Source organism: Zootoca vivipara, chromosome 11, assembly GCF_965207765.1.
Source record: "Zootoca vivipara chromosome 11, rZooViv2.hap1.1, whole genome shotgun sequence".
NCBI classification, from domain to species: domain Eukaryota; kingdom Metazoa; phylum Chordata; class Lepidosauria; order Squamata; family Lacertidae; genus Zootoca; species Zootoca vivipara.
Window position 1 is genome coordinate 1,289,266 of NC_142594.1, and position 220,011 is coordinate 1,509,276.

General features: G+C 44.8%; 2 protein-coding genes, 2 long non-coding RNA genes and 1 pseudogene across 16 annotated transcripts; 4 read left to right on the top strand and 1 right to left on the bottom strand.

Moving 5' to 3' along the window:
* Positions 1–27,037: 27,037 nt before the first annotated feature.
* Positions 27,038–29,475, top strand: LOC148684179 (uncharacterized). Its single transcript, XR_015946401.1, has 2 exons — positions 27,038–27,216; positions 28,803–29,475. It is a non-coding gene; the product is annotated as an uncharacterized LOC148684179 (long non-coding RNA).
* Positions 29,476–104,426: 74,951 nt separating this feature from the next.
* On the top strand, positions 104,427–109,396 carry LOC148684180 (uncharacterized; annotated as a pseudogene).
* Positions 109,397–119,222: 9,826 nt separating this feature from the next.
* On the top strand, positions 119,223–129,560 carry LOC118077679 (endosome-associated-trafficking regulator 1). Its single transcript, XM_035101382.3, has 8 exons — positions 119,223–119,377; positions 120,100–120,263; positions 120,856–121,227; positions 122,605–122,678; positions 123,167–123,278; positions 124,245–124,307; positions 125,597–125,736; positions 128,293–129,560. The coding sequence occupies exons 1-8, from the start codon at positions 119,302–119,304 to the stop codon at positions 128,384–128,386; spliced, it is 1,095 nt and encodes a 364-aa protein (XP_034957273.1). The 5' UTR covers positions 119,223–119,301; the 3' UTR covers positions 128,387–129,560.
* A 6,166-nt stretch (positions 129,561–135,726) lies between these two features.
* LOC148684181 (uncharacterized) lies at positions 135,727–157,539 on the bottom strand. The gene is made up of 2 exons (XR_015946390.1): positions 157,011–157,539; positions 135,727–136,694 (listed from the first exon to the last, which is right to left on the bottom strand). It is a non-coding gene; the product is annotated as an uncharacterized LOC148684181 (long non-coding RNA).
* A 182-nt stretch (positions 157,540–157,721) lies between these two features.
* On the top strand, positions 157,722–218,503 carry EZH2 (enhancer of zeste 2 polycomb repressive complex 2 subunit). 13 transcript variants are annotated; one of them, XM_088654123.1, is made up of 21 exons: positions 157,722–157,831; positions 171,563–171,717; positions 174,160–174,288; positions 174,555–174,671; positions 176,412–176,532; positions 180,342–180,506; positions 182,039–182,119; positions 190,779–190,881; positions 191,549–191,712; positions 196,562–196,653; positions 198,830–199,070; positions 200,188–200,357; positions 200,955–201,049; positions 208,074–208,114; positions 209,397–209,522; positions 210,108–210,286; positions 215,225–215,320; positions 216,420–216,501; positions 217,230–217,310; positions 217,435–217,519; positions 218,181–218,503. In XM_088654123.1, exons 2-21 carry the CDS (start codon positions 171,571–171,573, stop codon positions 218,239–218,241), a joined length of 2,376 nt encoding a protein of 791 aa, XP_088510249.1. In that variant the 5' UTR covers positions 157,722–157,831; positions 171,563–171,570; the 3' UTR covers positions 218,242–218,503. The 13 variants fall into 13 exon arrangements, with proteins under 13 accessions (XP_088510249.1, XP_088510251.1, XP_088510252.1 ...); XM_088654125.1 differs by having other exon boundaries at positions 174,160–174,261; XM_088654126.1 differs by having other exon boundaries at positions 171,563–171,687.
* Positions 218,504–220,011: the final 1,508 nt, after the last annotated feature.

A 220,011-nucleotide genomic window follows, 5' to 3' on the forward strand; every position in this document is an offset into this window, starting at 1 on the left:
TGCCTGCCCTGCACCTGCTCCTGCTTCTACACCACCATCTTGCCTCTGGTCCTGACGTCCTCAGCCAGGGCTTCAACCGCCCGCCGACCGGACCGTGACACTCTCTTGCAAGCCTGAGCTCATTCTGAGCTTTGGGCTGCCTGACATTCTCCCTGCAATTGTTGGCTACTCATATATACTCCTCCTCAGGGCCGGCTCGCCCATAGGCTCTAGTGGCGCGGGGCGCCGGGGCGCTCAGGGGCACTGAGTGGCGGAGCTGCGCGGTGGCCTCCCTTTTCCTTCCTCTGAGTCTTGCACGCCCAGCAGCCGCGCCGCTCAGGGGAGAGCAGGGAACAGGGGCACTAGGACCCTGTTCCGCTCTGCAGCGCCAGGGTCATCCCTCACCCCGGTGCTGCATTTCATTGGTAGAGGTGACACCACATGGCAGCAGCTCTACCAATGAAACACAGCGTCGTGTTGGCGGGAAGGAACGCAGTGCCCTGTTGGTGTAAGGAAACTGCCGGGAGGCCTCCTGGCACTGCCCGCGTGGACCCAGCAAGCGCCGGAGTCGCGGGAGATGGCCGGGAAGGCCCCGGTGCAGCCCGGGCCTGCCCAGGCACCCCAGGCCGTTGGGAGAAGGGAGGAAGGCCGCGTGGAGCAGCAGCGCCCCCTCCCCCACTCAATCTGGCATCTCCGGCCCCACGGGAGACAGACAGGGCAAGGAGAAGCCGCTGGGCAGCCTCCAGCACAGCGCGGCCCCGCTGTGAGGTGTGGAGGCTGCCGTGAGGCTCCCCCCGCCGCCCGGCACGCCAAGCCCAAACGCTGTGCCAGGGAGGCTCTCCCAGCTGGCTCCATGGCGTGCCCATCTGGCCTCCGCTGCCGGTGGGAGGGCTCCGAGAAGCCCCGAGGCCTTCTGGCGCGAGCGCCTCCAGGGAAGGCAAGAGCTTTCCTTTTTCCTTTTTTTAAAAAAGAGAGGTGGGTAGGGGGCGCCCGAGGGATCCCTGCACCAGGGCGCCCGATGAGCTTAAGACGGCCCTGCTCCTCCTTTGTGACTTCCCCTTTCTTCCATTTCTTACACATGCCCTTCTTACATCTCAGTTCATCTGTAAGCACAGCCACACCGGTTTCCTTAGATCCCCCCCCCCACTTTTCTTCATGTTGGAATTGTGTGCATTTGGGCCTTCAGTATTTCACCTTTAAGAAACTTCAATCCATCTTGGGTTCCATGAGAATGCAACCAGAATGCATGTCCTACTACAGTCAGCTTTCCCTTGGCTCTGTATCATGAAACAACAACAGCAACCCCCCCCCCACCGTTCCAAAGGTCATCAATATTATTTTTAAAGTGCACATTTTATATGCACAATATAGAATGGGATGGGTGGAGGATGGTGGCAGCACCAGATTTAGGGTGGTGCAGGCAGCTCCCTGCACAGGGCACTAACCTAAGTTTACCAGATGTCCCCATTTCCCAGGACATTTACAAATCAGTCCCCATACAAAATCCATTGAAGTTGAAAAGTGTCCATGGATTCATTGAAAAAAATCTGGTAACTTTACACTAACCCAAGGGGACACAAAATAATAATAATAAAATAATAAGGAATAAATAATGAATTATTGTAAAAATGAGAAATGGGGGGCGGGGCAAATTTTGTCCCCTCTGGGGGCTGCACATTGCCAAAATCCATCCCTGATAGTGGCAAGACTCCCAGGTCAAAGAGAATTTGTCACAGCAGCAACCTCACCCTACCTGGGGTCCTTTGCGCCCTGGGAAGGTGGTGTATCTGCCGCCACTCCAAATAACACTTGACCGCAATGGCTGCTTTAGAAATTGCTATGTTTTACATGTCCCAAGTACTCAGAACACTGTCGAGCTTCATAGACTGGAGCAGAGGCTGGACATATTTCTGACTCCATTAGAAGGGTTTTGAGTATTATATTTCATGCTATTACATGGCATTTCAACCATATGTTATCTTAGGTCTCTCTTATCAATAAAGAGACTTGACAAGGTTTCCAGGGTGTTTGTACATCCTTGCAAATTTGTCAGGATGTTACAGGGGGAAAACCACTTTAAAGCAAGATAATGCAATGACCTGTACTTACCTGGAGTGACCCTAATAGTGCCTGTCAAACAAGTTTTGGAGAGAATGGAAACCCTTTAAGCACACCATCTCTCTCTCATAAACAGCAAAACTATGCAATGATGAAATAAAACTGGGAGGAGGGACATGTCAGAGACACACTGGCAGGCTTCAGTGTGGAACAGAAAACCACCTCTGAGGGCTCACTGGTACTCTTGACCTATATTGTACTTGGGAAAACTAGAAGACTCTGAGAAAGGCAGTTTTGTCCCAAGGCGAAGAAAGAATTCCCAGAGAACAGAGGTTGTAAGAGGAATCACATTAAAACTGCAGCACAAAAGCCACAGCAAAAGTGCAATTTCCTTCAGTGGGACCAGGAACTCACTTTTCTGTCAATTGAATGAAGGCAAGTTGTGTATCCCACTGGGTCCAGAAACAAAAGTTGCAGTACAAAATTTAAGATGCAAACATGAGAGGGAGCAAATATGTTAATCTCCATTTGTTTACATGTAGATTTTTCATTTGGAAAGGCTCTAGTCATGTTCCATATGAACCTGAGTCAGCCCATTGGGTTCTTTAGCTCAGGGCTGACAGCAGCTCTAAGAAGGCAGCTAGAGAGATGGGCCTGCTTCTGAAAGCCATTGAATGGGATTTGCCAAAGCCTGGACTGCATATTGTTGTCTGGATCTGGAGGGTAGGATAGAATATTATTTATTATTTATCATTCCTTATATATTATTTATCAAACCTATCCATTCTTAAGGAAATCAGCCCTGAGTGCTCCCTGGAAGGACAGATCGTGAAGCTGAGGCTCCAATACTTTGGCCACCTCATGAGAAGAGAAGAATCCTTGGAAAAGACCCTGATGTTGGGAAAGATGGAGGACACAAGAGAAGGGGACGTCAGAGGACAAGATGGTTGGACAGTGTTCTTGAAGCTACGAACATGAGATTGACCAAACTGTGGGAGGCAGTGCAAGACAGGAGTGCCTGGCGTGCTATGGTCCATGGGGTCACGAAGAGTCGGACACGACTAAACGACTAAACAACAACAAATCATTCCTCTTACTTGTCTGAGTTTAACATTTAGTTAGCAGAATTTAAAATTACCATCCCTTTGCAGCATAAAGTGTGGAAACATCTGCAACAAGGTTTCTTAATCTGATTAATCCAGGATGCTTTAGTCAATTGGGTCTTCTTCATCCTTTTATCCTTCTAAACAAAGGAATCACACTGAAGTATGTAATGCAACAATAAAAATTGTAATATAACAAGACCAGATTCTACCAGAAAGCAGCAGTGAAAATAAGATGGCGAGAAACTACTTTTAGATTACAAAATCTTACATTTTTAGATTACAAAAGCCATCTGAAACAAAAGCCTAAACAATTACAAGATTACAGCAAAGAGAAAGAAAATACTTGACACCTCCAGAGGTGAGAAATTTCACTGGGATTCTGAAGAGAAGTCACCCTCATGAGTGTGGACATCTGCTTTTATACCATACTTTTCTAAACTGTCTTAGGCCAGCCCCCCATTCATGATGCCCATCTTTTAGGGGTCGTGACTGGGCAATTTGTATCTATAATCTCATTTTAGAAACTGCTCCATAAGATCATTTCAGATTACTTCCTCCTGATTCTGCAGAGGGGTACAAACCAGTCCACTTTCCAATATTAACAGCCTGGCTGTTAAACTTCCATCTAAAACAGCCACCCTATAGGCTGACTGAAAGTCACAACCCTCTGAGTAGACTCTACACATAAGCAAAGTTGTTACTGGCCTTGGCAAGTTTCCAGACTCAGCACTTCCTCATGTCTTATGAACATCTGCAATTACCTCATTCTGCTAAGAGTACTTCTGAAATGTTAGCTCATGATCGTCTCCATACTCTTCCACTGTTGAGGCTTATGCCCTGTCACCTAGTTATATCATCAAGCAACACCAAGATTGACTCATCCCAGTTTGTTGATCCTCAGGAAACATCTGGTTTCATTTCTGTTTCGTCTTCTTCGCCTTCTAGTTCAGCTAGATCAACTGGCAATTCAGCAAGTTTGCAAGTTCTAAGCAGCTTATTGGTAAAATTAATCTTTTCCTTTGCAAGAACTTAAAGCTGAAAGCATTTAAAGTAATCTTACAATCCTTAAATAGTCATTGGTCACATTTTCCCCTCTTTGTGACTCTCCCCAGGTATGTGGTATATAATGTATTCTAGCACCTCTGTAAGCCTAGGATGCTGCATGATCCTCCTACAAAATCCAGCAATACTCCTGGATTCCAAACTGTCCCGAAAGGCTGAGATGACCTCCAGGATGAGGAGTGCCTATTTCTAGCTGCAACTGGTATTGGGCAAATATATCGTAGCCGCAATTCTCCATGCCTGAGGGTCCAAACACAGCAGTGAGACTGATATACAGGTTTCTGAGACTGAATCATGGAATCATGCTTCTGCCTATAAGCTAACAGGGCCAAGTTAAAAATTATTATATCAAACCCTCAACAGCTCAGCCTCTCCCCAATATGCACCAGCCCATGCTATGAGGTCAGCAGAGGAGGTGAGGGAGCAACATTCCACAGCTGTGCAGGGAAAGGGCTGTGCTTTAGTGGTGCCCTGACGATGGAATGTCGTATTCTGACAGTTATTATTTCTAGTATATATTTATTTATACAGCACTCTCCCTTTTCCCCTGATGGCGACTCAAGACAGCTTACAGTCTGTACACACACACACACAATGACTTTTAAAATGACTTTTAACAAAGGCGGATTTAGGGGAACGCAGCCGGCTTGGTCACACTGGGTGAAGCACCATAGGGACACTGCGGGGGATGCCACAACTATTAAGTAGGATGGAGCGAGGGGGGCTGGGGAAGCCCCCAATTTTGGTGTTGCACAGGGTGCCACTGAAATTGGAGACCCCAAGGTCTGCTACTGCTTTTATCCACACAAGCTTTGGGGCAGAGCTGACAATGGGAGGTTTGCTTGATATTAGAATGTCCCTGAGGCCTTCTGCTGTGTATGTCGTTTTAATATTAAGGGCAGGATAGGAAAAATAATACCAAAAAATAGACTCTTTAAGAAATGCTGCACACCAAGATTCTGTTACCAGGCTTATTTCTATCCAAGCAGCCTTTGTTGTGTCAGAAGGCAGGATGCCTCCCTCCCTGCTCCAAAGAATACTACTTTGGGATGGGAAAGAGAAGCCAGTTGCCTCCTTCCAAAGAACAGGGAGGCTGGAAGGACATTGGCATTGTGGGGCCAGCTGGCTCAACCAGTTCCTGCTGTGGCAAAGCAGGATGTCCGATGTGGTGACATCAGGCTTGGAGGTTTGCCCAGGTTACATGTGTGGCTGTAAGCTACACAGATTCTGGGAAGCGGCAACACTTACTATGCTGAGAGAATGATGGAGAAGGATTGGGAGAGAAGGCGGTGCTCCTTTTTCCTTGTTCGCTTAAGTCGGGGCTTCCCAAAGGGTGCGGAGCGCCCACCCTGGTGGGGCAGGAGAGGGTGGCAAGTGTAGCTGGAAGATCCAAGAGCAAACATTTAAACATTTCAGTGCAGTATAGTATAGTATAGTATAGTATAGTATAGTATAGTATAGTATGGTATAGTATCAGGTTTTTTTGTAATTTGCAGATTATGGATAGATATGCTCTTTTCAGAATGAGAGCCAGAGCATCAAGTGATACTGAGGATAATCCTGGTTGTGATTCAGAATCACCATTCGAACAGAGCACTGGAGAAGAACGCTGACTTTTCTTCTATAGTTGCCCTTGACTTCTTGTTGTGAATGGGGATTGTTTACTCTGACAAATGTGAAAGATCATTAAAGAGAAAGGACTCAGCTATACAGCTGCAAATAAAACGTTCTAAGTGTGTTGTGAAGTGCAATATACAAATGTGACACTAGATGGTGATGTTGAGCTATGGCAAATTCAATATAGTTTTCAAAACTTTTTTAAAAAGCATTTTCACAGCTTTTTTTATACGTATGTAGATTCCACCAAAGTCTTATTTGTGTTCAAGAGGAAATGAGAGTTTGTTTCCCTCAGATTATAGAATGTATTTGAGATCTCAGCTGCTTTGAGATCTTGTATAGAATCTTGTATACAGCCACCCAATCTTAAACAACTCCTCACCCACAATAATACAACCACCAGACTTAACATGGACACTGGTACCAGAGCCTGCAATAAACCCAGATGCCAACTTTGCTGCCACATACCCTCGGACGACATCATTACTTGCCCCAACAACATCCAACATACCATCTCACGACTATTCAATTGCTCATCTTCTAACATTGTGTATGCCATCAAATGCCAGCAGCTCTCTATATTGGACAAACAGGACAAACAGGCCAAATGGACATAAATCTGACATCAGGAACCATAAGACAGAGAAACCAGTAGGAGAACACTTCAATCTCCCAGGACATTCTATACAAGATCTCAAAGCAGCTGTTTTATTACAGAGAAATTTCAGGAACAGACTGGAAAGAGAAGTTGCTGAATTGGAACTCATTACCAAGCTTAAAACCATGGGATGAATACAGTGGTACCTCGGTTTATGAACACAATTGGTTCCGGAAGTCTGTTCATAAACTGAAGCGTTCATAAACTGAAGCGAACTTTTCCATTGAAAGTAATGGAAAGTGGATTAATCCGTTCCAGACGGTCCGCAGAGTACTTAAACTGAAGCGTTCATAAACTGAAGCGAACTTTCCCATTGAAAGTAATGGAAAGTGGATTAATCCGTTCCAGACGGGTCCGCGGAGTACTTAAACTGAAGCGTTCATAAACTGAAGCATGGGTGTAATTGGTTCCGGAAGTCTGTTCATAAACTGAAGCGTTCATAAACTGAAGCGAACTTTCCCATTGAAAGTAATGGGAAATGAATTAATCCGTTCCAGATGGGTCCACGGTGTTCATAAACTGAAAATTCATAAACCGAGGTGTTCATAAACCGAGGTTCCACTGTAGAGACATCGGATTCTTATCTCATTATGCATGATCAAGCTTTCTTTAGCACCTCAGCCCTTGCTCCCCCCCCCAGGACTAATTGCAGTTAACAGCCATCCACAGGTTTACCACTCCCATCAGCCCATCACCCATTCCCACCCACCCCCACCCCCCTCTGTATATATATATAAGGGTCTGACACTTCTGTTTCCAGTGTATCTGAAGAAGTGTGCATGCACACGAAAGCTCATACCAAAATAAAAACTTAGTTGGTCTTTAAGGTGCTACTGAAGGAATTTTTTTATTTTGCTTTGACTCAGACCAACACGGCTACCTACCTGTAACTGTTGCTTTAACACCTAACCACAGTGATCAATGACCTTTCTGACCCTTTTTTTCAGTCAGATATTTGTACATTTGTACCTTGGAAGTCATACAGCTTAGTTTCTGAACATTTTGGCTCCCAAATGCTGCTTCCCAAATGCTTCCCCAAGGGGGGAAATGGAAATATGGGAGGAAATATGAAGAAATGAAAAAGAATTATTTAACAAACCAGATGATGAAAATATTAAAATATAAAAATCCTTCAAACACAATACTTGATGGTAATAAATGAAGAGCTGGAACTGAAGATCAAATGGCTAAAACATAAACATTTGGAATTTGGAATTAAGCTGGGCAAACGTTTGGCCTAGCAATTAAAGAAAAAACAAGATGAAAGAATTATTAATAAAATCAGAATGGATGATAAATGGTTTGATGATCCAAAGGAAATCAGCAGGTGTTTTGTCAACTACTACAGAGAGCTATACAAAGAAGACTCTGAAAAAAGTGGAAAAATTGTAGAATATTTGAAGAAGACTGGGCGGCCTAAGATCTCGAAAGAGAAATCTATGATATTAAATTATCCCATGACTCCTTTAGAGCAGAGGTCACTTCCCTAAGGTGGTTATATCAACAGCTGGAGCTTGTTAAAATTCTTTGTGGACTGTTTTAAGAAGATTTACGACTTGTGACACACTTTTAATTGAGCTCGCTAAAAATGGAGGCCGGGGAGTGGAAAGCAGTCAAAGGGCGGGGGGAGCCATGGGTTTGTCATAAGATATGTGTTAATATCTGGATTTGGCTGACCCTGCCTGGAAAGACTGAAAATCCACCACCGGAGGAATTAACGAGCAGTAGCCTGGACATGACTTATTGGATCTTTAAGATGGTGTCTGTCCATGATAAACGGTGGAGCTTGGAAAACATCCCAGTTTAGAAAAAGAATGCAAGGATTTATGGGGAAGCTGGACAGAAAAATCCTCACAGAAACACAGGCTTTGTGGTAAATCTCACCTGAAAACATTTCAAAGGCTGTTGGAAAAGATCTGTACTATGTTGGATTAAAAGGATTGGAAAGAACTTGGAACGTTGATTAGAATGGCAGCAATTATTGATATTCAGAACCCTCAGAATTTGAAGCACGGGGACGCAATTTTTTTTTAATTTGGCATAATATTTGGTTTAATAGATATATATTTGTATAATTTGGAATAATTGGTTTGATATGATTGATTTGTAAGTGGAAATCTAATAAAAATTGATTTTTTTAAAAAAGAGCAGAGGTCGGCAACCTAAGGCCCATGGGCTGGAAGCAGCCCATGAGGGTTGCTTAACCGGCCCATGAACCACCCCCTGTGAGTCCCCATGAACCCCCCCATGAGTCCCCACACGCTGCGCTAAAGTGGCACAGTGCGGCATGGGGACTCTCTTCCGCGGCTCCAGAAATCACTTCTGTGCATGCCCAGATGCCGGAAATTGCATCTGCACATGTCCGTGGTGCTGGAAATTGCTTCTGCGCGAAACGCACATACCTAGATGCCGAAAATCGCTTCTGCACAGGCATGATTTTCGGCGTCTGGGCATGCACAGAAGCAATTTCCGGCACCGCAGACATGCACAAATGTGATTTCCAGCATTGCACTGCACCGGTCCGGCCCATGGAGAATCTCCATGGGAGTGACCCGGCCCATGCCTGGTAAGCCTTGCTGACCCCTGTTTTAGAGGTACAACTAGCAATTCAGAGAGCAAAAATAGGAAAGACCCCTGGTCCGGATGGGCTCACTATAAGAAGATGGAAGAGACATTATCTTTACCTCTAAAAGACACTATGAATGAACATAGAATCATAGAGTTGGAAGAGACCACAAGTGCTAACCAATGGGATCTTACCAACTTCCTGGAAAGAAAGTTATATCACTCTCATTCCAAAACAAGGCTCAGACCATACAAATATCACTAATTATAGACCAATTGCCCTACTGAATAATGATTATAAAATCCTCTAGGCTTAAAACAATTATCCAAGAAACAATTCATAAAGACCAGACCAGATTTTTACCCGGTTGCCACGTGCAAGATAACCTCAGATGTGTTATTAACATCTTAGAATATTTAGATGATAAAATAGACAAAGCTGCTGTCATCATGTTGGTTGACACTGAGAAGCATTTGATAATATATTGTGGACTGTTTATGAAAGAATTGTTGAACCAAATGGAATTTGGAGAACCCTTCAGGAAGGGGATTAACACAATCTACATGGAGCAGCGAGCTAAAATAATAATAAATGGCAACGTTACAGAAGAATGTACGATAAATACAGGAACACGTCAAGGCTGCCCATTATCCCCCCTGATATTCATTTTAGTTTTGGAAGTTTAAATAAAAAAATAAGAGAAGACAGTGAAATTAAAGGAATAACCCTGGGAGACAGGGGATATAAGATTAAAGCTTTTGCGGATGACTTGCTAATAATGACTCAGAATCCAAGAGGGCCTGAGCAGAATACAGTAATTGAGTTAATAGAAAACTTCGGAAACGTGGCAGGCCTCGAACTTTGTTGTTGTTGTTGTTTAGTCGTTTAGTCGTGTCTGACTCTTCGTGTCTGACTCTTCGTGAGTTTTCTTGGCAGGGATACTGGAGTGTCTTGCCAGTTCCTGCTCCTGGTGGATCACGTTTAGTCAAAACTCTCCACTATGACCTGTCCGTCTTGGGTGGCCCTGCACGGCACAGCTCATAAGCTTCTCTGAGTTATTCAAGCCCCTTCACCACAACAAGGCAGTGATCCATGAGGTTTCAAACTAAATACATCAAAGACAAAATTACTGACCAGAAATGTACCAAATCAAGAAAGGGAAGACTTAGAGAAAACATTTGAGTTGAAAATCGGCAATAAAGCAAAGTATCTGGACATGTGGATTTCTCCAAATATTAACTTGTTTCAGGACAATTACCTGACTACCTGGAAAGAATCATAGAATCATACAGAACCCTCTGCCTGGTTCTTGGTTCCCTGGAACTTGGCTTCTCACAACGAGGGAACCGCCAGAAGGCCCTCGTTGTGAGAAGCCAAGTTGCAGGGAACCAGGCAGAGGGCCTTCTCAATGGTGGCACCCGCCCTGTGGAATGCCTTCCCATCAAATGTCAAAGAAAAAAACAGCTACCAGATTTTTAGAAGACATCTGAAGGCAGCCCTGTTTAGGGAGGCTTTTAATAGATTATTTTATTTCATTTTTCTGTTGTAAGCTGCCCAGAGTGGCTGGGGAAACCCAGCCAAATGGGCGGGGTATAAATATTTTATTGTTGTTGTTGTTGTTGTTGTTGTTGTTACTGGACTGCAGTGTCCGGGCAGAATGATGGGGGTGGAGATGCTACTTCAGGTATACTGGACCGAGGCCATTTAGGGCTTTAAAGGTCAGCACCAACACTTTGAATTGTGCTCGGAAACATACTGGGAGCCAATGTAGATTTTTCAAGGCCTCAAGGTAAAACGAGAGAAATGCCAAATCGCTGTACCTCAGGTCGAGTTCCTGGGGTACCTGGTTGACAGCTCCGGCATCCATCCAACAACAACGAAAGTCAAGGCCATCCAGCAGGCTCCCGTACCAAAGAACAAAAAGGACCTTCAGGCTTTCCTAGGCCTTTTGAACTTTTACAACATGTTCCTGCCACATAAGGCGACTGTCGCTGAGCCTCTCTATCGACTTCTGGACAAAAGAGAATCATGGAGGTGGGGCCGCCAGGAGGCTGCAGCATTTGCTGCTGTGAAGACCCTGTTAACATCGGACTCTGTCCTCGTGCAGTACAATGAGGAGCGTCCTCTTATCCTGGCATGTGACGCATCGCCTTTTGGTGTTGGGGCTGTTCTAAGCCATGGCTTCCCTGATGGCCGGGAGGCCCCTATCGCTTACTTCTCACGAACCTTGACATCTACAGAGAGGAACTATAGCCAGCTTGATAAGGAGGCGCTGGTGCTTGTGGCAGGTATCAAACGTTTCCACGAATACCTTTATGGCAGAGACTTTGACCTCATCACAGATCACAAGCCTCTTCTGGGTATCCTGGCTGGGGACCGCCCGACTCCACAGATATTGTCGCCACGAATGACGCGCTGGACAGTATTTCTCGCAGCTTATAAATACCGACTCCTGCACCGACCTGGTAAGGGGTTAGGGCATGCCGATGCCCTTAGTCGCTGCCCATTGCCAGCACTGGTTGAAGATCCAGCGCCCTGGTCGGAGGTACTTCTGATCGAGGAACTGCCTGAAACTCCACTGTCGGCATCTGACATCGCCTGCCATTCCTCCAAGGATCACACCATCGCCCGCGTGCTCAACTGGGTGTGGAGGAGATGGCCGAAGGGGCCAATTGACCCAGAGTTTCAACCTTTCGCACAACGGCAGCACGAACTATCGGCTCACTGCGGCTGTCTCCTGTGGGGAGACCGAGTCATCATTCCACTCAAGCTTCGTCAACGCATCCTTCAGGCGCTCCACATCGGCCACCCCGCATTGTGCGCATGAAGGTGTTGGCGCGCAGTTTTGTATGGTGGCCAAACATGGACAAAGCCATCAAATCCTGGGTCGAATCATGCCAGGCCTGTCAAGAATCAAGGCCGGATCCACCGGTGCACCGCGGAAACTCCTGGGAGACCCCCCAAGGCACCCTGGTCGAGGGTGCACGTTGACCTAGCAGAGCCATTCCACGGCCGAAATTTTATGGTGGTAGTGGACGCATACTCTAAATGGCTGGAAGTGGTTCTGATGTCCTCAACCACCTCAGAAGCCGTTATACGTGTGCTACAGAGGCTTTTCGCCACCCATGGGTTGTCTGATGTACTTGTATCGGACAACGGGGCACAGTTCACATCGAGCGCATTCGAACGCTACCTCCTGGGCAGGGGCATCCGCCATGCTCTGACGGCACCTTTCCATCCATCCAGCAATGGCCAGGCGGAAAGAATGGTTCGCTCGGCTAAGGAGGCACTGGCACGCATGGACCATGGGAACTGGCATGAACGGGTAGCCGAGTACTTGTTTGTCCAGCACATAACCCCATGTACAACGACAGGGCGGAGTCCGGCCGAACTTTTGATGGGCCGCCGCCTGCGTTCTTCTCTTGACCGGCTGCACCCAGATTTTGCTGTGGAAGATCCCCCAGGCTGTGGTAACTTGCCACGGTCTTTTGTGCCAGGGGACAAGGTGTTTGCAAGGAACTATGCCGGAGAGATTCCCTGGATGCCTGCTGTGGTGGTTGGGGTTACAGGTCCAAAATCATATCAGGTGGCTTTGGACTGCGGCCGGTTATGGTGCCGGAACATTGACCAGCTGCGCCGCCGGACAGGGAATTTGGACACTGGAACAGTGCCTCCGCCGGCCCCGGCAGAGGCTGGTCAGCCACCAAGCACCGCTGAGGAAGAATATCCAGCACATAGACAACCTTCACCAGCACCCCCGACGGAGCCTCCTGTACAACCACAACCTGAAGCTGCCACTGCAATAGCTGACGCGGAAGCCTCAGACTCGAATCATTCACCTGCGGCTCCTGGGGCAGGCAGTTTCCCAGGCTCAGGTAGCCCGGCTGCCTCTCCAATAATACCTCGTCGGTCTAATCGAGCTCGTAGTCATCCGGCCTATCTTAAGGATTATGTTGCCTAATGAATCAGTGTATGGAACTTGTAATTAGTTTAAACATATGTTGTTGTTAAGTGTCTTGGTGAAACAAATAAGATTGTACGTGAAATTAGCAACCATACGCTTACAGTGCCTAATGTAACCTTCACGAATTGGGGGAGGGGGGCCTAACACCTCATCCGGGTAGGAAGGGGTGTTATGTATTAAGTTAACTGCAGTACTCCTTCTGGCCAACGTGGCTGCAGTTCTTACCCTGCTCACTGTGGCTGCAGTTCTCACTCAGGCCCACAGCATGCAAATGAAGGATTGAGAGTGCTGTTCACGGATTGGGTAGCTAGGGGAAGTTTGTTACTGTTGCAAGTTACTGAGTACTATATAAGCCACTTGGCTAAGCTATTGTTCAGTCTGGATTCAGAGCTAGAATAAAGAGCTGGCTGTTTTGAGAGCTGTGTCTTCATCCTTCTTACCCACTATTTTACAGTTTCCTTGTTCTTCCTTTTGCTACGGATATACCCATAAAAGCCCTTTTTGTTGCTTTTAACCTCTCTAGCAAGCCTGAGTTCATTCTGTGCTTTAGCTTTTCTGACTTTGTCTCTACACTTGCTGGCTATTTGTTTGAATTCCTCTCTGGTGGTTTCCCCCTTTTTCCATTTCCCCCTTTCCCAGAGATCAAAAGAAATCTCAACATCTGGAGCAGACTAAATTTATCATTTTTGGGAAGGATCTCGATTATAGAAATGAATGTGCTCCCTAAACTACTATTTTTATTTCAATCAATTCCAATTCTGGGTGTGACAGACCGCCTCAAGGAATGGCAGCAATGTATATTGAAATTCCTCTGGCAGGGGAAAAGACCTCGAATTAAACACCAAATTTTAATTGATATCAAGGATAGAGGAGGCTTTTCCCTGCCAGATTTAAGACTGCATTATGAGGTGGCCTCTCTCACCTGGCTAAAGGAGTGGTGCACAGTCTAACCCAGAACTGTTAGACCTGGAAGGGTACAACAACAGGTATGGCTGGCATGCCTACCTGGGCTATGGGAAGGTCAGAGTTCATAGGAAATTTTTGAACCATATCATCAGACAATCCATCTACATGCTGGGGAAAATATAAAGACCTTCTTGAGTGAAAAGTGCCTTGGTGGATTTCTCCAATTGAAGCACTTGCAATTAAAAGAAAGAACACAAGTGGAAATTGGCCTGTTTATAAATCATTATTAAAAAAAGAAGAAAATCAGTTAAAAGTGAAGAACTCTGAAGAAATAAGAGATCGGGTGTCAGACTGGTTTCAGTACTACCAATTATTTGAAACTTTAAAAAATGATAAAAAGAAAGGATTTGCAACGGAGATTTCCACATTTGAATCCAAATTTTGTAAATTCTAAGACCCAAACCCTTTCCAAAACATACCGATTCCTCCTTGACTGGGAAATCAAGGAGGAGGAGGTTAAATCAGCAATGATAAAATGGGCCCAAGACCTCGGCCACAACATCTCTATGGGAACACCTTTGGAAAGTTAATTGGAAATTTACAGCATGTTCCACGTTAAGGGAGAACCTCCAAAATATGCTATATAGATGGTATTTAACCCCCTCTAAACTTTCCAAAATGTACAAAAGCATGCCAAATACATGCTGGAGATGTTGAGGGCCGGGTGGAACTCTATTTCACATGTGGTGGTTATGCAAAAAGATTAAAGCCTTTTGGAATGACATATACATAGAGCTCAAAATAATGTTAAATGCAACCTTTCTAAAAAAGAAAACCAAAGACACCAGAATCATTTCTATTGGGTATTACAGGTTCAGATATTGGTAGGAAGATAAGAAAAGTTTTTCTGTATGCCACCACTGCTGCAAGGGTACTTACAGAAAAACATTGGAAGAGTGATAAAATACCCACTAGATCAGAATGGTTATTAAAGCTGGTAGAATATGCGGAATTAGACAGTCTCATAAAAGATCAATGTCAAAACAGGAGTTCATTTCAAACTGGGAACCTCTAAGGAGGTATATAAAGAATAACAGTTGCAATCTGAATTCGGTTGCAGCCTTTGAATAATCTCTGTGAATAATCTAGGTTAAAGGGGATATATACATATAAATATTATTATTTTGTTTTTTCCTTATTAATATATTGATAAGTTGAGGCAATTTATTAGAGCGGAAAAAGTTAGAAAGTATGGGAAGTCCAATTTATCTACCAAATGTATTGTAGGAAGACTTGTATTCTTTTTTTGGATTTTTGTTTTGACAAAATTGAATTGTGTAAAATAAGGAAGATACGTCTTTGATGTACTGATGCAATTATTGATAATTAAGCATAATAAAAAATGAAAATAAATAGCTATGTTAAAACAAAATGGAAGACAGAAGGTTTTAACGTGATTTCATGGAAGATGAGCGTAGCATTAGTAGATAACGATGCAGCCTGCTTTCTCCTCCAAAGTGTGAGAATTGAACACTCTAAAGTAGAACGTTGTCACTGGCAGCACCCTCCTGGAAATTAGTAAATCCATAAAAAGGAAATGGAACAAAACACCAGATGTCTTTGTGTTACAGCCAAAAGGAAAAAAGTTTCAATGGCATGAACATTTAAACAGGAACAACTTGAGGGTGAGTTGACATGTAAACGCGAATGTGCATAAATAATGCTCAGTTTGTATGTCTGCACAATGTGCTATATAATAAAAGAAATCCTTAAAGGACCCCCTGCTGCCAATTGAAATAACAGCACAAGTCATAATGTGTGAAAACTGTGTCTGCTAGAGTCATTTGCCAGATGCACACATGTCTTAGGCAAGAAGTAGATAGACCTTTCAGTTGATTTGACCTCTGGTTGGAGCAGACAAAACATGACTTGATGTGCCAGTTGCATGACTAAATGGCAGCTTGGTGTTTTAAATCCAGGGTGCCTAATCTTTTACGACCCAAGGCTACACGGAGGTTTGGTCAGCCCTCCAAGGACCCTCCCCCAGCCATGGCCAAAATGGAATTGGCCAGCAATACTAGTCAATTTTGCTATATGACCCCGTTCACCTCTCACTGTCCAATGTAATATAGGAAAAGCCCCCCCCCCCCCGCCTACTCCTACCATACTGCTATATGACCAGATGTAAAAGGAGAAAGTAAATAAAATTATGAATAGGTCTAATGGTAAGTCATCCTGTTATATAGCTATAATTCTCCAAAAACATTATTTAATAACATGAGCAAATGGTGTGACGGGGATCGGCAGTCTGTGGCCCACTCTCTAGATGCCCATCTGACAATGGAGGTGTTAAGTACCAACAAAAAGGTTAGCTTACAGCAACATCATTTTAAATGGGAGCACGGTCTGTTGAGAGATATGTTGCCAGTTTAATTCCCATACTCGTTCCAGGATGTTTGTCTTAAGACTTTGTCCCAGTTATTTTGAGATGTATTTCTAGTTACTGGCTTCTCAAGGTTTTGGCTAAGTTCAAGTGAAATTATATTTTTATGTGCTGGTTTTCACATTTAGGGAGTCTGTAACATGGTCTTTGAGACAATCTGCAGACAATCTGTTTGGCATTAAAAATCAGGAATTATTGTGAATTGCTCCATGTTCCTTTCTATGGTAGACGGTGGGAAGTCAAATAAATTAATTGGATATATAGACATATAAATACATACACATTGTGGAATCAGACATCTAAAATCTGTTGGGGAAATCTATTTCTAATAACATCAGGATAATTGCTAATTTCCTCACATGATATTCCTATGTAGTAGCTGGTAAAATATGGGCTTGGTTGAAGTTAGGTGGATTTGTAGCTGGGGGGGGGGGCAGAACAAGTGGGGTTCTATCCTGGGCCTGTCAGAAAGTTATTCCTGGTGTTCAGTTAGAATCTCTTTTCTTGTAACTTGAATCCATTGGCTGGGGTATTAATAATAATAATAATAATAATAATAATAATAATAATAATAATAATTACCCTCCAGAACAGGAGAAAACAAGAGGGACTTCCATGTGACAGCCCTTGAGATATTTGAAGATGGCTCTCATATCTCCTTTCAGTCTCCTCTTTTCCAGGCTAAACATACCCAGCTCCTTCAACTGTTCCTCATAAGGCTTGGTTTAAGGACCCTTGATCATCACCCTCATCTGCACACCTTCCAGCTTGTCAATATCCTTAAATTATGGCACCCAGATCTTTACAGAGTATTCCAGGTGGGGTCTGACCAGTGGCGGAGCATCGGCATCGGGGGCAGGGTGTGCCTCCCAGAGGGGTGGGGCATGCATTCCGGGGGCAGGGCAGGCGTTTTGGGGGTGGGGCCGCCGCTGGGTCTGACTAAGGCCGAGTAATGTGATATTATTACTTCCCTTGATCTGGACATTAGACTTCTGTTGATCCAGCCTACAAGAGCAGTAGCTCTTTTTTCTTTTTCTTTTTGCTGCTGCTGCTGCTGCTGCATCATCACCTTGTGGACTCATGTTCAGCTTGTGGTCTACTGCCTCCCCCTCCCAGTTTGGTGTCATCTGCAAACTAGATGAGCGCCCCCTCAGTTCCTTCATCCAGGTCATTTATAATGACGATGAACAAACAGGTAACCACAAAATTTTATCCACACAACAACCCTTTAAAGGACAACCTACTGCGATTTTAGCCAAAGAACCAAGAGCACGAGCACCTTCATTACAGCACAAGCTGTTTCTTGGGCCAGAGTCTCCTTCATCAGATACACCACAGCTGGAGACAGCAATGCTTCTGCATACCAGTTGCTGGAATACACAGGAGGGGAGAGGGCTCTTGCACTCGGGTCCCACCCTCCTGCTCCCTCTCCCCAAAACCCGCCTCATCATGGTCTAGGCGTGTTGACACAGCAGAAGCTCCAGCTGGCCATCGCGGAAGAGGCAGTAGATCCAAGGAGCAGTTGCCGCTGCTCTGCCACCCCTGGGAATGCTGCCGCCTGAGGCAGCCACCTCACTTGCCCTTATGGCTAATCAGTAAAGGCAGACCAAGCCAGATGGACCAACAGATGGACAAATTACTAGCCTGGCAAGTCTTGGCGACTCAAGTGCACAAGGGCACTGCACACCCCAAAACATTTGTAAAAAAAACAAAACATAGACAACGGTTTGTTGTTGTTGTTGTTGTTTAGTCGTTTAGTCGTGTCCGACTCTTTTTGACCCCATGGACCAGAGCACACCAGGCACTCCTGTCTTCCACTGCCTCCCGCAGTTTGGTCAGACTCATGTTGGTAGCTTCGAGAACACTGTCCAACCATCTCATCCTCTGTTGTCCCCTTCTCCTTGTACCCTCCATCTTTCCCAACATCAAGGTCTTTTCCAGGGAGTCTTCACTTCTCATGAGGTGGCCAAGTATTGGAGCCTCAGCTTTAGGATATGTCCTTCCAGTGAGCACTCAGGGCTGATTTCCTTCAGAATAATAATAATAATAATAATAATAATAATAATAATAATAATAATAATAATATATTATTTATACCCGCCCATCTGGCTGGGTTTCCCCAGCCACTCTGGGCGGCTTCCAACAGAAAATAAAACACAGTAATCTATTAAACATTTAAAAGTCTGGTAGTTGTTTTCCTCTTTGACATCTGTTGGGAGGTCGTTCCAGAGAGCAGGCGCCACCACCGAGAAGGCCCTCTGCCTAGTACCCTACAACTTGGCTTCTCGCAACAAGGGAACCGCCAGAAGGCCCTCGGTGCTGGACCTCAGTGTCCGGGCAGAATGATGGAGGTGGAGACGCTCCTTCAGGTATACTGGACCAAGGCCATTTAGGGCTTTAAAGGTCAACACCAACACTTTGAATTGTGCTCGGAAACGTCTAGCTGCCGCATTCTGGATTAGTTGTAGTTTCTGAGTCATCTTCAAAGGTAGCCCCAGGTAGAGCGCATTGCAGTAGTCCAAGCGGGAGATAACTAGATCATGCACTACTCTGGCAGTCTGCGAGCAGGTAGGGTCTCAGACAGCGTACCAGATGGAGCTGATAGACAGCTGCCCTGGACACAGAATTGACCTGCGCCTCCATGGACAGCTGTGAGTCCAAAATGACCCCCAGGCTGCGCACCTGGTCCTTCAGGGGCACAGTTACCCCATTCAGAACCAGGGAATCCTCCACCCCTGCCTGCCTCCTGTCCCCCACGAACAGTACTTCTGTCTTGTCAGGATTCAACCTCAATCTGTTAGCTGCCATCCATCCTCCAACCGCCTCCAGACATTCACACAGGACCTTCACCGCCTTCACTGGTTCTCTCCCAGTGGCTGCATGTAGATGTTGAAAAGCATGGGGAGAGGACAGAACCCTGAGGCACCCCACAAGTGAGAGCCCAGGGGTCTGAACACTCATCCCCCACCACCACTTTCTGAACACGGCCCAGGAGGAAGGAGCGGAACCACTGTATAACAGTGCCCCCAGCTCCCAACCCCTCTAGAATTGATAGGTTTGATCTTCTTGCAGTCCATGGGACTCTCAAGAGTCTCCTCCAGCACCATAATTCAAAAGCATCAATTCTTCAGCAATCAGCCTTCTTAATGGTCCAGCTCACACTTCCATACAACACTACTGGGAAAACCATAGCTTTAACTACACAGACCTTGGTCGGCAAGGTGATGTCTCTGCTTTTTAAGATGCTGTCTAGGTTTGTCATTGCTTTTCTTCCAAGAAGCAGGCATCTTTTAATTTCATGGCTGCTGTCACCATCTGCAGTGATCAAGGAGCCCAAGAAAGTAAAATCTCTCACTGCCTCCATTTCTTCCCCTTCTCTTTGCCAGGAGGTGACACCGGACACCTAACCAATAATATATCTTTTTCTCTTGGAACAGTGAACTATCTGTCTCAAAAGACTCCTCAGAAATATTTCCAAATCATAGATATAATGGTTGTGCTGTTAGAAATCCAAATATTTCCTTATGACACATGTATTTGTGAAACATTATTTATCTCTTTCAGAAAGTCCCACTAGCATTATGCCAAGAATCCAGTTCAGGACTGAGTATCAGTTCTAGCTAACACACAATGAAATTCAGCATATAACCAAGGGGGTCATATTTCATGCTAAAATATTGTTTACCAAAAGGTCTCCAGTCTCCAGTGTCTAATCCATACGATGTCCTACACTGAACCCCTAGGTTAATCTGTTAATCCCTTCATTGCATATTTGTATACTGAAGGCTCCAATCAGTCTTGCCTCTGTTTGTTAAAATAATAACCTGCTGGCTGGCTAGCAAACTGGAGTTAGCTGTGTTTACATAACAATTTTACATAAGTAAGCAATTCCTCTCACCGCCGCCCCAGAATGCATTGAGTTCAGCAGGAGATCAGACTGCATGGCATGGCTCTAAAATGCAGCTCGCTGTTGCCATAGCCATGCATCTTCAAATATAGGCTACCCTAATTTTCAGAGAGGAAGACTGTGCAGGTGTGTGCTTTTGAAATAGCCACCCAACATTTATTTCCCGTTATTTAAACAGCTTCAAGGGCTTTGCAAACATCTTTTAAGAACTTTCCCTCGATGGATTAAACCAGTCACAGCCAGTCTGGTGCCTTGAGCCTCACTAGTTGGGTATGAAACTAACAGCTTTCTCCCATTGCACTTTGAATCCACTTGATGGGATGAGCTCCTGTTGCTCTGTCCCAGCTTCTGCCAACCTAGCAGTTCAAAAGCACAACAGTACAAGTAGATAAAAAGGTACGGCTGCAGCGGGAAGGTAAACGGCGTTTCCATGCGCTCTGGCACTCGTCATGGTGTGACATTGCGCCAGAAGCAGTTTAGTCATGACCTGGAAAGCTGCCTGCAGTCAAACACCGGCTTCCTCTGTCTGAAGCAAGATGAGTGCCGCACTTCCTAGTCACCTTTGACTGGTCTTAACTGCCCAGGGGTCCTTTACCTTTACCTTTTATTACTAAAAACTTGGGATAATGTCCCACCCTACATGAAGGCTGAATTTGGCAGTCATGGCCAACTGCTATTTGCAGACCAGATTCACATAATTTTACAATATAATGCCTGTTTAAATAAATTTAAATAGTAGTGGCTCTTACTACATTTAACAGATGTGCATTACAGTATATTAGTTTATGTGTTGTGTACTTTCATTTGTCCTGAACCTACTGCCAGTCCATTTCATGGGTTCAACTATTAGAGGAAAGATTCCCTGCTGCCCAGATCCCAACCCAGAGATGTATAGTTTCAGAATGATGAATTTGAGCACGGTGATGCAGCTTGATTTCTGCAAAATGTAGGATGCCTTCTCACAGTGAGGAAAGCTTGTAAAGATACTCTGGTGTTCTCATTTGATTCAGTGGGGTTTGTAAGCAACTTGACAAATAAAAATCACTTTGGGGGAATCTGAAAAATGTGCATTTAGAAGTCATGGAATCATAGAACTGACAGACAGCCATCCAACCTCTGCTTGAAGACTTCCAGTGAAGGAGAGACCACCATCTCCCAAGGGAGACCACTCCACTATCCAGCAGCTCGTACAGCCAGAAAGTTCTTCCTGGTTTTGAGTCACCACCTCCTTTCTTGGAACTGGTTCAGGCCCTGCTTCCTGTAATCTACTTACTACACCTTTGTGTCTCCTGCTGCAGAAGAAGGTGGCTGTTGCTGCTGCTGCTGTGTGGGCTCTATGGGGCTGCCAATGGGTCCTGAGGTCAGGGACCCTTGGCTAAAGGTTTGACTTGCTTTACCAACATGTCCCTTTCAGATTATTCCCTGCAATGCAATCAATAAGGACAGAGTATAGATTTATGGGATGGAGTATTTTCCCCACATACTTATCTGAGTGAGTGTCAGAGGAGGAAAGAAAGAGATAATCTATACAGTGACACCCACAAGGGCAGAATAAAGCAAACCTTTTATCCAAGGGTTTTCAATTTATTCTACGGCTGGTGAAACATCACAGTTTATGTGATCATTATCCAATCCCTACATGTGGTATAAATCACACACAAAAACAACTGTGGGGGATGGAATTTTAAATTCCAGGACTTACATGCCTTGCCACATAAGTTCTCACCAAGCTAAAGTTTGAGACAATTAAATAATAGCTTAAATATGGATGGATGAATATGAATAGGGATGATTCACGCAATATACTTTTCATTCCTGCAAGTAGGCCTGTCACTTCCTGCTGCTGGCAAGCAATGCAATGAGCAAACCAGCAGCTAGGAGCCAAACAGAACCTCGGGGTGACTCCTGGAGGCTGCCTGCCCTTGAAAGGTCTCCATGTTTCAAAAGGAAGCTCTTGTGGAGCTCTGGGTTCTTCTGTAAGGCTGAAGTCAAATGCTCTCTTCACAACCTTTTAGATTTCATTCATTTATATCTCTCTCTGTAGGCAAGGGAAGACCAGGGCTCTTTATGGCATTGGGGGTAGGGGGGTGTATAAAACTTAAGGTGCTCCTTTGCATTATAGGGGAAGAACAGTTGCTCAGGCAGAGAACACTTCTTATGCCCTCATTAAACATATGACTTGGTGAAAGAAAAAGATGCACAACGGTTGTAAGTCAATTTTCCAGAGTCACCATTCAAGGGCTACTGAACACCTTAGAACCCTCTAAAGCAGTCTTGGCTTACCTGGCATCCTCTGGTTTGGGAGCACGACTCCCCTCAGACCCAGCAGATGGGAGGGCAGTAGATTGGCAAAGGCTAAAGTGCTTTTAAAAAGAAGGAGCAGGATGTGGTCAATGCTACATGTCAACCCTTGTCTTGCTCCTGGGAACCACATACCTGCTTGCCGCTCTTGACTTCTGCTCCAGACTAGGCTGCTAGCTTTACCAACCTAGGCTAACGAGTCACTCCTGCCGGATTTGTGCATTCATATTTCTCATATGAAAAGAGTCACACAAGTGAGAGTGGGGTAACATACTTGCTCTTTTTTTTTCTTGCAGTGGCCTTGCATAAACTCAGTTTGTTTAGGTCCAGAGCTCTTAAAATGCATGTCAGCTTGGCGCATTTACACATTTTGCAAAAATGACCTAATAGACTTGGATTCTCCAAAATGTGTTGTGAGAACTCTTTGCACAATGGATGTTGCTGTTTGCAGTTCTGCTACTGATCATCGTTTCCCACCATCACCAATAATCCATTTGCACACCCCCAAGGGTGATGTAGTTAGTTTGCCTTTTGATGTCATTGTTCTCATCTTTATGCAATACCAATGGGGGGTGGACGGTCCTGTCCCTTTTAAATTACATCTGCAAATAGTTCTTTTTTCTTTTAAATTTGGTCTCCGGGCAAGCAATGCACAGAAAAATTCATTTGCTTTAGTAGTATAAAAGCACAACACAGTAAGGATGGACCATAACCTGATATACTTCGGAGTAAGGACTATTGATTTAAACAAGACTTACTGCAGAGTAGACATGGTTAGGAATGGATTTCTGGCTAACATAGTAATGTATATAAATTGTATTATTTTTCTATGGCATGGAAACTGTGTGTTCGCCTGAGTGTACAAGTCTTAAAAATAAGAATCAAGCTGCTCAGTTAGTGCAGACCACAACCTAGAGCCATTTTAGCAAAACAACAAAGCAAACAGCAACAGCATTGTCAGTAAATCTGTTACAGCAGAGGCTGCCTTACTTTCTTGGTAATCCATGAAAACCTTTGTAACATACATTTGCTAGCCTTTTCAGTGATAGTGACTCTTGATTCATTTCTGCTGAAAGCCATGGCTAGTTATCTATCCCTTTGACTGAAAGCACACTTTAGTAATGTGGTCAGTGGCAGAGAGGAGGATTTTCAAATTAGGCCTCTGGTGGTCTGTTTTGTACCTTGCAGACTTGCTACGGTAATGATCCAGGAGTGTACACAATAATTTAGGACATTCAGTTATTTCCAGATTGGTATGTAGATTTGAATATAGATTTTTATATATTCTCCCATGACTGCATACACATACATACACCAGGCATCAAAGCTGTGCTTGAAAAATGAGTGAGTAAAAATGTTAGTTTGATTATAACACACTTTGGCAGTCTTAACGCTACAGATGTCTGCTACACTGGGCATTTTCCAACACAAATTTGTAGCAATTGTTTTGATGGTATTTTACATGATGCAACTGCTCCAATGATAACCAGATGTTTTTCTGATAGGACGGGAAATTGCAAACAGGACATGTGCAGTACAAAGTTTGCTGATAAGGACAGAGATGCCATAGGAAGCTGTCACTGTGTGATCACCGGTTGTGTGGGATCCACTGAATACAGGAAGAGCTATCTGAGAAGCCATATCACTTCATTGGAGACTACAGTGCCCATTGCCAATTCTTATATAAATAAAGTATTTTATTAAGCAATTAAATCAGTGGAAAACATTCTGCATGATTACAGAACAATCTTTTAGGGCGGGGCCTGAGACGGAATGCTGTATGTGAGCCAGCTCCGCTAGTCTGTCCATGGCTTGATCATTGTTCTCAGCCTTTCCAGGCAAACTGAATGAGCAAAGAAGGGATCACTGGTGATCCCGACAGCATAATTTATAGTGATTTGTGCATCAAGTGGCAAACATCTATACGGAAGCTTTGGTAGCCACTGCTCAGGTCTTGGCACCAACCTGAGTCACTCACGTGTGGTCCTGTGTCTGCCTTTGGGATATTTTCACCTAATTTTACAATATGTTGTGCCTACACTGTTTCCAAGGAATAGCGCAGGAGTAATTTCCTTAAAATCTCCTTTGGGCTAGGGCATTCTAACATTCTGATTAATACCTCTGGTTGAGTTCTTGGGAGTCCATGTCATGCAGCAAAAGAAGCAAAGGGCCTGGGAATAAAACAACTGATATTCAAAATAGGACAGAGCTGTAAAGAAGAACATGAAATATTCCACACATGGACCCAAGAAGCAGAATAATTAACTGAAAAAGCATTAACATGTTTAAGGGGTGAGAATTACAAATGGTTAGAAAGGGGGGAGAATTATGAGTTGCATTATGACAAACGCCATATTGAGCTGCATTATAACAACTGCATCAATCAAAATAATGGCACCTCCTTCCAATCAGAAGTGATAAGATTTTAATACAGGCATGACTTTGCATGTGCAGACCTTTTAACCATCCCCCAAAATAAATTCAGACAAGACTCAAATTTTGGTTGGGTTTTTGGCAGAGTTTAGGCTACAACTTTATTGATTACAATCAAGTGAGTGGTTGCATAGGCTCTGGTTCGACTAGCTCCCTGTACCCTTGCAGGCAGCGCTGACCCAGGGCACCAACCATAGGTCAGCCTCGGGTGAACACCTGGGACAGTGGCAAGCAGGAGCCCTGCTAGGCCTCCACCCAAATGTCCCCTGGACTCAGGCCCTGGGCACAACCCCTCACAGGGAAGACCAACCATGAGTCTGTGGATTCCTTTAGCGGAATACACATCACATAGGGATTTAAAACTTCAAAGCCATATTGAGAGTATCTGGGTCAAAATTAAGGGAGAGAAAAATAAGAGTGATCTCATTGTGGGGATTTACTATAGATCCCCAAGCCAAACTGACGGCATAGATGATGCCTTCCTGGAACAGATGACCAAGCATTCAAAAGGAAGTGAGATAGTAGTAATGGGGGATTTCAACAATCCTGATATTTGTTGGATGTCAAACTCAGCCAAGAGCATAAGGTCGAACAGATTCCTCACTGGCCTTGCAGACAATTTCATTGTCCAGAAAGTGGGAGAAGCAACAAGAGGATCAGCCATTTTAGATCTGGTCCTAACCAATAGTGATGGCCTGGTTAGTGGGGTAGAAGAGGCAGGATCATTAGGTGGGAGTGATCCTGCTCTTCTGGAGTTTATTATACATCGGAAAGGAGCAACCAAGCATACTAAGACTCAAATCCTAGACTTTAAGAAAGCCGACTTCAGAAAACTTAGGGAAACGCTGGGTGGGATCCCATGGACAGAAATACTAAAAGGGAAGGGAGTTCATGATGGTTGGGAGTTTGTTAAAAGGGAGATATTAAAAGCACAACTTCAGGCAATACCAATGAGACGGAAACATGGAAGGTGCCTAAAGAAGCCAGGGTGGCTATCTAAAGAACTTTTAACCGAGTTATGATTTAAAAGGGATATGTACAAAAAATGGAAAAAGGGGGAAACCACCAGAGAGGAATTCAAACAAATAGCCAGCACGTGTAGAGACAAAGTCAGAAAAGCTAAAGCACAGAATGAACTCAGGCTTGCTAGAGAGGTTAAAAGCAACAAAAAGGGCTTTTATGGGTAAGTCCGTAGCAAAAGGAAGAACAAGGAATCAGTGGGGTCACTTAGAGGAGAAGATGGTGAAATGTGAACTCTCTCTTCTGGGTGGCAGCGGACACAGAGCTGGTGTTCTGATGCACAGAGCCCAAAAGAGGAAGCCCAGGGACACATGCATGGGCTTAAATAGAGGTCCCTTAATCAAATTAGCTGACATCCCATTGGTCAGATTGCACCCAAGATTGAGGGACCTCCAATAGGGTGTTGTGGCTATCCAAGTGGTCCCACCCACAACACAGGGTCTGGTTGCCAGGTCGCACCACAACACGTGCCCTCTTGTTAGGGAGGACCCAATATAGCAATTATGCAGTAGGGAGAAAGTGAAAGAACCCCAAGGACCTTCCTAATACATGAGCATCTGGGCCAAACAGGGCGAGCCTGTGGCAATTCTAGTCCTGTTGGACTACAATTCCCCTCATCCCTGGTCATGGTGACTATGCCTCCTCATCACAGATTTGGGCCATATCCTCACACAGAAAGAACTAGGAGAAAGGGCCAAATTCAGAAGAGAACCAAGCATCTGAACATACTGTTCTTTCTAATGGGTTTCAGTTTCAATAAACCAGATTTAAATTCAACATTTGGAAATATTTGAGTGATGAAACATAGTTCCAGGAAAGCTGTTATGTCATCTTTATTAGGAACGAATCATAATAAGCAAAGCTATATTGTGGTGGTGGGTTTCTTTTCATGCCCAGGATCTGACCACCACAGTTGGTGTTGGGAAGGAATGTTCCATCAGGTCAGGTTGGCCAATAGTCAGAGAGACATTTTCCTTCCCTTGTAGCTAAATGTAGCTGAGCCATCTGGATTGTTTTATTCAGCTGTTTGTTACCAGCAGGACACATTGTGTATATTTCTGAGCACCTCACCTCCAAAAGGACACTGCAGAGCTGGAAAAGCTTCAGAAAGGGGCAGACAAAATGCTCAAGGGGACAGAGCAATTCCCCAATGAGGAACAGTTGCAGCACTTGAGGCTAAATAGTTTGAATAAAAGGTAAGTATGAAGAGACATATTGATGTGTAGAAAATACTGATGTTGTGGAACAAGTGGATAGAAGAAATGTCCCCCTCCCCCTTGAAATATTAGAACTCATGGGCATCAAATGAAGCTGAATGTTGGAGGATGTGGGGCTAACAAAAAGCAGGCACTGCTTCACATAATGCATACCGTAGTTAAACTGGAATTCTCTTTCCCATGAAGTAGTGATGGGCCACCAACGTGGAACAGCTTTCAAAGAGGATCAGACATGATGGCTGTCCTCAGAGGCAGTATCCATCTGAATGCCGGTTGCTGGGAATCACCTGGGGCAAAAGAGCTGCTGTGCTCAGGTCCTGCTCTGGGGTTTCCCAGAGGCATCAAATGGACCACCACGAGAACAGGATGTGGACTAGATGGGCTGCTAGCTTGGTAATTAATCCTAGATCTCCACATGTGTGGGCAAACAGCAAAGGAATCAGCTTACTGCTTGTATTCAAAGCACAGAGTGGAGGAGAGGCCCTAGCAAAGTTACGCAGCTTAGGGAAAGATAGGAAGATAGACCATTAAACCTTCTTTATCCCATTTCAGCTGTGTTTAAAAATTATTTACTTACAGTTTCTAGATCTCAATAATGCATTGTCTTACACAGCAATCATAGATAATGCAGGCAAAATAGCAGAAATACAGAAAGGTAGCTTGTCTGGAACTGGAAGCTGGTATGAGGCACATTCTCTCCCTCCACGGCTTACATCATGAAGAAGAGAGTGAGGAAAGGAAGAGAAGAAACACACCACTTCCTCCCTTACCAGGGCAAGGGGCATGACTTCACTGAGCCTACACTAGCAATTTGAACCCGGGGTTGTTAGTTATGTTTGACTGCTAATGTCTCACTCTTTTCTCATGCACTTAATTGCTGTAGCTTCTACTGGAAGTCAGCTGATCCCATACATTTTCTATTGTGTCTTTCCTCTCTCTCTTTCTCTCTCACTCTCTCTCTCTCTCACACACACAGAAATAATGCTGAGACTCAACATTGAATCTGCTTTTATATAGTAGCTGTGTACAGTAAGTAGCCTTTCAAAATTCTCCACCCTATTTGCAGGGGGGGAAACTGGGGAGACAATTTAATGAAATTTCTCCAGGAAAAGATATTTAGTGGTAGAACTTGCCATTAGCAGCAGCCTAGCTCCTTTTTGACTGCAAGCAGCAACGGAGTTGGCACCCAGGCCATCATTTTGCATCCTCTAAAATGCTGTCTACATAACATCTTTCTGTATAACACTGTGGGAGAGAGTGGTGACTGCCCCCCCCCATTTTTTTTAATGCTGGAGAATATTTGGAGAAGATTATGCAAAGTGAACTTCTTTTTCAGCAGGAGGGTGGGGAGAAAAAGGAAGCTCTCTGACATCTGAGAATTTTATCTGAGAATTTTTGGCTGAGCCCTAGCTTAAATTCCCATGGGCCACGTTCATCCAGGGTTAACCTTTTGCTTTTTATTGTGCAGTAGGGCATAGACAGATAAAGGTAAGCCTAATTGATTCCAATTGAATAGATATTTGTTTATCTATTTTATAACAAGGTCACCCTCTAACTTGCTGCAGGTGACAGAGACAGAGATGGGAGCCACTGCTGACCACGCCTCCCTCCGGGTTCCTCTCATGTGATTCATCAACCTACCTGCACTTGGCTGCTGGGAAATGAATGTGGGCTTTGAAAAGAGATTTGGAGGAAGAAAGAGGGACGTGGAAGAAGAGAAGCCTCAAAAGCATTTCATAATATGAGATTTTTATTTTGAAGGTTTAGAAATTTCATTCATTTTTTGTAACATTGTATAGTTGCACCTGTACATAGGCAATACCTGCTTGTGCACAATTCAAAAATATTCAAGAACAGAATTTCTGCATATGTGAAGCACTTAAGGAAAGGAAACAGCTCTCATGCATTGACTTGTTGAACAGAGTCTGTTGGATGTTTCTATCATTTGAAAAAGCCCATGGTGTCCTCTTGGAGAGAATGGAAAAACTGCTTTCCATCCAAATGTCTGAGTCTTTTGGCTACTGCCATAATTCTAGAAACCCAAATACCACAGGGAAGAGCATTTTTGTGGAGTTTCAAATGGAAATGTTGCCAGAGAGCGCTTTGTTGTGGCTTTTTTTTCTTTTCACTGAAGAGAAGTTGGTAGTTAATGCAGTTTCCCTGAAGAGCATAATAAAGTTGTTCTGGTTTTGTTTTCAAGTTCTCTAAATAAATGATGGTGACAATCATGTCAAAAGCAATCAGAAATGACAGTCCAGATTCATGAGAGTTAAAATTTACCCTAACTGACAATTTCTTATTTTTATGGAGGGGAAATGTCTTCATTTTAAAAATCCAAATGGGGATTGATACACCGCACCAAAAAAACAACAACCCAAGTCTCAATTTTGCTTTTGCGGGGCCTGGCTGTAGTGGGGGAGCCAGGGACTTTCTTTCAGGCTCTGCCCCGCTATGTGGATGGCATAGGGTGCAATAGCAATGAATATCCCAGACTATAAAAGCTGTAGCATGTGGATGCCAGCCACCAATTGTACGAACTATATTGGGGAAAAAACAAATTCTAGCCTGAGAATAAAACCATAATTACTTTAAATTCTGTGCTAGGTGAATTTTTGGTGGCAGCTCTTGTCAGTGTCTGAAAGGGTTGAAGACAAGGATTAACCATGCCAAACTGCAAACAGGTATATTGGATGGGGAGGGGAATCCTCTTAAAGAAATATTCAAAAATGCCACAGCAACAAAACACTATATTGAAATTAATAACTGATGACTAAAAACAATAAGAAACTAATAAGAGACAGGGAAGAGACAGCACAAACATATATACACGTTAAAGAATGGACTGTGTTGGATTAGGAAGAATGGAAAATAACTGAGAGAAAGCAAACAAGTACAAAGGCTGGCTTAGAGACATAAAAGAGTAGATTAATCAAAATACTACCAACAAATTCCATGTAACATTCAGAAAACTAGCCAAAGAGAAAGGAAAAACACTGGGGGAAAGATTATATAGAATCAACTTCCATCCCCCCTTGGACCAGTTGGCGTGGGGGCTAGCCTCAGTCCAAATACACCCACATTGTTTGGTATTTTGGGTTCTAACAAAACAGTTCTATGTGCATCTATATCTTAGTATATAATAAAACTGAAAGGATGTTGTCACGCCATAGTTCATGGGGCTACGAGGCAGGCAAGCAGAGCAAGCAAGCAGAATGAGCGAGCGGCACAGATGCCTCGTGACCCCCAGTGGGCTACTGAGGCAGAAAGGGACAGCTTCCCAGCAACCCTCATCCCCTGCCCAGCGCTCCCCATCAGCATCATGGCTGGTGGTGGAGAGCAGAATGTGAGGGGAAGGGGGTTTGGTCTAGGTGCAAAGGAAGGCAGAGGTTTTTGTAAAGGGAGGGGAATTGGCAAAGGGTGGAATCAGCATGACATAAACACAGGGGTGCCCCTTACACACACACACACACACACACACACACACACACACACACACACACGTATGAACATGTGCCGCATCACACTTCTTCTTTTTTTAAGATCAACTTCCGCTTGGAACTTCACTGTGTTTTGCTGTTCCCTGTCCACTTTAAACAAAGCCATTTTGCATCCAGATTGCCTTTCAGATAACTAAGACATTTCCAGGCTGGAATGATTGGCGCCACATGGAAGAAGATGAAGGGCCAGCTACATGCTAACCAAGGAGGATTTCTTTGACAGGGAGTTCTGCACATTGTCCGCACATTGATGCTGATCAGTATCTACAGCCACATGAAGGGAGAGAACTGTAAAACCCTCAGATGTACATTGTTCATTGGACAACAGTGGAGGCCGTTTATTGACCATGTCAATGAAAACCCCTAAAACCTAGTTCTTTACCTACTCACACATCCCCTGTAAAAGCCTGTGTAGAAATTGTTGATCTGCTGTGGTTTCTAAGAAACCAGAAGACCAAAGAGAACAGGTTGATTCCTCACTAAAATGCACTTGTATCAGGAACCTGCAGATCAGGATCATTAGTTAATATACTGTCACTGACTGCTTTTTGAGAGAGAAATTGTAGGGGGGGATATCCTGTATTTTCAGGAGTGAATACTTTGGTCCAAAATACAGTCTTTTAGATATCCCCCCCAAATACCTTCTTGTTATTGTTCACTGCTCCTTCCAGATGTGATTTCAGTGCCATTAAGAAAAGAAAAGAAAATGGTGCTTACGCTCCACTTCGTGGGAATCGCAAACATTATTAGTTCTGTCATTTTACTTTTCTAACTACAACGAAACACAATATACTAATATCTAGCTATTTGAGGAAATATTCTGGTCTTGAGGCAATTCTTGCTACTTTTACAAATACCTTCTGTCATAGGACCCAAGTCCTAGGGGCTGAGGGGTTCCCCTCCATAAAATATTTAAGGGGGCTGCCCCCCCAATTGATGGGCATTGCCATTTTGAATGGTGGGGGTGCACCGCATCATGTGGTCAATTATGCCACGTGGGGCTCCCCCCCCCAATATTTTATTCAACTTTATTCAAACTCCTGTGCCCTCTGGCATAGGAGCTTCCTGAGTTTTTTTGGCCTTGAGGGCACTTTACACCTCCCAGTTCACAATTTATAGCTGTTTTAGCATCACCTTGAAGTTGTGGTCAGGCAGAGGTACTTGCAAGTCACTTTCCTTTGCCACCCCCCCCCTTGCGGGTCCAGTTTGATGGAAAGAAATGGCAACAGGCTTGCCACAAATGAGCTGCATTTATGTATGTGGTTTAGCTATCTGATGGTGTGTGGGCTTCTAGGTTTCCTTCCCCAGCATCCAGCCGCCAGGAAAATTGGCATGCACCTTTGCAATAATAAGTCTGCCAAAACAACAAGGCTGCTTCTGGGGCTGAAGAACATAATCAGTTAACGGGTGGGAGGTAAAATAACAAACAGGCAAAAGGTTCTTCCCAAACGGTGATTCAGAAAGGAATACTATTAAATTCCTTCTTGCTAAGCTGTAAACTATACATAGTCGTAAAGTTAGAATATTTATTCACTTTAGTTTACTTTACTGATATTATTTGCTCAGTCCACTTAATTTTCTAGGCTGCAACAAGAGAAATACAGTGTCCAGATCAATAGAGGTAATAGTACCACACTGTTCTGCCTTGGTCAGGCCCCACCAGTGCCCATGAAAACCTGGAGCTCTTCCCATGAAAACCACTTTTCAGCACCCAATCCGAGCAAACCTCAATCTGCTGAAAGCCTGAATTGGCATCTGTGCCAATCTAATGCCAAAGAGCAGGTCAGCACAGGGAAGGCTTAAGATTTGGTCCCTTAAATTGCCTAAACTTGAAATAAAGCACACTTTTTTCTGCATGTGCTGGCATAATTTTTTATCATGGGCATTTACACAAAGTAAAACAGGAGAGGACTTGGGACATCTTAGGACAGTATGATTATGCAATAAATTCAGAACATTATTTAAAAGTCCAATGGTTCCTTTCCAGTTATCTTGTTATTTACTTCTCTCTTTAAATGAATTCTCATCACATCAAATGTTTATTGCAATAGGGATAAAATTAACTTCCTGTAGGGGGTAAGAAATAACTTTCTCTCCATTGCATTGCACCTTCCACTCAGAAACATGTAGCCCCCCAATGTGGGAAATAATCTTGTAGCCAAAATAAGAATTTCAGGTTTTGCTAGATAAGTTAAGATACATGAAGTTCCCCTGTAAATTCCTGAAGAAGATGCTCTGTGAGATCAAATCCCCTGCTTGCTCTGGCGAGAAAAGTAACAAAGGAAAATAATCCTTACTACACCCTCCCTCGTCAGAGTTCAGCCTCGCCATGTAGCAGAAAAGAAAGGAGGCTTTTTCTGTGCTCTCCTGAGCACAGGCTCCATTGAAACATTCTAAACGTAGATTCTGCCCATCTTGTTTTAAGTGCTGCTTTCTGCTGGAATTCGGTTTGAAAGTTTATATAAGTAAACAAAAAATTTATTATTACATTGTTTGTGATCCTTTGTTTAGAGAGATAAAAAGGGAAGATCCATCCTGCTAAAGCTTCCTGGATTATTATTAATAAGGTTAAGCAGCCATGTCTGCTAACTAGATGTTAAACTCACACAAGTGAGTAAAAGGAAGGAAAAATAATATCCTTTCCTACCCTACAAACCCATCCAACACCCACAGCATACTCAATTTCATTCTCTCTCTTATTCTTCATATATCAATGCCTCTCCTTTTATTGCTCCCCTTTTATTCCACACTCACAATTCTTCCTGGTGCAACCACTCAACCACTCCTAATTTTCTGTGCCACTCAGAGCAATAATTTTATCATCAACCACTTCAGACAAGTAGCTAACAAATCATAATAGTCCTTTGCAGATGTTCCTGCTTCTGAAAAACGCATTTCTTTTTTTCTTAGCAGACATAGGAATGGTCCTGGGATAGCTCAGTTTCTAAACCAGGTCTGAACCCAAAGCAGAGTGGCTCTAGATAGAATCCTAGAATCATAGAGTTGGAAGAGACCACAAGGGCCATCCAGTCCAACCCCCTGCCAAGCAGGAAACACCATCAAAGCATTCTTGACATATGGCTATCCAGCCTCTGCTTAAAGACCTCCAAAGAAGGAGACTCCACCACACTCCTTGGCAGCAAATTCCACTGCCGAACAGCTCTTACTGTCAGGAAGTTCTTCCTAATGTTTAGGTGAAATCTTCTTTCTTGTAGCTTGAATCCATTGCTCCATGTCCACTTCTCTGGAGCAGCAGAAAACAACCTTTCTCCCTCCAGAGCCAGTTGAGTCATCTTTAGCTGTGATGGAGGCTGCTCAGGAGCATAGCTGTCAACCCTCCCTTTTTTGTAGGAAACTCCCTTATTCCAGCACCATTTCCTGCTGCTATCCTGGATTGTTAGATATACCGTAGACTGTCCCCGGGACAGGTGAGGCTGCTGATCCCTTATTTTCAAATCCGAAAGTTGACAGCTATGCTCAGGAGCGAGCTGCCAGACTTTCTGTTTGTTCTTTGCAATAAATCATCCTTTTTAATTAACTGGACTTCTGCATTTTAAGTGCCGCTGACATATTGTTGTTGTTGTTGTTGTTGTTGTTGTTGTTGTTGTTGTTGTTGTTGTTTTGTTACTACTACTGATCATAATAATATTTCTCTTTAATTGCTTTTGTGATGCATGTTTGAATCCTGAGAGACTAGGTGAGATTAAAATGATGAGATTGTGAAACTGAAAATCCCTTAAAAGTAAAATCCTACCTCTTGGGAGCATTTCCAGGATTTGAACAAGGGACCTGCAGCCCTGGAGCTTCGCTGAGGGACCTCAAAGGTGGAGCTGGCTTTGGGCACCATAGGTGGGGGATATCCTCCCCAGAAGGGCCTGCCAAGCTCAGTCCTGAAGGGCTTTGAGTAAAGCCATGGGAACATTTCTCTTCTTCCACATCTTGGAGTTCTATTAATCTGAATGACTGATCTGATCACTGACATTTCTTGTTGTCAGTTTCATGCAACTGCCTAGAAATGCTACCTGTGGATTTCACATTATGCTTGTTCTTTACTGGTCCTAGTCACATCTTTTATGGTGAGCAGCTTTGAGTTTCTATTGTAAGAAGGGCAGGGATGTACTTAAAAAAAATAAATTTAATTAGTAAGATTAATACTAGAAAGTAAGTCCTGATACCCATAGCTGCCAAGTTTTCCCTTTTCTCACGAGGAAGCCTATTCAGCATAAGGGAAAATCCCTTTAAAAAAGGGATAACTTGGCAGCTATGCTGATACCTGAATTGAGAAACGAGAGGAAAACACAAGAGTTTTTTGCCAGGAAACAAAGAAGCAAAATGGATGCCATTCAGATGTCAAGAAAAGCTGCCGTTGCACAGGAAATGATTGTTATGGTTAACAAAGTCTGGCCTGCAATGGGAGGCATCATTGAAGGTGAATTTTGCTGAGTTTTGTGCTTGCAGAAACCTCCGCTCTGCACAACTATTTGCTTTGGTTTCATTTTATTTATTTTTCGTTAAAAGCTTACTAATGCTTTCAAACACTTGCCTATTGCTCAGATTTATTGCTCAACAGTTTCTTGTCTCCTCACTAATCCCTTTTTAAAACTTTACGTTTACATTCATTTCCCTCTAGTTTACAGCCTCTTCTTCTGGCTAAGAACAGCCCTGAGAACCTCCTTGTTGTGTCTCTTCTGCCACCACTGGAGGTCCATTAAGATTTCTCTCGGATTTTTGTGGTTCTCCTTAATCAGCAGAGGGTGGTGTTCAAGTGGTGTTTCCCACCTTCTTATTCCTTTCTCAAACCTACACCTTCACCTGGCCCAGGTCTCAGTTGCTAAACATGAAATGAGAACATGCCGCCTTGCAAGGTGTGGGGCCAAGTTAAGTAGTCCTGTGCCAACATTGCAGACGTCCCACCCTGACCCCCATCCTCTGTGCATATAGAGTCAATGTGTGTAGGAAGGCAGCCTTTGTGAGTATAGTTCAATGCTTGGAAAGTTGGTGTTATGTACTGAGCTGAACCATAGAACAATAGGATCCAGAATCAGCAGTCTGATTGGTCCGCAGGAGCCACCCAATCCAACTCCAGGTGGAAGTGAATCCGCAACCTGATTGGCCTGCAGGAGCAGCCAATCAGGCGGCTGGCAGAAGTCAATCCACAAACTGATTGGCCCACAGGTGTAGCCCTGAAGTAGCCAATCAGGCAACGCCCATTGTGTAAATAATGTATATAAGCAGATGGTTTTGGGGAAAAGGGCATCCTTCTTCTCTTCTTCTCCTTGATGACTACGAGCTGAATAAAGAGCATGAAATTCACTCTCGACTCCGAGTATATTTCAGTTGATTTTAAAAAGGAGTTGGTTCCAGTTCCCATTCACCCCACTAGTTCCGAAAGGAACTGGTTCCATTCCTGTTCAATTAATAATTTGTCCACGTGGCCCCCACCTCCAGCCTTAAAGTACAACATACTCTTGACTTCCGGTCTGTCGCGGCGGAGAGAAGGACGCAGGGACCTCGCGCGCCGATGTCCCTGGCTTCGCGGAGGGGGGTGAGGTCCGCAGAGCGAGCGGATTCCCCGTAAAAACACCGGGTAGAGAGTCCCGGTGACTCACGCGTCCAGCGGTTGCTCCGTTTTTTGCGGATCCCCCGCTGCCCGAGAGCTCAATAGAGCGATCGAGAGCCAGCGGGGTGGAACCGCGGGAGCCATTTTGGGCTATATCTTACCTCCGAGAAGTGAAGCTCTGAGTCCTGACCCGGCAAGCGGCAGATTCTTCCGAACAAATTTAAACTTCCAAAAAGTAAGTGGAATTGCGATTACGGACTTCAAATTCGTTAATTGGAAAAACAGGAGAGACTCTAAAGAAACGGAAGTCGGTCTCTTCCTAATGGAAAATTGGGAGGCGCTTTAAATAATCTTAAGCTGAACGACAAAAGGCATCTAGGACTGTGGACCCGAGAGAAAGAAAGACCTTTTTGAACCCTCTCAACTCCCGAGTCCGGCACCCCTTGAGGTACAGCATTATTAAGGGGGAGAGAGCTTTGACAGCTGTCAAAAGCTGTCAAGCTGTCAAAAGACCGGGTGGATTTATTGCACTGTTAAAATCAGTAAAAATTGACTGAAAATGTGGTAGAACTATTTAATATTGGAATCAAGAATGGAGTTGCGATTGAGTTAAAAGACAAAGGAAAAGAACAGCCAAAATGGAGTCGACCGTCTGAGAAAGGAATTTTCCAGCACCTCTTTGTTCTCCACCTCCTGTTTGTCTGCGGTCAGGAGAAATATGAAAACAAAGTACTCTCGAGCCTTCCAGGAGGCTGTGCTAAACTATCTACAAATATGGGAGGATATCTACAAGGAACGGCAGCATCCCAATTTACCAGCAGACGAGGATGAAGTCCAAATCCAGGATTTAGAGGGAAATTTGATTTTCGAGACTGTGGAGACTGAATCTGGATGTCAGGAGAAACAATTAGATGAAAATCTTAAAGAGGACTTGGACTTTAAAAAATATGTTTGGGATGAAGCAAAGCATGGACCTCAAAAGGAAGAAAATCAAGTAGAGCAAGAAAATGAGAAGCAAAGGAATTTGAGGATTGATGGACTTAAAGATCCTGGAGGGGTTGAAATGTGGGGTGATTGATGCTAGGGAGGAATGGGAAAGACAGGGGCAGGGGGGGGGACAAGGGCCTGGAGATGGATATGGGAAAGAATGGGTGTGGGGTGAATATTCTAGTTAAAAGACCTTGTTTTTAGTTTCTGAGAGACGGTTTTTGAAATTTTGGCCTGTTAACGGAAATGCTGATCCAATTGGGGGAAAAGACTTAGGGAGAGGAGATGGAGTGTAAATATGAATGGAAAAAGTTGTGCTTTCTGGAGGGAATTTTAAGAACGGCTTAGGAAAGAATTTAAGTTAATGTAAATTTTTGTAAGTTAAGTTAGGTTTAGGCAGAAAGCTGTCTACTCTCCTTTCCTTACTCTGAGATACTCAGTGGCAGGGGGTGCTCAGAGGGGTGAGGAGGGGATATAATGGAACCTTGGAAATGCTGTGCCCCACGGGTCCCTCTTGTGGCAGGAGGGGGTCTGTGGGAGGGCAGCATGGAAAAGGAGGAGGGTTGAGTCAATATTATAAGAAAAGGATTTTAACCTGAAATAGAAAACCCGCCATAAATTTTAGATTTTGTTTAAGGAAAACCAGGAGGAAGACTATCGAGGAAGTCACAAGTATTAGGTTAAGGTAATAAGAATTGGGGAGTTAAAATTCTCCCCTATTATGTTTGTATTTGTTAATGTATACTTATGAAAGAGCTGGGGGAAACCAATCCTCAGAGCTCCTCCACTCCTGTCCTTTCAGTGGCAGGGGGGGGGGGAAGAGGGGGGAGGAGGGAGGGGGGAGGCTAAACCCAACTTACAATGGACCCCTTTGATTCTCAAAGCACATGGGTTTCACTGGTGGCAGAGGTGAACCAGTGGGTGGAGGGAAAACGAAGGGACAGTGTTATATTGTATGTTTGTATGTTTGTGTAGTTTGTTTAGTTTTGTTTGTAAAATTAATAAAAATTATTTTTTAAAAAAATAAAGTACAACATACTCTTAAGAAGACGACAAAAAAATAAAATAAATCAGAACATGAAGTGTGGTGTGAACTATAGTTTTAGTTATGTTTTTCCAACCATTTTGATCTTTAAGATTAAACAGCAGCAGCCTTTTTCAGAGATGCTGTGGAATAGGGTGAGGCGGAAGGGGGGAACCCCACTTATTGTAAGGGAAGCCCAGTGAAACTTGGCTTCCACAGGGGAGATACAGAAAGAATGTGGTTGGCCAAGGGAGCCATGGACTCAAACCAGTGGATGCAACCTTTCAAAGGTTTGGTTCTAGTTGTGACCAAAAGGTGCAGTAGAGTTGGGGGGGCAGCATGTGGCTGATATGTCCCGGGACGCTGCTGCACAGCTATGAGTCCCCCCCCCCCGGCATTCCTGGCTCTGCATGACAGCCACACTGATTCTTTCTGCGGCTGCTGCTGCTAGTATATGCTGCAAAGTGCTGCTGGCAGCAGACATGCCTGGAAGAGCAGGAGGGGAGACAAGGACACCCCCGCCCCCCCAAAAAAAACATGGCACTCATCTCAGCCAAACTGTGCTTTGATTTATATCAGGGATCAGCAACCTTTTTCAGCCATGGGTCGGTCCATCCTCCCTCAGACCATGTGGTGGGACGGACTATATTTTTTGGGGAAAATATTATTATGCCCCACAAATAACCCAGAGATGCATTTTAAATAAAAGCACACATGTAAAAACACACTGATTCCCGGACTGTCTGCGGGCCAGATTGAGAAGGCAACTGAGCCTCATCCAGCGCCCGGGCATTAGGTAGCCTACCCCTGATTTTTATCTTCATTTTTACAGCAGCTGGTTGTGAGGAAAGGGTTTGAGCAGCTTTCCTCAAGTACTTCAGAAAGAGTGCACAATCTAGGCATGATTTGGAGGGCATGAATGTGTACTGTTATACAGTGGTTATACAGAATGGGCACTGTTATACAGTGGTTCCGCTCCTTTCTCCAGGGTCATGTCCAGAAAGTGGTGTTGGGGGATGAGTGTTCAGACCCCTGGGCACTCACTTGTGGGGTGTCTCAGGGTTCTGTCCTCTCCCCCATGCTTTTTAATATCTATATGAGCCACTGGGAGAGATCATCAGGGGGTTTGGGCTGGGTGTTCATCAGTATGCGGATGATACCCAGCTCTACCTCTCTTTCAAATCAGAACTAGTGAAGGCGGTGAAGGTCCTGTGTGAGTGCCTGGAGGCGGTTGGAGGATGGATGGCGGCTAACAGATTGAGGTTGAATCCTGACAAGACTGAAGTACTGTTTCTGGGGGACAGGGGGCGGGTGGGTGTGGGGGACTCCCTGGTCCTGAATGGGGTAACTGTGCCCCTGAGGGATCAGGTGCGCAGCCTGGGAGTCATTTTGGACTCACAGCTGTCCATGGAGGTGCAGGTTAATTCTGTGTCCGGGGCAGCTGTCTACCAGCTCCATCTGGTACGCAGGCTGAGACCCTACCTGCCCGCAGACTGTCTCACCAGAGTAGTGCCTGCTCTGGTTATCTCCTGCTTGGACTACTGCAATGCGCTCTACGTGGGGCTACCCTTGAAGGTGACGCGGAAACTGCAATTAATCCAGAATGCGGCAGCCAGACTGGTGACTGGGAGTGGCCGCCGGGACCACATAACACCAGTCCGGAAAGATCTACATTGAAATACACCATCTTTTGTCTTAATAAAACATTGTGCAGGTGAAGCTAAAAGCTTAGATTGAGGCTACATGTGTGTGGAAGTCCATCTAGTCTGCACAGGCTGAGGTGAAGATTTGAAATAAGAGCTGCTTGCTCCTTTTAAGTTACTCACAACTTAATTTTTTAACTACTAAAACAGGAATGGGGAACTTTTAGCCCTTCAGATATTGCTGAACAATAAGCCCCCCCCCCCTATAAGCCATTGGCCATGTTTGCTAAGACTGATGGGAACTGTAGTTTAGCAGCCCTGGAAGGTCAAAGGTTCCCCACACCTGCACTAAAGCACAGGGGACCAACTGGAATAAAATATTGGGTGGCCCCAGGTAATTATCCTCCCTGCATAATCGATCACATGAAAGTGGTGCACACACTTGAAGGGGGACTCAAATATTTTATTGGGGGAAGCGAAGCCCCCTCGGCCTCTAGGACTTGGCTGCTATGCTAAAGCAACAGGCAGAACATTATGTCCAGGCTGTGGTACAGACTGCGGATATTTGGCCGACCACAGGTGTGTCACTCTGTAGCAGTGTGAAGAAGACACCTTGTGGGCCGTGGTCTCCACAGTTCTGGCATTTGGGGTTATGTGAAGAAAGTGAGAATGAAAGAGTGGCCTTGCAGAACAGGCCAGGGGGAGATATGCTAGTGGCTGGGGAGTTTGGCTGCCAAACTATGGCTTGGCATAGGGCCCATGGAGCCTTTGATGAGATCTTTGTCCATGATTTTGTTTAAAACTCAGTTCTCCATAAGATCCCTGATAAGGCATGGCATCAAACCACTCAGCGGAATTAATCCTGAGCAGACATCTTTTCATATCTTGATAATTGTCCCCAGAGTCTGCTGTTAAAACTACTTCCTCGCTCCCAAACCACTTAGAGCAGAAATGACACTAATTTGCTGAAGTTGAAGTTGGGGCAAAATACCTGACTTAGCTCTCTCAGAGATCAAGCACAGCACTGATAATAAAAATGATAAAATTGTCATTTCCCCATTCTGTTTTATCTTCAAAGGCTGCCTTAGAGATCACTGGTGTACACGATTACCCTTCCTAGAGACGGGTGTCTGCCCACAATTTGTGTTAACTTTACTACAGTCCCTCTGCCACCCATCAGATAGGAAGGAGAGGGGGGTGGATTAGCATGTATCTCCCAAGAACACACGATTCAGAAAATAACAAATGATGTGTAAAAGGACTGGGTTGAATTTGCATCATAAAACATAACAAGACCGAGTGTCTGAAGACACTTTGTATAGAAATAGTTTGCTGTTTGACTTTGTGAAATGAGCCCCCTGCCCACATAATGCTAACATTTGTAAAATGGGATTGAGAAGCCCTAACTGTGTGTGCAAATCATACCTAAGTGAGACTGTCTTTTTCTTCAGAAAAGCCTCCAGACAGTTTTATTATTATTTCCATTTTAGATAGTTGAAAAAATAAAATGTTTTCCATTTATCTGTCATCCTATATTGCAGTTTCCAATGGCCTGTGTGTCTGCATTTCCTTGCCAAATCTTTTGTGCAGTTATGTAGGGAAATTGTTTTGGGTAGTTGGCTTTCTAAGCCCCTGATTTTCATATTTATTTTTTTTAAAAAATTCACATTTAAACATTATTATCATATAAACCATAACAAATAAATGCATCTGAAGGCATCCCTGTTTAGCGAAGCTTATAATGTTTGACAGACTATTGTACTTTAATATTTTGTTGGAAGCCGCCCAAAGTGTCTGGGGAAACCCAGCCAGATGGGCGGGGTATGAATAATAAATTTATTATTATTATTATTATTATTATTATTATTATTATTATTTAAAATAGAAAATAAAACATTTTCACACCATATTTAATCCCTATTTAGGGGTTACTCAGATCCCTTGACTTCCCTCCATTTCCTCCCCTGGTTCTTTTATAATATCTTATATTATACATGTCTATAATTTCTTTATCCTTAATTATTTCCAATTTTAAACATTCTCCTTAATATTACAAGTGTTTTTAAAAACCTGCTATTGTATTAACTTCTTTACAATGCTTTTGTGAATATGCAATAAACATTTTCCCTTCTTTTTTAGATTTGTTGTCTTCTTGATTTCTTAGTCTTCCAGTTTATTTAGCCATTTCAGCATATTCCATTCATTTAAGTTGCCAATCTTCTTTATTTGGGACTTGGTCTTCTTTCCAATGTTGAGCTATCAATATCCGGGTGGCTTTTGTTGCATACATAAACAAATCTTTGTATTCTTTTGGTATATCCATTCCAGTTATACTTATTAAGAAAGCTTCTGGCTTTTTAAACATTTTTTTTCAATTCATTATAAATCATTTCCCCAAAACTTTTTATAACCTTACATAGTTACCACATATGGTAAAATGTACAGTGGTACCTCGGTTTACAAACACAATTGGTTCCGGAAGTCTGTACTTAACCTGAAGCGAACTTTCCTATTGAAAGTAATGGAAATTGGATTAATCTGTTCCACACAGGTCCGCGGAATTCTCAACCTGCCTCTTGTTGCACCAGCAGGTGAACTGTGAGCATGGGCACATAGAGCTCACACTGGCAAGGCTGTGGTGGCAATGGAAAAAGGATTCATGAAAACTGCCTCTAGGTTGTCATACAATCAAGCAGTACATAGTTTTTTTGATAAATAAGAAAATTAGTTGTACCTTGGATCCCAAATGCCTTGGGTACTCAAGATGTTTTGGCTCCCGAACACCGCAAACCTGGAAGTGAGTGTTCCGATTTGCGAACATTCTTTGGAACCCAAATGTCTGGCGGGGCTTCCGCGGCTTCTGATTGGCTTCAGGAGCTTTGGTTTCCGAACGTTTTGGAAGTCAAACAGACTTCCGGAACGGATTCCGGTCTACTTCCAAGGTACAACTGTAATGAACAGTGCCAGGCACATGAAGTGGCATGCTGCCTTGCCTTGCCTTGCCTTGCAGCACTTTGTGGAATGGAAATTGGCACTGTGAGCAACAGCTGGGCTACAGGTTCCCCTCCTGAGCTCCCTCCTGCCTCTGCCAGCTTCTCAAGCTCAGCCTAGGCCACCAAGCAGGCTTTGAGGTCCTGGACAGTTCCCTGTCTTGGCAAGGTGCCTCAGGAGCTGTCCAGAGGCTGAACTACCAGCTCCTGCTGCTGCCTAGAATGTCCCTGGGTGTCCCTGCTCTCATCTTTGCTTTCCTGCCTATACACTCCCTGAGGGAGGGTAGGATTCCACTGCACCCCTGGTCTGCAAGGGCCTTGTGTTCTTGAGGGGCTCTGTGGACACCTCGTTGGCTGGGGCATGTAAGTGGTAGCACAGGACAGGGGCTGGGCTTGCCCTTTCCCAAGGAGGTGGCATGGTCAGTCTGTGGGGAAAGCCTTGGGGTTGGTTACTTTGGACCTGTCCTGGATGGCTCAGTGGGAGCCAAGCTTGTGGCCCAGCAGGGAGGGTCTCCTTTACCAGCCAGCTGTAGAGAATCCAAACACGAGACTTTGCACTTAGCTAGCGGTCTCCTCAGTCAAACTCACACAGTGGGGATGGATGACAGCCAGTTTATCCATTTTGACCTACCAGCAAGGACAAAGGTGGTTCCAGTGACAGAACTCAGGGTCACACTAGCTAGCAAGCAGCGAGTTGACCCTCCAGCTGTGCCTGCAGAGGCCATGCCTGCCGGGGTTTCTGCATGACCACGTTGTGCGTCTGCTTCTGCAGAGTGCTGTGTTCCTCCTCCTTAGTTTCCTGAGTATTGATGACAAGGCTTGTGCTGCACTTGAGAGCCCAATAGATCTGTCATTTCATGGAATCATATAATCATAGAGTTGGAAGGGACCCCAAGGGTCATCTAGTCCAACCCCCCGCAATGCAGGAATCTCAGCAAAAACATCCCTGGCAGGTGGCCACCCAATCTCTGCTTAGAAACATCCATGGAAGGAGAGTCCACCACCTCCTGAAGGAGTCTTTTCCACTGTTGAATCTCCTTTCTTGTAACTGGAAGCCATGAGTTCAAGTCCTGCCCACTGGAGCTGCAGAAAACAAGTTTGCCCCACCTTCCATGTGACAGCCCTTGAGAGAGTAGTGACTAGTGGGGTGCCACAGGGTTCTGTCTTGGGCCCAGTCTTATTCAACATCTTTATCAATGACTTGGATGATGGGCTTGAGGGCATCCTGAGCAAGTTTGCAGATGACACCAAATTGGGAGGGGTGGCTAATACCCCAGAGGACAGGATCACACTTCAAAATGACCTTAACAGATTAGACAACTGGGCCAAAGCAAACAAGATGAATTTTAACAGGGAGAAATGTAAAGTACTACACTTGGACAAAAAAAATGAAAGGCACAAATACAGGATGGGTGACACCTGGCTTGAGAGCAGTACATGTGAAAAGGATCTAGGAGTCTTGGTAGACCACAGACTTGACATGAGTCAGCAGTGTGATGCAGCAGCTAAAAAAGCCAATGCAATTCTGGGCTGCATCAATAGGAGTATAGCATCTAGATCTAGGGAAGTAATAGTACCACTGTATTCTGCTCTGGTCAGACCTCACCTGGAGTACTGTGTCCAGTTCTGGGCACCACAGTTCAAGAAGGATACTGACAAGCTGGAACGTGTCCAGAAGAGGGCAACCCAAATGGTCAAAGGCCTGGAAATGATGCCTTATGAGGAACGACTTAGGGAGCTGGGTATGTTTAGCCTGGAGAAGAGAAGGTTAAGGGGTGATATGACAGCCATGTTCAAATATATGAAAGGATGTCATATGGAGGAGGGAGAAAGATTGTTTTCTGCTGCTCCAGAGAAGCGGACACGGAGCAATGGATTCAAACTTCAAGAAAGAAGATTCCACCCAAACATTAGGAAGAACTTCCTGACAATAAGAGCTGTTCAGCAGTGGAATTTGCTACCAAGGAGTGTGGTGGAGTCTCCTTCTTTGGAGGTCTTTAAGCAGAGGCTTGACAGCCATATGTCAAGAATGCTTTGATGGTGTTTCCTGCTTGGCAGGGGGTTGGACTGGATGGCCCTTGTGGTCTCTTCCAACTCTATGATTCTATGATATTTGAAGATAGCTATCATATCTCCTCTGACTGTCCTCTTTGCACTTTGATGTGCTTTCGAACTGCTAGGTGGGCAGCAGCTGGGACCGTTGCCAGCTCCTGCCCACTTAGCAGTTCGAAAGCACGTCAAAGTGCAAGTACGGTAGATAAATAGGTACCACTCCGGCAGGAAGGGAAACAGCGTTTCCGTGCACTGCTCTGGTTCGCCAGAAGCAGCTTAGTCATGCTGGCCACATGACCTGGAAGCTGTACACCAGCTCCCTTGGCCAATAATGCGAGATGAGCGCCGCAACCCCAGAGTCTTTCGCGACTGGACCTAACAGTCAGGGGTCCCTTTACCTTTACCTTTATCACATCTCCTCTCACTGTCCTCTTTTCTTTTGTAATATAATTTCTAATTAAATTTTCCAAACATTTTCACAATAATCTTCATATCAAATAGTTACATTGTTTCATAACATGACTTTCCCCACCACCACTTCCACAGTGGTGGTGGGGAAAAGTGCTCAACTTTTCTACTGTGTTATATCTTTATCTATTTCACAAAGGTTCTCTATTACAACTATTTTATCATTTTTCTTCCAGTGCTTTTATCTTGAGTCCTGCCTGCAATTTCATTTGTCTATAGTATTTTTTAACAAATATCTTTATTGTTTTAAAATACATTTGTAGAAAGAAAAAAACAATAATAGTATAACAAACATCATTTATACACCCGACAATACAAATAATTATAGATCTTAAGGGGGGGATTAAAAAATTATCTCCAATTAGTCTCACTTTACTTTATCTATTAATTCCCTTATACCGCACAGTTACATATTTCTTGTAGAGTCTCTTTTTACATCCCTGCAAATTGGTCAGTTACTTTTTATGCAATACAAGGGTCAGTCTAGTTCTGCCAGGAGGTTTCCTTTTATACCATGGTTTTTAAAGTATTCTTTAAAAATTCTCCATTCCTTATGGACTATTTGTTTTGTTTGGCCTCTGATCCTTCCTGTCGTCTTTGCTAGCTGCAGATATTCTACCATTAGGGTTTGCCAATCTGCTATATTGGGTATTGCTGTATTTTTCCAATTTTTTGCTACTAAAATTCTGGCCGCTGTTATCCCATACATGAACAATGTTCTTTTCGATTTCCCTATTTCTTTTGGCAGTATACTTAATAGGAATATTTCTGGCCTTTTTTAAATGTAAATTTAAATATTTTTTTAAGTTCTTCATATACATTATTCCAAATTACACAGATGTCTGTAAAATTCCACCACATATGCAGATAAGACCCAATTTCTGTTACATCTCCAACATATAGATGATCTATTTTTATACATTTTAGCAAGTTTTTCTGGAGTTTGGTGCCATCTGTACATCATCTTCATGGTGTTTTCCCTGAGATTGTAACAAGCTGTAAATTTTATATCTTCCCACCATTATTTTTCCCATTGTTCCATGTAAATATTATAACCCAGGTCTTGTGCCCATCTCACCATTCCCACTTTCACTTGCTCTCCGTTTACTTCCCATTCTAATAAGAGATCATATACCTGAGAAATATATCTTCCTTTACTTTGTATCAATTCTTTTTCAAATTTTGATGTTTCTCTTGCAAGACCTGTTTTCTTATTGGTAATTAATCTTTGATGTATTTGAAAATATTGCAGCCAGTGCCCTTTGATTTCTTCATATTTTTTCAGCGTGGGCTCGTCCTGTTTTCCTACTAATAATAATTGGTATGTGGCCCATTTCCTTTCCATATTCTTTTTCTTAATTGCCAAAGCTTCTGCAGGTGAGGTCCACAGGGGGATCTTGGGTTCTGGTCTTCCTTTAGACTTCATCCAGATCTTATATAATGATTTCCTTATTAAATGATTCAAGAAGCCCCTGTGGACCTTTACCTTCTTATATATTAAATAGGCATGCCACCCATATTGATTATCATATCTCCAAATCTAGTACATCAGAATCCCTTAATGTTATCCAATCTTTAAGCCATAGTAATCCTGCAGCTGCATGATAAAACTCCAGGTCAGGGAGTGTGAAGCCTCCTCTCTCTTTTCTATCTATTAACAGTTGGTGTTTTATTCTCAGTTATGACAATAATAAGAATAAGCATAAGCACAAGTATATGCCGCCCACCTGACTGAGTTGCCCCAGCCACTCTAGGCAGCTTCCAGCAAAATATAAAAACACAATAGATTAAGTTTGAATAAAACATGGGGCCACATTTATTTACAGTACATTTCACACAACTTCCCTGCAGTGTGACTGTGGAGGAACCTAACTGTTAACCAGTCAGGCTATAAGCACCCTGTCACATTAAAAAAAGACTTCAATTCCACCTGCTTCCTCTCCCCCCCCCCGGATATAGTGTGGGCTGACACCCCCTGTTATGAATCTCTGCAGGCTTGTTCCTCATCTTGTTTTCTTTTTTAAACCACTTCGTCATTTCTGCATGGCTTACTCCCAATTCCAGTGCATTAGATGCCATCTCTTCTTGTCCCCAACCACAGTGATCTTTCTTTCGAAAGGGGAATATTGGCTCCTCCAGGTATCCCTTACCTGATTCAGGGATTGCAATGGAGCCTCAAATTCTGTCTATTTGATAAGCTTGTTGCTGTTCACTCAAAGTTGGTGCAGGTGCCATGCTATGTTCCAGCCCCACCTTTGCTGGGCAAAGAGGCTTAAAGAAAGAAGTCTCTTCACCCCCACCCCCACATTCCCTGCACAGGAAGTCAGAAAGAAATTCAGGATGTTAGGCACAATAGCAGCTCCAGGGGAGAAAGGGATCAGATCGTTTGGGGCAAGGCATGGGTCCTGTGGTTAGATTCTCACCCCCGCCCACTGCCAGTGCAGCTCAATTTGAATCCCAACCTCCCCACCGCCACCCCCCCAGCTGCTTTTAGAAGAAGAAAAAGATGAGGAAGAGGGCGATCAAGTCACAGGAGAAGTTCGACTGTTGGGCTGGATACCTGCAACACTCCTACAATCAGATAACCACTCACCTATCCTTGGTTTTCCGTAAGATTTTCCAATGGAATTTGCAAATATTGTGGGAAGAGCCTTAAAGCAGATGTTTTGCTCTAAGAATATGCAAGCCTGGAATAGTGTAAAAACCTTTGTATATTAAAACCTGGTTTTCTTTCAAGATAAATTGTAGCAGATGAATAAAACTTGTTTACAAAACATGAAGCAATGGAAACTTCTTTGGGTTTAATTCTTAGCACCACATGCCAACAACAAAAGGTGTGGTTTTTTCTGCCAAGAAGAATTCCTCTTAGTATTATTCTGACTGACCCAAATTCACTTATTGTGTATAAAATGCAGGAAGGTTGGTGAGTAGGCAGTAAGAGTCAAAGACTAGCACAGGCATCCCCAAACTGCGGCCCTCCAGATGTTTTGGCCTACAAACTCCCATGATCCCTAGCTAAGAGGACCAGTGGTCAGGGATGATGGGAAATTGTGGTCCAAAACATCTGGAGCGCCGAAGTTTGGGGATGCCTGGACTAGCAAAAGAAAACTCTCAGCTGGAGACTATTTAGCGGACAATGAAGCTCATATTCACAATTTGGCCTGAGTCCAGTTCCTATAAATGAAGAAGAAATGAAACATCTATTGGATAATCTGCAGAGAAAGCATAAGACCTGCCTCTCTGGTTAAAGTCAACGGTTTGTGTAAATTCTACCTCTCATAGTAGCTACAGAGATTATAGCAAGGAAGATCTGCCTGCCTGCATTACAGAAATACTTAATTGCCAGTCAGGGACAGTATATACACAACTTATGCAAGGGTTCAATATGCTCATTTTCCATAGTAAAACTTCCCAAACCATATTTCATTGTGTCATATTGTGGCCATGAGCTCCTCAACTGGAACCTCTTTGGGCAAGTCACACTTGGTCACATGATCCTTGGAAATACTCTTCTAGCACTCCTGTTTTTGTGCCTTAGGTCTACCTTGTACACGATGTTCATTCTTCCACAGCCAGGGCACACGCAGCCAATGGATGCAAACATTTTCTACAGATAGTCAGGGCCTCCTTTGCTTTTCAGCATAACCTTTGCCCTTAGGAGCCTCTTGGCTCCAGCACTGTGACATCTGGCAGAAAGTAGGTGGGCAAGGCTGCTTTTGTAAGTCAGTGACTCTGCAAAGAATTTGACCTTGTCCCTCAAAGCTGCAGAACACACCTGCTCAATGCCCAATATTTCATCGATGAAAACAGATTTCTTTATTTATTGCTTTCCTGGAGGAGTGCCGAAGTTCACCATTATTCTTCCCCACCCACAAACACAAGATAGGGGCTTCAGCTGTGTAGGAGAGGCAAAGGAAATCCAGTTAGTGAGCCAGTCCAAAGAATTATTCTTATTTATTAACCCCTTTCAATTTTGCTCACTAAACTCCTTCTAGGCAGGCCTTTCAGATTGATGAAGCCCATCTATCATTCTGCTTCTTCCCAGGGCAAGGAGGAGATGCAGGTGAGTTTGGTCTGTGCTTCCAAAGCCCCTAGCTTTGTATACGCATGCAAGGGTCCCTGCCGAGGGTGGCAGAAGGGCTCATAAACCTCCTGGGCAGCCCTGCAAAGCAGACTATGGAGGTGTGCAGCTGCTAAAGGCACTCCTCCTCCTCCAGAGCACCCTTGATCCTGGGACCAGCCCTGGGGGTGACAGCTGGGGCTGGCGCCAGTTGTCCTGAACCACCTGCTAGCTTGGTGGTGGGCACTGAACTGCATGAACTTGGATGGAACTTGTCTATATATATTTATAATGTAAGCACTTTAACTTTTCATTAGACCAGTCCACACACAAGTACATGATTTTATTAATGAAAAGGTATATTACATCAGCTTTGGAAGGAAGTACCAGCATTTTACCAGCCCAGAGCAATTGCACTATTGTTCCTGCCTAAACAATATGAGGGAGTATGACTCCATGCTTGATTTTTACCGCATGCTTTCCAGGCAAAGGTCCACACTTCAAAGCGCCTTGTCCAATCACTCTTTTTTGCCTCGGCGTTTTCCCTACGAAAACCTGCTCTCTAAAGCTGAAGTGCAACAAACAGCTATTCAGGATTTCCACAGGCTGGTGTTTGTTCCAGTTGAGCTTTTAAGAGCAGGTTTTTGTGGGGAAAGCTCCAGAGCAACAAAGCACACTTGGACAAGGAGTCTAAATGCACGCAGCTGCACCTGGAAAGCACTGGGCAAAAGGCAAGTGTGTGCATGTGCTAAATTTTCTTCTGCATAGCCCCGCAGACGGCAAAATCAGGTTGAATTTCACATTAACTAAGGTCAAATCTGGGACCCAGGTGGCGCTGTGGTTAAACCACTGAGCCTAGGGCTTGCTGATCAGAAGGTCGGCGGTTCGAATCCCTGTGACGGGGTGAGCTCCCGTTGCTTGGTCCCAGCTCCTGCCAACCTAGCAGTTCGAAAGCACATCAAAGTGCAAGTAGATAAATAGGTACCGCTACAGCGGGAAGGTAAACGATGTTTCCATGTGCTGCTCTGGTTCGCCAGAAGCGGCTTTGTCATGCTGGCCACATGACCTGGAAGCTATACGCCGGCTCCCTCGGCCAATAATGCGAGATGAGCGCGCAACCCCAGAGTCGGTCACGACTGGACCTAATGGTCAGGGGTCCCTTTACCTTTACCTTTAAGGTCAAATCTACTGGGACGTGGGTGGCGCTGTGGGTTAAATCACAGAGCCTAGGGCTTGCCAATCAGAAGGTCAGTGGTTCGAAACCCTGCGATGGGGTGAGCTCCTGTTCCTCAGTCCCAGCTCCTGCCAACCTAGCAGTTTGAAAGCACCTCAAAGTGCAAGTAGATAAATAGGTACCGCTCCAGCGGGAGGATAAACGGCATTTCCGTGTGCTGCTCTGGTTCGCCAGAAGCAGCTTTGTCATGCTGGCCACATGACCCGAAAGCTGGGAGTGGGGTGAAAATAAAATGTTATTTCTTTAATAGATAATCCGGATTGATGGGCCAATGCTGAGAATGGGAAGAAATAAAAAATATTAATGAGTAAAATGGATTATATGGATTATATGGAATTTGCTGAATTGATTGGGAGTTTTGGGGATTAAAAATGATTGAAGAAAAGTGGAGAAATTATAATCTTTTTTTCAAATGATTTTTTGATTTTCCAAACATTCACAAAAAGAAAAGAAAAAACGCAAACAAAAGCAAAATTACAAAAACAGGGGGGCGGGTAATACAAAAATACAAAAAATACAAAACAGTCTTTTGTCAATTATTGGGAAAATATATGCACGTTTTCTGTTAACCAGACTTGTCCAATGGTCTGATGAAAACCAGCTGATTGGCCCTGAACAAGCTGGATTTAGACCAAACCATTCAACTACAGACCATGCAATAGTTCTGTATCATTTAGCTCGGAAATATTCATTCCCAACGCGAGGCCAACTTTGTGCGGCCTTCATAGACCTAAAGGCCGCGTTTGATAGTATACCTAGAAGGTTATTATGGGGGAAACTGGCACGCTGGGGCATAGATGGAAGGCTACTGTGGCGGATGATTCAACTCCATGAAGGGTCGGCTGCCAGGGTGAGGATCACTCCTGCTGGTGACCTTACAAATCCTGTATCTATCAATAGAGGAGTCAGACAGGGGTGCATTTTAGCCCCCTTTCTTTTTAATTTATTTATCAGTGATATGAGGGCACCTTTAGCCGAATCCCAACTAGTCATCCACGCCCCCCGCCTGGCAAATTATAGATGTCCATTGCTGTTATACGCGGATGATGCCGTGATTCTCTCTTTTGCGAGAATTGGACTTAGGAGGGCCCTTAAAAATTTTGCTTCATACTGTAAATCTAATTTCCTTACTATAAATCAAGCCAAATCCAAGGTTTTAATTTTTTCAAGAAGTCGGAAAAATTACAAGTGGGAACCTGAGGGGAAACCTATTGAACAGGTTCACAAATTTCAATATCTGGGTGTCTGCTTCCAATACAACAGGGGCTGGAAAGCACATATCGCATATACCCTAAATAAGGCCAAAGCTCTTTCATTCGCACTGTTGCACTTTTTGTTTTCTGACGGAGCTCTTCATGTTCCATCTGCCTTAAAGGTATATAATGCTAAAGTGATCGTGACAATGGCCTATGCTGCCCCATTATGGGGGGCCTCTGTAAACCTGATGTCCTTGGAGATAGTCCAAAATCAATTTCTGAGACGTCTGTTAAAACTGCCTCAGTGTGAGAGCAATTCAGCCATTCGCTTAGAATTAAAAATCCCTTCTCTAGAAAACGCCCTATGGCGGCGTATTTTTTGTTATTGGTTGTCCTTGCGACACAGACTTTCAAAACTCTATCTTATTCAATGTGTCTGGCAAGACAAATTCACTAGCCCATGGGCAGAGAAGATACATACAAAAATTGTGTCCTATGGACTGTCTCCATCGGACCTATACAAAAACAAGATGAGTTTGATCTCCAACAAAATGTCATAATGGGAAGTGGTACATGTTCACCGATGAATCTTGGTATATGGCTTACACCACAGATTCCATCTTATTTGTCATCTTTATCAGTTGCGGCCCACAGATTCGCTTTTACTAAAGCAAGATTTAACGTTTTTCCATCCAACTTTATGGGCAATAGGTTTACTAAAGGACAAATTTCAGCATTATGTGCATGTGATAACAAAACTATAGAATCTCTTCACCATATGTTATTCTGTTGTCCCTTGCACACAGATTCCTGGACCAGATTTCTACTTCCCTTAATAACAGAAAGTTTGACTGAGAACTCGGAGTCTCAGTTAACATATCTGCTACAAGACAGCGACTTGAGCAGAACACTGCTAGTAGCAAGATATTTGGTTACAGTTCTCTCATACAAAAGGAAAAATGGTTTACTTCATGACTACTGATAATCTGTTCTATTACCCGATTTATAGTGGAAATTTGTTGACGTGGCCTGATGCATGCGTCGTGACGTCACGGCACACACGTCAGGACAGACTGCGTATGTCCGCACATGCGCAGTCCGTCCGCAGCAGCGCGTGAGGGTGGCAGCCGGCGGCAAGGGTGGTGAGGGCAGTGAGGGCAGCTTGGGCGGAGGAGGCGAGGGGCAGGACAGGGGCCGGCGGCGCTGCCCGTGCACTGGCCCCGCCAGACTGGAGCTAGGGGCAGCCTGTCCCCTGTTCCCCGCCCCTCCCTCGCTACGTGCCTGCACCCAGATGCCTGAAAGGCAGACCCTCAAACAGAGCAGGAGCTCAAGAGCAGCAAGCAGGGCTTCTGAGGGTTTGTATGACTTGGTCAAAATAGCCTTGTGGGACAAATGGGGAGGCCCACTGGTTGGAGGTTCTCCAGACCCCATACGTTATCCTTTTATACCTTCATCGTATGTATAATATACCTAATCTATGTTTCTTTTTAAATACAATCCTCTTAAAAATTTCAATCAAAATTGTTAAAAATGTTATATATTTGTATATTCAGAGCATTATTTTCATATTTAAGTACTTTGTACTGTACATAATGGGACACACGTGGTGCTGTGGGTTAAACCACAGAGTCTAGGGCTTGCTGATCAGAAGGTCAGCGGTTTGAATCCCTGCGATGGGGTGAGCTCCCGTTGCTTGGTCCCAGCTCCTGCCAACCTAGCAGTTCAAAAGCATGTCAAAGTGCAAGTAGATACATAGGTACCCCTCCGGCGGGAAGGTAAACAGCGTTTCCATGTGCTGCTCTGGTTTGCCAGAAGCGGCTTTGTCATGCTGGCCACATGACCTGGAAGCTATACGCCGGCTCCCTCGGCCAATAATGCGAGATGAGCGCGCAACCCCAGAGTCGGTCATGACTGGACCTAATGGCCAGGGGTCCCTTTACCTTTTACTGTACATAATTGTGTTAAACACTGTGTTAAAGGAGAGGGGAATTTGTGGGAAAGGTTTGAGATCATGCAGATGAAACGGTGTGTTGCGTTTTTTAAAACCACACACCCAAGATGCGATAAGCCCCCTTGTTCTGAGGTTTGAATGGTTTTTTAATATGCTGTTTGTCTCATTTAGAAAGCTAAGTAAACTGCTATGGTATCCAATGTGTCTTTTTCCGGGACAGAAGGGCTGAGTCAACCCTGCTGGGATTCGGATGTGTGGTTCCAGGGAGTCTACTTCTTCATAACCCGGGGGCTTAAACGATTTAGATAAAAAGAGACCACCAAGGAGAAGGGTGGAAGGACGTGTATAAACTCATTACATATTTTCCACAATATTTAAATTGCTACAAATATGCATGCTTTGTTAATGAAAATACAGCTATCATTCAGAGTTATATTTAGAACCATACATTTTGTGGATGGAAAAGAGCAGTCTATAAACAGACCAATATTGTGGTTAATAAAAAAGGAGAGCCTACAGCACTACATATACAAGACACAGTGTATCATAGAATTTAGCTGAATATTCTATAGGCTTTTACTTTCAAACATTATGAGGGAAAAGAAACTAATTTTTTGTTGTTGTTTTTAATGGAAGGGACATTTTGCTGAGGAACTAAAGGGACTGGAAAGGAGGGAAGCAGTGAAAATGATACATTTTGCATATGTCTCTATTATTTCAATGTCTGGGTTTACATACCATGCATTTCTATATGGTTGCTCTGTTGCATGCACATTAGAGAATGCTGTCTTTGTTTATTTTTATAATCCTTAGAAATGTACAAGTTGTTCTACAAGCAACATTGCTGCAAGAATCGGACTGTTCGCCTTAGTCAACCCCAGTGCAGAGTGGGCATTCAGACTGTGCGCATGCATCTCGTTGACTCTTCAGACTGGGGAGACAATCAAGAGCACAGGCCTGATTGGATGGCATACAAGGCCAGTGGCCCCTCATGCTTCACAAACTTGTAGAACTGCAGAGTTGGAAGGGGCCCCTGAGGGTCCTCTAGTCCAACCCCCTGCAATGCAGCAATCTCAACTAAAGCATCCAGGACAGATGACCACCCAAGCTCTGCTTAAAAACATCCAGGGAAACAGAGTCCACCCCCTTCTCAATGAGGCTGTTCCACTGTCTAATAGCTCTTGCCATCAGATAGGTTTCGTCAGAATCTCCTTTCATATTTGAATCCACTGGCTTGGGTTGTGTTCTCTAGAGCATCAGAAAACAAGCTTGCTCCATCTTCCATGTTCAACCCTTCAGATATTTGAAAGTGACTATCATATCACCCCTCCATTTCCTCTTCTCCAGGCTGAACATACACAACTCCCTCAACTGTTCCCTCCATATTGCAAGCTGGTCACAGGTTCTCAAAATATATGGTGAGCAGGAGAATTGGCACATTGGGTATGAGCTTTAAGAGAATACCCTGAAAAGTATTTTAGTAAGCAATGTCTGGAAGAAGCCACCAAGATCGTTCCCTATGGGTCACTGTCTGGGGTAGCTAAACAGGTCCCATTAGCAAACTAAAGGTTTGCAGCTGGCATGACGTAATGCGAAGGAGATGCTCTACTGTACACATCAAGAAGACCAAAATGTGCTCTTTCTCCCACCCCCACACCAATGCAGCACACACACACACATATGGGATAATAGCATCTATATTTGAGCAGAATAGTCTTTTGTATTGTGAGTTCTGTTAAATTGTTTGTAGGGCTTTATTTTCTGTGAAATGTTTTTTTCATTATAAAACCGCAGTCAAATGCCAGAGGTAAAACTGAGTTGCCTGCTGCCTATAGAAAAAAGACGACATTGCAGGCACACAAAGGCAACAGACACTTCCTCTTAATATTTAAGCATTTAGTGTGTAATCAAAGCTCATATTAAGCAGAATATTCCTGCAGAGACTACATGTAAGGGGGAAATGTGTGAGAGGCATGCCTCTCTCAAAAACAAGCAAACCCCCCCCCCTTGAACCCTGTTTCTCCTTAACCCTTCAGTGGATCCAGGGCGAGGTCCATATTTGTGGGAGAGAGGGAGGGATCCCGACTATCCTGACAGAGGCAGTGACCTGAACACTCCTTAAAAAGCCCACTCTGGACCCACTGGTTTGTGATAACTGCGAAGAATCTCCTGCCCTTACAATGTCTTGTATGGTCAACAATCACGTTATCTTCTTTTTCTTCTTCTTTGGCAATCACTTGTACCCAAATAAGAAATATTAATGGCCCAAATGCAGACAATTCCAACAAGAAAGAAAAGTGGGAGGAATCTAAAGAAACCAGTTTGACTGCATAAGGAGCTTACAGATGAGTTGAGATAAGAAGGACATGTATAAGAAATGGGGGGAAAGAGGAAATCACAAAAGAGGTGTATCCACAAGTAGCCAACAATTACAGGGTGATGGTTAGGCAGGCTAAAGACTGCTCACTCCTGGCTTCTCATGCGGGGTGCTGCTGTTAAGGACTAAAGATGACCTTAACAGATTGGAGCATAGGGCCAAAACTTACAAAATGACTTTCAGTAGGGACATATGTAAGATTCTACACTTAGGCAGGAATAACCTGATGCACAGATATAAGATGGGAGACACCTGGTTTGTCTGGTTTGTCTGTAGAACACACTTCAGTGCTTTTGAAGAAATTAGATAAATCACTTGTATGGCTGCTTTTTCAATCATGTTGCTGAGAAATCCCTGAGCCAACAACATGAGAAAATAATGATCTCCAGGTATATATTGTTTAAACTGGTTGACTGACCAAACCCAAAGAGTTCTCATTCATGGTTCCTTGCCATCCTGAAAAAAAATGGCAAGTGGGGTGCCACAAGGTTCTGTCCTGGGCCCGTTCTTGTCCAGCGTCTTCAAAAATGATGCAGATGAAGGAATTGAGGGGATGCTTATCTAATTTGCCTTGACACCAAACTGGAAGGGGTAGCTAATGCTGCAGAAGAGAGAATCAAAATGACCTTAACAGATTGAAAAATTGGGCCAAAGCTAACAAAATGAACTTCAATAGGGTAAAATGTAAGGTTCTGCAGTTAGGCAGGAACAACCAGCTACACCAATATAAGATGGGAAGCACCTGGCTTACTAGTAGTACATGCGAAAAGGATCTTGGGGTCTTAGTGGACTACAAGCTTAATGTGAGTCAACAGGGTGATGCAGCAGCAGCAAAAAAGCTAATGCTATTCTAGGCTACATCAACAGAAACATAGTGTCCAGATCAAAGGAATTTATAGTCCTGCTCTATTCTGCCTTGGTCAGACCAATTTAAGAAGGATGTTGATAAGGTAGAATGTTTGCAGAGGGGGACAACCAAGATGATCAAGGGTCTGAAAACCAAGCCTTATGAGGAACAGTTGAAGGATCTGGGTATATTAAGCCAGAGGGTGGGTGAGAGGAGATATGACAGCCATCTTTAAATATCTCAAGGACAGTCACATGGAAGGGGGAACAAGCTTGTTTTCTCCTGCTCTGGAGCAGGACTCAAACTAATGACTTCACATTACAAGACAGCAGATTACAACTAAACCAGGAATAACTTTCTGACAGTAAGAGCTGTTCAACAGTGAAACAGACTCCCTCAGAGGAGGACTCTCCTTCCTTGGAGGTTTTTAAGCAGAGGTTGGATGGCCATCTGTCTTGGATGCTTTAGCTGAGATTCCTGCATTGCAGGGGGTTGGACTAGACAGGCCCGGCTCTAGGGGTAGGCTGGGTGGTGCGGGGGGCTAGGGCACCGGGCTGGCATCGCGCGACAGCTGCACCCACCAGACGCAGCAAGAAACGGGGCGGGGGCGCTGGAGCGATCTCCGCACCAAGGCGCCAGGGCGCCCAACATGCTGAGGACGACCCTGGAACTAGAAGACTCTCAGGGTCCCTTCCAACTCTAAGATTATATGATTATGATTATGTGAAAAGAGCAAAATCTTATTGTAAGTGGAAACCCAGGTTCAAATTTGCCGTAGTTGGCCACAATCTTTTTCTTTTCTTTTTCTTTTTGGAAGACTATATGAAGATTTTATCCATGTTTCTTTTTTCTTTTTCTTTTTTTAATGATTTTTATTGATTTTACAACAGAAAAAACAACACAATATGAAAATAACAATAAACACAATAAGACAACATTAAAAAGACAAATACAAAAATCCAAATGCAAAATCATTTTCTTTTAATATTGTATGGTGGGGACTTCCTCGAGTTCCCTCCATCTGTGTTTCATTACTCCTTTATCTTTAGCAATTTCCAATTCATTATTTAAAACTCCTTATAATTTCAGATCTCTCATACATCAATTTACTTCACATAATTCCCAAACCCGCAGTTTCTATAAACTTCTAAATCTAATCTCAATATACAATTTTACCATATTTTTTAAAATAAATTTTGAAATCTTTCCAATCTTCTTCTGTCGCTTCTTCTCCCCGGTTGCGAATTCTCCCGGTCATCTCACCCAGTTCCATGTACTCCATCATTTTCATTTGCCAATCGTCCACTGCTGGTAATTCATGGGTCTTCCAATTCTTGGCTAGTAATACTCTTGCCGCCGTTGTAGCATACATAAAAAAGTTAAAGGATTCTGGTTTCTTAATAAATGTGTTTTTCAACACTCTCTTCTCCCAGAAATCTTCTCCCAGAAATCCCTTACTAGTGGGCAGGTCCACCACATATGATAAAAAGATCCTTCCTCTTTCTTACATTTCCAACATTTATTATCCTGATTATGATAAATCTTAGCTAATTTTACCATCTATACATCATTTTCATTATATTTTCTCTTAAAAGATTACACGCAGTAAATTTTAAATTCTTTTTCCATAATTTTTCCCAATCTTCCATCAAAATATTATGTCCCACATCCTCTGCCCACAATATCATAACATTCTTTGTTTGTTCATCTTTCGTATGCCACTCAAGCAATAACGTATACATTCTGGAAAGTATTTTGTTTTTGGTTCTAACAATTCTGTTTCCAGCTTTGACTTCTCTGATTGAAAACCAAATTTCCTATCCAATTTAAATACTTCATTGATCTGATAGTATTGGAGCCAATCATCAAGCTGATTCTTCAGCTGTTCATATGTTTTTAACTTAAATTGGTCTCCTTCTATCAGCATGTCCCTGTATTTTAGCCAACTGGTTTCCATATACAGTCTTTTGTGTGCTTTAGCCTCCAAAGGTGAAATCCATTTAGGTGTTTTTCTTTCCAACAGGTCTTTATATTTAATCCAAACATTATACAATGATTTTCTGATTATATGATTCTTAAAGCCTTTGTGAACCTTCACCTTATCATACCACAAATATGCATGCCAACCAAATGCATTGTCATAGCCTTCCAAATCTAATACATCAGTATTTTCCAACATAAACCATTCTTTCATCCAGCAAAATGTAGCTGCTTCATAATAAATCTTTAAATCTGGCAGGGAAAAAACCCCTCTTTCTTTACTATCAGTTAAAATCTTATATTTAATCCTGGGTGTGAAAAGAGCAAAATCTTATTGTAAGTGGAGACCCAGGTTCAAATTTGCCGTAGTTGGCCACAATCTTGGGCCAGTCACTATCTCCCATCTTCCCTCACATAGGATAAAAATATGGGGGGAAGCTAACATATAATGTGTGAATAGGTCTAAAAGCTGCTAGTGAAAGGTTTCAGAAACATTATCTGCCTTGACTCCCCCTTCTTCCAGAGTGTACTTTGGAGTTTCTAATGAAATAGAGAAGCCCTCCAGTTTATAATAATTCCTTGCATATCTACATTCTGTTCTGTAACAATGCAGAGGAAACATTTCCCATTATGTAACTATAACCTTTAGCTGCTTCATCTTGACCTAAATCAAAGGAACTATTTACTTGACAGAATTCTGGCAGATGAAGAAAGATTAGGAAAATAAGATAATGGAATAATCATCCTTAATTAAAAGCAACACTGTAGGAGTTGCGGAAACCTCCTTCTAAAACAAACAGCATATTTGTGAGCTTTGGCAATGCTTTTATTAAAGCTGGGTTTTTTTAAAAAAAAAAGTCTAGTGATGTTCTGTCTTCTCTTATTCACCCTATAATATTTCCATGTTGATATTCACCCATCTTCCAATTACATGTTTCTAACCTCCAACCATGTATACTTATTGCTACTTCAGTTGGAGAAGATGGCCTCACTTTGGATAGATGCTTCCAAACAATCCTGACAGAATCATATAGGAGAACCCTGTAGAAAACCTAAAAGAGGAATGAATGTTATAAGACATGTATACTTATGCAGCAGCTGGTAAGAGTTTGGGGAGGGGGGAGGGGAGAGGTACTGTTGTGTATTAAAGTAATAGCACAGCCAAGTATGTATTGTAAGATAGAGTTTATTGTATTGTATTACAGAGTTTATTTGAATGTACAAGTTCCAGTGGGAACATCTATCATTTGCTGGTTCAGAGTGCAGGATTTGGATCCGCTGCTGGATTGGTTTCCGCTGGAGGGAATCCTTGCCATTGGTTCCCGCCAAAATGTATCTTTCCCCTGTTACTATATAAGCCCCAGTTTTCCCCATTCCCTGTGTTCTGGCTCTTACCTGTTCTTTGAAGTAAAGAGATGTTGAACCAGATCCTTGCCCCCTGTTTCTTATTTGCACTGAAGACCCACTACACAACAGGTACTATGTTTATATTTTGTTGTCTAGCTATGTTTTTTATGCACTATGTTTTTTATGCACATGTGAAAACCAATTAAAAATACTTGCAAAAAAAGACAACCAATTCTCAGCTGAGCTGAGAAAAGAGATTAGCTCATTTCCTATCAAGAGGTTTCCATAGTCTCACAGGTTGCCTTTCTAGTGGCTAATCTGGTTCGTTTCGTGAAGTAAGTGACATAGGTTTATCAAAAGCTTAACTTCTTCACCATCCAGTTGTTCCTGACTGGAGTTCCTTCTCTCTGTCAGGCTGCCACTTGTTTCCCTGAGCATGTTGGGAGAATAAGCTTCCAGGTAAGGCCACATCTGGTGCGAATGGGCCCCAGCTTACTTTGTTTCTCTTTCCAGTAATTGCTCCTCAAATGGAAAGATGAGCGTCATTGAGCTGATGCTTCACAAATGGCAGGAGCAGCAGCACAGAGTGCATGGGAAGATTTGCATCAACCTTCAACTGCTTTTCATCTGCTTTTCAAAAGTATCTTTGTTATGACACCAAGAGTGAGGTGAGTGGTTTGTTTGTTTGTTTGTTTGTTTGTTTGTTTGTTTGTTTAGTTAGTTAGTTAGTTAGTTAGTTAGTTAGTTAGTTACTGGTCATCCAGCATGCATGGGACTCTCTGAGCCAAACTCAGCCCACCAGCCATGCATGGCTGCTGGCCAAGTGTTTGACCCATCCCTGCCCCGCGCTGCCTCCCCCATTCAGGCAGGTGCTACAGTGCAGAGGTTAGCCAAGCTCCTGGTGGGCAAACATGCACAGTTTATAACTATGTCTGGCTTGGCTTTGTGAGTCACTAGGTGGGCAAACATATCTCCTTTGTTGTGCAAGGGCAAATGGAGTTCAAGGCTTTGTCAGATGTCAGCTTTCAGTTGTGTGAGCACCCCATAGTCAATCTGTAAGAGTGCAACAAGGCATCATGAAACATTTCACATGCTGAGTTGTAGAAGAGATTTGCCAAAAATCAGTTTAATCCAAGGATGGGAACCTTATGTCTATCATTGATGCATGGGGAGGGAAACAAGCAGGAGCCACACACAATGTTAATCTGATGACTGGTTGATGAATTGTATCAATTTATAAATTTTATTAGGAGATTTTTATTGTATGACAAGTACTGGAAATAACTAAAAACAATGGCTGGGGAAATGGCACGCGTGAGTTACCATCTCCCCATCGCCTACTCAGTTTGGGATCTACTAACTAACTAACTAACTAACTAACTAACTAACTAACTAACTGGGATCTACAACACTAAAGACCCAAAGGGTGCTCATCAATGGCTCCTCCTCATCCTGGAGAGTAGTGACTAGTGGGGTGCCACAGGGTTCTGTCTTGGGCCCAGTCTTGTTCAACATCTTTATCAATGACTTGGATGATGGGCTTGAGGGAATCCTGAGCAAGTTTGCAGATGACACCAAATTGGGAGGGGTGGCTAACACCCCAGAGGACAGGATCACACTTCAGAATGACCTTAACAGATTAGACAACTGGGCCAAAGCAAACAAGATGAATTTTAACAAGGAGAAATGTAAAGTACTACACTTGGGCAAAAAAAATGAAAGGCACAAATATAGGATGGGAGACACCTGTCTTGAGAGCAGTACATGTGAAAAGGATCTAGGAGTCTTGGTTGACCACAAACTTGACATGAGTCAGCAGTGTGATGCAGCAGCTAAAAAGGCCAATGCAATTCTGGGCTGCATCAATAGGAGTATAGCATCTAGATCAAGGGAAGTAATAGTACCACTGTATTCTGCTCTGGTCAGACCTCACCTGGAGTACTGTGTCCAGTTCTGGGCACCACAGTTCAAGAAGGATATTGACAAGCTGGAACGTGTCCAGAAGAGGGCAACCAAAATGGTCAAAGGCCTGGAAACGATGCCTTATGAGGAACGGCTTAGGGAACTGGGTATGTTTAGCCTGGAGAAGAGAAGGTTAAGGGGTGATATGATAGCCATGTTCAAATATATAAAAGGATGTCATATAGAGGAGGGAGAAAGATTGTTTTCTGCTGCTCCAAAGAAGCGGACACGGAGCAACGGATTCAAACTACAAGAAAGAAAATTCCACCTAAACATTAGGAAGAACTTCCTGACAGTAAGAGCTGTTCGGCAGTGGAATTTGCTGCCAAGGAGTGTGGTGGAGTCTCCTTCTTTGGAGGTCTTTAAGCAGAGGCTTGACAGCCATCTGTCAGGAATGCTTTGATGGTGTTTCCTGCTTGGCAGGGGGTTGGACTGGATGGCCCTTGTGGTCTCTTCCAACTCTATGATTCTATGATTCTATGATTCTATGATTCTATATCGAGCAACAGTACCGTCAATACAGGAGCTCCCCAGGGGTGTGTCCTTTCCCCACTGCTTTTCTCTCTATACACAAATGACTGTACCTCAACTGATCCATCAGTTAAGATCTTGAAATTTGCTGATGACACAACAGTTATTGGGCTTATCCAGGAGGAGGATGAATCTGCGTATAGGCGGGAAGTAGACCGTCTTGTTTCGTGGTGCACCAGAAATAATTTGGTACTAAATGCCCAAAAGACAGTTGAAATGGTAATTGATTTCAGAAGGCACTTTTCTGTCCTGCTGCCAATTTCCATCCTTGGTAACATGGTTGTAGTAGTAGTTTAAGTTCCTGGGCTCTATAATTTCTCAAAAGTTAAATTAGTCAAGCAACATCAATAGTATTATTAAAAAGGTCCACCAGAGGTTGTATTCCTGCGTCAACTAAGGAAATTTAAATTGCCCCAGGAAGTGTTAATCCAATTTTACAGAAGCATCATTGAAAGTGTTCTCTGTAATTCTGTTACTGCTTGGTATGGTACAGCCTCCAAGACAGAGAAGAAAAGGCTCCAATGAGCTGTAAGAATTGCAGAAAGGGTAACTGGTGCTAGCTTGCCTACAATAGAGACAATCTATGCTACCAGAGTTAAGAAGAGAGCAGAGAGAATTGCAGCAGATCCTTTACATCCCTGTCATCATCTGCTAGATTTACTCCCATCTGGACGTCGCTACAGGTCTTCAGATACAAAATCGGCCAGGCACAGGAACAGTTTTCCCCCTTGTGCCATTAAATTGTTAAATTTGTAGATGTGTAGCTGAAGGGGAGGTCAATTATGGTTGGGTTTCTTTACTTATTTGTATTGTGAGTGGAACAGTGTTTGTATGTTTACATTGCAATGTAGCCGAAACAAATTCCAAGTATGTTGGAAAATGTACTTGGCCAATAATAAATTATTCTATTCTATTCTATTTTCTATTCCAATCAGATTCGTGTGTATTCTTTAAGAGGGATTCAAAGGGATTTTTAACCAGGAAGGCATCTTTATTAGTAGAACTCAGATGAGTCAGCAACAAGCTCATCACTGCATAAACTTATAAAGGGGATTGTTTAACTCTGCTAAAGTAAACCTTCCCACATATATTCTCATATTGTATTATGTTTCTTCTCTTTCTTTTTTCTTTCTTTTTTGTACAACTGAAAAACTGGGTATCAAATACTGATCTTAAATAATATACATGTATAAAATATGAACCTGGAAATCCATAGTGAACAATTTTATAGTGGCTTCATAAAAATAAATTATTTCCATTCCAGCATAGCTCTGATAGGGACACAGGTGGTGCTATGGGTTCAACCACAGAGCCTAGGGCTTGCTGATCAGAAGGTCAGTGGTTCAAACCCCTGCGACGGGGTGAGCTCCCGTTGCTCGGTCCCAGCTCCTGCCAACCTAGCAGTTCGAAAGCACGTCAAAGTGCAAGTAGATAAATAGCGGGAAGCTAAACAGCGTTTCCATGTGCTGCTCTGGTTCGCCAGAAGCGGCTTAGTCATGCTGGCCACATGACCTGGAAGTGGTACGCCGGCTCCCTCGACCAATAATGCGAGATGAATGCCGCAACCCCAGAATTGGTCATGACTGGACCTAATGGTCAGGGGTCCCTTTACCTTTACCTTATGGCTCTGATCCTTACGCTGGGTTTGGGGTGTTCATTTCTAACCCTGTAAGCTTCTCTTACCATTAATTCCTGTATGAAACACCAAAATATGAGAATCAAACTTCACCCCAAAGTATTTTGCTGCCATTCATATGCATTTGCATTTCACTGGTGGAAAACACTTATGAAATTCTTTTAAAATTCTGTAACAAAGGCCAAAGTCCAGCTAAAAATAGCTGGAGCATGTTTATTCATGGTCGGACAGCAAGCAGGATTGATAGGAGAGGGGAAAGCATTAGGTCTCTTCCAGTTGACTCAGAGGAGGATGCAGTGTGAATTGCTTGCCAGAAAATGAGTGCTGCTGAGCTCTCTTGGAAACACAGAGACACCAATTCCATGAGTGCATATTTCACTGACTTGAGAGAGCTTTGGCAATCAGAACACTGACCAAACTGCTGCTTGGTTCATCAACAAGTCAATCATCTAGCTTAAAATATCATGTTGTACTGGGTCATAAATATCATATAGTTTCTTTTTCATGGAAACTTGTGATTTGTCTACTAAATCAAGTTGCAGGAATCTTGTCTGAGCAAGCAGTATGTGATTCTCTGCCCAGTGGAATTGCACATTTCAACCCCCCCCCAAAAAAAAGAAAAACAAGATTGTCTAGATTTTGTGCTTTATAAGGCCAAAAATGTTGTGTTCCGCTCCCAACTTTTGAACCACTGCATAGTGCATCATATTTGGCCTAGCAGGCATGAAGTGACCAAGAAGTCAGCATGCAATCGCCCAATCTCTCCTCCTACTGAATTTAGATAAGGCATATAAAGTTTTAGGAACAATTTGGTTGGGGAACCTTATCAATGAAATTCTCATCACCCTAGGCCTTTTTTGGGAGATGGCAGGTTGTTTGGGGGGAAAATTTATTAGTTGCATACTGAAATAGCCTTAGGTTGTGAAGAGGGTAGGCCCTCTTACCCAACTTACCCAACCAATTTCAAAAATAACTTTAGCACAGGAAATCAACAGAGTTGTAATTATGGGGCTCCAGACATGCTCCTCACAGGAGACCTTGTCGAGTAGAAGGGTGGGGAAAGTGCCATACAAGTGAGTCTTCAACAAGGTCTTTGCATAGCGTGGAATTTTATCATAAAATTGCAGTTTTGATGTTAGTGTTCCTTTGGTTTTATAGTGAAACGGGTTGTTTATGAAGGTTGAAATTGGGGGAAGGTATAAAAGGAGAATTCCCTGGGTGCACTGGTGTAGCGTGGAGGTGCAGGGGGGGGGGGGCTGTTGCCCCAGACACACAATGGGAAGGGGAGGCACAAACACCCCACAGAGATCTCCATTGCGCAGGTGGGTGAGTGCCCGTGCATGAGTTGGTGCTCTTCACCCTCCACTCACCCAGCCTTCACTTCCGACAAGTGGCTGGCAGCCCCCCTCCCGGGTCAAACCTGAGCCAGGTACAGAGAGAGGAGAATCAGCAACAGTATTGCCGCCCCTCTCCTCAGCTGGGCAACACCGAGCGAGGACGCTTCCAAGACTTCTTGCGCCCAGCCAGGCCAGGTGCAGTGGGCTCCCTCCATGCCCCGCCCCCCTCAGGGGCACACGCTGCTTGCCCGTCCCTGCCTGGGTGCCAAGATCCAAGTTTGGGGGCAATACTCTTTGGTGAAATACAGAAGGGAACAAGGCAAGGATGCCCATTATCCCTGTGACATTTCATTCTGGTCCTAGAAGTATGGTATTGCTTAGAGATTTGAAAACCATTCTTTTTGTCCAACTTAAGTATTTCATTAATTTGATTATATTGTAGCCAATCAGTTACTTGTTGCCCTAGCTCTTCAAACCTCTTTAATTTTGTCTCTTGAGCTACTTGTGTTAATAAGTGTGAGGGGCAAGGGGTATCGCGAAGCCCCTCCCCTCCTGAGTTCCAGCCCGGCCCAGAGCACGACTGAGAGCAGGGAAAGCTCCAGCTCCAGTGGGGAAACAGGAAGTGGGGTCCAAGGCTCTGGCAGGGTAGAAGAGCCAGCGTCCCAGGTGGGACAGGAAGGAGGAAAGAGGGGGGGAGACCCATCCCCCCAACTCCGGAACTTCGCAGAAAGCCTCGGGGGGGAAAGGATGGGGCTCCCCAAGTTGTTATGCTGGCGCAAGACGCGCCAAAAGCCATTCGGAGGTTCTGATGAAAGCTGAAAAGATGTGTCTCTGTAAATAGCTCTACCTTTAGCACTGTAAATACGCAGCACCAATAAAAAGATAAAATGCAGAGCGGTGGAGAGTCGTTACTCTGAAGTAGTCCCATCCGACCACTGTGACAATAAGTATCATGCCCCCCCCCGATATCTCCTCAAGTGGGGGAAACCACCACAGTGTCTTCCTTTCCAACAGATTTTTGTATTTATCCCATACCATATATAAATTATTCCTAATAATGTGGTTTGTAAAACCTTTATGCACTTTGTCTTTCCCATACCATAAAATATGCTTTCGTGGAAAATGCCAGGAAGACTTGACACCAAGACCTTCTGCATGCAAGATCTGTGATCTATTGCTGAGCAAGGGGCCCTCCTGATCTGTTTAAACAAAATCAAGCATTCAAAATCAGGCATTGTAACAAGCATTTTGCCACAGGTTGCATGCATGTAGTGCATGACTGAGAACCCCCCCCCCCGCCCACCTGCCGCAAAATATGGGCCATGTACTCCTCATTTAATACCTCACATCAGAATGTGTGAACCAATGAATCTCTCTGCATTTCAGGCAATGTGATTGATGTAAGTAAGAGTTCTGTTTGGCATATTGGATCTCAATATTATAGCCATCCAGTAATGACCATGTCATTGCTGAGCTATGCGCACATCATGATACAGTGGTACCTCTTGTTACGAACTTATTTCGTTCCAGAGGTCCGTTCTTAACCTGCAACTGTTCTTAACCTGAGGTGTGCTTTCGCTAATGGGGCCTCTTGCTGCTGCTGCGCCGCTGGCACACAATTTCTGTTCTCATCCTGGGGCAAAGCTCTCAACTCAAGGTAACTCTTTCAGGTTAGCGGAGTTTGTAACCTGAAGCGTTTGTAACTTGAGGTACCACTGTACTCTGAGGAGAATTTAACTTTTCTAACTTTGGGTTTTCCCCTAACATAACTGATGATATCCTTTCTTTAAAAACAAAACCATGCACATCCAAGCAGATGTTTTACAGAAATAATAAAATAAAATAAAATAAAATAAAATAAAAAAATTCCTTCCAGTAAAGTAAGGGATAAAAAAAAGACGAGCCTTGCTGCCTTTGCTGCTTGTAAGGTATCGAGAGCTTGCAACTCCAAGCTAAATATTTAAAATGCTAGGTGAACAATGGGGTCACGAAGAGTCGGACACGGCTAAATGACTAAACAACAACAGTGTGAACAATAGTATCACCTTGAAGGTCATAGATTAAAATAGAATTTTATCAGCAAAAACATTTGCTGGGTTCAATATTAGGTTACTTTGCTGTGTCTAATCAGCACAATTATTTCTTTATTTAGTAACTTTTTCCTTAGACATAACTCTGCTGCAAAAATATGTAAAAATAAAGTCTTAAACTTGCTTTGCTTGCTGTGCCATTGAATCTTAACCAAGGCCAAATGTTACTCATTGCTTTTAGCTACTGTAAACTAAACTGTTTTCATCAGAGGAATAAATTGGCTGCATTTAATCTGAAAGAGGTGGGTGATTTATAGGACATGAGCCTGCGTTGTTTTTAGTTATGATTGTTTCCACCTACCCTGCCTGCTAAATTAAGGGATAGTCAGCAATTCAGCAGTTTAGAATATTCCAAAGATATAGGGGGGTTATTCTGTGGCCCTCAAGATGATGCACAGTGGTAATTATTTTAGCAGAGTTCTTTGTTTAAATAATGAAAGCTTTATTAAATCATTGTTCTTCATAAAAATAGTTTCAGAATCACAGACTCAGTTACAGAAACACAGAGGTAAAAATGTTCATGACGAGCAGTTTGTCCCACCTACTTTCCAACATTCCTTGCATGGGGTTCCTGAGCTCCTGAGAGCAACCTGGCTGTTTGGTGCTCAGGAACCACCATGCTTTATTCCTGCATCACAGGAGGTTGCATTAGATCAGTGTTTCTCAACCTTTTTTGGGCCACGGCACACTTGTTCCGTGAAAAAAATCACGCGGCACACCACCATTAAAAGACGGGGCAAATCCTGGGGGTTGGGAATGGGTGGGGGACTGAGGAATAGGGAAGGTGGGGAGACAGGGGGGAAAGGAAGTAGGTCGACCCACTGGCACACACACACACCCCAAAAAAATGAGACTGAGAGAGGTCATTCCCACAACATTTACCTGCTTTGCCAGCCCTGGATGAGGTTGGTGTACTTGCTGAGAGAGCCCTCGAGCACCGCCTCCGTCATCCTGCCTGCCGCCAGCCCCCCGCTCCCTCCTGGGCTGGTCGCGGCTGAGCTGGGGCTGCTGCTGCTGCTGCTGCTGCCACCGCCACCACCTCCCTCCGGCCTCCCCGCTGGTGTAGCCGCCGCCGCCGCTCCTTGGCAGCCCAAGAGCCCTCCCCGGCTGGCGGAGGAGGATGGCGAGGAGCCCGCCGAGGTGGGGCGGCTGCTGCTGCGGCTGCTGCTGTTACTGCCGCCGCTGGACGGGGCTGCTGCTGCCCCGGAGTCCCCGTCGCCCTGCGCCGCTGCCGCCGCTGCCTTCTCCATGGAGCGTGCGGGGAGAGCGCGAGGAGGCGGCCTCGGCTGCCAATGGCGGGCTGGGAAATACCTGACTCATACGCAAGGAGGGAGAGAGGAAGGGCCAGAGAGAGAGACCCGAGGGGCAGCCTCCGCCGCCGCCGCCTCCTCCTCCTCCTTCTCCCGGGATTGCGGAAAGCAGCGGCGTCGGCGGCACTTTGTGTCCGGCGGCGGAGAGATCCGCCCCGTCCCTCGATGTTCCCGCTTCCAAGCCCGGCCCCTCAGCCTAGGCGCGTGGCCATGAAGCGCTGCCTCGCTCAGGGAGCGAGCGCGAGGAGATGACGGAGAAACACCCTTCGTGCCCCCGCGCCCTCCAGACTGACCCGGCCGGCTTCCTTTCTGGCGGGTCAGCGCTGCCTATTGGCGGCCGCAAATCGCCCTTCTCGTCGCCTCATGTCGCGGCACACCAGCCACCGTCTCGCGGCACAGTAGTGTGCCGCGGAACAGCGGTTGAGAAACGCTGCATTAGATGACCCTCACGATGTCACAGACTGGCTGGATGCAGAGGAGCGGTGGGAAGAACTGGCTGGGGAACCCCCAAGGAAGACGGCTCAGAGCCCCAGAAGTGGTGGTGGGACAATGGTGCATAGCTGCCAAGTTTTCCCTTTTCTCGCGAGGAAGCCTATTCAGCATAAGGGAAAATCCCTTTAAAAAAGGGATAACTTGGCAGCTATGCAATGGTGAGTGGTCAGATGAAGAAGAGGGAGCAGACTGAGAAGATGGAAGATGTGTTGGAACCTGAAGAGGTAACAGGGTTCAGTGAGCAGGAAGAGGCTGTGGCAGAGGACAGTCCAGAATCAGAATCAGAGGTGGAGGCTGGAGAGGAGGGGGCTCAATAGACAAAGATGAGGTAGGCTGCTGAGGAAGCCTGGGAGTCCTCCCCCCTGGTCTCCCAGAACCTGCAGATGTATAAAGAGGGTGGAGCAAAGGCTAAGAAGTCTCAGATTGATTGGGGGAGGGCAAGATCTACTGGAAAAAGTTGCTGTGCTCACTAGGCCTGCACTGTTTTGTGTAGTTGAGTAAAGATTTAACTACCCCGACACCTTGTGGGCTATTGTTGACCTTCTCCTGACACCTGCTCTGGCACAGGATCTCTTCCAAGTCTATGATTCTCTGCCAAGGGCACTCCCAGACCTATGACTGGTGCTTTTAATGGTTGGAGCCTGCATTGCTCCAGGAGAGGGGAGCATCTGCACAGAAACCACTGTGGAAGTGGAAGAAAGCCTTGAATCCAACCACAGGAGCCATCAGGAGCTCACTGCTGAATCAGGCCAGTGGCCCACCCGGTCCAGCATCCTGTTCTCACAGTCGCCAGCCAGATGCCTGTGGAAACCAGGGAACAGAACATGAGCACAAGAGCACCTCTCCCCTCCCTCCCGTGGTTTCCAGCAACTGGTATTTGGAAGCCTTGCTGCCTCCAAGTGTGGAGGTAGTGCAGAGCCATCCTGGCTACTAGCCATTGATAGCCCTCTCCTCCTCCTCCTCCTCCTCCTCCTCCTCCTCCTCCTCCTCCTCCTCCTCCTCCTCCTCCTCTGTTATGTACTGAGCTGAATCCTAGAACAATAGGATTCAGAATCAGCGGGAGCTACCCAATCCAACTCCAGGTGGAAGTGAATCCGCAACCTGATTGGCCTGCTGGAGCAGCCAATCAGGCGGCTGGCAGAAGTGAATCTGCTACCTGATTGGCCTGTAGGAGCAGCCAATCAGGCTGCAGGCAGAAGTCAATCCACAATATAATTGGCCCACAGGTGTAGCCCTGAAGTAGCCAATCACGCAAGGCCCATTGTGTAAATAATGTATATAAGCAGATGGTTTTGGGAAAAGAGCCATTCTTCTTCTCCTCTTCTCCTTGATGACTATGAGCTGAATAAAGAGCATGAAATTCACTCTCAACTCCGAGTACATTTCACTGGCGACGAAGGTGGGATCCTGCTGAGCTGACCGCCACCACGCACTGCACCGCAGCACCGCCACCTGCTGCACCGCTGCACCGCACCGTGCATCCAGGCTTCAGCTCCAGGACCCAAGGAACCCAGAATGGCAACCGACAGCAGCTTCTCGCCATTCAAACCAGCATCAGGAGACTGGGAAGGGTACGCCGCCCGTTTCAACTTCCTCCTGCAAGCGAAAGAAGTCACCAACGATGCCATGAAGAGGGCGACATTCTTCAGCGTCTGTGGAGAGGAGACGTTTGAAATCGCCCGGGCTCTCCTTGCACCTAGAGATGTCGCTACCGTCTCTTACAAAACAATAATGGAACGGCTGAAGGAGCACTTCTCACCACAGCCCTCGGTGGTAGCTTGCCGAAATGCCTTCTACGCAAAGCGGCAAGCCCCGGGGGAAACCATAACTGGGTTTGTGACCTCCCTCCGCCAAGCCGCCCGGCTATGCAACTTCTCAGAGTTGGAGAACATGCTTCGTGACCGCCTCGTCGGTGGCCTGAGGGACGAGATGTTGCAACGACGCCTCTACGCAAAAAAAGACCTCACGTTCCAGATTGCTCTGGAGGAAGCCCTGGCAACCGAAGCCGCCGAGAGGTCAACGCAAGAGGCACGACCGGCCCCGCCATCCCAACCGAGGGTCTACCACGAAGACCTCACCGACGAATCCGAATCTGACAGGGAGGAAGTACACCGAGTACAGCGGCGCACTCAAGCAGCACACACACCACAGCAGCCTCGACGAGAAGGAGGGAACTGTGCAAGCTGCGGGGAGAACCACGAGAGGAGGACCTGTCGATTCCGCAACGCAGAGTGCAGGCAGTGCCGAAAATTGGGACACATCGCCCGGGTGTGTCGGGCTCGACTCACCCATCGACAAGCATCAGATGACCGACCCAGGAGCCCCAGGTCACACGGCACCATGCACCAAGGCAACTCGACGGAGATCACGGACTACCAGGTATTCCAGTTACCCTATCCCAGCACAGAGAAAATTTATATAGAGGTACAGATAGAGGGAGCCCCATGCCGCATGGAGCTGGACACGGGTTCAACTCTATCCATAATCTCGGCCCGAACATTAAGGGAACTGTGCCCTAATGGGGGTCCCAAACTAAGGCCGGCCCCATTCACCCTCCGGGACTTCCAGAAACGTAAGGTCCCTACAATGGGGGTGGGGACCTTCAGGGTGCAATATCGAGGGCGAAAGCAACAATTGGACTTGCTGGTAGTTAAGGGCCCCTACGTTAGCTTACTGGGACTGGCATGGTTTGGACCTCTGGGGCTAGCCGTTACCGGGGTGAACCGCACTAGCTTACAAGTGGACGTGGACGCCATATGCAAAGAGTTTCCAGGGGTTTTTGATGGGGCATTGGGACGATATACAGGACCCCCCATTGCCCTACAGCTAGACCCCGCTGTACGACCCATCAGGCACAAGGCCCGCCGGGTCCCGTTCGCCCTGAAACCCCGCATAGACGAGGAATTGGACCGGCTCGTGGAGCAAGGAGTGCTGGAGCCGGTGCCCAACGCCCCCTGGGAAACTCCAATTGTCACACCCGTCAAGCCTAACGGTTCGGTCCGCATCTGTGCAGACTACAAATGCACCATAAACAAGGCTCTCACGGCCCATGCATACCCAGTGCCAGTGGTCAGCCATGTCCTCGCCACCCTGGCTGGGTCAAAAATCTTTGGCAAACTGGACTTGGCCCAAGCGTATCAACAGTTGCCTGTGGACGAAGCCACAGCAGAGGCTCAGACGATTGTGACGCACAGAGGGGCATTCAGAGTAAAGCGGCTGCAATTTGGCGTTAACGTGGCACCAGGCATATTCCAGAATCTAATGGACTCTCTCCTTAAAGGGATTCCTGGCGTCACCCCCTTCTTCGATGATGTACTGATCGCCGGGCCCACACCAGAGGAATTTGAGGACCGCCTCCGCTCCGTCCTGCACCGTTTCCAGACGGCGGGCCTCAAGGTGAAGCGGGAAAAGTGTTTACTGGGAGTGCCGCAGGTGGACTTTCTGGGATTTAAGGTGGACGCAGAAGGGGTCCATCCAACCGGTGACAAGGTACGGGCCATTTGTGAGGCCCCAGCGCCCAAGAGCAAGCCCGAACTTCAGTCATTCTTGGGACTATTGAACTTTTACCATGCCTTCCTTCCCCATAAGGCAGCGGTAGCGGAGCCCCTACACAGACTCCTAGATAAAAGGGCCCCTTGGGTGTGGGGCCAGCGACAAAGGGCCGCATTCCAGGCAGTCAAGGACTTGCTCGTCTCGAACTCGGTCTTGGCACACTTCGACGAGAGGCTACCAGTGGTGCTGGCATGCGACGCCTCTCCCTATGGCATCGGCGCTGTCCTGGGACACCAACTCCCGGATGGAAGAGAGGTGCCGGTGGCATACTTCTCCCAGACGCTTGCTGCAGCCGAACGAAACTACTCACAGATTGACAAGGAGGGTCTGGCAATCGTGAAGGGCGTAAAAAAATTCCATGATTTCTTGTACGGGCGGCCCTTTACCATAGTGACTGACCACAAGCCGTTGCTTGGCCTGTTTGCCCCCGAGAAGCAGACCCCCAGAGCCATTCTTCTTCTCCTCTTCTCCTTGATGACTATGAGCTGAATAAAGAGCATGAAATTCACTCTCGACTCCGAGTACATTTCATCCTCCATGAATGTGTCCAATTCTCTTTTAAAAGCCATCCAAGTTGGTGACCATCACTTCCTCCCTTCCTGTGGGAGGGAGTTCCACAGTTTAACAATGCACTCCTGCTTGTTCCTTTGAAGTCTGTATCCTTCTCATGTATTATGCCAGGTGTGGGGCAAGCAGGTGTGGTTTGTGGAAGATAGAGCCGCAGGCCAAACTGAGACCCCCCCAGCAAGCCATGTTTTGCCCTTTGGCCAGAGATTCCCTTCCCCAGCTATGCACTTTGCTTCCAGAGGTGCCTGTCTCCTGCTGTTTCTCTCCATTCCTCCAGGTTTCTGTTATGCCTTTCCAGATGGAGTGCACCAGCCCACCCCTCTTCACTGGGAGGTTTCTAGCATTGATGCGGAAATCCTTGCATGCAGGCTGTCTCTCCAAAGGTCTCTGGCACTTGCGCTTTAGCCTAGGGTGCTCTGGCCCCTTCAATCTCAATGCCTTGTGCTGCTCCCTCCCACTTAAATTATCTTATTTTTCCACCTTTGTCTTGGGATGAAGTTTTGTTCCAAACTGGACCCTCCTCCGTTCCTATTGGCTCCCTTTCCCATCAGTGTAAAAGCTACTCCTCCACCTTCTTGATCTTTGGTGCTAGCATTCTAGCTCCATCCCAGTTCAAGTGGAGCCTGCCCCTTTTCTAGAAGCTGGTCTTCTCCCAAAATGTCCCCCAGAGCCTAGCAAATCTAACCCCCTCTCATCCACCCATGGGGCAATATGGAACTGGTAGTTCCACAGAGAGATCTTGGCTCTCAGCATCCCACCTGGCAACCTAAACTTCACTTCTGGGCCTCCAGGCCTTCCCCAATTCGTTGGTGCCAACATGCCCTATCCAACCACTGCCTGGCGCTCTCTACCAGGTGACCTAAATGATGGCAATTCACCTTGCAGTCCGCACATCAGTAATGCACCTAGCTGTGTCTGTTCCTAACCACCCACTTCCTGGACTCCTCCACACCCAGAGGAAGAGCACAGGAGCTGGGGGGGATTTAACAACTCAGCAACAACTTGCTTGGCAAAAAGCAATATAAAAGCAATGAATGAAAAACAAAATATCTCTTGTGAGACTTGTCCAAAGAACATTTTGTTTTTCTGTAGCTTGCATTCTCTCATTTTTCTTTGTCAAGAGACAGTCACATGGACATGTGTGTTTTTAGATGTTTTCAGGCTTTGGTCTTGTTCGGAGGAGGGAGAGACTGTGGCTGCTGAAGAAGTTCAGATATTTCACAGATGTTGCTCTTATATATTGAAAATAATGCAGCATCATTCCTTTAACTGACATCCAGATAACAGATTGACAAAGCCTTCTGAATATTGATAAGCATTCTAACCCTGTGTTAGATCTGTTCAGGGAATGTTGAACTAGAGAGGTATACTGCTTAAAGTGTCAGAATAGGCAGGTGGGACCCAGGTCCAAATCCCCAACCAGCTATGAAGTCCATGGAATTCCCATAGGACAGCCTAACTACCTCACATTGGAGAGGGTGCCCATCTGCGTGGTGTCCTGAGTCCCTTCTAATGCCAGGGGAGTCCTAGGTCAGGCAAGGGTTAAAATCTAATGGGGGGGGAATCTATTGCTGAACTAGTCAGACAAGTTAAGGGTCATCCCTTGCCACTTAAGTACTGTCATTAGTTCCTTTGTTCAGGAAATGGTTGTGAATCAAGATAGTGAGCACCATGACTAGTGATGGTGCCCTCTGGGCCCATGCCTTCCCTCCGCCTCACTTGGCTGGTACTTTCTCACTCACTGGTATGTGAGCAAAACTGTCAGGAGTCTCCTACTCCCAGCAGGGTCACACAAGGCGGTAAGGTCAAAGGGAAGGAGCTAGACAAAGAATGATCCAAGTAGTCCTCAATGGCAGAACAGGCGGAAGATAACAAGCGGTATGTTACAACGGACACTTTTCTCGAAGCTACGAACATGAGTTTGACCAAACTGCGGGAGGCAGTGGAAGACAGGAGTGCCTGGCGTGTTATGGTCCATGGGGTCACGAAGAGTTGGACACGACTAAACAACAATGTTACAACGGCTGGGAAGTCAGATGAAGGCTGCAGCAGATAAGAATCTACCAGTTGTCATGATTACTCATGCCATTGGAACAGAGCCCTACTGCGTGCACTGATCGACACACATAAAACAAATTCACGCACAGGCATCTTCCAAAAACCCAACCCAAACCCCAAAATTCCCATGGTGACCAGCAAATGGTAACAGGGGCAGGATCATGAAATCTGTAAGCCCCTAGTCATGAACTGGCACATGGACGGTGGATACAGATTCAGTCGTTCTGACTCAAGGGACGAGGCAGTTGAGCAGTTCGGCAGCCTGAGCAGCCCTTTTTAGGATCCACTCTGCTCACCCCAAAAGGGGGAGGGGCTAGAAAAGGTATCCTAAACATAGTCTGCCTCCCTTTCCCCCTGACTGGATTACCACGCCCAGTGGGGTCACCACCAGGGGTCATAAAAGACAAATGAATTTTGGAACATGGAATATATGGACTTTGTTGGACAGCACAGATAAGAAGCATCCCAAACGCAGAACTGCCATCATTGCAAGAGAGCTGTGATGTTTTAACACTGATATTGCAGCACTTCAAGCAACCTGAAGACCAGTTAAGGGACAACTGAAGGAAGAAAAAGGAGGATACACATTCTTCTGGAAAGGTCTACCTGAACAAGAACGTCAAATATATGGAGTGGGATTTACTATAAAAAATGATTTTGTGAAGCTCTTGTCATAAGTCCCTACATTAATGAGCGACTTTCAACCAGTCGAATAAAACTTGCCAAAAACCAACAGGCTACTATTCTAAGTGCTTATGCACCAACACTGGATGCCAATAAAAACATTAAAGAATTTTTTTACTCTCAGCTGGATACCATCCTATCAGAGACACCTAAGGAGAATAATCCTCCTGGGTGATTTTAATGCAAGAGTTGGGCGAGATTCCTATCTGTGGCCTGGGACTATTGGGAAAGAAGGAATTGGCAACACAACCAGAACAAAATCTTACTTTTGACGATACGTGCAGCGCACAATCTTGTTACTACCAACACACTCTTTCAACAACAAAATAAATTAAGAACATCTTGGAGGCAGCCTTGGTCAAACCACTAGCACCTCCTAGACTATGTAATTGTCTGAGCTGAAGATCGTCATGATGTGTCCTTACCAGAACTATGATGAGTGCCAACTAGTGCTGGACAGATCACTGATTAATACACTCCACGGTGGCTATCAAGATTATACCTCATTCCAAACCCTCCCAATCTGGATCCCCCCAGCCCAACTTCGCAAATGGCAGGGGAAATTACACTCTTTTATCTTCTCACATAAAATACCAAGAATACGCACCAAATACCTTCACCTCCCCACCTCAATAGGATGATGGGGAATGCCCAACATAGAAACATATTACAGCGTCAACCAAATATGCCATATAATCCCATATATATTAGAAGATGAGACAAAACAATGGGTACACCTAGAGAGGGACTTATCTGTACCACAGCATACCCATTCTTCCCGAACAAACTAAGGAAGATTCCCACAACACTCAACAGATACACACAAACCATGTTCAAAGAGTGGAAAGCAGAAATAAGCAAACTTCCCCCAACCCCATCCCCACTAATCCCCCTGGCATGCCACCCATTATTCCATCATGCAGCATAAAATCTCCAGATAAAAACCTGGCAAACCAAAGGTTTACACTGCCTAATAGACTTCTATAAAAACAACAAACCTTTGTCAACACAAGAAATACAGGACAAACTAGAAGACATCCCAATGCCCTGGTTAGCACAACATCAATTACATGCCTTTCTAAATAACCCAACAGTAAAATCAGCAACAACTAGACCCCTGACGGCTTTTGAAAACCTCTTCCGAATGACAAAAGGACACGGCAAATGAATGGTATCTGTAATATACAAAATACTACTCCAAAATCCCATAAACCCCCTAGACACAATAAAAAGACAATGGGAGGATGACATAGGGTATGAAATCAACCCTACCCAATGGACCACAATGTGGTCTAAACCCCCCTTTAAATCTATATCAATGAAAAGAAAAGAACTCACCCTAAAACTCACCTACAGGTGGTACCTAACACCAAGAAAGCTAGCACTAATACTCCAAGGAACCTCACCAAAATGCTGGAGAGGGTGCACTTCTGCAGGTACATACCTTCACATGTGGTGGGAATGCCCTAAAATCCAATTATTCTGGGCAACAACCATACGAGAAATATGTAAAATAACCGGACAAGTAATAGAAATTACCCCAGAATTGGCTCTACTAAACATCTTTCAAGATAATAATGCCCATTTAGACCACAAAGACCTCATAACCCACCTACTTTCAGCAACCAGGAATGTCATAACCAGGCATTGGAGAGACCTGTCAGGAGTAGGCATGGACCAATGGTACCAAGTAGTATGGGAAACAGCCTTACTAGAAAAACTAACCAACAAGCTGAAACTGGCACGGGGACAAATAGAAGAGGGTGCCTTCACCCGGTATGGTTCCCCTTTATCACACACACAGCCCAATAAGATGATGACAAAAATTTACCACCAGCATACAAATTAGTATGGCTAACCTGACCCAAAAATACCCACCCACCCCACTCACACACGAAAACAAAGACCATCATAGTCAATCACAAATGAACAACTATACCCTTGGCCAACCCAAATCTCTTTCACCATCAAAAGAACACAAGCGAATAAAGGAGTACCAAGACAAAAAAAGCTGACATCAAGCCCTACATATATTAAGCAAAACAGAAACATCATCACCTACTCTCACCCCCATCCACCCTCCCACCCCCTATCTACCTCCTTTTCCCTCTTTCTTCTTAGTGTCTTAACAAATGAAACTGATTTGCAAAAATGATACATGTTAAAATATGAGTGACACTGCACACACCTTTGTAATTCAAGAAATCTTTAATAAAATTTTTTTTTAAAAAAAGATTATACCTCAACGCAGGCTTCAGGGTAGGAAACCAAGGCACAAAAAGAACAATCAAGCCCTTCAAGATCCTATTAAGCGAGACTGCTTCCAAACAACTCTTAAGGACCATCTGCTTTTGGAATTCCTGATAACATCGAGGAACACTGGACCAAGTTAATAACATCCATTATTGCATCTTGTGAATAAACTATTGGATACCAAGTCAAGAAACACCAGGACTGGTTTGATGAGAATGACAGTGAGATTGAACGCATTATTGACAAGAAAAGAAAGGCCTTTCAGATCTGGCAAAGAGATAGAAACTTCACCACTAAGAAAAAAAACCTATGCCAACTCTAAGGCTGAGGTTCACAGAAGAACCAGAGAACTAAAAAACACCTGGTGGATTAAAAAAAGCTCAAGAGATCCAGCACTTAGCCGACACTCAAGATGCACAGAGTTTCTTTAAAGCCACAAAGAACGTCTATGGGCCAATAAATCATGGCATTTGCCCCCTACGCGGTACCCCACTTCTAAAAGATAAAGAAGCTATTGCACTGCGCTGGAATAAACATTACCAGCATCGCCTAAACCAAAAGTCTCACGTAGCTGCTGAGGTCCTCTCCCAAATTCCATAAAAACAAATTAGAGATGAGCTTGCAGATCTACAAATCTGGGTGAGTTGTGTACAGCTATTAACCAAATGAAAAAACCAGTGGACCTGATGGGATCCCTGCAAAGTCTTCAAAGTGGGAGGAATTGAACTTGCACAACAATTTCACAAGCTCATTGAAAAAATCTGGGGGAGAGAGGAGATCCTAGCAGACTTTAGGGATGCCAAAATTATCAATCTCTTTTTTAAAAGGTGACAGAATTGATTGTGGAAGCTATTGAGGCATCTCTTTATTAGCTGAAGCCAGCAAAATTCCTGCAAGGATCTTAGCAAACTGTCTCTTAACAATATCTGAGGTGACCCTTCCTGAATCCCAAAATGGTTTTAGACCTAGGGGAACAGTGGACATGATTTTCACTGCCCGACAGCTTCAAGAAAAATGCAGCAAAACCAACCCCTGTATATGGCGTTTATTGACCTGACTAAGGCTTTCGACACTGCAAATCGTAATGCCCTGTAGACTGTCCTTCTGAAAATTGGCTGCCCAGATAAATTTGTGAATATCATTTGGTTCCTCTGTGATAATATGACAGCAACAATTGCAGATAACTGTCACAGTGAAGACTCTGGAGAAGAAGGGGGGCTGGCTGAAGGGAGTAGAGATTTGATGCTTCCACACGCTGAGAGTGGGGGAAGCCCAGCTCACTGAGGAATGCCAGCTATCAATCAGCCTGACAGCCCGAGGCAGGCAGAGTCAATAGACAAGAGGGGGGGAGGAAGAGGGGGAGGAAGTTACGCCTGAGTCCCCTCACAGCAGGAGGCAGAGCAGAATACAGGCTCAACACATGCCGGGTAGGAAGAGGAGGAGCCGGTGGCATATATCTTGCTGGTGAGTGTGTCACCAGCCATTGGGTCCAACTTCCTCTGAGGGAGAGGATTGAGATAAGGTGCTCAGACTGAGAGCTACTGTGTAATTGCTATAATAAATCTGAGAATCATAAACCTGACAGTTTCCCTGTGTCCTGGTGTGAGAGAGACAATAAATCCTAACAGCTTGGACCCAATCTCCCCTCTCTTCACCCCGAAAGACAACAGAGAGCAGAGTGATGGAAAGGCAAGTACCGGGGGCCGTTGGAGCAGAGGGGGCTGAAGCGGCCACTCCAAGAGACCTCATTAATGAACTCCGGGAACATAATATGCAGCTGAAATCACAATTGGACAACTTAGCAGGAGCTTTGGGGGAGCAAAGGTTGCAGCTAGAAGCAGAGAGGCCCTCAGAGCAAGTAAGCCACTGGTAGCCCACCCCTCTCATTACTCTGGTAAGCCAGACAAGTATTTGGCTTTTAAGAAAGAAGCGCTTTATGTTTTGGAACTCAAAGCGGGAGAATTTAGAAATGATAAGGAGAAAGTGGCTTATGTAATAAGCTTGCTGGAGGGAAGCGTGAAATCATGGACTTTTTCTTTAATGGCCGGCAGGCACCCCGTGCTTTCAGACTTGGGGGCCTTTGTGCAGATGATGGACAGTTTTTTCAAGCTCTGCTACAGTGCGCTGTGGCCTCCCAGCAGCTGTTGAGTCTACGCCAGGGCAATAAATCTGTCTCTGACTATTGGACTGCTTTTCACACGCTTGTTCAGAAGCTGGGGTGGCAGGCAGGCAAGCAGCCCATTGCTGCATTGTACAGGGCAGGACTGAGTGACCCCATACTGGATGAACTGGGGGGATCCCCCCCAGACTCACTGGATGATTTAGTGAAGGCTTCTTAGCAACTAGGGCTGCACCAGCAACAGAGAATGCTGGAGAGGAAGGTGCAGGGAGGCCCGATGGTTGTGAGAAGCCACATTCCTGACATGCCAGAGTGAGGAGCTGGCAGCGCACCCAAAGATGAAGCAGAGCAGGAGCCTATGCAGCTGGGCTTAGTGGGGGGGAGGCAAGCACTGGAGCTGTTTTTGTGGAGGGAAGCAGACGCTGCAGGGAGACGAGATGCTGCTTTGCCTGAGGCAAGTCTGATCACTTGGCACGACAATGCACAAACAGAAAGGCCTGCTGGGGGCCAGTGTAGAAGGAGAGCCTCAACCTAAAGAGGAGCCAGCAGGAAATGGGAAGCCCCAGCCCTCACGGGAGGCCTGTGGCTGGGAAGCAAGTCAGTAGAAGGGCCTCAGGCTGGACCAGCTGTTCCTGGGATTACCGTGCCAGTGATGCTACAACTCCCAGACAGACAACGGGTGCAGGTACATGGCTTAGTCCACTTGGGGCCATCCACAGATTTCATGCCTCACAAAGTCTGAGATGCAACTGCTAGAGACCCCACTAGAGGTACAGACCAGCGATGGCAGGCCTCTGGTGTCAGGGCAAATCGTCTCTGGCACCCAGCTGCTGGGGCTAGAACTGCTGGGAAACAAGGAAAGGATTGTGTTTCATGTCACAAAGTTGGCCACATACCCCCTGGTCTTGGAGATGACACGGTTGACTAAGCACAACCCAGTAATAGCCTGAGGGCAGCGCTCCATAACTTTCGCTTCTGCCTATTGCCATTTGCACTGTCTAGGGTTCGAGGTCCCTAAGACGGTGGGGCCAAGGGGGCTCTAAACTTTTTCCAATCTTCTTCCACCGTGCGCTCGGTGGAAGAGCACGACCATCCCAGATAGAAGGAGTGTACCGTTCTTCGGTCAAGGGTATACGATAGCTGCGCTCCCCTGCTAGAACCTCCAAATACGCTTTTCATTGATGTACATGCTTGTCTTTAACGGTTTTATTGTGCATAATGTTTACAGTGCAGAGATAGCAGAAAACATGATCTCCTGGTCACTTGCAGAATCCGGGAGTGGACGCTTCCTGTTGCGTGACCAGCATAAGAGCTTGGGCACCCCGAAACGCCTCCTCCTGACCTTACGTTTAGTGGTGCGCCTTAATTCGGGCGCCAGAAAGGGCTGCCTGTTCCCCTCCACCTGTTGGTCAAGGCAGCACATTAGGAAGAACTTCCTGACAGTAAGAGCTGTTCAGCAGTGGAATTTGCTGCCAAGGAGTGTGGTGGAGTCTCCTTCTTTGGAGGTCTTTAAGCAGAGGCTTGACAGCCATATGTCAAGAATGCTTTGATGGTGTTTCCTGCTTGGCAGGGGGTTGGACTGGATGGCTCTTGTGGTCTCTTCCAACTCTATGGTTCTATGATTCTAATGCCAGTGTACTGGAAGAAGCAAAGATCAGCAGTGTCAAAGCAATGATTCTTTAACATCAATTTTGTTGGACTGGTCATGTTGTGCGGATGCCTGATTTTCGTCTTCCAAAGCAACTACTGTATTCCGAACTTGAAAATGGTAAGCATAATGCTGGTGGTCAACAAAAGAGGTTCAAAGACTCTCTCAAGGCAAATCTTTAAAAATGTAGTATAAACACTGACAACTGGGAAACACTGGCCTACGTGCACTCCAGTTGGAGAGCAGCCTTTACCAAAGGTGTCATGGGCTTTGAAGACGCTCGAACTCAGGACAAAAGGGAGAAGCCTGCTAAGAGGAAGGTACGCTTGGCAACACACACACCCCTTGATCAACTCTATGTCCTCACAGTGGAAGGACGTGCGGATCCAGAATTGGCCTCCACAGTCTTTTATGGACTCACTTTTAAAACCATGTTTATGGAAGACAATCTTACTTGGCTACGAGTGATCGCCAAATAAGACTTGGAAAGGGAAAAGCCAGGCCACTTCTGTGTGAGCTGGGCTGGAATAAGACTGCTTGATTTGGGGTGGAATCCAAGACTGTGACTGGGAGAAACAAGACCTTCTGGGGAGTTGATGCTGTGAGCCCCTCCACCGCAGACTCAGGTTGTAGAAATGTGTAAATAAACCATATATCTTAAGGACTCCGCAGTGTCTGCTGTCCTTCATTGTAAGGAAACCAAACCCTGGATAAGTGCCTAGAGTCTCTCACCACTTGGACACTGGGGGGGTGAGCACGTAAAAATATTGTGAAGATTAAATGGTTCTGGTGGTAGGGGGCTGTATGTTGCCTTCCACTCCTTGAATAAAGTTGGGAAATAAATGACTGGGCAAGGAGCATGGTCCAGCCATTCAGCCAACCTCCATATTGTTTGGGTTTTTTGTATGGCTATATTTCAGAGGCAAAATCCCTTTGTGGGGAAGAGAAGAGGCCACAATGTTGTCCCCCCAAAAGCTCTACCTTTTTGTCCTGGAGGGCAGGGGGAGAAGTTGGAATTAGCATCCAAAGAAAGCCAGAAAGCTTGAGCCTCACGTTGCCTGAGCCTTCCCTGAGTCAGGCAACCCGTGGCCTACATTGGAAAGTTCCATTTGGGGGAGCCTGCAATTCTAGGATTGTACACATCCAAACTATTCACGTCTGGTCTGCAGTTTGCAAACAATTATTGTCTGCTTATTATAGTATTTGAACATCAGCATTTCCTAGAAAGAAATTATAAAAGAAGCAATTTCCTAGGGAATTGTACAACATATGTTTCGCTTTTTGTGTGCGGCAGCTGTGATCCCCCCCCCACACACACACACAATTCTCTGTGGCTATTAATTCATTTGGCTGCTGTCAACATCTTGCACAGAGTGTTTTTGACATGTCCCTTCCTTGTGTGTTAACAGTTCACATGGCTGCATGTGCAATGCCATGTATAAGCAAGACGCTCATTGTTACCAAAAAACACCTCAGTTCAGTTGGAACTCTGCATTATGCCCTGGAAATAAATGTCTATTTCTGCTTGGTTTTGAGCAATGTGTATGTGTATATGGCCAAGAAATCAGAGAAAACCATGACGTAGCTGCTGTACAAGAAACAGCCTTGGAACATAATAGCACAGGCTTAATTAGTTCTCAGAACTTTTGCCATATCTAATAAAAGTACATATCTTCTTAAAAGTACATATCTGTGATTCAGCAGGGGAAACACAGCCCAGAATAAGTAAGGAGGTAGTACAAGATTACTTGGCTAGTTTAGATGTATTCAAGTCTCCAGGGCCAGATGAACTACATCCAAGAGTATTAAGAGAACTGGCAGAGGTGATTTCAGAACCACTGGCAATAATCTTTGAAAATTCCTGGAGAACAGGTGAAGTTCCAGCAGACTGGAGGAGGGCAAATGTTGTCCCTATTTTCAAAAAGGGGAAAAGAGAGGACCCAAACAATTACCGCCCAGTCAGCCTGACATCAATACCAGGAAAGATTCTAGAGCAGATCATTAAGCAAACAGTCTGTGAGCACCTAGAAAGAAACTCTGTGATCACTAAAAGTCAGCATGGGTTTCTGAAAAATAAGTCATGTCAGACTAATCTGATCTCCTTTTTTGACAGAATTACAAGCCTGGTAGATGAAGGGAACGCTGTGGATGTAGCCTATCTTGATTTCAGCAAGGCCTTTGACAAGGTGCCCCTTGGATGATGGGCTTGAGGGCATCCTGAGCAAGTTTGCAGATGACACCAAATTGGGAGGGGTGGCTAACACCCCAGAGGATAGGATCACACTTCAGAATGACCTTAACAGATTAGACAACTGGGCCAAAGCAAACAAGATGAATTTTAACAAGGAAAAATGTAAAGTACTACACTTGGGCAAAAAAAATGAAAGGCACAAATACAGGATGGGAGACGCCTGGCTTGAGAGCAGTACATGTGAAAAGGATCTAGGAGTCTTGGTAGACCACAAACTTGACATGAGTCAGCAGTGTGATGCAGCAGCTAAAAAAGCCAATGCAATTCTGGGCTGCATCAATAGGAGTATAGCATCTAGATCAAGGGAAGTAATAGTACCACTGTATTCTGCTCTGGTCAGACCTCACCTGGAGTACTGTGTCCAGTTCTGGGCACCACAGTTCAAGAAGGATACTGACAAGCTGGAACGTGTCCAGAAGAGGGCAACCAAAATGGTCAGAGGCCTGGAAACGATGCCTTATGAGGAATGGCTTAGGGAGCTGGGTATGTTTAGCCTGGAGAAGAGAAGGTTAAGGGGTGATATGATAGCCATGTTCAAATATATAAAAGGATGTCATATAGAGGAGGGAGAAAGGTTGTTTTCTGCTGCTCCAGAGAAGCGGACACGGAGCAACGGATTCAAACTACAAGAAAAAAGATTCCACCTAAACATTAGGAAGAACTTCCTGACAGTAAGAGCTGTTCGGCAGTGGAATTTGCTACCAAGGAGTGTGGTGGAGTCTCCTTCTTTGGAGGTCTTTAAGCAGAGGCTTGACAGCCATCTGTCAGGAATGCTTTGATGGTGTTTCCTGCTTGGCAGGGGGTTGGACTGGATGGCCCTTGTGGTCTCTTCCAACTCTATGATTCTATGATTCTATGATCTCTACTTAGCTAGTCATTAATTGCAGAAAAGAAACAAGTGCATATTTTTCACTGATTTTCGGATTAAGTCTAAATTTACATTTACAGGAAAACATTTCCACCTTCCCCCACAATACCCAAGTTACCTGGCTGGGAGTTATTTTTTAAAACAATTTTAATTAAAAGTTTTCAACCTAAATACAATGAAGCCAAACTAATCTAGAGCAGAGAAATAAGGGGGGGAAAGAATAAGAAAAGAAAGGAGAGGAAATACAAGCCCCTCAGTTGCAATTATATCTTACCATTTATTCCACGTGCAGAAGAATGGACCCTCGCAGCTCTCACCTGGGAGTTTTGCCCTCTTCTGCCAGCCTCCCACCCTGGCTGGGAGATGCTCTTTGACCTGCCCCTCACCCAGGGACTGGGAGCTCTGCTCAGCTGGAAACTATTCAGGATCCTTTGGTCATTATATGGCAGGAGACTTGCATTGATAGGTTGGGTAGAGGCTTATTAACGGAAAAGTACTTGGCATTCCATTCCCTGCCCATCCACTATTGTCCTGAAAGTTCCTTCTTTTGGAAGGAATTGGAATCCCTGCTTTGTTCAGTTCTTAGGGTAATCATTTGCTGGACTGCTCCAGGCCACTCTTCCTCAGCCTTGCTTCATCTTTTTCTGTTCTGGGAAAACTTTCTTTGGTGGATTCTGAGGAACACCTGGTGGTGTGCAGACTCATCTCAAGGGCAGCCTGTGGAGACTTGGCTGCTTCTGGTCCCACCTTTATCACATGCATCTTCCACCCGCTTCATGTTTCCACGCATCTCACCTGCTCACTGACTAGAAGAGCCATATGGATTGGCCACCAAAGAACTGGCTTGTGGAGTCCACCACAAGTATTGGGATTCTGGCAGACCCTGAGACACACATATACACACCGAGCCTGAATTTGAAATATCAGGCTCAGTTAACATCAAAACCTCCGTTAGCATTTTTTAAAAAATTGCCGTGTTTTCACTCCATAAGACGCACTTTCTCCTCCTAAAAAGTAAGAGGATATTCTGTGCGTCTTATGGAGCGAATGCGTGGTCCCTGGAGCCGAATTGCCCGGGGCAAAAGGCAGATTGTGCTCTTTTTTAAAAAAAAAAGAAGAAAGAGCTAAAGGCTAACAAGAGGGAAAGAGAGTGTTGAAAGGAACCCACTCAGCAGCTGATTGCAAGAGATCGGGGAGGGAGATAAGGGAGCTAGCTCCCTTCCCGGCCTGCCCAGGCCCCTTGCACAGGCCTCCATTGTTGTCTGCAGAGAGAGGCTGCTTGTTTCCCCAGTGACATGTGACTGGCTGATTAAATTATCTTTCCTAGAGAAGCTGCAGAACTGTGAGTTGAACCCCATAAAAACAGGTTTTTTTCCCTTTGCAAGGTAAGCTCATCAACTTTGAGCTGATCCTCAAAAATGGAGCTTTCCCCCTTTGCAAAAAAGATGCACAACTGTGAGCAGACCCCCCCCCCCATGGGCTTTTCCCATTTGCAATAAAAGCTGCACAACTTTGAGCTGATCCTCGAAAAAAAATGGAGCTTTCCCCCTTTGCAAAAGAAGCTTCCTCAAATATTTAATGGGGAGGGGACAAAGGCACCTAGGTCTCTAGGAGTTGGCTGCTATGCCTAGGACAATTCAAGAAAGCAACATATTTTTTTCTTGTTTTCCTACTCTAAAAAACTAGGTGCACCCTATGGTCGGGTGCGTCCTATGGAGCGAAAAATATGGTAAGAATTTTTATTTTATTGTTAGCAGAAGATAGATAGATAGATAGATAGATAGATAGATAGATAGATAGATAGATATCTTTCCAAAATCAAGTACTGCTAGTTTTTGTTTCTATTTGTTTTTCCAACGTATTTTGAATCAATAAAAAAATTGGTGGAGCGCAAACATATTTTTATTCTGTAAGTGTGGCCCAGAGAAAACAGTTTGAACATTATTGAGTTACAGGGATCCGAGAAAAACCCAGCCAACCTTGAAGAACAATTTATTCTAGAATGTGACATGACTGGGTCAGACATTGAACAATATGGCATGCAAAGTTCTTGGTGACAGGCCAGTGTTATTAAAGGTTAAGAGCTCAGAACACTATTTCTAAATAAAAAGAGGAAAGGACAGGAGTTCCATATTTTGATTGCATATTTTGCTGAAGAGTCAGACATAAGAGGGAATGGTCAGAGGACAATATTCAATACAAGACTAAATTTCTAGCTGAAAATTGTGTCGCACTTTTGAGAAATGCATGACAACAGCAACCTACACAGAACCTTAGATATTAGTTAAGCAAGTGTACATGTGTGCACATGTGTGCATTGTTTTTCATTCTGTACATCAAACAGAAGTGAACAAGGGCAATTTCACCTCCTATTTCCGATTTTTGTTAGGATTCTCTGACATACCTACGTGAGAGTAAGTCCCACTGAAATCATTTGGGCTTACTTTTTAGTTGAGATACAAAGATTTCACTGATAGAAAAAATTGAACTGGACATATAAAAGGAAGCAGAATTCAGGAAGCAATAGGGTAACATGACACCCTTTTAGGGGGGGGATTGTTTTTAAAACCTGTTCATTTGGACTGTAAGTGAATGAACACCTCAAGATTCATTTAATCACTGTAAAATATCAAAGTGGCCTATTTTTCCAGGCTTTTTTTTCCTAACAACCGTTCCCCAGACATTTTTAAACATTGTGGATTCAAGCCTCATGATAAATGCTTGACCTATGACTAAATTGGCTATTTGCTGAATTAAAAGGGATGTTTAGAGAACATTAGAACAATATTAAAGTATGTGAACTCCAACTTGTTTACTTACAACTTATACCAACAAATCAGATCAAAGCTAAACAAATTTTCATAAGAATTTTGAGAAGCATTTTCTTACTATTGGGCATAAATATTTGCACCCTTCTGGTTCACTTTGTTGACTTTGACATGTGACAGTTAAAATAAAGTTTTCTGAAGTTGTGGTGCAGAATAATTCAGAAGAGTTGTTTGACAGGGGAACAGGCTCCCTCAAAAGGTGGTGGACTCTCCTTCTTTGGAGGTTTCTATGCAGAGTTAGATGGTCTAGATGGACTCTTGGGGTCTCTTCCGACTCTACCATTCTAGGACTCTATGATTCTATATCATGGGCTAATACAAATAATGTTATTCATTAGCTGGCTTTAACTCCATCAACACAGTCCATGGACTCTTTACTTGTAAGAGTTCAAGTTCACATGTATGATGTATTTGCCATAGTTCCTTTTTATTCTCCTGCTTTTGGTGAATTAATAAAATCGATTTTTCCTCACCTTTGCAATTGGCTTGGATTTTTTTTTTGAGAAATGTACTGCTGGCTCTGAGACTTTGCTTTCACAGAGTCGCGCTGTTGCCTAATCCACTGGCATTCACCGTTTCCCCTCCACTCCCGTGCCTTTCAGCATGGAGGAACTTTAGTGTGCCTGGAACTTTAGCTGCTGCACAGCAGGAGACAGGCCTAATGTCCATGGAATGTGCAGATGAAGCAGCACCCAGAAGGGCTGAATCCTGCCCCCTTCCATCAGCTGACATAACCACTGGGTGGTGTCTGCGGAGGAGCAGATGGCATGGTTTGGGGGAAATGGCCTCGCAGGGCAACATCATGGACTCCTGGCAAACCAAGAGGGGCCCACAGACCAGAGGTTCTCCACTTCTCTTCTGTACCGTCCCCAGTTCAACAGGAAGACACATACAGTATATGTCTGAAGAAGGCGCTTAAGCCAGAGAGGATGGAAGGAAGATGTCCAAGTGGTGAGGTTGTAAATATTGTGCATCTGAAATGTTTTCAAGGGTTACCAATCATTTTTAAGAGAACAATTTGACACTTCCCTTCAAATATTGTTTCCAGCTGTATGACATGATATTTTTAAGTACAAAAACAAAGAAGAAAAGTTCTAACGACTAGGCATATAATTTTGATTCCAATTTTACCAAGGAGGCAGATGTTGTACTAGAAGTAGTTCAATTAAAGTTGTATCAGAGCATTAAGAGCTAAAGCAGTTGTTTACTGTGTGATCCAAGTGGTAATTCTCTGTTGCTGAGACAGAGGGGTACACCATGCACCTTGTTGTTTAGTCGTTTAGTCGTGTCCGACTCTTCGTGACCCCATGGACCAGAGCATGCCAGGCACTCCTGTCTTCCACTGCCTCCCGCAGTTTGGTCAAACTCATGTTCGTAGCTTCGAGAACACTGTCCAACCATCTCGTCCTCTGTCGTCCCCTTCTCCTTGTGCCCTCAATCTTTCCCAACATCAGGGTCTTTTCCAAGGATTCTTCTCTTCTCATGAGGTGGCCAAAGTCTTGGAGCCTCAGCTTCACGATCTGTCCTTCCAGTGAGCACTCAGGGCTGATTTCCTTCAGAATGTACCTTATTAAGTTATTATTTAATACTCTGCCTTTCTTTTTCCTTTCATTTTCATTTTTCTGTCATTTTCATTTTCCTAACATACACTTATAACTAATAACACACTTGCATTTGATATACCGTACCCACAAAAATAAACCTCACCGCAGCGTCTATTATGCAACAGAGAAAAAACAGAAAAGCATCATGCTATAACTGCTGTTATCTGTATTTAACTGCAGCTACTATTATAGGAATGAGCCATTCAGAAAACAGTTGTCTGTCCAAGGATTTTCCAGCTGGCTTCCTCAGAAGAGCTTTTATATAGAAAGGAGCATTTAGAAATGTGATCCCAGCCCCCCCCCCCCCTTAAAAGGTGCACAATGAAGATGGAGTGAGCTTATTTTCTCCTGGTCTGGAGGATGGAACCCAAACCAATGGATTCAAGTTACAAGAAAGGAGATTCCAACTAAAGTTCAGGAAGAACTTTCTGACGGTAAGAGCTGCCTCAGAAGAGGGTGGACTCTCCTTCCTTGGAGGTTTTCAAGTAAAGCTTGGGTGGCCACCGGTCATGGATGCTTTAGCTGAGATTCCTGCATTGCAGGGGGTTGAACTAGATGACCCTCAGGATCCCTTCCAACTCTACGATTCTATTTGGTACAGCTTGTTCTGCCACCTTGTTCCCACCTCAGTTTGTTACACAGAAGAAGCAGCCCTGGGGCACCATTTCCCCCTAACCCCCAATCTGCAACACCTACAGTATAAGCTTGAGGGAAAGTACTTGAAATGCTTGGGGCCCACTCAAAAAGCACTCTAAAAATACGATGTTGTATTATCATTACAGATTTCAATATCCTGGTTTAAGAGGGGGAAGCAGCTTCTCTTCCCCATCTCCTCCCTCTCCACCCCTACATAAAAGCAGCATATTTTCTTCTTCTTCTTCTTCTCTTTTCTGTGGATTTATTCCCTGAAAACCACCTTAAACTTTATAGTGAAGCTGCAGTAATTTAACATTTGGCTAGATTACAAAAACCTTGCAAACCTTCAATTAGAAATCCCCAGGAGACAAGCTGGAAGTTTGTGTGGTCATATGCTAATTCTATAGTCCATCAAAGTACATAAAAATGTAAAGAATAAAAAGTTTCTGTAATTTAGCATTATAACCCTCTTACCTAAGCAGCAAAGGGTTCTAAGAGAAAGATACGTCTAAGAGAAAGATACGTCATGAAAAAGGTCAATCCTGAGTAAAAAAGGACTACAGAGTCAAGCCTCCCCAGAGTTGTTCCTTCAGTACCAAAGTGTGGAATATCTGGCTGGGGGTGGTCCTATGGCAGCCCCCCCCCCAATTTCCCCAACCCCAGGGGGTTTCACCAGCCCCTCCCCCAATCACTGACCAGGCTCCACACATTCCTCCAGTGTTTTTGCCTGCCTGGGATGAGCCTTGATCTGTAATGAAGCCACAGTAGGAAAGCAGGAACCGTAACACAGGGACAGGAATAGCCATTTCAGGAGGACTTCCAGTCTGCCGCCATTCCTGACTGGTGAGAGAATCCCGAGCTCTGGTATTCCCTAGCGTTGCAAGGGAGGGGGGAGCTGTGAGAGCGATGCAGACCCCCTAAAGAGCCCCAGATCGAGCGTTCTGGGGACGTGGGGACTCAGCTGCACTGTTTTTTGATCTCCTCTGCTCCCCGGTAGCCCTAATAAGGGCGCTGAGAGCGAGCGGAGTGGAGACAGGGTGCTTGAGTTAAACTGCTACCCTTGCAACACGAAGCTCCGTGCCAGCAGCCTGGAGCAGTGGATTCTTCTAAATTAGTTGGATTTAAGAACATTGGACACCGTAAGTAAAGAAAAAGACTTTGAAATAATTTTTAATTAGATAGGGGAGGAGATTTAAAGAGGAACTCGATCCCTCCCATTGAGTGAACCGAGACACAGTTAATTTGCCTGAAGCTGGAAAGATTGACAGAAAGCATTCAATTATCAAAAATTGGAGCTAAAACCTTCACCCTAAGGCAGGGTAAAGGGGAGAAGGATTGAACCTAGCAAAACCCCTGTGAAGATCTTTATTCTGGACTGGGGAATGTCCCCCTGAAAGCTGGAGTCAGGTCCCTGGAGGGATCAGCGAGCCGCCATTGTGAAATAATAATAGAAAGGAATTTGCTTGCCTCTTTGAGGCTGGAAACTGTAAGCATTGAAGAGAGCACAAAATATAAGGCTGTGTAGATGAAGTTGGACAATGCTCTTTCCATAAATGGACACAAGATTTTTAAGATATGAAGAAGAATTAAAAATGAGAGTTTGTAACCAGATCGGACATAACTTTTGTTTCTGAATTTTGGAAATAAGAACTACACCATTTCCTGTCTAGTAATCTCTGCTTTCCCAGGAAATTTGAGACCAGCAGGAAGTCAGTAGACACAACATCATCTGACTTGGACCTTCAAAAACAACTTCTGGAACTTGAAGATTTAAGATGTGACATGTATCAGAACACAATACAGATTGCAATAATGAAAAAATAATTCAAAACTGTGTGCATAATGAAGAAGGATTATTCCCAACTGAGAATTTAGACAAGAAAGGCGACAATGCAGAATTAAAAGAAGAAAAGGCGAAGGGAACATTGTTCGCCCAGTGAGAGGGGGGGGGGAACAAGATTCCTGTTTGATTCCAAGAACTTTTAAAGAAGAACCAGTATGGAAAAATGCCCTCCCAGTGAGAGAGGGAGGGCGGAATCCATACTGGGGCCAGAGTTTAAGGGAAAGAAAAATTGTGAAAGGGCTAAAAAGTGGGAAAGCAGTTGGATGGTGTTTTGTAACATTCAAAGAATTGGGGAGGCAGCAGGGGATGGCCAAGGAAGAAGGGTGGATAGGAAGGGACAGGGTGGGAGTGGGGTGAGGAGCAATAATGGATGTTACTTTTTGATTGCTTTAGATGGCCCGAAACTGGAATGACTTATGGAACTCGCTGAATCATCTGGGAGACCCTGAATCCAGGGTAAAGGGGGGGGGCTGATATAGTTTTTAGTTATTAAATGTTATTATGTTAGAAAAATTAATATTTGAATTCATGGAAAGTTTTTGGTAATGAATTTTAGGCTAAGGGGAGAAATAAAAGATAGAGGATGGGGAAATAATTTTTTATTTGGATTAATTGATTAATTATTGGTGGAGGATAATGGACATTTTTCAGAATAGAATAGTTGAAAGGAAATGAAAAAATGTGTTAGAATGATTTAAGATACAAAATGAAAATTGCTTAATTGAGATTCTAAAATGGACCAGTGGGGGAGGAATTGAGGAAGTCAACAATGCTAAATAAAAAATGTAAGAATTGTTATGTTGTTGTTTTCATGTTTTATTTTTGTTTCATTCTTGTTTTATGTTTTTTGTGATTTTATTTTTGTGAATATTGGAAAATGAATAAAAATTATTTGAAGGAAATGAATAGCCATCTCAGAAAATGAGCACAGCTGGAGAACCTGGGGGCTGCCAAAGGTGGATGGCGCACACGCTCTGGCCCACCGAGAGGTCTGCCAGGGAGTGGACTGGACTGGCCTCAAAAAAGGTTGCCGACCCCTGGTTTAAACAAATGTGTTGCATTTTACCCAACATTATGTGTCCTGCCTCTATTTCCCTGTAAGGTCACAATGACTAACTTGTTCTGTGAACCTAGATATGAATGTTTTCTTTCATCGTCAAAACCCAAAGTACTCATGTAAAAATCTATTTCCAACTGCTGCAAACTATAAACTAAGAGCTGCATAAAAACCATACATAAGAAATGAACAATTATGCTAAGCTAAAATTCACAAGCAAAAATATTTACATAATTTGAGTTAAGCTACAATAAAATGGAAATAAAATATTGTTTTATGGATAGATGTTTAGTACTGAAATTTGAAACCACACTGTTACTGCAACTACTGCACTAAAAAGGACAGTTCTAAAGTTTTTATTTTCTATGAATTAACACAACAAAATCACGGCTGAGAATAACCACTAATAGAAAGAAAAGACAAAGTTTCCACAATTTTGACCAAGTGGGGTTTCAGATGTAGTATGTAGTTTGTACAATCTATATTTCCCAAAGAAAATGAAATGTAGTGAAAAGAACTTTAGAGATTAACTGTAATTATATATAATACTAGCTGGCCCGGCCACGCGTTGCTGTGGGATTTTGTGTTAAGTGGACCTTTTTCTGTTAAATGGACCTTCAGAGTCTCCGTGGAGAGTCCTCTCTGGTTCAGAGTCCCCCTTCATTTTGTACACACTCATTTCCCCCAATACACGTGTTCTGTGAAATTATGACCTGTTCCAACCCTGACTCCGACTGGCATGTTCCCTCCCTCCTGGTCGATCATTCGGGAGCTTCAAAAGCTTTCTCCTGCCCGAACATCACAGCGACTGATGCCAACTAACATCAACACACTCAGGGATCTGCAGAGTGTTTGCAATTGTGTAACAGACCTCAGCAACTCAGCATTTGACTAATCTACTTCATTTACATAAAATACACTCGGAACACTGCAACATGGATCCCTCTCTCTCTAGCATCAGGCAGCAAAGAGAAAGAACAAAGAACAATAGTCCCACTTCAGGAAATACAGTAACACAAACATCCTGTCTTTGTCACTTCCCACTGTGGAATGAAAACATATACCATCATGTGATAGACAACAATCCCATGACAGCAGACACGGGGAATGAATCTCCAACAGTATCATAGTGCTTATTCATCATAGGCCAAGGTTGTGACTATGGGGGAAGCAAGATCCTGTGAGGCCTTCCATGGTATGCTAAAGCAGTGTATTTGTGTAAGTAAACCATAGATCCTAAAGACACCACCGTCTCTGTTGTCCCTCCTTCCAAGAACCCCTGGAATCTTGCATTGCTTGGAGATTGGAGTAGCACTAAACAAGAAATTCCTATTTCAAATAAATAAATAAATAAATGGTTGTGCAAAGTGAAGCAGGTAAACTTGGCTGCTAGCTCCATCAAACTCTGCTCCTGCATTGGTGCAACCATGGGCAGGGGCGGCTCCTCTTGTGGGCAAAGTGGGGCCTCTCCCTGCCAGGATTTTGAATGTCCCAAAGCCTCTAGAGCAGGGTCCCCAAACTAAGGCCCGGGGGCCGGATGCGGCCTAATCACCTTCTAAATCCGGCCCGCGGGCGGTCCGGGAATCAGCATGTTTTTACATGAGTAGAATGTGTCCTTTTATTTAAAATGCATCTCTGGGTTATTTGTGGGGCATAGGAATTCATTCATATTTTTTTCCAAAATATAGTCCGGCCCCCCACAAGGTCTGAGGGACAGTGGACCGGCCCCCTGCTGAAAAAGTTTGTTGACCCCTGATCTAGAGCCTCCAAAGTTTGTCCTGTCCTCAATAATATCAATACATTTCCAGTGACTGACAGGCTTCTGTCCATCTTCTCTTCTTAGCCAGACACAGGAACCACTAGCAATGGATCCCTCCTCTATCTCCAAGGAGAGGAAAGCAGCTTAAAACAAAACAAAACAAAAAACTAAGTGTGGAAAATAGAGGGAGGAGGATGCTTGTCTTTCTCGGAATTCACGTCTGAATCTTAAGCTACAGGTATAAACTTCCAGTCTCAAACTTCCAGCTCCCGGGAGGGAAGAGTTGGGAGTGTGTGTCTGGGGGGGGGGGTCATTGTGCAGTCCCTGGACCAGGGCCCAAGCTGTTTGCTCTGTTGAATGGGAGCCCTTTCACTCTCTGCCCTCCCTGTGTGCCTGGTGTGGGATGGATGGAAGGGGCTTTCTGTTCATTTTATCGTATAATTAGGGAGTGCAAGAGCCCAGCTCTCCTCCTATGCTAAAATGGTTGTGAGAAAAGGAGGACATGAGCTTGCACAGGGAACCCATGTTTCTGATGGTGGGGAGTGAATTCTGGGGGCTTGCGTTCAAATTGCAAGCTATCCCATACAATTTTCTTTGGGTTTTTTTTTGGGGGTGGTGGTGTTTTATTTATGTCTGGATTCTTTAACTTAGCATTCAACTAAGTCCTCAGAGAAAACCCCTGAAACCTAAGTGAATCATGTATACTAACTTCAATGAGTCTACTCTGAGTAGAATTAGCACTGAATAACACCCCCTTATGCCAGAACATATGTGTGTCGATAAAGGCAGCAGGGGGGGGGGGGGTGTAATTCCTGGATGCAAGTCCAGGCACTTGGAGAGGGGGGTTGGTGGCTTCTGTTGAAATTTTAATGGAGAGCCTCAGTGCAATCCTATGCATGTCTACTCAGATGTAATCCCTTTGATACACAAGATTTGGGTTCACTTTAGGGACAAACCCCTGACCTGAGGTACTTCACTGGAAGCTAGGTTCCTTGGTCAGCGTGGAAGAATAACCCAAAGGTGAAGTGGGCTGTTAAGCCTTTGGTCATTTATTTGTCACAACAAGGATTCAGCCCTTCTAAAAAGCAAAGCAAGGAGAACCCTGATACAATGGGTGTTCTGCTTTATAAAGGTTTGCAACTCCCGCGAAAAGGTCAGTGACATGTAGGAAACCATAAAAGATATATCATCACTTTAGGAGGGGTTACAGCAGATCAGGCAGGTCAAGATTACAACATGTCAACCAGAGCATTTGTGGATTTCCAGGCAGAATTTACATGAAGCATTGACATTCTGAACAGTTATCACAAGTTGCATTCAGATGGCACCAAAGGCAATCCACAGAATGGATCCATTCTATTCATTGGACAGACATTTGTTATTACATTGCATCACCTCCATCAAGATCCATTCAGTGGGAGAAATCTTGCCTGGACACTTCCCCTGAGAGCTGCAGCCTACATGCTTCTTCGGGGATTATGGAAGGAGAGATTTCCCAGAATGCAAGAGTGGTGTGTGGACTCAGCTAAACTGTTAAAGAAAAAGTGATTTATATATACAGTGGTACCTTGGTTTATGAACCTAATCCGTTCCGGAAGTCTGTTCTTAAACCAAAGCGTTCTTAAACCAAGGCGTGCTTTCCCATAGCAGCGGGGGACTCAATTTACAAATGGAACACACTCAACAGGAAGCGAAACATGTTCTGCTTCCAAGGCAAAGTTCAGAAACCAAAACACCTACTTCCAGGTTTACAGCGTTCTTAATCCAAGTTGTTCATAAACTAAGCTGTTTCATAAACTAAGCATAAACTAAGGCACCACTGTACATTGTATGTGGGATATAACATTGTGCCACCAGATGGCGACATGGAGCCCCATTTTTCTCTACCTGTTTTCCCTGTTTAAATTTACAACACTTTAAATTGAAACGCTTCTTCGATGTATCTAGATACAGCCTGTGTGTGATTTCAGAAGTCTATTACAAATAATAAATCATTTACAAACCATTTTACACAATGTTTCATTCGTGTGTGTGTGTGTGTAATACACAGACACACACACACTTTCCTTAGCAAAACAAGACTAATTAATTGTTTCCGCTTTATATTAGACTAGCCTCATCCCAGTGTGTTGCTTGCTATGGGAGGTTTCATTCCTGAAATCAAGAGTGTTGCCTGCTACTCCCCTGGAGTGACTGCACAGTTTAGGCCAGTAAGCCCCAGTTGTGTAGCACCTCATTCCTTGCCAGAGTTAACAGAGAAACCCCAGGATCGTTTTCTCTTGCATTCCTCATGGCATGGGCTGCTTTCTCCTACTTTTTACGCACAGGCAAGAGCAGTGAATGCTGTAGAGAACAAGGGCAAAGATTTTCTTGTCCTCTCTGGCGAAGCAAGCTTACAGACAAAGGTCCTGTGCTCCCACGAGGTCTCAGTTCCTATCTTCTCTGAAGTGTTCCCTCATGTCAGGACAGGCACACTGGCTTGCAATAAGTGGAGGAACCTGGCAGCCTCACAACAGGGGGGGGGCATGCTTTCCTAATATCAAAGGTGACCAATTAGCAAGGCCGGCTTGTCCATGGTGTGTATTTCTGTAACTACATATGGCTATGACCACTTCTTCAGCTCGTCTATAGCATCTTGCTAGATAGTGAGAATTATATTGTGGTGCTACTCTGCTTCCTTGGGACGCACGTGGTGCTGTGGGTTAAACCACAGAGCCTAGGGTTTGCTGATCAGAAGGTTGGTGGTTCAAATCCCTGCTACAGGGTGAGCTCCCGTTGCTCAGTCCCTGCTCCTGCCAACCTAGCAGTTTGAAAGCACGTCAAGTGCAAGTAGATAAATAGGTACCACTCTGGCAGGAAGGTAAACGGGGTTTCCGTGCGCTGCTCTGGTTCGCCAGAAGTGGCTTTGTCATGCTGGCCACATGACCTGGAAGCTGTACGCCGGCTCCCTCAGCCAATAAAGTGAGATGAGCGCTGCAACCCCAGAGTCGTCCGCGACTGGACCTAACGGTCAGGGGTCCCTTTACCTTTACCTTTACTCTACTCCCTTAAATTTCAAATCCAGTGTGGATTTGTAAAGAAATTCTCTTCAGCCCTTGGTGGGGCTGCTTTTGCTCCATTCTCCAAATTTTGCTGCAAGTGGTAAGGAGGACTTTTATTTATCTTAGTTTATAAAACATATACACAGCTTTCTGGTAGTAAAACTCTGAGGTGGTGTACAAGGGCTTTACCAGGCAAGTCCAGATCTATGCTAGGATGGGCAGCTGACTCCAGAACAACTTGCTATGTGATTACATAAATACAACGGACAAGTCACCACTTTGTAGCCGGTTGTCTGCATTAATCTTTGTATGCTATGAATGCTAATTCATTTTAATTATTTTAATGGGGGGTTTCTGCCTGCTGAGTGCTTATCATAGCTGCCAAGTCCGGGTTGTAAAGATCCGGGATCGGCAGCGCGCGCATGACCGGAAGTTGCGTGACGCAACTTCCGGTGGCGCGGCGCCCTTCTATGGGCACCAAAAAATGGCGGCACCAGCGCCGGAAGTCGCTTCCGCGCATGACCGGAAACACGTAAAAGCGACTTCCGGCGCCACCATTTTCTGATGCCCATAGAAGGGCAAACCGCCACCGGAAGTCGCATCACGCAACTTCCGGTCATGCGCGGAAGCGACTTCCGGCGCCGGGGCCGCCATTTTCTGGTGCCCATAGAAGGGCAAAGCGGCACCAGAAAAATGGCCTCCGGGCAGAAGCCAATTTAAGGGACAATACCGGGATTTTTCACCAAACGGGAGACCGCCGGGAAACGGTAAGAAAAAAGGGGTTTTCCCGGCGGATACGGGATACTTGGCAGCTATGGTGCTTATAAAAGACTATTTAAAAACACACACATAAACTCTCCTCTTCCCCCAACAGATGATGAAGCTCAGAACATTGCATTTCAAATACAACTGCTAATATCAAAGAAATGTTTGCAAATCTAATAGTACAAAGCCCAGTGTTAGAAATGGGGCAGGCTTTTATTTCTGAATATTCAAATTTATTTTTGCTCTATTAATTCAGGTTTGAAAGGAACATGCTTCTCTTAACATTCCTTCTGTGAGTATTTTCCTCCTTTTCCATGTCACAGAACTGTTTTCAGCTGCAGTTGAACAGCTGTGGTACCATGACCTGAATGTACACCCTTCAAATAGCTCTTATTTGAAACAGCTGCTTCGTAGACTACATTTCCTTCCATAATGTGCCTTTCAGAATAAGAGAGCATGATTGTTAATATGGAAAAGTTAATCCACATCCACACACAATGTCTTTTCTTTGCAAATATTTTAGCAACTGATCATTGCTAACCAAATGGATCCCTCTAAATATCAGCAACTAGAAAGTTTTGTTTTGTGCCTTTTTAGTGTTTCTCTCTCCCCCCCAGCAAGTTCTGGGGAGGGGGGTGTCTTGCAACACATGCTCCCTTACTCATAAAAAATGTAAACAACTGTGCTTGGACAGTTTCAATTAAGCATGGGTCTCAGCCACATTGTCTGAGTATGAACTTTTCCAATGGAAAGAGAGATGTTGGAGTGGAATCTACGTCTTTGGGCTGGATTGGGGAACTGACTTCTCTTTCTGCTGTTGCATAGAATGCAGAGCTGCCAAATTCTTTTACAGCTCATGTAGCCTGGAAATGTTTCTGGAAGTGGCCAAAACGAGAATCCTCTATGGTAGATTTCCTGTAAAAAAAGAAAGAATAACTGAACGACAGCTAATCTTCCCGGGATTGTACTCCAGGTGGAAGGATCACAGATTTGAATGTTCCCCCACTCCCAAGCGCAGCACTCAAGCCCCCCCCCCCCGCACTAATGTTCATTGTATGCAGCACGTATTCCAGGTGTGTCAGAGACTGAATGTATGTATTTATGTTGCTGTTGTTGTTTATTGAATTTATACACCACCCTATACCCAGGGGTCTGAGGGCAGTTCACAGAATAAAATAAAGATTGTTGTTGTTGTTGTTTAGTTGTTTAGTCGTGTCCGACTCTTCGTGACCCTATGGACCAGAGCACGCCAGGCACTCCTGTCTTCCACTGCCTCCCGCAGTTTGATCAGACTCGTTCGTAGCTTCGAGAACACTGTCCAACCATCTCATCCTCTGTCATCCCCTTCTCCTTGTACCCTCCATCTTTCCCAACATCAAGGTCTTTTCCAGGGAGTCTAGTGAGCACTCAGGGCTGATTTCCTTCAGAATGGATAGGTTTGATCTTCTTGCAGTTCATGGGACTCTCAAGAGTCTCCTCGAGCAACATAATTCAAAAACATCAATTATTCGGCAATCAGCCTTCTTTATGGTCCATCAAGATATAATACCACAAAATAAATAAAAAACACATTTTAATAGGGCATAGGATGTAAATCGGATCAACCAATAGCCTGGTTAAAAAGGAACGTTTTTGCCTGACGCCTAAAGGTGTATAATGAAGGCACCATGTGGACTTTCCTGGGGAGAGCATCCCACAGATGGGGAGCCACTGCAGAGAAGGCCCGTTCTTGTGTTGCCACCCTCCAGACCTCTCGAGGAGTGGGTACACGAAGGAGGACCTCAGAAGTTGATCTCATGGTCCAAGTAGGTTCATATGGAAATAGGTGGTCCTTGAGGTTATGCTTTTGGGGTGCCCAGTATAAGAGACTGAGATGTCCCAGAGCATTTGCAACCCCTGGTTGTGAGATGGGTGTGTGTGATTGCTTATGCTGCTACTGAGAGATGAGGTGGGTGGCCTGCATAATATTGTTTTGTTCTGTAGCTGAAGGACTAACATTTTCATGGTGGCCTGTATGTGACCAGGTGAAGGTGGCTGATGAGTTAGGGACTTGCCCTGCATATGGAGACAGGCTCTGGTGGATTGAGCTGGTAAGACCAACAGCGGGTTCAAAAGTCAAGAAAGCATTATGCTTTCCATTTTTAAGTTCGGAATAGAGTAGTTGCTTTGAAAGATGATAATCAGGCATCCGCACAACATGACCAGTCCAATGAAGTTGATGTTGAAGAATCATTGCTTCAACACTGGTGATCTTTGCTTCTTCCAGGACACTGGCATTAATTCGCCTGTATAGTAGCTGACCCAAAATGGTGTTCCTGAGCATGGGGATGTGCATAGGCTCCCCATGTAGATTTAACTTATCTCCACTAGACTAGAAGGAGACCGACCTCCATGACCTTGTAATCCCTCCACCTCAGCTGCACACTCCCTCCTGCATGAGCTGTTTGAACATGGCAAATGTACACCAATTCCATCTTCTATGCCTTACATTAGGACAAGGGCAAGTCAAGTTTGTTACAGTACAATGGGGATTGGAGGGTTGATGCAGAAGCTGCAAACAATCTTGACACTTTGCAGGTAACCAATTTCTGGCTTCAGTAGGCCAAGATACCTAACATGCATGAATAGGTACTATGGTCTGCTTCTGCTTTGTAAGCACTCTGAAACACACTAACTGGTGAGCAAACCCCGCTGAACACAGCAGGGCTCATTTGTGAGTAAGATGCATAGGAATGCATTGCGTGTCTCTTCTTCCTGAGCTTCTTGGATAGATAGGCTGGAAGCAAATGGAAGGAGGGCGGCTAAGGACAAGTCATGTAACTGTCCTTCAGATTACTGGACCTTCTGCAATTGTCCTTGGTTTGTCTTTCTATAAAACAGTCATTCCATATGGAAATTTATATGCTAGGATCAGACCACATCATTACCAAGGAGGATGGTTTAGTCATTGTCTAAAGACTATCCCTGCCTCCGGGTCTGGTCTAGACCAGAAGGATATTGGAATCAGCAAGGGATACCCACACGACCTGAAGGTGCTGCTGTGCAATGCCAGATCAATGATTCATAAGACCACTGCCATCCATGACCTGATCGTGGATGGAGGACTTGACCTGGCATGTGTAACAGAGACTTGGTTGGATGAAGCAGATGGGCCTGTTCTTGCAGCTGTTTGTCCACCAGGTTTCTCTTATGCACAGCAATCCAGGTCATGTGGGCGGGGGGGGGGGTTGCAGTGATTTTTAGGATTTTTAGGAAGTCCTTAGTTTTCACCAGGTGTCCTGTTAGGGAGACCCAGTTTTCTGAGTGCATGTTCTGGAAGTTGGGCAATAGGGGAAGTACAGGATTCCTATTGGTGTTCCAACTTCCCCACTGTATCAAGGATACCCTACCTGAGTTGCTTTAGGTCATGTCAGATGTTCCTCTGGAGACACGTCTGAGTAAGAAGTGCTGTCAGGTTCATTGATTTCTGTGGGATTCTCAACTTTTTTTTACATACCCACTCTACTTGGTTAAAACTCATTAACTCAAACAAGATTAAGAATCCATCTTTGGGGGGGGGGGGAACAAGTCACCAAGCCAAGTATCCATTGAATATATGAAGATATGGTCAGCTTGAGAATTACCACTGCAATTGCACCCAGATTTTGCTGTGGAAGATCCCCCAGGCTGTGCTAACTTGCCACGGATTCAGCCCGACAATGGCTGCGCTTCTTTATCTCAGGTCGGGGACAGAGGGTTCGCTTGGGAGGGAGTTGTAGTGGTGTGTGGAGTGCTACAGGGTGCAATCCTTTCCCTGATGCTTTTTAATATCTTTATGTGCCCCCTTGAGATGGCGCTGGTCGCCCTAACAGACAATCTCCATAGATAGCTGGATCGAGGTGGGTCGGGACTGCTGATTCTTCTAGATTTGTCAGCAGCCTTCGACATGGTTGATCACTAACTTTTGGACCACCGCCTTGCCGATGAGGGGATTCAGCCCGACAATGGCTGCGCTTCTTTATCTCAGGTCGGGGACAGAGGGTGGCACTTGGGAGGGAGTTGTAGTGGCATTCCTTGGTGTGTGGAGTGCTACAGGGCGCAATCCTTTCCCTGATGCTTTTTAATATCTTTATGTGCCCCCTTGCCCGGATTGCCCAGAACTTTGGGCTGGGCTGTCATCAATATGCAGATGACACCCAGCTTTATCTGTTGATGGATGGCTGCCCTGACTCGACCCCAGACACACTGACCAGATGCTTGGAAGCTGTGGCTGGATGGCTGTGTGGGAGCCAGTTGAAGTTAAATCCTTCGAAGACTGAGGTCCTCTGGCTGGGTTGGGATGACATGGGGTTGGGGACCAACTCCCATCTCGTGCGGGGGCTCAATTAGTGCCAGTGCCCTCTGTCAAGGGTATAACCTTTGACGCCTCCCTCTCTATGGAGGCGCAGGTTGCAGCTACAGCAAAGGCAGCATTTTTCCATCTCTGCCGTATTAAGCAGTTGGTCCCTTACCTTTCTTGCTCCGATCTGGCCACAGTGATCCATGTGATGGTCACCTCCAGGCTCAATTACTGTAAATCACTCTACGCGGGGCTGATCTTGAAGCTGACTCAGAAACTCCAGTGGGTGCAGAATGCCGCGGTGAGACTCCTTAAGGGGTCCTTGCCACGGAATCACACTCATCCAGTGCTTTACCAGCTGCACTGGCTCCCGGTGGAGTACAGGGTCAGGTTTAAGGTGCTGGTTTTGACCTTTAAAGCCCTATGCGGCCTAGGACCCTCATACCTACAGGACCGCCTCTCCTGGTATGCCCCGCGGAGGACCTTAAGGTCCATATATAACAACACTTTGGAAGTCCCGAGTCCCAAGGAGGTTAGATTGGCCTCAACCAGGGCCAGGGCCTTTTCAGCTCTGGCCCCGGCCTGGTGGAATGCCCTACCGCAGGAGATCAGGGCCCTGCGGGATTTGACAACTTTCCGCAGGGCCTGCAAGATGGAGCTGTTCCGCCTGGCCTTTGGGCTGGACTCAGTCTAACCCCCCTCTTTTTTATGGAACCCCTTATATGCGATTCGTATATAAATTTTCCCTTGGCTCTTTTTGCTGGCCCATGGAGGACCAGCATGGAGAGTTTGCTCCGGTGAATATTTGACGTTTTCTCCCCTTATGGCTACCACTAAAACGAGGCTGCATTTTAAGCTGCATTTTAAACTGTACTATAACATTATTTTAATCAACTGGTTTTTTGTGGGTTTTTTGTTTTTTGTTTAATGTTTTTACTGTATTTATATTCAGTGTTAGACCCCCTGAGCCCAGTCTTGGCTGGGGAGGGTGGGGTATAAATAAAAATGTATTATTATTATTATTATTATTATTATTATTATTAGGAAAATCTGGTCCTGCTGGTTCTGAATTTTCCCTGTTGGTCTTGCCATCTCATCATAGTTCACCAGTTTCTCTTGCCACTCTTCTTTAGTTGGTATTTCTTCTTGTTTCCACACGCCAACATTACCTTAAAAGGGCCTGCTCAAGACTTTGTGGAAAGCATTGCGTCCATGGGGCTGTCCCTGAATAAATCAGGCCCTACTCATAGTCATGAACATGCCTTAGATCTGGTGCTTATCTCTGTTGACATGGGTGATTTAACCCTAAGTTCCAGTGGAACAAAAGAATTGCCATGGTGAGATCACTTCCTGGTACAACCAGACTTCTCTGTGACCCTTCCCCTCTGTGGGGAGGTGGGACCGATTTGAATGGTGTGCCCTTGCCACTTAATGGATCCACAATACCTTCTATAGGGGATGTCTTATCCCATGTTGACGGCCTCTCAGCTGATTCGCTGGTGGCCTGCTAGAATGCGGAGTTAATCAAGGCTAAAAACTGTCTGGCTCCAAAGCGCCCTCTCCGATTGCATGGAACCTGGATTATTTTCTCCAGAGCTGAGGGCAATGAAACAATCACTGAGAAAGCTAGAGCGCTGGTGGTGAAAAATTCATTCTGAACCAGGCCGAACTGGGGTTAGAGCTCAATGTCAAGCCTACCAAGGAGTGATAGCAACAGTGAAGAGGACCTTCCTCATGGCCTCTATTGCATCTGCGGAAAACAGCATCAGGAGACTCTTTCAGGTGGTTTGTAGTCTAACAGAACCACTGTCACAATCAGGGTCCAATAAGGACTCCAAGATCTCCTGTAACAATTTCGCAAAGTTTTTTGCAGATAAAATCGCTCAGATTCAGAAAGAGGTAGACTCTACCATGGTAGCAAGGCCAGGGCGAGTGAGTGCCAGAGCTCTGCTAGTCAAGTTACATGGGTTCAATTTAAACATGTTATCTCCGAGAATATGGACAGGATGCTTGGACAAGTGAAACTGACCACCTGTCTCCTTGATCCTTGCTCATCCTGGCTCATAAAAGTGAGCCAGGCTGGGCTGGGCAATGGGCTCTGTGGGGTAGTGGATGCTTCCCTCTGTGAGGGAGTCTTCCCAGACCCCCTTGAACTAGTGGTTATTAAACTGTTTCTCGTAGTGAAACTACGAGAAGAGATAATTGGGGGTTTGGACTGTGTGTTCACCTGTATGTGGATGATACCCAGCTCCACCTCTCCTTTAAATCAGAACCAGTGAAGACACAGTATGTCCAATGTGAGTGTCTGGAGGTGGTTGGAGGGTGGAGGGTGGTTAACGGATTGAGTTTGAATTGAATCCCCAAAGACAGAAGTTTCTGGGGGACAGGGTGTGTGTGGGGTTGGGCACTCTGTTCTTGAATGGGGTAACTGTGCCCCTGAAGGAACAGGTGCACAGCCTGGGGGTCATTTTGGACTCACAGCTGCCAATGGATGCGCAGGTCAATTCTGTGTCCAGGGCAGCTGTCTACCAGCTCCACCTGGTACAATGGTTGAGACCCTACCTGCCCACAGACTGTCTCGCCAGAGTAGTGCATGCTGTAGTTATCTCCCGCTTGGACTACTGCAATGCGCTCTATGTGGGGCTACCTTTGAAGGTGGCTCGGAAACTACAACTAATCCAGAATGTGGCAGCTAGACTGGTGACTGGAACAGCTGCCAGGACCATATAACACTGGTCCTAAAGGATCTACGGTCTACATTGGCTTCCAGTATGTTTCTGAGCACAATTCAAAGTGTTGGTGGTGACCTTTAAAGCCCTAAATGGCCTATGCCCTGTATACCTGAAAGAGCATCTCCCCCTCCATCCTTCTGCCCGGATATGATATGAATAATCACAATTGGTGTGCATTACTCTTACTCTGCAATGCTTTTTTTCCTGCATGTTATAGTGCTGTGCTGAAACCTGTCCTCTGATTTCTTGAGAGTGGTCTTCACCCATGAAGAAAGCTTCCCTTTTTCTGCCTTCCTTGTAGGGTGCTCTATCATTTATTCAGAAATTCAGTGGGTCCAGGCATAAGCTCACCTTAAAGTTATGAGATGACCAAGAGTGGCCTGCATATTTTTCTTTCCATTAAACATTTGCCAATGCTCGGAAGGCTGTGCATGCTTCCATGATGCCATCGCCTGGACTTTAGTGGAAGTTCAGGAAGCATAGGAGGCTGGAATCAAGTGCTTGACACATGTGAAGTCACCAATTTTCTTTTGAAGGGAATTTTTTTAAAATGAAACCAAAAAACCTTTCTACATTGATTTATTTCAAACTAAGAATACTTCACGTTTAAAACCAACAATGAACACCTGGCTAGCACATTGTAGGCAGTATTCCTTCCTTCCAATGTCATGGAGTTTTCAGGATTTGTGGGCAGCTGGTGAGGCTGCAGAATGCAGACTACAAGAGAGATGACTCAGAGGATGAAAGGAAGGATACTCACAAAAAGTTAAACACAACAAAAATCATGATAATTCCTCTGAAATTTTCTCTCCTCTTGATAATTTTCAAATTTGGGACAGCAGATTTTCATTTGTAGCACAACTTGCCATTCTACAAGGACAGCAGGGTCAAATGTTTCATATCCCCTCCACTGCCCCTAAATTTCATCTTACTCCACATTGTCATTCTGGCTGTTGCTTAAATCACTTCCAAATTGACTTTAAAAGTGCTAGTTTTTTCAAAACCTCATATTGCCAGCATGCATAGAATTGAATGCTTGGCTGACGCCTCACCTGAAATTCAAGAGAAATGTGTGAATGTTTCGGTGCCCTCCTCCAAACCTTCCTCCTGATTTTCATATTTGCAGACACAACAGTGAACAAAGACCTCTCAAGGCACACGGTAATAAAACTCTCTGCTGTATTCATAAGTCTCACTTAATGATTTCTTTCATTCTTTGCTTAATCTATCTATCTACTCACACCCACTAGGGCCATCTGTGGTGTCCTTTGTCTGAGGATTTGAGAACAAGCCAAAGTCAGGCATTCCCTGTCATTGAGACTCAAGCTCCTGTGGTATCTGAGATATTTAACCAAGACTCAGGCGAGCATAAAAGCCACTTTTCACCACGGACCCCATCGCTGTCTAAAAACAACATGGGAAAGTTTGTTTAGCCCCTGCCCTCTTGAAGCACAATTCCCCGGACCAGCCCTGTAACTTAACTGTGCTGGCTCTTGCATGCTAGCCAAACACAATTGGGTTTGCTTTTTTGTTTTTAAGATGTTCAGATTCTGATCTGTCAAGCATTCTGAAAGGCTGGCTCCAGAGCCCCACATTAAAATGTCTGTGGGAGCAATGATGTCACCCTTGTGACAGGCTTTAACTGGAGCAATGAAAGGAGCTCTTATGCTTCTCCTAGCTCAGCAGGTGTGAAGCCAACACAAAGGCCATTCACACAGGAATTCCCTTACATGAAACTTAACCAGACCTCATTCTGAATGTTGCCCTCCGCTGCTTTCCCTTGCCTGAGAAATGAATGGGGAACAAATGCTGATTCATTATATTTTGCTAAAGAGTCTCCTGCACTGGGGGATGGGAAAGAGAGACATAATTTTTAAAAGTCATGAATTCATAGTTTTGCTTTCCCTTCATCTCAATTTCATTTAATTCTGTTCTGTTTTCTTCTTAACCCCCCCCCCCACACACATGCTACATAAAATTCAGGGTTTGAGATTATTGAAATCAGACCTGTTAAGCTTCACTTGGACCATTTTTTTTTCCTTTTTAGGTTTCTGCTAACCTAATTTTCAAAGCAGGTTTAAAAGTCCACTGCATGGAGCCTGATTTAAATTTCTTTGGTTGTAATCTCTTGGGGTTTTTTCTGGAACTAAGGGAACAAGGTGGAGAGGGTGAGAGTGGTTTGTGGTGATTTGTGCAATATCTCATATGTGAGACTATCATTATTATTCCAAAAGCCACAGTTGGACAAATTTTTTTACTACAAAGTCATGGTGCGTTAGCTGGGACAGAACTTGATCGCTGTATGGACTTTATTATGACAAACCAAGACATCACAAAACTGTTGTAAGCTTTTGAGGTCTTCAGAATTTTTCATTAGCCAAGGTTTTACACAAAGCAGGAAGCAAGGGGGATGAAGGAAAATAAAGCACAAAAAGAATACAAAAATTAGGGTGGATAGTGTAGTGATAAGGTCAGTGTGGACATTCAGGGGTGGCCTGCCTACCTTTGAACATCAGTTAGCTGTTAATCCATGTTTTCCCCATTCAGATGAAAATTGGAGTCAGGGGTGCAAACTTGAATAAAATATGGGAGGGGCAGGTAAGCCCCACCCTCCACAATCGATTACATGACATGGTGCACACACACCATTTGAATGGCAATGCCCCCTCCCAATATTTTATTGGGGGGCAAAGCCCCCTCAGCCCCTAGGAGTTGTCTCCTATGATTGGCGTAGTCGAAACCTGAACATTGAATCTGCATGAGTAGCGACTTTGACCTCTCCCTGCTTTACTCAAACTTCAGCCATGGTTTAAAGCAGACACATTTTTCCTTTCAGTATCTCTCCCTCCTCCCTCTCCCATTCCTCAGCTGCCTCAAGTGAGACCAATGAAGGACATGGAGCCATCAAATATCCCATAGTACCTCCCATATTTCCTTCACACAACGCATTTTACTCCTCTTGCCATGTGGTTGCCTCCAACATGAAGTTCCAGATTACTAGTTGAACTTACTTCAACTTAATCAGCTAACTGACAGGCTTGGTCTTAAATTTCAAAAGAGAGAGAAATATCTATTCATTCAGGAGCACACTGGCAATAGTTATGAGCACAGCCAGGAAAGAAATGAAAGCATTGAGGAAATTGTGGGCGTGGAAAGGGCAGCAGCAGAAAGTGACAACTGATCAACATCACCCCAAAACACAGAAACATATTGTTGCACACCACCCCAATCTCTGAATAGTGTGAGATTTCAGGGGTTCCAGGTGCTTAGCCAGCATAGCTGCCAAGTACCCCGTTTTCCCCGGGAAACCCCCGTTTTTACTTACCTTTTCCCGGTGGTCCCCCGTATCACTTCGTCTCCCGTTTTTCTCCGTTATTTTCTCCTGCCGGCGGCCATTTTTCTTTGTTATTTGCCCTTCTATGGGCACCCAAAATGGCCGCCGCCAGCTTCAAAAGTCGCATCTACGCATGTCCAGAAGTGCATAGACGCGACTTCTGGTGTCGTCGTCGGCCATTTTTGGTGCCCATAGATGGGCAGAGCGACACCGGAAGTTGCGTCGACGCACTTCCTGACATGTGTAGAAGCGACTTTCGAAGCCGGCGGCGGCCATTTTTTGTGCCCATAGAACCGGAAGTTACGTCGACGCAACTTCCGGTGTCACACGGCTGCCGGTCCCGGATTCTATCAGTTAAATCTGAATTTACAGAGAGAAAGCAGCAAGATTTGTATTTGTTAGGGTTGACTACATAAATGAAATGGGAACAAAAACAGCTGCAAACTTAAAAGATTGACACTGTCAATTCACTAAGTATCTCTAGGTGCTACAAATTGTCAGGAGTATGGGCAGGAGTCAGGCTCTGGGGCCTGTAGTGCTTTGCAGGACTGGGGCATGCCTCAGCTTGTGCTGGAGAAGCAAGGCGTGGCCACACAGGTGAAGTCCTCAGCTTGTGCTGGAGAGGCAAGGAGTAGTCACCCAGGTGAGGCCACTTGAGATCTCACTGCACCTGATGGCAGGAGCTGGGAGGGATAAAAGCTCAGCATTTTCCCTTCAGCTCTTTGCCACAACAACGCTATCCCTGCCTGGTTGCATCTGGCCTCCTGCTCCTTGGACCCTTGCCTTGTTGCCGCCGTGCTTCTTGGACCCTTGCTTCGCCTTGCTCCTGCCCCGTGGACCCTTGCCTTGCCAACGTCTTGATTCTTGCTCCGTGGACCCTTGCCTTGCCAACGTCTTGATCCTTGCTCCGTGGACCCTTGCCTTGCTGACGCCTTGATCCTCGACCCTTGTACCTTCGCCTTGCTTTTTGACCCTTGGACCTTCGCCTTGCTTCTTGTTCCTTGAGCCTTCGCCTTGCTCCTCGACCCTTGGACCTTCGCCTTGTCAACGCCTTGCTCCTTGACTCCCAGACCTTCGTCTTCGCCTCTGCCTTGCTCCCTGACCCTGCGACTGCCTGCTGCTGGATCCTCAGCCCTGCACCTGTTCCTGCTTCTACACCACCATCTTGCCTCTGGTCCTGACGCCCGCCGACCGGACCGTGACACAAATACAGATTTTGGGACACAGAAGCAATTGCTACTCCCCAGTTTGGAAAACATAAAGCACAACCATTACCCAGATCTGAGCTACAACTTAAGTGAAACATAACAGAGAGCAGAAGTAGAAAGTACCATGGCAGTATTAATAATACAAGTAAAGATAGATATTAATACAGTAAGATAAAGGTAATGGTAAAGGACCCCTGGATGATTAAGTTCAGTCAAAGGTGACTATGGGTCTGTGGCGCTCATATCACTTTTAGGCTGAGGGAGCCGGTGTTTGTCTGCAGACAGCTTTCCGGGTCATGTGGCCAGCATGACTAAACCACTTCTGGTACAACGGGACACCGTGATGGAAACCAGAGCACACAGAAATGCCGTTTACCTTCCTGCCATAGCCATACCTATTTATCACTTGCACTGGTGTGCTTTCGAACTGCTAGGTTGGCAGAATCTGGGACAGAGCAACCCCATTGCATGGATTCAAACCGCTGACCTTCTGATTGGCAAGTCCAAGAGGCTCAATGGTTTAGACCACAGTGCCACTTGCATCCCTATTAATACAGTATTGAACGCTAGAGTAGATAGAAGAGTCATTAAGAGTATTAACATATAGCTGAGCGAAACTATTAAAATGTAAGGTCTACCCTAGGGTGGCTTATGTTACTTGGAAGGATTTATATAAATAATTGCACTAAAGAAGTAGATAGGCAAAGCAATGTTTGTGTCACTGATATAGCTATAGTTAGAAATTCACCTGAAAACAATAAATGAATAGCTCAGGGGAGCTGTTCAACAAAACTAGCAAATTGCATCTAATACAGTCCAGTTCTGAATGCTTTAGTCCAAAAACATAACTATTCTCCCTCAGTTGATCTGAACCCTGCATTTTGTGGATGGTAAATTCCAGGTGTTAATTGCAGATTCTATGACAAATAATTTAATCTGTCTTCAATATGCTAACAACTAATTTCACGGGATGACCAAAATTTATAGTGCTCCCTATTCATTTTCTCCACATTTATAAGTGAATAAGCTACTGCAGTGTTTTCTCATATGCCCAAAACAATACACATTCATCACATTTATCCTACTAAATTCCAGCAGCATTAATTCCCTCAAAACATTGAATTTTCTTTGAATGCTTTGAAGGCATATGCTATAACTGGCAAGTACATTTTCTCTAAAGCTTTGGTTTGGAGCTGCTTCTGATTATCTCCCAGGAATGCACAACTTTACTTTGCTACCTCTGCATGACGTGCCAACAGTCTGACATCTTAACTACTGGTTCATGCACTCTGCTTCTAGTCAATCTATCCAGTTCTGTTTCTCATTCTGGGCAGGACTTGACACTGGCCAGGAAAACAGTATAAGTTTCTATTGATGAAGAAGTATCTTTTATTCTTCTGTACAGCATGGAAAGGGAAAATGCACCACTAAAGCTTCAGGCTAGAACATTCTGGAAAGGAGAGATCATGGGACAATCTTCCTCTTTTTAACACCCTCCAGCTGCCTTGTTTCCATCTCATGACATGGGTGTAACGGAATCCTTCTCTTCCCCCCCCCCCATTCTCAGAAATTCTATAGACTATATGGGATTAAACACATGGCATTGTATAGCAAATGAGATCTGAACAAATTTGTGTCTCCTGCAAATTTTCAAGTGGAATAATTAGCAATGGGTGGATATAACATAGAGTGTGCCTGGATTGGGAAAGTGGCTCATAAATGGATTTACTCAAAGGGCTCAACAAGCAGAACTCAACTTTGTTGAGAAATATTTATGGCATACCCTCCAACATTTTTGTCCCCAAAATCGGGACCTCAGGAAGGGCATGCCTTCTGGTCCAGGCAATTATCCACAGGGTTGGGCCAGAGTGCCTTCTGGTCCCTGCTGACTCCTGCCAGAAGGAGCACCTTTTGGTCTGGTGCTTTGCAACAAGGACTTGGATCAAAGCGCTGGACAAAAAAATGGGACATTCTGAATCCAAAGAGAAGCCAGGATTAGCTTCTGTGATCTGGGATGTCCTGCTTAAAATGGGACACTTGGCGGTGGGGGGAGGGAGTATGTAGAAATCACCCACAATATTAATCACAGGGTATATTCTGGTGCATTTGTAAATGGTTTCATGGCCATTGTTTCTCCTCAAAGAACATAGACAAATGCAGTTCTGTGCCTGGAAGCAAGGAAACCCTTCACAAAATTCTCAACACTCTCACGAAACTGCCATTCCCAGGATTCTTTGGGTGACATCACTAAAGTCATTGGTTTAAATCCAATATAGAACTATGCATGCCCCCTCAAGTGAAATGAAAGCAGGAGAAGTGAAAGAAAGTGAGAGAAACCAAAATGTTTTATGTAAGACTAAGATCCGATCTTGGGTAGGGATGATACACTCATCTGCTGAGTGTAGGAACAGCCAAGCCAGTTCCTTCATGAAGGCAGTGGCTTTGACTGGCCAATTAAGTAAGACTAGCCATTCATGCCTCAGATGAAGGAGCAAAAAATTCATTTCCTGCGGACCCAGCCCTGAGCAGAAGAGAAAAAGACTTGATCTACGGCCACTGAGAGATAAGAGGTGGAAACATCATAGAAAGGAAGATGGATTATCTGGAGAAACTGAGAAGCCTGACAGGGAAGTGAAACCCTTCCCCCCCTTCTCTTAAAGATTTACTAAACACCTTTTCTGGACAGGCTACCAGATTTACCTAGAGCAGCGGGAAAATAGAAAATATCATGGGATAGTTTTGGGGCCAGCTCTTTCGCTGAATTCTTATTATTCATAATATGTTTCAACATTATTACTTATTTTATAATTGTAAGAGTTTTGGCTGTTTTTATAATTGTTTATTCTATTGCTGCAACCCACCCTGGGACCTTATGGTGAAGGGCAGGTAAGAAATTGTATAAAGTAAATAGGGAAGTAATGAAAGAACAATGACCAGCCAGGTGCCTCTCAGAAGCTCATCAGCAGAATATGATGCAATAGTTTCCCCTCATTATTTGGCACCACAGCACCTGTCATTCAATGCTAGAATGTGTTGTGCTTAATATCTGTACATAGACCTATCCTCTATATATCTTATCCAAACCATTTCAGTGCTATCTCTCCTAGCATCTACTAACACATCTTGGATGATAGCAGGGCCGCCTTAAGCATATCTGGCGCCGTGGTGCAAAGATCCCTCCGGTGCCCCCCTTTCCCAGAGTTGTCGACCTTTTGGGGGGGCTTGAGGAGGCGGGCAGTGGCTGAAGGCGCTCAGCTGAATGCTTCGTGCTGCGGCGACCATGGCAGGAAGCACACCAAGTGAGTGGGCCCACACCGAGCAAGCGAGAGCATCCCCTTTTAGCCTCCTGGCGCCCCACAGAATTCAGCGCCTGCAGGCTAAAAGGAAAAAAACTGAGCTGACGCTCAGTGGGAGCAGCGCTCGCACCCTTGCTCACTTAGCGCACTCGTTCAGTGTTCCCTGGACTCTCGTCTGGTGCCCTCCAGACCATGGCGCCCTGGCGCCCTGCACCACTAGCCTCTATGGGTAAGACGGGCCTGGGTGATAGTGATCTCCATAGGTTATGAACATGCTGTCTGAATATTTACACCCTCTTGTAAGTCTTGGATAGGAACTCCCCCTCTTGGACCTAATTATTATCATACTATTTCATTGACTCACCCTATCTGCAAACCTAGTTATTGGGTTACTAAAACATAATTTGTTTGTCAAAGCAAACTGTCCTAAATAATATAGTGTCATGACTTCTGTGGTACCAAACACCTATAATTCCTGGGTCCAGCAAGTGTTAAACTCTAAGGCGGACCAGCCTCCTGGTGAGGGAATCACCCACAGTGATGAGCCACTAAGAAAACAAAAGAAAGGGGGTGGCCCATTAAGAAGCTAAGACGACAAATGGTCGGGGCACCTCCTCCATTTCTTAGATAGTGAATAGGCAAAAGCCAGAGTGGAGAGTTGGCTGTGATGACCTGGGGAGAAGGTTGCAAGCTGGAAAAGGCAGAGAGATAGCCCAACGTTTGATTTATGTTTGAATCCAAGGCTACAGCTATAGGGGAAACTAGACCATCTAGGGGTGTTCATGCTGTGAATCCCTTCATCATAGGCTCAGGTTGTATATATGTGTAAATAAGTCATATAGTTTAAAGACACCACAGTCTCGGCTGTGCCTCATTCCCAAAAGGAAGCACGAACCCTGGGGATGTGCCTGGAATCTCTGGAATCTCCCACCACTCCGAGATTGGGGGGGGGGCAGGCAACAATGCTGTGCTCATGAACCTGGAGCCCTTTTTCTGCATTTCAAAAAAGTTGACCCCTTTATCACTTAGAGAATGTTAATATAGGCTTTATACACCAAAATATACTATAGTACCCATTATTTGCATGTGTCAACAGACGCATTATACACACAAGCCTGCAAGGGCAATTAATCCATTTCCCAACCATTCCTGCCTCAGAGGCCTGGGAACTGTCACTTTAAACAAACGTGAACTACATTTGTGGAGTTTAAATAGCAAGTCACATTTATTTTGGGTCTTTTGCAACATGGTCACTCTGCAAAATTTAACACCCATTAAATGGCCTCTGTGTTTGAGTGAATAGGCTCAACTTAAGGAAGGAACCTTGATAGCTGGCTCTTCTCCAGGCCTTGAGGCTTGAGGCTGCATTCCTATGATTCGTTGTGCATGAGCCCTTTTTTGCTGCAAGTAGGTAAGCCTCTGTTAGAACACGGGGCTGCAAATCAATGTCCTTTTCATATTACTCTTGCCCTGCTTTCTTAACCTGTTACAGTTCAAAAGCCAGAAAGCTTGTGCCTCATTCCTGCTATATATCATGCCATTAATTTCCTGTTGATTGACGAGTGTTTACTAGTGGTCCTCCCCTAATCATCATGTTCATTCAGCACTTCCTGGCAGGCCAGACATCTGCCCTTGGGTCAGCTAAACTCCGCCATGCAAGACACAGCTAAAGGAGGATAAAAATAGTAGTACCACTTTGGGGAAATGGTTAGAAGAGGGAAGGGGGAAGCCAGTCACTAGTTTAACTTCCTAAAGAATACAGTGGAACCTCGGTTGTCGAACATAATCTGTTCTGGAAGACCGTTCTATTTCCGAAACATTTGACAACCAAGGCGCAAATGCCAGTCGGCAAAATCCATTGAAAAAAAAAAGGAGAAACTTGCCTCGGAAGCCATTCAACTTCTGAGGCACGTTCGAAAACGGAAGCATTCACTTCCGGGTTGTCAGCATTTGAAAGCTGAAATATTCCATTTCCAAAGCATTCGACAACTGAGGTTCCACTGTAAAGTGTTTAAGTTGAAGACTCTGCAGAAAAAGTTATACAAAAGTACAGTGCAAAAATCGAGGGACGGCAAATATTGATTTTAAATTGCAAGCATAGAGCTGTCTTACACTTGATGCGCTAGAACATATTTTATTTATTTTTAGTGTGCAAAGCAGAGAGGCCGGAACCCAAGACCAGCGCGTGGGGTGGAGGGAAGGAGGTCTGGTGGGCCGCCGCTGCCGCCGGAGCTTCAGGGTTGCGAGGGGGGGGTAACTTCGTTGCTCCGCAGCCGGAGGGGAACCAGCCAAAGGGGGTGGTTTGTTGTTACCTCGCAGCGGCTTCCTGCTTCCCTGCTTCCCGCTCCCCATATGCACCCAAGAGGGGCGTGCCAATCCCAGTTCCGCCTGAGGAGGCTGGAGGGATGGCGAGTGGGGCCGAGCAGGGACACACCGGCTGAGGCGGCTGAGGAGGCGGCGGGCTCAGGAGGGCGATCCAGACCGAGGGGGCAGGCGTCAAGCTGAGGGGGCCGCCGGGGAGGTCAGTGGCGAGGAGCGGGGCATCGCCATAGCCTCCGCCCGTGAGGAGCCGCGAGGGGCAGCCAGAGCTGCTGGGAGGTGGGAGGAGGGGGCCCTGCCATTGTCCCGGCCAGAGGTGCCGCGCTCCTCCTGCTGCTGCTGAAGGAGGAGGAAGGAGCACGGAGCTCGAGGCGGCCGCTCCGGCTGTGAGGGGATTGAAGGGGAGCGGCTGGCTGGGGGGGGGCGATCCTTGTGCCCACCTCACCGCCTCAGCCTGGCTCGTCTCCCTGCCGGGCCGAGCGGGCCCCAAGCTCCCCTCTCCGAAGTGTCTCTGTGTCCAATCCCTGTGTCCGTGGGGCACATGCGCAGTAGCGCAAACCCAGAGACACAAGGAATACTGGACGCAGAGACACTTGCACTTTATTATATAGGATAAATTATTATTATTAAGACATCTGAAGGCAGCCCTGTTTAGGGAAGCTTTTAATATTCGATGAACTATTGTATTTTAATATTTTGCTGGAAGCCGCCCAGAGTGGCTGAGGAAACACAGCCAGATGGGTGAGGTATAAGTAATAATAATAATAATAATAATAATAGTAATAATAATAATTTTTTATTATTTTTATTATGCTAATTATAGTGCGTATGCATGTGCATTAGGGAAGTGGGTTCTCCACTGCTGCTGGTCATAATACCAAAAGGTTTGTGTTGTCAAAATGCAGCAGATGGCAGTACTGTACAAGGAAAACTCAAGCTGTGTAGCTAATCTGGCTTGTTATTCACAGGGGTTAAAGAGCGATGGTGCCCCAAGCGCCTATTGTGTTACCCACTGTGTTGATCTTGCAACAGTGTGTGGTATTCTACAAGTATAAATACGGTACCAATTTTAACATACCACGTGACTTTCACCTATTTGAAATGTCCCTTTAGATCTGTTCTACACATTATTCGCTTTCAAAGGCCTTTCTGTTCTCGCTGTCAAGACGTACCAAGGATGACCAGCTTCACCTCCATAGCTGCCAAGTTATCCCTTTTTTTAAGGGAAATTCCATTATGCTGAATAGGCTTCCTCGCGAGAAAAGGGAAAACTTGGCAGCTATGTTCACCTCATTAGGGCTTCTGTGGTTCTGGACATTTCCTAGTGGAGGATTTTGATTGGCGCCATGCCATGGCGGTATGGAGATTTAAGAACTGTTCCTTTCTGTGAAGATGCATCACAGGGGCAAAAAAGTCCTCGTATTGGAAGGTGGACAATAGTGGCATTCTAAAGGCCAGTGTGTGACATAGGAAGAAATTGGATTTTGTTTCTTTAAAGCAGCGTTCTGGAGTTTGGTACTTGGGCAAGCATATGGGCATAGAGGACTCTAAGCCCATGTAAAGGCGCATTTGCAGATTTATAAACCCCTTCGCAACAAAAAGTCACTGAAGCAGTGTTCGATAAAATAGACTACGGGAGATTAGCCTACAGTTCAGTAAACGAGAGGCAGTGAAATCAGTCCTACATAGTTCTACAGGTGTGAAGTTAGTAGTGCAAGGAGCCCCTTCTTAAACAAACGTCCTTCATTGCCAGCTCAATACGGAAAAGCTGAACTTTTATGCCACCACCACTTCGGTCTTTCCAAAGAATTCTTAGGTAATGTCCATGTGTGCTACGGATCGGGCTCATCATATGGGAAGAAAGGGAGGGAGGACCATGGATCTGCCCCACACGCCCCTCCCCCCTCCCGCACTTCTCCAGCTAGAGCAGCTTCAGGGGGAGATGCAAATTTAGGAGGGTAAGACAGCAGTTGCTGCGAGGCGCGCGCGGAATGGCCCGTGGCGGCGTTAAGGGGCGGAGCTACAGTCTTCCGCGGCGAGAGAAGAGTAAAGAGGGAGGCGAAAGTCTCCGCTCGATATTCCGGATCTCCGTGGGCGGAGGGAGGGGCTGGTGGGCGCCGACTTCTTCGCAGCTGCTCCTCTTCGGGCCCCGTGCGGCTGAGCTGCCCAGAGCAGGGCGCTGCTGCAGCTTCGGGCCTGGGCGCCGCCAGGACTTTGCTTAGCATGATCGGTCCATTCGCGAAGTGTTTTTGTTCTTTGACTTGATCCTGGCTGCGCCCGAGGGGAGAGTCCTGCCTTGCCGGGGGTGGTCTAGACGACCCTCGGGATCCCCTTAAGTTCCAGCTCCACGCGGCCTTTCTCGGACGACGCAGCACGATGCTTTCGCCGCCAAGAGTCGCTTGCCGGGGGTGGGGCTGTGACGGGCCTTGAAAGCCTTCGGTTCACAATCCTTCCTGTGACACTGAACAAACTATAGTTCCCGGGGGCGGGTCGTGCTTTACACGCATCCTTGAGAGAAACTGACGAAGTATTGCCGGAAGTTGTCGCCAGCGCGTGCGACTCTTCCCTTTCTTCGCTCTCCGCCGCCCAGAAAGAGAGGAGGGAGGCGCCCTCCCGACTTCAAGCGCCTCCATTGGCTAGATCTCTCGAAAGGGGCCAGGTGGGCGGGGCCTGCGCGTGCTGCCGCGCGTGGCCCCGCCCCGCCTTAAAGAGCGCGTGTCCTGGGCGGCGCCGGGCTCCCTTTGCGCGGCTCCATGGCTGGGCGCAGCCGGCCTTCCTCCGCGGGCGCAGCCTCCTTCGGCCGCCGGCAGCCTTGGACGGGCCCCGCTGGTAGGACTCTGAGCATGTGCAGAGTGCCTTCCGCCTTGGGCGGGACTCTGGCTTAGGTCCGGAACTTCGGGAGGGAATAGGGTCAAAAGCAGAAATAGGGGGGAAGTGCTTCTGAGCGCGTGCAGAGTGCCTCTCTCTCTCCTTGCTCAGGAGTAGCTTGCAGGGAGAACGAGGATCTTTGTTTTAAGTAGCGCTTTAAAGGAAAGTGGCCGCCAAGGCTCCGGAGAGATTTGTTTGAATGAGGATGAAGGACACGTGGTCTCTTTGTTATTGACTGCTTTTGTGTTCCCAGGGAGTTCAAAGTGGCATTATTTTCATTATTAACTAATTAAATGAGTACAACACCCTTCTTCCAAAACCCCAGGGTGGTTCTCCCCACTGAATTCCCATAACAACAACAGCCCTGTGAGGCAGAGAGGCTCCCTAGGCCATGCCCCTTGGGGACTTCCACCAGAGTCTCTCTCTCTCTCTCCTGGCCCTGGCCTTAAGCTCTAACTGTTAGGTGTCCCTCCTGTTTTTTATCCAGGGGGAGCCATAAAAGTTGCCCCTTATCACAGTCAAGGCAGGTGTGTGTTTGCAGCTGCAAGCAAATTGCGGGTGTGAGCATCCCTGGGGTGGGGCTGGGCATTCCCCATCCCCCAGTCCCAGATCTTGCCCCTTATTCCTTCCCCTGTTTGTAAGGCTGTCTTCTTCCTTCCTTCTTCCTTGCCTTCCTCCTCCAGTTGGATCTTCCATGGCACCTGAGGAGGAAGAGGCCAACCCCTTCTCTTTCAAGGAATTTGTGCGGAGCAAGAACCAGTATTTGGCAGCCCCTGTCCTGGAGGAAGCAAAGGGGCTGAGCAGCATTGCCCTGGCCTCCTCAGGGTCAAGCACCGGCAGCCCCAAGGTAAGGCCTGGGGGGCAAAGCGGGCAATGGGGGGGCACCAGGAATCAAGAGGGTGAGTGGCTGAGTCCCCTCCGCCCCCAAGGAGGAACCTGCCACACCTCCCCGCACTCATGGGCCTCCCTCTTTCCTGCGCCACAGGTGGGAAGAGTAGTGACTCACTCCGTGCAGAGAGAAGGCACTGGCGGAGGAAGGGGGGCGGGAGGAGAGACTGCCCCTGGCGCCATGGGGCTGCTGTCCTGCCCACCCACCCCCTCAGGCTCAGGCAGCGCCCTTACAGCCCCCTCTGGGAGGCAAAGGCAGAGGCATAGCTGTCAAGTTCTCCCCTTTTTTTTAAGGTAAATTCCCTTATGATGAATAGGCTTCCTCTCAAGAATAGGGAAAACTTGACAGCTATGGGCAGAGGCAGGGGAGAGGAGAGGGGAGTCACACACACACACACACACACACACACACACACACACAGTGTTTGGGAGTTTCAGTGGAGCCACTTCTCTCTGGGCTGCTCTTAAGCAACTACAGCCAGGGGTTTCTTTTCCTGAGTGATGGGCTTTTCATTAGGCTGAGAACAGATTTCCCTCCTTTGCCATTTTAGGATTCCTCAAGGTTCTCACTCCTCCTGGACGACAGCCCCTCGTCCCCTGGGTCTTTGGATGTGGCCTTCCACAAGCCATTTCCCCCGGACCCAATGGCAACTAACTCCTTGCTGGAAGATGAAGACGAGGACAGCGAATGGAGCAGCACCTACCAGCCATCAGCTGTTGAAGAGGCCCACCTGGGCAGGGTGTCCAGCCCCTCCTTGGACAGCACCCCAGACTCTTTCTGCTGTGATCCCTCTGACCTGTCTGAGCTCCAGAGGTTTACTCCGTGGAAACTGGAGGCCAAGGAGGATCAGAGCTTGCCTGTGGATGGAGCTGCTGGGGGGGACAGCTTTTATCTGCCTCCTTGCCAGCTGACTTACGAAGAAGTGAGGAGACAGGAATCTGAATTGCAAGCTGCTTGGGTCTCTTCCTAACGCTCCTGCTTCCGTCTGAATAGCGAGTCCACGTCTCCTGAATGAGCTGGGAGGCCAGGATTGCTCCCTGGCAAATGGGTGTGCTTCGAGGTTCTCCTGTTGACGCTTCTCAAGTCCCAGGCTGGGCAAGGGAAGGAAGACCCCCCCCCCAAATGTGTTCTCTAGCCCTTCTTAACTCCTGCCACCCAATTTATTTTTGCCCCCGCCCCTGTTGGAGGCGGTAATGCTTCTGAGCTCTTGCTCCAGTACTGGTTTGGGGCTTCCTGTTGGAGCATCTTGGTTGGGCACTGTGTGGACAGGAGGTGGGACCGGATGGGCTCCCTTTGGGCCAATCCAGCTCAGCTCTACATATGAACGTTTAGTGCAGGCATAGGCATATTCGGCCCTCCAGACGATTTGGACCTATATCTCCCATCACCCCTAGCTAGCAGGACCAGTGGTCAGGGATGGGAATTGTAGTCTCAAAACATCTGGAGGGCTGAGTTTGCCTATGCCTGGTTTAGTGGGAAAGCAGGAGCCTCCCTGCCCAGGGGCAACCTACCCCAGAATGCCAGCTGAAGACTTGCTGTCGCACTCAGGCCCCGCTTCTGGCCTTCCCGTTGGGGCCTCTGTGTAGGCTGGACCATAGGGGCCCCCAGGGGCCTGTGTTCACCTCAGGCTTTTCGGGAGGAGCAGTATCTCCCCCCCAGTTAATTTTTTATTTTATTTATATGCCTCTTGAATGTAACAAAACTTATGAGTAGCTTACAATTAACATTAAAATTATTAACAAGACTGTTGGAAGCTAGTATTTAAAAACATTTAAAGGTTATTATAATTAACAGCGAGAGTTGTTCCACTCCCCACACTCCCCCCAAATCACACACACTTTTGAAACTCAGCCCAGGGACTGTTCCAAGGGGGCTTGGAGGCCCAGCCAGGTGTGGATCCCAGCCAGGAAACTGGTTGTGGAGAGATGGGGGTTTTGGTGTCTTAAAGTAGGCTTGCCATACGTCAGGAAAATTCCTGATATGTCTTGGTTTGTTTGAAAAAGGCTACCCTAAAGACACCTTCAACATCCTGACTTTCATGCTGGCCCTCTGAGCTCCATGAACTCTGGATTCTTCATCGGTTCCTTTTTTCCTCCTAGCAATTCAAAATCCCTTTAATTTTGCAGACAGAGCAAACAGAGTCAAACCTGGGTCCTTGACAAAAAAATTGGATATTCATGTTTTTCTTTATCCCCAAATACACATTGTCTTAATCCAGTTTCATCCAAATAACTTTGCTACTGATATATGAGGAAAACATTTGTTCAATTAGGTATTTCTTTTGCTCTTTCTTTTGCAGTTAAAAGAAGAAAATTCTAAGTTTAGGAGTAAGATCAGCCATCTTCAAGCAGTTTCTGAGAGTCAGGCAGAAAGGTACACATACTGCAAGGGACCTCTGACCATCAGGTCCAGTCGTGACGAACTCTGGGGTCGCGGCGCTCATCTCACTTTACTGGCCAAGGGAGCCGGCGAACAGCTTCCAGGTCATGTGGCCAGCAGGACTAAGCCGCTTCTGGCACACGGAAACATACTGTGTTTCTCGCAAGAAAACCTCCTCCAACATAGTAAATAAGCCTTTAAAAAACAAAACCCAAACCAAACCTTTCAATTTCTTAATTTGTTTTAAATAGTTTTAATTTGATTTTGAATGAAGGCGCAATAAATTGTTGCTGTTTTGAACTCCCCCCCCCCCTTAGTGCGTATTCTGAATGATCCTCTTTATAGGGTAGGGGGCACTGAGGGGGAAGGAATATATGGAACCAAGGAGGTGGTGGCCCCCAAAAGTTTGGGAATTGCTAAGCTAGGGAGCCACCCCACAAAGGCAATGCTTGATTCCTTGCTGTTGCCCTTTTGTAAACTAGAATCAAGCAGCTGGAAAGGACCTTGGCGGAGAGTCGGCAGAAAGAGGAGAAGGAGACCCGGGACTTGGAGGCCATGGTGCAGCAAGTGGAGGAGAACCTGGAGCGGATGGCGGTGAGTCTGGCCTGCCAGGGGAGGAACACCCTGGCACTCCCAGCCCTGGGGTGGCTCTGTAATGGGCCCTGCCCTGGAGTTCTCTTCTTCCCTGTGTCTCAACTGCTGAAGAATACATCTGGTTTGTAGGTGACAGTGGTCTCTGTTAGCCTCAAGTTGTTTCCGAGATCTCAGATGGAAGCAGATCTCTCTACCCTACCCCTCGCTCGCCCCATCTCTTTGTGGTGGTGGGGTAATGGGCAGCTCCTCCCAGCAGCTTGTGGAGAGACTGCAGGCCCCAAAGACCCTCCCCAGGCCACCCCCAAATCAGCCTTACTTCCTGCCCCCCTTGAGGGCTTCTGCCAGCCTGGATGGTGTCCTTGAGAGAAGGTTGCCTTCTGAGGGCATGGAGAAAGATGTCAACTGCACAAAAGGTAAACTTTGATCTCAGCTGCCCTGTGCACTGCTCTCTGGCCCTGCATGTGGCCCCTGGAAGGCTGTGTGAAATGGGAATGTGATCCATCTGTAATGGAAGCTGACTCATAACAGCGAGCAGGTGGGGAGATTCTGCTCCTAGTCTCTGGTGGGACGCTGCCCCCCCCCAATGGGAAGCCCACAAGAGCATGTGGCCAGGGCCGGCCCTACGGCCAGGCTCGGTGGGGCAGGGCAGCACAGCCCCGGCCCGCCAGGGGGGTGCCGCGAGCTGCGCCCGCCTGCTGGCCGGCCGGTCCGCCGCGCAGCAGCGCCTGTGGCAGCCATGCTGTGCCCGCCCGCCCACCACGCTGGGAAACGGGGCGGGGGGGGCGCCGGAGGGATCCGTCGCACCATGGTGCCAGGGGCGCTCAAGACGGCCCTGCATGTGGCTCCAGGCAGCTGGTTGTGAGAGGCCTACTGTGTCTGACTGATAGCGGGACCTCAGGGTCTCCCCCCCCCCATGTCTTTTATTCTTCAGGCTCCCGTGACCAGCCCTGCTCTTCTCTATTCCAGAAACGGGCCATGAAGGCCGAAACCAGCACTGTGAAGCTGAAGCAGCACAACAGCCTCCTCCAGGTACGGCCTGGGGGGCCTCCTTCGTTGGGTCCTTTTCTTCTCGGTCCTTTTAAAAAGCCAAACACTTTCGTTTCTGAGCACCTGCTTAGGCAAAGCTAAGGAGGGTGGAGAGCTAAACTGGGGAACTTGCTCCTGCAAGAGGCCATGAGGGCTCCAAAAGAGGACTAGACAAATTCATGCAGGAGGGGAGGCCTAAGGTGGCTCCTAGCCAGGAGGGCTTTGCTCTGTTCTGCCTCCGCAGCCAGAGGCAGCTTCTGGATCCCAGTGGCTGGAAACGGCGAGAAGGGAAAGTTTGCTCTTGCCCTCGGATCCTGCTTGCAGGTTTCCCAGAATCAGCATTTGGTTGGCCCCTGTGAGAACAGGATGCGGAACTAGATGGGCCCTGGCCTGACCCAGTACCCAGGCTCTTCTCCTGTTCCGTTCATGAGGCCAAGGAGATGTTGCAGGTTGAAGGTGAGACACAGCTGAACTCCCCACACTCCTTTGCCAGGAAACTTGCTCAGACCACGTGTTGTTGTGTGTGACTACACACCATAAATGGAAAGCACCTGTCTTCTCCCAAAGAATCCTGGGAAATGTAGTTTAAGGGTGCTGGGGGTTATAGTTTTTGGGGGGTTAACGACAGTTCCCAGGAGGGATGCGGGTGGCGCTGTGGTCTAAACCACTGAGCCTAGGGCTTGCCAATTGGAAGGTCAGCGGTTTGAATCCCCGCGACAGGGTGAGCTCCCATTGCTCTGTCCCTGCTCCTGCCCACCTAGCAGTTCGAAAGCACATCAAAGTGCAAGTAGATAAATAGGTACCGCTCCGGCGGGAAGGTAAACAGCGTTTCCGTGCGCTGCTCTGGTTTGCCAGAAGCAGCTTAGTCATGCTGGCCACATGACCTGGAAGCTGTCTGCGGACAAACGCCAGCTCCCTCGGCCAGTAAAGTGAGATGAGCGCTGCAACCCCAGAGTCGTCCTTGACTGGACTGAACGGTCAGGGGTCCCTTTACCTTTACAGTTCCCAGGATGCTTTTGGGGAAGCCAAGTGCTTTAAATACATGTTGTGTACACAGTCAGGGACTTGTGAAACTTTGCAAAGTGTTCTGGGAGCCTTTTTTTGGTAGAAAAGGCTGGGTGAAAAATGCTTTTTAAAAATAAATAAACCTGCTTACCAGACTCGCATTGTTTGGAATAATGTTCTCAGCTAACCTTGCTGGCATCTGCAGGATCCTTTGCCCTAGCTCCTCTGTGCTTTTATCCACATGTCTCTGACATATTCCCCCCCCCATCCTATTTTTTACCTTAAAGGTTCAGGTGGAGAACTACAGGTTAGAAAATGAAGCCTTGAAATCTAGCCACTCTGCTAACCTGGCCATAGTGCAGCAAAATGCCAAGGCTGCCTTGCAGAATCTCCTCGCCGTCATCACAAAGTCCCAACCATCCATCAGGTACATTTCAACATTGGGCATCTGTAGATTAAAATCTACATGAACCCCAGTCAGCTTGCAGCTCAACGGGAGATGGATGTGTCTTGGTGTGATGTAAACCAGGCATGTCCAACAGGTAGATCGTGATGCCTGAGGTGGATCACTGGTAGATCATTGGCTCCCCCCAAAGAAGCTGAACAACTGTTGCTCCCCTTAAAAAAATCAACATTTTACCTCCTCCCTGAAAAAACTCAACAACTTTGACCCGAACCCCCCAAAAGAGGGTAGATCATTGCCAGTTTTTAACTCTGTGAGTTGATCGCAGTCTCTTGGGAGTTGGCCACCCCTGGTGTAAACAAATGAGTTAAATGACACAGTCCAGGCCTTGAGTTAGCACATCACACATACCCACACACCGGTCTGGATGCTCTGAGATAAGGTGCCAGGTGCGCTGGGTTACCATAGCAACACCAGCGGTCAATGGTATGACTTGCAGAGACATTCGCCCTCACATTGTTTCAGTTGTGAGAAAACAAGGATAACATTCTCTAGGGCATTGCTTCTGTCTTCTCCTTGTCAGACCCATTGGTCCATCTAACTTACCGTATATACTGGCGTATAAGACGGCTTTTGAACCCAGGAAATTTTTTTCAAAAGTTGGGGGCCCGTCTTATACGCCGGGTCCAAGAATCTGCGGTCACCGCATACGGTGTGGGGAGCTCAAAAACGGCCGCATCCCCACTGTATGCAGTGACCATATGAACGCAAAGAAGCGCGCTCGGGAGGGGGCTGCTCCCCGCCAGGGAGAATGGCTCCCTCATGGCTTTGTGACCTGGATCAGTGCAGAGATACAGTTTTGTGTATTTCATTGGTGTCAAGCTGCTGCCTCTTCTCTTTTTGTCAGCGCAAAGCAAAGGGATCTCTCCGTCTCTCTCTCCCTCTCTCTCTCTCTCTCTCTCTCTCTCTCTCTCCGCTCTCTCTTTCACTGCTGCTCAGCATCTTTTGCTGGCTGTGTGAGCCTCCAATGTCTCTGCCCCTCTATCGCTATCCTCTCTATGGTTTCTTTCCCCCCTTTTGCTCGATGTCTCTGCTTCTCTATCTCTCCTCTCTCTGGCTTCTTTCCCCCTCTCAATAACTAAGCAAACAAACAAACAAACAAACCACCATTTCCCCGGCTGCAGACTTGAGTGCTGGAGAAGACAGCCTCCCCTCCCCTCCCCGCCAAAAAAGGGCTGGAGTACATCCCAAATTCTATATTTTAACTTGAAAAGTAAGGGGTCGTCTTATACGCCCAGTCGCCTTATACGCCAGCATATACGGTAGTATTGTTTACACTGACTGACAGCAGCTCTCCAGGGTTTTAGGCAGGGAATCTCCCGCAGATTCCATTGGAAATGGAACCCAAGACCTTCTGCATGCGGAGCTACAACCCTTACCCTGAAAATGAAGCATGGTTTCCGTCCTCAGCCCTTGCCATCGATACAATGGCACAGTCTTGCCCAAGTTACAAACTTGGGATGGGCTATAGCTCATTGGGCAGAGGGCTAGTTTTGCAGGCAGATGCTCCCAAGTTCCGCCTCTGGCATTTTCCGGCCTCCTGTCTGAAATCCTGCAGAGCCTCGGATGTGTTGGGTGGAAACAGAGGGAGCCCAGCATTTTAAGTCCCGTTTGTCTCACTGGGGGAGTATTGTGGTTTTTTAATGATCTGTCTGCAACTGGTATGACATCACAAAGACTCGTAAGTACTTCCCCAGCTTTGAGGAGGAGGCAGGAGGGCCCTGGGACCCTGGCAGAGCTCCCCCCCCCAAAAGCCCTGCACTTCCCTTACCATTCAAGATGGGAGTTACCTGTATCTGTAATCGAAAGAGATGGAAGTAATAGCTTAGGCTTCTCTTGAATTGTGTGCTAGGAATGCAGCTCAATCTCTGCTCCCCTTTATCCAGGTTCCCAAAAGTTCACTCAGATGTCCATGTCTGCGTAGGCCAGCTTCTATTTCTGAGCCAAATGCTTTCATTGCCTCCTTGAAAACCTGCCAAGGGTGCTGTTGGGGATAAGGGAGTTGCCAGTAAGCCCACTTATTGCTGTGCCAGGTTCAAGACATCTACAAAGCCCTGAACAACTTAGGTCCAGGGTGCCTCAGGGAGCCCCTGAACTCTTATATCACAGACCCTTGTATCTGCAGGAGGGCTGTTGGGCATTCCCTTAGTTGGTGAGGTTCATTTGACAGCAACAATAAAATGAGCCTTTACTGTCATTGGTCCAGTCCTGTGGGACTCTCTGCCACTGGAGATTCAGCAAGCGCCTTCTATGCCAACTTTTACATGCCTGCTGAAAACATTTTTTGTTTTGCTAGGCCTCCATGGACAATTTAGAATGCACCCTTCCACAATGGTTAATGGGTGCCTGTTTTTAACTTTTTGTGTGGTTTTTATTGTATGGTTTTATGTTTTTATTGTTGTAAACTGCATTGAGATGTATCTTTAGGACACAGTGGCCATACAAATGTTTTTATAAATAAGTAAATCCTGGCCTAAGCAGTCACTCTCACTCTCATTTCTCCCCTTTCTTTCATTCCAGGCAGCTGCTCTCTGGCGCGAAAGAGCTGCAAATGGTGGCTGAACTGCTGAAGTCACTGGACAAAATCTCTGAGATACCACAAGGTTCTTCCTAAACATTGTGGCACAGGACCTAAGGAGTGAAGCAAAGGCTTAATTGGAAATTGGAGCTTGAAAGGGGGGTGGAAGAAGCCCTTTTCCTGCCCAGGGGCTACGGAACCTTGTGAAGGATCATCATCGGTGGTCAGTTCTGGATGGGGGCAAAGCCACCTGTGGGCCCACACACCTGTGCCCAACACCTCCAGATGCTTTTGATGCTGAGACACATCTTCTTCCTCACTGGTCTCTGCCATCACTCTCCAGCTCCTCACTTGGGTCCACCTCCTGGCTTCTCTCTCATACCTTTGCATTTGCTTTGCTTGTCTCAGCCACCCAGGGCTGAATTGCTCTTGCCTCCCCCCCCCCCCGTGGGCTTCTCTTGTGACTGCACTGTGCTTGCCTCCCCCCCCCCCCTGAATGCATCCTTATGTGTTGCTGGCTTCTAGTTAGAGATGACTGCTCGGTGAAGATCCAGCATGAAAACACTAAAACCATTTAGAAATTCTGTACAGGCGACTCGCCGTTTACATGGGGGTAACATTCTGGTCCCCTGCGTGCATAAGTGAAATGTGCAAAAAAAAATGGGGGGGGCGCACCCTGCTGCGCCTTCAGCTTTTGAGGAGCTCTTTCCCGGACCCTAAAGAGGACACCCTCTGGGCTCCAGGGAGTCTCTTTGTGGGCTGGAGGTGCAGTGGGGTTTTGCAGAGGCTCTTCAGGTCTCTCTGCCCCATTTTGGGTTTTTGGTGCTGCGCATATGCATTGTTGTGCATTAATTGAACACACTTAAATGGTGGGGGGGGGAGATTGGGATTCCTGTATTATGAAAATAACAGCTTGCAGCATTAAAAGAAAATTGTTCCTGGCAGAAAGAGAGGCAAAGATAGAGATATGCTGCTTGTAAGCAATAGCTCAAAACATGACAATTACATAATCTGTTAAAATTGCAGGGGTTTAAAGGGCCTGGAAGAATTTTAGAAGATATATTTATGTGGAAGATGCAGGGAAAGTGTCAGGCTGTTAACCTTTTTCTTTAAAGGAGCAATGCAAGGGGGTTTCATTATCATCTTTTTATATAGCAGAAGTTTGGGATTTAACAAACGCTTCTTGAATGTGTAATTCTGAAGCTTTCCTCCTATCCCTCTAGGATTTAAAATAGCATTATTTTCAAAATAAAATCAATTTCTAACTGCAGTGCACTTTTTTCCTGTTTGGTTTTGCTATAATCACACACACCCTTTTACATCTTTCAGTTAGTAGGCAGGGTGTATATCAGGCATCCCCAAACTTTGGCCCTCCAGATGTTTTGGACTACAATTCCCATCCTCCTCGACTACTGGTCCTGTTAGCTAGGGATCATGGGAGTTGTTGGCCAAAACATCTGGAGGGCCGCAGTTTGGGGATGCCTGGTATATATACACCTAAGTGAATAAATGATGAGTATGCAGATTCTGGCCCTACCTGGAATATCTCCCCACCCAGGAGCAGGCTGCAGGTGTTTCCCTTTGTCTTTGGTTATATCCTCATTAATAGCTGCTGAAACTACGGTAGTGACACACATCTATATATTATAAAAGCCATGTAAAAAAGAATTTTAAAATCCGAGATCAGGTCTTAAAATATCTCAATTGCCTGCACGAGTTTTGTGGAATAGGAAAGTTTTTAGCAGACAGATTTTAAAATGGAAGCTGCCTGTTGATTTGGGTCTGCAAGTCCTTAAAGGCCTGGATTTACGGAATTTTAAAAAAACCTTGCTCTTCAGCCAAAAGAGGTTCCTGTTATGAGGCTGTTACAGATCATTAACGGTAAAAAAAGGACCAGAATAAAGGCATACTAGCCATTTGAAATGGTGCTCTTGTGCTCTAGTCATATGTGCTTATGTTTATGGCTTTCCACGTTTTGCCTCTGCCCCTTACATTTTTGTTGAAACTTTGGAAAGGTTTATCCAATGTTGGAGACTGGAAGCTGCCTATAACAAGGCACAGGATGTTGTACCAGCAGAGAGAATTCTGTGCTCAACCTATGCACATCAGAGAAAAGGTGGACTCTCCAAACAGGCAGATCAGTTATTAGCAGGCTTTATGCTTTTTATTGCAAAGCTGAAATAACGTGCAGACATGGCGTAATAAAGTAAGCTTGCACTATTTTTAAGGCACCATGTGAAGCACCGGCCCCTACCCTGTTTTTCATATTTTAAGACATACCCATAAAATAAGCCATAGCAGGATTTTTAAGCATTCAAGGAATATAAGCCATACCCCGAAAATAAGACATAGTGATAGGCACAGCAGCAATGCCGGCCGCGGCAGGAGGAGGAGGAAAAAAATAAGACATCCCTTGAAAATTAGCCATAGTGTGTTTTTTTGAGGAAAAAATAAATATAAGACGTGTCTTATAATATGAGAAACACGGTACAAGAAATAGGATAAACCTTGCTTGCTTGGGATTCTTAATTATCTGGTGGACCAGGATGCAAAACTGCTGGGCCACATTCAGATTTCTGGATTTAATACTGGATGAAATGACTCTTGGCGATTGGGTTTTGCTGTAAAAATGGGGAAAAGGTCCATGAGGCCTCTGTTCTGGGGGTTTTCACCTTTCCAAGGCCATTTGCCTTTTTATCTGCTACTTGACATTAACACCCCTCTCTCAGGTGCCTTGTTTGTCGCCTCCTGGCAACTCCTGCAGCCCAGCTGATGCCCTGTAGTGTAGGTGGGTTCCCACAAGGCAAGACACAGTGACAACTTCAAGAACCTTTATTGAACTAGCAAGGGCAAAGCAACTGCTTATTACATTTCTGAAAGCCTGGGCCACTCCCACCTCCAACATGATTGGCTATCTTAACTTCCAACCTGCGAATCACAACTCAGAGTTCAAGGGCCAATTGCAGAGGCCCAAACCCTGAAATGTTCTGTGATTGGACAATCATGTATGGAATCAGAACACAGGAGCTCAGAATCCTAAATCCAGAGTCCAGACTCCAGCTCAGGCAAACAGATCACTGAATACATAACATGCCCAATGTATCGATCTGCTTCCGTTTGGACCAGGTCAGAGGATCAAGAGACAGGAGCATCTTGTCCTCTGGGGAGCCCAGGACCTCCAGGCATACAGCCCAGGATTGCGCCCGGTGTTGGGGGAGGGGAGAGTCACTTTGGTGCTGATACAGCCGTGGTTTGGCTTCACCCCCGAAGGAGCACTCCATTGTTTCCTGAGACAGCCAAGAGCCTCGGGGAAGAGGGAGAGTTTTCTCTCTCCTTGGCACCGGAATCCTCCTGTCTGCAGAGTCAGAATGGATCTCTTTCCGTCCACACAAGACAGCTCCGCGCAGCAGACGAGGCACAACTAGGACAGACCGATCCCGGCCGGCCCTTCCGACATCTCCCCTGCTCGCTTCTCCCGCACGCACGCGCTGCTCCTCTTCGGCACGTGTGGAGGGTCAGCACCCGTGTTGTGTTGGTGGTTCTCCCTGCCAGGAGAGAGCCCTGCTACTAGCTGGCTTGCCTGAGGGGCTCCGGGGGAAACTTTGGCAGACACGCGCCAAATCGCCGCACTTTCGGAAAGGTCCACCCGAGGAGAGAGACGGTCCCCCTGAGTTGCCTCCCTTCCTCCTGCATGACATGAAATGCCCGCGGACTCTCCCGTGCAGAACTTCCGATCTTTTTTTCTGCAGAAGGGCATAAATATTCAACGCCCCCCCCCTCCACCCGAAGCATTGGAGCAATTCTTCCAATGGGTCGGCTGCGTACAGAAGCAGCATCGGTTGTTCTCGCGGACACGCCCGTCTCCGCCTGCATGGAAGGGCAGCCTGAGCCAGGAAATAACCGGCGCAGGTCAGGTCGGGACCCCCCCTCACTGCTTCGTAGCTCTGCGGCTCCTCCCGGCCCCGCCCATAATCGGGCGGAAGTCGGCTTCACAAGGAGGCCTCTTTGGCCACAGCGCCCCCTGCCGCGTGTCCTGGGGCTCCAGGGGGCGGAGCCTCCTCTCCCTGCAGAGGACAGAATCCAGATGTGAGCCTCCGTTTCTCCACTTGCCAAGACGCCGCGTGAGCAGGAGAGCTGTGCTCTGACCTGACACTCAGGTCTGTCACAGCCCTGCTGCCAGGTAGCCCTACGGTTGCCATGTTTGCCCGACACTGCTGCCGATGGCACTATTCCCCGCCCCCCACGTTCATTAATAGACTAGCTTTATATTGTTTCATTGGTAACATAAAAGGAAAAATGACTATTTCTCATACTTATTCTAAGCCAACCACAAAGGGTTTAGCTATGTAATGTTGAATGTTATCTGTTAACTCTGTTCTATCCTGTTTCCCCTGTTATTGTTTTTTATTAAAACCAGTTCATGATTCAATAACTTACACATTAAACCATATGTTGTAGATATTATGATAAATTTATTGTGCTATTTTTGTGACAAACAAATGACGTAAGACATGGTCTATTTATTTTTATCATTTACTAGCCGGCCCTGCCATGCGTTGCTGTGGCTCAGTCTGTTAAATGGAGCCTCAGAGTCCCCCTTCAGACTCCCCTCACCTTCAGAGTCCCCCTGTTTTTCTGTGTGTTCTGTTTACACAGGCACATCCCTGTGACTCCCCCCACCCTGTCCCAACCCATGACCCATCCCGGCCCCTCCTCCCCCACCCTCTGGCTCATCCCTGTGATTGGCCCCACCCTGTCCTGACCCATGACCTATCCCACCCCCTCCTCCCCCCACCCCCCAACCAGGCGAGCCCCCACCTCCACTCGGCCCAGTCTGCAAAGCTGAGGCGAGATGGTGTGGAGAGGGAAGTTTTGCTAGCTGTAGCACCAGTGTAGCCGTTGCTAGAGGGCACTGTTTCGCAACCTCTCCTGTACTCCCAGCATGCACGTTTGTCTGATTTGTGAGTTCTGGAACATGTGGTGTTGGGGTTTTTACCTGGCCCAGGTGTGACATCTGTCTTTGAAAATGGGCTTGCTCTTGTAGTCACATTTGACTTTGTGTCAAAATTTGAACGCCATCGGTCAAGCAGTTTTGTTGAACATTGGAGACGAACACACACACACACACACCCGTTTACATTTACAGTGGTACCTCGCTAGACGAATGCCTCGCAGCACAAAAAAATCACAAAACAAAAACGTTTTGTGACTCGCAAGATGAAGAGACTCGCAAGATGAAGTTTTCTATGGCCATGACATAGAAAACTTTGCAAGACAAAGCAGGGCACCACGAGGAGAAAGACAGACTGAGAGCCCACCCGCCTCACGCTTCCACCGCTGCCATCACCCGGAGCCCACCCGCCTCGTGCTTCCACTGCTGCCATTGCCCGGAGTCCGCCCACCTTGCGCTTCCACCACCGCCCAGAGCCCGCCTGCCTCGCGCTTCCACCGCCGCTATTGCCCAGAGCCCGCCCACCTTGCGCTTCCGCAACCGCTATTGCCCGGCTTCCGCAGCAGCCGGATCCCCCCTCACTCACCTTAAGCCTGCCTGCCTGCCTGTGCGCGAACGGGTTGGCTGTCTGGTTGGGTGTGAGGGTCCGGCTGCTGGGGAAGGAGGGAGGGAGCCTCTCCCTGGCCCTCTTCCTGCTTCCCCCTGAAAAACTTCCAGCCATGGTGGGTGAGTCGGTGCCTTTTTTTTTTTGCGCTCCCCCCCCCCATAGGAACGCATGAATTAAATTTCAATGCATTCCTATGGGAAACCGCGCTTCACAAGACGAAATTATCGCAACACGAAACGACTCGTGGAACGAATTAATTTCGTCTTGAGAGGTACCACTGTATGTATGTATGTATGTATGTATGTATGTATGTATATATATATATATATAGAGAGAGAGAGAGAGAGAGAGAGAGAGAGAGAGATTCCTATGATCCTTGTTTATAAGAGTCAATAAAAGGTTATTTAAAAAAACAAAAAAGGGAGGGGAGAAAAGACCAGTCAAAGTTAGTAGTGGGATGGAACTTAGGTTAGTGAAACTAACTGTAATAATGTCTGGTATTCCACTACTTTCGGACCAGCCAGAAAAAGAGTTTGCTCAGCTTCTATATATAGCTCTCAAGAGTAGGTTTTCTAGTGTTAGGATGATTAATTTTTAACAAGTGAGCCCAAAGAATAACTGGAAAGTGGGATTCATGCTGTGTGTCGCAAACTAGATTGATTGACTGTATTAGTTTGCATTTGTTCACAAAATCAGGAAATTAAAAAAGATTTGTAATGCACAAGCTTGCATGATGGGAAATGTAAGCAAATTACTGAACAGCAGTTTCTGTATTGTTGCATCTGTTGAAATATTGCTGCTGATGCCACAGAGTGCTGCTTGCAAAATTAAAGAAGCAGAAAGTTATGGCACACTTTTGAGTGGACTTATTATTTTTTATTTTCTAATTATAGTGTGGTGTGCATGTGCGTTAGGGAGGTAGGTTCTCGACTGTTGCTTGTCATAATACCAAAAGGTTTGTGTTGTCAAAATGCAGCAGATGGCAGTACTGTACAAGGAAAACTCAAGCTGTGTAGCTAATCTGGCTTGTTATTCACAGGGGTTAAAAGAGCGATGGTGCCCCAAGCGCCTATTGTGTTACCCACTGTGTTGATCTTGCAACAGTGTGTGGTATTCTACAAGTATAAATACGGTACCAATTTTAACGTACCACGTGACTTTCACCTATTTGAAATGTCCCTTTAGATCTGTTCTACACATTAAAGGTAAAGGTAAAGGGACAGGGACCCCTGAACATTCAGTCCAGTTGCAGACAACTCTGGGGTTGCATGCTCATCTTGCTCTATAGGCTGAAGGAGCCAGCGTTTGTCCGCAGATAGCTTCCAGGTCATGTGGCCAGCATGAGAAAGCCGCTTCTGGCGAACCAGAGCAGCGCACGGAAACGCCGTTTACCTTTCCGCTGTAGCAGTACCTATTTATCTACTTGCACTTTGACGTGCTTTCAAACTGCTAGGGCAGGAGCTGGGACCAAGCAACAGGAGCTCACCCCGTTGCAGGGATTCGAACTGCTGACCTTCCGATTGGCAAGCCCTAGGCTCAGTGGTTTAGACCACTTTCAAAGGCCTTTCTGTTCTCACTGTCAAGATGTCCCAAGGATGACCAGCTTCACCTCATTAGGGCTTCTGTGGTTCTGGACATTTCCTAGTGGAGGATTTTGATTGGTGCCATGCCATGGCGGTATGGAGATTTAAGAACTGTTCCTTTCTGTGAAGATGCATCACAGGGGCACAAAAGTCCTCGTATTGGAAGGTGGACAATAGTGGCATTCTAAAGGCCAGTGTGTGACATAGGAAGAAATTGGATTTTGTTTCTTTAAAGCAGCGTTCTGGAGTTTGGTACTTGGGCAAGCATATGGACATAGAGGACTCTAAGCCCATGTAAAGGTGCATTTGCAGATTTATAAACCCCTTCGCAACAAAAAGTCACTGAAGCAGTGTTCGATAAAATAGACTACGGGAGATTACAATTCAGTAAACGAAAAGCAATGAAATCAGTCCTACAATTCAGTGTCACTTGGGTAGGTTCTCTTTCTATTCGATTATTACTGTATATTTCCTTGGTAGTGAGACGGGGGGCATGGTTGGTTGTCTTTAGTTGGCTGCAGTGAGATTTGTTTGTGTGGGGAGGGGGTTGTTGGCTCAAGTGAGCCGTATTGCTTCACATGCTGTCAGTGGGTTTTTGTCCTTGACTGGTTGGGCTGTGTATGTAATAAAGGGGAGCCATATCGGAGTGAAGGCATCTTCTTCTATTTGTCCCCATGTCAATTTTAGTCTGTTGGTTAGCTTTTCTAGTAACCAGGCAGGGGATTTAAGCTTCTCCTTAATAACCTCTTTTTCTCTACAACTCTCCTTTCACAAGTTTCTAGAGAATTTTTGCAAAAGAAACCACTCCCTACCATCATTTCTGCACTACAATAACCCCCTCTCAAGGCTGTTTGGCAGAGAAGTGGTTGCTGGTGTTTGTTGCATACGTTGGCATGCATGGACGTAGTCAAGGGGGGGCAGGGAGGGGCAGGTGTTGTTCCTAAATAAATAAAATTCAATAAAAACACAGCAAACCGAGGTTCTGCCCCCCTAACAAATGCCTCCCCCCAACTAAAAATTTGGCTATGCCCATGTTGGCATGTGATAGTGTAGTTTTAGCTTACAATGCAAGTATGCAAGTATGAGCCTCTCTCAAGTGATCACTGAAGTCTTCCATTTGTGTAAAGTTGGAATGACCACATGGATCTATGATCAGATGTCCTTGAGTATCTTGTGAAGACTAAATGCCACCACCATTTTGCTGAAGCTCAGCTGGTCTGGGTCTCTTGCCAGTGCCTGGATAAGAGACCACCTGGGAACCACCTGGAAGAAAGGAGGGATATAAATGTAAGAAGATAAGTCTTACATGTCCGACTTGTGGACCACATTCCGTATATCTGATACTTTTCATGAATTAGATAGAATGCTATCACATGGGATTTGACACAAATCTTAAACCTATATATTAATTTGAAATAGAATAATCCTAGACAATCTCCTACCTAACAACCTTTGAACCTTGGTTACAAGTACAGTAACCAACTGCTTGAGTGGGAACCATTGGGTGGAAATGACTTCAGAATAGTTGATTTTGCTAACAGTTTCCAAATTATGTCGCTTTCAGGACATACTTATGGTCTATAGATATTACTCATGTATTGTATCACTCACTTTCGTAGTTCAGATGGGTGGCATCTGTTAAAACTGGAAACTCCAGTTGCACCACAATGTGAAAGTAGTTATGTAGATGATACTCCCTTTCGTCTACATTTAAATGTGACTCAAGAGAAGCAATACAAAATAGCAGAACTGAAAGTGAAGGCCGTTGTGTATAAGATTGACTGAGGAAAACTGCTGCTACCTCCAAACATATCCCTTATCCTAGGTCTCTTAACAGTGTGCACAGGTCCTTGTGTGCTTCAAGAAACGCGAGAATTGTATAATCAGGTCTCTGTGATAATCCAAAGATTACAATGCACTTGGAATGATCTTTCTTTACATAGATCCATTTAGTATCCAAAGTACTGAGGATGATTTTCAAAAGTAGAAGCTATTGGCATATATTTTTCCCCCATCCCTTGCAATTTGAAAATAAAACCAGCTCAGATAACAGGGGAGCTGCAAGGATTACCGGTACTTAATGTGTGGAGTGCTTTAAAAATTCTAAAGATCTATATACATGTCTTTGCATGCTAAGTATGGTTATTAAGATAACTTCCAGCTTGTAGATTCTATGAGCAAAACATACTTGCTTTACAGCTAGATTGCTGTTCTGTCTCTAGAAAGTGGGCCATTACTATATAAGACAGCAACAGCTGTCAGGTGGCAATATTTCTGCCTTATCATCATTGACCTCATTTGTAGTTACATCACTGATTTGCTGATCAGTATGCCATTAAGAACTGAGCTCATAAAATGGTATAGCAGTAAATGTCCTTCAGTCCCCTGCTTATGGCAAGATCTCATGTATGTATTTAGAACTTTTTAGGATGTGGCCTGGTGCTGCTCAGTACTGTTCTACTGTGGCTGAAGAAGTGTTTACTGGTGCTTTGTATTTTGTAGGTTATGTGTTTTGCAGTCTTAAAATGTTATATGTCACCTTTTTAGGAAAGATGATGGAAATAATTGTATAGGCATAAAATAATATATATTGTTATAGATTTGGGGGGACCACCCTAAACCTTAGAAATTAATAAATGGTAGGATTTTGATTAATTAGGATATAGATGAAAGTAGAAGTTGCAGAACTGTGCCAGACAAGGAATCCCCCTGGGCTGACTTACGCACAGCAGCCTGGCTGGCCTAGCAAAGAGCAAAACTGTTAACAGGACAGAAGGGATTAATGGGCCATCTGAGATAAATTCTTTGGCCTAAGGAGACAGATGTTGCCAAGCTGATGGGTTGTTTGCTTGAAGTGACAGGAAAAGAGAGAGGTTTTTGTTTTTGTTTTGCAATGGGAAGAAGAAAGGGGGAGAAGAAATATTCATCTTGGGCAGGCTGGCTAAAGGCTGGCTGGCTGGTGAGCTTGACATTGATACCAGGAAAGATCCTTGAACAGATAATTAAATGGTTTGTCCATGTGCACTTAGAAAAGGGTGATGTGGTTACTTTGATTACTAAGACTCAGCATGGGTTTCTCAAAAACCAGCCCTGGCAGAGGAATCTCATTGCTTTTTTTAAAAAAAAATAAGAGTTGCAAACTTGGTTAATAGGGGGGATGCTGTGGCTTTAGTGTATCTTGATTTCAGTAAGGCTTTTGACAAAATCCCCCATGATATTCTTGTATTCCAGAAGCTCCAACGAACAACTCCACTTGGTGATGATGATGATGATAATAAGCTATTAAGCAGGCATCCCCAAACTGCGACCCTCCAGATGTTTTGGCCTACAACTCCCATGATCCCTAGCTAACAGGACTAGTGGTCGGGGAAGATGGGAATTGTAGTCCAAAACATCTGGAGGGACGAAGTTTGGGGGTGCCTGCTATTAAGGGTAAATGAAAGAGGCATAACTTCATTCTTTTTGTCCACAGATGCAAAATCCAGGAACCCAAAGTTTTTCTCTGAGTTCCTTAAGAACTAGAGTAGGCATCCCCAAACTTCAGCCTTCCAGATGTTTTGGACTACAATCCCCATAATCCCTGACCACTGGTCCTGTTAGCTAGGGATCATGGGAGTTGTAGGCCAAAACATCTGGAGGGCCGCAGTTTGGGGGTGCCTGAACTAGAGGGAGGAAGAGAACTGGTGGAAGGAGGCAAACAAGGGTTAAGGACTTGTTTTTTTAAAAAAAACAAAAAAGGCAAAGTTCAAAATTCCTTATGAGCCTTATAAATATAAGTCTTATACAGTCATACCTCGGGTTACAGCTGCTTCAGGTTGCATCTTGGGGGGTTGCGCTCCGCGCCAAACCCAGAAGTACCGAACAGGTTACTTCCGGGTTTCAGCACGCGCACATGCACACATACACTAAATCGCACTTTGCGCATGCGCAGAAGCACCAAATCATTACCTGCGCATGCAAAGACGCACAGATGCGGGTTGCAAATGCTGTGGGTTGTGAACATGCCTCCTGCATGGCTCACGTTCGCAACCCGAGCGTTCACTGTAAATATATTGCTATGTTCTATTGTGTCTCAATTCTCCAAAGGCATAAATGTGAATGCATAAATGTGAAATGCATAAATGTGAAAGGCATAAATGTAAATGCCTGGAATCCCCTGGGATTTTCCTATCACTCGGCAGAAAGTGGGGGTGGCCCCCAATTTTGTAACACCCCCCCATGTAAAGATGAACAGAATTCATCCAAATTATTTCAAGCTGAGATCAAGTTATCCTGTGGAAGGAATGCCTGCAAGAAATAGCTATGGTTTTTGGTTTGGCTGTGTTGCTTACTGAGTTGTAATTGAGTCTATCCAGGGCCGGATTTAGGTTTGATGAGGCCCTAAGCTACTGAAGTTAATGGGGCTCCATACCGTGTTTCCCCTTTTTTAAGACACCGTCTTATAACTTTTTTCCTCAAAAAAACACAAGGTGTCTTATTTTCAGGGGATGTCTTAATTTTTTATTACGATTTTTATTATGGACCCACCCTGGGGAGCAACTTCTTTTAAAAAGAGACAAGGAAAAAAGAGCAAAGGCAGCGGTGAGGGAGGCACTTTGTGCATGCTCAGAGACCACCCCATCCCCAGCTATGAACCCACCCCGGCTTTCCAAGACGCCTTTTCCCCGGCACTGGACTGACGGGGGGGATGTGAAGGGGGTGTCTCTCTGTGCATGCTCAGAGGCAGCCTCGTCCCGGGCGCCGCTATGGGAGGGGAGGGCACTCACCTAACCATGACCCAGATCCCGGCCACGACGAGGCGCCGTGCGCCGGCAACGGACTGAGCCGGAGCCCCTGGAGCAGGCCGGCACAGGCCAGCGTTGAGCTCACTACCGGCCCCGCCGAGCGCAGCCACGGGCCCATCACCCAGCCCGCCTGCCTGCCTCCCGCTTCCCTGCCCACAAAATTCTGGCGGCGGGCCATGCAGCCCACGCCGCTCCGGCGGGGCGGAAGGGGCCAGCAGCGCTTCCGCCGCCATCCGTGCCCCGGCGCCTCCCGCCGCCACCACTCTGCCTTGGGCCATGCGGCCCACAACGTTCCGGCGGCGCGGAAGGGGCCAGCAGGGCTCCCGCCGCCGCCCGTCACCCTGGCAGGGCCAGCGGGGCTCCCGCCACCGCTCTGCCTTGGGCCATGCGGCCCACAACGTTCCGGCGGCGCGGAAGGGGCCAGCAGGGCTCCCACCGCCGCCCGTCACCCTGGCAGGGCACTCCGCCCGGTGCTGCTGGACGTTCCGAGCGCTCGGCGGCAGGCCTCCTCGGCTGGGCCAGGAAGAGGCCAGGCGGGTGGCTGGGCGCTCCGCCCGGCCCTGCCGGGCGCTCTGAGTGCTCAGCGCTGCGGAGCGCTCCACTCTGCAGCCGCCTGTTCTGGCAGGTGGCTTGCCGCTGCAGCAGCTGGTTCCAGGCCCCGCTGGCTGGCTGGGTCCCGCTGGCTAGCTGGGGCGCTCGGCGGTCTCGCTGTACACGGTATAAGAGGTATGTCTTATTTTCGGGGGGTGTCTTAGATATAGCAACTCCTAAAACATGCTGCCATGGCTTACTTTATGGCTACGTATTAAAAGGGGGGAAACACGGTGTCAGAGGTGCTGATGTGGCTACTCTAGAGTAACGACTCCTCGCAGCATAGTCCTTTAAGACTTTTATTAAGTGCTGATTATTTACAGTGCTCAGAGCGATCTATATACATGCTTACGGTGAGGTGTCAAGAAATAGCTATGGTTTTTGGTTTGGCTGTGTTGCTTACTGAGTTGTAATTGAGTCTATCCAGGGCCGGATTTAGGTTTGATGAGGCCCTAAGCTACTGAAGTTAATGGGGCTCCATACCGTGTTTCCCCTTTTTTAAGACACCGTCTTATAACTTTTTTCCTCAAAAAAACACAAGGTGTCTTATTTTCAGGGGATGTCTTAATTTTTTATTACGATTTTTATTATGGACCCACCCTGGGGAGCAACTTCTTTTAAAAAGAGACAAGGAAAAAAGAGCAAAGGCAGCGGTGAGGGAGGCACTTTGTGCATGCTCAGAGACCACCCCATCCCCAGCTATGTAGGATGGGGAATGGAGATTGGCGCGTTTTCTTCCAGCAAAGAAGCTTTGCGAGACCCAGCCTCTTCCCCCTACGTTTTCGGCGCAATTCCGGAGTTGGGGGAATTGGCCTTCCCCCCGGGCTCCCCCCTTCCTTTCCCACCTGGGTCATGGGCTCCGCAACCTTGCCTGAGCCTCGGACACCACTTCCTGATTCTCCGCTGGAGGCAGAGCTCTCCCTGCTCTCCCCAGCACTTGGGGACGGGCTGGAACTTAAGATGGGAGGGACTTCCCTGTATCCCTTGTCCCTCACACACGGTATATGTCCTTTGTCAACAACAAATGGTTGCTGTTTTTGTGTTGAATATATGCTATATGGCGGGCTTCGGCAACCTCCGGCCCATGGGCCAGATGTGGCCCACGGAGGCCATTTATCCGGCCCACGAGCCACCGGAAAACGTTGCCAATGCCATTTGCACATAACAAAATATGTATTTTATCAAAGTAATTGTTGAACTGAAATACAATTAATTTGGGGGGTGGCACTCGAGCCCTAAGGTATGGCTTGTTTAGCTTATACGTAAATCCGGCACGGAGTCTATCCCTTTGCCACCCTAATGATAGACAAAAGGAACTTAGTGGAAATCTCACTCCTCAGAGTCTAAGGGAGGGAGATGGAGACAGCTTGAGGCAAGTTTGCATAGGAGCAGAGAACCCATCACTTAGCACTGATCCAAACCCCTGCTTGTCCCATGCCTAGAAAGCAATATTCGGAGCAATTTTGCCTTTGCCTTGCCGCTTTCCCCCAGAAATCCCCCTCTTCAGTTATAAATTGGAAGAAACAGCAGCCTGTGGAAACCCTGATTGCTGTTTGTTCTGATTTAGTGCTAAACCACAGGTTTTCCCAGGGTAAAGCAGCAGGGTAAACAGAAATGTGGATGCGACATTTGGAGAGCTGAGAGCTTTTAGCTGGAGTGAGCTGAGCCAGAAGCAGCCTTCAGTCTGAGGATTTTATAATGAACGGCAGCCTACTTTAGGAGTCAGCTTGTAAGCAAACAGATCTCAAAAAGCCAAAAGTTTCCAGTGCTCTCTCATTACAAGTAAACAGACCCATAAAAAGGTCACCTCTGGAAGTTCATATCATCACCCATTATGTAACAATTTGTTTTGGAGAAGCAATTGTAGACTGCTTAAGGACGCTGTGCCTAGGGTTGCCAGACTCAATAGAGGACAGGACTTCTGTGTCTTTAATTGCCCTGCTCTCTTTTGAGTCTGGAAACCTTAAAGAGAAACCAGCAGACCCTTTGCTTGGAAATTAAACAAAGGGTCTTCTGGTTTCTCTTTAAACTGAAGCGTTCATAAACTGAAGCAAACTTTCCCATTGAAAGTAATGGAAAGTGAATTAATCTGTTCCAGATGGTTCCGTGGCGTTCGTAAACCGAAAATTTGTAAACCTAGGTGTTCATAAACCAAGGTTCCACTGTACTAATGCACAGAGCATGGGAAATAAACAAGATGAACTTGAGCTCTTGGTACAGCAAACTAAATATGACATAATAGGCATCACTGAAACCTGGTGGGATGAGTCTCATGATTGGAATGTAGTAATAAAGGGATACAATCTATTTCAGAGAAACAGACCAAACAGGAAAGGAGGAGGAGTGGCGCTATACGTCAGGGATGTGTATACCTGTGAAGAGATCCAGGATTTAAAACTTCAAAGCCATATTGAGAGTATCTGGGTCAAAATTAAGGGAGAGAAAAATAACAGTGATCTCATTGTGGGAGTTTACTATAGGTCCCCAAGCCAAACTGAGGACACAGATGAAGCCTTCCTGGAACAGATGACCAAGCATTCAAAAGGAAGTGAGATAGTAGTAATGGGGATTTCAACTATCCTGATATTTGTTGGATGTCAAACTCAGCCAAGAGCATAAGGTCAAACAGATTCCTCACTGGCCTTGCAGACAACTTCATTGTCCAGAAAGTGGGAGAAGCAACAAGAGGATCAGCCATTTTAGAGCTGATCCTAACCAATAGTGATGACCTGGTTAGTGGGGTAGAAGTGGCAGGATCATTAGGTGGGAGTGATCATGCTCTTCTGGAGTTTATTATTCAGCAGAAAGGAGCAACCAAGCATACTAAGACTCAAATCCTAGACTTTAAGAAAGCCGACTTCAGAAAACTTAGGGAAACGCTGTGTGAAATCCCATGGACAGAAATACTAAAAGAGAAGGGCGTTCATGATGGTTGGGAGTTTGTTAAAAGAGAGGTATTAAAAGCACAACTTCAGGCAATACCAATGAGACGGAAACATGGAAGGTGCCTAAAGAAGCCAGGGTGGCTAGCTAAAGAACTTTTAACTGAGTTAAGATTTAAAAGGGATATGTACAAAAAATGGAAAAGGGGGGAAACCACCAGAGAGGAATTCAAACAAATAGCCAGCACGTGTAAAGACAAAGTCAGAGAAGCTAAAGCACAGAATGAACTTAGGCTTGCTAGAGAGGTTAAAAGCAACAAAAAGGGCTTTTATGGGTATGTCCGTAGCAAAAGGAAGAACAAGGAAACAGTGGGGTCACTTAGAGAAGATGGTGAAATGCGAAGAGGGGACAGAGAAAGGGCAGAACTCCTCAATGCCTTCTTTGCCTCAGTCTTCTCCAAAAAAAGAAAACAATGCCCGACCTGAAGAATATGGAGCAGATGATTCAGAAGTGGAAACACAGCCCTGAACAAGTAAGGAGGTAGTACAAGAATACTTGGCTAGTTTAGATGTATTCAAGTCTCCAGGGCCAGATGAACTACATCCAAGAGTATTAAAAGAACTGGCAGAGGTGATTTCAGAACCACTGGCAATAATCTTTGAGAATTCCTGGAGAACAGGCGAAGTCCCAGCAGACTGGAGGAGGGCAATTGTTGTCCCTATTTTCAAAAAGGGGGAAAGAGAGGACCCAAACAATTACCGCACAGTCAGCCTGACTTCAATACCAGGAAATATTCTAGAGCAGATCATTAAGCAAACGGTCTGTGAGCACCTAGAAAGGAACGCTGTGATCACTAAAAGTCAGCATGGGTTTCTGAAAAATAAGTCATGTCAGACTAATCTGATCTCATTTTTTGACAGAATTACAAGCTTGGTAGATGAAGGGAACGCTGTGGATATAGCCTATCTTGATTTCAGCAAGGCCTTTGACAAGGTGCCCCATGATATTCTTGTAAAGAAGCTGGTAAAATGCGGGTTAGACAATGCTACCATTCAGTGGATTTGTAACTGGCTGACTGACCAAACCCAAAGGGTGCTCATCAATGGCTCCTCCTCATCCTGGAGAGAAGTGACTAGTGGGGTGCCACAGGGTTCTGTCTTGGGCCGAGTCCTATTCAACATCTTCATCAATGACTTGGATGATGGGCTTGAGGGCATCCTGAGCAAGTTTGCAGATGACACCAAATTGGGATGGGTGGCTAATACCCCAGAGGATAGGATCACACTTCAGAATGACCTTAACAGATTAAACAACTGGGCCAAAGCAAACAAGATGAATTTTAACAAGGAGAAATGTAAAGTACTACACTTGGGCAAAAAATAAAATAAAAGGCACAAATACAGGATGGGTGACACCTGGCTTGAGAACAGTACATGTGAAAAGGATCTAGAAGTCTTGGTAGGCCACAAACTTGACATGAGTCAACAGTGTGATGCAGCAGCTAAAAAAGCCAATGCAATTCCGTGCTGCATCAATAGGAGTATAGCATCTAGATCAAGGGAAGTAATAGTACCACTGTATTCCGCTCTGGTCAGACCTCACCTGGAATACTGTGTCCAGTTCTGGGCACCACAGTTCAAGAAGAATATTGACAAGCTGGAACGTGTCCAGAGGAGGGCAACCAAAATGGTCAAAGGCCTGGAAACAATGCCTTATGAGGAACGGCTTAGGGAGCTGGGTATGTTTAGCCTGGAGAAGAGAAGGTTAAGGGGAGATATGATAGCCATGTTCAAATATATAAAGGATGTCATACAGAAGAGGGAGAAAGGTTGTTTTCTGCTGCTCCAGAGAAGCGGACACAGAGCAATGGATTCAAACTACAAGAAAGAAGATTCCACCTAAACATTAGGAAGAACTTCCTGATAGTAAGAGCTGTTCGACAGTGGAATTTGCTGCCAAGGAGTGTGGTGGAGTCTCCTTCTTTGGAGGTCTTTAAGCAGAGGCTTGACAGCCATATGTCAAGAATGCTTTGATGGTGTTTCCTGCTTAGCAGGGGGTTGGACTGGATGGCCCTTGTGGTCTCTTCCAACTCTATGATTCTATGGGGCTGATCATAGTTGGAGTACCATAACATCTTGGAGGATCAAAGTAGACATGATAGGAGCACAACCCAATGCAGCTTGTGATGAAGTTCTGTGAAGTGGAAGTTCCGTGAGAGCACAGAATTGACAAGGGGTGGGGTGGGGGGCAAAGAATCATTTCTCACCATGTACCCCCAAAAAAACTATTGTTTCCCACCTGTGGGGGTTACTTCTGGTTTCTTTGTGCAGTTTGAGCTTCAGTGGTACCTCAGATTACAAACGCTTCAGGTTGCAAACGCTTCAGGTTACAAACTCCGCTAACCCAGAAATAGTACCTCGGGTTAAGAACTTTGCTTCAGGATGAGAACAGAAATTGTGCAGCGGTGGCACGGCGTCAGCAGGAACCCCCATTAGCTAAAGTGGTGCTTCAGGTTAAGAACAGTTTCAGGTTAAGAACGGAACTCCGGAACGAATTAACCAGAGGTACCACTGTATCTGCTATGACGGATAGTAGATTCTCTCTTTTGTAGTTTCAAAATTGTATAGCTAAATGAATGAAGCAGGGCCCCAAGTATCATAGTCAATTGTGTTCACTGTTGTCTTAAAGTAGTGCCAGTTCTGCTTCTCTGTTTGACATACTTTTACTGAGAAATGTCACTTTGATTTGAATGAGACTGAAACCTAAGTAAATAGTCTTAGAATTGTAAATTTGGTGATAATTTTACATATTTCAGGAGTAGTGTAAATACTTCGTCAGTGGTGGAGTGGCTCAGATGTTGGGATTGTACCATGGAGGTCAGAATTAAAATATCTGCTCAGTAATACAATGTACCTTGCTGCGTTAGTGTGATAACAACATGGAATAAAAACAATGTATTCTGAGTTTTAGAGAAAGTTGTTTAATTGTTCTGAGTTTTAGAGAAAGGGCTGGATACAAATATATGGGGTAATAATTTGTTCCTCATTCTCTGAAAAGGATGGGAGGACCACACAAGTGTATGGTATGTTGAATAAGCCACACAGTCATTCACTGATGCATAAAAATGATCACAGAAACACATAATAGCACAGTAGCTTATTTACATAATTAGCCCCTGATTAATTCACTCCATTGAATTCATCTGTACTTGCTGGGTTTGATTCTGAGCTCTCAAGAGAAACTGGGAGTAATGCCAGACAAATCAATAGAGTTAGAAATGTGCAAAGAGTCAGGAGTAAGCCCTTGTTTCCAAACACTGAGCTATGAAAAATAAATAACTGAAAAATCATGGAGTTATTTTTTTCTAAATTAAGTGGGTTTTAAGTGATGCTTAGGCACTGCCTGACACACACAGCACATGGTGAATTTTGCTCGTAGCATGAGATCTGTTTTGAGAGATCAACAACTGCCTCTCCCAGTCTTCTGAGTACACACCAGTGTGACTCAGAGTATAATTTGTTTGCTTATGCATAATTAGTTGAGTAGGTTTGAACTATTCCTTTTCATTGTGGAACACATATCTGCTCTAGCGATACTTAAATTGTAATCTGATGCATGCTTACTTGGGACTGAATTCTACTGAGTGGGACTTAATTCAGAGTAAACTATCAAAAGGGTTGTGTTATGCTATGTACAAGAACTGCATGACTTGAGCAGGAGAGCCACTCAGGGAGAGCACTCGCCACTGCCTGTGCAAATGAACAAATCTTCCTCCAGGGTCAAGTTCAGGAAAATCTAGTTCTACTAGGGCTGCTACTCTAGTGTGCACTACAGTATATATAGCTTTCACTGTGGGAGGATTTTGCTTCTTGTCTGTTGATGCACCAACAGTCAAACACAAGAGCGGTAGTCAGGAACAAGACTTGATTTTATACTAATCCCCACTGGCTATGCTGCTTATGGCATCTGTGTCAAATTGGGTGGAGGGGGCACCTGTAATCTAGAAATAACTGGCATTGTTCTCATGGTATTTGTTCATTATGAACAGATGTCGTTCAAAAGGTTAAAATCCTACAAGAATGATACAGGTGACACTTATTGGCTCTATTGTTTCCAAACTGGATTACTGGCATCCTCCCCGAATTCCATACGATCAACTCCTGCGCGACCGTGGATATGCGTGGCACTGGGGAATTATAAAATTCAAACCCAGAAATGCCAGGAGACAGCTGGAGAGTCCTCGTGGCTTGCAAGGAGACCCTCCGCAGAGCACAAAGAGGACGTCAGTGAGGGCAGAGGAAGCCCTGAAGGGACAACAGGGCGTTGTTTACGCTGCTCAGCCTCCCTGCCTAACAGCTGGTGTGTGGGGCAGCACAGCAGCCACTTTCCCATTTATCCTCCAGCTTCCTACCGGCCCCAGAGCTTCAATTATAGCTGTAGATATTTTGGATACAGTACTGTATTAGATTGAAGAGAGAGTGGCAGAGAGGGTGTTTAAAGGGTGTCTAGAAGGTGCCCCCCACTTTATGTGATTTCACTTATGTGTGTGGGCCCCCCAGAATGCACTGAATGTGGGGGCTATAGATGGCCTGCAAATGTCAATTAGTGCAAAATGCAGCCCCCTGAATCCAAATAGGGACCCGAAGGCCTAAACATTTGATCTCACTTCTGTGCCAATTGCCCTGGCTACCAGTGTCTTTCTGAACTAAATTCAAAGTGCTTGTATTAACCTTTAAGACTGTGTATGGGGATTGGTTCCTTAAAGGACTGCCTGCACCTGCATGACCCTGCCCATAATCTAAGAACAGTGTTGGAGGTCCTTCTGCTTGTGTGCCTACTTGTGAAATTGGTTAGGCATGAGACAGGGCCTTCTTGGTAGTGATTCCTCAGTTGTGGAATTCTCTTCCAATTAACATTTGCTGAGTCTCTTTAGTTATGGACTTTCAAGAAAGCCTTAAATATTTTTTTAAAAACTATGTCCTTGCTTTTGGAGAGTTATGTGTTCTAATTCAGTTTGTCTCATGAATCTATTTGTCTGTATCTACTCACGTCTTCATATTCTACTACAATGGTTCCCAATTAGCTGCAGACCCCCTGTTTTTCAAAAGCCAAGTCATGGACCCCTTACTTAAACATTTTTTGATACCTCTATGGTAGTTTTTGTTATTTGACTGGTGCCACGGTCCCTCTGAGTGGGTTACGTGGACCCCCTGGGGTTCATGAACCACCATTTAGGAACCATTGATCTACCATATAGTCAATTGCTTTTATTGCTTTCTGTACATTCATTGTGAGAGTTCTGCTGTAAAAAGGGACAGAAAGATAGTAAGTTAATTTGTTGAATTGATGTGAATAGTAATACTGCTGCTACTGCTGCCACCACACAGCTTTGCCTTAAAAAATATAAAGAACTAGCTGTACCCAGCCACGCGTTGCTGCGGCTCATCCCTGTGACTCCCCCCACCCCGTCCTGACCCATGATCCGTCCTGACCCTGTCCTGCCCCCACTCCCAACCCAGGCGAGCCTCCACCTCCATTCCCTGCAAACCTGAGGAGAGCTGTTTTGGAGAGGGAAGCTTTTCTAGCTGCAGTACCAGTGGAGTCGCTGCTAGAGGGCGATGTTTTGCAGCCCCTCCTGTTCCAGTTTTTCCAGAAAAGTATGTTTTTGCCTGTGAGAGGTGTCACATTTGTATAATCTAAGTTTATACAAACAGTCCCATATTGGACCGTCAACGTTGTGTCAAAATTTCAAGTCAATCGGTCAAGCGGTTTCGGAGCAAGCTGAGCACACACAACCTGGCATTTTACATTTTTATTTATATAGATAGATTGATAGATAGATAGAGGGACAAGAAATAATTGAAATGAATGTTATAGCACCATCTTTCCATATATTTATGATTGACTTTAGAAGCCATTAATCAGGAGTTATGAAACAGTGTTTCCCAAATGGTAGATTGGGTCTAATAGCATATCATATATATTTTGTGACTAATTCATCAATCAAATAGCAGTTGAAGTCAATCTAAAAGCCATATGTTATAGTCAGAGGGTGGTAGATCAAGCTATGTCCAATCCTTAAAGAGCTGGACCAACGGAAACTCCACTGAATTAAAACCAGTTTGTACAGGAAACATACAACTCAATATCACATATTAGCAATTGTGTAGCAAGCCACTCCATGCAAGTAGGCAAGCTCATGTGCAAAGTAGTTTTCAAAAGTTAATCATACCACCCAATCTCATTAATAAACCAAGACTACAAGATATTCACATCAATCTTGGCCAACCGCCTAAAAAAATTTCTATACAAGTTAATAGCCCCAGACCAGACTGGCTTCGTCCCAGGTCGCAATATAACAGACCCCATCAGGAAACTACTGAATCTGATTGAACACAGCAAGACAACTAAATTCCCACTGACAATTAGGTCCCTAGACATCCTCAAAGCTTTTGATTGCCTAGAATGGAAAAACCTACCGGTACTAGCAGTACTAACTAACATGCAATTTGGTCCCAACTTCTTACAAACCCTCAAACAAATCTACTCTCAAGCCTCAGCAAAATGTAGGACTAACAGTATGACTCTAATACCATAGCAATCCAAAGAGGCACAAAACAAGGATGCCCACTGTCTCCCTTCCTACTCACCCTGGCTCTGGAACCTCTAGCAATCCGAATCCGAGCAGCCACAGACATCAAGGGAGTGGAAATAAAAAGCAGAACCTATAAATTAGAAATCTTTGCAGACGACCTAATTGCAACATCAGACCCCATAAACACAGCAACCTTCCTAATCAGAGAACTCGACACATTTGCAATGGTGTCAGGCCTACAGGTAATTTTGCAAAGTGTGAGGCTATGTGCTTCAATACCCACCCTCATACCCCAAAAGAATTCTCCAACATCACCATGATAAAACTTTGCCACACCAAGTTCACATACCTAGGGGTACAAATAACCAGAAACCTCAACAAATTATACCTCCACAACTACAATCCCTTGTGGCGACAAATCAACAAAGACCTGAGGAGATGGAACAACACCAACTTCACTCTCTCAGACAAGATAGCCAAGATCAAAATGATCATCCTCCCAAAATTAACCTACCTATTCCAACCCCCCTGCCAAATCTGGATTATCCCTGCCCAACTTCGCAAATGGCAGAAAAAAATTCATTCATTTATCTTCTCACACAAAAAGCCAAGCCCCAAACACCTGGACTGCCCCTCCTCAGAAGGAGGATGGGGAATCCCCAACACAGAAGCATATTACATCACATACACAGCCCAACAAAACAACGAAACCCCGCCAACAGCATGTGAATCAATCTGGCTAACCTGATTCAAAAACACTCACACACCCCACTCACACACGAAAACAAATTTCACTACAGCCCATCAAAGACAACCAACCACACCCTAGGCCACCCCCAACCTCTCTCACCATCAAAGAAATACAAGCGAAAAGTAAAGAGAACCCACACAAGTGACGCTGACACAAAACCCCACACATACAGTAAGTAGAATAGAAGCATTGCCACCCACTCACCATTCCCCTGTTGCTCGGTCCCAGCTCCTGCCAACCTAGCAGTTCAAAAACACATCAAAGTTCAAGTAGATAAATAGGTACCACTCTGGCAGGAAGGTAAATGGCGTTTCCATGAAGTGGATTTTGCCAGAAGTGGCTTAGTCATGCTGGCCACATGACCCGGAAGCTGTCTGCGGACAAACGCTGGCTCCCTCAGCCTATAGAGCAAGATGAGCGTGCCACCCCAGAGTTGTCCGCGACTGGACTGAATGGTCAGGGGTCCTTTACCTTTATAGCTTGTTTATACAGTCCACAGTGTGGTAAAAAATGTTTCATGCAATCAACAGCCTGGGAACATAAACAGAGTCTATTCTGGTAAGGTATACCAGTCAGTCTGCCATTTAGGCCTTCAGATGGGAATACATTTAATCTAGCTTTGGTAAATGACAGTAACAAGGTACTGACAAATTTGTAAGATAGGAGGGTAATGAGAAAACATGCCCATACTGAATTCTGGATGCAAATGGTCCTCAGGTTACATATGACTGATAATGAAGATCGCTGTATGCAATATCTGCCATAGCCTCTGCCTCAAGGATTTAAGGGCTATCTATATCATAACCCAAATGAGATAAAAAGGATGGTGAGAGCCCAGTTGAGGAGGCTTTCTGGGCCATACTTTTCAACCAAGGTCTGATAAGCCCCTCATTGGATAAATGTCCCAGAAATCCCTTATCCAGGCCGAAAACTGACATCTTTAACCAGTTCAGTTGTACCTTGGTTCTTGAACGCAATCAGTTCTGAAAGTCCGTTTGACTTCCAAAACGTTCAAAAACCAAGGCACAGCTTCCAATTGGCTGCAGGAGCTTCCTGCACTCAAGTGGAAGCTGCATTGGACATTCGGCTTCCAAAAAATGTTCCAAAACTTGCTTCTAGGTTTTCAGTGTTCGGGAGCCAAAACGTATGAGTACCGAGGCGTCCGATAATCAAGGTATGACTGTACAGTGGTACCTTGGTTTTCGAACAGCTTAGTTCATTAACAACTTGGAACTCACACACTGCAAACCCGGAAGTAGGTGTTCCAGTTTGCAAACTTTGCCTCGGAAGCCGAATGTCCGGCACAGCTTCCGACTGGCTGCTGGACGCTCCTGCAGCCAATCGGAAGCCACGTCTTGGTTTCCAAACATTTCGGAAGTTTAACGGACTGTTTGAAAACCAAGGTACGACTGTGTTTCAAAACAGCCCACCATGCTTGGATGGAAAGAAGACTCATCAGTTTCCAGAAACAGAATTGAATCAGGAACACAATTTGGGATCTGAAATAGGGATCAAAATAACTTTGCCTGGAACCTCTCTAGCTTTGGAAATGAACCGTAGCGTTTAGGAGTTAGGAAACAGATTTTGCATTAAAAACTCTTACAACTGATGGAACATACTGAACTCCATTTGAGGGGGGTGGGAACAGAGCATCTAGCAAGTTTGCTCATCTCCATCTTCTGACAGCTAATCTGCCAGAAGAAATTCCAAGACTTTGTGCGGTGAAGCAACTTGGGTTGCCAGACTCAATAGAGGACAGGACCTCTGTGCCTTTAATTGCCCTGCTCTCTTTTGAGTCTGGAAACCTTAAAGAGAAACCAGCAGACCCTTTGCTTGGAAATTAAACAAAGGGTCTGCTGGTTTCTCTTTAAGGTTTCCAGACTCTAAAGAGCAGGACAATTAAAGGCACAGAAGTCCTGTCCTCTATTGAGTCTGGCAACCCTAGAAGCAACAACCCTAAGTACCGGAAACATTTAGTCTGTTCTAAATTATGGCTGTCTAATACCTAGCAGTTCGAAAGCACGTCAAAATGCAAGTAGATAAATAGGAACCGCTCCAGCGGGAAGGAAAACGGCGTTTCCATGTACTGCTCTGGTTTGCCAGAAGCAGCTTTGTCATGCTGGCCACATGACCTGGAAGCTATACGCCGGCTCCCTCGGCCAATAATGCGAGATGAGCGCGCAACCCCAGAGTCGGTCACGACTGGACCTAATGGTCAGGGGTCCCTTTACCTTTACCTAATACCCATTTAGAAGGAGAATAACTTTCATTGAAAACAGGTGCTAGGAGCACCCTTGGAGGTAGCTTCAGGCAGGCTTTGCATGTCATTTGCCTGAGTTCTGTGAAAAAGCCCCACCTTCCACAACTGGAAGCAAGTGAGAAAACTAGGCATGTCGCCTGGTAATATGTTATTTCTGAATGAGCACCTCACTAAGTACAAAATTGTGCATGTGTACAAATCTGTTGTCAAAGCAAATGTTCCTGTAAACAACTTCAACAGCATCTGTATGTACCCTCAACACTTTCTCATAGCTGCTGTCTTGAATAATTCTAGGCACATCTCCTTGTTACCCTTACGCCAGAACCTTCTCCCTTGCCCTTATCCATCTCTTATTTTTAGGTTTAGGCCGTCTTAACCATACGCGTTACTGGCGTGGGGAGCCAGGGCGCTGGGCACTCAGGGGCACCTGGCCGAGAGTCCGATGCCGAGATTTGGAGTCTGGGGAAGAGCCCGTCAGAGCGCCGCAGGCTGTTCTGCTACGGGCAGCTCTGCTCGAGTTCGGGGTGGGGGCAAGCAAGGCAAGGTGGTCAGCCAGCTCTGTCCTGGGCACCTGGGAGGGGGAGGGGGAGAGAGAGGCGGTGGTAGGACTCTAGCCCTGTAAGTACATAAAGCAGTGAAGGGCAGGACTTAGCCTGGCGCTGATTTAACAGGAGTGGGGGGAGCTGCCCAGCGGAGCATCCAATTGGTTAGGGTGAGGGAAGGACTGGGAGAATCCTGCTCTGATCGACAGGCGGTGGGGCGGGGCTTGAGCAGAATGGTGGCAGCTGTGGCTGCAGCTGCAGCAGTGGCTCTGGGCAGTGGGTGGCAGTTCTGAGGTCCATTCACAGGCTGCGGCAGGCTGCTCTGCCCAGGCGAGCGCTACTGCATGGAGCTGCTGCAGCCTGCAAAGAGCTTTCCCCCGCCCAGATTCCTCCTACTCGGGGCTCAGATTTTTCATGAGCTCCCTATCAGTAGATTCCCCACCCCCCATTAGATGCAAGGATTTCACATTTTAGGGAAAGTGAGGAGAAGGAACAGGGAGAATGCAGGAGAAGCAGCACGCGAGGCTGCAATCTTACACCTGCTTACTAGGGAGTAAGTTCAGTTGAGCACAGTGGGGCTTACTTCTGAGTAGACATGCTTGGCAATGAACTATCAGTTTATTAACATTACACTAGAAAAAGAAGCTGTCAATAGAGTACTTTCCATCTTTATAAGTACAGTGGAACCTCAGTTTACGAACACCTCGATTTATGAATTTTCAGTAGTGCTGAGACCCACTGTGGGAGAGAGAGTTATAGCTCCTTTCCCCCAGAATTATAGTATGTTAGAGTTGGAAGGGACCCTCTTGCGGGTCATCTAGTGACAGTCCGACCCTCTGTGATGCAGGAATATGCAGCTATCCCATCATTTTGTTGTCAGCCTCATTTTCCCTTCTCCTATGTAAAAGTTACATATATCTCTCCCTCCCTCCTATATATATCACACATACAGGTTACCTACTCAGAGTCCTACTCAGAGTAGACTCACTAAAATTAATTAAAAATCCAAACATTAATTTCAAAGGGTCTGCCCTAAGTAGGTTTTAGATCAGGGGTCCCCAGACTTACCGGCGTTTGGGCCGGTTCCCACCGCGCCGATCGCGCGGCGGGCCAGAGGACGGTCGAGCGCGCGCCTGTGCGGGCCGGCGGGCGGGGGAGTGCGCATGCGCACGGGGGCTTACTGGCGCGGCGGCGCGCTTCCAGGGTGGAAAAAGCGCCGAAAATCCGTTGTGCGCATGCGTATGGGCCTCCCCCGACCCGGAAGTGCACCAGAAATGACCTCTTCCGGGTCGGGAGAGGCCCATACGCATGCGCACAAAGGATTTTCGGCGCTTTTTTCCTGACCCGGAATAGCGCTGCCGCGCTGCGTGCCATAAGAGCGGGCGGCGGGGGTCGTCGCGGGCCGGATTGGCAGGCCAATTGGGCCGCATCCGGCCCCCGGGCCGTAGTTTGGTGACCCCCGTTTTAGATGGATGTAGCCTGTTGTTATGACCAAAGTATCTCACCCAAAACTATCTGCACAAACCAGTTTACTTGAGTGCATTATTCTCAGGGTGGGGGGGACTCATTTATTTATAATTGCACAATCATATGGGACTAAATTGCATTATGTTGTAAGGACCTTTTATTAAATCTTAGAATTGTAAAGTTGGAAGGGACCCAAGGGTCATCTAGTCCAACCCACTGCAATGCCTAGAACCTGGCGTTGGGCTGCAAGAATGTACAGTGGTACCTCTACTTACGAATTTAATGCATTCCAAACGCACATTTGTAAGTCGAAAAAATTTGTAAGTCGAATCCCATAGGAAAGCATTGGGAGAATTACAGCAAGATTTTGATATTAGGATTAGGATGGCAGTGTTAACAGCGTTCTAGAATCCCAGGACTTTGGAGCATGGGGAGTCTGATTTTTTTTTTTTTAGGATTTGGCATAATATTTGGCTTAATTGATATGTATATGTATAATTGGATATAACTGAAATAATTGAATTGGGTTTTTTTAATTGGAAAATTTAATAAAAAGTATTTTTTTAAAAAGGAATGCATTGGGAGAAAAAATTTGTAAGTAGAAGCAACCCTATCTAAAAATTCGTAAGTAGAAAAAATCCTATCTAAACCGCATCCAAGATGGCGGACGGAGCTCCATTCATAAGTAGAAACATTCATAAGTAGAGTTATTCGTAAGTAGAGGTACCACTGTACTGTAACTATCACATTTTAAAAACGTCTGATAGCCAACTTCCACTACTTTTCACAGGCTGGGAATAGTGGCTCCCTCAGATTGTACCCACTTTGGAATTAGACTTGAAAAGAAAGTTTGTGTTGTGGATATGCTACTTCCATAGTTTACTTGACATGGTTCAGACTGACCAATGCATTGTTTTCAGTGACAGTCTGTAGCAGTTGAAGCTGTGAAATGTGCCAGAGGCAAGCATTTTTGTTGTTGTGGATTCTATTGGTTAACGTTATCTGACCAATAGTATGCAAAATCTCTTAACTGGTATTTGAAGCATACAGTATGTGTTAATGAGATGAAAGCAAACTAATGGTGGCTCCAATTGAGAAAATGTTTGATATACAGTACATTGACTTTTAGTGACTTTTTTTGTGGGTTGATTCATTTTCCACATTGATCAAAAGGTCGACAGCTCTGGGAAACCTTTCCTAAAAAAGGTCAACAACTTTGGGGTTCCACCCCTAGAAAAAAGTCAACAACTCTGGGAAACGGGGGTGGGGTGGGGCAGAGGGATCTTGCATGCTTAAGACGGCCCTGCCCTTATCTCTGGCTTATCTCAGGAAGCTTCAACTCTAACTATAGGCAGCTACTTCCACCGCCCTCACTGACGTTATGACACTCACTTCTCCCCCTGTTTCTGATGGCTACCCTCGTATCTTCCTTTATTATTACTTCTATTATTACCAGTAGTGCCCATGGCCCATTACGGAGTCACTCAAAGCAGAGGGATTCCTGGGATCTGTTATGTTCCGCTCTCCTGCAAAAACTTAGCCCGCGTCACCTGCTCAGTGAGGAAAGACTTCGCTGGAGGCATTCATTCGCCTTTGTCCTAATATTGCGGTGCAGCTTCGACAGGTTTTTTAATGTCTACACATGGTTTGAATGGATGCAGGAATGGTAAAATGCTTAAAACACATGTTCAAAAACTTGGGCTTACTTGTGAGGAAGAGAGAGGTGGTTGCACAAAGCGCTGCCGTCCTATGTCCGCTTCTTACCACGGGAGTAATGCCACTGAACTGGGGGTTGGGGGTGGGGTGGGGGTGGTCTGACTTGCGAGTTAGCGGAAGGCGCCTCAGTCCAGGAGAAGGCAAGCTCCTCGGGGCAGAGACCCTTACGGAAGCCACGAGGACCCAAAGGCTCTCGGCCGCTGCGCGAGCGTCTTCCTCGGGATGGCAGCGAGGGAGCGAAAGGCGGCGCCGGCGCCGGGAAACGGACGGACCCCGTGGCGGCTGCCTCTTCTTCTTCGCCCGTCAGGGTCGCCTCCTCCCCCGCAGCCCCTTACCCCGCCTCCTCTCTGGCGGAGCCGCTGGAGGAGCCGTTAAGGGCTGCGCGCCTCCCCACGGAGGAGAGAAAGGGGTTCCCGAAAGACACAAAGGCGGAGGGGGGGAAGGGGGCGGGGCGACTCTCGCCGGAGCCGCGCGCGAGAACAAAGAGCTTCTCCCGCCTCCCTTTCCCGCCCCGCACGTGGGGGGCCGAGTAGGCGCCCCGCCCCTGGCCCCGCCTCCCGCGGCCGCCGGTTGGTGGGCTGTGCGGCGCGCGGGCGGGCGGGCCCGTCCAATCGGGGCGCCGGCAGGCCCTCGCCAAGGAGCGCGCTGCCCATTGGGCCGCCGCCGCCGCCGCCACCGCCGAGTTTGCCGCTCGCGCTCTTGTCCTGGGCGGGAGGAGGAGGAGGAGGGAAAAGGGCGCGCGGGAGACGCGGGCGGAGAGCGCGCCGGAGGGGAGAGACCGAGACCGGCGGCGGCGGCAGAGGGCGCGAGGGTGAGCGACGGGCGGCCGCCTGAGGGGGCTCGAGGGGGGGCACAGGCGTCGCTTGGGGGGGCAGGGGGCCCTGAGGGGCGGGGCCTGCCCTCCGGGAGAGAGCGCCCCTCCCCCTGTAACTGCCATGGGGCGGGGGGGGGCAGGAGCGAGGGAGTCTCGGGGCGCCGCCTCTTCTCCTCGGAGCAGCAGGTAGGGAGGCGGGCGGGCGCCTGGCCAGCCTAGGGCATTGGGGGGGGGGGGTCCGGAGCCTCCTTCCCTCCCGGTGTGGGGCAGACAGGGGCGCTTCCTCCGGGGCGCCAGGCACTGCCCAGCCCCGGACGCGGCGACGGCGACGGCGGGAGGGGAGGCGCTGGGCTTCGGCGCCGAACTGTCCTTTGTTTGAATGGGCGCCGCCTCTGCCCGCGGAGCCTCTGCGCGCCGGAGGAAGCTGCCGAGTGGGAAGCCCGGCTCCGGGCGGGAGACGTCCCTTGCCTGCTTCATTCCGGGTCGGTGGGTGGGTGGGTTGGAGGGTGGGGGACCTCTTCGCACCTTGCGGGCGCACGGAGCAAGGGGGGCTTCCATGCATTCGTTGTGCGATGGCTGCTCCTCAGACGTGCTCTTTTTCAGTGTCAGAATGCTAATCGGTCTAATCTGGATTTGCCTTTTCTCGGGGGGAATCCAGTAAGTGTAAATCCCGCCTCTGAGTCACTTCAGTAGTGCCCCCGCGTCAGAGCACCCCAGGACGCTTCAACCTTTTGAATCGAAGGTGCTTTCCCACTTTACCAGAAGCATGATGGGTGATGCCAGTGGAAGAATTTTGAAGAAGTTGTTGCCGCCGCTACTATTTCCAAAATTGAAAAGCCTTGCCTATCAAAGCAGAATTCCTATACACGTGTACTTCAAAATAGACATGCATAGGATTGTGCTGCAAGTCTTTTGTGTGACTGGTATTGGTAGAAAAGATTAATACAGGCATCCCCAAACTTCGGCCCTCCAGATGTTTTGGACTACAATTCCCATCTTCCCTGACCACTGGTCCTGTTAGCTTGGGATCATGGGAGTTATAGGCCAAAACATCTGGCGGGCCGCAGTTTGGGGATGCCTGGATTAATATACAATTTTGTTAACTCAAAGGATGGATTTAAGTAGATTCAGTCCTGCTGATGGCAGTGATAGTTCTTAATTTTTTTGTGGCTGGTGTGAAGCCTGAAAATGGCGTGTAGCCCATTCTGGGCTTTCACTAGAATTTTCATCAGTGGAAGTCCTGACATTCATGGAGTACCATCTGATGGCTGCAACTGTGTTTGAAGGTGTCACCTGACCAAACAAACAATGGATGGATTTTTTGTCTGCAAATAAATGAGCAACATGGAAAGGAAAAGAAAACATTTGCTTTTAGACAATGCCTGTATATGTCACAATAGGTACCATCTCAGAAGAAGTATTTTAATTAATAAATAACCGTGTGTAGAGTGGGGAGTGATTGGTTTTGTTTATTACGATGTTAGTATTCTTGTTTTTATATTGTAAACCAACCTGTGATCCTCAGGTGAAGGGTGATACAGAAATTTAATAAATAAAGCAAAAATTTATTGCTGTGTATGTAAGGTAAGGAAGAATTCCTATTCTAAAAAGCTAGCTGTCATCAGCGGTTTTTGTAAGTTTTATATGAAATAGAAATCAGACTGGAGTCCTAGGCATACATTACTTCAGAGCTTTCCAAACTGTGTGTCATAACACACTAGGCTGCAGTGTGTAGGTGTGTTGCGCAAATGCCCCCCCCCCCAGGCTAGAAAGGTGTTAGTTAACCTCTGGTTTGCTGGTAAAATTGAATTACTGTGTCAAGAAATGATGCATGTCCTAAAAGTGTGTCACCAACATGAATAGTTTGGAAAGCTCTGCATTACTTGCTAAGGAGTAGGCCTTACTTAAGAGTTGACAGGTGTATGGTTGTATTATCAGTTTCTTTAAAAAAATGTGCTGCCAAGTTGATCAGGAATAATGGATCAGAAATTTTTTGGTTGGTCAACCAGTTAACAAACATTGCAAGCTTTATTAAACTGGTATCACTTTCTAGCCCAATTTAATATGTTCCCACAAAGTTTATTCTTGCACAATATAAAAATATTTTTTTCTCCCCCCAGTATGTTTAATAGGTATAACAATTTGATGCTTTTAAAATGGGTAGGCTAATGAAATGAACAAAATGAGCAGGATACTTAAAAGGAAATAGCACGTCCAACTGTCTTTCTTTGTGGTTTTTAAAGGTACCACATTGTGAAGATAGACATTACTTTTCTTAGGCAGCAACACTAATATTGAGAGAAGCCAACTTAACTGTGTCCTAGTGCCACTGTTACTCATTGTGGAAAAGTCACAAGGAGGATGTTTAGTTTTATGCACGTTTATAAAGGTAAAGGGACCCCTGACCATTAGGTCCAGTTGTGACCAACTGGGGTTGTGGCACTCATCTCACTCTATTGGCCAAGGGAGCCGGCGTACAGCTTCTGTGTCATGTGGCCAGCATGAATAAGCCGCTTCTGGCGAACCAGAGCAGCACACGGAAACGCTGTTTACCTTCCCGCCAGAGCAGTACTATTTATCTAATTGCACTTTGACATGCTTTTGAGTTGCTAGGTTGGCAGGAGCTGGGACTGAGCCATGGGAGCTCACCCCGTTGCTGGGATTTGAACTGCCAACCTTTTGATCGGCAAGCCCTAGGCTATGTGGTTTAACCCACAGCACCATCCGTGTCCCTCCTATGCACGTTTATAGGGTATGACTAATTGGCTGTGACTTTCTATCATCTGATATATTCCCAGTATATACTGCCAACATACACACGTTTCACTTGTGCAAATTCAGCTTGGCCAAATATGTATGCATACTGTATGCATCTTGGGAGAGCATTCAGAGGTGCAGGTAGAGTACATTTTTTGACAATATGCAATTTTGGCTTTGTGTGCTATCCCTGGAACATAGCCCCCGTGTAAAATAATCTTAAATCCAAAAAGTAGTATTTTATAAAAAGAGCAGGTAGAGACACTTGCTTGATCAGCTGCTTGTGCGGTGGATTGGTGCAGAAACAAAATTGAGCACCCTATGCATGCAAGAGTTCTCCACAGGTTCCCCTCTCATGGACCTGAAGCTTGCAAAAAGCAGGATTGAAACCCCTTTCCACCCCATCAGCTGCTGCATGCAAAGTTCAGCTCTATTTGGTTCCTATCTCCCTCTGCCCTTGCCACCCAACTTTGACAGGTGGGGCCCTGCCTATCCAAGTTGACCAGTGGGGTGAGGGGAGATAAGGATCTGGATCACCAGGGCCAAAATATTCCTTACCCCTGTTTGAAGTGTTTGCATGCTAAACTGTGTGATCATTGTTGACCTGAAAATACTTATGCAAATCCACTATCCTGCTTTCTCTACCCCAACAGTTGCAGTCTTTTTTCTGACCACTGTACTGTAAAGCAGGTGTGCCTATTTAGTTACCTACCATGTTGAACATATTTTGTGGTCTGCCAGTTTTTTGATGCCCATCCCCCAATTTGGCAGCCACAAACGTGTGGCCAAAACAGAAGGTTTATCAAGACCCTTGTAGGCTGCCATCTGTGGCTGATAGACTGCATTTGGATTTGGCAGTCACAAATTCTGTGAATACATTCGAAAGCAACTGCATTCATTTCACGTCACAGTTTCTCATTTAGGGGAAGTTTTTGACAATTGCTGAGTATTGCGGGGCGTGGTGGCATCTTTTGATGCTAGCCCCATAATTCCTATTGTGTTCTTGACTAACATCTGTGTTCATAATCCACTAAATCTTTTTAAACTTGATGGTGTAATAACAGAGCTTCCTTTTTCTAAATAATCAGCAAGCTATTATTGTAATAAACTGAAAACAAGTGTACATTGCATTTTGGTATGCAAGGGGAGCGAGATCCATAGCACCCAGAAATTGCGTCCTGTTTTCTCTTCCATATTTTCCCATTCTTCTTGGTGGTAACGTCAAGATTTGGGTCAGAATCCAGGTAGCAGTACCTGGCCCTCTTGAAGCAGAGTGATAATTTAGCTAGCTGATGTGACAAAATGGCAGAGTTCAAAGTATGACTTGGTTGCTTTTGGATAAAGTGTTTCTGTATGGAATTGGGGGAGAGGAAGGAATACAGACTTAATGGCCAGTGGGGTGTGCAGAGAACAAGAGCCGGAAGCTATTAGTTTATCACACAGTTTTTGTAAAAATATATGATCCTGCTTATTCCAAGAGTATGTGTGTAGGTAGTTTTAAAAAGTAGTTTTAAAAACTGTTAGTCATATTTTAAAATCTGACAAACCTTGTTTAAAATGAGCCTTTTAAGAGTTCCTTTAAAAAAAAGAAGTCCCTTGTCTTCTAAATTTCCTTTTCTTTCTCTTTTAACCTCTCTTCTATTTCTTTTTAAAAATATCTCTCTTACTCTATTCCTTTCTTTTCCCCACCCCAATGTTTTTATTGTATTTGGATCAAAATCATAGTTTGTACAAAAAATGGGAAATGATATTTGATATTAAGTTTTGTATTTTTCTCTATAAAGCCTGATAAAATGGTGTGTGTGTTTTTTAAGTGTTTCTCTTGGAGCATACCTGTGTAGTATTTCAAAACAATTGAGTTCCATTATCAGGATCTAACTTGTGCCTAATAGGAGCAAAATAGAGCTTAAAAGGGAAGGGAGAGAAGTTGTTGGCTTGGCCCCTGTTACTAGTTGTTAAGTCTGGCATTTAGATTTTGCTGCTGTTAATCAATAGTCTGGACTGCATGGTGTTGCATTGCGAGCCACATACAGCCTCTGGTGGTCCCGTTTGTTGGTTGACTCAACATAGCATACATGTGGTGGCCATTAGGCAGGGTTTTTTATTCTTAAGAAAAGCAAAACAAATGGCTGAATATTTAAGGTGAACCAGAATGGTTATCGAAATTAAGACAGCATGGCATGTTAGACAATAGTTGTTCTTGCAGTCATGAGATGTGCAGATTTCAGCCCAATAAGTATGCAAAGAAACAGTACTCCCAAGTACTGTTATTGAAAGGATAATCACCAGGGCCAAGAGTTTAAGAAGAGGGCATTGTGTTTCTTTGCATATTTATTGGGTTGAAATCTTGCACATCTCATGACTGGAAGGCCAGCAAGTGAAATTGAGCCAGGAAATGAATAGGAACTTAGCATAGGGTAATAAAATAAGGTACCTAGGGATCTTGATTTGAGTTCTTCAGTTAACCTACACTGCTGGTTGTCATTTCCAAAAAGACCTATAATTGTAATTTTAATGAAATAGCATTTCATTTTATCTTTGTGTCTGTTTTGGACATTCCTCAATCTGTTCAAATAAATTGAGCAGCTCAGCGTGCATCAGTGGTGCAAGCCCCTATACTAGCTGCTTCTACCACTGTATGCCAATTCCATATATTTATTAAAATAGCTACCAAAACTTGCTTATTTCAGATGCAATTATAATGTCTTCGTTATTACAACCCAGGGCATAGGTTGGGGGAGGAAGCTGAGTCCCTGAAGCCTGACAGAACATGAAGAAGCAGATCTACTAATTACATAGTCATTAATGTGTGTGGCCTATTTCAATTTGGAATCTAATTAGGAAAGAAGCTATATTCCCCATACTATGAAAAGCTTTCACTTTTATCATCCCTTTCCAAAAAGGTAGCAGCTGCCTGCAGTCATACTGTATGTTTTCAGCTACTCACCTTCATAGAATCATGGAATTGCACAAATTGGAAGGGACTACTAGGGTCATCTAGTCCAACCCCCTGCAATGCAGGAATCTTTTGCCCACATGGGGCTTGAACCCACAACCCTGAGATTAAGAATCTCACGCTCTCCTGACTGAGCTATCCCAGTTCTCAATTGTAGGTAAAGTATTATCTTAATATTCTTATAAAAGCCTATTACGTTTAAAATAAATAAATGAGGGGTATCAGCTACTACCATCAGATCACTTATTTTAAGAATCTGAAGGAAAGGCTCGTGCACTATCAACTTTTTATTTATTTATTACATTTATATACCGCTGTTTTCTTCCAACGAGCTCAATGTGGTCCACATTTCATCCTCACAACAACTTTGTGAAGTAGGTTAGACTAGATGATGACTGGCCAATGTCGCCCAGTGAGCTGCAGGGCTGAGTGGGGATTTGAACCCTAGTCTCCCATGTCCTAGTCCAACACACTAACCATTATGCCACACTGGCTCTTACCGTGTTATTCTTGCTTAGTTGTAATGAATTTAGTTTTGAAAAGAAGGCAAAGACTCTGAGCTCTTTGGAGATAGATGGGGTACATGTAAAATACAATGATAATGTGATATCCAGTTATATTTATTATTGCATCTCAGGCCATATATATCTTCCAGCATTCCATTGTTTGCTTACTGTATAGGATTTAACTTTAAAAATTGTTACACATACCTTTCTGTATCTGTACAGAAATAAATTTACAAACGTTAAAGGTAGTCCTGTTTTCCCATAAGGGGGGAAAAAAATCAAAATTCATATTAGCACAGTAACTGTTTATTTGCTCAAAGCATGGGCAAGATAAAGAAGTGAGACCTAAAGGAATATCATGACAGTTCATCTCCTTCCCTGTTTGTTTTGAACATGCATATTTTCAAGAAAAAGCAGTTGCCTTTCAGATCCTGTTGAAAAGTATAAACATAGTATATGCAGAACTTTCAAACACCTATCATACCAACTATTTACATTAGAAAAAAATCAAATTAATTCTGGTACCTTTTGTAGTCTACATCTAAAACTGAAAACTTTTATTCTGATGAGGTTTTATTGCTAAAATTGGTATGTCACTAAAAAGGCACCAACCTTCTCATTGCTATTGCAGTCGTCACATAGATCATTTGCATCTTCTGCCTTGGCCACTGTCTCATCTTTCTTTTATCTTTACTGACGGACTTCCGGTGGAGCTGCGGCCATCACGAGGAGCGCAGAAAAACCTCTCAAGGGGATTCCGAGTGATACATTGGATTTAGGGGGTCTTGCCAAGACCAGGCAGACCTGGTTGCTTCAGGGGGAGTTACCCTGAAGTTCGGGGTACCAAGCGGCGCCCTTGGCAGCTCTCCTTCTTGGGTTCCTGGCTTAGGAGCACGAGGGGGGATCGAGCAGCAAATGCGAGGGGGGTGCATCGCCGAACCTGTATCACACAGTCTCAGGCTCCAGATGAAAAGCAGCCCACTTCCGAAAAGGAGAAAGCTGGAATTATGATAGATTTTCTATATACCTGAGGAATTTACTTGACCCAACTGGAAAAACAGTGGGGCGCAAAAAGGGATTCCTTCCTCACATTGGTGTTGAAAATCAGTGGGAGGTTGCAGGAAAAAGCTGACTAAGACGTTCCTACGAAGTGTGAGTAAGAACTTTACTAAAACTCCAAAGACTTATTTGGGTCTTGGGGGGCAAGGAAGGAGGCTGAATATCCCTTTTACTGTGGTAAAAGGAGATTGAGAGACTGAAAAAAGTTATTTATGAAACTTACTGCGCTTTTTGAGAAAAGAAAAGACTACATACCGGTATTTCGTACTCTCCTAGGATACTGAAGCCATATATAATAAAGACTTTAATGCATGGACGGCCCACGGATATAAAATGGAAAAGAAATGATTGACAGAATTATAAACTTTTTGGGGGGAGACAGCCAAAGAAGACGTGCTAAAGGGACATTTAGAAAACGAAGAGGACGATTTAAAGCGAAGGACTTTTCCCGGTTTATTTCTCTGTTTCCTGGTCCTTAGGAGGTCTGATTGTGGGAGGCAGAACTGATCACAGAGCAGAAACACTAAAGAACTTAACTTTTATTTACACCTCTTAATTGTACTCTCCAACTGCAAGAAACAAGCAAAGTCATCAAGATATAAAACACGTTAAAGCTTGCAGAGGAGACGTCACTGGATAAAAACTGAGTATACAAGCAGCGGGGACTTTGGGGGGGGGGGAAGACTATAAACGGAACTTAATCTCTCCAGGGTACAGCGGGGTTGGATTGGGGAAACTGTCCTGGAATTAAAGGCATTTGCAATGTTTGTAACAAGCAGTGTATGAAGACTAAGGTCTGGTGATACAAATGTATTACAAAGTAATTGAGGGTAACTCGTGGGGAGGGCAAAGGAATATAGAGGGAAGAAACCGAAATTGAGTGCCATCTAGTGGACATAGACATAATTGCAACTGTTATCTGAAAAATTAGAGAAATTGCGACCCCTAGTGGAGAATATAAAATAACAGAAAATAAAATGAAGGGAGCAAAAACAGCAGCAACCCCAGGAGAAAGAAGGGCATCTAGACAGGAAGAAGGTAAAGAATGGGAGGGACTCCTAAATGAGATTAGGAAGGTAATCAAGCAAAGCTCAATAGACCAAAAATTTGAAAAAGTAGTGGGGGAATTGTCTCAGCAAATAAAGGAAATAACAGTTAAATCTAAAGCAATAGAAACTACTAGAAGGGTCCAAAGAGAAGTAAAGGAAACAAAGAAGGAGACAGATTGTACGAAAGAGGAGATAGATAAATTGAAAAAGGAAAAGGAATACATTCTAGATAGTATAGCCTTAATGGAACTGAGGCAAAAACAACTGAATTTAAAATTCCGGGGGCTCCCAGAAGAGCCAAATGAAAATATTAGAGAGAAATTGACTGTAGAAATAGTGAATTGGATGGGTCTGAAAATAGAAGAAATAGAAGTTGCAATTATGAATGCCTTTAGAATTAAGGTAAAATCGGCAAAAGCAAAGAAACTCCCGGGAGATTGCCTAGTGATATTTAATTCCATGGATATGAGAAATGCAATCTTGAGACAAAGTTTTATGCAGAAATTAGTTATTGAAGGGAGAGAAATAATCATATTTAAAGAGGTCCCGACAAGAATGTTGTGCAAGAGAAATAAATTCCGAGAAATTACAGGGGGTTTGATGAGAGATGGAATCAGCTTTAGGTGGGAAATACCAGATGGGGTCTCCTATTTCAAAGAAAAAAGATTTACAATTAAAAATCAGCATGAAATTGATACATTTAGGAGAAAGTATGAGCAAATACTGGGGATGGGAAGGAGAAAGGAAGAAGGTGTGGTAGGAGGGGAAGAGAAGAAAAAATGAGAAGAGGACGAGGAGAGTGCAGAAGAAGGAGGAGAAGAGGAAATAAATATAGAAATGTATAATGACACCCAGTCATAAAAATATAAGAAGATAGATATAATAATTGAATAAAAATATGGCATTGAAAATCAAGTCTTGGAATGTGAATGGTTTAAACAGTAAAAGTAAAAGGAACAAATTTGAGTATGTACTGACTAAAGAAAATTTAGACATAATATGTTTACAAGAAATGCATATTTCAAGGAAACACAAAAGGCTATTAATAAATAAAAAATTGGGCATAGATTTTGCAACTTTAGATGAAAAGAAAAAAAAGAGGGGTAGTGGTATATATAAAAGAGAAATATGAACCAAACCTGATTTATAAAGATGAGGAGGGAAGGGTAATAATAGTCCAAATGATGGGATGGGGGGGGGATTACTGATAGTAGGAGTGTATGCTCCAAACCAGAGGAGGACGGAATTTTATAAAAAGTTGGAGAAAAACTTATTGGAATATATGGGGGACTTAAATGGAGTAGTAAGACCAGAGATGGACAGGACTACTAGAAGGAAAGACACCACCGAAGGTAAGCTACCAAAAACTTTTTTTACGTTGGTGGAGAACTTAGGTTTAGTGGATAGCTGGAGGTATAAAAACCCGACTGCTAAACAATTCACGTTCTTCTCCGAGCCCAATCAAAGTTCGGGGAGAATAGATTATATCTGGGTATCTAAAGAATTAATTTCAAGAATAAACAAAATAGATCTACCCCCGAGAACACTCTCTGACCATAACCCAATTTATTTGGAATTACAGAAGGAACAAGCCCCTTATAGGTGGAAAATGAATAAATGACTTTTTAATGACAAAGTGGAAAGAGCAAAGGAGACAATTGGAATATTTTGAGCTGAATGTGAACAAAGGAACACACACAAACGTAGTCTGGGATGCTGGAAAAGCTGTAATGAGGGGTTTTTTGATCCAGCAGAACAGCATTAAAAGGAAGGAAAGAGAGAAGAAGAAGGAAGAAATAATGAAACACCTTATGGAGAATGAGAAATTGTTGATCTCCAAACCAGGAGATTTACAGATAAAACAAAATATTAGGATGTTACAAACTCAATTTTCTATGTTAATAAATCAGGAGGTGGAATGGAAATTAAAATGGATAAAACAAAGAAATTTTAAATATGCTAACAAAAGTGGCAAATTGCTACCTTGGCAATTAAAGAAGCAACAAAAACAAAATACTATAAACAAAATAAGAAAAGAAGAGACTGTAACTGAAAACCCAAAAGAAATTAGAAAAGTATTCCAGAAATTTTACAAAGAACCGTTTCAAAAAGGAAAGGAGGATGAGAATGAAATGGAGAAATATCTAAGAAATCATAAACCAAAAATAGTCTCAAAAGAACAGAGTAATCAGATAAATGTTCCAATAACCCCAATAGAATTACAAGAGGCGATAAAAAGAACAAAATTAGGGAAGGCCCCAGGACCAGAAGGCCTACCAGCAAAATATTATAAAGAACTAGTAGATCAGGTAACACCAGTGTTAGTAAAGGTGATGAATGATATTTTGGTAAAAGGACAAATACCAAAATCATGGAAAGATGCCTACATAACCCTAATACCAAAAGAAAACACGGATCTGCTGAACGTAAAAAATTACCACCCAATCTCTCTCTTAAATATCAACTATAAACTCTTTGTGGACATTAAGGCAAATAGACTGAAAACGGTCCTAAATGAAACAACCCATAAGGATCAATCGGGATTCTTGCCAGGTTGGCAGATGAGGAATAATGTAAGAACGGTGGTTGATATAATTGAATACTTAGAGATCAGAATAGATAAGAAGGCAGCGTTGATATTTGTCGACGCCGAGAAAGCCTTCGACAACATATCCTGGAAATATATGAAAAAATGTGAGGATATAATGGGTTTAGGAGAAAGCTTCTTAAAGGGCATCAATGCAATATATTCAGAACAGAGGGCAAAGCTGATCGTAAATAATGCAGTAACGGAAGACCTAGAAATAACAAAGGGCACCAGACGGGGTGCCCCTTATCACCTTTACTGTTTATAACAGCGTTGGAGGTCCTAATGGAAAGCATGAGGGAAAACAAGGCCATAAAAGGGATAAGAATTGGAACTAAAGAGTATAAACAAAAAGCCTTTGCGGATGACCTTGTATTAATGCTGGAAGAACCACAAAATAGTATGGAGGAGATGATGAAGGAAATGGATGAATTCGGGAGATTGGCAGGTTTTTAATTGAATAAAGAAAAGACTAAAAAGCTGGTGAAAAATTTGAGTAAAAAAGAGACCGAGGATCTACAAGAAAAATTTGGCATCATGGCTGCCAAAAAAGTCAAATATTTAGGAATATGGCTGACCTCTAAAAATATAAATTTATTTGACAACTATATAGTAATTTGGAAAGACATTAAGAAAGACCTAGAGACTTGGAATAATCTGAATTTATCATTATGGGGAAGAATAGCTACCGTCAAGATGAACGTCTTACCGAGGATGTTCTTCTTTTTACAAATGTTACCTACAGTCAAGGGGACGGGACAATTTGAGGAATGGAGGAAAATAATATCAACATTCATTTGGCAGGGGAAACCACCGAGAATAAAACACAAACTGCTGAAAGATAAGAAGGAAAGAGGTGGTTTCACCCTACCTGGTCTAAAAACCTATTTCGGGTTGTGCTGCCTGGTATGGCTAAGGGACTGGATAACATTGAGGGACACGGATTTACTAGACTTAGAAGGATTCAGCAATTTATATGGGTGGCACTCATACCTGTGGTATAACAAAGTAAAAGTCCACAAAGGTTTTCTGACCCATGTAATAAGGAAAGCACTGTATGAGGTGTGGCAAAGATATAAAAATTTACTGGAGAGAAAAACACCCAGGTGGTTGTCGCCCACAGCAGCACTGACTATTAAAAAAAAAAGAATATGGAATCCAATTGGTTAAAATATGTGACCTGGCTTGCCCATCCATCGCCTTCCTCTTTTTCTTTAGAGCCCCAACAGTGAAAGAGGGTTTCGTGCGTGTCTTCCTGTGTTCCAGGGGTAGCCCCTGTGGGCACCCCGGCTTTGTTGGGCACAGGGATGGTTCCCTGGGCCTGGATTAGTAATGCCCCTTCCTCTGTTCCCCTTGCAGGCACTCTTCCCATTGGCCCAGCAGCCTTTGCGAACCTAGTGGCTGGGCTCCCTCTGGCTGCCTGGCTGCCTTCCCTGGCCGCCCTCCCATAGCACACACCAATGCTGGTTCTCATGCTGACACTGCTCTGGGTAACCACAGATGCCTCCAATGCAGCTGTGAGGCACAACCTGAGTGGCCAGTGGTGACTGTGGTAGAGTTGCACAGAGACATTGTGGTGGGGCTCTCTCCTCGTTGCAATGGGGGGGGGGTTCTGTGGTAGGGGAAGGTGGTGGTGCCATGCCTGGTGCTGAGCAGGCTGTGGAGCCAGGCAATAGTCCACATTTGCATGAAGCATTTGTTTGCAGTAAAGGCTTGTTTTTGCATTGACCCCTGTGAAGTGACAGGTTTCCTTGATCTGATGTGGGGATCATTGAGTGCTTGCGCTGCTGGCAGAGCCATGTGCATGATTTCTGCGTGTGCTGATGGTTGGCCACATGTGTTTTCAGTGAGGCAAGTGTTCCTATTAGGTGGTGTGTTTGGATTGGCTGGCAATGGCAGCATTGCTGTGAATGTCATGGGCCTGTATTTGGGGCTTCTGCTGAGCTCTTAAGTTTTTAGCTGGCTTCAGATTCTTTTTTTCTCTGGCAGAGCGCATGATTTTTTTTAAAGCAAATACTAAATACTAAAGGCCCTTGTCTGTTTAATTGATATATCCTAATATTTTAAATTTCCTGTAATTCAAACTTTAAAAGCACACAGGCTTACTCAGCTCTGCAACCTTGTAAATTTCTGTTGTACCTTTCTTTCTAACACAAGCTTCCATGGCAGCTATCAACATTTCTTCAACAGTAAAAAAATATATATACAAAACTTTAAAATGATTTATAATTGGGAGGCCCAGATTAAGTTATCTAGTAGCCTTAGCACTGAGCTCATCTCATGTTTAAGAGTGAGGATTAATGTTCATTATATCTCTGCTAATAGCAGGTGCCTTTCCCCCACTCCTTGTGAGCACTCTGCATTTGTGACTAATGAATTGCTGGCGTTATTTGTCATGACCAGAAACTGCAATCTCTTATCAACACGCAACCCACATTTGTAAGATTTGCAGTGGTGAGTCTAAGGAACAGAGCAGAAAGCAGCTGCCTCACACTGACCCTCAACCTAAATGTCAAGGATTATATCTTGATACTTCTGTGGCTTCTGGAACCCATACTATTAGGATGGAGTTCCTAGACTTACTTACTACTAAGGCAGGGTTAAGGATAGGACTCTGGAGTATACTGTCATTTGAATTTTCCAGTGAAAAAGTAGCACTCTAATTTTGGAAATGAGTGCTACAGACGGGCTATAGCCCATTTCATATATAGACTCCTTTGCATGCATAAAGAGGCCCTTGGCCATAGAATAGATACCAGCCACTTAGTAGGCCTGACTGTGTTTGATCTTATATCTAGGTTCTATTCCTTGCAGGGATAATCATGGGTCAGACCGGAAAGAAATCTGAGAAAGGACCAATTTGCTGGAGGAAGCGTGTAAAATCAGAATATATGCGACTTAGGCAACTCAAGAGATTCAGACGGGCAGATGAAGTAAAGGTAACTAAGACACCTAATCCCAATAATAAGGTATTAAGATGACTCTTTTTCAGTATGAATTTGTTTTTATACTGTAGTTTTGTAGTAAAATATTTTATTTTGCTTTTGACTTTCACCCTGTATTGGTTCTGATAAAAGGGCAACCATGAGAGCATTCAGTAATAAAATGAGGCTGTCTCTCGTTGAGTTTCAACAATTGCTCATGTTGTGATCTATTTAGTTCTGATGACACCCTGACTCTGGAATACCCTCCTAGGGAGTCTTAACCAGTGCTGGCATTACAATTTTTTCAGAACACTAGGTTAAAAAAGTTATTCACTCGGGCATTGTAAATTGTTGTTATGGCCTCTGTTCTGCCTTTGTATCTCTGTTCTGTTTTGTATTTTTATTGTCTCCCAATGTTATCAATGTTTGAGGGATATTCTGTTGCATTAGAATTATAATGTATTTTTATTGTTGTACTTTGTTGGTAATATTGTGCCCTGAGCAACATTTGGTGTGTGCCCCCTCCCCCATTTCTTATTTTCACAGTAATTAATTAATTAATTAATTTATTATTATTGCATCCCCTTGGCTCGGTGTCCTGTGCAGGGGAACTGCTTGCACAACCCTAAATCTAGCACTGCCTAGGATCCATTTGAGCAAAGGGCAGTCTGGACATTTTAAAAATATGTAAATAAATAAACAGCTGTTTTCCATTCAGTATTGTTGTCCCTTTTAGAATGATTCATATACTGTATTGGCATTAGAAAAAGTTTTGCTTGTATATGCAAAGTGCATAATATCTTACCACCCTCAGTATAGAATTTGGATTTTTGCAACAGAACAACTATAAAGAGCCCAGTGGGATTTCTGACTTTGAAGAGTGGACACCCATGCCGCCATATTGCAAACTACTTTTGAAAGTGTTGTCAATTTCTGAAGGGCTCTGCTAAGTGCAATGCAGGGCTGCTGTTTGAAAAACACAATCCCCAAGGGCATCTTGGGTTCATTGGCCAGCCCCAAATTATAATGGCCATATAATGCTAGTGGAGTAAGCTGGATGAATGGTGTCCTGCAAAATTTCATTTAAAATATTATATTTGTTGAACACAAATTTAAGTACCTTCTAAAGGTGATGCTTTATTAAAACAGCTTTCATCTTTTCAAACTGTTTATTCACTTTAATATTGTTTGGAAAGAACTACTTTTTCTGAATTGTTTTGGTGAGGTCAGATAAGCTGCTTTGCAAGATTAATGTCCACATTATAGACCACCTGTGATTATCTCCATAAAGTTCTCCACATTTTGCTGGATCAATAGAGCTTCTGCATGTACTGTGTAACTTTTCAGGACCTATTTCCCATAACAACAGTCAACCCTCCCGTTGCCAGTTGCACCTAGAAGTCTGGGAACATGGAGTGGCACCTGGTACAGTGTGAGGGGCTGCGGTCAGAAATCAAAGTTGTAGACAGTCCAATGCTCTAGGTGCAAACATGTGTTTCTTTAGTCATTATCTTAAAACAATAACCCTGATGGTAAGCTAATATTACCCATACAGTATATTGCAAGGGGTGTGGGCTACGAGAGAGGGTTGCCCAAAGCTGCCTGGAGAGATTCCTAGTTCATAAGTCATGTTCTTAACTCTACATGACACTAGTTCACACTTGGTTTTGCTGTCTATAGCACTGACATAATGAAGTATGGTATTGTATGTGCATAGCTCTTGTTCCATCTTTATATGCTGCTTAGCAAGTCTTGCAATTGTTCATAGTAGAATTCCTAAATTAGTTTATCTCTCATTTTGTCAGATGCAATGAAAATATTCTAGTGGACTATTTTTGAAAAACGGTGTGTCTGAAAATCAGTACGGGTCAAGAGTTCTTAAGCATCACTGTTTTGAGGACCTTGAGAACTTGAAGGGTGAAAGATAAGAATCCTCACGGTTCTGCACATCTTGTTTTAAGCTCCTGGAGTCCAGCATTTTGTCATTATTTGCTTTTGAAAAATATATTAGTTGTTTTCTTTCATTTGTTTTGTTGTCAGAGACCATTTGAAAATATACTGTGGGCCACAGTTTAAGCACTCTTAAGGTAGATGATAAAATACCCTTGCCTCCTGAAATAGCTGAACCATAATGAAACCTCTAGCAGGTTTGGTTAGATGCCTATGGCATAGTCTTCAGAAGCTGCTTTATGCCGAGTCCGATCATTGGCCGTGGGTGTCAGGGCTGAACCTGGGTCTTCTGTGTGCAAAGCATGTGCTCTACCACTGAAGTCAAACTGCAGTGGTTCAGATGAGAGACTTTCCCAGTCCTGCTTGACAATGTTGGGGCTTGAATCTGAGAGCTTCTGCATGCAAAATAGATGTTCTGCTGTGGAGCTATATCCCTTGCCTGTCTTTCACAGTCAGATGAGCATTGTTTTTAGATACCCAAATAACTTTACAAATGCTTGTGGGTTCTCGGTTCTTAAAACATTATTTTATTTCTAGAGCATGTTTAATTCTAATCGTCAGAAGATCCAAGAAAGAACAGAAATATTAAATCAAGAATGGAAACAACGCCGGATACAACCTGTGCACATCATGACTTCTGTGAGCTCATTGCGTGGGACCAGGGAGGTTGGTTAACATGATGTGTTTGCTTGAAATGTTGTTAGAAAGTAGGCATTACCTATGCTATGTATGGTGTGCGCCATACCTAAGGAACAACCCTATCCGAGTAAAAGCAAACATTTATAAGCACTTTTCAATGTTAGCATTTCTTTTTGAATTAAAACTGTTCACTTTATCCCTTGGAAATGCACACCTTTGTTTGTCAAGTCAGGTTTTTGCTGCTGTTTGAAAACAACGTACTACTAGTAGTGTAATTGTATCTCTTCTTCCAGTGTTCAGTCACCAGTGACTTAGATTTTCCAAAGCAAGTGATTCCCCTCAAGACTCTGAATGCTGTTGCTTCAGTACCCATAATGTACTCTTGGTCTCCCCTTCAGCAAAACTTTATGGTAAGTGAAATACGGACACTAACACCCCTGACAATAAATAAAAAAATCATCCATTAAAACCAGCATAAAACTAAACAGAAAAAATGAAGGGCAGTATGAAATGTGTAAATAATGCTGGAGTTACCATGTCAGTTGAGCAGCTTGCAATAGATAAAACTGATTTATAGAATTGCATTGACTGTAGCAGGTATATAGTTTTGGTTTAGAAGAAATAAGCCAAATGCACCCCTTTCCCTTTTCTCTACATATACAGTGGTACCTCGGTTTAAGAACAGTCCTGTTTACGAACGATTCGGTTTATGAACGCTGCAAAACCAGAAGTAGTGTCCCGGTTTGCAAACTTTACCTTGGTCTAAGAACGGAATCTGAACGGTGGAAGGGCATCAGGGAAAGTGTGCCTCAGTTTAAGAATGAACTTCTGGAATGGATTAAGTTCCTAAACCGAGGTACCACTGTATAGAGAAAATTTATTTGAATAAAGGTAGCAGCACAAAAAATAGTATAATCACAGAATAAATATTTTATGCAACATTTTCAGTAAGGGCATTCCTTAATACAGAGGTATGGAGACTTTCGCCTTGTGGGATCTACTTTATTTATTTTCCCCAGAACCTATATAGAGAAAAAAGAAATACATTTAGCTGTGTCCAGGTATTTTGTTTTGTTTTCAGGAACTGAACTGAGCTCAGTCATCCCAAGCAAAAATCCACTTCTGGTTACCACTAGCTAGCAGTATAATTTAGAGCAGGGAGACTTCAGCTGGGAGTCCTTGCTAATCTTTGCAAATTACCTAGAGATCTATCAATAAATTCCAATCTACCTTCTGCTCACCCCTACCTAAATAAATATGTTTTTAAAAGCATTGTTTAACTATACTTTTATGTATTCATAGACAAACACACACACACACATTCGATTATAAAATGCTATATGCCTTTTATGTCTTAATATGAGTACAGAGCTGTTTAATATATGCAAATGATTAACTACAGAAGGTCAACCTTCCCTCACTCTTCCCGCAGGAACACACACAGAAATGCTGTTACATGAGCTTCTGCCTCACATGGTGCCTGTATACTGCATATGACTTCTGTAATGCACATGACTATGGCATTTGGAAAAAAATTCCACTGAAATGTCTGCTAAAGAAATTGCTCTGGCCCTTTGTGTATATTCTACAAGATCACTCCTGACTCCACCCCTTCCAATGTCCCTCCTGCACTTTTGTAGGGTCACAAAGTATGAACTAAGCAATAGTTTAGCTTATAAAACAGTTCATTACAGTGAATGCTCATTGCGCAGCAATATCTACCACAAGCCTAAAGGAAAACGAGTAAAGACCATTTAGGCCATTGCCCAATCCAGATTCTAGCATGTGTGCTGGCCTCTTTGTTTCAATGGGAAAATCTCATCCATGTGTACAAAGGAAGGTGCAGGTGGCTTTGCTGATTCTGTTCTTAATGAAAGGGGCATCGCTTTCAGATGAGAGGAGGAAGTAGAGATGAGGTACTATTCTTAGGAGACCTTGCTATATAGAAGTACCATATATTACTGGACAGCCATGGAATTTTGATTTAGTATCCATGGAATTTTTGCTTTTGATGTGACTTGTTGGTTGCTTTGCTTTTTGACTTTGCCATGCCAGGGATTGATGAGTGATCAAAATTCGTGCTTGTGGTGAGAGACTATTATTATTATTATTTTATTATTATTTTATTATTATTCTTACCTTATGTCTAGGTAGAGGATGAGACAGTTTTACATAACATTCCTTACATGGGAGATGAAGTGCTTGACCAGGATGGAACTTTTATTGAAGAATTAATCAAAAACTATGATGGAAAGGTGCACGGAGACAGAGGTGAGTTAGGATGTGTGCGTTTGTAAGTTGCCTGCTACTGATGGCCAGTCTGGGTGGCCTGTGCTGGTCGACTGTGCTGTGCTGAGCTTAACTACCTAAAAAGCCCACCAGGATATACAATCACAATTATTTTGCTTCATACAGAATGAGAAACGCATGATTCAGTACAATAATTATGCCTTTGGAAATAAACATCAATTCTCATATTTAAAAACAAGAATGAGAAGTAATACATATTTCCAAAAATGTAGTAATTATTCTAAATCACATGTTTTCAATGAAGCAAAATAATTCCAGATAGTTGGCTCCACCTGCAGAATACAGGAATATACCCTCTGCAGAGCTCATTCAAGGAGCTTGTAAAACCAGGCTAGAGTTTCGACATGTGCCCCACCTTTGTATCCCTTCAAAGCAGGTGGTTCTTTCCTTCTCACTTTTTACCACAGCAGTCGCTTGTTCAGAAAGCACTTTGGGCCTGGAACGTTCTGAGAAGGTTCTGGAACGTTCTGCACCCAGTCGGCTGAGAGTGCTTTCCCATGGCCAGTGTTGATGATGTCAGAGTCCACGGCCGGCCCAGTCAGCTTCTGCAGCATCTTATCCTTTGCCTCAGGAAGCAAAATGTCTTTGTCCAACCTTGTCATTTACCCATTTGCAGGGACAATGAGCAACTTTCTTGGTGTGAGTTTATTTGGCAGCTGTTTCTGTTCACAAGCAACATTTTAGTTGTAATAGCATGTGCTCTGGGAGCAAGTGAGGTCTGACCACTATAACTTTGCTCTGTATTGGGGTGGAGTGCTTGTTGAGACCTGGCGTTTTCCTCCTCCTAAACCTTATCATTGTTCCTCCTCCCTTGTCCTACCCGTATTTCCTCAAAGCCTGGTTTTGGACATAAAGAGGGCTTTAGATAACTTGGATCTGAGCCCTCTTTTTACTTGGATAGGATTGATGTGTTAGGGGGAGTTGGTGGCAGTTCATCTGCTATGAAGATGGCAAGAAGAATGAACCTCTACCCAACATTTTGCTTCTGGATTTAATTGAAGGTTTACCTCCACAATGAGCTTGGCAAAGCTCTCTGTTCTGGAGCAAGTCTAATCTTACTCCACTAGGGTGTTTTCCTCAAGAGTCCTGCTGATGGACTTCTGCTGTGCTAACTCTGTCAGGAGTATGGGCAGGAGTCAGGCTCTGGGGCCTGTAGTGCTTTGCAGGACTGGGGCATGCCTCAACTTGTGCTGGAGAAGCAAGGCGTGGCCACACAGGTGAAGTCCTCAGCTTGTGCTGGAGAAGCAAGGAGTAATCACCCAGGTGAGGCCACTTGAGATCTCACTGCACCTGGTGGCAGGAGCTGGGAGGGATAAAAGCCCAGCATTTCCCTTCAGCTCTTTGCCACAGCAACGCTATCCCTGCCTGGTTGCATCTGGCCTCCTGTTCCTTGGACCCTTGCCTTGTTGCTGCCGTGCTTCTTGGACCCCTGCCTCACCTTCGCCTTGCTCCTGCCCCGTGGACCTTTGCCTTGCTTCTCGTTCCTGGATCCTTCGCCTTGCTCCTTGCTCCTTGGACCATTGCTTCGCCTTCGCCTTGCTCCTGCCCCGTGGACCTTCGCCTTGCTTCTTGTTCCTGGATCCTTCGTCTTGCTTCTTGTTCCTGGACCCTCACTTTGCCTTCGCCCTGCTTCGTGCCCCGTGGACCTTCGCCTCTGCCTTCGACCCTGCTTCTTCACCACCATCTTGCCTCTGGTCCTGACGCCCGCCGACCGGACCGTGACAAACTCTAGGTTTCTATTGGAAAATAATATATATAATAAGAATAATATAGGAGATAACTGGGTATTGAAACTTGCTTAATCTAAATCATATATCCCAGTTTCCAGCGGCCCTTTAAAGTACGCTTCACGCAGAGTATACGCAGTCAGACGTTGACCTGGCTAAGAAAACACCACCAAGAACATAGGGTATTATTTCCCTTATATGAAACCCCTTACTAGCTGCACACTTGTAAAAGTATACAGATGAAAATACAAACGGTTGGGTTTCTTTAACTGAAAAACAAACTGAATCTAAAGAGACTTTAAACTAAAGATAAATGCTTTCTCCCACATTCCAAACCTCCCACAAACTCCCACATAACTCCCATTAAACTACCTGAGAATTAACAGCAAACTAGCATTATAACTAAGCAATCGTACTAAGATTCAACTAAGGAATCTCTTAAACTGAGAACAACTGAGAGAGTGACCTACGAGATGAATCAAACTGAAAGATCTAACTAAGAGATACAGAAGGCTTTCTGGCGGTAGAGCCTTATATACAAGGAGCAGAGCCCACGCCTGTGAGCAGAACAGAAACACTGGCACCTGTTTCTCTTAAACAGACAGTATTTACATTAGACCGGCTCTAAAGTAACTTGACTTCAAAAAATCCAACAGTTTCAGCCTTTATTCATCTGCCATTTCTGACTTTATCTGAAAACCTGGGCAGATGACTTCTTTGAAAGGACCATGCTCAACTCTTTCATTTCATAACACGTGCCTTGCATCTGGTAAGTGAGCTTACTACTGCACCTGTATATGGGGCTAGACAAAGACCACGAGAAAGAATACATTGCTCCCTTGTCTATATACAGGTGAAACTCTGAAAATTAGAATATCGTCGAAAAGTGCATTTATTTCAGTAATGAAACTTATTGTTTTTTATTTTTATTTTAACTTTTACAAATGCTTTCTTTTGGAAATTCCACAGGAATAAAACAAATAGTTACAACAATACAAAAATAAACATCGCTATTACATTTCATTAATTACTTTCCATTTATAATTGACCCGTCTAACGACAAATAATCACAATGACAACAAATAAAGGCTTGATATATCTTGCTTTGCATGTCATGCATCTATCTCATAGATTGGTTTCACCTTTTAAGTTGCGTTACTAAAATAAATGCACTTTTGACAATATTCTAATTTTCTGAGTTTCACCTGTAGTTGCACAACCCACCTGCCTCACCCGCTGCATGTGCTGCTGTGCCTGTTGCCCTTCCACTCCCTCTCCTGCAGGGCTGCTATGTCAGTCCAAAAATGGAGCTGAGTGGGGAATTGGGAAAAACACTTCTTAATGCATGCACATGGAAGAGCCAGGTGGAGTTCCTGTCAAAACTCTAGCCCAGTTTTGAGTTCTGCACAAGCACAGAACCCATATCATGGCTAAACAGATGACTGCTTTAATAACTAGATGTACAACCTGTTCTTTATAGCACAATCCTATTCATGTCTGCTCAAAAGTATGTCCCATTAAGTTCAACAAGACTTATTCCCAGGTAAATGGACTAGGATTGCAAAAATAATGCTGCTCTGAATTATCTGTGATTAGGGATAGCAATGATAATGAAATATTAAATATCTTTCTGTCTTTGGCTTGGCTGCTCTCTCATTTTCTGCAAGAGAATTGTCCCAGGACTCAGCTATAAAGTTGCAAATATAACGTTTTAAGTGCATTATACAAATGTGACACTAGATGGCGATGGTGAGCTAATGGGAAATTCAATATACAATATATATTACAACTTTTTCTTTAAAAAAGGCATGTTCACAGTATTTTTATATATGTCTAGATTCAGCCCAAATAAAGTTCTCTCTTGTGTCCTGAAAGACTAAAAAAGCATAGTTGAAGAGCAAATAACTACAATATTTTATCTGTGTTTCCAAAGTTAATTTACTTTTATTTATTTTTCTGCATAGTGAGCTATGCTACCTGAGGATATGCACAGCCTGTTAGCAAATGCATGACTCTTCCATTTATGTCTTTACCTGATTTCAGAATGTGGGTTTATCAATGACGAGATATTTGTGGAGCTGGTCAATGCTCTTGGGCAGTATAGTGATGACGAAGACGACGAAGATGACGACGACGATGGCTGTGGTGAAGACGACAATCTTGATGGGAGAAATGAAAAGCAAATGAACCGAGAGGCCAGCAGAATAGGTAGGTTAATAGGGTGCAAATACGTTTCAATGCCTTTCCCCTTCTGCAGAGGTGGGAATGTATTAGAATGGTCCGCTCTCAGATGGTGATGGATCCAAATAATTTTCAGATGGCTCTGGGGGATTTTCCAGCTGATATATATGGCTGGCTCTCCTGTAGAAGCCCTGGTTGATTTGTGGAATACAGAGGACCTAGACCAGGCATCCCTAAACTGTGGCCCTCCAGATGTTTTGGCTTACAACTCCCATGATCCCTAGCTAACAGGACCAGTCCAAAAACATATGGAGGGCCGAAGTTTGGGGATGCCTGACCTAGACCATGGACATAATTGCTTCTGAAGGCCTTCCTCCTGTTGGATAGAGCCTGAGGGGGGCCTGAGCTGAGGGCAATAAAACAAGCTGTGAGAAGGGTTGAATGTGGGTGGAGCAAAACACCAGGTGAATGCAACCAAACACCAGTGAGGGCTAATTATTGAGCATACTTGGTGACAGCGAAGACAATGAAGAAGAACCACTTGGTTGTTTTTATTGCTTTGTTCCTATGATGCCTAGAGTGGCTTTTCTTGGTAGTACAGGGCCTCTTACAGTCTCACCTGAAGGGGAAAGGAACTGATGGTGGCCTGCACTGACTTCTTTGTGAAGCATTTGGAGGACATCTGCTGGGACTTGAGTTGACTGTTCCATCAGATGAATTTCCAGAGGCATCTGGAACACTTTCTAGGCTTCTTGTGTTGGATAAGTTTCAGTTAGTATGGCTTGAGGACACAGACAAGTTTCGGTTGACTGCTTCTGATCTTGCCCCTCATGGCTGATTAAATCTAGCAAGGCGGGACCGCTTGTTACAGTCAAAGCCTCCGTTGGGGAGGTTGTCCCTGCCTGCCTAAATCAGGCAATGGTAAGAAACTTTCAGAAAACTTCTATGGACCAGAAAATCTAAGCAATCAGTTGCTAGTGTCCCCTTCTTGGACAAGGTTCTTGAGTGTGTGGTCACAGGCCACATCCAGGCTCTCTTAGATGAGATTTGATATTCTAGATCAGGCAACCCCAAGCTTCGGCCCTCCAGATGTTTTGGACTACAATTCCCATCTTCCCTGACCACTGGTCCTGTTAGCTAGGGATCATGGGAGTTGTAGGCCAAAACACCTAGAGGGCCACAGTTTGGGGATGCTTGTTCTAGATCAACTTCAATTGGAGTTTCAGCCCTAGTCACTCTGTATTATTATTTTTGTTGGGAGTGTATTCCTGTTAATTCTCCTTTATCTCTCAACGGCTTTCAATACCATCAACCCTTGTATTCTTCTGCAATGATATTCATTGTATTCTTGAATGGGTGGTTCCAGAGGTTCCAATCCTACTTAGATGGCTGTCTCCAGGGGTGGCGCTTTCAGTATGGAGTGCCACAGGGGTCGATTCTATCCCCTATGCTGTTCATTATCTACACGAAACTTCTGAGTGGGGTCATCTGGAGCTTTGGAGTGCGTTGTCAGCGCTATGCTGATGATACGCAGCTCTATTTCTCCTTTACATCTGCAGGTGTAGCAGTGGAAGTGCTAGACCGGTGTCTGGCCTTGGTAATGGACTGGATGAGAGCCAGTAAACTGAAGCTTAATCCAGGTAAGGCTGAGGTGCTGGTGGTAGTGCGTAGTTACTGAGACTGGATAGGTTTATGTTCAGTCGGCTCTGGAAGGGGTTACATTCCCGCCGAAGGAGCAGGCGTGTTACTCTGGAGTCATGACTGTCACTTGAGACACTAGTGGCCTCTGTGGTGTGGAGTGCTTTTCATCTGCTTTGACAATGGCCCAGCTGCAACCCTGGCTGGTCAGGGTTAGCCTTGCTTTGGTTGTCTGAGCTCTCCAGTAATGGAATCAAGAAGATACCAATGTATTATACCTGGGGTTGCCTTGGAAGACCCTGCGGAAACTACAGCTAGTGCAGAATTCAGGGGCCAGATTACTAACTGCGATCAGAAAGCTTGAGCATATTACACAGATTCTGACTTGACAGCACTTGCTATTGATTAGATTCTGGGCTCAATTCAAAGTGTGTGCTTGATGTATAAAATAGCCTTATGCTGCTCAGGACTGCACTGCCCCAAGGAGCCCCTTTTGTCACATGAACCAGTCTGGACCCTGCAGTCTTCACCCGAGGCTCTTCTTCCTCATGGGCCTCACCTGAAGGGGGTGCAAAGGGTGGCTTTTTCAGTGGTAGCTCACCATCCTTGGAATGCTTTCCCCCGGAAGCACACCCAGGGCCATTCTTCTCAGACATTCTTATTTGCCCAGGCTCTTTGTGGTTAAGTTGGCCTCTACGTCTTGCTCCTCATTAAGTGGGGTGGGGGCAGTACTTCTCCTTCCTATTGTATTGTTGGATGAGCATTTGGGGAATTTTGAGTTATAACTTGAAACATGGCTTTAATGGATTTTATCTGTTGATATTTTCTTTGGTTAAGTTGATTTGAGGTACTTCTTTTTTGTATAAAGCAATTTACAATGCAATAAATAGTAATAACAGTATGCTGACTTGTCTAAATACACACATTCTAATTTCACTGTGTGACAAAGACCCTCAAAAAAATTGTAACATGCAAAATATGTAGTACGTCCTTACAAAATAGAGTGCTGAACTTGGAAATGACTTCAAATTTTGTCTGTCATCCACTGCTATTACGCTATAGAATTTAATTTTAAAATAAGGGGAAAAAATCTGCGGCCCTAATTAAATTATGAACACATCTAAATTTTTGATGATGTTGTTATTCTATAGCCAGATGATTCTGTAGTTTGCTTCTGGAGGATCCCTTACTAATGTGCAGCAGAAATCTACAAGCATGCCAGGACTCTGCTTTTCCATGGTAGAAATACCTTGGTGAAACCGCTACCCATATTCATCACCCATATTGGGTGGCAAAAAAATCTAGATATGATCCAAGAAATGTATTTCTAGAGACATGTTACACTCCATAGGTTTATAAGCAGCTAGAAGTTTGCTGACAATTGTTTCATAGTCTTGGGTCTTAAAAATTCCAAGAAATTGGTAACAATGTGTTTAAATGCTTTCCATTCTCAGCTTTTTCAGCTTCGTCTAGCATCAAATGCATTGCTTGCTCTTAGTTGTAGACCTACAAATACCCTTTCCTTGCTCATCTTGGGAATTTTTCTTTTAGGTAAAGGAAGCCATTGCTTTGACAAAGGCAGGAATATATTGTTTTAGGATGAAGCAGTGGCACATTGGCAACATTTCTTTGACCAAGCGGTCTTAAAGTAGATGGCTAATTCAGATATTGTACAGAATATTTAGATTATGACCTAGTATATTTGTCAAGCAGAAATAGCAATTTGTGATGTGGTCTTTCAGCTCACTTCATGACATCATTACAACAAACTGCATTCTATAAGTTCCATCTTTTAGCCAGGCTGTCAACAGTGTTACACATGTTTTAAAACATATACAGTATGTGGGGCCCATGGTTTGTCTTGATCTCCTACCTTGATACCAAAATAAAGTTCACACATGCCTTTTGTACAAGTGGAGTAAATTTAAATTCTCCAAACAAATAGCAGAAACTCAGTGATTAACGCACATGGCTTTCTAGAATTAGAGGACAATGAAAGCCATTGGCCCTGCCATATAGGGCCAATGACATGTTGGGACAGCTCCATGGTCATCATGGCAGTCATGAAGTCCTGAGCCACCCCAGAGCCAGTCACCTTGGCATGGACCCTCAGAACCAGCAGTCTGGGGCTTCCGGTTCCAGCTGCCTTAATGGAGCCAGCTCCCACAACAACGGGGTGATTGAGGGTAATGGTCCTTGCAAACTCCCCCAGGGACAGGGGGAACAGGCTGCACTTGCATCTTGTCATCTTGTCTGGGTACCTGGCTTTTGCTCCGGCATAGGAGGCAGGGAGGCGCTTGCCTGTTGGCAACCTTCCCACGACATCATTAAGAAGCAGGGGTGGTTCTTAAAGATTATTTGAGACTAATGTACAGACGTATGCTGGAGAAGTTGGGATAAAATCACAAACTGTTGAATTGAAACAGCTACAGGGTTGTTAAGATTTGAATTGGAAAGAAGACTTCATTCGATGCAAAAGATGGTATGTGGGCAGGGAGCCTACAGCTTTTTATATATATCTTTTGTTATATAAATGACTCAGCAACCTTATACAGCAAGTGAATATGAGGGGGAACAGGAGTACAGATATGGATTACAATGCCAAATGGAATTTTGTGTGTGAATAATAGAATAAAATAATAGAATTATTTTAAAAGGACTTGGAATTCTTAATAGCTGGACAGAGTTAGCTTTCACTTTATCTCTGGCTGAGTGGAGAAATGATTGGAGCTTGAGGACTTGCCAAGGCTTTGGCGGGGTGCCAGGCTACTCCTTTAATTAGATTGAAAAGAAATGGCGGAGAGTGGTGAGATAGTTTTGCAACTACAGCTAGAGGTGCTGAAAACAAAGGAAGAGAGATTTCTTTAGAACGACATTGAGACAACAATGGCGCAAGGCATGGTGAGGATCAGGAATAACCAAGATAGACATAATATTCGGCAAGGACAAAAAGGAACAATATAGTTAAACATCCATACAGGAAGAAGAAAGGAGTTCACTTGCAGATCATAAATTATGTTGACACAATTCATGTGTCAACATGAATTGAAGTTAAAAACATTGTAGCTGTTTTGTAAGGAATTATTACTAAAATTGGATTGTAATTGGATTGAATAACAGTTTGGAACAGAATTAAAGGGAATTATTAAACCTTGAATTCTAACACATGGGGGGCCCACTTAAATTGTGTGATTGGATATTTGACTGATTGGTGTTTGAATTGGTATTGTAATTCGGTATTGATATAATAAGGCTTATATTGAATTTTTGTAATTGAAAAGTAATATAATTTTTTTTAAAAAAGAACCAGCACTCTGTGAGTTCTCAACACAGCCTCTGAGACCAGCTCAGGCAGGGAGGCTGCTGGGCAGCTAGGCGGGCAGTAATCAAGCAGAATCCCCAATCAGTCCCAATTGCTTAACACCAGGAACACACATTCTAGATCTCGCGCCCCCCTCCCCCCCCCAAAAAAAACTGGATGGAGAGCCTGGCAAGAGAAAGAGAATCTCTAGACCACAGCAACTCCCCTCCCCGATCCTCAAGTCTGACCTAATGCTGCACTGAGTACCCAGGGCACAACTGTTTGTGCTGTGTGCCCCTTGCCTGGCCTGCTCCACATTCTGTATGTTCCTCCCCATGCCCTGAACCATTGCAATGCCCCCTCCGCTCTCCCCAGCTCCGCTCCTCCCAGACACATCTCTTCTCCCTCAATGAAAACAAACAACAACATTAAAGGTATTACAGTGGGAGTGGGACGCATATCATATAAACTTAAGGCATTTGCAGACGACCTGGTAATAACGGTAGAAAACCCCTTGGAAAGTATACCAAGGGTTTTGGATAAGATTAATCTATTTGGCCAAGTTGCAGTTCTCAAACTGAATAAAACTAAAACTAAATTGTTGGTAAAAAATATATGACAGAACAGAAGGAAAAATGATAACAGATAACAGAGCTGGGCATAGAAAAGGAGAAATATTTAGGGGGGTGGCTGACAGCAAAAAAAATATTTTTAAAGATAATTATATAAAAGTGGAATGATATTAAGATAAATATGGAAATATGGGGAAGAATGAAACTATCATTATGGGAAAGAATCTTGGTAATAAAAATGTATTGCCAAGAATTTTATTTTTATTTCAATCTATACCGTTAGTCAGCGGAACAGGACACTTCAAACAATGGTAGAGAGATATCCAAGTTTATTTGGCAGGGGAAGAAACCCGGGATTAAGTATAAGTTATTAACAGATGCGGATTTGCCCTACGGAATTAAAATTATATTATGAGGCTTTGCTGGCTACAAGAATGGATGGCTTTGAGGAATCCAGATATCTTAGATCTAGAAGACCATGACAGTAGATTTGGGGGGGGGGCATATCTTTGGTATGGAAAATTGAAAGTTCATAAGGGATTTCTAAACCATATTGTTAGAAAATCAATTCATGCTGTTTGGGGAAAATATAAGAATTTATTAGAGAATGAAACCCCATGGTAGATATCACCATTGGAAGCGTTGTCAGTTAAAACAATAAATATGGAAAAAGAATGGGCAATGTATAATGAGTTGTTAACCGAGGAGGGAAATCAATTGAAAGTGAAAAAGTTTGAAGACATAAGACATCTGTTAACTGATTGGCTCCAATATCGCCAATTAAATGACATCTTTAGGTTGAATAAAGGAGTTGGTTTTGGTAAAGAATTTTCGAGATTACAGAAAGAACTGTTGGGAAATAATGAAAAGGTTCTGTCGAAAATGGAATTGGAAACAAAAGATGAGGAAGTAAAATCTGTAATGATATACTGGGCAAAAGATGTGGGATATAATATACAACTTGCTTCATGGGAGAAGTTATGGAATGAGGATTTAAAATTTACAGCCTGCTGTACATTAAAAGAGAATTATATGAAAATGATATTTGTTGTTGTTTAGTCGTTTAGTCGTGTCCGACTCTTCATGACCCTATGGACCGGAGCACGCCAGGCACTCCTGTCTCCCACTGCCTCCCGCAGTTTGGTCAGACTCATGTTGGTAGCTTCGAGAACACTGTCCAACCATCTCGTCCTCTGTCGTCCCCTTCTCCTTGTGCCCTCAATCTTTCCCAACATCAGGGTCTTTTCCAGGGAGTCTTCTCTTCTCATGAGGTGGCCAAAGTATTGGAGCCTCAGCTTCAGGATCTGTCCTTCCAGTGAGCACTCAGGGCTGATTTCCTTCAGAATGGATAGGTTTGATTTTCTTGCAGTCCATGGGATTCTCAAGAGTCTCCTTCAGCACCATAATTCAAAACTGAAAGTACTCAAAGCGAAGCGTACTTAAACCGAGGTATGACTGTACCTCATTAGGCAGTCACGTGATGTCTGCAAACTTGACTCACACACTTCTGTAGCCTTTGCTACAGAAGATCCTTTCTCCTACACACAGCTACTTAACCTGTCCATCCAAAGTTAAGTAGTGGATATCCCATTGGGAACATAACTGAATATTGATTCTGATTTCAGTTCCTTGGAGGTGTTGAAGGCCCACCTTTGTAGGTGCCTCCAACTGATCACAGGGACCACTTTTCTGGATCAGGGTCTTGAGCCCTCAGTTTTCTCTCTGTTTTCACCTTTCCTTTTCCACGGCTCCAGTGCCTCCTGCTTGGCTTTCATCCAAAATATTACTGTAAGTCCAGCCCAGGGAGAGGCTACAAGCAACAGTAACAACTCCCTGACCTCCTTTCCTGTCTTCTGAGGCTGCTCATAAGACTCTTCCCAGGAATCCACCTTCACAATAGGATTCAAATAATCCTGTCTGGGCAGCTCCCAGTGGCCGTGGTCTCATGGTGATGGTTGAGTGCACCTGATCTAGGTATAAAACGTGAACTTGCTGTAACCCCAGAGGATAGAGTGGGACACAAATTCTAATAAGTGTGCTCATCTGCGTAATGAGATGAGAGTTAATTAAGCAATCGGCTGTTTTCTATATATATAAAAATGTAGGCATTGCGCGCGCAGAGGTCACAGCCTTTCTCCGTAACTGCAGAACCAAATTGCATCAAATTAGGAGAAAGCGTACCTTGTCCATCAGTGAGGGATCTGGCATAAAAATTTTAAAAAATCCAAAAAAGCACAGCTTTCATACCTTAAATAGTGATTAAACGCAAAAAGTGGCGCACAAATTAGACATCACTAGCAAAAGCTCTGAAAACTCCAGCAGCATCCAATAGAAAGGCAGATTGCATGCTGTCACCAGCAAAAGCTCTGAAGGGTGGTGCCAAATAGTGACATCAACCAAGCACCTGAAACCACTAAGGCGGCCATTACCAGACCCCTAGGCCCCTGCCAGGCTGCTAGGCCACCACTAGGCCCGGGGGGGAGGGCGAGCGCCCGGATCGAAGGCCGCAGCACGGCCTTTGTTTTATGTAGGCCCCTGCCAGGCCGCCAGGCCCCCACTGGGCCCGGGGGGGTAACCCACAGCAACGCACTTGGGAGCATGGCAAGGGGTTTTTACTTTAAAATTTAGCGGGCGTTGTGTCACATATGAGGCTCTGGCGGCTATTTTAAGTAAGGGCAGTCGTTTTAACCTAGGCTTTTATGCTATGACTGATTGCAAGCCTCTGCGTCTTTAAAAACAACCACCACCATGCACTTTCTCTCCCCAGTTTAAGTCCTCGGATATTTGCAGTGGCCAATTCCCCCCCCCCCCCGATTTACAATCTCCTACCTTTCCCTTGCCACTTCCTGGGTTTTTTATGGACCCGAACAGCTCGGGCGCTTCGGAACTCGCCTTCTGTTGCTATGGGGCTGTGGGTCTTCACTATTTGATCTCCCCCCCCCCCCCGGGTTGGGATTATTAAAGTAGTTCTCTGGGTCACCTACCCCAAAATTTAAAAATCCAAATAAATAAATAAATTAAAACACACAACCCCCCCCAAAAAACACAAATCATACAGTACCCACCAAAATAAATGACAACCCCAAAAATAAAATTAAACAATAATAACTTCTGCTTCTCATGTTCTTATTTCAAAAAAGTTAATCTAAATATATAAAAATGTTCACGATGCGTGTGCAGGGGCCAATGTATGGAGATACAGCGGGGAGGGGACAACACTCCGGGGAAAACAGAGGGAAGGGTATCCTACCGAAACACAGGGATGAGCCAGGCGGTTGGAGGGAGGAGGGACGGGATATGTCATGGATCGGGTCAGGGTGGGGGGAATCACAGGGATGACCCACAGCAACGCGTGGCCGGGCCAGCTAGTAGAAGAATAAAAAGAGATTGCTTCTGATACCTCAAATTCTCATTTTCTCTCTCTCCATCAATGCCATGGCAAAACAATAGAATAGCTTGGAACTTTGTCTGAGTGTTGGCATAGGGGAGCAAATTGCCCATACTCCATAGCAACTCTGTCAAAGCAGTCATAAGTCAAGGAAATAAGAACAGGTAGGGCATTCTTTGACAATAAAAAAGCCAGATTGCTTGACTACGTGTACCTGGTCTTGCCCTTGTTCTGGAAGGCACAGATTAAAAGCAAGCGGAATGAGGAAGCCAAGCCCTCTGTCAGCAGCTGCCTTCAGTTTCTAAAGTAGGGGAAAAGCGAATGCCTTGTTCATTCCTAGCACTTCCATTTTTGTTGACCCTGGGGTGAATGAGATGTCAGTGTGGAATTCTGCGTCTGACACAATTCAGCTTGCCTGCCCCTTTGAGAAACAATGTGGGAAGATTCTATTCTTTTTATATATATATTTATTTATTAATTTTCAGTGTTTTACATACTGTTGTACAATATCTATATACAAATTGTATTTTCCCTTGCTCCTTAGAGCTGGCTTCCCTTCTTCCGCCTTCTGTCTTTTTAATAGCATCTCTTCCTTATACGCATTATTTTAACATTCATGAGAATCTGTCTCATTCTTTTAAGTGCTAATTACATAGTATTAATTGTGTCTAATATACCATTCCTGTACAGTCATCTATCTGTTACACAGTATTTGTAGATTCCATTTGTGCTTTGAAATGTATTCATTATATAATATCTTATTATTATTCTTTCAATAAAAATAATTTGAAGTCCAGTTGTGAGGTTTGATTCATTCTGCTGGCAATTATTGCTTTAACACATTTGAGCAATACAGTCATACCTCGGTTTAAGTACGCCTTGGTTTGAGTACTTTCAGTTTAAGTACTCCATGGACTGTCTGGAACAGATTAATCCACTTTCCATTACTTTCAATGGGAAAGTTCACTTCAGGTTAAGTATGCTTCAGGTCAGGGCCGGCTCTAAGGCAAGGTTGGGTGGCGCAATGCGCAGGGGGGCGCCGTGCTGCGAAATGGGGGGGGGCGTCGCCGGAGGGATCTTCGCACCAGGGCGCCAGATAAGTACAGACTTCCGGAACCAATTGTGTACTTAAACCGAGGTACCACTGTATAGTCTAAAAAATTTCCCCATTCTTTTCGAAAGGTTTCGCTGCCCTGCTGCCTTACTTTTGCAGTTAGATTAGCTATTTCCATATATTCAATCATTTTCTGTCGCCACTCCTCCACTGTAGCTGTTTGCTGCTACTTCCATACCCAAGCCAATATTATTCTCGCCCCTGTTGTTGCATAGAGGAACAATGTGGGAAGATTCTAAGCTTTAGAGAACATTAACTCATTGCCTGTGTTTTTGTTTCTATGTAGATAAAGAGAGCCATCCTCCTCGGAAATTTCCTTCCGACAAGATATTTGAAGCCATTTCCTCAATGTTTCCAGATAAGGGTACAGCTGAGGAACTGAAAGAAAAGTAAGATGTATTTTATTTATTTCATAAAATCTATACACCGTTTGAACATGGGCGTAGCCAAGGGGGCAGGGAGAGGCAGCTGCCCCCCATTAGTAAAAAACCTCATTTTTAATTTGGAATTGTTGACCAAGTTTTGTACAAAGGTTTACTTTGGTATGGAATATGGAATATAAGTAATTGTGAGGTGACTGGGTAGGGAGTCACTTTAATGGAACCCTGTTTAGTTTTATTCTTTTTTAATTAAAACATCTCATGGGTGCAGCTGTATCCTCACAAAGGCTATTTCTCTAGATTTATTAAATTACCAGAATGAATTATTGCAAGCAGGCATGATCCAGCAAAGTTAAGGAATTCAAAGGCCCATTGATATTGATAGGTTGCTGAGCACCTTTATAATTCCCTCCCCCGAAACAAATAGAATTTGGCTATAGCAATGCCATCCTCATAGCATTTAAAGAATGTCAGTGTTGGCTATTTGATTGGGCAACTTCTTCCCTTTTCTTTACAGCATCACAGATCAATGAAATAAGCAGTGATGTTAATGGTTTTAGCCAGACAAATGTCATTTATGTCAATGCATTAACTGCATAAGCTGTACTTTTCCTGCAAGGACAATAAAGCCAGGCTTTTGGCATATAAAATAGGAACGTTTTTACTACTTCCGTAGATACAAAGAACTTACAGAACAGCAGCTTCCAGGAGCTCTTCCTCCCGAGTGCACACCAAACATAGATGGACCAAATGCTAAATCTGTTCAGAGGGAGCAGAGTCTACACTCCTTCCATACTCTCTTCTGTAGACGATGTTTCAAATATGATTGCTTCTTACATCGTAAGTACTAAAGTATTTAAGTCTGTCCCTTGTATTCAAGAAAGTTGAGATATTTTGCTTCATCTGCACCAAGCCTTGGGCTGCCTATGTCCTTTTAAACATGTTTGTGGGAGGGGATGTTGGTTTGTTTTTGTTTTTATTATGTATTTTTAATTCTCGTCTTATTTTTTATGTTGTGAACCAGCCTGTGATCTTTGGATGAAGGGCAGTATAAAGATTTAATAAATAAATTTTAAGTAAGCAAGTCATGGCTACCCCAGCTGTTAAAATCAATAGAAAAGGCTGTATATTAATTGGAACCTTTAAGTGTGCATGATTTATGTCAGCTGCCTAATCGACCCACTTTTGTGAGATGATTAAAGTTTGATTTTATGCCCTTTCCCAGAAATAATAATAATAATAATAATAATAATAATAATAATAATAATAATATATTTATACCCCACCCATCTGGCTGGGTTTCCCCAGCCACTCTGGGCGGCTTCCAACAGAAGAATAAAATAATCTATTAAACATTAAAAGCCTCTCTAAACAGGGCTGCCTTCATATGTCTTCTAAAAATCTGGTAGCTGTTTTTCTCTTTGACATCTGCTGGGAGGTCGTTCCACAGGGCGGGTGCCACTACCGAGAAGGCCCTCTGCCTGGTTCCCTGCAACTTGGCTTCTCGCAACGAGGGAACCGCCAGAAGGCCCTCGGTGCTGGACCTCAGAGTGGACCGCAGAACGATGGGGGTGGAGACGCTCCTTCAGGTATACTGGACCGAGGTCATTTAGGGCTTTAAAGGTCAGCACCAACACTTTGAAATGTGCTCGAAAACTTACTGGGAGCCAATGTAGATATTTCAAGACTGGTGTTATGTGGTCTCAGTGTCCGCTCCCAGTTACCAGTCTAGCTGCCGCATTCTGGATTAGTTGTAGTTTCCGGGTCACCTTCAAAGGTAGCCCCACGTAGAGCGCAAGTACTCCCCTACAACTGTATATAACAGGTTAAAGTACAATATATCTTATCTTATATATATATAAAAGTAAAGGGGGCATGTTTGTGGGTCTCCACCTTTCACCGAAACCGCTTGACTGATTGTGTACAAATTTGGACACAACATCACATGCAATTGGGCAAGGGACCACATACCGTTTACGTAGACAGATGCCACAACTGTGACATGTAAATTAGGAAAAATGCACTGTTTCAGACCTCAATACTCAGAAAGCCAGGGATGCTGGGAAATTCTATCCAGAACCTCTGCCCTCTCAACACAGTGTCATCTATTGGCCAATTACTATAATACATGACTCAGACAGCTCCTTTTCCAAGGGTGGGGGGCAAGGTATGGAGATGCACTCCCCGGGGACAACAGAGGGAGGAGTATCCTACCGTCCTCCACTGGGGTACGGGGGCCTTGACTGGGCCACAGCAACGCGTGGCCGGGTCCCGCTAGTGTTAAATAAAAGAAACAAAAATCCCACAATCAGTTATGCCGCACAGTGTGATGTACAACCAGAGAAGAGAGAGAATGCATAAAATCTGGGAGCAAAATAAAAGACAAGTATTATAAAAAGCCTGATTGAAGAGGATGGTTTTCACTTTTTGTCAGAATGAGGAAAGAAAGGAGGCTGAGGGAAGGCATTCCTGAGCCCAGCAACTGGGATAAAAACCTCACCACTGCTTTCTGTCTCCTACTTAGGCAGGGCACAATTTGATGCAGGGTTGGATTCTTTCTTCACGAGCAGGGAACCACACATCCCTCCAGACCACATCCAGCCTTTCACCCTAGAAAATGGTCTAGAAAAAAAATGGTCTAGAAAAAAACACACACACCCCACTCAGAGAAACAGACAAACAACTCCACAAATAAAAGCATTGCCAATTTTTTTAAAAAAATGTGTTAAAAGCATAGCTGTCGAAAATAAGGGATCAGCACCCTCACCTGTCCCGGGGACAGTCTACAATTCTCAGGGACAGTCCACGCCACGGTAATCCCCCCAGGCTACAAATTAATTTACAACAGGCTACACACCATCCGTCCCTCCTCCCAACTCACTGTCAACCCTAACCCTATTACTCCTTGCTGGCTGTCTCACACAACTGTGCTATTCTGTTAAGGGTATTTGTAGCCTTCTTATGGCTTACGGGATTCCATAATCTTTATGTTTTGCTGCCCCGAGACTTATGAGTATAGGGCGGTATACAAATTTAATATATAATAATTTAATAATAAATAAAAATCTGTTTGCTTTCTTGTGCTTTTGGAAGCCACACATAGCTTCTAGTCTCTATCTGTATTGTGGAACTGATGCTTATCATTCCTGTTTTCTTGCTGATATTTTAATTGCCCTGTTTTATTGATACAGAGTTCCTTGTTGTCTGGAAACAGCTTTGAAGTCATATCTGGCAGAAAGCACCATATAAAAACCTTAAACAAGCAAATACTGTGGAACAACTGCATGGTGACTAGCGCTGCATGCGGGGGGGGGGGGGGCTTTGCCACAGGAAAGCCATAATGAAAAACCGAGCGGCACTTCCAGCCTCTTACTTTCTGTGAGGATGCTGTGTCACTGGGTTTCACAGATCACCTTTAACTGCTGTATCAATAAACAACAGTAACATCTCTGGCCTGAGATAATTACCTTTAGCTGCTAGATTGATGAAAAATGTGAGCATCTCTGATCTGTGACTTTTGACGGCTAGTCCCAGTTATTATTCTCTAATGAGGGGGGAGAGATGCACTCCATCTGGTCCCAAATGCATGTATCCGTTGCTGCTTTTGATGCCCCATATACAAACAGGGCCGTCTTAAGCGCCCCTGGCGCGACGGATCCCTTCGGCACCCGTTTCCCAGCGCGGCGAGTGGGTGTCGCGCGCAGCGCGGCTGTCACAGGCGCTGCTGCACGGCGGGCGGGCAGGCACAGCGTGGTTGCCGTGGGCGCAGCTGCGCGGCGGACCAGCCGGCCAGCGGGCGGGCAGGCGCAGCTGCGGGGCCCCCCTGGCGGGTGGGCGCCGTGGTGCCCTGCACCACCCAGCTTGGCCATAGGGCCAGCCCTGTATACAAAACCCTCTAATTCAGAGCAAGCTTGGGCTTGCTCTCCTGGGTGTTGAATCAAGTCAAGGTGTGCATGTGTGGGTTTGTAAGGGTGTGTGTGTTTTGAATCAAATAAAGGGGGTGTTGAATAAACTCAAGGGGTGTGTGTGTGTGTGTGTGTGTGTGTGTGTGTGTGTGGAATCAAGTCAAGGTGTGTGTGTGTATTTGTAGGGGGGTGTTGAATCAAATAAAGAGGTGGGGGTGTTGAATAAACTCAAGGGCTGTGTGTGTGCTGAATCAAGCCAAGGGGTGTGTGTTTTTGTGTGTGGGCCAGTAAATGGGTGTTGAAGAGAAGCTCAAGGGCTGTGTGTGTGTGTGTGTGTGTGTGTGTTGGGGGAGCCCTGGGCTGAGTCTGTCCCCCGTGTTCAACAAAGAGCAGCTGCTTCCTTTGAAATCCTGTAAATTTCCGGGATATCTAACAATCCGGGATTGCAGCGGGAAATGGATTTAAATCCAGGGGTTTCCCGCCAAAAATGGGAAGGTTAACAGCTATGGTTAAAAGCTTTTAAGAGAGCACATCGTGTTTTCTTGACTAAACCGATTGGTTTACTTAAATGTTCCTCTCAATTTTTTTTTAAATTTTTTTTTCTTCATGTAACCATATTTTGTTCACTTGTTTGCCTATTTATTTAAAACATTTGTAAACTAATGTTTTTAAAAATCTCTAAGCAGTATACAATATAAAAACAATAAACAATATAATTAGAAGAAAAATAAAACATAACATAAAACCAGTAAAATCCTAGTATAAAGGCATATACAGTCAATCCTAATTTTCCGCTCCAGACCCCTGTCCATGTCAGCAGGGTGCACATAAGCCCTCTCTGGCACTTTGCATGAGATTTTATGACCTATTGGGGCTACTTCTGGGTTTGGCATGTGTTTGCAGTCACACATCATTTGAACACAGCTAAACAAAAACAGTGCCCAATCTCTTGAGTGAGGAAACGTTGGAACAAAAGGCTACATCTTGATCAGATGCCTCAAGCGTCTCATGTGCGGCAGAAGGAAGGACATTCTATGTTACAGGGACAAGAGTGGGAGACTCCCATTTTGGGGTCACCAACCTAGGACATTTTATGGAGCACAGAACCACAAGTCGAATTTGGATCTTCCATCAGGGGTGGCCATTGGGGGGGGGAATACCTGCAGGTGCTGTTGGACTACCACTTCCATCATTCCTGATCTTTCACTCTGGCTGGGCTGATGGAAGTTGCAGTCCAGTAGCATCTGGGGGAAACCACCTTGGCTTTGCTCAGTCCAAGTGTTATTACCGTTCTGTACCATTCTGCTAGGTGGTCTTCCAGGTAATTTCACTTTTAATATAATTTCTCCTTACAGATATTAAGTTTGTTCTTCCTTGCATCTTTCAGCAAGCAAGTGCTCATGGCCAACACCAAGAATTAATTAAACAAACATCACCGCCACCCCCAGTTCAGCTGGAGGCTTCTCCATCAATAATGTGGGGCATAGCTTTTCACAGAAAGATGCGTTAAAGAAAACGATTTCTAAAGAAAGAAGGGAAGCTCTGGATTGTAGCTTGTTATGCAAAGGGTTTTCTTAAAATTGTGGTGTAGCCATTATTATCCCAGCAATGCAAAATAGCCTGTAAAATCCTGGGTGCCTATAATTTATTACATTGTTTTTATACTGTTTCATGCTGCTTGGAGAGAGACTCTTTGTTTAAATGAAGATTCATTATCAACTTTTTCAGTATTATGGTCTTTGAAGGTAAACGGCTTATTCTTCTTTTTAAACAATTTTCTGTAGCATTCCATGCAACTCCTAATACTTACAAACGGAAAAATACGGAAACAGCAATAGATAATAAACCTTGTGGGCCACACTGTTATCAACATCTGGTAAGACAAATGTTCCTTTGGCTTGACAGTTAATTAGCTTTCTTTTTCACTCTTGGAATAGAAAGAAAGGTATAGCTGATGATAAAGTTGATTTTATTTAGCTGTCCCAGGAAAAAAGTGTTGGAATCAAATAGGATTTATGATTTGCTGAATGCTAACATCTTTATGTGAAAATTCCTGAGGAACCTCCTACGGGCTTTGAACAGTATCTTTGCCTTATCCTCGTGTCGATTGAGCTTTCATTTGGGTAGAGATGGGGCTGAATAAACTAGCACCGTTCTTCTGATCATTGCGTGTTGCTGTTGCTGCCAACTAATTTGTGAATTCTTCAACAAAAACTCAAAACTCTGTATTTTTCAAATTCTATGGTTAGGATGCATGATTTTAAAAAAGGTTGACCTAATTTGGCTTACACCTCCCACTTTCACACTTTGGGGTTTTCTTGACCATGTGCTGTCTGCACATGGTCAGAGAGACCAGTATGTGTTGATCCTGGGATATTTCTTCAGAGCTAGGGCACACTTAGAGTTTTGTGTTGGCAGTGTTGGAATACCAAATTTTGTGATGAAGCTAATATTTACCGTTGCTTCTTTCCTGGTACGGTAGCAGTGTGTGTTTTTCTGAGCTAAACCATTTCTCACTCATAACTGATTCATATTACACTGAGGGTATTTGTAGGAATATAAAGGCAGTAATATTTGTAGGAATATAAAGGCAATATACATTGCAGTGCTTCTTATGCAAGGCTAGGTGGCTTTTCAGTTCCTCTTTTATTTCAGCCATTTATTTGACCAGCAGTAATCGTCTTCCTGCTTTGTTTAATCCTGAAGGCCATGATCCATTCATTCTTCTCACACCCAATAAAAATTCTGTAGCTCACAAACTGAACTCTCTGGGTTACCCCTCCTACTTATCACCTTTCTATAGGTTGATCTGTGTCTCATGACCCCCCCTTGGCTTAAAACGTTTTACTTCCAGATTTTGTATGTGCCCAAAACAACAATTTGTTCTTTAGAGAGAAGAGAAGAACAAATGAGCTGTCTTCCCTTTGTCCTTGTGGAGGCAGCATGTCAAGTGGCTAAGTCTGAAAAAGCAGATTTCATGCTTTTCTGTCTTAAAAAATCTGTCATGTGATGAGAGGAGTATCTTCACTTTCAGTAACAAAGATATGATGCCAGATAATCTTAGTTCTTTGGAAGGATCGTTCTCTCGTCAGAGTTTCACCACTTTCATATCTTCCTTTCTATACGAGGGATTTGCTTTTCATTCTTCAATCAGTGAGATCAGATGGTGTACACTAGATGAAAAGAAATTACCGACAAGTGAAAGGGCCTGGAAAGTAGCTGATCACAGGAATGCCCTCCCATTGTCACTTCAGCTGCTCAGTAGTTCAGACCCTGAAAGCCTCCTAACACTGAGGCTTCTAAGACTTGAGAAGCCTGGACTCTCCTTGTATGACGAGACTGGACTGCTTTTCAAGAACTTCATCAGCTTAGGGCGTTAATGAGAATCACCCCATGTGTTGAATGAACAAATCATGCAGCCACTTATATGAATAGCATTTATACTGAACTTTTATTTGTTTGTTTTGCACAAAAATATTGCTCAGAACATAACTAAAGAGAGAATGTAGGGGGACTACTAAAATGAAAGCTACATAAACGAATATTTCTTAATAGTGCATACCTCTTGTGTAGCACATATCCTTGTGAGCATGAGGTTGAGTGGCCATCTGACATGGATGCTTTAGTTGAGATTCCTGCATTGCAGGGGGTTGGACTAGAGGACCCTCAGGGTCCCTTCCATGTATACAGTTCTAGGATTCTATGAAAATTATCCTGAGTTGAAATTTAGCTAAGCAGTTGCATTTACAAGCACTCAAGATTTGCTGTCTAAACAATATAACTTCAGCCAAAGAGCTGACTACCACTGAGCAGCCAAGGAAGGTTGAACTTGGATTTTTCATGAGCAGTGTTACATTTTAAGGTCTGGCATGGAAGTAAGCATCTGTTTTCCAAAGGGGCAGCAAGCAAGCAAGCAAGCAGGAAATCACCCTGGGCACCTGTTGTAGCTCTTTAGCTCTGGTCAGCCTATTTTCAGCTAGGATACATCAGTCATACTTTTTTCTCCTTTCCTTAAAAATCCATGTCGTGCAAATGTTTCTATTCCTACGTAGGAAGGAGCCAAAGAGTTTGCAGCTGCTTTGACTGCTGAGCGAATAAAAACGCCGCCAAAACGCCCAGGAGGTCGTCGAAGGGGAAGGCTCCCAAATAACACCAGCAGGCCTAGCACTCCCACTATAAATGTGCTGGAATCTAAGGATACAGACAGTGACAGAGAAGCTGGGACTGAAACAGGAGGTGAAAATAACGACAAGGAAGAGGAAGAGAAGAAAGATGAGACTTCAAGCTCCTCTGGTGAGACAAATGTGGAGGGTTGCTGATTTTACCAAAAATAGTCATATTTTTAAATGCTTGTTTCTTCCAGTCATAACAACAGCTACAGTTTTATTATTTGTACCCCGCCCATCTGACTAGGTTGCCCCAGCCACTCCATATTTGGTGTGTGTGTGTTTGATGGACGGGAGGTTCCCTACAGATTTTTATATTCAAGAAACTTTAAAATTGATTTGCAGCACTTTAATTCCTTGCATTGTCTTGCTATAAATTCTGTAGAGAATGAGAGTTTGAAGGGCTAAGTTGAACTCCAGACAGTTCAAGTTTATGTTTCAGGTTTCAGTGCTCCAAAGGATATGATCTCCTTGTGTACAGGGCCCTGAGTGAACAGGAAACTCTTCCTGGGATGCTGAGGTTTAAAACCAAGAGGTCAAGTATGGCAATTAGTCCATGCAGATCTGCAGGGACTGTCAAAAAACTAGATTAGTCATTCCCCAACTGTGTATTGAGGCATGCAAGTGTGACTTCAGAGAATCATAGAATCATAGAGTTGGAAGAGACCACAAGGGCCATCCAGTCCAACCCCCTGCCAAGCAGGAAACACCACCAAAGCATTCTTGACATATGGCTGTCAAGCCTCTGCTTAAAGACCTCCAAAGAAGGAGACTCCACCACACTTCCTTGGCAGCAAATTCCACTGTCGAACAGCTCTTACTGTCAGGCCACTCTTCAGTAAGAACCTCTGGGGTACCATGAGAAATCAATTTAATTACACACTTAAAGGTTCCCCATAGACTTCAGCCATGCCTCCTTCTAGTCTGACTCTCTGAATCTCTGAATCAGGTATGAATGAACAATATGAGGATTGTCTCCCACCAGGGAAATTGCTGTGTCGCTGCTCTGGGTGTGCTGCCAGTATAAACTCAAAATATTGTGTCCCTCAGCTGACAGATGTTTTGGGAACCCTGAGCTGGGCTACCTTTTAGGAGCCCAGCTGGGGTCAAAGTCAAGTCAAATCATGTGCTTTTATATATGAAGCAGCAGCCTATTCCATATCTGGTCTCTGTTTTTTTGTACATGGGTGTTATTTCGGGAGTCTTTTAAGAACTGCGTCAGTGTTTTGTTTTTGATATTACAGAAGCAAATTCCAGGTGTCAAACACCAATCAAGATGAAGCCAAATATTGAGCCTCCTGAGAATGTGGAGTGGAGTGGAGCCGAAGCTTCCATGTTTAGAGTTCTCATTGGAACCTACTATGACAATTTCTGTGCAATTGCGAGGTTAATTGGGACCAAAACGTGTAGGCAGGTAAGAGTAGAATGGTAACTAAAAGAGAATGTTTTCCAACTGAGTAGTGCCTTGATACTTTGCATTTTTTGTAGAGTACAAGCAAATGACACACTGTTTAAATAAAAACCTAGTTGTTCCAGGCTCTAAAGCCACTGTTCCCTCCCTGCCCACCTCTGCTCCCTAGGGCTGTGTAGTTGCTCCACTCGGTAGGTCTGCCTCTTTCTTTGCTGCCTCTGGGGTTGTGGTGAGTTTCCTCCTGCGACCGCTGCTCACTGCTGCTCTGCTTGCCTCTCTCCCACCTGTCGCCTTCTGTGGAGGCAGAGGCTGTGTTAGCGAATTCATTCAGTTCCTGCAGCCACACCAAGTCCCTTCTGGTTTACACATGCCAGATGTAGCACAGTGCGGTGATCAAGGTCACCCTGGATACCTCCCCAAAGTAGAGAAATAACTTTTAACAACAGGATTAATTAATAGAATTAATTAATTCATTATGTTAATATATTGCCCATGTAAATATGCAGTCTCAGCCAAGGTGGAAGAAGCACATATATGCTCATGGGAATTGGCTGACTTCTGCCATTGAGGATCTACCCCCCGGTATGTTTGTCTTTACAGGTTTATGAATTTAGAGTAAAGGAATCTAATATTATTGCTCCTGCACCAGCTGAAGATGTTGATACTCCTCCAAGAAAGAAGAAGAGGAAACACAGGTAAACCAATGGACTGCCGGCTTCCTGGCAAACTGAGGGCTAAGGCTTTTTAAGGGGAAAGAACAGCACTGAAAAAGTAATGCCACAATCAAACAGGTGGGGGACTAAAAAAATATTAACTTTCCAATGTTGAAAACACATTTTTAATTGTATTTGCATGTTTTATGGCCTGATCACAAAACTTTCTGTACATGAATATAAGTGCCTTTGGTAGATCGGCCACAAACCTGCCCATAAAATGACCAATGCAGTGTTTGTTCAGGCATTGCAAGCAAATCCTAGTGGGATTTTTGTTCCCGGAAATCCCAACTTATGTTTGTGGTCTTGTACCGGTACTAATATTTTTTCTCTTTACGGATCACTGCCTTGTCGTGGCGAAGGGGCTTGAATAACTCAGAGAAGCTATGAGCTATGCCATGCAGGGCCACCCAAGACGGACAGGTCATAGCTGAGAGTTTAGACTAAATGTGATCCACCTGGAGAAGGAACTGGCAAGCCATTCCAGCATCCCTGCCAAGAAAACTCCATGGACAAAGACAACAGGCATATAAAAGTTATGACGCTGGAAGATGAGCCCCCCAGGTCGGAAGGCGTCCAACATGCTACTGAGGAAGAGCGGAGGACAAGTACAAGTAGATTTAGAGCTGATGAAGCGGCTGGGCCAAAGCCGAAAGGTCGCTCAGTTGCGGATATGCCTGGAAGCGAAAGGAAAGTCTGATGCTGTAAAGAAAAATATTGCATAGGAACCTGGAATGTAAGAACCATGAATGGAGGTAAGCTGGTGGTGATCAAAAAGGAGATGGCAAGAATAAATATTGACATCGTGGGCATCAGTGAACTAAAATGGACAGGAATGGGCAAATTCAGTTCGGATGATAATCATATCTACTACTGTGGGCAAGAATCCCATAGAAGAAATGGAGTGGCCCTCATAGTCAACAAAAGAGTGGCGAAAGCTGTACTGGGATGCAATCTCAAAAATGATAGAATGCTTTCGATACGAATCCAAGGCAGACCTTTTAACATCACAGGAATCCAAGTTTATGCACCAACTACCGGTGCTGAAGAAAGTGAAATTGACCAGTTCTATGAAGACTTACAACACCTTCTAGAAATGACATCAAAGAAGGATGTTCTTCTCATTACAGGGGATTGGAATGCTAAAGTAGGGAATCAAGAGATAGAAGGAACAACCGGCAAGTTTGGCCTTGGAGTTCAAAATGAAGCAGGGCAAAGGCTAATAGAGTTCTGCCAAGAGAACAAGCTGGTCATCACAAACACTCTCTTCCAACAACACAAGAGATGACTCTACACATGGATATCACCAAATGGGCAGCATCGAAACCAGATTGATTATATTCTCTGCAGCCAAAGATGGAGAAGCTCTGTACAGTCAGCAAAAACAAGACCTGGAGCTGACTGTGGCTCAGATCACCAGCTTCTTATAGCAAAATTCCAGCTTAAACTGAAGGAAGTAGGAACAACCACTGGGCCAGTAAGATACAATCTAAATCAAGTCCACTATGAATACACAGTGGAAGTGAGGAACAGGTTTAAGGATTTAGATTTGGTGGACAGAGTGCCTGAAGAACTATGGATGGAGGCTCGTAACATTATACAGGAGGCAGCAATGAAAACCATCCCAAGGAAAAGGAAATGCAGGAAAGCAAAATGGCTGTCCAACGAGGCCTTACAAATAGCGGGGGAGAGGAGGCAAGCAAAATGCGAGGGAGATAGGGAAAGATACGGGAAACTGAATGCAGATTTCCAAAAAACAGCAAGGAGAGACAAGAGGGCCTTCTTAAACAAGCAATGCAAAGAAATAAAGGAAAACAACAGAATGGGAAAAACCAGATTTGTTCAAGAAAATTGGAGATATAAAAGGAACATTTCGTACAAAGATTACCATAATAATAAAGAGTGGAAAGGACCTAACAGAAGCAGAAGACATCAAGAAGAGGTGGCAAGAATACACAGAGGAATTATACCAGAAATATATGGAGGTATCGTACACCCCAAGTAGTATGGTTGCTGACCTTGAGCCAGACATCCTGGAGAGTGAAGTCAAATGGGCCTTAGAAAGCACTGCTAATAACAAGGCCAGTGGAAGTGATGATATTCCAGCTGAACTATTTAAAATTTTAAAAAATGATGCTGTCAAGGTGCTACACCCAATATGCCAGCAAGTTTGGAAAACTCAGCTTTTTCTGCTTCATTGACTACGCAAAAGCCTTTGACTGTGTTGACCACAGCAAACTATGGCAAGTTCTTAAAGAAATGGGAGTGCCTGATCATCTCATCTGTCTCCTGAGAAATCTCTATGTGGGACAAGAAGCTACAGTTAGAACTGGATATGGAATAACTGATTGTTTCAAAATTGAGAAAAGAGTACGACGAGGCTGTATATTGTCTCCCTGCTTATTTAACTTATATGCAGAATTTATCATGTGAAAGGCTTTAATTGATTAATTAATTAATTGATTAATTAATTTAATTGATTAATTGATTAAGGCTGGAATTGATTAATCCCAAAATGGAATTAAGATTGCCGGAAGAAATATCAACAACCTCAGATATGCTGATGACACAACCTTGATGGCAGAAAGTGAGGAGGAATTAAAGAACCTTTTAATGTGGGTGAAAGAGAAGAGCGCAAAATATGAAATTAAAAGATGCCTGCTTCTTGGGAGAAAAGCAATGACAAACCTAGACAGCATCTTAAAAAGCAGAGACATCACCTTGCTGACAAAGGTCCGTATAGTTAAAGCTATGGTTTTCCCAGTAGTGATGTATGGAAGTGAGAGCTGGACCATCAAGAAGGCTGATCGCCGAAGGATTGATGCTTTTGAATTATGGTGCTGGAGGAGACTCTTGAGAGTCCCGTGGACTGCAGGAAGATCAAACCTATCCATTCTGAAGGAAATCAGCCCTGAGTGCTCCCTGGAAGGACAGATCGTGAAGCTGAGGCTCCAATACTTTGGCCACCTCATGAGAAGAGAAGACTCCCTGGAAAAGACCCTGATGCTGGGAAAGATTGAGGGCACTAGGAGAAGGGGACGACAGAGGACAAGATGGTTGGACAGTGTTCTCAAAGCTACCAACATGAGTCTGACCAAACTGCGCGAGGCAGTGCAAGACAGGAGTGCGTGGCGTGCTCTGGTCCATGGGGTCACAAAGAGCCGGACACGACTAAACAACAAAATAAGAGAGGAAGCCACCAGCTTTTTCTCAGCTATCTAAATGACTCTGTCACTATCTTTCTCATTAACATTCCCTATCCACTTTGGAGAAGCAGAAAATTCAAATTAGTACTCTGATTTTGATGTTTAGGCAATCACTGCCAATATCAATTTGAATCTGACCAGGAAGTGGTCTGACTATGATAGTGAGGTCATCAGAACCCGCCTAATTGCAGAGCACCTCTCCCCCGTCCTGTGGCAAACACCAGATAAAGGCACTGCCTGTGCTACATGTTGGAGCCCTGATTTACGGAAACAGCTCTCTGGCATCCATGGAGTCCTAAAATAGCCCACTGAAGGCATCCTTGGTGTGGATGCTGCAGTCCCTCAGAGCAAGCTTGTAGCCACCCAGACACTTTATGGAGGGGCAGGACAAGGACCTGACTGGCCTGACCCAGCTGCTGGGTCAGGAAACTGATATTAGATGAAACATTCAGCTGAGGCTCCCCAATCCCAGTGCCACACCACAGCTGTAATAGTTCTGATAGATCCTCTTAGTAAATAGGAAGCAAGTGCCTACGCCACCAGCATCAGAGGGCACCATAAATATTCTTAAAATGCAAAGCTCAATAAAAACTAATTTGCAGCAAGCTATAAAACAGGCAGTAAAGTAAAACTAATTTCTGGGCATCAGGGATGGTGGCCAAAATGTTAAACCAACTAGCATACATAGATATACACATACACAGCTATGCCACCCATTCCAGCAACATCCAATTCACCCTTTCTTTCCAGGAGATCCCCTTTCCCATTAAGCCCCTCACGCTTACTAAGGAGACAACGAATCCCAGTCACTGGTTGTGCTATAAGACTTTCACCCTAACAGGCCTCCTTCAATAGGACAGGCCTCTCACGCCTCCACTTCAGATATCCTGTCTGATTTTGAGTGTAAGCCAAATCAGAGAAGGCTTGCGTGGGTGGAGAGAACTTTAGAGACACTATTGGTTCAGTAGATACTGTGTTGATATGACTTCTTTTCTTTATAACGAGTAGAAAAGAGTGCAAAACTCAGTAACGTACCTGAAAGCAGTTTGATATGTATCTTTCAATTTCAGTGCTTAATTCATTGTCCAACCAAGTAAAGTGCCAAGTATGATGTAAATAAATTAAATCTGGCTTCATAGTTTAGGAAATATTATATATAAGATGCCATGTACCCCAGGGAATCCATCCATAAAGTTCCATGTCTGTGTTGATAAACTTAAGTTTTTGCCTCAATTTCCCAGCTGTAGAGTTAATGATTTATGATAGCGTTGACTTTCAAAGAGGAAGACTCATATACAGTGGCAACTTCCGGTTGCGCATGGGTCAGATCCCGAGGTGTGTGTATCCGGAGATGCTGTTTCTGCGCATGCACACGCATATCGAAACCCTGAAAAATACTTCCAGGTTGGCCGCGCACGTATCCCGAAGGATACGTAACCGGAGGTGAATGCAAATAGAGGTACCACTGTACTGAACAAGTATCCAAAGTGAAGCGTATGCTTAAATGTGTTTAAGCCCACTGAAATCGATGGACAAGCATCCCTAACTGAATTGGATTGTGCTTGAAATGACTGGTTCAAATTGTAAGAATATTAAGATATGCACTGAAGATATTACACCCACAGCATACAGAATCATAGGACTTCCTGCTTCCATTTTCAGTCATCATTCTATTCAAACATTTATTGTTGTCTTAGTACATTTGTATAGCCAAGGAGAGACTGTTTGCATAGAGAAAGTATTGTGTGATCTAGCCCTGTATTGCAGCGTTTCTCAACCGCTGTTCCACGGCACACTACTGTGCCGCGAGACGCGGGCTGCTGTGCCGCCACGTGCGGCGATGAGAAGGGCGATTTGCAGCCCGGCCAGGTGGCAAGCCATGTCCCGGTACACATGGCTGTTGCGAAAGTTGCCGTCCAAGGCGCTCTGCACATCCGCCTCCCCCCAGATCTCCAGCAGAGCTCGAGTCTCCAGCGCGATCGGACGGGAAGGGGCGATCAATGGCAGGCAGGCGGGGGCCAGCCGCCCGCCCGCCTCGCCGCAGCCCCTCCTCCCGCAGCTCCCCCTCTCAGCGTCCCCGGCAAGGCGGCAGTTGCGGCGGCCGAGATCCCATCCCTTCTCTCGCCTGGCTTTCCTCAGCCTCGTCTGCGGCTGTCGCTCCCTCGCCTCAGGTGGCGGGAGCTCGGTGGTGCTGGTGGCGGCGGAGGGGGCTGCGCTTCGAGGCCCATCGCCTTGCGGAGGCCGCGGGGCTCGGAGAAGAAGCAGCGGCTGCCGAGAAGAAGGCGGGCGCCGAGGCTGAGCAGCACCGGCGCGGTCTCTTTCCCCTCTCCGCTCGCTCCCCGGCGGGCCCAAGCCGGCCCGGCGTCAGCAGCGCGCATTGCGCTCCAGCTGCCCCCTCCCCTTCGTGTGCGCGCACACTCACATCAATCCACACACACACGCCAGTTGCCCAGGTTCACACACAAAGCAGCGAGGGTGTCTGTCGCACAACTTCAGTGGTGGTGGGAAGAGGGGGGCAGGATGGCGAGAACAATAGGCAACAGTCTCGTCCCGAGGAAAAGGCGTCGCGTACCTATAGGGCGGCACAGAGTTGGTGTGCCTCGTGATTTTTTTCATGGAACAAGTGTGCCGTGGCCCAAAAAAGGTTAAGAAACACTGCTGTATTGAATAGAAAGTTGACAGAATTCTGCACCCCAAAAAAGGTGTCCCTGTTCATTTGAAATATTAACTGATGGTTCCTGGGTAACAGTGTTTGTTTGTTGAAGTTTTTTATTTACTAGTAAAAATACATATACAGTATTCAGATAGGTTTCTTTAAAAAATGGAACCTATTGAAATCTCTTGGTATCTTGACTTTATTTAGGCTAGCAAAAATAAACTAGATATGTAAATAGAAATTTTGTTGTTGTTAGCTTCGAGAACACTGTCCAACCACCTCGTCCTCTGTCGTCCCCTTCTCCTTGTGCCCTCCATCTTTCCCAACATCAGAGTCTTTTCCAGGGAGTCTTCTCTTCTCCTGAGGTGGCCAAACTATTGGAGCCTCAGCTTCACGATCTGTCCATCCAGTGAGCACTCAGGGTTGATTTCCTTAAGAATGAGGCTCTCAAGAGTCTCCTCCAGCACCATAATTCAAAAGCATCAATTCTTCGGCGATCAGCCTTCTTTATAGTCCAGCTCTCACTTCCATACATCACTACTGGGAAAACCATAGCTTTAACTATACGGACCTTTGTCGGCAAGGTGATGTCTCTGCTTTTTAAGATGCTGTCTAGGTTTGTCATTGCTTTTCTCCCAAGAAGCAGGCGTCTTTTAATTTCGTGACTGCTGTCACCATCTGCAGTGATCAAGGAGCCCAAGAAAGAAAGAAAGAAAGAAAGAAAGAAAGAAAGAAAGAAAGAAAGAAAGAAAGAAAGAAAGAAAGAAAGAAAGAAAGAAAGAAAGAAAGAAAGAAAGAAATACAAAGGGTCAAAAGCCTTTTCATGGTTGAACTTTGAAATCTTAACCTCTAACTTAACTTTAGTATGATTAAATGCTGCAGAATAGTTTGACTAGTGAAAATATTTATTCAACCTAACTTCAGAGCAAATTTAGATTTCTGATAACATTTTAATAAATTTTATCTTTACAGGATATTTTATTACCCACATGTAGAAAATGGTAATTTCTCTCTGTGTTTAGCTTGTTGTTTTTCTTGTGCAAGATGGACTCTCAAAGACACTTTCTGAGATTCAGCTGGACAGCTGTATTTTCCAGCTCATTTTCCAGCCTGCCAACCTCATGGTCCGTTTGTGTTTTTACAGGTTGTGGGCTGCTCATTGCAGAAAGATACAGCTGAAAAAGGGTAAGCATCTTTACATTCTACTTTATGTCCAGAAATTCTCAGATGCTGTTTCTTTAAAAATAATAATAATACTAACAACCTGGGGAAGCAGAGCTTACAAATCCCTCTTCCAGGGAATCCTTGTAAACCAGCGTTCTCCCTTTCACACATGGCAGTTTCCTGCCTCTGAGGGCTTCCCAGTTGATTTCAAGGAAGGAAACTGTCTCTCCCTAGGAAGGAATGTTTGCATAGGAACGTGGGTCCTGGTGAGCGGGAAGATTTATATGTCTGTATTACAGGTGGGGTGCTGAATTGCAAAGAGGTGGTAGGCTTTAACGATAGTTTGAGAGAGATGAAAAAGTGTAAGATGCTGTCTTGTTAATTGTGACTTCTCTATATATACATGTGTTCTGCCTCTGTAGGTTTTTGAGTCTAAAAATAAAATTGTGGCTTTGTCATCTAGATTTGCCTTATCTATCTGTTATGCTGCATGTACGCTGTGAAATAGACGTGTTTGCAGCCATTATGTTAATTTACAAACATGAAAATGCTTTGTCTGTAATACATTCATAACTGTGTAACCTTAATACAGTGGTACCTCGCAAGACGAAATTAATTCATTCCATGAGTCGTTTTGTGTTGCAATAATTGCGTCTTGCAAAGCGCGGTTTCCCATAGGAATGCATTGAAATTTAATTCATGGGTTCCTATGGGGGGGGAGCGCAAAAAAAGGTGCCGACTCACCCGCCACAGCCGGAAGTTTTTCAGGGGGAAGCAGGAGGAGGGCCAGGGAGAGGCTCCCTCCTTCCCCAGCAGCCGGACCCTCGCGCCCAACCAGACAGACAGCCCGTTCGCACACAGGCAGGCTTAAGGTGAGGGGGGGATCCGGCTGCTGTGGAAGCCGGGCAATGGCAGCGGCGGAAGCACGAAGCGGGTGGGCTCTGGGCGATGGCGGAAGCGCAAGGCGGGTGGGCTCTCGGTCTGACTTTCTCCTCATGGCACCCTGCTTCATCTTGCGAAGTTTTCTATGGCACGGTCTTGCAAGTCTGCCAAAAAATCGCAAAACGCTTTCGTTTTGCAATTTTTTCGTGCCACGAGGCGTTCATCTAGCGAGGTACCACTGTACATTGTAAAGTAATGAGTCCAAGACAAATAAACTCGGTTAAAGTCCCAAGTTCATTTTAGAGTATGTTCATCTGTTCCAACTTGAAACTGTTTAAGTATTATAGCTACAGTTTTCAGAGGATCTTTTCTATCAAATGCCATTTTCTTAAATTTGTCTTAATGTTATTTTTTTATTCAGATGGGTCATCCAATCATGTTTACAACTACCAGCCATGTGATCACCCACGTCAGCCTTGTGACAGCTCATGTCCCTGTGTAATTGCTCAAAATTTCTGTGAGAAGTTCTGTCAGTGCAGTTCAGAATGTAAGTCATTTTAGAAATGGGTATATTGTATGAGAGTCAAAGCTTCAATGAATTGGTAGAATTTAAAAGCTCTGGAAAGTTTCATGTCTTGTAGGGAGGGAAGTGTTCAGACCAAACTAGATGTAATGTGATATGTAACCAAATATGAAGACGGCTCCAGCTATGTACAGGCAACTCCCCATTTGCATGTGTTCAAGGCACACACAACCACCGACATGTGCACTGTTTCCGGATCCGGAAGGGGTGGGAGGAGGCGGGCTGACACACATGGTGCCTCAGGACACAACCCCCACGCAAATGGAGAGTTGCCTGTAGATGATTGCCACCCCAGCATCTGGGGGGCAGAGGCCTGATAGTTGAAAAGACAGTCTGCCACTTCAAAGATTTATCAGGTCTCATGTTGCATGAAATAAATTTACTGGTGTGAAAGTAATTTTATTTTAATGTGCTAAGCATGTCAAATTGAAGCTTAAATGACATTTGTAACTTTTCAGATGACAAAATTCAGGTACAGGGCAGGTCTGTTCCATGCAAAATACAATGTTGGCCGAGCTGCTCATTCTTCCTGCTTTGTTCTTCTTAAAGGCCAAAACAGGTTCCCCGGGTGCCGCTGCAAAGCTCAATGCAACACGAAGCAGTGTCCTTGCTACTTGGCTGTACGTGAGTGTGATCCAGACCTTTGCTTGACATGCGGAGCAGCAGATCACTGGGACAGCAAAAATGTGTCTTGCAAGAACTGCAGCATTCAGCGAGGATCCAAAAAGGTGCTTCCGCTTTTTATGCTAACCCCCAGCAGCTCAGGAAAATGCCTACCACGTATAAAAGCAGGGGGGCTCAAGTGCTTTCTTGACCCAACAGTTTGGAATATGGCTTCTACTTAAACCAAATTGTATAGCGCCACGTAGATTGCTTTAGAACTTTCACATGGGCTGTTTCTAGTTTTTGACCCCAAGGGTGATTAACACTTGTAATTTATTTCATGGGACCCTGGTAACAGTGAATTGGGTATTTCCTCTCACATGACCTCAGGCAGGAGCCAAGACTTGTGGGAGGCTGGCACTTCCTCAGTTTTTTCTCCTGCCTGACTCATTGGTATGTTTCGCCTGGCTCTCCTGCTGCTTCAGATAAGTTTTTCAATTTGGATTGTTGCTTTATTTTATCTAATCTTCCTTAGTTTTAGCAACTTAACCCCTGTCTTTGAGTCTTGCATGCATACACACACAAAAAAAAACACACAAAATATTTTTTAGAATATATATCTTCCCCCAAAAAATATGTTTTTTCCTTTAGCAACCTTAGTTCTTCTCTTTTTTAGTTTATTTAGTTTACTTTATTGCAGAGTGTCCCTGTATACAGCTCTCCTACAGGGTCGCTGAATATGCTCGTTTTTCACACCCTGTGGCTCCATTTTGCCGTGTGCCATTTTACAGATCAGAATTAAAGATAAGTGGGGGGCGGAATCCTGTTCGAGGTTTTTTGCGATCGCAGCTCACTTTCAGTGGTGGCTGGCTCCATATCACAGATATTTCTTTGGAGATTTCTACAGCCTTTAGACATTATTTTCTGTATCATTTAAGGTTTCATAAGGCTTCATATTGACTGCACTCCTGGTCCGCGGTACGGCAGAAGGAGTTGGGGTTATTGTTCCTCAGCAGTATATTCTCCTCCCGGTTCGCAGTTGTGGCGATGGAGTGAGCAGGCACTGATAGACTGCTTCTGAACCTCCTAGTTAAGGAGTGATTCATTCATTATTATTATTCTTTACACTTACTATTCTGTGGCTTGCAGTCTATTTCCTCCTAGTCCATTGAAGAGACGTATATTTGTGCCTTTTCCCACAGTCCACTTTTGTGGTATTGGAAGTGAACGCTACTCAGTCTGCCCTGTGTAGCTGCGTTCAGAACACCTTCATTTATTTCCATTTATTGATTTATTATGGAGCCTATACAAGGAGCCTCTGAACCTCTTCCCAAACACACTAAACAAAAACTTAAACACATCCTGCCCTCTAAGGGAAATAGATGCAGTGAAGCTTCTACTACTTCTGGTTCCCCAAGAAAAAATAGTTCAGCTGCAGTTTTATTGCAAGCTAATGAGCCTGGCCCTCAGTCTGTGTGTGTTGCTATTGATTCTGCTCTTCCACCCTATGTTACTGGAAGGCATGTTATAGAAGATATATTTGATTCTGAACCAGAAATGTTAGGATTCACAGATGTCCAAGAAACCCAGGGTGCAAAAGGGTCTTTAACATCAGACTCTCAGACCAGGCCGGCCTCCTCAGCTACCCTTTCCAGCCACTCTAATTGAACAGTTGAAATAGGCACTTGTTGCTTCATTATTAGAGGATTTACAGCTTAACATGCAACCTAAAAAATCTACCTCTGTGGTTAAAAAGGTGATCTCCTCTCAACATGTGGCTAATTCAAGGGGGGGGCTCTTCACCAAATCCATTTACTTCTATGGGGGAGCATTTATCTGATGCTGAGGATGTAGCACTTTCTTCCCAAATATCTTTTCTAGAGTCAGAAATTGAGGCAGAGTGGGGTGATAGCTCTGTCCAAGAGGAATCTATTTCCACTAGATTGTTCCAGGAAACTAATGTTCCTGTTTTAAAATGCAAAATAATGCATGCACTGGAAATGGCCCCCAAACCTATCACAATTCCCAGTCCTGCCTCTAATAGAGTCCAGTTACTTTGCTCATTGAGAACCGCACAAAATCTAACTATATGCTAGTTCCTTCAGTGCTAAAAACAGTAGTCAAATCAGAGTTGGATTCCCTTATGCAGCCCAAAAAGAAGTTATCTCTAGCAGGTAAACTATATGACCTGGATCCTGACTCCATGCCATATATTAAGACACATAAAGTAGACAGTCCTGTTTTACTTTTGTCTTCTTGGAATCTTGTTCCTAAAGAAAGAGACGCCCAATTGAAGGATATAACTGATAGGAAGTTGGAGTTTGCACTTCAAAAAATCTGTGCTGCAGCTGCCCTATCTCTAAGGGCATCTTGCGCAGCATCTTCCTCTGCCCCCCCTTGCATTGTGTGGCTTGAGGACCTTTTGCACTCCCTTCCCCCAGGTGCCATTCGCCAACGCCAAACCATTTCTAAACTTTTACAAGCACAAGCCTTTATGGCAGATGCAACTATGGACACACAATTTGCAACTAGAGCTATGGCCTCTCAAATAGTGGCACACTGCACACTTTGGCTTAAGAACTGGCAGGCTGATGCCGCGTCCAAAGTAAAGCTCTCTACTGTGTCCTTTCTTTAGGAGCTAGAGGGATAAGGGTGTGCATTTTCTTAGCTCATGATACTATGAAATTGCCCCACCCACCTCATATTTTGCTCATTTCTCTGGGTCAGCCTCGACTTTTGCAGCCTTTATGTCTGATGCCACTTTAATAGAGATTTGTATGGCAGCCACTTGATCGCCTCCTTCCACTTTCACTAGGCGTTGAAAGTTAAACTAAATGTCTTCAGCTCAGGCGGCTTTTGGCCATACAGTGTATACCAAGTTTGGTAATCAGTGCTTCAGCAGTGTGGACCCACCCAGTTATAGGGAAGTTCCCTGCGTCCCATGAAATAAATAGAACGATTGGCTTACCTGAAGTGTAGATTTGTGAAATGGGGATGTGGGGACAATGGAAACCTCCCTATGATGGTCTGCAGTCAGACTGGTTTTTTTCCCCTTTAGGAGGGGTTACTGTTGACTCAGTTTACTCTATTTATTGATTTATGAGCCGCGAAGGGAGGCAGGCTGCTATTCTTCTTTCAGGTGCTTTGGTGAACATTGCTGCTTGGCAAATCCAAAAAACTGAGGAAGTGTCTGCCTCCCACAAGTCATGTGAGAGAAAATGCCCAATCCACTGTCCCCAGTGTCCCCATTTCACAAATCTTTCTTTTTAACTGCTTAATTATGACAACAGCAAGTGGTGATTTGTACAGACACCACTACATGTGATTGTAGTTTCATGCATGTGTGAACTGCTTATGTGCAAAAACCACCTGCACTCTAATAAGGATTGGTCCATAATACTGCCAAATATGGGATAACTACCTCCCCATCCAAATTTAATCCTAGGCCATCTGGGGATGCAGGTGGCGCTGTGGGTTAAACCACTGAGCCTAGGGCTTGCTGATCAGAAGGTCAGCGGTTCGAATCCCCGCGATGGGGTGAGCTCCTGTTGCTTGGTCCCAGCTTCTGCCAACCTAGCAGTTCGAAAGCATGTCAAAGTGCAAGTAGATAAATAGGTACCGCTACAGCGGGAAGGTAAACGGGGTTTCCGTGCGCTGCTCTGGTTCCCCAGAAGTGGCTTTGTCATGCTGGCCACATGACCTGGAACCTGTACGCCGGCTCCCTCAGCCAATAAAGTGAGATGAGCGCTGCAACCCCAGAGTCGGTCATAACTGGACCTAATGGTCAAGGGTCCCTTTACCTTTACCCCCCCCCCCCAATCCAAATTTAATCCTAGGCCACTTCTGAAGAATTTGTTCATGATAGCTCATGGTTTGTCTTGCTCTAGATATAACATGAGCAGTAAGCAAGGTTTGTTCTTACAACTTGAGGTTTCTGGGGACAGCAAGCTTGGGTTCAGGTGTAATGCTAAGACAAGCCATAAACTTTAGCCCCAGGTAGAATGGCCTGGGAGGGGGCTGCTGCTGCTGCTGCTGCAATCCTTGCTCCAGGAACCCACAAATGTGTTTGTTCACACCAAGCTGTGGTTTGTCTTATTGTTATGTGTGAACTGGGCAGGAAACTGGGGGGAGGGGAGCATTCAAGAACCGGCTTTGCACTTGCTGTTGAATTTCTGCTCCCATCAGCCCCAGCCACTGAGGCCAGGGGTCAGGGGTCAGGGCTGGTGGGAGCCGCAGCCCATGTCAGGAGAGTCACAGATCCCCTGCTCTACATTAATTTCAGCAGAAATTAGCAGATTCCGAATTCTTGTAAACAGGTAGTTCTGAAGTAACATAACTACCGAGAAGACTGCTACCTAATCTTTCATTTGTCAATTGCAATGCCCTTCCTCCATCCCCACTTACTGCAGCGCTAGAGATCTCTACAGCAGAGATGCACAGCTCAAAAACTTCTAAGTTTCGTTCATTATTTAATGTCTGAAAAGTTGCCAGACACTTTTTAAATAATAATTTTATGTATTTAAATAAAACCAGAATTAGAGGTTATGGCAATATAATTCACATATGATTAATGTCCAGATACTGATTTTGGTGGGAAAATGAAATAAATGACGGTGAAGCTGTGAACACACACAGCCGCAGAGGTGAGCTAGTTTTATAAAACAAATGCTATACAGTGCTAGAAGAATGGTCTGTGGCCTGCCTTACATGGGAACATGCTCTGCAGGGATTAACTCTTGGGGTTGTTCTGTAGCACCTGAGACAGTGGTTGTATGCCCACCCAGGCTCCATTCCTGGTGGCGTGGCTTGCAGAGCAGGACTCATTCTAGCAAGGAAGCTTTGGGGAGGAGATGCTCCTATGGAACATGCCAGCCTTTCTGTGAGTCTCGACCAGAGTGCGACACTATTCACCTGAATAGACTGATGACAGGAACATTTGTCTGAGCAAAGCAAGTGTTAATTTACTCCAGCTGGTTTCCTTTTCTGTAACAGCCGCATAGGTATTTGGATAGAGTTACATCTTTTCTGCATGTTTAAGGGGCTTCCTTTTTCATTCTTGCTAGCATTTGCTGCTAGCACCTTCTGATGTGGCAGGCTGGGGCATTTTCATTAAGGATCCAGTGCAGAAAAACGAATTCATCTCTGAATATTGTGGTGAGGTAAGAAACAAAATTTGAATAAAGTTAGTCTTTTTGTATACTACTTCATAATCCAATCTTCAGGAAAGTCCTCTGTATTGCATGTCTCTTAGTTAATACAGTTGACTCTCCAGATATGAACTTAATTTGTCCCGGGGGTCCATACTTACCCCAAAAAGTCCATATCCGGAGGTGCCACTTCTGTGCATACACTTCCGGGTTTTGCCGCGTTTGTAACTCGAAATTACGTTACCAGAAGGTAACTACCACTGTAATCCTACTGTAAGTCAAGCTGCAGTTCTCCAGCCCTTTTTCAAATAAATCATGACTTTGAGGGACAGCAAGGACAGATGTCAAAAAGAGAGTAAGTTTATTTTTATGCTGCTGGTGCAGATAGCCTAAAGCAGTAGCAGACTTGCAAATGCTGACGGAATGTAGGGGTGGAGGATGATAAATTACTATTTTTAAAAAAATCCCACTTTCCTATTTACATGATGGTAAGATGCCAATAAGCAATACAGATCTTCAATAAAAATGTATAACTTTATTGTTTTGACACATCAGCATGAAGTACTGCACGCCAAGGTTTAAACTGAGTATTAGGATACCCTTTTCCTATAATCTTATAAAAAGTCAATTTTGGCATGCAACTGCTGGAAATATCTAAATATAGTGTTACCTTGGTTCCCGAACTCAATCCATTCTGGAAGTCCGTTCGACTTTCAAAACGTTCATAAACCAAGGCGCGGCTTCTGATTGGCTGATTGACTCTGGAAACAATGCCAATAGCTGAAATGGACATTCGGGTTCCAAAAAACGTTTGCAAGCCAGAACACTTACTTCCGGGTTTGCGCCATTCGGGAGCCAATTTGTTTAGGAACTAAGCTGTTTGGGAACCAAGGTACCACTGTATCTGAATGCACCTGCTTAGAAGGCACACGGGTTTGATCCAGCTTTGAGTCCTGTGAGACTTTCTGCAAAAGTTGCCAAAAGGCAGTTTCTCTACTCAACTGCCGAATCAGCAATCGTGTAAAGATAGCTGGTACCGTAATTTGGGGGATGAGAGACAGTTCTGTTTGTGCATGTTACCAAAACAATGTCAAATAAATATTCCTTTCAGATCATTTCTCAGGATGAAGCAGACAGACGAGGGAAAGTATATGACAAATATATGTGCAGCTTTCTCTTCAATCTGAATAACGGTATGTGTGTTAATCCCTCCACTATTTATCCTCTCTTGGGATATGAAAAATTGCTTGTTTTCATGTGAGGGGCATGGGATCAGAACAGCATATATATTTAAATAAGCTACCTTGTTGGGGGTGTCAACATTTAGTCCAGACTTGCATAGATAGTCATATCAAAGCTTTTTAGGTGGTGTGATAAACAGGGCTCTTATATCAGGAAAGCAGAGCAGTGATGTAGCCTATGGGGGTGGGGGGCACAGGAGTGGTTGCTGTTGAAAACAGCTTCTCCATGACCAGGAAGTGACCTCTCCAGACAATGGAACACCTTTTCTTATCTGCGGTTGCAAACTCCTGGGTGATGCAGATGCCAGTTAGGCAGTTGAATGCGCAGGCGCACTCCATCCGTTTCCCTCCCACCCTCTGAGCGGCCCTTGCCCCTGGCAACCCAGGCCGCTGAAGCAGAGAAAGTGTTTCATTAAAAAACATCCATTGCCTGAAATTAAAAACTTTTTAAAACCTGTGTAAGATAAGCCTCTTGTATAGCTTTAGACACATATGTAAGATTACAAGTAAACATTTTCATAGATAAACTGGCTGTGTTCAATGTTATTACAAGTTAAGCCAGAGACAATAGCATTTTAACTGTAGTGACAGTCTTCCAGATAGCAATTTCAGTGAATATTGCCATAGTATCCACTTTTCAGTCTGTTGCAAACATTTTAACAACAGCTTTTTTTATTTAGATTTTGTGGTTGATGCAACAAGGAAGGGTAACAAAATAAGATTTGCAAACCATTCAGTCAATCCCAACTGCTATGCAAAAGGTGAGTGTTTATACATTTTATGGGAGTATAGCTAAATGAGCAAGGAATCCAATTAGCACTCAAGATATTTAAAAAGGAGAGAGGTTTATAAAGCCTTGCACCAACTTCACTTTTTGTTTTACAGTTATGATGGTTAATGGAGATCACAGAATAGGTATATTTGCTAAGAGAGCCATTCAGACTGGTGAAGAACTGTTTTTTGATTATAGGTACGTATAGCATGTTCAATACCAACCACATTTCTCATTCAATGGCCCAAATTTATCAAGTGTTTCAGCATTTAGGTCTTGGGAATACAACCTGCTTATTATTTTACCAAGAAGGAAATGCCGAAAGTGTGGTAGCCAAAGAACTGGCAGATGACAGAAATTATTGACTACAGGAGTCATTTCTACCGTGTTTCTCCGAAAATAAGCCATACCCCGAAAATAAGCCATAGTGATACCATACTTAATATTAAAAAAAAAAAAGACATCCCCTGAAAATAAGCCGGTTTTGTGGGGGGGGGGGCGTTAGGAAAAATAAATATAAGACGGTGTCTTATTTTTTGAGAAGCACGGTATGCCATCCAAAAAATGCTTCTGCCCTCTGACACCCAACAGCACTTGCTCCAGCCTGGAGCAACCGCCCTGCTAATCTGACTTGACATGTGTAGAGAATTTGAGTGGTAAACTCAAATTGCAGACAATTTGCTTTCCGTTTGCCAGAAGCGGCTTTGTCATGCTGGCCACATGACCCGGACGCTGTGCGTCGGCTCCCTCGGCCAATAAAGCGAGATGAGCGCCGCAATCCCAATCAGTCACAGCTGGACCTAATGGTCAGGGGTCCCTTTACCTTTACCTTAACAAATGATTTTGTACTTTGTTTCAGATACAGCCAGGCTGATGCCCTCAAGTATGTAGGCATTGAAAGAGAAATGGAAATCCCTTGATACCAGCTACCTCTTCTGTAAAACAGCTGCCTTATCTTCAGAAGTTTCTAGTACTGTGGGCAATTTTTTTGAAGATTGACTTGATGCAATTTCAAATGCAGAATTTGCAAAGTACTGTACCTGTAATTTATAGTGACAAATTTTAAATCAACTTTTTATTGCCTTCTCACCAGCTGCAACCCTGTTTTGTACCATTGAACTTTTGCAATAATGCAGTATGGTACATTTTTAAACCTTGAATAAAGGATACTTGAACTTTGAATTTAAGTGGTCTACTTCTATCATTAATCCAGGTCCAAGACTGGATGAAAGTGTGTTCGAGCTTTTGGGTGAGAAAAAGCTCATGTTAGGTACTGGCCATGGCAGATCAAACTGAATGTAATGGCATTCACCTGTAATGGCATTCACTATCATTTGCAGCTACTGGTAGCAAACTTTAACTGGCCTGCCTCCTAAAATGGAAGAATGTTGAATCAAAAACATACTTGAGTTTACAGCCGGGGTGGATTCAACCTAAGATTACAACAAGAATCAGTATGCTGTGGCAGAACTCGGAGGCATAGGTTCAAATCCATGGGCCCCCATTAAACTTTCACCGGCAACCGCCCTTCATTTGATTTTTTTAAAAGCAGAGGTTGGAAGGCCACCTGTCCTGGATGCTTTAGTTGACGATTCCTGAATTGCAGCGTGTTGGACAAGATGACCCTCGGGGTCACTTCCAACTTTGATTCTATTCTTACAGGTTTGCAATTTTCATCCCTTTCCCCATCTTCAATCAACAGCACAATGAGCAGTGAGGGCCTCAAATATAGATGTCCTTTTCTTGATCACACAGCTGACTTTGTCTCCCTAAACATCTGCTTGATTGTAGAGGGGCTAAAGTAAGAATAAATGTTTTCATAATTTTGTGGTATTTGACATTTATCCACTGAACTTAAAAGTATCAATGCATCTTTGTGAAGACATCTCTGTAAAACACCCAACAAATAAGAACTAATTTTAAATCTTCCCAGAATACCCAAGGATTTGTGTATTATCATAGAATCATCCAATCTCTTCATAAAAACCTCCAAGGCACTGGCTGTTGACGTTCAAGAGCAGGCTGGTTAGACTTGGGCAAACTGAGCGGGCATAACAGTGGAGTTATTAACATTGGAATACATAATAGGAGCTTGAAGAAGGGCTAGCTGCAGATTCTGGATAGACTCGCACAATTTGGCTGAGCTTGCCCCAAGAAATGCCTCCACCTTTGTAGTACTTCTGTAGTAGTAAATGAGACAGGAGGAGGAGGAGGAAGGCAAGGCATCAGATCCACGACAGGCTCCCTGTTGTTACTGGGAGGATCAAAGCAGCTGATGCTTTAGAAAAGGCAAATTTGGAGTGTGCTTTGGTGGCAGCAAGCCTTATTCCAAGCAGTGAGATTGGGAGTATCACAGCAACCGTGTTTGATGCTGCCACCATAGCAGGCCTCACAGATGACCAGGGCTGCTCAGGGCTGTTCTAGAGAACAAAGCAGCTGCCATTAAGCTGTTAAAAACAAGTGTGGCTGCTGCTGCCAAGTCAGCACACACACTTGAGACTCATGAAACACACAGTATTAGTCCTAAGGACTTAAGTAAAAAGCAGACTGAAAAAACCAGCTGCCCTGATAAAAAGCAGGAAATGGACTGGGGATATTCAGTGGCCCTACTTCCTTGAATATGTGTGCATTTCCTGCCTTGGACGCTAGGTAGCCACAATAGCCCCTTTGATGGACCATCATCCACTAAG

Coding starts and splice junctions, on each gene's coding strand:
- EZH2 (XM_088654123.1), top strand. CDS start 171,571: ATGGGTCAGACCGGAAAGAAATCTGAGAAAGGACCAATTTGCTGGAGG. Junction 215,321..216,419: donor TCTCTGAATATTGTGGTGAG/GTAAGAAACAAA, acceptor TATTCCTTTCAG/ATCATTTCTCAGGATGAAGC. Junction 217,311..217,434: donor TCCCAACTGCTATGCAAAAG/GTGAGTGTTTAT, acceptor TTTGTTTTACAG/TTATGATGGTTAATGGAGAT.
- LOC118077679 (XM_035101382.3), top strand. CDS start 119,302: ATGGCTGGGCGCAGCCGGCCTTCCTCCGCGGGCGCAGCCTCCTTCGGC. Junction 123,279..124,244: donor AGAACCTGGAGCGGATGGCG/GTGAGTCTGGCC, acceptor TCTCTATTCCAG/AAACGGGCCATGAAGGCCGA. Junction 124,308..125,596: donor AGCACAACAGCCTCCTCCAG/GTACGGCCTGGG, acceptor TTTACCTTAAAG/GTTCAGGTGGAGAACTACAG.